Genomic DNA, 287,927 nt, shown 5'->3' on the forward strand with positions numbered 1-287,927 from the left:
ACCGCTCATCAAGCTCCACTGTGGTGGCATCCCACATAAAATAGAGGAAGATTGGCACAGATGTTAGCTCAGTGACAATCTTCCTCACACACACACACACACACACACAAACTGTGTAATTATTTTCTCCATAGTTGTCATCCTTGACTACTTTTTTAGATTGGATACACCATTTCCCGAATCCTATGCCTATTGATTCTTTGTTTATCTATTTCTTTTACTCATGCTCATCCTCAACTAACTTCCTAAGAAAAGGTGCATGGGGGTGTAAATCTCATTTGATTAATAGTTTGGCTGGATATAGGAAATTTGGTTGGAAATAACGTTTCCTCCAAATTTTGAAAGAATTACGTCATCAACTTCCAAGTATTCAGAACTGTGGAAAGCACTGAAACCATCCTGATTCTCACTTTTTTGAAATGACCTATTTTTTATTTGAAATTTTTAGGAACTTCTCTATTCCTGGCATTCTGAAAGTTTGCAATTACAAGATGTAGTGTGTTTGCACATGCACGTGTGTGTGTGTGTTTCTTTCTCCATTTAGTTTTCTAGGAACTTGATGGGCCCTTTGAATGTGATGATCAGTGTCCTGCAGTTCTAGGAAGTTTTCTTGCCTGGTTTCTTAAATAATTTCCTTCCCTCCATTTCTCCATTCTTTCTTTCTGGAACTCCTGTTGTCTATTGTCAGACCTTCTGAGTTTATCCTCTGATTTATTTATTATCTTTTAAAAATAAAAATTCAGTAAAATTGACTTTTCTCTGATGTATTACAGTGTTTCAGTCTTTTGAAATCTGTTGATAATTGTCTTAAGACCTATCATAGAGTTTTTAGTGAATATTCCATGTTCACTTGTAAAGAGTGTGTATTTTACAGTTGTTGAATGTAGTGTTCTATCAATGTCAATTTAATCAAGTTATTCAAATCTTCCTTAACCTTACTAGCATTGTCTCTTCTTGTTCTGTCAATTACGGTGAGAAGAGTGTTAAGATCTTCAATTATGACTGTGGATTCATTGAGTTTTTCTTTCAATTATGTAAATTTTTTTCTTTGTTTATTTTGAACTGATATTATTGAGTGCACAAACCTCTAGGATTTCTGATGACTTAAAGCCTTCATCATTATGACATATTCCTCTTTATCTCTGGTAATATTCCTTTCCTTGAAGTCTACTTTATCTGATATTGGTATAGCCACACAGTTTTTTTGCAATTAGTGTTTGCTTTGTGTATCTTTTTTCATCTTTATATTTTCAACTTATTAATAGTCTTATATCTAAATGTATCTCTTTTAAATAATGTATATCTTGGTCTTCTAAAAACCAATCTGACAATTTTGACTTTTCAATTGAACTATTTAATCTATTTATATTTAACAAAGTTATTGGTAGGGTTGACTTTAAGTCTAGCATATTGTTATTTGTTTTATAACTGCTCCTTTGTACTTAGTACTTTCTTTTTTCTTTCCAGTCTTCTTTTTAATTCATCAAGAATGTGTTAGTAATTCAATTTATGTCTTCTGTAGGCTATTTAGTTATACATCTTCAAATCAGTTTTTTAGTAGTTGCTCTACAGATTACAATATACATCTTTAATTTATCATAGTCTATCTTGAATTACTATTCTATCACTTTACAAGCAATGTAGAAAATTTATAATAGTATAATTCCGTTTTTGACCCATCTAGCCCTTGGTGTTATTATTCTCACATGTGTGTCTTCTACATATATTATAAACCCACATATATTCTTATTATTTTTACTTTAAACAGTCAATAATCTTCTAGAGACATTTAAAAAATTATCTTTTATATTAACTGATATATTTACTTCTGGCAGTATTCCTTCCTTCCTGTAGATTCAGGTTTCCACCTTTTTTCTTTTTCCTTTCACCCTGAAAAATTTCTTTTTGTATTTCTTGTAGCAAAATCTGTTGGTAACAAATTTCTCAGCTCTTGTTTGTCTGAAAATGCTTTTATTCTTCTTTTAATTTTTATTCAGTTACATGACAGGCAGCATTCTAAAATGCCGCTTCTCCAAGGTTCCTGGCCCCTGGTTATTCAATTAAACACTAATCTAGGTATTGCTATGAAAGGATTTCATAGATGTAATTAAAGTCCCAAATCAGTTGTTTTCCAGATATCTGGGTAGGTCTGACCTAATAACATTAGCCTTTTTAAAGCAGAGATTTTTCTCAGAAGAGGAAAGCCAGAGATATTTGAATTGTGAGAGGAGTTCAACATGAGGGAGGTTCTCTGTTGCGGAGATGTAGGAGGCTGTGGAGCAAGGAACTGAAAGTAGCCTCTAGGAGCTGAAAGCAGTCTCTGACAGATATTCAGGAAAAAATGGACGGTGGTAGTTTCAGTCCTACAACCTCAGGGAACTGAATTCTGCCAACAATAAGGATGAGTTTAGAAGTATATTTTTCCCCAGAACCTCAAGATGAGACCTCAACCCAGCTAACACCTTGATTTCCAGTCATGCTATGCTTTTGACATACAGAAACTGTGAAGTAATAAATGGGTGTTATTTTAAGTCAGTAAATTTGTGGTGATTTGCTATACAGCAATGGAAAACTAATACAAATTATAATTTATATTGAGTAAAATGCTCAGATCCTAAGCCATATCAGTTTTTTAAAATGCGTATGCTCATGTTATCCACATCCCTATCTAGATACAGAATATTTCCATTAATCTAGAAAATTCTCTTAAGCCCTGCTAGTCAACCCTACTACCATCAAGTAACCACTGATCTCATTTTTGTCATCATAGGTTATTTCTGTCCATTGCAGAATTTCATGTTACTGGAATCGTTCAGTATGTACTTTTTGTGAACAGGTTTGCATTTCTCTTGGATTCTGCCTGGGAGCATAACTGCTTTGTTATATGGTAGATATATATTTAACTTTGTGAGAAACTGCTGAATATTTTCCAAAGTCGTACCATTTTGCTCTCCAACTAGCAATGCTTAAGAATTCTGGTTACTATATCCTCTCCAACATTTAGCGGTGTCCTTTTTTTTTTTTTTTTTTTTTTTTTTTTTAGCAATTCTGGTGGGTATTGCTACATCTCATTATGGTTTTAATTTTCATTTTCCTGATAACCATCGATACTGAGCATCCTTTCATGTTCTTATTGGCTATTCATATATATCTTGTTTTGTGAAGTGTCTTTTCACGTATTTTGCCCAGCTTTACTGGGTAAGATTTTATTTATTATTGAGTTGTAGGAATTCTTTCTTTCTATTCTGGATACAAGTCATTTGTCTTTTTTATGTTGCAAACATTCTTAACCAATGTGTAGTTTGCCTTTTCACTTCCTTAATGTTGTTTTTAATGAGTAGAACTTTTTAATTTTGATGAAGTAAATTATATTAATTTTTTCTTTTATGGTTCATGTACTCTTTGTTCTCTCTAAGAAACTTCTGCTTACCAGAAGTTTAAAAAGATAGTATCCTATGTATTCTTTTAGTAGCCTTATAGTTTTAACCGTTGTGGGTAGATCTATGATCCATCTTGAATACTTTTGTATGTGGGATATCAGGTAGTAATCTAGGATTTTTTTTTTCCGTATGGATACCCAATTATCCCAGCATCATAGCTTTCTCCCAGTGAATTGCTTTGCATCCCTTTTGAAAATCATGCATGTGGGTCTATTTCTGGGCTCTGGTTTTCCAGTTATCCTATTTTTTATCCTGTTCCCAGTACCACATTGTCTTGATTATTGTTGCTTTATACAAAGTCTTGAAGTAAGATGATGCGAACCCTTCAACTTTATTTTCTTTTTCAAGATTATTTTAGCTATTCTAGGTCCTTTGCCTTTCCAAATAAACTTTAAAATTAGTATATAAATTTCTAAAACAAACTCAAAACAATGAGATTTTTTTAGGATTACATTGAATCAATGCTGTCCAATAGAATTTTCTGCAATGATGAAAATGTTTTGTATCTGGGCTGTCCAACATGGTAGTCACTAGATACATGTGGCTGTTGAGCAATTGAAATGTGGATAGTGTAACTGAAAAAATGATTTTAAAATCTTATTTAAAGATAATTAATTTAAATGTAAACAACCACATATGGCTAGTGGCTATCATATTGGACAGCACAGCTCTAGGTCAACTTGTGGAGAATTGACATTTTAATATTAACTTTTCCTACCTAAGAACATCTTATGTTTCTGCATTTATTTAAGTATCTTTTAATTTCTCTCAGCAATGTTTTATAGTTTTAAGTGTATTGATCTTACACATCTTTTGCCAATTTATCTCTAAGTTATGTTGTATTTTGTCAATGCTATTTCTGCATCTACTAAAATTATTATAGGATTTTCTCTTTTAATCTGATAAAAATCTATCCATTTTTATACTTTATGCCAACCTTGTATGCCTGTGATAAACCCGACTTAATCAGAGTATATTATCCTTCTTATATGTTGCTCTGTCTGACTTTCCAATTTGATTAAGGACTTTTGTCTCTATGTTCAGGAATGATATTTGGCTATAATTTCTTTCTTATAAGTTATATTTTAGTATCAAAGTTATACTAGTTTCATAAATTAGTTGAGAAATGTTCCTCCTCTTCTACTTTTTGAATGAATTTGCATAGGATTGGTATTATTTCTTCCTTAAATGTTTGATAGAATTCACCAGTAAGGCCATCTGGGCCTGGAGCTTTATTTGTGGAAAGTTGTTTAAAGATAAATTCATTTTCATTAATGAATATAGATGTCCTACTTCTTGTTTGGTTGTGGCAATTTGCTTCTTTCAAAGAATTTATTCATTTCTTCTGCATTGTTGAATTTATTGGTATAGAACTGTTCATAATATCACTTTATTATTCCTGTAACACCTGTATAATCTATAGGGTTATCTCCTCTGTCATTTGTGATATTGATAATTTATGTTTTATTTCTTTTTTTCTTGATAAATCTTGCTCAGCATTTATTCATATTATTAATTTTTCAAAAAAACCAACTTATGGCTTTGTTGATAATCTCTACTATTTGTTTCTACTTTATTGGTTTCACTTTTATTTTTATTATTTCTTTTCTTCTACTTACTTGGGTTTAATTGGTTCTAGTTTTTCTGACTTCTTGAGGTGAAAACAGAGATCATTGATTCTATATCTTTTTTTCTAATAATACAAACATTTAAAGTTATGAAATTTCCTTTAAGGAGTGTTTTAAGCACATCACACAATGTTCAATGTGTTGTTTTATTATCATTTATGTTAAAATGTTTTCTAATCTCCTTCGTGATTTCTTTTTGACCCATGTGTTTTTTTGTAGTGTGTTACATAGTTTCAAAATATTTGGGGACTCTCTATGTATCTCGTAGTTATTGATTTCTACTTTAATACCTAGGTGGTTGGAGAATATACTCTGCATGATATCAATCTTTAGAAATGTATTGGGACTTGTTTTATGGCCCAACATATGGTCTATATTGGTCAAGGTTCTTTACCAAATGTGTATTTTGTTATTAATGGTTGTGATGTTCCATAAATGTCAGTTAGGTTAAATGATTTCTGATTTTTTTCTACATCTTCTATCAATTACTGAGAAAACGGTATTAAAATCTGTACATTTGTAGACTTGTCTGTACTTTCCTTTATTTTATAGTAATTTTTGCTTCATGTATTTAGGGGGTTTTCATTAGGTGCAAAACATTTAGGAGTTATCTTTTCTTGATTAGTTAACACTTTCATCATTATGAAATGTCCCACTTTATTTCTAGTATTTCTCTTCATCAAGTTCTATTTTGTATGACATTAATATAGCCATAACATCTTTTTTGTGCTTAGAGTTTTCCTAGAATATCTTTTTCAATCCATTCATGTGTCTTTATGTTTACTGTGTGTATCAAGTAAGAAACATATGGTGTGGTCTTACTTTGTCATCCATTTTGACACTCTTGTCTTTTCATTGGGCTATTTAGTCTATTTGCATAATATAATTATTGTTATTTTAGATTAAACACTATGATCTTGATGTTTGATTTCTATTTGTCTCATCTGTTCTTTATTTCTCTGTTCCTACTTTCCTTTTTTAGAGTTAAATTTGTTAAGTATTTCACATTGATATTTTAGTTATTCCTCTTTGTGCTATTTTCAATGATTATTCTAGAGATTATAATACATCTTTAACTTACTGCATTATTCCTTCAAAATGTACTATATTACTTCAGGAACTATTTAAGAATTTTATAACAGTATATTTCCAATGAATACTCTCCCAACATTTGGGTTCTTGTCAAATATTTTATTTTCATATACACTATCAACTGTACATTCCTTCATTGTTATGTTTACATTAAATACCCAGAGTCTTTAAAGAAATTTAATAATATATATGTATAAAATAAGATTAAATGTGTAAAAGTTTATTTATATTTATTGACCAATTTACTCTTTCAGGTGGTTTTCATTTCTTCCTGCAGAACTAGATTTCTATCTGATTACATTTCCTTTCAGCCTATTTAATTTCTTTCAGTACTTTTTATAGTGCAAGTCTGTGGGAGATGAAATCTTTCAGCTGTGCTTGTTCAAAATGTCTTTATTTCACCTTCGTTTTTGAAGGATACTTTTTGTTTGTTTGTTTGTTTGTTTGTTTTTTATTGAGGTCATACTAGCTTATAACATTGTGTAAATATCAGATGTACATTATCATATTTCCGTTTCTGTATAAACTGCATTGTGCTCACCACCAATAGTCTGTTTTTTATCTGTCACCATACATATGTGCCCCTTTACCCCTTTCACCCTCTCTCCACTCCCTTCCCCTCTGGTAACCACTAATCTCTTCTCCTTATCCGTGTGTTTGTTTGTCTTCCACATATGAGCGACATCAGACAGTGTTTGTCTTTCTCTGTCTGGCTTATTTCACTTAGCATAATATCCTCAAGGTATCCATGTTGTCGTGAATGGCACGATCTTGTCGTTTTATGGCTGAGTAGTATTGCATTACATGTACATACCACATCTCTTTCCATTCATCCGTTGATGGGCACTTGGGTTGCTTCTATGTCTTGGCTATTGTGAATAATGCTGTGATGAACATAGGGGTGCATAAATCACTTGAATTTTTGATTTCATGTCCTTTGGATAAATACCCAGTAGTGGGATAACTGGATCATATGGTATTTCTATTTTTAATTTTTTGATTAATATCAATACTGTTTTCCATAGTGGCTGCACTTGTTGGCATTCCCACCAACAGTGTATGAGGGTTCCTTTTTCTCCACATCCTCTCCAACATTTGTCATGTCTTGTCTTATTAATTATAGCATTTCTGACAGGTGTGAGGTGATATCTCATTGTAGTTTTGATTTGCATTTCCCTAGTAATTAGCGGTATTGAACTTCTTTTCATGTGCCTGTTGACCATCTGTGTATCTTTTAGAAAAATGTCTGTTCATATCCTCTGCCCATTTTTTAATTGGGTTGTTTGATTTATTTTGGTGTTGAGTTGTATGAGTTTTTTTACATATTTTGGAAATTAAACCCTTGTTGGATATATGATTTGCAAATATTTTCCCCCAGTTGGTGGGTTGTCTTTTCATTTTATTGATGTTTCCCTTTGCCTTGCAGAAGCTTTTTAGTCTTATATAGTCCCATTTGTTTATTTTTTCTTTTGTTTTCCTTGGCTGAGGAGACATGCTATTTGAACAGATACTGCTAAGACCGATGTGGAAGAGTGTATTGCCTATATTTTCTTCTAGGAGTTTTATGGTTTCAGGTCTTACATTCAAGTCTTTAATTCATTTTGAGTTAACTTTTCTGTATGGAGCAAGATAATGGTCTACTTTCATTATTTAACACGTGTCTGTCCAGTTTTCCTAGCACCATTTATTGAAGAGATTTTCCTTTCTTCATCATATGTTCCTGGCTCCTTTGTTGAAGATTAGATGTCCATAGACATGTGGTTATATTTCTGGGCTTTCAGTTCTGTTCCATTGATCTGTGTGTCTGTTCGTGTGCCAGAACCATGCCGTTTTGATTACTTTAGCTTTGTAGTATATTTTGAAGTCAGGGAATATGATTCCTTCAGCTTTGTTCTTTTTTTCTCATGATTGCTTTGGCTATTTGGTGTCTTCTGTTGTTCCATACAAATTTTATGATTCTTTGTTCTATTTCTGTGAAGCAGGTCATTGGGATTCTGATTGGGACTGCATTGAATCTGTAGATTGCTTTAGGTAATATGGACGTTATAACTATGTTTATTCTTCCAATCCATGAGTGTGGAATATCTTTCCATTTATTTATGTTGTCTCCAATTTCTTTCAATAATGTCTTATAGTTTTCAGTGTATAGGTCTTTCACCTCCTTGGTTAAATTTATTCCTGGATATATTACTCTTTTTTTTTTTTGCAATTGTAAATGGGATTGTATTCCTGATTTCTCTTTCTGCTAGTTCATTATTAGTATATAGAAATGCAACTGAATTTTGTATGTTGATTTTGTACCCTGCATCTTTGCTGTAGTTGTTATTTCTAATAGTTTTCTGATGAATTCTTTAAGGTTTTCTATATAGAGAATCATGTAATCTGCAAACAGTGAGAGTTTACTTCTTCCTTTCCAATTTGGATCACGTTTATTTCTCTTTCTTGACTAATTGCTCTGGCTAAAACTTCCAGTACTATGTTGAGTAAAAGTAGCGAGAGTGGGCACCCTTGTCTTGTTCCTGTTCTCAGAAGAATGCTTTTCAGTTTTTCAATGTTAAATATGATGTTGGCTGTGGGTTTGTCACATATGGCCTTTATTTTGTTCAGGTACTTTCCTTCTATACTCATTTTATCTAGAGTTTTTATCATAAATAGATGTTGGATCTTGTCAAATAATTTCCCTGCATCTATTGAGATGATCATATGATTTTTATTCCTCATTTTGTTAATGTGATTTATCACATTGATTGATTTGCAGATGTTGAACCATTCCTGCATTCTGGAATAAATTGTACTTGATCCTGGTGTATGATCCTCTTAATGAATTGTTGTATTCAATTTGCTAATATTTTGTTTAGGATTTTTACATCTATGTTCATCAGTGATATTGGCCTGTAATTTTCCTTTTATGTGTTGTCTTTGCCTGGTTTTGGCATCAGGGTAATGCTGACCTCATAAAATGGGTTAGGAAACATGCCATCCTCTTCAATTTTCAGAATAAGTTGAGAAGGATAAGAATTAAATCCCCTTTGAATGTTTGGTATAATTTACCAGAGAAGCCATCTGGTCCTGGACTTTGTTTTTTGGGAGGTTTTTGATCACTGTTTCAATCTCTTTGCTGTGATTGGTCTATTCAGAGTCTCTATTTCTTCTTGATCCAGTTTTGGGAGGTTTTATGATTCTAAGAATTCATCTATTTCTTCTAGGTTATTGAGTTTGTTAGTGGATAGCTTTTCAGAGTATTCTCTTATAATCCTTTGTATTTCTGTGGTATCTATTGTAATTCTCCTTTTTCCTTTCTGATTTTATTTATTTGAGTCTTCTGTCTTTTTTCCTTAGTGAGTCTGGTTAGGGGTTTGTCAATTTTGTTTGTCTTCTCAAAGAACTGTCTCTTAGTTTCATTGATCCTTTCTATTGTTTTCTTAGTCTCTATTTCATTTATTTCTGCTCTGACTTTTATTATTTACCTCCTCTGCTAACTTTGGGCTTTGTTCTTTTTCTTGTTCTTTTAGGTATAGGATAAACTTGTTTATTTGAGATTTTTCTTGCTGTTTGAGGTAGGCCTGTATTGCTATAAATTTCCCTCTTAGTGCTGCTTTTGCTGCATCCCGTAGGTGTTGGTATATTGTATTTTCATTTTCATTTCTCTTCAGGTATTTTTGGATTTCTGCTTTGATTTCTTCATTGATCCAATAGTTATTCAGTAGCATGTTGTCTAGTCTCCATATATTTGCGACTTTCCTAGCTTTTTTATTGTATTTGATTTCTAGTTTCATAACATTGTAGTCAGAAAAGATGCTTGATATGATTTCAGTCTTCTTAAATTCATTGAGGCTTGCCTTGTTTCCCAACATATGGTCTATCTTTGAGAATCTTCCATGTGCACTTGAGAAGAATGAGTATTCTGCTGGTTTTGGGTGGAACGTTCCATATGTATCTATTAAGTCCATCTGGTCTAGTGTTTCATTTAAAGCTCCTGTTACCTTCTCGACTTTCCATCTGAACTATCTATCCATTGATGTAAGTGAGGTGTTAAGTTCTCCTACTAATATTGTGTTGCTGTCAATTTCTCCCTTGAGTTCTGTTAATAATTGCTTTATATATTTTGGTGTTCCTGCCTTAGATGCATATATATTAGTAAGTGTTATATCTTCTTGGTGGAATGTCCTTTTTATCACTATATATATCCCATCTTTGTCTCTCATTGCCTTTTTATCTTGACATTTGCTTTGTCTGAGAGAAGTATAGCTATACCCACTTTCTTTTGCTTGCCTTTTGCTTGGAGTATCATCTTTCATCCCTTCACTCTGAGCCTACATTTGTCTTTAGAGCTGAGATGTGTTTCCTGGAGGCAGCATATTGTTGGGTCTTGCTTTTTAATCCATCCAGCCACTCTGTGTCTTTTGTTTGGAAAATTCAATTCATTTACATTTTGACTGATTATTGATATATGGGGGCTTAATACTGCCATTTTATCTTTTGTTTTCCGGTTGTTCTATATTTCTATTGTTTCTTTTTCCTTGTATTTCTGCCTTCCATTTCCATTTGGTGGTTTTCTCAGTTTTCTATTTGTTTATGATTTGTGACTCTGCTCTGAATTTTTGTTTTGTGGTTACCCTGAGGGATGTATAAATGATCTCATAGATGAGATAGTCCTTTTTCTGACAACATCTTATCTCCATTTGACTATGCAGGTTCCATCCCTTTCCTCATCCTCTTCTATATTTTGGTTGAGACAAATTATTCCTATTTGTGTTGTGGGTTTGTGATTAAATTGAAGTGTTTATAGCTATTTTTTTTTGAGAAAGATTAGCCCTGAGCTAACATCTGCTGCCAATCCTCCTCTTTTTGCTGAGGAAGACTTGCCCTGAGCTAACATCTGTGCCCATCTTCCTCTACTTTATATGTGGGATGTCTACCACAGCACGGCTTTCCAAATGGTGCCATCTCCACACCTGGGATCCAAAACAGTGAAGCCCAGGCCACCAAAGTGGAATATGTGCACTTAACTGCTGCACCACTGGGCCAGCCCTTATAGTTATTTTTGATGTTTTTTTCCCTTTATCTTTTATGTTATAATTGTTTGCTAACCTATTCTGATATAGAGCTGCAATTTTCTGATTTTTTCAGGCTATTTATCTCCTTCCTCAAAGCTTCATAGACCTTTGCCTTTTTGTTTCAGGTAGGAGGGTTCCCTTCAACATTTCTTGTAGGGCAGGTCTAGTAGCTATGAACTCCCTCAGCTTTTGTTTCCCTGGGAAAGCTTTTATTTCTCCATCATACCTGAAAGATAATTTCACTGGGTATTCTTGGCTGATAGTTTTTGTCTTTCAGTATTTTGAATATATCCTTCCATTCTTTCCTATCCTATAAGGTTTCTGCTGAGAAATCCACTGAAAGCCTGATGAGAGTTCCTTTGTAGGTTGTTGTCTTCTGTCTCGTTGCCCTCAATATTTTTTCTTTGTCATTGACTTTTGAAAGTTTTAATATTATATGCCTTGGAGAAGATCTTCCTGCATTGATGTAATTAGGATTTCTGTCAGCTTCATGTGCTTCTAAGTCCAGTTCTTTCCCCAGGTTTGGGAAGTTCTCAGCTATTATTTCTTCAAATAAACCCTCTGCTCCTTTCTCCCTCACTTCTCCCTCTGGGATACCTATAATCCTTATGTTACTTTTTCTATTTGAGTTGTATATTTCTCATAGAATTTCTTCACTTTTTAAAAATCTTATTCTGTCTCCTCTTCCACCTGACTCAGTTCTATATTTCTAACTTTGAGCTTGCTAATTCTCTCCTCCATAAGGTCTATTCTGCTTTTAATACTTTCTACGTTATTTTATCTCATTAATTGTATTCTTCATATACAGAATTTCTGTTTCTTTCTTTTTTTAAAGCTTCAATCTCTTGATCAATTGACCCTCTGTTGGCACATTTGTGGTAGTAATCACCTTCTCTTATTTGGGTACAGCTTTGGTTACTTTGGTTCTGGTCACCTGGGTCTCATGTTCCTCCACTGGCTTTCCATGGGCTCAGATGCTGTTGCCACATGCATTACCTGCATTGCTGTTCCCCAGGTGTCTGGGGTTGCTGGTTGCACCACTGCCAGAGGTGCTGGATTCATGATGGGTGGTGATGTCACTGGCAGGGGCCTGGGGACCCAGGGACGTGTATGCAGCCTCCACTGCTGGTGGAGTTGGTGTCTGGGGTGCCACCACTGGGGGCTGGGTGTTCCTACCCTGTCTGCTCACAGTTGTGCAGGTCAGGCTGCTGCCACTGCTGCCACTACACCCACCATTACAGGGCAGGGCCACCACCAACCACTGCCACCACCACCCCAGGGGCCTCTACTGCCCTGCAGGTGTTTGAGTAGACAGGCCCAGGCCAACCTTGCCTCTACTCACAGTCACAGGGACCGCTGCATGAGGATCTACACCCAGGATTCCTGCCACTGGGGACTACTCCTCTAGTTCTGCTGGTTCCTGGGGTTCCAGTCCACCCACCTTCAGATGTATAGCTGCCTGGATCTCTTAGGCATCCTGTTGTGTAGCGTAGGGAATCCTCTGTTAATTGAGGGATGTCTGTCTGGTTGTAAGTTAGAGGGGAGTGACAAAGGGACCCTCTCACACTGCCATGATGCTGATGTCACTCTTTCAAAGATATTTTATAACATTCTAAACTTCATTATTTCTAATAAGAAACGAGCTATCAGTCTTATCATTGCTCTCCTGTGTGAAATGCTACTTCTTTCTCTGGCTGCTTTCAAGATTTTCTATTTACTTTTGTTTTCAGAATTTGACTATGAATTCCTTGTGTGTTCTGTGTGTTTGTCTTTCTTGAGGTTTGCTGAGCTTCTTGGATTCGTGGGTTGGTATCCTTTATCAATTTTCAAAAAAAAATTGGTCATTATCTCTTTAAATATTGTTATGCTTCGTTCTCTCTATCTTCTCCTCGTGAGACTCCAATCCCATATATGCTAGGCCATTTGATGTTGCCTTAGAGGTCTCAGATGTTCTGCTCTATTTTATTTCTTTATTCTTTTTTTGTTGCCTCTTTGCTTTGATTTGGATAATTTTTCTTGACTTGTCTTTGAGTCCACCAATCCCTTTCTGTTATGTTTAGTCTTCTTTCATTTCAATGAATTCTCTATTTTAGATATTGCCTTTTTTCAGTTCTAGAATTTCAATCTGATTCTTTTTGGAGTTTGTTTTTCTCTGCTGAATTTTTATATCTGTTTACATTTTTTCCTTACTTTCTCTAATTTTCAAAACATACTTATAATAACTATTTCAAACTCTTTTTTTCCCATAGTAATTCCAATAGATTTCTAGGTCTCCTTCTAGTGAATCTTGTGTTTAGTATTATGATTCACATTTTCCTCGTTCTTCACATGTCTATTAATTTTTTTATTGTGTACTGAACATAGTGAATGATATGTTGTAGATGCTCTGGATTATGGTATCTTCTTCCAAAGATTATTAAGTTTTGTTCTGGAAGGCAGTTCCATTACTGGAAAATCATCTTGATCTTGTCATTGTATGATTTTAGGCTTTGTTTAGGGGGGAACTCTATTTCTATTTTGCCCCTAGTCCTGAGGTATAGGCCTTTATCCTAGTCTGTGGTTCTTACTCCTAAAGTGTGGTCTTTCTCAGGTTTCAAGTGTATGCTTGGTGTGTTCACCAAGGTCTCTTCACTCTGGATGAGTTAGAACTCTAATATATCCTCAGCACCATGTGAATTCTGAAATCTTTGTTCAGCTGAGGATTTGGCCAAGAAGTGGAGGGGTATTCCTACACAGATTTCTGTAACTCCCTCATTTCCAGTAACTGTTCCAGAAATTTAAGTCAACTTAGCAAGTCATAACTCTGACCTCACTTTCCTTCACCCCAAGAGACTACTGCTTTCTGCTTGGGCTCCACTACCCTGCACTGCTTTTTGGAAATTGCCCATAGGCAGAAAGCCAGGGAGTATATGGACCTCAACTTGAGTATTTCTCCTCTCTTGAGTATAGAAAACCTGCATGTCCATTATCAAATGCTTGCAAAATCTTGTTTTATATATTTTGTCAGGGAAGCATCTGAGTGGTGCAACAGCCTCTTGAGAAGAAATTGGTTCACACCCACTTGAATCAATGTCAAAAACATTTATAAATTAGAACATTTTAACTAGATTAAGTTGTGAAACAAATTTCTCAAGATATTCTCTGAGGACCTGGGAACTTTCAAAAAGTATTCAGTGTTACTCAATATAGATCTAGCCATTGCACTACTTCTCTATGCTGTTTACTCTAAGTGTTAGAAAAGCAAGAAGTTGAGTGTTTCATCAAGTCCTTGCAACAGTTAAAAATGCATGCCCTGTGAAACTGTACAGAGACTATGAGTGTGCTGTGAACAAGGCACTTATTCCCAGCACCACCCTTGCAGCTAGCTCTAGTAGTCAAGCAACTCCTTGATATCTTCTAGCAGGAAAGTCTCAGTAAAATGACCTTGCCCAAGTGAATCAAGCATCAAGAGATGATACCACTGCAGATATCCATAAAAGCATTCTCATTAAGGGGTCTTCTGAATTAAGTACCTGTCATGAATAAAATTGTCATCTTTGGAATTTTTCACTGTTTTGTAAAGACTGCATCTGATGATTCCAGGTGTGATAATGTGTTCCAATAGTATCTGAGGGCATTATTTCAAGACTTGATTAATTAAATCAAACACAAGAAATAGGAAAGTGAAACTACCAGTGTTTCAGTGTTACTTTCTTAGGCAACTGGCATCAATCCTATCCCCTGGTTTATCAGCATATGGACAATTTCCAACTTAAGTTAAGAAATCATTGGCTTCTATGTATGTGCTAGAATGGTGGGATAAACATCAGCCACCTCTTCCTACTTCTGCTTATCCCCAAAAAGTCGGACCATGCCAACATTGCCACTTTCTTGCAACTCAAGAGCAATATTGTCTATATATAAGAATTCGGCACAAATTGTCAGAGCAATACTGTTGTAATAGAAATCAAGAAGAACCACAAATAGTTCCATGACTATTTCTTTACTATTTTTACTATACTCACCCTTCTCTGGGGATTACTTTCTAAATCAGGAGGAGATACACTCTGTATCATTTCATTAGGTAGACAACATCAGAGTCCCTAGCTGAGGTCCTAGGACCATACCCATTGAGTGCTGATATCCTGAGCTGTCTGCCCCTGCAAATTCTAGGTTATGTTGAGTCACCTCCTTTGGAAATTTTCATGCTGAAAGACATCCCAGGTTCAGCTCTTTAGGCTGATCAAATTGCACAAATTAACTGCAAGGGACCTCAGGTTAGCCTGGGTCTTGAACCAGACCAGGACGGGTATCCATAAGGGAACTACCCAAAGAATTTAAGACTTCAAAGCTGTCAAGATGAGTTATCTGTCCATAAAGAATGCCTTGTATGGGGGAATTGTAGTGTTTTTCAAGAAGGCAGCTTTCTTGTTATCTTGGCCACGCTAAATGTAGCATATCCAGGATCTGTTTGCATGAAAGCCTCAGATAGAAGCTATTTCTGATGTCCCAAAATTTGTTCTGATATTTAAAAGACTGTAAAAGAGTATAGCCTGTGACAAGCTACTTGATACAACCAATTAAAGATACCTGGTTTTCCAGTGTGTGGAGGAGGATGGAGAAGTAGAGGGATAAAGAGGACTTAGATAAGAATCCATACTGATTTTGGAGAGCCATTCTAAGATAATTTCTTCATTGAGCTAGGCTCCTTCTCAAAATATCCCAAAGGGGTCCCGGTACCACCTCCAACCTCTGCTATGCTAGTTGTTTTCAATACATGGATTGACAGGCACTACTGTTTCTGATAACGTGGCCTATACATTGGGTTTAACTTTGCTCCACTATTTAGAAGATAAAAGTAACTCCAGAAAATTTAGAAAATACAGAGAGGTTGAATATAATGAAAAAAAATCTTCATAATTCTCTGCCCTCACTCGCCCTTAGAAAACAATTACCATTAATATTTTAGCATATTTATTTCTATTTTTCTGGTGCCTTAAAAAGCACTAAATGAGTTTTTAAAAATTAAGTGATTTTGTACACGGCAAAATACTTCCAAGCTACTCAGAAGTGTCTAAAATAAAAAGTAAAATGAATTTCCTCATTTCCATCCCCCAGCTGACCTTGAGTCCTGCAGATTGACACACCACTTAGGATTGTATTCTTCAGGTGGTTTAAAATTTAGCATTGGATAATATGTTTATGCTTCTATTTCTTGATGTTTTAAACAGCTTCTATTGACTCATTTCAATTCCGGAGACTTTAGTGGTTAATAGCATAGATTCTGAAGCCAAGCTGCCTGAGTTTGAATCCTGGCTCTGTAACTTCCTGGCTTTGTGACCTTGAGTAAATTCTTTAATCTCTCCGTTTTCTCATCAGTAGAAATGGGGATAATAACAGTACTTACCTCACAGAGTTGTTGTCAACATTATATGAGTTGATACATGTAAGATGTTTAGAATAGTGTTTAACACATGTTAAGAGTTCAATAAGTATTATTTTTATTACCTTGAGAGATGAAAATTTTATCTCACTTTCATTCCTTCCTATTTCCCTTCTATTCTGCCACATTTCTTATGTTATTTTTAGAGTTTTTAAAATAGTTTAATAATAAATTAACCCTGTATTTCTTATTTTACTTTACACAATGTCTATTGATCCTGAAAGGTAGGATATGAAAGATACTGCAATTAGCATCCTTTTACTTGTCTCCACCTCCTACCTCCTCCCACTTCCCGTTTGTGTTTATGCTTTTACTTTCATATGATCAAGTTGGTTAATATTTACATTCTGTTTTGAAACTATAAGTCTTTTGTAATTCTTTTAGGTCCTTGCTACTCTGGTCTTCCACCAAAAGCCTTGGAATTTTGGAGCCTGGGGGCTTGTAGAAATGCATAATCTTAGGCTCTACCTCAGCTTTGCAGGATCAAAATTTACATTTTAACAATGTCTCCAGGTGGTTCGTATGCACATTAAAATTTAGGAAGACTGCTTTAGAGCAGTTGTTTTCAGCTTGACTGCTTCCTAAGTGATTCTAATATGCATGCAGGGTTGAGAATCATTGGTTAGATATCTGTTGTGGGGATCTAGAGTTACCTCAAACTCTCTGCAGGCCCCAACACTCAAGGAGCCTCTCCACTCCAGGAAGGCAGTTTACACTCTTTATAATGCGGATGCAGTTTTCAGGCTTAATCCTGGGGGCAAGTCTAAACTGCCAGCTACTGTTTGCTCTGTATGGAAGGGAGTGTTTTGGTTAGGAAGAGGAACTCTCCTGGCCTTGAAGTTCTGAATATAGTTCTTTAATAACACTGAAAATTGTCCCATGGCCCACTTATGCTCTTGTGTTTCTTGGAGCTCTTTTGGAAGAAAGCACTCGCACTACCCTAGTTTTGGGTTACAGTTTTCCCTCCTCTATTTCCTCCATTAATCGGATCCCATCTGCTTTCTATCTTTAAGGATTTCCTCAAACTTTCCGGGCTATTGCTACATGCTTTTATTGTTTGCTAGCCTGTTGTGGTTTAATTATTTTGAAAATGTGTTTTCTATCATTTCAGTGAGACTATGCAAAGGAAGAGAAGTAAATACATGTGCTCAGTCCACTATCTTTCGCCAGAACACCTTCCCTAACCGAGTATAAAAAATTTGTGGTCAAAGGCATTCTCCAAACTGTCACCATCGCACCTCAACACCTTCAAGGAAATAGAAATAGTTATGATCAGGGAATCATGCAGACAACTAAGAAGACATTGAAGTGGATTATTTAGGGAAATTGTCCAATACTTGCTAGGTCTTTAATTGGTTCTTTTGTCATTTCATGTTCAATGTAATGAGGCAAGATTGTTGATTTACTAATGGTATGACATCTCCAGCCTTTCCCTGACTGCATCCACTCAGACTTAGATGAGAACTTGAAAGTTCAAGTATGCTACTCTATTTGCACCTAGAACAACGTACTAATGGATGGTACACATTTAACAAATAATTCTTAGATGATGAATGAATGAATATGTGCTTACTTAGCATTCATTTGTACCATAAGACTTTGTCTCTGTAGTAGGTTAGAAGCTGAACCAAGGTGGGTTTCTGCTCTCTAGTTTAGGCAACAGACTCTGGGTCATATGAGTCCAAGAGCAGATGGGCAGGTGTGGCATTACCATAATGATCAATAGTAAAGATCTTCCTAGGGAGATTTGTCAACAGCCAAACCATTGGACTCATCTCTGCCAGAGCCATCTGTTGATGATTTTTTAGCTACATCTCTGGAGGACACGTCAGAACAACAAAATGAAGAAAGAAGTAATTCTTCTCCGGGTCCTAAGATGGCCAAAATGGAGTCACCTGGAATTTCTACACTTGCTGGAATAATATAGCTACTGATACCCACAAAGGAGCTCCCTTGTCAGTTTAAAGGTGATATTTTAGATAAGGTAGGATGTGGGTTATGTATGCCAGGAGGCATTGTGGCAGGCAGTGCTTTTATTCCCTGGACTAAGTTACCATTGCAGACTTGTAGGGATTAGTTGATGTGGTGGTGGAATTAAAATACAGTCTTGTTACAGACAAGACAGGATTTTAGTCAGGCTTTGCTGGGTGTAATGCAACCTGTCACAATAGAAACAGTTGCCTGGAGGAAAAGCTCCCTTCTAGCCCTCTGAACATATGTAGTAAATGGCAATATTCTAAAGGAATTCTGCTGTCTGTTGGATGATGTGGCCTTTGCTCAAAACACATGCTGACCACCTGTGTCCTACATTTATCCCCTGTTGCTACTTAACCATCCATACTAAGAATGTTTTCTTAAAGTCTTTCCCTTTCAACTTTCCCCTAGTTTAGTTACTTGGCTTTTTGCCTTTTTTTCTACCAGAGTTCTTGCTTCATACTCTTCCCTCCAAAAAAGAGGAAACAAGAGTCTATTGACAAAGGAAAGGTAAGTATTTCAAGGGGTTAAAGTTGGAAGAAAAAAAAAAACAATATGTGGAGGAGCTGGGCTCCCCGAGCAGGAGGGACATTGTTAGAACAGAAAACACTTTGTCTTTTGTGAGAGGTCTTTTTGCTGGAGCTACAGCATATGTTACTTGGTGGTATGACTGTTCATATCCTGGAATTTCTTATAGGAAATAGCTACACTTCAAGTGGAAACTATGCTAGGGACAAGGCCCTAGAGGAAAAACAATCAAAAGGATTTGTGAAAACAGAGGGAGAAAAAGAAATATAGAGAGAAGAAGGAAAAGCACAAAGAAAGCAATGTGATTGAGTTGATGGAAGGCTGTTTATGCATAGCAACAGGAAACAGTCTTGAAAGCTATATTCCTTAATGTCCTACAATGCTAGCTCTGCAGAAGGTAATCAAAGACAGACTCATAAGGGCAAAACAGATTGGGTAACCAACTAGGTAACACTGTAGAAATCCTCAGTGAAAAGCCATTTGACTAGAATTCTGGCTCATTAGAAGAACTAAAGATTCACTGTAAAAGTTTTTTGGGGGGACCTCCGAAGATCTACATATTCAGTTATCACAGTATAATGGGAAATACATCAAATTTGTAGTCAGATGATTTGGGTTAAATATTAGATCTATCACTCACTAAAGCTACGAATTTGGGCAAGGCAGCAAACCTTCTTGAGCCTTGGTTTCCATATTTGAAAACCAGGCTAGTAACATTTGTCTCTTAGAAATGTTTTCAACATGTATCAAATGAGATCACATATGAAAAGCACACACTCAAAAATCATTTCATGTTGTCGTTATTTCAGGGCATAAGTTTTTAGTTTATTAAAACAAAAAATTACATTCCTCCCGGGAAGTGTCAAGTACAGGTCAAGACTACCAGGGGAATTATCTATATATATGGTCTTTATTGTGTTAATTTGCAACTTGAACCCCGTAATATTTACTCCTTCATGTTACTTTAGTTACTGTAAGAGATTCTTTTTGGACATTGGAGATACACATTTCTTCTTTACAGAGAGAGAAAATTGGTCAGGGGTGGATGTTCTCAAAATAACATGTGGAAATCCTTCATTCACAGTATTGTTAAGAACACACATTCAAGAACAACCAATTTATAGAATACCTATCTGTGGTGGCCATTCACTCTTAATGAACTCAACTTTTTCAAGGTTCTGAATAAAAAACTCAAAGAAACATCTGGGTAGTTACTAATGAAACTTGACCATAATTGGTTAAACTGAGAAGAACATGGCGTCCAGTTTGACATTTTCTTGTTTACACCTATGTGCTGAGATCAGATCACAGATGTAGCAGGTTAGTTATGCGGTTCTGAGAAGGGTAATGAATTTTAATTTTGAATAACAGTACCTAGAATTTACAGAACACCTGATATTTGAGTACTTCTCAGACATCATCTCATTAATTTTCAAGCCCATTCTGTGAAGCAGATGTTGTTTTTGGTATACTAATGGGAAAAACAAGTCTCAAAAAGGTCAAAAGATAGGGTAAAACAAGTTAAAGGTACAGCTAAGGATTAGAATCCAGGCCTATTGGCTCCCACTCTGTTACTTTTATTGCTTTTCAAAATGTCAAATGTGATAACTTAGGTCAAAAGATGTTCTTTCAACCACATCAAGTTAAGAAGGTTGTCATTGGGATGTCTCAAATTTGAGCTTTTGTCTTTTGTTTGTTTGTAGACAGTCTGGTGCCTACCACAGTGTAAAATTCAGAACCAAATCCAAGGAGTTTTGTGACATTTTGTACCTGGGATGACCAGAAAGTCCTTATGATAATTCTTTTCTAGGTGTACTTCCCAAATCTTTTTCATGTATTACCTCTCTCCTAAATAAATACATCAATGTTCATATATGAAAGAAGAAAATATTAAATAGGTGGTTGAACGCCTAGCCTGTTATCTCTAGATCGTTGATTTGGCCACAACTCAATAAATAGTATCTAAAATATTTGTTTTCCCTATTTATCATATCTTAAGTCTTTTGTTGTTAATTTCTCATGTGAAAAAAGTTAGTGGCCATACTTCGATAAAATTTAATCAAATTATGCCCACACCAGCAAACCACAATCACTAGCTGGTGTTTGTTAAAGTTCTCAATAATTAGTAGGCTAGGGTTCTATGAAATCTGATATTGTAAGGGGTCTTGGAGTCATAGATGCTATTTTCACCCTCAAGATTGTCCACTTATAAGCAGGCAGGAAACTGATTGAGATTGTGTCAAAAGGTTGGAGGGGCCGGCCCCGTGGCCGAGTGGTTAGGTTTGCATGCTCCACTTTGGCAGTCCAAGGTTTCACCGGTTCACCGGGCGCGGACATGACACCACTCATCGGGCCATGCTGAGGCGGTGTCCCACATGCCACAACTGGAAGGACCCACAACTAAAAATACACAACTGTGTACCAGGGGGCTTTGGGGAGAAAAAGGAAAAATAAAATCTTTACAAAAAAAAAAGGCTGGAAAAAGCATATAGTAATTGATTTTTTTCCTAACTCCAAATATTAGAAATTAATACCTCAATCTTTAGATATAGTTATATATTAGCTGATATTATGAGTGTACAGTATGGTATTTTATATAGATTATCTATTACAGGGTAATCATCAGGGCTATTTTTAAGATCTTCAGCTCTTGATAATAAAGATTAAAGTAAGGTGGTTCCATGTTTCAACAGTCTTAATTTTTTCCAAAGATTAGTTAGCAATGATTATGATTATCTTCCCCTTCTTACTCATTAGCTTAAATCATCAGGAAAAGCAGAGCAGTTGATGTGGGGAGACATGATGTTCTTAGGCATCGTGGCACAATTACCAGATTTCATCAAGAAAATGAGAGAAATTTAGTCTTATCAATAAAGTAAATTGTAGGAATTGGATATGGAATCTGTCATCTATGAATAGTAGAGGTTTCTCTCCCCAAGGGTGTCTGGCATTTCTCAAAGTGTGTATTTTGTTTGGGGAATAATGTGCTTTTCCTTTGCATTATATTCACTGTCTCAGTCTTTATATTCACCTAGGAGTCTTGCCGTTTTCATTATATCTAGTCTCATTCACAAACATGGACACTCCTCTAGTACTCTGGGGCCATTTAATAAAAAGTCAAGAAGTGAATCTTTCTTCTTACTAATATGCAGGTCAACACATAGCATATTACATCATAAAGTTACCAGAGTTTTAAATTTAAAAACACAAAATCAGCCTTGTTATTTTCTGTTCAAGAGCTATTTATTGAGCCATTTCATTGGGCCAAACACTGCTAGGTGTTGGGCTACAAAGATGAAAAGACATAGTTGCTTTCCTAAAGATGCTCACAAGCTGTTTGGGGGAAACAGACATAGAAATATGTAACGTCTAACCCAATATGGTAAGTGCAGAGGTGTGCAAAGGTTGTTTGAAGAGCAGTCTCTTATTCCAGATGAAAGTCTGTTATCCAACCCAACCTATTCTTCCAACATCTACCAAAAAATAGGTTCTGATGTCCTGGGAGATTGATCAAAGCCTCTATTATCTTCCCTCAAACTCTCTCCACCAAAGCCTCTGCTATAGATGTTGCTATGTTTCATCTGATAACTATAGTTTCCCTTCCTTTCATACTAGATTGAGAGATATTTTAAGGCTCAAGCCTTAATTTGGATATACCTATCCATTTCAGGAAGGAAGGTTATGTCTTTATTGTTTTTCATTCCTATGAGGTAAGTGCTATCATCAATGCATTTCATGAATCAGAAAACTGAGACTCAATGAGGAAGACTTACCCAAAGTCACACAGCTGATAAGTGGAAGAGCAGGGCATTGAAACATGCGAGAGTTCTTAACCATGACACAAACGTTTCCCAAATTTTGATGTTTTGGCTACCACCTTCATGATCTTGCCACATCTGTGTTAACGTCTATACTATTGTTTACTTAATTTAAAAAATTGGCTCCCTTCCTTTTTAGAAACCTTAATCTTATTCTAGGCAATAGAAGCTGAGTAATCATGGTTTTCTAGTGCTAACCATATATGTGTATGTGTGTGTTTGTGTATACCCGTAAAGTAAAATAAATATATAACTATTATCATTAAAAAAAAGTTAGTCCATGGACCACCTAAAATCATCTCACATATCACAAATAGTATGCATGCCATTCTTTGGCAACACTTCCCTACTCTATTCTCTTTGTATAATTAATTTATCACAATTGCATGCAAATTTGGGTAGTCAATAGATCTGATTAAAACTTGGGTAATTAGTTGCTATCTCTTTTTATTTTCTCCAGAAGAAGAAATTAATTTACAGAGCAATGGGGACTATCTGAAGTGGCTATGGCTCAGATATAAGAGAAGGTGAGAGATGACCAGTGAAACAATAACCAGGGGAAAAATGCTTTATTTAGAAGAAAATTTGGACTACGGAGAAAACAGACTTTACTAATAAGCAGTTAAGGGAGGAAGCTTGGACCTAAACACTGAGAAAATAGGCAGTATTGAGGGACTTGGGGTTATGCACCAGTGATCATAACCTATAGACAGGTAGGGTCAGTGTTTTTCTTGTGTTCAGTGTAAAGCAATGCAAGCTTCTTTCACTCCGGTATCATCATGACTCACTTTGAGGAAATATGTGTGAAATCAGGGTCATCAGTGTTTCTGACATTAATGCCACTCCACTTGAGAGACTCTCAGGACCTCAGGTGCTGGCAGCCTGGGCAAAGAGTAAGCAGTTAGCTGGCTGCCTGGCTGTTCCGATGAGAAGAGTTTGTGTGCGTGAGCAGGCTTGAGTTGTTATCATCTGTGTCTCTCTGGGATACAGCAATGATTATAGATATTAATGAGGACTGTTTGCTTGAGCCCTGGTAGACCATACTCAGCTTAAACATGAGTTCTTGCTGTTGTTGTTTTCAATTTGTACCATTAACAGAAAACATTTAAGAGCAAATCATAAGGTTAAGGATGAAATCAGAAGGCTGGTGGTGAAACCCAATAAGGTAGTATCCCGTTTTGTGCTAATTGGTTTTAACTAGCAATCAAAGAGGCCAGATGGCCTCCCCTGGGAAGGATAGCACTACATTTTAGGGAAATATATGCTTGTCCTTCTTCATGAATATTCGTACTCTTGTTCTTGCCAACATCATAATTTTTCATTTTATCTCTTCAATAACAACTCAGACTTCATTTGCATGTTTTAAAGAATATGACATAGGTATTAAAATCGATCTGTGGAATTTTTTTTCATTAAGATACTAGTTTTGTTAACCTACATTTTTGGTGTACTTTTATAAATTGAGAAAAATGTCATTCTTTGGGATATATTCAGGACAATTTAGAAACAAACTATGTACAGAAATTGACAATAAGATAGTAAGTTTGTTTTTGAGATCTGGAGCCATTTCCAGCAAAGAAATGAAATAAGAGCTGATGAATTAAATGTCAGATGTGGAGCCAGTCAATAGGATAGGATTTGGGGGGTCTGGGAAGGCTCGAGAATTGAGAGAGAAAGGCGGAGTAGTTTGTAGAATGAGAGTTAAACCCAAACTGTCAGATTGAGTTGTAAGTTTCAATATGTAGTTCCGTTTTTATGCTCAAAAGATAAGATTGATCATTCCATCTTCCACGGTCTTCTCTATTTTCTTCCCTTTGGTTTGTGTTAAAAGCTAATTTGAGCACTCATCATCCATTCTATATGATCCTTCAGTTTTTTGCAAGTTTTTTCTATTACAAGTACAATGTCTGTTCAAAACAGCCCAGATGAGATTTACTGATATTTACATGTCTAGATCATAAATAATATTCTGAAGAAAACATGCATCATATTGATTATCAATCTAAAGCATTCACTAAGCATCGACTCTTTGAAAGGCACCAAACAGGACTACAGATAGGACTACAAAGAAACTACCGCCTCCGGCTCTTAGCACTTACAATCTACCTGGGCAGAAAAAGAATCAGCTCCTGAAAAGACAACTAGTAAACACTCTAAAATATAGTTTATGCTTTTAAGAAAAAATTCAAACAAATATATTCTAACTTAACAAAATGATTTCTCATACCTTCAAAGTGGTACCATTGGAGTTTATAAACTTATTCTGAAGTGGCTACCATTGTTCAAGATGACCTTTAGAAATCCTCTGATATTGCCTTCAGAGCTTGTGATCCATTCTTTGGAATTTCCTCAGGGGCCAAAACATTTCTACTGAGAAGGTGAAATTGATTTCAAGGAACAGTTAAGAGTTATTTGGAGCCAAGCGTGGTGAATAAGAAAGCCAAACAAGCTGAGTAATGCTACTTTTGGGTTAAATTGTGGTGGGACCACAAATCAATAAGGCTGGTTTTCTTGGGTGGTTTGGAAAGTGACTTTGAAAGCAATTTCTCTATATGAGTTCCAAGGAATTTTTTTCCCAATGTTGGTGTCAGCAGAATAGGTGGCCAGCTTTCCAGCTATCAACAGGCAATTCCCATCTGGATACTATGATTTTAGAGAAGCCAAAGAAAGAGTTTCCCCATAGAAACAATGCTGTAAGTGGTAGTTCAATCTCCAGACCAGATCATAAAAACCTATTTAATCTTGTAGTATAGCTGAAGAGAGTAGTAAAACTCTTTTAACCACACCCAGTCAGGATTTAGAGCCTAATTTCTTTTTTTTTTAAATTTTTATTTTTTTCGGATGTACATCATATTTCAAATTCTGTATACGTTACATCATGTTCACCACCCGAACACTAATTATAGTGCATCCCTTCACATGTGACCCTAATCACCCCTTTTGCCCTCCCCCCTCCCCACTTCCCCAATGGTAACAACCAGTCCAATCTCCAATGCTATGTGATTTTTTTTTGTCGTTTTTATCTTCTACTTATGAGTGAGATCATATGGTATTTGACTTTCTCCCTCTGACTTATTTCACTCAGCATAATACCCTCAAGGTCCATCCATGTTGTCACAAATGGCCGGATTTCATCATTTCTTATGGCTGAGTAGTAGTCCATCGTGCATAAATACCACATCTTCTTTATCCATTCGTCCCTTGATGGGCACCTAGGTTGCTTCCAAGTCTTGGCTATCGTGTATAATGCTGCAATGAACATAGGGGTACAAATATCTTTATGCCTTTGTGTTTTCAAGTTCTTTGGATAAATACCCAGCAGTGGAATAGCTGGATCATATGGTAGATCTATTCTTAATTTTCTGAGGATACTCCAAACTGCTTTCCATAGTGGCTGCACCAGTTTGCACTGCCACCAGCAGTGAACAAGAGTTCCCTTCTCTCCACACCCTCTCCAACATTTGTTGTTTCCTGTCTTGTTAATTATAGCCATTCTGACCAGAATGAGGTGATGCCTCATTGTAGTTTTGATTTGCATTTCCCTGATAGCTAATGATGTTGAGCATCTTTTCATATGCCTGTTGGCCATCTGTATATCTTTTTTGGAGAAATCTCTGTTCAGATCTTTTGCCCATTTTCTAATTGGATTGTTGGGTTTTTTGTTGTTGAGCTGTATGAGTTCTTTGTATATTTTGGATATTAACCCCTTATCTGATATGTGGTTTGCAAATATCTTCTCCCAATTGTTAGGCTGTCTTTTCGTTTTGATGATGGTTTCCTTTGCTGTGCAGAAGCTTTTTAGTTTGATGTAGTCCCATTTGTTCATTTTTTCTTTTGTTTCCCTTGCCCAGTCAGACATGGGACTTGAAAATATGCTGCTCAGACCAATGTCATAAAGCGTACTGCCTATGTTTTCTTCTAGAAGTCTCATGGCTTTGGGTCTTACATTCCAGTCTTTAATCCATTTTGAGTTGATTTTTGTGCATGGTGTAAGGGAATGGTCTACTTTCATTCTTTTGCATGTTGGCTGTCCAGTTTTCCCAACACCGTTTATTGAAGAGACTCTCCTTTCTCCATCGTATGCTCTTGGCTCCATTGTCGAATATTAGCTGTCCATAAACATGTGGGTTTACTTTTGGGCTCTCAATTTTGTTCCATTGATCTGTGTGTCTGTTTTTGTGCCAGTACCATGCTGTTTTGGTTACTATGGTTTTGTAGTATAATTTGAAATCTGGGAGTGTGATACCTCCAGCTTTGTTCTTTTTTCTCAGGAATCCTTTGGCTATTCGGGGTCTTTTGTTGTTCCATATAAATTTTAGGATTCTTTGTTCTATTTCTGTAAAAAATGTTGTTGGAACTTTGATAGGGATTGCGTTGAATCTGTAGATTGCTTTAGGAAGTATGGACATTTTAACAATGATAATTCTTCCAATCCAAGAGCATGGAATATCTTTTTTCTATGTGAAAATGCAGCTGGTGTTCAAATTCTCCCACAATTCTTGCAGCAGAATCTGGGATTCCCTCGTTTCCGTGATGACAGGGCTAGAAAGATCAGGTATTCCAGTTGGAGGATTAGTGATAGATACTCCAGGTCCCATTAATTTGTTCATTCTGTGTTTCTAGAAGAGTCATTTCCCAAGTGTTTTGAAGTGGTTCTCGCCCTTTTCAACTCCTCCCAGTTCTTGCTCTATCAACTATCCTCTCGTGTTTTCTATAGAGACTTACTCAGGTTTTTCCCACTGAAGCAAACAAACTTCCGTCCAGCTTAGTGTTCCTCACTAGACTTCATTCCCTCTTTCCCATATCATTGTTGTCCAAGCTTCTCAAAAGAATAGCCCATTACTGTCTCCAATCCCTCACTTCCCATATGATACTCAGTCTACTACAATCTGACCTCGGTCCTGAGAATCAAGATTGGTAAATTGGTGATAAGAAAATTTCCTGAAAAAAAATTTTTGTTTCATGGGGATGGAAGCCTGATTGGGGGCTATTAAGTATTGGGTGGGCAGTGAAGCAGTGAAGGCACAGATACTCACAACTTCTTATGAAATTTAGCAATGAAAAAGAGAAGCATAGGGTAGGAGCTGAGATAAGGTGGCATGTGGGTGGAGTGTGGGGAGGAAGGCTCAAGCAATGGTTTTTGTTTAGATAGGAAAGACCTATATATGACTACAGCCATATAGAAAGGATCCGATGCAGAGGGAGATATTAGAGATGTTAAAGAGATAGGGTCTAAATGGAGGGTCTGGGCTTAGAAAAAGGGGACCTCTCTTTCTGTTAAGAGGATGGGCAGGGCTCAAAAGGCGTTGGCAAGTGTATTAGTCAGGGTTCTCCAGAGAAACAGAACCAATATGCGATAGAGAGAGAGAGAAAGAGAGAGAGAGAGATTTATTATAGGGATTTGATTCATGTGATTATGGAGGCTAACAAGTCCAAAGATCCACAGGGTAAGTCAGCAAGTTGGAGACCCAGGAGAGCCAACAGTATAGTTCCAGTCCGAGTGTGAAGACCTGAGAACCAGGAGAATTGATGGCACAGTTCCAGTCTGAAGTCCAGCAGGTTCAAGACCCAGGAAGAGCTGATGGTTCAGTTTTAGTCCAAAGGCAGGAAAAAGCCAATGTTTCAGTTTTAAAGCAGTAAGGCAGGAGCAAGTCTCTTACTGGAGAGTGGGTCAGGCTTTTTGTTCTATTCAAGCCTGTGAATGAGTGGATGAGGGTCATTCACATTAGGGAGGGCAATCTGTTTCAGTCAGTTTACTGATTTAACATTAATCTCATCCAAAAACACCCTTATAGAAACATCCAGAGTAATGTTTGGCAAAATATCTGGACTCTCATGGTCCAATCAACTTTACACATAAAATTAAGCATCACAGGAAGTAAAGCTAAGAGAAGTTAAAGTAGAGAATTTCAGTTTCCTCTGAAATCTCATATTCCTGGCCACATTTGGTAAGCAAGTTACAAATTGAATTGATGATGTTAAAGCTACAAGAGACAGTGGAGTATTAGGAAAAATAATTTTAAAACTATACTATGTAAAATTGTACCCTTCTTCTTGATAGTTCTGAAAAATCTTTATTTTGCACCACTTCCTGCATCAGCTTACCTCACTGTCCAAGCCTGAACGTGGGTACCCCCAGTCTTAAGAGATGGTGAAGATGGACATGCCTATTATTATTGCTTTTTCCACCTTGATGTTCTTGTAAATATGAGAAGTAGCTGCTGGGGTTTTTCTTAATAGATGACCATAGTCAAGCTTCCATTCAGCAGGATTTAAGAGCCCATCTCAGAGATGTGAATGATTATGAACAGTGCCACTCATTTTAAATACAAACTAACCAGCAGACCATGTGACCCTAGTGATAGACTCACTGTTTATTGCTATAAATTACTGCTGAGAATCTCTAGATGTACCTAGACTGATGGAATGTTTTTACATTTTCCAACCTGGTTCAACCTCTAGGTTGACTTGAAAATGCCATTCTTCATGTCATGAAAAGTCTTCTTCAAATAACTACTCATTAGAGTCTTTCTATACTCCAAGGTCAAATTTGACTACTGCTTTCAATTTTTATCATGGTTTCAACTGTCAACCAACTGTATATATTGCTGAGGTCATTCCTAAGTCATTGGCTGAATGCACATAATATTCTCTGGCATGATATTATTGGGAGATGTGTGTGCATTTGAAAATTACATTGCAGAAATTACGGTTTATCAAGTATGGAATTATTAGTAATGTGGAAGCAAACCACTCTTGAATTCAAGCTATCATGTTGTGAACCAGTCACCATGGGCCAAATTAACAGGACAGGATAATTCCCTAATATTTTGTATGGTTTCCAGTCTGAGTCTAGCAAGTGTTACAGAATCAGAGGGACATTGCTACAGCCAGGACAAGGCAACCAGGAGGATTCTGCTCATACTTTCCCCATTAATCCCAGTCCAAGGAGGGAACACTAATCTTGACCCAAGTCTCCAAATTTTCCTTGCAAGTTCAGGAAAAAGGGGCTCAGAACCCATAGAGAACGCTTGTGAATCCTTTGTTTATGTGTTGTTATTCACAAAAGTATTCTTCTTGGTTTAACTTAAGTATTATAATTAGCAAAACCTTCCAAAGCCCTTCATGGCTTGTCTTTAACTAGATTCAAGGTAACTTGACCCTTCACTGGTCCCCAATGTGGGACTTTCCATGGTTACTTGACCACTCACTTAAAGGTTCCCCATACCAAGATGGTAATAGCCTGGACTGGGATGGGCCATCTGATGATCTTATATTTAATTCACTTATTAAACCAGCTTTGCTTTCAATTTCCATTCCTGACTAACATTTTACATAATGTCTATTGCAAAGATATCCAATATGGCTCCAGAAAGTAACCAACAAAAGAGTGAAGCTAGGATCACTAAAATATTTGGTCTGGGCTGTGCACTTCTTCATCAAAGCTTATAGAGTAATCTGTATCCCATTATTATCATTTATATTTGGGTGTAAAGACCCCTAAGTGCTTCTATGTACCACATCTTCTATGTTCTCCACGAAAAGTATTCTTTGCAAACATCAAAGGCAACAGTGATGAGTGACATGCACCTAATGCATAAAATCCTCCTCACACATCCATTTGAAGGCAGCCTGCTTTTCTTTCATGGGCCCACACTATATCAATCTGGACAATTCAGGCTGAAAACAACCACATAACAATCTAAAATAATTCATGTAAAAGCAGAAGCTTTTTGCTTAAATTACCTAGGTAATGATAGATGTGTAAAGAGGGTACTAGGGACATTTCTTTTGGATGAGAGACAATTAGATTATCCAATTTTATTGACTTTATTAGTGTCATTAGAAATATGATGTGCTTAATTCTCAAAGATGATTAAACATCCTTCTCTTTTATCTGTAAGAAGCCAGCCTTCAGATTTCAGCTTCCTGGAGAGGTAGCTGAACTCTAGAGCTCAGAGGAAATGTTTAGATGAAGAAAATAACGTAGATAATAATTGATGCTTCTGGAAAATAGAGTGCAAAATGGGGTGTTCATGATGTCACAGTAATATGGATATAAGTCAACATTTTGTTATGCAAAACAGTGTGAGGCCCAAAAGTATGCTATCTAGAGCCAAATGCTTCCAAAACTTATGTGTTTTGAGGGCCAAAGACTAAACCAAGGGCAATGCCTCAAACAATAGTAAATTTATTAATTCTTTTTTTTTGCATATTGTTCCTGTTACCCCAGGGCAGTTGTCTAAGTAAAGTTTACTGCTCCGATCAACACTGTGAATATTTAAAAGTGTGAGTCTGGTGTTTTGGTGTAAAACGTAAAACTTATGAAACACAAGTATACTTGAATTTCTAACATCCTGTCGAACATCTCCAAAATATTCTGTCAGAGTCTAAAACTCAACATGTCCAAGAAGAAACTGGCAACCTGTCACTCTACCCCCTCCTTCTTCCCACTCATTGATTTTACCTTGTTATACTGAGTTCAGAAGATCTCCAACTAGTTTATCAGAGCAGAATTTTCCTTCATTGAAGCTTTTGCTAAGACTCTTATTCTTACTCGTTTGCAGATACCATAAGAGAAATGTGGGAATTATTATGCACCTAACATCTACCTCAGGATTTGTTTTATTTGATTTTAGTGATTTGGAAGGCTGGTTTGGGGGTGTCTGTGTGTGTGATTTTTAAGTGGGGAGATTAGTGTGAAATATTTTAAGAATGCTATGAGTATGGTAATTGAGTGAAAATTTCTACTTGATGCCAGGACAAACGTGCATTGAAGATCCTATTTACATTTCAGTTTAACTCTCTTCCTCTTCTGAACACAGTGCAAACCACATAAGATAGGTATTTTTATTATAGGAAAAGGCTGTCATATGTACAGATGGGGGAAATTGCCTTTTTGTACAGAGTCATCATTGTAGAGAATTTGTATAACCAATTGATAAAGCAATATTACAATGGGCCATCAACCCAAGCATAGAAATGGTTCTGTTATGCTGAACGTTTCCCAATAGCTACATTTTGCCTGTAGAAATCTTTACTAAAATGAAGAGTATTTACCAAAGAATACAAAAACACTAATTTTAAAAGTTATATGCACCCTTATGTTCATTACAGCATTATTTTCAATAGCTAAGATATGGAAACAACTTAAGTGTCCATCACTGGATAAATGGATAAAGAAGATGTGGTATATGTACACAAAGGACTACTACTCAGCCATAAAAAAGAGAAATCTTGTCATTTGCAGCAACATGAATGGACCTTGAGGGTATTATGTTAAGGGAAATAATTCAGACAGAGAAAGACAAATACCTTATGATTTCACTCACATATGGAATCTAAAAAAAAACCAAAATGAACAATCAAACAAAACAAAACAAAAACAAAGTCATAGATAAAGAGAACATATTGGTGATTACATGAGAGGAAGAGGGCTGGGAAGTGGGCAAAATGGGTGAATGGGTTCAACAGTATGGCAATGGATGGTAACTAGACTTTTGGCAGTGATAGCTTTGTTGTGTACAGATGTTGAATTACAATGCTGTACACCAGAAATTTATATAGTGTAATATACCAATTTTATCTCAAAAAAAGAGTGAGCATATTTAGTAAAGATGTTTCTAACAAGCAAAAAAAAATAAAGAAAGAAAGAATAACCTTACCTGTTGAGAGCTAAGTAGAATTGCTCATCGTTCTTTTCTTCCATCACTTACCTATGTATATTATCTTTTGTATTTGAAGACAGCCCTCCAGTAGTATTGCTACAGAGCCTGGCTGAAGGGTGAAAGTGTATGGTTAAGAAACTGATGTGTAATCAAATAGCCTTAGCAAGCAGTACATGTAGGCAGACTTCCATTTAGTTTGCAATTTTATGAAAGGAACCAGGGTAGGCTCCTACTAGTTGAAATTGCCTCTTGCACAGGGATGGACTAGAAAAATGTTCTGGAGACAAGTGTTAATAGTTGGATTTATGGATTAATCACTGATTTTCTCCAGAAGTGAAAAAAGTGGAGGAAATACTTTAAAAAATCAGAGACATTTTGTAAGCAGGATTTGAGAAGGAGGAGGAAGCTGGTTAGATGACGAACAAAGGTTTAGCGGAGGGTTGGGATAATAGTCTTCCAAAAAACAGTGACATCCCAAAGTAACAAAGGAGAATGGCAGTGTGAATTTGTCCAGAGTGACATCTCCTGGAGCCTGCGATAGAACCAGCTTCCTCTTGGATCCTAGTACTAGGACTTTCCATTGAAAACATCAAAGGATGATGAGTGCCTTCAGCTCAAAGCCCTGGACTGCACATGTCACATCCTGAGCCAACCCATATGGGAGGAGAAGAAATAAGAGATGGAAGCAGTGATGTGACAGTGAGCTTTTCAGATAAGGATAATAAGATTCTATTCTTGATAGCAAGCAATTTTGGAGTCAGTGAAAAGGTCTGAAGAGGGATTGTGTAAGGTGGCCATGGTAACAAGAACGGAGAATTTTAACAGAAACATTGTGAGCCATTTCAGAGAGAGAAGATGGGGTGAATATGAAGGAGAAAAACCACAATAGAGAAATAAATATTAAAAATATAGATCATGGTTTTAGCTGTCTAGATGAAGAAAGAATGGAGGTTAAGGAAACTGTGAAGAAAGACATTTAGATTTTGCAATAGCCCAAATCTTAGTTTTTCCTTAATAGTGCTTTATTGGTCATAGAACAGGATGCGGTTTCTTAGGATTCCTCACCCTCTCTCCCCACCCCAGGGAGCATTTAGGGCAGGGATTCTGAACCTGAGGTCTACGGCCCCCGCAAAGAGTCCATAAATATAATTCAGGGGGCCCATGAACTTGTAAGGAAAAAATTTACGTCATTATTTTCACTATCTTTAGTTGAAATGTAGCATTTCCTTTAATTATGAATGTAAGCAAGAAACTACAGTTGTTTCAACTATCCTTGTAATTTTTCTACAGTCATAATAACAGATGTTTGCATATTATATTAAAGTTTACCAGACGTTTTCAAATACAGTTTATCTTCATCATTATTTTCAAATTATGGCATTTATTAAACTTACCACTCTAACATTCTTTAATGCATTAACAAAAAAGTACACATATCAATATATCATGTGTGTTTTAATATTTTGAAAACTGTATTTCAATATTGTTGGTTTCCTTTGGAATTATATGTATTTAGTTTTTTGTATTTGAAGAGATTTTTAGAAGAGATCAGCTTCTGGCATAACAGTGTGAGGAGCTCCACTGACCCGATCCCCTATGAAAATGGGGAAAATTATACATATATTTTTAAAAAACCATTTAAAGCCTCTGTAAATGGTCATAAGGGCAAACAGGAAATGAAGAAATATCTAGTCAAGAAAATCTATGAAAATTTATTAAGGAAGTCTGGTGTTTGAACCAAGACCTCTCTCTCCCTCTGGCCTCTCAGTTCCGTTCAGTGAGACTCCACTCCAGATTACTGCAACCAAGAACACAGGCCTCCCTCTCCCTCTAGCTTCCAGGAGGAGGGCTTTCTTCCCAGGAGGAGCAGGATGTCTGTATTTCTCATCCTGTTCCCATCTGCCTGTTGCTGATGCTAAGTCTTGAGCAGTGCAGTCAAGAGGTGGGGACTCCCTTCTTCTGTCTAACCACCACTTGTGAAACAGTGGCTCTACCTTGGGTATGGCAAACGGAGAATACGGGGCTTCAATAGCCCTTGCCCCAGTTCATCAGATGGTCTTTCCATACCAAGAGAGACAAGCCAAGAGGACCTCAGATACTGTCACCCCCCCCCCTCCACTGAGCACTCAGCTCCTAGAAATGGATGTCACTCAAAGAGAAGCTTACCACTGTCCTCACCACCAGATGTAGAGCTCAGGCTCAGAGATTTCCCTGGGAGGGGAGGAAAGAAGGAGAGAAGCAGGCCTTAAATCAGATAGCTCCTGTTTTAGGAAGTGACTTCCCTTGCAATAGAATTTGAAGAAATTTAAACCTAAAAACAGTGGAGACTGTGGTGAAGGAAAATGGGAGGAGATGTATGAATCTAATGTTGATAAAGCCTAGACTATAGGTCAGCTAGTTTGCAGGAGAGATCAGGGTAATCAGACAGCATGGAGGAACCCTCATGGGGTCATAACAAATATCAAGGACTGACCTCAGAAGTTATTCTGATTGTATCAGTGTCAGAGGTATTCATGTCCCAGGACACTATTGTAGCTAATAGAGCCATTGGCAGGCAATTGGTGGAGCTTAACAGACGGTTGTGGTCAGGAAAAGAGTAGAAGAGCCTTACCAGTAACACTATGGTCTCAGGGTGACTGTGGGCATATCCAAAGCTGTGATTCCCTAAAAAGCAACACCAAAGACAACACTGTGGAATGGAGGTTAAGACATCATTAAAATATCCCATCAGTAACTAGACAAATAATCAAGCAGATAATAAGCCCCAAAGGACAGGGACCAGTACCCAGAATTGATACAATATTTTATCTAAAATGTCCAGTTTCCAACAAAAATTAGGAGGCATGCAAAGAAATAGGAAAATATGACCCATGTACCATAAAAAGGCAGGCAACAGAAATTGCCTGAGAGAATGAACAGATGTCAATTTAAAAGGAAAAGATTTCAAAGTAGCCATTATAAATATGTTCACAGAACTAAAGGAAAGCTTCATTAAAGAAGGAAAGGAAATGCAACTGATTTTTTGTGCTGTTTTGTACCCACCAACTTTATTGTATTCATTTATTACACCTAATAATTTTTTAGTGAATTCTTTAAGGTTTTATATATATAAAATCATGTCATCCACAAATAGTGACAGTTTTACTTCTTCCTTTACATTTTGGATAATTTTCATTTATTTTTCTTGCCTAATTGGGTAGGACTTCCAATGCTATGTTGAATAAGAGTAGGGAAAGTGGGCAACCTTGTCTTGTTCTTAGAAGGATATCTTTCAGTTTTTCATCATTGAGTATGATGCTAACTGTCAGTTTGTCATGTATAGCCTTTATTATGTTGAGGTACTTTCCTCCTATACCCATTTTATTGGGACTTTTTTTTTTATCGTAAATGGATGTTGAATCTTTTCAAAAGCTGTCTCTGCATCTATTGAGATGATCATATGATTTTTCGTCTTCATTTTCTTAATGTGATCTATCACATTGATTGATTTGCAGATGTAGAACCATCCTTTCACCACTGGACTTGATTGTGGTGTATGATCCTTTTAGTATATTGTTGAATTCAGGTTGCTAATATTTTGTTGAGGATTTTAAATCTATGTTCATCAGTGATATTGACCTGTAATTTTACTTTTTTGTGTTGTCCTTGTCTGTTTTGGCATCAGGGTTAATGTTGGCCTCATAAAATGAGTTAGGAAGGGTCCAATCCTCTTCAGTTTTTTGAAGGAGTTTGAGAAAGATAGGTGTTAAATCTCCTTTAAACATTTGGTAGAATTCACCAGAGCAGCTATCTGGTCCTGAAGTTTTGGTTTTGGGGACACTTTTCATTACTGTTTAAATCTCCTTGCTAGTGATCAGTCTATTCAAATTCTTTGTTTCTTCTATAACTAATAATAATCTAGCAGAAAGAGACATCAAAAATATAACCCCATTTATAATTACAACAAAAAGAATAAAATGTCTCAGAATAAATTTAACCAGGGCGGAGAAAGACCTATACACTGAAAACTATAAGATATTGATGTAAGAAGTGAAAGACACAAAGAAATTGATAGATATTTTGTGCTCATTGATTGGAAGAATTAACATAGTTAAAGTGTTCATATTACCTAAAGCAATCTACAGATTCAATGCAATCCTAATCAAAATCTCAGTGACATCTTTTCACACAAATAGAACAAAGAATCCTAAAATTTATATGGAACAACAAAGACCCCAAAAAGCCAAAGCAATTCTGAGAAAAAAAAAAAACAAAGCTGGAGGTGTCACATTTCTTGATTTTGAAGTATACTACAAAGCTATAGTAATTAAAAGAGCATGATTCTGACAGAAAATCAGACACAAAGATCAATTGAACATAATTGAGAGCACAGAAATAAGCCTACACATTTATGGACAGCTAATTTTCAACAAAAAAGCAGGTAACATACAATGGAGAAAGGAAAGTCTCATAAATAAATGGTGCTGAGAAAACTGGACAGCCACATGCAAAAGAATGAAAGTAGACCATTATCTTACACAATACACAAAAATTAACTCAAAATGAATTAAAGACTTGAATGTAAGGCCTGAAACCATAAAACTCCTAGAAGAAAAGAGTACACTCTTTGACATTGGTCTTAGTCATATCTTTTTGAATACCATGTCTCTTAAGATAAGGAAAACAGAAGAAAAAATAAACAAATGGGACTACATCAAACTAAAAAGATTCTGCACAGCAAAGGGAACCATCCACAAAACAAAAAGACAACCTACCAATTGGGAAAAGAGATTTGCAAAGGATATACCTGCTAAGGTGTTAATGTCCAAAATATATTAAGAATTCACATTACTCAATGATGGAAAAACAAAAAACCCAATTAAAACATGAGCAGAGAATCTGAATAGACATTTTTCCAAAGAAGATATACAGATGGCCAACAGACACATGAAAAGATGTTCAACATCACTAATTATTAGGGAAAAGCAAGTCAATATCACAATCAGATATCACCTCACACCTGTCAGAATGTTTATCACTAAAAAGACAAGAAACAGCAAGTGTTGGAGAGGATGTGGAGAAAAGAGAACCCTCATACACTGCTAGTGAGAATGTAAATTGGTGCTGCCACTATGGAAAACAGTATTGAGAGTCCTCAAAAAATTAAAAATAGAATAATCATATGATCCAGTTATTCCACTTCTGGGTATTTATCCCAAGAGCATGAAAACACTAATTCAAAAAGATTTATGCACCCCTATGTTCAATGCAGTATTATTTGTAATAGTCAAGACTTGGAAACAATCTAAGTGCCCATCAGCAGATGACTTGATAAAGATGTGTTATATCTATACAGTAGAATACAACTCAGCCATAACAAAAGATGAAATCTTGACACTTGTGAACAAGATGGATGGACCTCGAGGGTATTATGCTAAGCAAAATAAGTCAGATGGAGAAAGACATCTACTGTATGATTTCACTCATGTGTGGAAGATAAAAAAATAACAAACACATAGACAGAGAGAACAGATTAGTGCTTACCAGAGGGGAAGGGGGTAAGGGGAAGAAGAAAGGCGTAAAGGGGAGCATTTGTACGGTGATGGATGGAAATTAGACTTTTGGTGGTAAAAACAATGTAGTGTATGTGTACAGAAGTTGAAATATAATGATGTACACCTGATTTATATGTTATGAACCAATGTTACCTCAATAAAAAAGAAATAAAGGAAGATATAATGACAGTGTTGCATCAAATAGACATTATAAATAAAGAGATAGAAAGAAATTTTTTCACTCTTTTTTTTTTTTTTTTTTTTGCTGAGGAAAATTCACCCTGAGCTAACATTCACTGCCAATCTTCCTCGTTTTTGTATTTGAGCCACTGCGACAGCATGGCCACTGACAGACAAGTGGTGTAGGTCCATGCCAGGAAGCTGAACCTGGGCTGCTGAAGCAGAGCATGCTAAACTTAACTATTAGGCCACCGGGGCTGACCCAAGAGACAAAAATTTTAAATAAGAACCAAATGGACATTCTGGAGGTGAAATGTAAATGAAAACAAAATCATTGGAGGCACTTAACAGTAGATTTCAACTGACAGAAGAAAGAATTTGTGAACTTGAAGATAAATCAATAGAGATTATGCAAATCAAAGAACAGAGTGAAGAGTAAAGAAAAATAAAAATTCTCAAAGAAATGTGGGAACCATGAATCACACCAACATTCATGTAATGAGAATACCAGAAGGAGAGGAGAGAGAGAGAAAAGAGAAAAAAATATTTGAAAAAATAATGACTGAAAACTTCCCAGCTTTATTGAACAAACAATAACCTACATGTCCAGGAAGCTCAATGAATTCCAAATAGAATAAATGCAAAGATACTTACAAACAGACACAACATAGTAAAAATGATGAAAGTCAAAGACAAGAAGAAAATCTTGAAAGCAGCAAGAGAAAAACTACACACCACTTTCAAGAGAACCCCAATAAAATTATCCTCTGACTTCTTAGAAGGAACCGTGGAGGACAGAAGGCAGTGGAATAACATATTCAAAATGCTGAAAGAAAAATACTCAACCAGGATTCCAATATGCAGAAAAGCTATTATTCAATAATGTGAGTGAAATAAAGACTTTTCCAGATAAACAAAAACTGAGAGAATTTGTTGCTTAGCAGAGCCACCTTGCAAGAATATGAAAAGAGGTTCTTCAGGCTGAAGGCAAGTGATCTCAGGTGGTAATCTAGAATCTACATGAACAAACAAAGAGCACCAGTAAAGGTAATTATGTAATTATAAAAGACATGATTAATGTATTTATCCCCCTTTATTCCCATAGCTCATTTAAAAAGCAACTATATAAAATAATATGTATATAACATATTGTTGGGCCTCCAACATATAGAAATGTAATATTGTGTAATATATTTATCAATAATAGCACAATAGAGGTGGGTAACATAAAAGCTGTAATGTTCTAAGGAAATGACAATCAATGGAAAAGTAAAAATTATAACAATCTGTGAGTGGATTTGTACCATGAATAACCACTGATGGATGTAATATGTATAACAATAATGTCACAAGAAGGGAGAAAATGGAATAGAGCTATATAAGAGGAATATTTCTATATATTACTAGACTTAAGCTAGTATAAACCTGAAGCTGATTCTGAAAACTTAAGATACAATCACTAAAAATAATACCAAAAGATAAGTGAAAATATCATTCATGAAATCAATATGCTACACTAGAAAACATTCCCTTAATGCAGAAGAAAGCAGGAAAGGAGAAATAGGAAAAAAGGCATAAAACATAAGGAAAACAAAAATAACAATATCAATAATAATACTAAAAGTGAATAGGTTAAACAATTCAATCAAAAGACAGAGAATGGAGTTTTTAAAAAACATGATCCGGCTATATGGTGTCTACATTGGACATACTTTAGATTCAAAGACAAAATAGATTGAATTAAAAGGATGGAAAAAGATATACCATGCAAGTAACAACCACAGGAAAACTAGGGTGACAATACAAATATCAAACAAAACAGACTTTAAAACAGAAAACATTACTACAAATAAAGAGGGACATTTTATAATGACAACAGTGTCAATTCATCAGGAAGATACAACAATTATAAACATAGGTGTGCCAAATAATGGAGAACAAAATAATGAAGCAAAAACTGACAGAAATGAAGGGAGAAATTGACAATTCAATAATAATGGTACACCACTTTCAATAATGGATAGAACAACAAAACAAAAGATCAATGAAGGTACAGAAGACTTGAACAGCTCTATAAATCAAATACACTGAAGAAATATCTATAGAACAATCCACAGAATGATAACCTGAAATATATTTTTCTCAAATGTACATGAAACATTCTCCAGGACAGATCAAATGCTAGGCCATAAAACAAACCTAAATAAATTTTTTTAATTGCAGTAACATTGGATTATAACCTTATATAGCTTTCAGGTGTACATCATAATATATTTCGAATTCTAAATAAATTTAAAAGAGTAGAAACAATATAAAGTATGTTCTCTGACCACAATGGAATGGAATTAGAAGTCAATAAAGGGAAAATTTTGGGAATCTCAAGCATATGTGGAAATCAATAGTACACTTCTAAATAACCAATGGGTCAAAGAAGAAATCAAAAGAGAAGTTGGAAAATACTTCATCATGAGAGAAAATAAAGACACAAACCTACTAAAATTTATGAGATGCAGCTAAAGCAGTTCTTAGATGGAAATTTATAGCTGCAAATGCCTAAATTAAGAACCTCAAAGATCTCATAACATTAAACTAACCTACCACCTTAAGGCACTGAAAAAAGAGGAGCAAACTAAACCAAGAGGAAGCAGGAGGAAAGAAATAGAAAAACTAGTGCACAAGAAAATAAAATAGAGAAAATCAATTAAACCAAATCTGGTTCTTTAAAACGATCAGCAAAATTGACAAAACTTTAGCTAATTTGGGGCCGGCCTGGTGGCATAGTCGTTAGGTGTGCACATTCCGCTTCGGTGGCCCGGGGTTTGCCAGTTTGGATCCCGGGTGCAGACATGGCACGGTGTGGCAGGCCACACTGTGGTAGGCGTCCCACATATAAAGTAGAAGAAGATGGGTACAGATGTTAGCTCAGGGCCAGTCTTACTCAGAAAAAAGAGGAGGATTGGCAGATGTTAGCTCAGGCTAATCTTCCAAGAAAAAAAAAAAAAACCTTTAGCTAATTTGACCAAGAAAAGAAAAGAAGACTCTACTAAATCAGAAGAGGAGATATTACTACCAATCTTACAGAAATAAAATGAATTATAAGGAATGCTGTGAATAATTTTATGCCAGGAAATTGAACAACTTAGCCAAAATGGACAAATTCCTAGAGAGAAACAAACTTCTGAAACTGACTTAAGAAAAACATAGATAATCTGAATAGACATATAACAAGTAATCAAAAAACTACCCATAAAGAAAAGTCCAGACCCAGATGGCTTCACCAGTGAATTCTACCAAATAAAATTGTCGTAACATCCAACAATCAATTGATATAATGCATCATATAACTAGAGTAAAAAGTTGCACTATCATTCCAATAGATACAGAAAAAGCATTTGACAAAATGCAGCACCCTTTCATGATAAAAACATTCAACAAACCAGGACGAGAAGGGAACTTCCTCAACCTGATAAAGGGCATGTATGAAATTCCCACAGCTAACATCATACTTAATGGTGAAAGACTGCATGCCTTCCCCCTAAGAACAGGAATAAGACAAGGATGTTCACTCTTGCCACTTCCACTCAACACTGGAGGTTCTAGCCAGGGCAATTAGCCAAGAAAAAGAAATACAAGGCATTAAGATTGGAAAGGAAAGAGTAAAACTATGTCTATTCACAGATGCCATGGTCTTGTATACAGAAAATCCTAAAGAATCCACTAAAAAACTATTGTAACTAGTAAGTTAATTGATCAAGATTGTAAGATGCCAGATTAATATATAAAAATCAATTGTATTTCTATACACTTTCAAAGAACAATCCAAACATGAAAATAAGAAAACAATTCCATTCGCAATAGCATCAAAAAAACATTTAGGAATCACTTTAACAAAAGAAGTGCAAAACTTAAAAAACTACAAAGTGTTGTTGAAAGAAATTATAGAAGATCCAAGTAAATGGGAAACTATCCCACATTCATGGACTGGAAGACTTAACATTTTTAATTCAGCAACACTCCCCAAAGTAATAAACAGATTCAATGCAATCTCTATCAGGATCCCAGCTGAATTCTTTGTAGAAACTGACAAGCTGATTCCAAAATCTGACAAGGGATCCAGAATAGCCAAACTATACAGAAAAAGAATGATGAAGTAAGAAGACTCATAATTTCCAATTTCAAATCTTACTCTAAAGCACCAGTTATCAAAAAAGTGTGGTACTGGCACAAAGATAGAAATATAGGTCAAGGGAATAGAATTGAAAATCCAAAAATAAACCCATACATCTATAGTCAATTGATTTTTGGCAAGGATGCCAAGACCACTCAATGGGGAAAAATAGTCTTTTTAACAAATTGCTGGGACAACTAGCAACATGTAAAATAATGTAAATATGTAAAATAATGAATTTAGATGCCTACCTCACACCATATACAAAATTAACTCAAAAGGATCAAAGACCTAAATGTAAGAGCAAAAACTATAAAACACAGAAGAAAACATAGAGTAAATCTTCCTGACCTTGGATTTGGCAAAGGATTATTAGATATGACACCAGAAGCATGAGCAAAAGATAAATAAGTTGTACTTCACCAAAATTAAAAACTTTTATGTCAAAGGATACCCTCAAGAAAGTGAAAAGACAACCCACAGAATGGGAAAAAATATTTGCCAATCATACAACTGATAGGCAACTTTTATCGAGAAAATACAAAAAACTCTTAAAACTCAATAACAAAAATGCAAATACCCCAATTAAAAATGGGCAAAGAATCTGAATAGACATTTCTCCAAAGAATATATTCAAATTGCCAATAAGCACATGAAATGATGCTCAACACCTTTAGTCATTAGAAAAATGGAAATCAAAACCACAATGAGATACCACTTCACATCTGCTAGGATGACTGGAATTGAAAAGTCAGCTAAGTGTTGGCAAGGATGTGGAGAAGCATAACCCTTATATATTGCTTGTGGGAATGTAAAATGGTCCAACCACTTTGGAAAATGTGGCTAGTGGCTACTGAATTGGACAGTGCAAATACAGTCTGGCAGTTCCTCAAATGATTAAACATGGAGTTATATGACCTAGCAATTCCACTCTTAGGTATATACCCAAGAGAAATGAAAGCATATGTCCACACAGAAACTTATATACAAATGCTTATAGCAGCATTAGTCATAGTAGCCGAAAAGTAGAAGAAACTCAAATGTCCATTTATGGACAAATGAATAAACAAATGTGGTGTATCCATCCGTACAATGGAATTTTACTTGACTATAAAAAGGAATCAAGTATTGATACATGCTAATGTATAAACCTTGAAAACATTTTGATAATTGAGAGAAGCCAGTCACAAAAGACCACGTACTGTATGATTCCATTCATATGTGCTTTAATTTTCTAGGCCTGCCATAACGAAGTGCACAAATTGGGTGGCTTAACAGCAGAAATTTATTGTCTCAGAGTTCTGGAAGCCAGAAATCTGAAATCGTGGTATCAGGTGGGTCATACTTCCTCTGAAACCTGTAGAGTTGAACTGTTCCTTGCCTTCCCTAGATTCTGGTGTTTGCAAGCAATCCTCGGCATTCCAAGGCTTGCATCACTTCATTTTCTGTCTTCATTGTCACACGGCCATTTTCTCCCTGTGTCTCCACATCATCCTTCCCCTGTACCTGTCTGTGTCCAAATTTCCCTTTTTATAAGGACACCAATCATATTGGATTAGGGGTTTACCCTCCTTCAGTGTGACCTCTTCTTAACTAATTATATCTGCAATAATTCTATTTCAAAGTAAGGTCACATTCTGAGGCACTGGAGGACTAGGACTTCTTTTGGTGGTCACAGTTCAACCCATAACAATGTGAAAATCCAGACTAGGGAAATTGAAAGACAGAAAGTAGATTAGTCCTTGCTTAGGGCTAGAGGGAGTTGCAGGGGGATAGGGCGATGACAGCTAAAGAATATGAGGTTTCTTTTTGAGGTGGTGAAAATGTTCTAAAATTGACTGTGTTAATGGTAGCACATATCTGTGAATATCTAAAAACCATTGAATTATACACTTTAAAAGAGTGAATTGTATGGTATGTGGATTATATCTCAATAAAACTGTTTCTAAAACAAAAGGAAAAATAATATTTTTAAGAAATTGTCCAGTAGGTTTCACTAGACTTTCCAAGGGGCCCATGGCACTTCAAAGAAACATAAGAACACCTAACCCAAAGCTGCTTTAGCAAGGAAAACTTGGTCCCCTAAAGCTGTGCTGTCCAGTATGGCAGCCACATGTGGTTATTTATATTTGAATGTAAATTAATAAATTGAATTAAAAATTCATGCCCACTAGGCACATTTCAAGTGCTCAATAGCCACATGTGGCTAGTGGCTACTGAATTGGACAGTGCAAATACAGGACATTTCCATCGCCACAGGAAGTTCTATTAAACAGTGCTGCTATTGCTCCACTCTGCCCAGATCCAGCTACCACCAAATTAGATAAGGACCAAGTGGATTTCTTACAAAGCTGACTTCAGTATCAATCATAGAGCACTACTGTGCTCTTGGAATTTTAGATACATTATTTCATTTAATCCTCCAACAACATAATGGGGTGTTTCCCATGTAAAAATGAATTCCTGAAGCCAGGCAGACTTCAAATTGAAGCTAAAACCTCCCAGCATTTCAAGAGGTGGGATCAGTCATCAGGGTTCATAAGAAATGAATTGGATGGGCCAGTGCAATAGCGCAGCAGTTAAATTCGCACATTCCACTTCAACAGCCCAGGGTTTGGCGGTTGGGATCCTGGGTGCAGATCTACGTACTGCTTGGCAAGCCATGCTGTGGCAGGCGTCCCACATATAAAACAGAGGAAGGTGAGCACAGATATTAGCTCAGGGCAAGTCTTCCTCAGCAAAAAGAGGAGGATTGGCGGCAGATGTTAGCTCAGGGATTTCCTAAAAAAAAAAAAAGAAGAAGAAATGAATTGGAGATAGACTGGAGAAGTCCTACAACCATAACTGAAATTCTGCTAGGTATTTATGGTGAAATATGTTTGGTAGGAATACCTGAGACTGAATGCTAATTAGAAGATGAATATAAAATGTCATTAATAGGAGGAAAAATAACACAAGCTGATTAACAAAACTGACCTGCTTTGTCTTGCCACTCTGTTCAGATCACTCTCACGTTGTTCGGTTTACAACTGTAGCTGTAACAATAGCAACAACTACAACAACAGCACAACTATACAATTTGGCCAAGATTTAATGAAAAGGTTGTCACTGGCTTATCTGACTGCCAACCTGTGATTTTAAACTTGTATTCTGGCTTTTAAAAACAAATGCATTTCAGGGCTGGCCCTGTGGCCAAGTGGTTAAGTTCACGTGCTCCACTTCGGCGGCCCAGGGTTTCGCCAGTTCAAAGCCTGGGCAGGGACATGGCACTGCTCGTCAGGCCACGCTGAGGTGGTGTCCCACATGCCACAACTAGAAGGACCCACAACTAAAAAAAAATACACAACTATGTACTAGGGGGCTTTGGGGAGTAAAAGGAAAAATAAAAAAATCTTTAAAGAAAATGCATTTCCCACCCTGAAGCCATCTTGTAGACATATTTTCTAGTTCTTTTCTGTTTTACACTGAAATGTGCTCCTTGACATGCATCACAATTTATAAATATTGAAAACAGCCAAAATATGAAACTAAAGTTGGGTACGAATTTGACAATATAAAGAAATCACATCATTACAAGCTTCCAACAAGAAATGTTTATAGTGCATTTATCTCTGTCATTTGGCTTACACTGGCCTCTTCATAGTAACAGTGTTTTTTTGTGAAAGAGTAGCATGGGGATTGTTTTTCAGCAGTTCTTTAGTTAATACCACAAATGCCTGTTCAGACAAGTAATGACGATCCTTAACAATGATTTAACATGTGACTCAGAGATGGACCACCAATGAGAGTCATATATTCTGTTATTGCCAAAACAGTTTTCCATTTTACTGTTTTGTTCTTTAAAAAAGAGAATAGGAAAAGACATATTAATCATGTTTTTTCCTACTTGCAAGACATCATTCTGAGTTTCAGGATTTGAAAGAACTTTATTGATTGGTTAATTTGTGCCAATTTTCTTCTATTGTTGCTTCACATAATACCTTGGTCATAAAGAAGGTGTATAAAGGAGTGATTCTCATCTATAAGAAATAAAGAAAAGGAAGGACTGAATTCACAATTCTTTTCTGAACCTAACGTACATCAAGCATTTGAGCAAGTAATCTCCCTTTCTCTAAATCTTGAAAGAACTCTTTGCAGTAAAGTACATAAAGTGCACTAACCTTAAATGCACCGCTCAATGAGTTTTTCCATACGTCTACACCCGTGTAACTGTGACCTAGATCAGATGACAGCAAACCCTTTGTGTAAAGGCCAGAGAGTAAATATTTTAGCCTTTGCAGGCCATATGGGCTCTGTCACAACTACTCAACTTTGCCTTTGTAGCACAAAAGCAGCCTTAGACAATATGTAAACAAATGGGTGTGGCTGTGTGCCAATAAATATTTATTTAAGGACACTGAAATGTGAATTTCATATAATTTTCACATGTCATGAAATATTGTCTTTTGTTCTTCCCCAATCATTTAAAAGATAAAAATTATCCTTAGCTCCCTAGCCATACAAAAAGTAGGTGGTGGCCCAATTTGGCCCCAAGGCTATAATTTGCTGACCCCTGACCTAGATCAAGATGCAAAGCATTTCCAGTACCAAAGAAGTCTTCCTCAAGCCCCTTCCCTAAGACCCTCCCTGCAGAAGTAACTGTTATTCTGACTTCTATTACCGTTTATTAGATTTGCCTGTTCTTGAACTTCACATAAATGGAATCATCCAATACGTACGCTTTTGTGTCTGACTTCTTTCTTTTGTGTCTGACTCCTGTCTGTGGGATTCAGCCACGCTGTATGTATCAGTAATTCATGTATTATTCTGTATAGTATTCTGCTGTATGAATATATAATTAATTATCCATAATTTATTTATTTGTTCTCCGTGTATACTCAGGTTGTTTCCAGTTTGGGGCTATTATGAACAAAGTTGCTATGAACATTCTTGTACACATTTTGTGATAGACATAAACATTCATTTCTTTTCCCCCTTGGGTTGTGTGTATGTGTGTGTGTGTGAGAATGGTATCTCCAAACTATTAGGTCAGATTGATGGTCAGAACCACTTACAAAACATGGACTTGTGAGACCATCTGAGCCTCTCTTTTTGTTTTCGTTCTTACATGGGAACTATTGCAGCGTCTAGTGTTAGGCGGCAGTGGGAAGCTTCCTGTCAGAATAGGTAAGATGCAGAATTCCCTGGTGAAGTAAGCACCCCGTCCGAAGAGCACAGAGAGGGTTCTAAGACTGCAGTGAGTGCCAGAGACACAGACACTGCAAATGGGATCCATCCAGCCCCTGTATCTCCCTTACATGGGGCATAAACCCAGAAAGCACATAACACTGCAGGACTGCTGAGGGATGTGAATGTCTGGCATTGATCTGGGAAACTGCTGGTCAATTTATCATGTTGATCCCCTGTCAGCCCCAGCTTCAGCTTTGGCTCCCATACTCCTGTAATTGTGGTTCTTAAACAATTAAATTTGGTAAACAAAATAGAAAAAACATATTTTGTACAGTCAGATGAAAATATTTGCCTCTGAGCAGCAGATACTGCTCTTATTAGTGTGCCTCTGAATAGGAGATATTAAAATTTAATTTCCAAGCTATATGGAACACAAAAGAAAAACGTTGAAAGCTTCCAACGTGGGGGAAAAAAATGAGTGATTTCTCTCTTCCCCTATCACCATGATTTTCTTCTTACTCAGTCTTAGCTTTTTTCTGTCTCTCTCAGTTTCTCTGTCCTCCCTCTCAGCTTATTTCTTTGGTCTCTGTGTGTCTCTCTTTGTATGTCTTTCACTCACTCTATTTCTTCATGTGTACCTCTCTCAACTTCTCAGTCTCAATTCTATCCTCTCTCAGTTTCACTCTGTATATGTGTGTCACTGTTTTTCTTTGTCTTGCTGTCTTTCTCTATCACTGTCACTCACTCTATCTCTTTCTTTCATTTCTCTGTGTATGAGTGTGTGTGTTTCCCTGTGTATGTGTATATGTCACTCTCTGTGTCTCTCTTTCTTTGTGTCTTTGTTTGTGAGTATGTCTCTTTGTGTCACATTTGTGTCTTTGTGTGTGTGTCTTTCTGTGGGCATCTCTCTCTCACCACACATGCTCATTCACTCACACACACATACACACAGGCCCGTCTCCTAGACATAGAGAAAACAAAGCAAAGTATTGTGGAACATTGCACCTATTCAGAAAGAAGTGCAGTAAAATGGAACCCGCTAAATAAGAGTGGGAGCACCTTTCACCCTCATTCTACTTGTTCAAATCTCAAGACCAAAATGGTCTAAATGCAAATTCTTATTGAGGTTTTGTCTGAGGCCACTCTTTTTAAATAAGCCAGCAGGGTTAGCCTTAAATATTGAGTAAATATGAGGATGCCCATAGAGTGTGATTTGAGGAAACCCACACACAGTAAAATTTGTCACAGTGCTGTCATGCCATCTTTAGTGATTTCATTTCATAGCCTTCACCATTGCCCTCTTTCCACTTTTCTCCTTGGAAGTGAAAATATTCCTGGGAGAAAGAATGCAATAAAGATATTCACAATGAAATGTTAGTGGCTTGCGAAAGGCAAGAGAAGCTTCTACTGGCCACCTGAGATGGGGTGTGTTTGTGCCTACGTACATGAATGTGTGTTTCTTTTATTAGAGGTGCAAGGGAGTAGAAAATGGAGGTGAGGAAGATGAAAGAAAATTAGGAGACCCACCATCACATGTTGAGTGAACTTGACCAAGTCACTTGGTTTCTGTAGAGCTAAGCTTTCCTAGTCAGAAAGTGTGGGGGAAGAAGTGGTAAGGGAGTAGACTAGATTCCAATCCTCTGGACCTCTGCTTTAATTACTGACTCTCCCCTTTACCATGTTCCTATGTTGAACTTTTAAGCAAGATTTTGATTGAAGAAATTTGAAGAAAAAAATTTGAAAAGAATTACTGCACTAGATAATTTCTAAAGTCCCTTTCTACTCAAAATGTCTCTGATTCAAACCTTAAAGTCCAAAGGTGTGGGACTATCTTCAGAAATTGTGTGCCTCATTTAAGGAAATATGTACTGAAAGGGATGCCAAGTAGTTTCATTAGTCAGTAATTCTTCAATTTTTATATTTGAATGCTTTTGATGTATTCTTTTAAATGACCCTTGGTAATTTTACAGATTTATTCATTCAGACTTGTAAGCAGAAATTTGTAAACAAAATTCCATTTTCCCTTTGCTTTACATTCTAGTGTTAAAAGTGAGCATACCCATAGAAAATATTAGAACCCCAATATGAACAAAAATACACTTAAAATGCAGCTCAGTTTTCTTTTAAACCACTAAACATAAAAGCAAATACCTTTCTGAAAATATTGGCCTGTGTCTATATTACATTAAATTTGATTGTGCCACCACTAAAATATTGTGTTAATTCGGCATTTGCGAAGATAGAGGGGGCCTTTGGAACTTTTTATCTTCCTAAAGTCCGAAAGTCATCATATTCTCACCCTCAATGGTCCCTAGAACATTTCCCTTTAAAATTTGCAGGCAGTGGCTTTCCTTCTGACTCTGCCTTGAAATTTGCCAGGTATAGGTCACTGTTCTTGAACTCAGTAGCCTCACCTCCATTCAGTACACTCTGTTAATGAAGAATTACTGTTGTTCCTTTCCAAGCATGATGTTTGTATGAACCCCAAAGCACAAAAATTCAGACTAGTTAGAAATAGCCTCATGACCTTGTTCAGCAATTTTAGTGGCTTTCAAACAAAGTTAATCCCTTCAAATTTACTTCTAATGGTTTATAAGCAAAGCTGCTCCCTTATCTCCCTAGCTTTGTCCTGCTCAACAATTTCAAGGAACCCTTGCATGAATCCTTTGGGTTAAAGCTGAAGAATCTTACAACTGTAAGAAGTAGTATCTAATTTATGGTTTTTAGGAAAAGTAATAGTTGACCCCTTTAGTAGCTGAAGAAAATCTCCACAAATTTTGCATTATATTTTTATAGCAAGACATAGCTACATTCTGAGTGCCAGAGAAGTCCTCTAAGGCTGCAAGGTAAAGCATGATGGAAAGTCCCCTTTTACTTGTTACCCACATATCTCCACACTGTCAGAGATAGAGGGTAAGGATATATGGGAATTCATGGATCTTGGCCTCCCAATGCTTCAGAAAGACCTCGGTAAAACTTAGCCCCCATTTCTTCCCATTCTTGCTTAATTGTACAGAGCGAAAAATTTTAGGGAGACACGATAAAGGAAGGATGGGGGAGGCTAGTTTGAGTAGACCTGAAGCCTTAATTATAAGCTATTCAAGAAGAAAATAAGTATGGCTGCTTGCTTTCACACATAATAAAGTGAAATAGGCCAAAGAAGGGTTTCCTAGTAGCACTTCCTCTAGGGAACTACTCCCAGAAATTGGGAGAAAGTTTACCTAATTAGCTTAACAATCACACGTAAACGAAGGGGGTGCTTTCAAAGTATTGGACAATGCATGGAAAATTTGTATTTTAAGGAATTTTATAAATTTTTGCAGGAAAATCTAGTTTACTATTGTAATTGGCTTAGCAAATTGGCCTCTTAGAGCATAAAAATAAAGTATGCTGGTTCCTCAATTTTCACTAATTCTAAATGAGTAGATTCCAAACTAAGATCATTTGAGGTTTGACTCTGCTTGCGTCCATTCAATTCTTTCCCCTACAACTTCTCAATCCTACCCTCAAATAATAGGAACTGAACAAGGTTTTCGGGTTATTTTCTTCTTGATAGTAACTCTTGCATAGAAGGGAACCAGAAAAATGGCTATTTTTGTTATTGTTCACCATTACTCCTTTTGGAGAATTGGGTGAACAAAACACTCGTTCTACCTGGCATGTGACATAAGAAAGTGGATCTGAAATGCTGGACCTTTCTAATGAGATTGTACCTGTACCTATGATGAAAGAGCTCTCTTCGCAAGCTAATGGTGTAAACAAGAGAAATATTAGCCTACTTCACTGCAAAGACCTCAGCAGCAAGCATTTATATGCCCAAGCTGAATGTCCTAATTATAAATGAGCCATGCCTATTTGTCAAACCACTTACAGATCTCCGAGACATATAGGTTCGGCTTTTATCCTCTTGTCTTAGTCATTGGGATTACTTTATGTACTTGAAAGTAATGAGATTGCATTTTCTCCCCCCAAATATCCTATCACTCATACTTTTCATTTAAGGCAGACTGACCTTTCTCCCCAATTAGAACAAATTAGTGACGTTTTACTTCATCTCAAAACCACTGAGCCATTGTAAGAGCAGAGTCAATGGTGGGGCCCTAATGGGGCCTTGAAAGATGAGCAGAAGAGAAAGGAACAGAGAGAGCATAAGAAGTAAAGGAAGTGGGGGTAGGAGTGCAAAGGACGGTGACAGTGGGGCGGAGTGGTGGTGCCAGTGGTTAGGAATCAAAGGAAAGCAAAGGGAAATGAGAGTGGGGTGGCCTGGAGACAAGGGAGAAAAGCCTAGGGATTGCAGAGGGGGCAGGGTGTTCAGGCTGATAAAGGAGCAAGAAAGAATGAGCAGGAGACAGGTGTGAGGTGCATTGAGCCTCAGAATGGGAGGAAATGGGGAGGGTGATGAGGGGGCTGTCCCATCTGCTTTTAACTGGCTCCCTTGCTCCTTCTCTATACAGGAAAGAGCTCTCGCTTGCTCACTGGCTCTCGTTCTTTCTGTTTCAGGACCCTTTCTCTTTTATAACGATAGGAATGCATTAGGATAAAGAGGTAGATAAGATGTTGCCCAGAACACTATGCTGTTGTAAAAAGAGGATGGCACTGGAGTCAGACAGTTTTATATTGAATCCACTGTGAGGTCTGGAAAGCTACCTAATCCCTCAGAACCTCACTATCCTCATTCAAAATTAAGGATAAAAGAATACTATTTTCTAAAGTTGTGGCTAGTATGAAATGGAATTACGTGCAGGCAAGTGCCCAGCATAGAGTCTAGCACATGGTCAGGAATCAATAGGTTAACTCTGGATCCTCACACCAACTTTCGCAAATATGCAGAACCATTTCTGACCCTCTGTTTGTACAGAGTAGGCAAACCACTTTGTGGGACGATTTGAGGGACTGAGGGAAGGTTTGCCTTTGGAGGATTTCCTCGCCTCGCCGAACCTGTTAAAATCTCTGGAATTGCATACTAGAGACTAGAGAGTCATTTTTCCTGTTTAAAGTAACATTTGCAGATGGTACTCTTTCACATCTGACCATCCTACGTGCGACAACAAGAAAAACATTTAATTTCTGCTTTGTGCCATATACTTTCTATCCAACCCCGTGCTCCTTAAACAGTGAACACTTAACCCGTGGAGGAAGGGAAAACAACAAGACAGACATGGCACATCTTGGAGCTTTAGTTTTACTTCCAGATTTACGGGAAAGCAATGAAGTAATTTAACTAATACATAATTGCAAACATTATTATTACATTCAAACAAACACAAATACACCATGAAATAGAAAGAACTGTGAGCGAATTTTAAAGATGAAGCATGAACGTGAGACTTCAAAGTTATTTTCCACTGAGACTACTTTGGGAAGTGCTCTCAGACCCTCTACAAGATCAATCTTATTATAGTTAGATAGGCTAACTTGCCATAACAAATAGACCCAAAATTAAAATGCCTCAACCACAGGAGTATTCCTTGTTCACATTAGAGGATAAGGTGAATGTTCCTGGCCAGCAGGTAGCTTTCTTCTATGTGGTGATTCCAGACCCAGGCTACCTCCGGCTCAAGATTCCATTATCCCCTATGCTATTGTTTCTCAAATTTTAATGTGCATTTAAATTACCTGCGGATCTTGTTAAAATGCAGATGGTGATTCTGTAGCTCTAGAGTGGGGGTCGAGATTCTGCATTTCTAATGAGCTCCCAGGGAATCAGATGCTACTGATTAAGGAATGCACTTTGAGAAGCAATGCCATAGAGCAATGGTTGTCAAAAGTTTCTGCACATTATATGGGCCTGGTGAACATTTTAAAATCCAATTATATTGACATAATTTATAAAAAAAAATAAACTGCACCGATTTAAAGGATACATTTCCGCGAGTTTTGAAGTGTACTTACCCACGTAGTTACCGTAATCAAGATATAGATAATTTCCTTCACCACAAAAAGTTTTCTCGTGTCCCTTTATAGTGCCCCTACTCCCATCTCCAGGCAACAACTGATGTACATTGTATCGTTATAGATTACTTTGAGTTTTCTAGAATTTCACATTAATGGAATCATACATTCCAGGCTTCATTCACTTTGTATAATGTTTTGAGATTTATCTATGTCACTGTATGTGTCAGTAATTTGTTCTTTTTATTACTGAGTGGTATTCTGTTGATCAATATACCACAATTTATCTATTCACCCAATAATGGACATTTCGGTTCTTTCAAGTTTTGTGTGATAGTGAATAAAGCTACTATGAACATTCGTGCACAATAGTTTCAGCGAACACGTTTTCTCTTTCCTTTCTTTTTAGCAATTACCTGAAAGTAGACTTGCTAGTTCATATAATAAATGTATGTTTAACTTAAAAGGAACTGCCAGATTTTTTCCAAAGTGGCTTTGCCATTTTACATTCCCCTCAGCAATGTAGGAGAGTTGTGATTGCTCTATATCCTTAGCAACATTTGAAACTGTCAAGCTTTATAATTTTAGGCATTTTAATGGTTGTATATTAGTATCTTATTGTGATCTTAATTTACATTTCCCTAATGACTAATGATGCTGAGCATATTTTCACGTGTTTTTCAATCATTTATTGTTATGTATATTGGCCATTTGCATTTTTTCTTTACTAAACTTCTGTCCAAATATTTTCCTTTTTAAAATAAGTTGTTTATCTTATTATTGAGTCTTAAGGGTGCTTCGTATAGTCTGGATATGTCTTTTTTCAGATATATGGCTTATGAATATTTTCACCCATACTGTGGCTTGCACAGTCATCATTTTCTTTTTCTCAGTGGTGTCTTTGGATGAGCAGACATTTTAAATTTTGATGAAGTCTAATTTATAAATAGTTATGTCTATGGTTATTGCCCTCCATGCCTTTGTCTCTGCCCAGGTTGTGAAGATATTCTCCTATACGTTCTTCTAGAAATTTTGTAGTCTTAACTTTTATATTCCAGTCTATGATCCACTTTGAGTTAATTTCTGTGTGCAGCACAAGGTAAGAATCAAGGTTTGTTTTTTTCCATACAGATATTCATTTTTTCCAGCACCATTTGTTGAAAAGAATTTCCTTTCTCCGTTGAATTACCCTGTCACCTTTGATGAAAATCAATTGACCATATATGTGTGGGGTTATTGCTATACCTTCTAATCTGTTCCATTGATTTACATGTCAGTCCTATGTCAATACCACACTGTCTTGATTACAGTAGTTTATCATAAGTTTTGAAATCAAGTGGTGTAGTCTTCCAATTTTGTACTCCTTTTCCACGGTTGCTTTGACTTCCGCGTTGTTTGCATTTCCACATAAATTTTAGAATCAGCTTGTCAATTTCTACAAGAAAAGCTTGCTGGGATTTTGATTTGGATAATATTGACTTAAAGATCAATTTGTGGGTAATTGACATTTTAACAATATTGAGACTTCAAATCCATAACCAGGGTATATCACTTGGGCTCTATCTCCAGAAATTATGGTACAATTGGTTTGGGATGGGCCTGGCATCAGTATGTTTAAGAAGTACCCCTGGTGATTCTAATCTATAGCCAGTGTAGATAACCTCTGCCCCAAGACCTCCTAGTTATCTATGCATCTAGCCAGAAAGAAAGAAAGAGAAAGTAGGAGAAGTTACAACTGCTTCTTACAAGCTTTGGTTTGGAAGTGTCCAAATCGCTTTTGCTCTCATTCAGTGCCAATACAAACTCATATAGCTGCACACATTTAGATGCAAGAAGTCTTGGATGGGCAGCTGCTTTCAGGGTACAAGTGTACATTATGGAAGGGAAGAATGGGTTTTAGTGGCAAATGAGTAGTCTTTGACGCAACTCTCCTGGATCTCTAGATCACTTAGAAGCATTACTGTATTTTAGTTCATTCAATCCTCTCAACTATCCCTTAAAACAATTTTTCCCAAAATGTGATACGTAGATATACTACATGTGTTACTGGTGTTAAGGGAGATGGTTTTAAGCGGTACACAATTACACAAGTCAAATTGTATGTGTATGTGTAAGTATATATGTATGTATATATAATACATAAACACATATATGTATATATAATATATAATGTGTATATATACATGTATTTAATATATACGTGTATATATACATATACTATACACATACATTTATAAAATAAATATAAGTACTATAGCTTAAGAGGAGACTATTTTAAAAAGTGAGTGGATAGTAAAAAATATGTTAGGTAAATATTAAGTGCTGGGGTTACATTGTGTGACAAAAATCGAGAGGTGATATGTGAATGGCTGAAGTTTGGGAAAACTTTATAATGGGAGGGTAACACTTGAGGTCGCTAGCAGTCTTTATTACCTTAGGAGCAATGAATGAAACAGTGAGTAGACATGGAGGCCACAACCCAGGAACATGGAGGGATTGACAGTGGAATGTCAGCGTTCCCTATCAAATCACAACAGTGGTTCCTAGGCACCCAGCAACAAAATCTTCCCCTAAATTCAACCACAGAGCGATTTCTTATTGCCAAGGCTCAAAGGACATAAAGCCTATGACTCACTGAAGGGAAGTTAGAGCTGTTTCTGGAAAAGGAGTTTTCCCTCTGACTCAAACAGACAAAGTGATTGTCCACTTTACTATCCTCATTCTTTTTTGGAGTTAGTTTGTGTTGGTTGATCTCTTTTGACTTTGGATTTAGTTCATTTTATGCATCTGTGTATTTTTTTGTCTGTTAGCTTGCTTTTTTTTTTTTCTTTTTGAAGCAACAGGTTCTGGAGATTAGCAAGAAGCCAGCAGCAGTAGATGGGGTATTAAGCAGGAGACAGGATTATCGCCATTGTTTTTGGCCCTTACTTCACCTGCCAAATCAAGATAGATGATGAGTATGGGTTCTGCCCCCCAAGCTAAAGCATCTATGATTCTGTATCCTGGCCCTGTCATCTATCAACTTGATGGAAGTTCAGTAAGTCCACAAACTAAACGTGCCACAACTCTCTTCTGACTGATGTTAAATGGGCTACGGGTAGGGCAAAGAGTAGACTAGTTGAAAGAGAAGGAAAAAAGGTTGAGAAGAAGAGAGGGAGAGGATGGGTAGTTGTCATCCAGTTTTTCTAGATCACATCTGCATTGTAAAAAGAGAATTTATCTTGCATACTAATTTAAAATCTTCATCTAGTGTCAAGACTGACATTTTCAATCTCTTTTTACTTTTGTCATATTATTAGGAAGTGATTTGGTGTGTCGGTGGACTCTCTGGAATCCCATAGGAATAAGATCACTCAGTATAAAGGCAACCCACCAAGTGCAACTTGTTCTAAAACTTTTTGGCTTTGAGAAGTGTCATTATCAACCAAAGTACAATGTCAGTCTAGCAGGGGGCAAGTTAGACTGTTGATTAGCAAAACTATGCATTGGCCACCACATACCTTTTCTGTCATCCTTGTTGTAGCCCATTTGAGCAGTGGCTGTTCAGATGTTCTGCATCGTGGCATCTATCCTTTTTACCTGGACTTCTACCATGGATTTTAAAATGGTTTTGTACAGTGAAACAACACAAATATAACCATGGGTCATCCATAGCAAAAGCTATCACTTACTTTTGCCTCATATTCTACCAATCCCTTAAAAGAATACCAATGTGGGTTATAGTAGCTATATCAATTGCATATGGTAAGGATAGTACAAACTAAATCTTGATTATTCATTTGTAAAAGTTACTGATTAAAGACAAGTGGGACAAATAGCTCTCTCTCTCTCTCCCTTTCTCTGCCTTTGGCTTTTCTAGATGAATACACTCAACACAGTCTGCTGCAAACATATAGCAGAAGGCAGTAGTACTGGAATAGAAGAGATATGAATGCCCTCCCATTTGAATCTTTTTTTATCTGGGAAAAGCCACTTTTGAAGATGTACGGAACTAATGTCTCAACACTGCTTTGTGGATGCAAAAGGATGGGAATTGATGGCATGACCATATGACTTTGTTGCTAAGGCAGTCAGGCTACTTAACCACTGAAGAGATCTTTTTTTCTCAAGTCCTGAAGAGTAGAAATGAGAAAGAGAGAGAAACATATGTTTTCAGACACTGAACAACAGAAAGTACAGTATTATAGCTCCTGAGAGAAGAGAAACAAATGAAGTGAACCCTGGCTTTCTGCCTAGAGGCACTTTCCAGAAGATGACGCAGGGAAGGGGAACCCAAGTAGAACATAGTGGTTTCACCGAGTTTAGGACACAGAGATCAATACTCAGGAAGGCTGAGGTAGCTGTGGAAGAGGAAGCTACACAGAGAAAGAACTGTAGGAACCTGCCGAGAGGTACCCTGGAGTGTGTGTCTAAATAATAAGCCTTGCATGCATTAGAGAAAACTCTATGAGGCTGGGCAATGAATGATCAGGGAACTATGAGTTAAATAATTCTCAAAGTTCACATAGAACTAGGAGACATTTAAGTACCTACCAGGCTGAGTAAAGAGGGCTCATTCTGCGCCCAGGGCCCCCGATTGAATAGTAGGGAGCCAAGCAGGGTCATGCCTTGCTAGTAGGCCTAAATTAGCCAAGAGTAAAGTCTATCCTACACCGATCTCACAAACTTAAAATAAAGCCTTGAGAGGATCAAGTTGATGTGCAAATAAGTCAAATGTCTCCCAGAAAAAAGTCCAACAGTCTTTAAAGGAGGACAAGAAGATCTAGCACTCAACAGTGTAACATTCACAATTCCGTCCTCCAATAAAAAAATTTATTAAATATACAAAGTAGCTGGAAAATGGGATCCATAACTGGGAGAAAAATCAGTCCAGAGCAATAGACCCACAAATTATGTGATAGAATTAGCCAAGAAGAAATTTAAAACAGCTATTATAAATATGCTCAGGGTTTAAAGGTATACGTGAACATAATGAGAAAATAAATGGAATTATTAAAGAAAGAAACAAATGGAAATTCTAGAGTTGAAAAATACAATATCTAAAAATTTCACTGGATGAAAGTAAAGGCAGGTTAGGTACTACAGAAAAAAAAATAGTGAAACTGAAGAGAAAACAACAGGAACTTTTCAAAATGAAGCACAGAGAGAACAAAGACTGAAATAGAATTAATAAAGAGGAGTTCATAGATGGTCAATCTGAAGAAATAGTATAAGCAAATGGCACAGTGACTTTGATTTTAAGGGTGAAGTGTTGGAGAATGGTAATATTTCAATGTGGTTAGAGCATAGAGAGTGTGAGGACAAGCGCTAGGAGAAGAGGTTATAAAATCAAGTTCAGGGGCGGGCCTGGTGGCACAGCAGTTAAGTTCGCACGTTCCGCTTCTTGGCAGCCCCAGGTCCACCAGTTCAGATCCCGGGTGTGGACATGGCACCGCTTAGGAAAACCCATGCTGTGGTAGGCGTCCCACATACAAAAAAAGTAGAGGAAGATGGGCATGGATGTTAGCTCAGGGCCAGTCTTCCTCAGAAAAAAGAGGAGGATTGGCAGTAGTTAGCTCAGGGCTAATCTTCCTTGAAAAAAAAAAAATGAAGTTCAGGTCTACCAAGAATGACCTTTATACTATATGAAAGATTTTGAACCTTATCCTATGGACAATGGGAAACAATCTAAACTTTTGGAGTGACTGCTTGACATGATCATATTTGTGTTTTAGAAAGGTCAACTTGAATGGATGGTGATTTGCAGGCAGGAGATATCAAAATCAGAGAGACAATCCGTGAGCCTTTTGTAGAAGTCAAGGTGAAACAGGACAAGAGTCCAAACTTGGACAGTGGATAAAAAGAAGAAGGAAAATTCATAACATTTTCAAGTTGAACTGACATTATTTGGTGCTAGGACTTTGAGGAGTATAGAAAGAGGGAGAATGAGGATGCTGAAGAAGAGGAGAATTGCTCCCAGGTATCTGGCTTCAGCAAATGGGGGAATATTGATATCATCTCTGATACAGACAATGCAGCAAGGACATCAACTTAGAGGATATAGTTTTAGACATACTGAGTTTGAAGTTTCCGTGGAACATCTAGGTAGAGTGATGTGCTGGAGATAAGATGGATGGAATTGGGCATCATTCACAAACAGTGGTTGAAGGCATGAAAGTAGATAAAGGTGAAGGAGAAAATGTCTAGATTCATATGAGAAGAGAATCAAAAGTAGAACCATTGGTAATATCAACATGTAATGGTCAGACAGAGAGGGAGTGGCAGGCAAAGAGGTCAAAGAACTAAGAGAGTAATACAGTGGAAACAGAGAGAGAGATTTTCCAGGAGAGAGTGGTAAAGAGTATTAAATATTGATGAGAGGTCAAGTAGTTTATGCTACTTAAGGAAAACAGGACGTTTGATCTGGTCGTTGTTTAACTATTCATCAGTGCCTCTAGTAGAGCTGTTTCAGCAGACAAAAGCAGACATCATATTGCAGTGGCTTGAGTAATAAGTTAGAGACAAAGAAATAGAGCCATTGGGTACAATCTGCTCTTTTCAGGAAGCTTAGCTGTGAAGAAAAGGGAATAAGGTGATAGCTTGAGGGAGAGGCACTCTCGAGGGAAGGGGATTTATTTAAGACATAGAGGACTTGAGCATGTTTGTAGGCAAAAAGGAAAAAGCCAGTGCAAAAAGAGGGGCTGAAGACGTAGAACTAGGTGAGGGGGAATCATTGATGGAGCAATCACTCTGTGTAGGCACATCATGAGTGGAATGATTTGTCTTGAAAAAGCTAAAGACATTTCTTCCTATAAGATGAGAGGAAAGGAAATAAATACAGGACAGTTAGTTTAGGGCACTTTTTTGTTTTTTGCTGAGGAAGATTAGCCCTGAGCTAACATCTGTGCCAATCTTCCTCTACCTTGCATGTGAGTTGCTGCCAAAGCATGGCTGCCAACAAGTCATGTAGGTCCACACCCAGGAACCAAACCCTGGCCACCAAAGCAGAGCATGGAACTTAACCACTAGGCCACCAGGGCCAGCCCATTTATGGCAGGTTTTAATTTCTCTGTGAAGGAGGCAAGATCATCTAATGAGAAATGCATATTTAAGGGTCTTTGGAATAGTGGGATAAATGGTTGTGACAGACACTAGTGACAAACCAAAGAAAAAGAACTGATTAGAACAAAAGCAGAAGTTTTACTGAACAATTTTGAGAGTACATGTGAGGTTGGAAAACTTAACTTCGGAAATGGTGCCCATCAGTGTACTTATGCTATTTTCTGCAGTAGCACTCTGCAACCTAGGATTAAAAGCAAAGAAAATGGATCTTTATATTCATCTAGTCTTGGAGATTTGTAGGGCAGAGGTGATGGAAAGTTAAGTAGGTGTGGAAATTAAGGGCAAAAGTCATGGTGTAAGAAAGGATTGAGAATTTGCCACAGCTTCACATGAAACACAAAGGCAGCAAGGAATGAGCAACTTTGAGAATAGGGAAGAGTCGAGGATTTGGAAGTGTTAAAGGTATTTAAGAACAAGTTTAGTGTTGGTGGGGAACACTGAGAGGAGGAAGATTAGGATGCTTTGATCAGAGAGTGACCTTGGAAAGGGATAGGACACAAAAGAGAGATGGATGAGATATTTATAAAGGGGCTAACAAGGGTAGACTAATGGGCAGAAAGATTAAAGGTGAAGAAGTGGAGAAAGAGCCTGAAGAAAAGGACTGATGAGCCCCAGGTGCACATGACCTCTAAGCTGGGACACTTAAGTCAATGGCCATTATCAGCAGCTGAAGGCCACACACTGGGTCTTCTGGCATTTAAGCCAGGGGTTGGCAACCTTTCAGAACTGGCTTGCCAAGTCAGCATTTATTCACTCTTAATTTCAGACATTGCATGCCAGTAATAAATTTCTCCACTTAGAAACTCTGTTTCTGTGTTACTAAACTGTTGTTCTGTGTGAAGCTATTTTTAAAAGTTTAAAGACTAAGAAGCTACATTTAAAATAAAATTATAAAGCAGATTTAATGAAGTTCCTTTTACATTTTCTCTCATTTTGCCATATTAAGTTCGCTAAATTCCTGTGCATATTTGTATACTCAAAGCTGTTCTCAAACCTATCTCAAACTATTTGTGTCCCAGGCCAGCCCAACTAGCTCCAGAAGTGTTATTATCACAATCTGCGATTATGGCCCAAAAGGCCTGAGTTAGGGCCACAATGGACCAGCACTCGCTCTCTCCTGGGTCTAAAGTTGCTTGAGGTCAGGGGCACAAATGGTAGAGGGAGTGCAGGTGCTGTGCGAGCATAAAAGAGGGAGACCTGGACTGATCTCTGTGACTCAGGAAAGAGCCTCCCTGAGACCTGAAGAGTGAGGAGCATATAGTACCGAGGCCCAGAGCTGAAAGAGCATGTAATGTGTTCAACAAACTGAACAAATCTAGGACAACTGGAGTATAGAGAACTAGGAGATAATGGTGTGAAATGAGACTGGAGAAGTGGACAAGGTTCACAGTTTGAAAGAGAAGTAAAAAAGATGACATCCCTCTTAGTGGTACAGAATGCAAACACAACACTTTAAATTATATATTATTTTGGTCAAAAACAAACTAGACACTGTTCTAAGTGTTTTATAGATATTAACTCATTTAGTTCCTATTCCATGTTATGAGATAAGTTGTGTCATTATCCCCATATTAGAGATGAGGAAACTGAGGAATAGAAAGGTTAAGTAACTTGCCCAAGATCACACAGGGACAGAACTGGAAGTCAAATTCAGAGTCTCTCTTCCTAAAAACTCCACAATACTGCCTTATGCCAATGTAATGTGCATTTTTGGGATAAGCAAATAAGATTTTCTTTAAAATTGTTAGTGGTACTAGGCCGGCCCGGTGGCATAGCAGTTAAGTTCGCACATTCCACTTCAGCGGCCTGGGGTTCACCAGTTCAGATCCCGGATGTGGACATGGCACTGCTTGGCAAGCCATGCTGTGGTAGGTGTCCCACATATAAAGAAGAGGAAGATGGGCACAGATGTTAGCTCAGGGCCAGTCTTCCTCAGCCAAAGGAGGATTGGCAGCAGATGTTAGCTCAGGGCTAATCTTCCTCAAAAAAGAATTGTTAGTGGTACTAATTCAGAGGCAAGAAAATTTTTCAGTGTAGAGCCATTGGACTCTACAACACTCCATGGATGGCCAGAGGCCCAGGAAAATCCACCGAAAGGCGAAAAAGCACACACTTGTATGCATGCACACACACACACAAATTAAATTTTGTTGAAATACATATTTGATTACTTCTGATTGTGGGAAGATGGAATAGATTTCCTTTCTTCTATTTCTTCCAAATAAGTACAAGTAAAGAACCTGGACATTATGTATGAAACAAACAAGAGAAGACTCTGAAATTTACAGAGAAGAAAACAGACTGGCTAGGAAAATTGGGACTCAAAGAATGACATGGTGTTGAGTTTCCTGGGTTTTCCTTTTGCTTCATATATCAGAGACATGGCACTGAAGAAGTCTTCAACTGGGAAATGCCGACAGGTGGAAACCAAAAGTTCCCAACAAAAGTCTGTTCTCTTTAGCCAAATGGCTAGGAAAAGGACAGCCTAGCAAGACAGAAAACATTTTAGGTAATAACTGGTCTACTATAGCCAATCACTACAGAAAAAATGGTGGCTCCACCCCATCCATGCCAGTAAAGGACAAGTAGGGAAGGTACCACTCTATGGGGTCTATAACCAGGCAGCAAAATACCCTCACCAGAGTGGGATCAGCGAAGGCCAACTAGGGACCTGGGACTTTCATCACTGCTAGCTGATAACAAGGTCAAACCCTCATCCCCCATAGTGTCAGTGGAGACTACATGGGGAACCTGGAATTCTATCTGCACTCAGCAGTAATGAGGCACTTCTCTCCCTCCCTGCTTGTGCTGTCAGAGGAGGCCTAATGTAGAGTAAGTTCTTTCAGCATTAACCAGAAGTCATAAGGCCACTCCACTCCATGGTGTAATTAGAATGCCACGTGGAGAGCAGTAATGAATTACCCCTCCGTGCCAGGGAGGTATCAGTAGTAGGGAGCCAAAAATGCCACCCCCACCCAGCAGTAATGAGGATGCCACCCCACTTGAATGTCAAAGAAGGCTGAGTAGGGAAACTAGACTCTACCTCCACCTGGCAGTAACAAGGTTCATTCCCTTTCTCCATCAGAGCAGTGTCAGAAGATGTCAGCTAATGCAGAAGATTTAAATAAAATTCAGACTATCATGTAATAATACCCAAAATATCCAGATTTCAGTAAAAAAATCACTTATTATACCAAGAACCAAGAAGATCTCAAACTAAGTGAAATGATATCACAGGTATTTGCATATGCTCCAGCTCATCAAACTGTCCACATTAAATATGTACAACCCTTTGTGTATCAATTATACATCAGTAAAGCTGTTTTTAAAAAGACAGTCAATAGGAGCCAACACCAAGATGAGAGAAATATTAGAATTACCTGACAAATATTTCAGAGTAACCCTATAAAAATACTTCAACAGGCAATTACTTACATGCTTGAAACAAATGAAAGAATATAGAATCTCAGGAAAGAAATAAAAAGCCTCAGGAATAAACAGAAGATACAAAGAACTAAATGGAAATATGAGAACTGAAAAATACAATAACCATAAAAGAAAAAAATCACCATGGATAGCCTCAACAGCAGAATGGAGGGAATAAAGGAAAGAATCAGCGAACTCGAAGAGAGAATGATAGAAAGTGCCTAATCTGAAAAACAGAGAGAAAGCAATTTGGAAAAAAAAGTGAACAGAGTCTCACATCTAACAGTCACGTCATTGGAGCCTCAGCGAAGAGAATAAAGAGGTCAAGATGGAAAAAGTACTCAAAGAAATAAGGTTTGAAAACTTGCCAAATTTGGCAAAAGATAAAACTAAATATTCAAAATGCTGAGTGAGCTGGCCCAGTGGCACAGTGGTTAAGTTCACACGTTCCACTTCTAGGCAGCCCGGGGTTCGCCTGTTCGGATCCCAGGTGTGGACATGGCACCGCTTTGGAAGAGCTATGCTGTGGTAGGCATCCCATGTATGAAATAGAGGAAGTTGGCCATGGATGTTAGCTCAAGGCCGGTTTTCCTCGGCAAAAAGAGGAGGATTGGCAGTAGTTAGCTCAGGGCTAGACTTCCTCAAAATAAAAAAAAAAAAAAAGCTGAGTGAACCCCAAATGAGAAAACCCCAAAGAAATCCACACTAAGACATGTCATAGTCAAACTTCTGAAAACTTAAAGACAAAGAAAGCATCTTGAAAGCAATGAGAGAGAAATGACACCTTACTTATAGGAGGTAAACAATTTGAATGACACAGATTTTTGTAAGAAATCATGGAGACCAGAAGGAAGTGGCCTAGCTTTTTACATGTACTGAAAGAAAAGCACTGTCAATCCAGATCCCTATATCCAGTGAAAATATCCTTCAGGAAGGAAAGGGAAATCGAGATATTCTCAGATGAAGGTAAACTAAGAGAATATGTTGCCAGCAACCCTACCCTAAAATAACGACTAAAGGAAGTTCTCAAAACAGAAAGGAAACAATAAGAAGAATCTCTCAACTTGAGGAAGATAAAACAAAAGAAAGAGCAAGAATATACATAAATAAACTAGGCTTTCCTTTTCATCTTGAGTTTTCTAATTATGTTTAATGTTGGGAGCAAATATTATAACACTGTCTAATGTGGTTATAAGTGTATACTCCAGTAACCCAAAGTAAGGCAGGAAAAGAAAACACAGAAAGGAAAAACAGAGAGAACAAACAGAAAACAAAAATTAGATAGGCAGACATAAGCCATAACATATCAATAATTACACCAATTGTAAATAGTCTAAGTACACCAATTAAAAGAAAGTGGAAGAATGAATTTAAAAACTTGACCCAACCATATATTGTCTATAAAAAACACATAAATTAAGCCATATAGGCACACTGAAAGTAAAAGGATAGAAAAAGAAAAGATGTATTATGCTAACACTAGTCAAAGGAAAGCAAGAATGGTTATATTAATATCAGATAAAGTAGACTTCAGAGAAAATAAAATTATCAAGGACAGAGAGCGACATGACAAATGATAAAAGTGTCAATCCACCAAGAAGACATAGAAATCTTAAATGTATATGCACTAAATAACAGAGCTACAAAATATGTGAAGCAAAAATTGATAGAACTGAAATAAGAAAGACAAATACAGAATCATAATTTGAGACTTTAACACCTCTCACTCAATAATTGGTAGAAGCACTAGACCAAAAATCAACAGTGACATAGAAGAATTCAACAGCATCATTAATCAATAGGCTCTAGTTAACATTTATAAAACACTCCACCCAATAACAGCAGAATACATATTCTTTTCAAGATTCCACGGAACATTTGCCAAACTAGACCACATCCTGGGCCGTAAATCAAACCTCAACAAATCTGAAAGAACTAAAATCATTCAGGTGTGCTCACTGACCACAATGAAATCAAATTAGAAAACTAACAGGAAAATTTCCAAACAAGTGGAAACCAAAGAGCATACTTCTAAATAACCCATTAGTCAAGGAAGAAGTTTCAAGAGAAATTAAAAATACCTAAACTGAATGAAAATGAAAACATAACATATCTGAATCTGTGAGATGTAGCTAAAGCAATCCTGAGAGGAAAATTTATATCACTAAATGCTTACATTTTGCCTCTCTGGAGAGTTTGCCTCTCAAATCAATAATATAAGCCATACTTCAAGAATTTAGTAAAAGAAGAGCAAAATAAAAACAAAGGAAGCACAGGAAAGGAAATAATAAACATAAGAGCAGAAATTAATACAATTAAAAAGAGAAAAACAATAGAGAAAATCAATGAAACAAAGACCTGGTTCTTTGAAAAGATCAATAAAGTTGACAGACCTCTAGCAAGACTGACAAACAAAAAAGAGAGAGAACACGCCTTACCAGTGTCAGGAATGAAATACGGTATATTATTCTAGACCCTGCAAGACCCAAAGGTATAAGTGAATGCTACAAAAAACCCTACACACTTAGATGAAATGGACCAGTTCCTCAAAATATACAAACTACCTCAACTCACTCAATATGAAAGATAATTTGAATAACCCTATAAACTATTAAGTAAATTGAATTTCTAGTTTTAAAGCTCTCAAAAAGAAATCTCCAGACCCAAATTGTTTCACTGAAGAATTCTACCAAGCAGTTAAAGACGAATTAACACCAATTCTACACAACCTCTTGCAGAAGATGGAGGCTCGTATTATGATGCTATTTTTATCCTGATATCAAGACCAGACAAAGACAGTACAAAAAAGGAAAACTATAGACAATATTCCTCATGAATATAGTTGGAAAAATTCTTAACAAAATATTAAGAATAGAATTTAGCAATACACAATAATAATTATATCCCATAACCAAATGAGAATATTCCAGGGATGCAAGGCTGCTTCATATTCAAAAATCAATCAGTATACTCCACCATATTAACAGGCGAAAGAAGAAAAATCACATGATCACATCAATCTATGCAGAAAAAGAATTTGACTAAATTCAATATCCATTCATGATAATCTCTCTCAGAAAAATAGGAACAGAAGGGAATTTCCTCAACATAAAGAGCATCTAAAAAAAACCTAGAGCTAACATTATACTGAATGGTGAAAGAATGACTGCTTTGTCCCTAAGATCAAGGCATAGATGTCCATTTTCACCACTCTTACTAAACATAATGCTGGAAGCTCCAACCAGTGCAATAAAGCAAGAATGGGATATAAAAGGCGTATGGATTGGAAGAAATAAGAGTTTTCCTTTTTAAAGATGACATGATTGTCTACGCAGAAATTCCCAAGGAATCTACAAAAAAATCTCCTAGAACTAATAAGTTCAGCAAGATCACTGGATACAAGACAAACATACTAAAATCACTTATAGAGTTTCCATAGACTAGCAATGAACAAAAATACAATATCATTTACAATTGTTCAAAAAATGAAATATTTAGGTATAAATCTAACAAAATATGTACAGAACTTGTATTCTGAAAACTACAAAAAGCAGATGGAAGAAATCAAAGATCTAAATAAATGGAGGGACATGTTTTCATGGATTGAAAGATGCAACATAGTAAAGATGTCAATTCTTCCCAAATTAATATACAAGTTTAACATAATTCCTCTTAAAATGCCAGCAAGATTTTTTGTAGATATAGACAAGATCATTCTAAATTTTATTTGGAAAAGCAATAGAACTGAATAGCTAAAACAATTTTGAAAAATAAAGTGGGAGGAATCACTCTACGCAATTTCAAGACTTAGCGAATAGCTACAGTAATCAAGATTGTGACACTGAAAGAGTGATAGGCACATCAAATGATGGAACAGAATTGACAACCCAGAAATCCACCCACACATATATGCCCAATTGATTATTGACAAAGATGCAAAAGCAATTCAGTGGAGGAAGGATCCTTTCCAACAAGTGGTACTGGAGCAAGTGGACATCCATAGACAAAAACACTACAAAGAACCTTGACTTAAGTCTTATACCTTCTACAAAAATTAACTCAAGATGCTTTATGGACTTAAATGTACACTGTAAAACTTAAAACTTTTAGAGAAACACATGGAAGAAAATCTTCAGGATCTAGGGCTTGACAAAGAGTTTGTAGACTTGACGCCAAAAGCACAATTCAAAAAAGGAAAAATTAATAAATTAGGCCTCATCATATTAAAAATATCTTGTTCTGAGAAAGACTCTGTGAGGAGGATGAAAGCACAAGCCACTGACTGGGAGAATATGTTTGCAAATCAAATATCCAACAAAGAATTCATATCCATAATATAGAATGAGTTCTCTAAACTCTACAGTAAACAAACAAATAATCCAATTTGGAAATTGGCAAAAAAAAAAGAAGAAATTTTTTTTAGTTTAAGTTCTTTTTATTTAGTCTATGTTCTTTTTTAAAAAAAATTTAAAAATTTTTTTAATTGCAGTAACATTGGATTATAACAATATATAGCTTTCAGATGTACATCGTAATAAATTTCGAATTCTGTGTAGATTACATCATGTTCACCACCCAAAAACTAATTAGAGTCCATCCCCTCACATGTGAGCCTAATCACCCCTTTTGCCCTACCCCCCTTCCCTTATGGTAACCACCAATCCAGTCTCCATTTCTATGTGTTTGTTTGTCATTGTTTTTATCTTCTACTTATGCGTGAGATCATACAGTATTTGACTTTCTTCCTCTGACTTATTTTACTCAGCATAATACCCTCAAGGACTGACTGAAGAGGATACGCAAATAGAATACAAGTACATGAAAAGATGTTCAACATCATTAGCCAGTAGGAAAATGCAAATTAAAACCACAATGAGATATCACTACAAACCCACAGGAATGGCTAAAACAGAAAATAGTGACATAAAATGTTGGTATGGATGCAGAGAAACTGGACCACTCATACGTGGCTTGTGGGAATGCTACAGTCACTTGGAAAACAGTTTGAGAGTTTCTTAAAAACCTGAACATGTAACTACTATATGACCCAGTTATCATGTTCCTGGGTTTCTATCCCAGAGAAATGAAAACTTATATTCACACAAATCCTCTACACAAATGTTCATAGCAGCTTTATTTGTAATAACCAAAAAGTATAAATAACTCAGATGTCTTTCAATGGGGGGAATGGATAAACAAACTATGGTACATCCATACCACAGAATACTGCTCAGGAATAAAAAGGAACAAACTATCGATACATGCAACACCCTGGATGAGCCTCCAGAGAACTATGCTAAGTGAAAAAAACCAATCCCAAAAGGTTACATACTGTAAGATTCCATTTACATATTTTTGAAATGACAAAATTATATAAATGGAAAATAGATTAGTGGTTTCCAGAAGTTATGGAAATGTGGGGCAGGAGGGAAGTGAGTGTGGCAATAAAAGGGCAACATGAAGAATCCTTGTGGTGATAGAAATATTCTGTATCTTGCCTACACAAATAAGATCCTGCAATATTGTACTATAGTTTTGCAAGATGTTACCATTAGAGAAAACTGGATAAAGTGTGCTTTGGATCTCTGTATATTATTTCTTATAGCTGCATGATTACCTACAATTATCTCAAAATAAAAAATTTAATTGAGGGGGCCAGCCCCGTGGCCAAATGGTTAAGTTCGCGCTCTGCTGCAGCGACCCAGGGTTTCAGCTGGTTCAGATCCTGGGCACAGACATGGCACTGCTTGTCAGGCCACGCTGAGGCAGAGTCCCACATGCCACAACTAGAAGGACCTCCAATTAAAAAAAATATACAACTATATACTGGGGGAATTTGGGGAGAAAAAGCAGAAAGAAAGATAAAATTTAATTGAAAGAGACATTTGAATTGTTCAATGACCATTAAAATGAAAGATAAGTATTAGGAACATCAAAATGTATTCCATAAATACAACAAATATTTTAAATATTTTATTGCCATTGCTGTTATGCCCTTGGATACTCTGTAATCTTCAAGGTGTTACCTCTTATTACTTTCTTTTGAAATTCTGAGTAGAGCATTAATCACTTTTATAGGTCTCTTAATCTTCCTTTAGATTTTCAGTTTCCTGAAAAATAGCCACATCACAGCAAAATTTTCTCTAGGGTGCAGCAACAGGGATCAGACAAACATTGCCTTGAGAGCTAAATATAATGAAAAGAAGGCTGACCTGGAACTTAAGAAACTGCATCTAGTTCCAGTTCTGTCACTAATTAGCAGAGTAATCTAGGAAAGTCTACTTATTCTCTCTGGATCTCAGCCACCTCATCTGTAGGTGAATGATCTCTAAGGAACCCTTTAGCCCTGATATTCTAGGAAATCAAAGGGAGGGTGCCCTGGGGAAGAGAATTTTCCCTGCCCTGAGCTAATTGGACTAGCTGTGCGAATGCCACTCCAGTTTTTAAATCCTATAATGGCTACCTCCTCTCCAGAAGCCACTGTGGTTTTAGGACCTTTTCTGTCTGCTGGGGATAGTTGACCAAAATTTGCAGATATGATATTTTGTGTAAATGTTAGGGAAAAAATCTTGGACATCCCAGGAAAGGCCGTCAGGTGAGATAAGAATTTCATGCCAGCCAGATATGTGGTTGATTCAGAGCTCTGTGCCAATCACAATGAAAAGTTCAACACAGAGGCACCAAGGAAGAGGCTAGATGCCTTGAACCAACACCAAAAGAAAAGGTCTCTGTGTGCCAAGATCAAGAAATGCCTACTGAGTGGCATCGTCAACCTGAGGCTACTGAAATTTGACCTAGGACCCAGATAGATAAGGATCCTGCTTCACCAGTGACCCAGGGAATAGACAAGTAGATTGTGTATTGTGTGTGTGTGTGTCTGTGTGTGTGTTTGTGCGTGTGCGTGTGCCTGTATGTAGGGAAGGAAAGCAACTGGGCAGAATGATCATACGTAATATCACGTATGATTAACAGCCTCCTAATTGACCTCCTCAATCTCTCCTTATTTCAATGCATCTTTCATATTGCCATCAAATTCATTTCCTAAATCCCATATCAGATTGTCTCTTTTTGCTCAAAAGTTTTCAGCAGCTTCCCACTACATTCAGAATAAAGTCTTAACTATCTAGCGTGGCTTTTGGCACTTTCCTAGTTTTCACTTCAACCTATCTAATCCAAATTTTATCTGCAATTATAGTTTAACTATCTATCCCATACTACTCTCTGACCCAACCACGTGCTATTCCACAAATAACTTGGCACTCCCAACCTATGCCTTGTTGCTTTCCCATATTTCTTCCCCTACTGCAATTTGACAACCCCTTCCTTTATTAAGTCTTACTTGACCACTCCAGTTGGTGCAGATTTCCTTCTTCTCCTGAACTCCTACAGCACTTTGCATCTACTTTGGAAGGAGGGGAATTAATCATCACCACTGGCTTTGAACATCTTCTTATCTTACAAATTATTTCTCCCAGCCTCATTACTTCACAGAGAAATGTTGGTTTTGATTTCACTTTCCAAGGGAGTATGTAACTGTCTGTTCAACCTATGAAGGCAAAGGCAGACCCTCATACTATTTCACATGCTCTATAGTGGTAACAATGCTGTGCACTCAAAGGACCCTCAAATTTTACTGATTTTACATTGCTGACTAGCTGTTGAATGAGTCCCTTCCTCTCCATCCTCCTTAGCTCAAGCCCTCCTCATCTCTGTCAGGAACCACCGCAACAGTCTCTTCAGTGGTTTCTGGGATGATCTGGCTTTCTAAGTGTGATCAAGACCGATTTCTTCTCCCAAAATAAACCCACAAAATCATTCCCTAAAGAAAAGATCCAAGACCTTTAAGGTGGTATAAAAAGAAAACCCACTGTAAATATTTGCAGACAAAAGCCGAAGATGTATGAAACTGGGCATGGGAGTGGAGATAGGGGAAGTGTTTGATATTCTGTCCAGCCCTGGAAAACATGGCTGGGTCATGACCTTTCCAGAGGGAAAGAGTAGCAGTAATTTGAGACCTTAAAAACACTGCCTACTAACTAACTAACTAATTAATGCTTGAGCTGTATGGGTAAGTATTTGAGTTGGACTGTGGAGGCTGTACAATTCTAGCTATAAATATCAGCAATTTAACTATTCTTTTGTTTTTTTCTTTATCTTTTTAACATATTTATTGAGATATAATTGACATACAATAAACACCACATATTTAAAGTATATATATATAGTATATATAAAATATTTTTATACATATTATATATATAAAATATCCATGAAAGCATCACAACAATGGAGATAGTGAATATATCCATAACCCCAAAAGTTTCCTCTTGGTTCTTTGTAATCCCTCCTTCCTACTCCTCCTCTCACAGACGACCTTTGATCTACTTTCTGTCACTAAAGATCAGTTTGCATTTTCTAGAGATTTATATAAATGGAATCATACAGTATGTACTCTTTTTGGTCTGGCTTCTCTCACTAAGCATAATTATTTTGAGATTCAAATATAATGTGTATATATCAATAGTTCACTCATTTTTACTGCTATGTAGTATTCCATTGCATAGATACACTGGAATTTATTTTTCCATTTACCTGTTGATGGACACTTATGTTGTTTCCAGTTTTTTGGCTATTGCCAACAATGCTACTATAAATATTTATATACAAGTCTTTGCAACGATATAGGCTTCCATTTCTCATAGGTAAATAGTCGGGAGGAGAATAACTGGATCACAAGGTAAATGTACACTTAATTTTTAAGAAACTGCCAAGTTGTTTTCCAAACTGGTTGAAGCATTTTACCTTCCCACCAGGAGTATATGAGAATTCCAGTTCCTCCACATTCTTTCCAACACTTACTATAGTCAGTTTTTAAAATTTTAACCATCCTAATATTGTGTAGTGGTATCTCATTGTGGTTTCAATTTCCCTTTCCCTAATGACTAAGATGAGCATCTTTTCATGTGTTTATTTGCCATCGCATATCTTCTTGGGAAAAATGTCTACTCAGACCTTCACCTATTTTTTAATTGAGTTGTTCATTTTCTTATTGTTGAGTTTTGAGGATCCTTCATATATTCTGGATACAAGTCCTTTATCATATATATGCATCACAAAGATATTCTCCCAGTTGGTGGCTTGTCTTTTCATTCTCTTCACAGTGTCTTTCACAGAACAGAAGTTTTTATTTTTAATTTTGATGAAGTCCAATTTATCAGTGTGTTCTTTTATGGATTGCTTTTGGGGTCATATCTAACAAATATTTGCTTAGCCCAAGAACACAATGATTTTATCCTATGTTGACATCTGTAAGTTTTATAGATTTTGATTTTATGTTTGGGTCTCTGATCCATTTTGAGTTAATTTTTGTATATAGTGCAAAACATGGATCGAAGTTCATGTTTTTGCATTTGGATATCCAATTGTTCTAGCAACATTTGTTGAAAATATTCTCCTTTCTTCAATGAATTGCTTTGTATCTTTGTCAAAAATCAGTTGTCCATATACGTGTGTGTCTATTTCTGGATTCCCTTCTGTTACATTTATCGTCCATCTTTATAGCGATACCACACCATCTTGATTTTAGTAGCTTTATAACAACTCTTGAAATCAAGTAGTGTTGGTCTCCCAACTTTGTTCTTCTTTTTAAAAGTTATGTTAGCTGTTATAAGGCCTTTATATTTCCATATGAATTTTAGAACCAGCTTGTCAATTTCTACAGAAAAGACATCTGGGATTTCAGTTGGGAGTGTGTTGAATCTATAAATCAATTTGGGGAGGACTGATAGCAATGCTGAGCCTTCTGACCTTGTGAACAAAGTGTATTTCTCCATTAATTTAGGTCTTTAATTTCTATCAGCAACATTTTGTGGTTTTCAGAGTGCAGGTTTAGGGTATCTTTTGTCAGCTTTATCCCAAAGTATTTAGTATTTTTTATGTTATTGTAAATTATTTTTTTACACTTTAATTTTCTGCTCACCATTGCTAACATATAGAAGTACAATTGATTTTTTTATTGATCTTGTATCCTACAACCTGGCTGAACTCATTTATGAGCTCTAATAGTTCATTTGTGAATTCCTTAAGATGTTATATATGCAAGATCATGTCATCTGTGAAAGAAAAGAAAGTTACTTCTTCCATTTCAATATGGATACTTTTTATTGTTTTTCTTGTCTTATTGCACTGATCAGAAACTCTTTTCAATGTTAAGCGAAACTGGTGAGAGCAAACATTCATGTCTTATTCCTTATCTTAGGTAAAAGTTATTCTCTTTCACCATCAAGCACAGTATTAACTGTGGGTTTTTTATAGAAACTATTTATCAGATTGGGGAAGTTCCCTTCTAGTCCTAGCTTGTTGAGTGTTTTGATCGTGAATGGTTATTGGATTTTGTCAAATGATTTTTCTGTGTCTATTGATTGTCATACGGTTTTTCCCCTGTGTCCTCTTGCCATGGCGTAATACGCTGATTGATTTTAGTATGTCGAACCAAGCTTGAATTCCTCAGATAAATCCCACTTGTCATGCTGTATAATCTTTATATATATTGCTGGATTTGATTTGCTAGTATTTTCTTGAGGATGTTTCTGTCTATATTCATAAGGGATCTTGCTCTCTAGTTTTCTTATGATGTCTTTTCCTGGATTTGATATAAAGGTAACACTGGATCTATTGAATAAGTTGAAATGTATTCCCTCCTCTTATTTTTTGGAAGAGTTTGTATAGAGTTGGCATTAATTCTTTTCTGAATATTTGATAGAATTCATGAGTGAAGCCATCTAAGCCCAGAGTTACTTTTCTGGCAATGCTTTTAACTACAAATTCAATTTCTTTAATAATTATAGGGCTACTCATGTTATCTATTTACTTTTTATTAAGCTTTGTTAGGTTGTGTCCTTCAAGAATTTGTTCATTTTATCTAAGTTGTCAAATTTATTGGCTTAAAGTTGTTAAAATATCCCCTTAATACATTTTTAATATCTGCATAATCTCTAGTGACGTTACTTCTCCCATTCCCAATATTGGTTATTTATTTCTTCTTTCATTTTTTCCTGATCAGATAGGCTAGCAGTTTCTTAGTTTTCCTAAACTTGTAAAGAATCAGCTTTTGGTTTCATTGATTTTTTTTCTCTATTTTGTTTTTGTTTTCTATTCCATTGATTTTTGCTTTGATACTTATTTCCTTTCTTTGGCTTGCTTTGGTTTACTTTGCTCTTTTTAGAAAAATAATCTGTGGTCATTGGTTTGAGAACTTGTTTCTTTCTAATATAGACATTTAGTGCTATAAATTTCACCATAAGTACTGCTTTAGTGTTATCCCACAAATTCTGACACGTTTTCACTTTCATTCATTTAAAATATTCTTAAATCTATGTTCAATTTTCTTCTTTGACCCATTGATTATTTAGAAGTTTGTTATTAACTCTTCAAATATCTGGGAGGACTTTATAGAGGTCATTCTGTCATTGATTGCAAATTTAGTTCTATTGTGGTTAAAAAAATCTGGTTGGTATGACTTAAAACTTTTTAAATACATTAATATTTGTATTGTGGCCCAGAATATGGGGTATCTTGGTAAATGTTCTGTGAACATTTACACTTAAAAATAATGTGTATTCTGCTGCTGTTGGTGCAGTATTCTATAAACGTTAGTGAGGTCAAGCTGATTGATTGTGTTTTTCAAGTCTACTATATCCTTTCTGATTTTCTTTTTGTTTAGTCATACTGAAATCTTATACTATAATTGTGGATTTTCCTATTTCTCCTTGGAGTTTTATTGTCTTTTTTCTTCATGTATTTTGAGTCTGTTATTAGGGACATAAACGTTTAGGATTGTTATGTGCTCTTGGTGAATTGACCTCTTTATCATTATGTGATAGGCTTCTTTATTTCTGGTAATTTTCAGCCACTGTTTCTTCAAGATACTTATTTAGTTTCTTTTGGATGTATACCTAGAAGGGAGATTGTTGGATTATATGGTAGTTCTATTTTTAATATTTTAATAACCTCTATACTTTTTTCCATCATTGCTGTACTAATTTACATTCTCACTAACAGTATACAAGTGTTCCCTTTTCTACACATCCTTGCCAACACTTGTTTGTTGTCTTTTTGGTAAAAGCCATCCTAACAGGTATGAGGTGATATCTTATTGTGCTTTCGATTTGCATTTCCCTGATAATTAGTGATGTTGAGGGCCTTTTCATGTACCTGTTGGCCATTTGTATGTCTTCTTTGGAGAAATGTCTATTCAAGTCCTTAGCCCATTTTTTAATTGGGTTGTTATTATTATTCGCTACTGAGTTATATAAGTTTCTTATATATTTTGGATATTAACCCCTTATCAAATGAATGGTTTGCAAATAATTTCTCTTATTCCACAGATTGCCTTTTCATTTTTTAATGGTTTCCTTTGCTGTGCAGAAGCCTTTTAGTTTGATGTAGTTCCACTTGTTTAGTTTTGCTTTTATTGCCTGTGCTTTTGGTGTCATATCCAAAAACTCGTTGCCAAGATTAATGTCAAGGAGCTTTTTACCTGTTTTCTTCTAGGAGTTTTATGGTTTCAGATCTTACAGTTAAGTTTTTAATCCATTTTAAGTTAATTTTTCTGAGTGGTCTAAGAAAAAGATCCAATTTCATTCTTTTGCAAATATTGCAATATTGGGAAAATGTCCAGTTTTCCCAAAATCATATCCTTCCTCCATTGTGACACCCTTGGCAAGGACTACTTGATCATATAGGCATGGGTTTATATCTGGGCTCTCTATTCTGTTCCATTTGGCTATGTTACTGTTTTAATGCTAGTATTATACTGTTTTGATTATTGTAGCTTTGTAATAAAGTTTGAAGTCAGGAAATGTGATGTCTTCAGCTTTGTTCTTTCTGAAAACTGCATTGACTATTCAGGGTCTTTTGTGGTTCCATACAAATTTTAGTATTTTTTTTGTATTTCTGTGAAAAATGCCAATGGAATTTTGATAGGGATTGCACTGAAGCTGTACATCACTTTGGACAGTATGGACAGTTTAATATTATTAATTTTTTCCTTCCACGAACACAGGATATTTTTCCATTTATTTGTTTCTTCCTCAATTTCTTTTATCAATGTCTTATAGTTTTCAGTGTACAGGTCTTTCCCCTCTTTGGTTAAATTTATTCCTAATTGTTTGATTGTTTTTGGTGCTGTTATAAATAGGATCGTTTTCTTAATTTCATTGTAAGTGTTTAAAAATACAACTGAGTTTTTAAATTGATTTGTATTCTGTAACTTTACTGAATTCATTATTAATTCTAAGAGTGTTTTTTATGGAGTCTTTAGGGTTTTCTATATATGTGATCATCTAATCTGCAGACAGAGACAATTTTACTCTTCCTTTTCTGATTTGAATACCTATTTCCTTTTCTTGCCTACTTGCTCTGGCTAGTACTTTCAGTGCTGTGTTGAATAGTAGTGAGAGTGCGCATCCTTGTCTTGTTCTTGATCTTAGGAGATACACTTTCAGTTTTTCACCGTTGACTTTGATACTAGCTGTGGACTTGTCATATATGGCCTTTATTATGTTGAGGCACATTCCTTCTATACCTAATTTGTTGAGAGTTATTGTCATAAAAAGATATTGCATTTTCTCAGAGGCTTTTGCTGCATCTATTGAGATGACCATATGATATTTATCCTTCATTCTGTTAATGTTGTGTATCACATTTATTGATTTGCCTATGTTGAACCATCCTTACCTCCCAGGGATAAATCCACTTGATCATGGTGTATGATCTTTATAAGGTGCTGTTGAATTTGGCTTGGTAGTATTTTGTTGGGGACTTTTGCATCTATATTCATCAGAGATATTGGCCTGTAATTTTCTTTTCTTGTAGTGTCCTTGTCTGGCTTTGGTATCAGGTAACACTAGTGTTGTAAAATCAGTCTGGAAGTGCTCCCTTCACTTCAATTTTTTGGAAGAGTTTGAGGAGGATTGGTATTAATTCTTCATTCAATGTTTGGTAGAATTGACCAGTAAAGTTATTGGGTTCTGGAATTTTCTTTATTGGGAGGTTTTTGATTACTGATTAAATCTCCTGATTAATTATTGATCTCTTCACATTTTCTATTTCTTCAGGATTTCCTCTTGGTAGGTTGTACATTTCTAGGAATTTATGTATTTCTTCTAGGTTACCCAATTTGTTGGCATATAATTGTTCATAGTAATTTCATGATTCTATTTCTGTGGTATCAGTTGTAATGTCACCTCTTTCATCTCTGATTTTATTTATTTGAGTTTTCTCTCTGTTTTTCTTAGTCTAACTAAAGACTTATCAATTTTGTTTATCTTTTCCAAAAAACAGATCTTAGTTTTGTTGATCTTTTCTATTATTTTTCTTGTCTCTATTATATTTATTTCTGCTTGGATATTTGCTGTTTCTTTCCTTCCACCAAATTTGGACTTAGTTTGTTCTTCCTTTTCTATTTCCTGGAAGTGCACAGTTAGGTTGTTTATTTGAGATCTTTCTTTGCAGGCATTTATCACTGCACACTTCCCTCTAAGACTGCTTTTGCTGCATCCCATGAATTTTTGTATGTTGTGTTTCCATTTTTGTTTGTTTCAAGATGTTTTTAATTTCTCTTTTAATGTCTTCTTTGACCCATTGGTTGTTCAAGAGTATGTACATACTTGTGCATTCTCCAGTTTTCCCTGTTACTGATTTCTAGTTTCATATCATTCTGGTTGGAAAAGGTATTTAGTGTAATTTCAGTCTCCTTAAATTTGTTAAGACATGTCTTGTAACCTAATATATGATCTACCCTTGAGAATGTTCCATGTGCACTTGAGAAGAATGTGAATTCTGTTGCTATTGGATGGAATGCTCTGTATATGTCTGTTAGGTCAATTTGGTCTACAGTATAGTTCAAGTCTAATGTTGCCTTATTGATTTTCTCTCTGGATAATCTATCCATTGTTGACCATGAGGTATAGAAAGCCCCTACAATTATTTCATTGTTATTTATTTCTCCCTTCAGATTTATTAGTATTTGCTTAATATATTTAGGTGCTCCAATGTTGGGTGAATATATATTTACGATTGTTACATAGTCTTAATGAATTGACTCCTTTGTCATTATATAATGACCTTCTTTGTCTCTTGTTACTGTTTTTGACTTAAACATGTTTTGTCTGACATAAGTATAGCTACCCCTGCTCTCTTTTGGTTTCCATTTGCATGAAATATCTTTTTCCACCCCTTCACTTTGAGTCTATGTGTATTTTCAAAGTAAGTCTCTTGTGGGCAGGATATAGTTGGGTTTTGTTTTTTTAGCCACTCTTTGCTTTTTGATTGGAGAACTTAATCCATTTACATTTAAAGTAATTATTGATAGATAAGGTCTTACTAATACCATCTTATTGTTTTCTGGCTGTTTTGTAGTTCCTTTGTTTCTTTCTTCCTCTCTTGCTGTCTTCCTTTGTGAATTGATGATTTTCCGTAATGGTATGCTTTGATTTCTTTCTCTTTATCTTTTGTGTATCTATGGTAGTTTTTGCTTTGTGGTTACCATGAGGCTTACATAAAGCATCTTATGGTTATAACAGTCTATTTTAAGCTGATAACAACTTAACTTTGATCACATTCAAAAGCTATTTTGAATTTTGTGTCGGATAGATCACAGATCTTTATTTCTTTGAGGTCAGTTACTAGAAAATTGTGTTCTTTTGGTGGTGTCATATTTCCTTGATTTTTCATGCTCCTTGAAGTCTTGTGTTCCTGTCTTTGCATTTGAAGTAACAGTGACCTCCTCCCATCTTTATTAACTGGCTTTGGGAGAGAAATACCTTTCACCAGTGCTGCTAGGGATTCTTAGGCTTTCTCAGACATTTTCTATGGATACACCTTCTTCACACTTTTTGTTCCTCTTGAGGCGGAATTCTTAAGATTTTACACCTTCTCTTGATCCTGCAAACCCAGGTTGGGTACTAATGATCTCCCATTTTCTTTTTCTAGGGTAGTGCTAAATGCTCAAGTTTGTGTACTTTCTTCCAATCCCACAGAGTTGGGCTGGTTTTTAGTGCATACTCACTAGTCATTTGCAAATGTTCACACTTGCCATCCTAGTGTGCACCAGGAGTCAGCCACAGGGTGGGGATGGGGTGTGTGTGTGAGGTACATGGAGCATTGGGGGTACCTGGGAGCCAGTTGGGGAGATCCACAGGCAAGGTGTCCTCAGTAGTTCTTAGGGTGGGCTTCCTGATGGAGTTCGTGAAGTAATTAGTAGCATCTGTGTCTCTCTGAAGCCTTCTGAGGACTCTAGCTGGTGTTCTCCCAAGCCCCTCCCTGCTGCACAGTTGTGCAGCATACCTCAGTATTCTTGGGGTGTGAGAAAGGAGTGAGTCTCTCTGGTGGCATGCCACACAGCTAAGGAAGCTGGGTGCCCACGCACACATTCTCACTTCCCCATGGGAGAAATTGCAGGCTGAGAAGTTCTCTCTTGGCACTGGTCTGTGTGACTTTGGGCATGGGGCAGTGAGGGTAAAGTGAAACTGTTCCTCTTCCACTCTTCGATGTGTCCAGTCTTAGATTTTCTTTGCTCCAATAGTGTGCTGGAACTTCTTTGCTGGACTCCTGGACTTCCACAAAGACATTCTTGTCATGAATGATTGTCAAAATTGGTGTTCTTAGGAAGAAAGACAGTAAAAAGTCCTATTATGCCATTTTACTGACATCATTCTTCCTGAATATTTTTGTATTTCAATAAATATTCCTGAGCTTTTTTCTGGGATGCAGTTAAGTTACTTGGCAATAGTTTGATCATTTCATGTCTTGCTTTTAAGATTGGTTAGGCTGGTCCAGAGCAGTCAACGTTCAGTCTAGGACTAATTATTTCTCCACTACTGAGGAAAGCCCCATCTAAGAACTCTAAACAATGCCCCATGGATGATGAGGTTTTCTGATCTGGTTGGTAGAAATAAGAATTTTTTCTACCTTATATGAGTGCTGAGTACTGCTCCTTCTAATCTTTTTGAATGGATCTTTCTACCAGCATATGGTAGTTTCTTCACATGCACATCTTGATCAGTATTCTTCTGATTACTAGAGAGGAACCCTCCACAGATCTCTGGAGTTGTCTCTCTGTGTGTCTCTCCTCTCTCTGGTACTCTGTCCTGCAAACTCTAGCCACCTTGTTCTCCCTGGACTCTCAACTCCATCTCCTAAATTCAGGAAGTCTGATGGTTCTACCTGGGTTCCCACTTCCAGAGCTGCAACATGGAAACACTCTCAAGCAGTAAGCTCTTGATCAGGAAATCTTGGTGCTCACCTCTTTTATTTCTCAGAGATCAGTATCCTTTACTGCTTGATGTTCAATGTCCTAAAACTATTGTTTTATGTATTTTTTCTGGTCTTCTATTTGTTTCAGACAGGACTTATAGTAAGTCTGGTCCCTGCTACTCCATCTTTGCTAGATATGTACAACTTTAACTACTTTTTAATACCAAGATTTTTTATATAATACAAGCTAAAAGAAGATTCTGTTTTTCACATACACTTGTTTAAATTTGCCCTTAATGTAGTATAGAGGTTAAGAGCACAGTTCTATAGCCACAATGCCTCAGAATCCCTTTCTACCCTTTGCTACTTGTTTGTCCTTACACGACTTATTTATGTCTTAGCTTCCTCATCTGTAAAATTGGAATGATACTAGTACATACATAACAGAATTGCTTTGAGGGTTAAATGAGATATTAATATGGGTAAAATGATTACAACAATCAGTGCTTAGCCCAGAATAAACACTCGGTAAGTGTTAGGTGTTTTTGTTGTTCTTGTTATTACTATTGTTATATGAGAATAATCAAATTAACACCTGCCATCAAAACATAATTCTCGCTCACAAATAATGAGGTGATAAATTGAGTTAAACTGACTATGTGCAGAGAAAATAGAGGCCAGTATAGATCAGAGTGGATAAAGAAGAGGATATAAGTCTGTATTAGGTTCCTATGGCTGATGTAACAAATAACTGCAAATTTAGTGGCTTAAAACAACTCAAAGTTATTATCTTACTGTTCTGGAGGTCAGAAGTCTGAAATGGGGCTCACTGGGATAAAATCAAGGTGTTGACAGTGTTGTGTTCCTTTTCCAGCTTCTAGAGGCAACCTACATTCCTTGAGTCATGGCTTTCTTTGTCTTATCTTCAAAGGCAGCAATGCCAGTCAAGTCATTCTCACATTACAACACTCTGACTCTGACTTATCTGCTTCCATCTCCCACATTTATGGACCCTTGGAATTACATTGGGCCCAACTGGATAAAACAGGATAATCCCCCTATTTTAAGGTCAATCTTAATTCCATCAGCCACCTTAATTTCCCTTTGCCATATAAAGTAACATATTCATAGGTTTTGGGGATTAGGCCAAAAAGCATCTTTCAGAGGCCATTATTCTGCCTACCATAAGGTCCAACTAGGGCTGGGCTTAAAAGAGGAACAATACACTGGAAACTCACATTTGGGTCCTTCATGAATCGTGGATATTTATCTTCACCACTTGCCCCCATCACTACCCAACCGAGTCTCCATTCTGGACATTTTACCTATACACCCTTGTGAGGAAACTTGATAACTCATATGTTTTCAACTGCCCCTCAGTGTTCTTGCACCAACTCTCTAAAACCAACTGAATGTCCTACGATTCTGACACTAAATACCTAGAGTTAACACAAACCACACAAGTTAAGGACAAAGTCCCACAAGATTGTCTGCATTTTAGATGGCAGTAGCAAATTTCAGATATCCCCAAGCTACTCACATGCGTGCCTGGCTGACTATAAATATGGGAGTTCCCAAAACTCCCCTTCAGGTTCAATAATTTGCTAGAAAGTGCTATACTTGTGATTACTATTTTATTATAAAAGATACAAATGAACAGCCAAGTGAAGAGATACATAGGCAAGCTCTTGGGGAGGGGGATGGCACAGAGTTTCCATACCTTCTCTTCATGGAATCTGAGCATTCCACCCTCTCAGGACATCAATGTGTTCAGCAACCCAAAAGGTCTCCGAATCTCATAGTTCCAGAATTTTTATGTGGGGCTTCAGAGCTCAATCTCCAGGCCCTACCCCCTCCCAGAAGGTCAGGGGATGGGACTGAAAGTTCCAACCCTCTAATCACATAACTGGTTTTTCTGGCAACAAACCTCAAATCCCGAAAGTATCTGGTTCATGGTCCCAATGAGTCGCCTAATTAGCATAACAAAGACACTCCTATTGCTCTGGAAATTGCAAGGGTTCTTGAAGCTTTGTGCCAAGAACAAGGGACAAAGAGCAAATGTATATATTTTAAAATTTTTATTCAATTTATTTAAACTGAAAGAATTAAAATTCAGCCATTTATCCCACTCCCCTACCCCCACCCTTTTGCAACCACAAATCTGTTTTTTGTATATGTGAACTTGGTTTTCTTTTTCTGTTTTTAGATTCCACATATAAGAGAGATCATATGGTATTTGTCTTTCTCTATATGACTTATTTCACTCAGCATAATGCCTTCAAGGTCCGTCCCTGTTGTCACAAATGGCAAGATTACGTTCTTTTTTATGGCTGAATAATAGACCATGCATTTATATACCACAATTTCTTTCTGCATTCACCCATCAATGGGCACTTAGGTTGTTTCCATATCTTGGCTGTTGTAAATAATGCTGAATGAACATGGGGGTGCACGTATCTTTTCAAATTAGTGTTTCATTTTCTTCAGATGACTACCCAGAAGTGGAATTGTTGGATCATATGGAAGTTCTATTTTCAATATTGTGGGGAACCTCCATACTGTTTTCCATAGTGATTGTACCAATTTACATTCCCACCAACAGTGCACAAGTGTTCCCTTTTCTCCGAATCCTCACCAACTCTTGTTATCACTTGTCTTTTTGATAATAGCCATTCTAACAGGTGTAAGGTGATATGTCATTGTGATTTTGATTTGCATTTCCCTACGAATTAATGATGTTGAACACCTTTTCATGTACCTGTTGGCCATCTGTATGTCTTCTTTGGAAAAATGTCTATTCAGATCTTCTGCCCAGTTTTTAATCAGATTGTTTGTTTTTTGCTATTGAGTTGTATGAGTTCTTTATATATTTTACATATTAGCCCCTTATCAGATATACAATTTGCAATTATTTTCTCCCATTCTGTAGGTTGCTTTTTTATTTTGTTAATGGCTTCCTTTGCTGGGTAGAAGCTTTTTAGTTTGATGTAGTCTCACTTTATTTTTCACTTTTGTTGCTTTTGCCTTTGGTGTCAAATTAAAAAAATTATCACCAAGACCTATGTCAATGAGCTTACTGCCTATATTTTCTTCTAAAAGTTTTATGGTTTCAGGTCTTACATTCAAGTCTTTAGTCCATTTTAAGTCAATTTTTGTGTATGGTGTAAGGTAGGGGCCCAGCTTTCCCAACACCGTTTATTGAAGTGACTATCATTTCCCCATTGTATATTTTTGGCTATTTTGTCATAAATTAATTGACCGTATATGCATGGGTTTGTTTCTGGGCTCTCTATTCTGTTCCATTAATCTGTGTGTCTGTTTTTATACCAATACAATACTTTTTAAATTACAATAGCATTGTAATATAGCTTGAAATCAGGGAGCATGATGCCTCCAGCTTTGTTCTTCTTTCTCAAGATTGCTTTGGTTATTAGGGGTCTTTTGTAGTTCCATATAAATTTTAGGGTTGTTTCTTCTATTTCTGTGAAAACTGCTATTGGAATTTTGATAGGAGTTGCATTTAATCCGTATATTGCTCTAGGTAGTATGGACATTTCAAAAATATTAATTCTTCCAATCCATAAGCACAGAGTATCTTTTCATTTATTTGTGTCTTCAATTTCTTTCATTAATGCCTTTTACTTTGCAATATACAGGACTTTCACCTCCTTGGTTAAATTTATCCCTAAATATTTTATTCTTTTTGAGGTAATTGTAACCGAGATTGTTTTCCTAATTTCTCTTTCTGATAGTTTTTTATTAGTGTAAAGAAATGCAACAGATTTTGCATATCGATTTTGTATCCTGCAGCTTTACTGAATTCATTTATTAGTTCAAACATCTGCAAGTAGTGACAATTTTACTTCTTCCCGTCCAATTTGGGTACATTTTATTTGTTTTTTGCTTTATTTATTTATTTTCCTAATTGCTCTGGCTAGAGCTTACAATACCATGTTGAATAAAAGTGGTGAGAGTGAGCGTCCTTGTCTAATTATTGACCTTAGAGGAAAAGCCTGTAGCTTTTCACCATTGAGTATGATGTTAGTTGTGGGCTTGTCATATATGGCCTTTATTCCATTGAAGTATGTTCCCTCTATAACCACTTTGTTTAGAGTTTTTATCATAAATGGGTGTTGAGTTTTATCAAATGCTTTTTCTGCATCTATAGAGATGATCATATGATTTTTATCCTTCATTTTGTTATTGTGGTGTATCACATTAACCTATTTATAGGTGTTGAACCATCCTTGCATCCCTGGACTAAATCTCACTTGATCATGGTTTATGATCCTTTTAATGTATTGTTGAAATCAGTTTGCTAATATTTTGTTGAATCTTTTTGCATTTATGTTCATCAGGGCTATTGGCATGTAAAGTTCTTTTTTGTGGCATCCTTTCTGGTTTGGTATCAGGATAATGCTGGCCTCATAAAATGTGTTTGGAAGAGATCCCCCCTCTTCTATTTTTTGGTCAAATTGTTTTTTATTATATCACACCATCTATCCTAGTGACACCAGAAGATTTCATTTTCTCTGTTGGTCAACAGAATAGCTTCACATAAGATAGGCCATCAATTTCTAAGCTCAGTATCACCAGAATCAAGTGGAATATCTGTTCCAACTTTTTTCTTGATTTCTTTGGACTGTAGTAGGTATTCAAAAAATATTTGGTGAAAGAAAAAAGAAAGATAGGAAGGAAGGAAGGAAGGAAGAAAGAAAGAGGAATGAGTGAAGAGAGGAAACAAGGGAGGGAAGAAGGGAGGGACGGAGGATAGACATAGATACTGTCCTCAAGGAGCTCTAAATCTAGTAGAGAAAATGCATACATAAACAAATCATTTTAATACAGTCTCGAGAATGCATTAAGTCTAGAAAGATGAGTGCAAGTCAAATAAAGAAAGGTAGGAAGTGAGTTCTAGGCAGAGGACTTATCTTCAGTAAAGATACGATGAAATAAAACAGAAGGCTTCCTTGGTGTTAACCAATTCTTTTCTTATTCCTTCTTGCCAGTTCTCTTCCTGTGGCTTTTACCCCCTTTCCATCCAGTCCCATATCCACTTCACTTCAGGCTGAGCTATTACACAGCCTCCTTTATCTTCAGTTCTCCTCCTTGAACTTCCGTCTCACCTCCCTCCAGGCAGTGTACATGGGTCAGTAAGAATCTTTCTGGGGTGTTTTGATGTCCTTCTCTTGCTCAGATAATCACCATAGAAAGTCCAAACTTTTTATATGTCAAAGCCCTTTGTAACAAACTCCTCCTTACTGTACTTCCTTCAGTTCCTGCTACTGTCTGATTTGAACACATTGTTCCAGCCAAGTAATCTTATTTCCTGAGTGAGTAAATATGACCTGCTCACTCCTGTCTCTGAACTGTCCTACATACCAGGAATCTTCTCTTCCCCTGCCCTCCTCCATGAACACAGCTCTGGAAGGAGATCAAACTGATGACTGAAATGGAGCCCACTGCAGTAAGCAAAATGAAAGTTTGCTCCCTACAGACCTGGAACAGGCAGAACAACTTTGTGCGAACATTTCAGCCCCCAATCACCAGTTCTGGGCCAGTTCTGATCCTAAGTTCCCCTGAGGACTCCAGGGAGAGAGCACTCAGGCAGTTCTGATCACATGAGATTAAATTCAAGGTTCTGAGGCTGTCCCAAAGAAAATTGTGAGATGATCAAGTTTGTGTTTAGATGTCCCACTAGCCTCACTGTCTCCTTTTATATTTTTTCCTCCTTTAAATCCTCTAATCCAGAGCTCACTGTCATTCCCCTTCATCCTGACAAAAAGAAAAGAGGAGCCAATAATCTTTATTCATGTTACAGTGTTAGGGACTGAATCTGCTTTGTCTCACAGGAGGATGTCGGGGGTTAGAAGGAACCTTTGCCACTTAACTGTCTATAGGATCTTGGGCAAAGAGTTTAACTGTTCTTGCCTCAGTTTCGTTATCTGTAAAAGGGGGATAATAAGAGTGCCTATATCACTCTTAGCTATCATTATTATCTGTCAATCCTCTATACAGCAACCTTGCCTAGCAGTTATCCAGCCTATGCTTCAGTGCCTGCAATGATGGAAGCACTCTGATTCCTAGGACTGCCCATTTCTTTTGAAATTAAAGGGGTTTATCAGAGATAAGGGGTGATATTTTCGAGAGAGAAGTGGGTTCCTCTCAGATTTCTAGCATAAAGCTAGTCTCCACTATGGGTTTTGTGAGATTGCTTCATTCCATCTGAGAGCAATTCTTACATAATCTTAATTGTTGTAGAATATTAATAGTAATAATAATTCTTCTATTGAGCACTTACTACATGCAGGCATTGTGCTAAGTGTTTTATATGCAATATCTAAATCCTGGCATTAACCCTATTATTACTGTTAATATTAATAATTAAATTTTAAATAGTGCTTCTTATGAACCAGGCACTTTTCTAAGTGCTTTAATTATATTAATTAATAAAATGACATAACAACTCTAAAAAGTGGGTACTATTATTTGCTCTTTTTACAAATGAAAACACTGCACTGAGAGGTTAAGTAATTTGTTCCAGGTCATACAGCTGATTAGCGGCAGAGTTAGATTTTGAACCTAAGCAGTCTGGCTCCAGAAGTACTCCTTAACCACTTAGTCATACGCATCTCTTATGATGTGGCGATTCTAATCAACACAGTCTCAGAGAGAACATTCTCTTGTACTTAGGGCTCCTGCCCCCATCCCACTCCTCATGGGAAAACTTCGCTTTGCTTTTCATTTTGCTTTAACTGTCCTCTTAGGGATCATTCCCATATTCCCATCTTTGTTAGTGATGAACTGTGTGGCATAAGACAAATTGTTTGATGTCTTTAATTCTCAGTTTCCTCCCCTATGAAATAGGATTGTTATTACCCCAGCCCATACCAACCAATTCAAGCCAACCCACCCACACACTATTCAGCCAACACCCAATAAAGCCAAATATCAGCCCTCAGGGCCCTTTTCATGGCAATCACCTTTCATGGCATGAACCCATTCACTTTGCTCCTGCTCTGGCTTCTCATTCACTCTGGACTGGTCCCTATGCGTACCTGTCTCTTGATCTTGGCTCTGCATCCTGTGTCTGTCTTCACACTGATCTCCCATACTTGAACATCTCAGTGCTTCCTAGGCAAAGTTTAGCATTCACTCTCTTGTCCTGCCTGTTTCTGGCTGTTCCAGCTATCCCTTGCCCAGCCAAGCTCCAGACCTAGCTCTCAATGAGGCAGCCCTGGACCACTGCTGGGGGCCATCAGAGTAAACCTCTGCTAGTACACATTGTGAAGCCACATGGCTGATTTTCCCAGTTTGCCACCACTGAGTTCCCATTCAGGAATTTCCTTATCTAAAATGCACCCTTAAGCAAAACACTACAATGCCAATTTCCATCCGTGCCTCTTTTCTGCATTACTCAGCAACATCCCAATCCCTGTACATTCCAATCACTTGAGGAGAAAATTCAGCTAGCAGATCACATCCATCTTTCTTCCCAATAAAAATAGCCACTACTACTTATTAAACATTTACTATATGCCAAGCACAATGCTAAATAGTTTACGTGCATACCCTCACTAAAACTGTTCAACAATCTTATGTGCAAATATTATCCTCATTTTCCAACTGAGCCACAGAAAGGTTGACTGACTCACCTAGGATCACACAGCCATTACATGAATACTGAGATTTTAATTCAGATATGCATGCCTTTAAATCCCACACTTTTAACCGTTGAACACTATTGCCTCCCAACTAACATCATATCCACTGTACTAAGTGCTTAAAGACTTTGCCGGGCCCATTTATAGTTCAAGAAATTGTGAACGTCTTTGACTTCTCTTTCCTACTAACCCTGCCCACATAGTGAGTAGGTGCTTCCACACTCTTGGGTAAGCCCAGCCTACCCATATCCCTGCCTATGGCCCCATGCCCCTCCATGAGAACTGGGAGCTGGAGGAAGGGGAGGTGCTGAAACTCTCAACTCTGCATTGGCCAGTTGCAGGAGCTGGTGCAAGAGGAAGGCTGTGGATTAGCAGAGTGCTGGTGGGAACCAGCCTCCCACCTCAAGAATGCTCTCAAGCAAGTCACCTCTCACTGGGGAAACCAGGGGAAATCCCGGCGCCTTGCCATTATACTGGGCCAACTCACCCACACACTATGTGGCAGGTGGCCAAGGAAAATGAGTCACAGACCTCAGGGCCTCATTCAAGGCAATTGCCTTGAACCCTCTCACTTCACTCCTGCCCTTGCTCTTCACTTCCTGCTCTGTTCCTTTGCTTACCTGGCTCCAGACTTTATTGGAACTGTCTCCTATTTGTGGCCCTACATTTACCCTTTAGGTTTGCCACACTCAGCTTTTGACACTCTCAGTGCTCTCTAAGAACAGCCTTGCCCTCATCCCCTGGCTCATCATGCTCCTTACAGTTCCAGGTCACTAACCAGGCCAATTCAAGCTGTCCTGGCACTGGCCCACCTGACCAGTAACCCAGCCCTCAAGGTGGTAAGGGGTTGGGGGAACAGAGAGGGGGATCAGAAAGTGATAGTCAATGAGAAAGATTAGCCAGTGCCTCTACCTAGTGTAAACGCCTCCTTCGGGGTATACTAAACTCTAATCCCCTTTCACTATTTGGAAACTTCCTGTGGCCAATCCATTTATCCCCCAAAACAGACATGATCCAGGGAACTGAGAATGTATATAGCTGCCAAATTCTTTAAACTATAAAGTATACATTAACTGATGCTATGAATGTGGTTACGCAACAACACAATGGAAAATTTTAATTCATTACTGCCCTGGAAAATCTTCGATGTGCCATCACCATGCTTATATAGTATGATGGAAGGGTGCCACATGTGGCTGTGTGCTCAAAAACAATGCCCACTAGCCTGACATGTTGACAACACCCTACCACACACTGCTCACTCCTCGCACTCTGGCCACACTCACCTGCCTCTAGCTCTTCATATTTGCTCTATTCCCTCCTGCTACAAGGTGTAAGCTATTTCCTTTTCTGGCAAGTTCTTTCTCTCTTCTTGAGAATTACCTCTCCATCTTTTTCCAGATCTTACCTCCATCATCACTTCTCTACAGGAGTTTTCCTGCCTCCCTCACTCATGGTAGCATGATCCTATACATTGGATCCATCACAGCACTTACCACATTTGCAATTTTACATTTATTTGTGTGATATTTAACATCTGCCTCTAACATTAGAATGAAAGTTACATGAAAACAGAGGCCACGTCTTCTTGTTCACCACTATATCCTCAGCACCTGGCATGGCCATCACCAAGTAAGTGAGTTTTTTGTTTGCTTGTTTAATTGTGCAACGAATGAGTGGCCTGAAATGCCTGCCAACCAAGTCTTCCAAAGACCTTTGGCTAAGTGCATGAACCCCATGGGAAGAGAAGGAGAATCCTGGAGAACTTCTGGACTGGTTCTCTCCAATAAGCCAGTTGGTACCTAGGAGTTTAACAGATAAGTAAAGTACAGGCTCTTGGCAAGTGGGATATATGATATGCACCTTTCTAGAATAAGAAATTGTGATAGCCAGAACACAGAGAGATAAGCAACATGCCCAAGCTCACTTAGCTAGTGGATAACAAAGCCAGGGTTTAAACTCCAGCTGTCTGGTTCCACTTGATTAACCTTGCTGAACCTCAGTTTTCTCTTCTGTAAAGTGGGATCAATGGTGCCAGCTTGCAGAGTTATTATAAGAATTAAGTGAGATAATGTACCAAAAGCACATAATAAGTGTTCATTGTATGGTACCTATTACTATTAGTTTCTCTGAAAGTGAAGAGAAGCCACAGAAGCTATATGCTAGGACCTTGAGAAATACCTGCCCGTTCATAAACCCCTCACCCACTCTTGTCTTATTCCCTCTTCCTTCCCCCCTCCCTTCTCTTTCTCTTTCTTTTCAGCTATAATCTCCAGAAGAGATGTTTTCAGAGCTTATGAAAGGAAGAGGGGGAGCAGATTAAGAGAGACAGAAGTTAGGAAGAAAGGGGCTGAAAAGGACACTGGAAGGAGGAAGATACAGAAGAAAGGTAGGAAAGAAGGGACAACAGATGTAAGATGGTAACATTTTTGCCTCTACTAAATAAAATAAATGTATGGTTGCACACAGCTTTACTATAGGACTTTATTTTCCCTTTTAAAAAAAGATGGGGAGACAGGGAGCATGTAGACATGGGCTTAGAAGGCTACTGGCTAAGAGCCCCATTTAGGTTATGGCTAGCCCTGCCTCAAATTTTCTGGAACAGACAAAAGGCTTAAATAAATTGCCTTAACTTAAGTTGCTTTGACACACACACACCATTGTTCAATGCCGTCCCTTTAGCATTTCCTAGTTATGTCATTCATGTTTGTGTGTCTGTTGGTTGAACGTGTGCCTGGTCCTCATAGAACAGGAGCCCAGGGAGTCCAGAGAATGTATCTTTTCCTCTGCAACCAAGTGCTTAATGTTTGCTGGGAACTGTGATGAAAGACAGATGAGGGGAACAGCTCCTCTGATGGTGGTAACACAGGCAGCTCCCCATTCTCTGCTGGGTCTGTTTAGCTATGCCTCAGATATGGGCATACGTGGGCCTCTTAGAAGACAAGGACCCAATTGAATAGATCCCATGGAAGTCTAAGGGGCAGAGCACAGCAGGAGAATTGATTTTTGGGACATTGCTAGGCCAACTTGGCAGACTGGAGACTTGGGAAACCTCTGGGGTACATGTCCAAACCAAATTTGTGAAATACTGGCTCATCCCCAGGTCCTCTGCCAGGACCTTTGGGTAAAGTCCTAAATGCAAGCCAGTCAAGTTGAACATTACGCTATTTATAATTACAAGACAGAAAAAAAGGGAAGGGGGACAGAAAGCAGGAACATAATTAAGGCTTGGCTAGCAACAACTTGGATACAGTGTCATTAAAAGTAAAGCATGCTTCTATAAATCAATGAATGCAAGCTTTTAAAAAATTTTGTTTTCAAAAAAGAACGTGAATGTGCAAAAGGAACCAATGTAATACTTAGCATTTCATAAAATGAAAAAGATACTGTATTCAAAGAGAAATGTACCATGGAAACACATAAGAGATGAGATGTTACAGGATCTTAATCACGAACATATGCAAAGTATTATAATTAGCATTGTTACAACTCTATATGAAGTTCTTAGAAATACAGTTTGGTTGGGAGGGGGTTGGGGGCAAGCATTTGCACCTAATTCTGCTTTCCTATTTGTGGTGAAATGACGATCTTTAGATTAGTAAAATGCAAAGCTGCCAAACAAATGGAATTTCCATTCTCACCATTGTAACCAGGGAAATGAAAGTTATTCCCTTAGTGAAACAAGAGTTAGAGTATTTGAGTTATGCCCTCACCTTCCTCCTCATCCTACTGTAGAAGCTCAATAAGTCACTTCACCTCTCTGAATCTCAAACACTCCATCAGTCTTTTAGGGTTTCATGCGTGTTACAGATGGTGCTTGCTTTTGTCAAGAACGAATTTTCTCCCTACATGTGTCATGACTATAGCCCAGATACAATGTGATTTGGAAAGTCCTAAAGATCAATACAGATCTTTGTTTCTAGCTCCCGTCCAAGAAATCTGTATGGGCTTAGGGGAAGATGGGCTGTGGCTTCGAAGAATGTGACTTCATTGTCCCTTTGAATTCAATAAGCATCCTTGAGCATCTACCATGTGCACGGGAAACTGAAGTGGCACATGTAGAATTTGGAGACCACTAAATTTTCTGAAGAACTCACAGAACGGCCTCCTACTCTTCACCCTCATGCACTGAACCCTACTATCTCTTTCCAACTTCTTCAATTACTAGGATTTTGTTTAGTTTGGAGGAGCTAACAGTCTCCCTGGCCCCTTCCTTCTGTTCATACCAGATGTGAGCTTCAGCAGCAGCAGAACTTCTGGGTGAAAGAAGCCAACTGAGCCAAGAAGACCCAGAGTACCTTTAAGCCTCAGGGAAATACCTGACTTTTGAAGCATCTATGACAAGGTGTTTTCTGCCTGTTACTCCAATCTCCAGGAAGGGAGAGAAGAGGATAGAGACAAGGGTGTCTGCTCCCCACATCCCCTTCCCAGTGACCCCTTGGGTACAAAGGAAGGCACAATTCCCCTAACCTCCCATAATCCATAAGGAGGTAACTCTTGGTGCGAAAACACCACCTCACCCATACCAGACACAAGCCTAGTATTATGGGGAGTGGGAGGAGGAGGTGGATGCTGAGGAGGGAGGAAGGGGCTGATGGGTAAGGTGAGATTCCTTCTGTGCTCCCGTCCTCTTTGTTTGGGTCACTATCAAAGCTGCACCCTATGCTGGAGAAGTTCTTATAGACTACCAGACGGGGTAATAGGAAACAGTCTGTACACCAAGGAGAAGCAGAGAAATTCTATTCTAACAGGTCATCCACAGCCAAAACAAATTGTTCCCTCCAACTCCACTGGGAACCAGAGCCCAAGCCAGTGAGCAGCTACCAGGGCTCCCTGTGAGGCTCTGGAAAAACACACAAAGCATACAGCTGCTCACCATTAATTGATGAGCTGATAATTAACTCAGCGTATGTAGACTTTGGGCCCAATATGTGACTTGATTTGTGAAAACAATGTGTGCCAGCAGCCTCTTTGGTCCTGAGGGACACCAGCTGGGACTGGAATGGGGCCAGAGACAGACTAAAGAGGACCACTGGCATCCTTGATACCCAGTCAAAGGAGAAGTCAGGGAGAGGCAGGAAGTCCTAGGAGAATTGGAGCAAGAGAGAAGACAAAGATGACAGAGAGGAAAGAAGGGAAGGACAAAGGAGGAAAAGAAACAAGCAAAGCATTTCTCAGAAGGCCCCAGACGAGGGCCTTTGATGCCACGGAACTTGTCATCCTTCCCACCCTCCCACTCCCCACTCACACTCACTGAACTTTTACTCTTGCTCCTTCTACCCTACTCTCTCCTCATACTCATTGCCAGGGTAGCCAAACCCACACATCTACAAACAGCAAGACATATCAAGTCCTTTTTGCTTACAACCTAGCTGTCACCTACCTTTTAGTGGCTTACAAAGATGCCACATTGCAAATAGATCTCTTTTGTTGCCAAATCTCTTGCTGTCATGCTATCTCTGTAATTGTGTCACTCAGTTCTCTTGAGTGAGGTGGGAGGGCAGACAGGTCCGTTTTCTAAGATTCTCCTCTGGACTCAAGTCCTCCTATGGCAGGGCTGACTGTCTTTGGCATTCTTTCACCTGTACTTTCAGCACCATCATCCTCCTTGATCCTGATTCCCTCAGTCCAACCAACCTGGCTCAAGATCCTCTACTACACTCCTTGTCCTAGTCATTCAAGGATCTGCTTTCCCTTCTGCTAAACAGCAAATGAATTCCCCCTAACGTTAAATATAGTTGGTGGCTTAATATGTCACTCTTCCCTTGTACGATTGTTGCATTTTCACAGGGGTTAAACCAAAGAAATGGCCTTCAGATGACAGAATAATAAGCATGACTGTAGATAAGGAAATTTTGGTGCAGGAGACCTGCTTATTCTGCTTCTGGGAAAGGCCTATCTTGGGCATGAGGCTAGCACTACCAGGTCACCAGGGATATTTGCCCAAGCTGAAAGGTTGCCTTGTGATTTTCTTAAATTGGTTAGGGGGAAGAGAAGCAGAGCCAATGAGGTGAGTTTTACTTCCTACCCTGTTGCTCAAATTCTCAAGAGCTCGTTTCTTCAGGAGCTCCATACAATGGCTGTTTCCTGCTATGGCATTTACTCAGCTGACTAAATTTTCTAAAGCTGCATTAACGAAAATGCCAATGACAGAAAAGATAGACTCTCTTGGGTCCAGGATTACTCCCCAGAATCATATACCACGGTTACTTCCAAACTATGCTCTTGATTCAATTCACAGACTAACTGGGCAAAGGAAGATGATTTGCAGGATGATCAACATTCACAGAGATAAATATGGAGGACTCAAGTTAAGTCCACTGCAGTCCACCCCTGGGTTAGCCACACTGCCCTGCCTCTGCGCTTTGTGGCCCCATGTCTCCTGTGCCTCTTGTTCCACTGAGCTCTGAGCCAGGCCAGAAAGTCAAGTGCATTACTTCTTCCAAGTAAGATGGCAGAGTTCCAAGTGCAGGAAGGAAGTAATCTTATCAGACCTCTGGCCCATTGATAAAACCACAGAAGGAAATCGTTGAGTTTTAAATTGAGAAAGGGAAGTCTTAGATAAAACTAGGAATTGCCTAGGGAGTTTCCACTTTAAAGTCTTTCTCTCCACATCAATAGAAAAGCTTTTTATCATAGCTAGGGTAATTTATTTGTGGTCTTAGAGCTGAAATGCTGTCTGCCTGTTTAGAGCAGTTTACAAGGTCTTCAGTAATGACTAGTCCCTTCCACCTGCAAAAGATAGCCATTCTTTTCTCCTCCCCACTTCCTTTTTTAGATCCATCAAGCCTTTTCCTAGAGGCCCAGGGTTCTTCTCTCAGATACTCTCTGAGGATTCCCAGTACTGTGTTTAGGTTTCACAGTAGGAGAAACTGCCAGATGAGGCAAGGAGACTGACTGGACCACATAGCAAAAGAAATTATGGAATTGCTTTCATTGTAGATATGTTCATGTAAAGAATTGTCTACCACCCGTCTGAGTCTATAGAATATGTTACTCCATTTCAAGGTCCTTTCCAATGCTAGACTTTGGGAAATTCTCTGTGGTGTTTTGGTTTTGTTGTTAGTTAATTTCTTTGCTTTTGTATTTAATGATATTTGTCTTCAACCATACTCAAGAAGAGATCATATACACTGAACACAGTGGCCTGCAGTAAAAGATGAGGTGAGTACTATCCAAATGAACACGGAGGCCAGAGAGACTTTTCAGATTGACATACAATTTGAAAGGAACTTTTGTGCTGAGCAACGATCTTCAGCCTTCGTTACTAACGTAAAGATGTAAGCTGAATTCCTAAGGGGCAGTGGCCTAAACTCCTTTTTGGAAGTTAAAGAAGAGTGGAGGATCCAATAAAGAATAGAAATCTCTTTAATTTTTCTTTTCCAAGTTTGGGAAACAACACCATGCAGGCAGTTATATCTGTTATATAAGTTCATTTTTTAAACAGCTTCATTGAGATATAATTTATACACCATGCAATTCACTCACTGAAAGTGCACAATTCGGTGGCATTTAATGTAATCACAAAGTTGCACAATCATCAACACTATTTAATTTTAGAATATTTTTTTCACTCCAAAAAGAAACTCTATATCCGTTAGCAATCATTCCCCATTCCCTCCAAACTCTTCCCCCAAACCTTGGGTAACAGCTAATCTACTTTCTGTCTCAATATGTTCACCTATTCTGGGCATTTCATATAAATGAATTCATACAGCATTTTTTAACAGGCTTATTGAGGTATAATTGATATACAAAGAACTGCACATATGTGATGTGTACAATTTAATGAGTTTGGACATATGCAAACATCCGTGATAACCACAATAAAGATATTAGACATATCCAACACCTCCCAGAGTTTCTTTGTGTCACTTTGTTTTTGTTTTTTATGGGAAGAACACAACATGAGATCTACTGTCTTAAATTCTGGAGTGCACAATACCATATCATTAACTACAGCAGACCTCTAGAACTTATTCATCTAGCATAATCGAAACTTTATATATAGTGTATAACAACTCCCCAGCTCTCCCACACAACCCGCCCCCCAGCCCCTGACAATCACTACTGTATTTTCTGCTTCTATGAGTTTGACTACTTTAGATACTTCATATAAGTGGAATCATGCAGTATTTGTCCTTCTGAGACTGGCTTATTTAACTTAACATAATGTCTTCCAGGTACATTCATGTTGTCACAAGTGGGAGAATTTTCTTCTTTTTTAAGGCTGACAAATATTCCATCATATGCATATACCACATCTGTTGATGAACACTTGGGTTGTTTCCATATCTTGGCTATTGTGAATAACGCTGCAACGAACATGGCAGTGCAGATATCTCTTTGAGATCTTGATTTCAATTCTTTTGGATATATACTCAGAAATGGGATTGCTGGATCATATTATAGTTCTCCACAACCTTACCAACACTTGATGTCTTTCGTTTTCTGTTTTTTTAATGGTAGCTATCCTAACAGGTGTGAGGCAATATCTCTTTGTAGTTTTTCTTTGCATTCCCCTCATAAATGATTTTGAGCATCTTTTCATACACTTGTTCATCATTTGTATGTCTTCTTTAGAGAAATATCCATTAATCATATAAGATTTTCTCGTCTGGTTCCTTTCACTTAGCATATATGGTTTCAAGGTTCATCCATATTGTAGCATGTATCAGTACTTCATTCCTTTTCATTACTGAATAATTTTCCATTGTGTGGTTATACCACATTTTGTTTGTCCTTTTGTCTGCTGATGAACATTAAGGTTTTTTTTCATTTTCTGGCTGGTATAAATAATGCTGCTATGAATATTTATATACAAGTTTTTGTGTGGACACGTATTTTCCTTTTTCTTGGGTATATGCCTAGGAATGGAATTGCTGGGTGGTATAGTAGTGATATGTTTAGCTTTTTAAGGAACTGCCAGGCCATTTTCCAAAGCTGCTATACCATTTTACGTCCCCACCAGCAATAAATGAAGATTCCAATTCCTCCACATCCTCAGCAACACTGGTTATTATCTCTCTTTTTGGTTATAGCCATCCTAGATGAGTGTGAAGTGGTAGCTCATTGTGGTTTTGTTTTGCATTTCCCCAATCACTAATGATGTTGAGTATCTTTTCGCGTGCTTATTGACCATTTATATATCTTCTTTGGAGAAATGTCTATTCAAATCATTCGTCCATTTTCTTTTTTTTTTTTTTTCTTAAAGTTTGGCACCTGAGCTAACACCTATTGCCAATCTTCTTTGTTTTTTTTTCTTCTTCTTTTTCTCCCTAAAGCCCCCCAGTACATAGTTGTATATTCTAGTTATAGGTCCTTCTGATTGTGCTATGTGGGACGCCGCCTCGGTATGGCTTGATGAGCAGTGCCATGTCCGCACCCAGCATCTGAACCAGTGAAACCCTGGGCCACCGAAGCAGAGCACAAGAACTTAACCACTCGCCCATGGGGCCAGCCCCCTAATTGCCCATTTCCAAATTGAGTTATTTTTCTTTTTATTATTGAGCTGTAATAGTTCTAGATACAAGTCCCTTAGTACATTCACTTTTAAAAAAATAATTAAGCATTCTCCTGGGTCACTGTTTTATTTCCCACATTTCTTCCTAACATCTAACATACTTAGAGAATCTTCCTTCTGACACCTTTATTACTTTTAGGCTACTGCCTCCATTTCAGGGAGATACTAACACCTCTGGCCACCACTGATTCTTTGCAATGGATGATAAGCCCTACTCTTGGTATCTTGAGATTCATCTTGTCTAAGACACTGGTTGTCTTCACTGTCCTCTCTGCTTGCTGACTAATAACTGCTTGCAATTCAATCCTGAATCACAAACAAACAAACAAGAAAAAAAAATACAGCACTCCAACTCCTGCACCCAAATGAATGAACAACTAAAGAACAAACGAACCTCCAGGTAGGCTGCTGGCTGACACCACAATGATTCTAGCTCTTCTCAGACATTGGTCAAATGAGCCACGTAGACGTTTTGGCATCTCGTGAAATGTGTCATACCCTACTTTTGTTGCTATCTTTTCCAGAAGATGGTATCTTCTTCAAAGAAAACAGGGAGCCATCTGGTGTGACCAGATAAACTATTAGTCATAAATCAAAATGTTTACGGGGTTAGGCAGGTAACCTGATGAGTGAAGGTGCCCAAGTGGAGAATGTGCTGAGGACTTTGGAAAACTGGAAAGCAAGTACCCAGTATATGTGCAATCTGGCTCCAGCTGATTTTGCCATGCAGGATTGCAGGCCCTATGTTGCCAGATCTTCTTATTTTTTTTAAGAAAAGCTAGAAACTGGGATTTTTATGTGAAAAATTCTCTTTTAAATACTGGCAATAAATTTGATATTTCAGAAAACACTGTGCAGGCCAAACAAAACATGTGTGCTGGCTGGATCTGGCCAACGGGCCACCAGTTTACAATCTCTGTTCAAAACACTAGTTAATTCTTCCTCCTGCATTCCCTGTCATTGGCAGCACCAACCTGGGATCCCATTGCTGCCCACATTCTTAAGTCTTCTTCCTTCAGACTATTAGCTTTTTATAAAAAACACTTTTTTTCTAGCTTTTTCTTCTCTATGTGCATGCCTATATCCACCCATCATTAAGGAGTAGCTTAAATGAAGAAACGAAGAGCATGAACTTTGGAATCAGTGAGGTTTGTGTTCAATCCTAGCTCTGCAAATGACTAGCCATGTGTCTTTGGGCAAGTTACTTTACCTCTCTGAGCTTCAGTTTCCTCATCATTAAAATGGGTGCACTAACCTCTAGTTCACAAGCTTGTTTTGAAGCAATATATTTAAAGAACCTGGAACATCATAGGTGCTTAGTAAATATTATGGGTCATCCCTAACCTAACTTCTTAACTAACATTATCTAACATTTGACATATTGACACACTTAACTCTATGTCTTTTACCACTTTTTACTTTGAGTTCTTGTAGCAACACTGTTTATACTTATGGTGTGAAATTCACCAGCCCCAGAATTTATCTGGACCCTGTCTGATGTCATATGAGTACCCCTGATCCTGACCCCAAGCTCCATCCCAGACTATGCATAATTTTCCCATACATTTTTTTCTTTCTAAATGACAGTTGTTTATTTTTGTACTGTCAATCTCTCTGAAGACTCTGATAGAACAAACTCCATACACCCTACCAAGCTCTTTGAGTGGGCTTCCAGGATAACAGTCCTCAGACATCTTGGACTACCCAGTGGTATCTATCTATTCAATTTTGTATCATACCACCTCCCTCTGCTAGTTCTCTTGCTTTTGTCTCTATCCATTAAGACCTAGATGGAATTCCTTTGGTCACATGGAGTCTATTTCACAAAGGGTAGAAAGTGAAAGATTTTCATCTAACTCCATTTAGTTTTCCACTTCAAGCAAGCAAACTGTGGCAGGATGATACACCATCAACTCAAGATAAACATGGAAAAAAAAGGAGAGGATCCCAGAGGCCATATGAGTCTTACCACCTTTAATCAAGTAAGATGGCTCCATTTACCTTATTGACCTTACTTGAACTTTTTCCAAAACAATATATTCTCCCTGTAATACTTTTCCTTCAAGCCATCAAATGCTCCTTCCAACCTTTTAAATGGCTTCTGAGATCCCATCAATCCTCCAGTCTTCTAAGATTGATTGGCCAACTGACAGGTTTTTTTGGCTCAGCCTGGACATGAAACACCCACAGCTATTCTCCCTTCCCTGATCATGTACTTAGCTCTCATTGCCTCATCCCTACTAAAGTACATTGACCCTTTCTTTACATTGGTAGAACTTGTTCGGACCAAAGATCAAACAGAGTGATATCTGCTGCACAAACGAATAGCTCATAAATCCAAGACTCAGAATTCTACCCATAATGCTATTGTACAATGCATTAATTCAGTAGCTTAAGTAAAATCCTAGGTTTTGGTTACAGGTTATAGGGTACAAAAGTGTTGGCAGAGGCTATATCTCTTGTGTATTTGTGAAATACAAATGCAAAATGTAAATGCATTTATGTGAATTAAAATGCAGTAACATTTACTAATACTGACTAATGATCTTGATGAAGGTAGAAGAGCATGGTAAAAATTAACAAGATATTACACCTAATATCATAAGTGAAGCTAGGACTCACATATTCATCATTGTTTTTTTCTCTGTCATATACATTAAATAGAGAGTAGCAAAGTAGTTCAATGAGAAGTCTCATGGACCTGAGTTTGAACACTAATTCTGCTACTTATTATCTGATCTTGGTCAAGTGAATTAACTTCTCTGAGCCTCAATTTCATAATTTTTTAAATGAAGATAATAATAGTATCTATCTTATTGGGTTAATGGGAGAATCATTAACAAAAAATAACATTAATTGACCAAGTGCTTGGGATCAGGCATTGTTTTAAGCCCTTCAAATACATTATCTCATATAATTCTCCCAACCACCCTATAAGACAGGGACCATTATTATCTTCGGTTTCTAGGACTCCCTAGGCAAAGGTTAAGTAACTTGCCCAAAGTCATATAGCTAGTAAGAGGTAGCGCTGGAACATGAATCTAGGCACTCTATTTCTTAGCCACAGCTAAGCAGTACTTCCAAAGAGTAGAGGATATAATGACCACAAAGCACTTACTACAGTGCCAAGCACATAGCAAGTGCTCAAAAAATGTTAACAACTGTTAGTACTATTAGCTATGGCCTATTAAGAATAACCTCTCACAATCTATTTCAGTATATTTAGCCATCTGTCTCATACCAATACATAATCTTCAGGGCTTTCTGCCTTAGAGTTTTACCTCTCAGAAGTCAGGTCCCATAGTGATGTGGCTCCTTTTGGAGACCACCAAATAGAATTAGGTCCTTAAATGCTTTCTGAAGAAGTAGAAGAAAGACGAGGAGAAGTTCTTAACATTTGTGGCACTGGGTTCAACAATTACATGGGCATCTGTGGGGCTAGGTTAGACTGCTACTATGGGAATCACTGGATTCATTGTAATAGCTGTGGATAGAATAGGGCTGATTTCCTGCCTTCTCTACTCCACCACACCTCTAGGGTGATCCATGTGCCTCTGTGGAGCCTAGCAGCCCTTATAACAAGGGAAAGCCTGTGGCATCTTGTATCATCAAGCATGGCTGTGAGGTTTGTTGAAAACAAAAGTGAACACCAGAAGAATTGGGTGAATTTCAGCTTTTATGAGCATTGGGAAGAACAGATTAATTGCTTATATGCTGTATCTTAAAGTGGCCCAGAAAACGTAAGGGCCCAGATTTCTGCTAAACTCCTCATATTTGAGGCTTATTTATTTTTAACAAGTTCCCCTTTGAAATACACATTTATTTTGGAAAATAAACACATTGAGCCAGTTATCATTCACACCTTAAATCAAGTTAATTTAATCAGAATTCTCTCTCCCTAACAAATAGATGGTCTCTACTGTGGAAGAAATGGGAGATTGGCTCAAGCAAGAGGTAGAGAGGAGATTAATTTCAGAATGTAGGGGCACTGCTTAAGTGTGGGTAGGAATGCATGAAGCTGTCCCCAGGACCTCTTTTAAAATGCCCAAACTCGCAGTAAAGGATTACCAAAACAGTTGAACACTAGTCTATGTGATCTTCTTTGCTCCTAGCAGCAATGAGGAGGGCCTAGGGTAGAGACTGCAAGATGGAGAGAAGAGAGAAAGGAAAGAAACAGCATTTTCGTGCCTGGTCCCCACACCCAACCTAGGTACTTCATGTGGTCGTTGCTTGATAATGGGCCATGGACTTGAAATCAGCGAAAGGCAGAAAGGGGAAGGCGAGGATTGTTTGTCCTTAATGCCTCTCTCCCCTCAGTGACAACTTAAGTCCCAAAAGAATGGTCCTGGAGGCTCCCAAGGCTTTTCAGAAATTGAGAATATGGGTTTACTGAGTGGGACACAGACTTGGCACTCTTTAACATAAGAGGGGTGCCGCAAACCTGGACACTGCAGCTATGCCTGCAACATAGGAAAAAGTCCCACCACACACAGAACCTAATAGTGGACTTTCAAGTGCTGTGGCAGACCAGTGTGAGAACAATTTATAAGTGGAGAGGACTGTCTGGTTATTCTAAAGTCACACCACAAAAGTGAGCACATGCCTCTCAGTTTGGCTCCGGTGATTCTCCAACCTGTACTTTTTTCCTCTTACTTGCTAATCTGCCTGTCCAACACACGGGGGCCCAAATTTGAGCTCATAATTTGCTTCAGAGCCAAAGATTGCTGTCCCACCCACTTCAGTTGTTCCTCCTCATGATGTTAGTGGAGTGAAAAGCCAGTAGGGCTGTACATAATGAAGAAAAGGGAAAGGAGAAGTAGTTAATTAGGGGCAAGGAAAGAAAAAAGGAGTCAGGAAGTTGCTAATTATGGGCTAAGGAGCTGTTGGGTCCAAAACACATACACATATACACAGATTCATAAAAGGAAGAAACACAACCTGGGTCACCTAAATATGAATGAAATCAAGGCCAAAGAATTTAAGGTATTGTTGAAAATGGAGAAGTCATGCTTAAGGTGGTCTTCTCAGCCTAATTTGAGATCATGACCTATGGACAGCACAGTGATATACACTCATTCTTGCAGGTATGACATATCTCTCCTTCATACACAGATTCTCACTCAATATATGTATAGATATAGCTGCATACCAAGACTTCTGCACTCACAGAAACACAGAGAGAGATACACATCACCAAACACCAAAATATACATCTATATACCCAGGTAAGTACATGGATACAAGGTCAAAAATGGATACCTGGAAAATATAAACACGCAGGTACACACAAGAATCTACATCTACAGATAAGCTATCTACGTAAATTGCAATAGCTACCATTTATCGGGAGTCTACTATATGCCCAGCATTTTACATATGTTGCCTCATTAATCCTCACAAACACTCCTCTGAGAGGGATATCATTAATCTCATTTTACAAATGTGAAACTAAGAGGAGATAGTAACTTGCCAAGGGTCATGCAGCTAGTATGGCTTTAGTAGAGCAGGAATTCAAAACCAGGCCAGGCTTCCTGAAAAGCTATAACTCTCCAACACCCTTATGCTGCAGCCTCTCATGACAGCTCAGAGACATCCATAAATAGGTGCACGTCCATTTATAAGGGCTCATGCTCCCTGGCCAAGAGAATTTTAAAATGTGATTAGCATTGTGCAGGATCTGTTATCATCTTAATCATTTGTTTGAACTAAACAATCTGGAATTCCTTTGGGTCATTAGTACCCGTCAGTAAATTATAATGTGTTTAAATTACCTCTAAAGTATTTAAATTTAAACACACTTGTACCTTGGAGCAGGGCCAGCCAATATTTTTAAATAATAACACTATAATTAAAGCTTAGGGTAAGCTTAGGATCTCATTCAAGTTAACAAAAGATTACTCTTCACAGCAGAATTGAAAACAAGATTCTAATTAATTAATGTGCTAATTGTTCTACCTTTTAGCAACCAGCGTGGCAATTTCATTTGAGAAAAAGCTGCACAAATATGCACACAAAAACCCCAGGTGATACCCTGGCTGCATGCAATGCCTAGGGAACTGTCTCATTTCCATGTGCTGTGCTGGGCAACTGTGGGGCACCCTGTGATGTTAGACATGGGCCTAGAGTTTGGCCCATGTAAGTTCTACTGGGAATTCACACCCTCAAGTGTTGGAGACCTTTTACTATGTCCAAGAGAGGGAAACCAGCTGCCCTGATTTGCCCAAGACACTCCAGTTTACTCCTGTTGACTTGATTCAGCAAAGAGCACTCTAAAGAGTGTCTACTTGCCTAGAGACCCTACTTCAGATCATTCATGGAACCGTGAATCTTTCTAACCGGAAGGAGACAGGATGGAGAAGAAAGAGATAAGGAAGAGATATAGAATAATTACTTTTTCCTTGGGTCTCCTACTAGCATTGGTGTTTGGCTCACACTATGGATTTCCTGTCACTGCTCCCTAGTTTGCACAATAATAACCACATACAGTTCCAGTTACTAGGAGCCTCCTCCCTCCCGACGACACAGCCAAATTGTAGTGTTTCCTGAGAACTAAGGCCTTTTCTTTCTGCGTGGTGCATACAGATTTTAGAACCTTGTAACATTAGCGATGGTGCTAAGGAATGGGCCTGGGTAGAGCCTTCAAAAAACAGTTCCTCAGCACTTCACAGTTTTATATGGCCTGGAATTGGAAGATTACAGCCCAAGGTAATATACAGACTCTAGAGAAGAAAGAAAGAATTTGGATAAAATTCCCAACAAAGTATTCAGAGGAAGAAGTGTACTCTGTTCAGAAGATTGGAAACACTAAACAAAAACACATGGGGCGTGTCATAGGGAGCAATCCTGCCCGAACAAGCAAGGGGTTGACTGCTCTGCTGGACGTTTTTCAAGTCTAACTTCTAAGGATTTTTCTCCTGAAGAGACTGAAAGGAGAACAATAGGGGTCAACTGCAAAACATACAGCCAGCAAAAGCAAATCTTTTCTCGTGGGATCTGTGAAAGATAGTGAGAAACAGTGACACCTTAAACCCCTACAACAACTTTCTTTTGAAAAGCTCCCTCATGGCTTTAACATTTTTTATCGAATTCTCTTGACATTTGTATAGTGTAGGCATAGAGAAATAGAGGGACTTGCCCTAGGTCTCACAAGCCCGTCGCAGAGCCAGAATCAGAAATTATCTTTCCTGACTACAAGCCTGAAGAATTTTAACTATTTAATTAAACTCTGTGCCTATGGTAAGATTACATTATTAGGGGCTCAATAAAAGGACTCCTGGGCTTGCCAAGGTTTGAATCCTGGCTCTAACACTTACCAGCTGTGTGACCTTGGGTAAGACATGTTACCTCTCTGTGTCTCAGTTTCTTCAATTATAAAATAGAATAATAATAGTGCCTCCTTCAGAAAGTTGTTGGGAGGATTATATATTACATATAAAACCCTCAGAGCAAAGCTTGACACACAGCAAGTGCTCCCTAAATGTTAGCTGTTATTTACAAAACAATTTTGGGAAACCATTTGGGGGTCCTTTACAAAGCAAGTCATCAGATAGCCACACAGCTAAATAAATCTCATAATATCCATTGAACGATCAACCCATGTTTGGGGTAGCCAAAGAAGTGGATCAAACTAACCATGTGACAGTTAACTTGGTGATTGGTCCCTGCGATACAATCGTATTTTAGGCAGTTCTGTTGAACCATAGGTTTCTGAGCTCTTTAAGCACCAAGAAAGGCATCTCCTAACAGGGTTTGTTGCAAGTTCCTTTCTAGAGACTTAAACAGGCAGGGAGTCTTCTTTAAAAGATTTTTGGGGACCCAGGAATGAAACTTACCCGGAGCTAAATTGTAGGGGGAAAAAAATCAAAACATGCTGGCAGGAACATGATGTGGCTGAGTTTTCCTCCTGGGGATTTTTTAATATATGGCATTTTTCACTCAATTCTAATGCTACAACCATGGTCTATTGTTTCAATCAAATGTCCTTCCAGCCTTAACATTAGCTTCCTGAACTTAGAATTTTGATACAAGCTGTAGTGCCAAATATCTACACTCTAGGGTCAGTACCATTCTACCTGTCATAAAGTGCCCTTGTCTGTACTGGCCAAGGCAGAAGAGAGGGCAGCCAGCAACAGTGTCTACAAGGTGAATTGTGCGGGAAAGTGTGTCTAAAGTGGAGATACAGTGTACATTTTGCAACATGCTAAACCTTTGCCAAGATGGCTGCCCTTTGATCAGATTGGTTTTGTTACAGTAACGTTAAGCCCTAACATTCCTTGAGGTGTGAGAAAGCTGTTACTTTGGCACTGAAGTTTTCTTCTCCACGGTCCTTCTAGCTCTAACATTTAATGTTCTGAACCTGGGGCTGTCCTTGTAGTTCTGATACTACACAGAATGCCAAATATCTTCATTTCACAGCCAACAAAACCATAGACGCTCGTCTGTTTTGGCCCAAACAAAAGAAGCAGAGTCAAGAGAAGTGTGTCTAAAGCAGAGCTACAGCGTTCATTTTGTAATAGCCTAAAGTGCTGCCAAGATGGTCATCCTTTGTTCAAGTTGGTTGTGTTCATATGGAATCAAGCCCCGGCATTCCACGAGGTGTGAGAGATCTGCTTCTTTAACACTAAGGTTTATTCTCCACTTTCCCACGACAGAGCTGGATGTATATCGTTTTGTAGGCAAACCACAGTTGGCTAAAAAACAAACACTGATTTAATGTTCCCTTTCTTTCCCACTTCCATATGGAAAGAGCCATGCGGTCTCTAAAAAAGGTTTCTCTGTCATCCAGGCAGGATATGAACTCAGTTGTTGCTCCTCCAGGTCACTAGATGAACATCTGCCAAGCCTGCAGGTATGCAATTCAGGTAGAACACTCAGAACTCCCTGCAGTGACCCTTGGCCACTCTTTTTTTCCACTCCCTGATATCTCTTTCCCAAGGAGCAGGTTGGAGAGGCAGGACAGTATTTAAGTGCTACTCTCTCTCTCCTCCCCAATCCTTGCCACCCCCAGAGACCCCAGGACTGCAGGCTTTGGGCTGTGTGGGCCCATCGTACAGATGCAGTGGGTGGTGTGCTGGAGTTTGCTTGCACCAGTTCTTAAAGGCCAATTGTGTTCATCCTTTCCAATTCCACATTGAGTGACATTGTGCTCTTAGCTTGCAATCAACCATGGTGGGAGTATTTTCACCATGGAAATTGGCAAGCACTATAGATCAGAGCTTTTACCTCCCACAGAGCCAGTTGTTAAACATTTACCAGCACATCCCCGGACAGGATAAACTGCCATTGTGTCAGATACAGCTCCCTTGTATGCTCAGGTGAGGTGGGACCCTTTCAGCTCTTGGCAAACATTAAGAGACTTTTACCAGCTGAAGAGCTTCACTGGACTAGGATTAGACTATTTTGGTTTGATTTCTCACTTTAGACCTATTTGCTGTAGCAGTCCTAACAACATATCCCCAAGGGGCACTGTATTACCCAGCCTTCTCACACATAAGAGGTCTCAGCCCATCAGAGAGGAATTTGGGGCCCAAGATGCTGGACACTGCTGTAAATAGCAAATTCAAAGGAAGGTAAATGGTAGGAAACTGAATACAACGAAGGGAGCAGTAACTAGCCTGCTTTCAAGTTTCCGACCATCATTTTGGGGAGTGAGATCGATTCCATTATCAAAGAAAGAAGGGGATTGTACACAAAGCCAGGAACCAATTTGAACTTTAATGACCAAAACAGAGAGAATTGACTTAAAGCCAATTTATAGAACCAATGAAATGGATGGAAGTTGAAACAATACAAACACAGAACAAACAGGCTTTAGGCCACGTGTAAATCTAGGCAAATACAAAACACATGGCACAGTCTCAGAGCACAGCCATTGCCTTCTGCCTTTCCCTCCGCCATACCTCTTCCCTTAAAGTTGGCCGGTCACATCTTGTTAGTACTGGAACAAGAGACAGGTATCTATTGATACTCTGCCTATGTTAGATTCCAAAGGCGAAGACAACCCCCTCCCTTGTCTTTCAAGAATAAGATCAACATCCAGTTCTATCTCTGGCACTCCCATAGAATCATCAAGTCTGAGTGCTAAAAGAATATTGGTTAGTAGCAGATCTGGACCAAAAGCTCAGGACTAATGTGTTACTATAAAGCACAAGTCAAGTGTTTCTTAAGAGTTCCCTCTTGTAAATATCCCTGTAAAGATGGGGTATGTTCTTGTTAAGTTGGGAAGACCCTGATCTTCTCGTTATTGGTCCTAGTTTTGCTATTGTAGCTCAAAGTCTACAGCTTTTCTTCCAGATCACAGAATTATTTACAAATTTAACTCACATGCAGTCCAGAAATCTTGGCTTTTAAAAGTTATTGATAGCAAATGCTTGACACAAGAGCATCTGCAAACCAGCTGAAATTCAATCATGTGTAGGGGGAAAAGCATGGCTGGGGGAGCTTTGCTGCATTCATATTTGAAGAAGTTTTTACCTCGTGGTGGTACTTTCTCTGTCCTCAGAAACAATATTGGCTCAAAATTACTGAGTACTTGGGATAGAGTTTACCTCTGGACTGTAGAATTCTGTTACTGGGGACTTCCTCTTTACTCTTCTATCATTTCCAAGTTGCCAAGGTGGTTCCAGTGACCACCTTGAGGTAGCAAATCTCTTTGTACAGAATACCACTGTGTCTGCAGAAAGTTCCTCTAAGGACATTTAGGTTCAGTCCAACTCTTTTGACTCACGCAATCTCTTTTTAAACCAACTCATTGTGGTGCCCCTTTTCAGTAGTTAGCTGGCCACTGCTATCCTTGGGATTCTTTGAATCTTGAAGATTTTCCTGAGTTTCAACATCACAGAGCCAACTTGCAGATAGCAATTCTGCTGCTGTAAGGGAAGAGGAAAGGGGATAAAGGGCGATAGACGACTATGTGCTGACAAGCTATAGACAGCCTGCAGCCTGGGGAATGATACTCTTTCCACAAGGATTGGAGCAAAGTGGAGTCCTGGATCTGCTGGAGGAGAAAGAACTAGCGTTTGTTGAAAGTATTCCATGTGATAGGGAAGTTAACTTGGAGTCTTCCCCAAAATTCCATGCAGTGCAGGAAAACTGAAGCTAATAGAGGTCAAGATACTCAGGTAGTAAGTAGCAGAACCCGAGTGAGACTCCCGGTCTGTTGGATTTCAAAGCCCATGATCTTTCCATAAGACCAGTCTGCCTCCATTAAAGGGAGGAAGGAACTTCTGAGCTGAGTCCTGACTCTTCTCACATGCCCTCCTTGAAGACGGGGATCTCCTCCGCCATATTTATAGACTCATCTGCTCAAGTCTGAGTTTGGCAGCTGCCAGCCCAGAAAGGGCATCAAAGGCAGTGGGAGGTGGAGGTAGGCCCTCCAGGTTCAGAACTTATGGTGAACCTCTTGGCCTTGCTTTGGAGCATTCCCACCTGCTGACCCTTTACCTAGGCCACATGAGTAGCACCTCACAGACCTGGCTGTCTTCACTATACCTCCCCAACGCAAATACCATTTGCCTCAGAAAAAAGTTCTAATTATTTGGACAACAGAAAGGGCAGTCAGGTCTTGTGCAACTTCTTGCTAATGCCTGTGGAAAGAGAAGTAAACAGAAAACCATTTCATCTGCCTTTGGATTTCTTTGCAAGAGCACCAGATCTTACCATTCACTCATACAACCTACAAATAATGAGCCCCAACTAGGTGCTAATTATTGTGTGAGGCCCTAGGAATATGAAGACAAATGGCATACTCCTTTTCTTAAGGAGCTCCTAGCTCTTAGTAAAACTGCAAGCTCTGAGAGGCAGGCTGGCGTGATGACTAACGGCATGGACCCTAAAATCCAACTGCCAGGCTTAAGTCCTGACTCCACCACTTACTATTTGTGTAACCTTGGGCAGGTGACTTAACTTTTTTGTTCCTCAGTTTCCTCATCTCTCAAATAATGGTTGGGAAGATTAGTTAGCCAATGTAAAGCACTTATAACAATGCCTGGCAATTGTAAATCCTCAATAAACACTTATTATCATTACTTCTACAGGCCAAAGTGAATTCTTCCAAAGCCTCCCTATCAGAATGAGTGTATTCAGTGAATGAGGTAATTTCAGCTTTTTAGAAAATCATTCTCAATATGTGGACAGAAATGGAAGCTAGGGGTGGGTGGTGATGGGGTGGTGATCTTCAAATGAGGGGAGAATGAATCTCTTTATCCAGTTTATTTTGAGAATATGTGCCAATTAAAAGCACGTAGTATTATTGACATTTTATAAACAATTAATTACCCTAACAGCCTGAGATATGTGGAGAATTTCCTTAAAACAACACAGCTGTGGGCCTTGATTTTTCCATCCGTGGGGTGAGAGAGTTGTAGTGAGTTGATTACTGAAGACCCCTCAGGCTCTGACACTCAACACTTCTCCTATTCTCAGTGTTCAATTGTTATTCCCAGAGAAATAAAATGTGAATAAAATCTTGAAAGGTTTTTTGGAAAAGTTCCTGTTGTGATACGGAGTTTTAGCTACAGAAGAAAACTCTGATTTAGCGACCATTGGCCATTGATCAACATATATGACTTTATTATAATTGTATACCAGGATCATATACAGTCATGTAAAGATTTAGAGAAAAAGTAGATCATCTCGTCCAGGGTTTCTCAACCTTGACACTATTGACATTTTAGGCCAGATTATTCTTTGCTTGGAGGGGGAGTCTGTCTTGTGCATTGTAGGATTTTCAGCAGCATCCCTGGCCTCTGCCCACTAGATGCCAGTGGCAAGCCCACCACCCCCCCGCAGTTGTGACAACCAAAAACGTCTCCAGACATTGCCAAATACCCCCTGGAGATAGGATTGCCAGACTTAGAAAATGTATTTTATTTGGCAACACTACCTGGGGAGCGGGGCAAAGTCACCTCCAGCTGAGAACCATCGAAGTTCTAGCTCCTTGCTACTCAAAGTTCAGTGTGGGCATCACTTTGGAAACTTGTTAGAAAAGCAGAATTTCAGGCCTCAACCCAGACCTACTGAATCAGAAAAGGAAGGCATTTTAACAACTTGCCCAGGTGATCTACACGCATATTAAAGTTTGAGAAGTCCTGATTTAGTCTTAACCCTGTGTGTGTGTGTGTGTGTGTGTGTGTGTGTGTGTGTGTGTATATATATATCAGACTTACTGGTAATGCTTTAAAAAGGATAGATGCCCACCATGGTGTATTCCAATTCAGTAGGTCTGAGATAAGATCCCAGAGTCAGTATTTTCAATTCTCACTGCTGTTTCTGCCCAGTGAGTCTGAGATGCAGCAAGGTTTAGGAAATGCTAATCTAGTTAGTCCAACCCCTTCATTTTACAAACGAAGCTGAGGCCCAAATGAGGCAAGTGACCTGCTCAGATCACAAAGACTCAGTTGACGAACCATGGTTAAGCACCAGAATTAGACCCCAGGTCCACTGACTTCTCATCTAGTATTCCTCTTACTTTCCACTGCTTCTTCCGCTGTTGTTAAAGTTGTCTGCCAGAAGTTGTCTCCTCCTAAGAGGAGATGAAGGAAGCAGAAGTATTGCAAAATCTCTCACAACTCCAGAAATGTTAGGAGTTGCTGGCTTTGAAGATAGATCGCATCCTGGGTAAGAATGCTGATTCTCGTCTCTATTGTCAGCTATAGGGAGGCCTGCAATTATAAGCAGGCTGACCTAAGGGAAATTCACGTGTCAACTCAGTTCAGCAGAGAATATTGCAGGCAAAAGAGCAAGAGGCTAATCCAGGTGCATTTTGAAATGAAATGAGCAAGCAGAGAACACTTTAAACAGTATGGCAATGAGCCTGTATCCTACTTTACATCAGTTGAAGCACTGAAGCGCCACATGACTGGTCAGTGCCACCAGCAGTGCACCATCCCCGAGATGACAGCCCTCTACATCCCTAGAGATAGAGGCATACTTTCTGGGTAGGGTATATGAGCTTGGTGCCAGTTGCCCCAGGAGCCAACAGTCATCTCAGAAGAGTTTAGGGAACACCTCACTTCCCAGATTGCATTAGAATACTCTGGGATGAAGCAGTTTCTGGCCGAGGTTTGGGGCTCCCGGAAGTCATTGAAATTGGTGGGAAAAAAAAATAACAACAACACTGTGTTCTTGACCCAAGGCTAGGGCTGGAGAATTTACTGCTTCCAGAAATCAGCTCAAATTCCGATATCTTCATACTCCAGAAAGAATGCAACATTCACCTCTTAGAAGAAGAAATCTGGAAAGGGCAAGGCACGAAGCAATCTTTGCAGGCTGCCCAGCCCACCTCAACCCACATAGCCCAGGGCAGAGGCAGATGGAAAAATTAATGTGTTCATTTGACAACCCCTCCCCCCAAAGGCTAGACCCGGTAATTCATTTTTTCTGGTCCCCGAAATTACTCATTAGCAAGTGTGAAGAGTGCCCAAGGGACACTGCTGGATCGAATTTACCTTTATAGTTAAAATGATTTGTTAGGATTTATGGTAATTTCTTTAACGCCAGTAGATTATTGGGTTGTCTTAGAAAAAAGAACAAAGCTCACGTCCAACAGCTTATGTTTGCCAATTTCCCCAGCTGGAATTAATCAACGAGTGGTGCAATGTTTTGAGCACCTACTACATGCCCGTGCTCTGCTGGGCATGATAGAAAACATAGGATAAAAAAGATAGGATCTCATCCTCGTTCTCAAAGACTTACAAATTCTATACATGTGGAACAAGGGCAGTTACACTTTAAGCTGCAGGCATTCAGAGTTCAAAACAGGAAGGGAGTTACCTGAGAAGAAAGGCTTCATGAAAGAGATAGAACTGGAGTGAGACTGCCTGGGAGGGCATGCCTTTATGCCTTCCCAAATCACAAACCATTTCTAAAGCAAGAAGTAATCTATATGAGATCATTGGCTGAAAATATGAAGTCCAATCAGCTATTTAGGATTTACATAGCTTTTTTCAAATATTATGACATTCATCCATTCAACAAATATTTATTGGCCCATATTATGTGCCAGGCATTGTTCCAGGAGCTGAAGATGTACCAATAAACAAGGCAGGACAGTCCTTGCCCTCAGGAAGAGTCCATTCTAATTGGAGAAAGAGACAATAAGCATATATTTAAATAATTATAAAGGAGGAAGAGGGTAGAGAGTGACAGAGGGTTTGTTTTTATATAGGGAGAGCCAGGAAAGTCCTCTCTGAGGAGGTGACATCTGAGCTGAGACCTTACTGAAATGAGGGAGGGACCAAGTGGATATCTGGAGGGAGAATAGTATAGACTTGTTTCTCTGGTCAATCTTGCCTTGCATGGGCCTTGGGAAGCCTTTGCAACATCCTGCTCCCAAGCTATGCCTGTTGCCACTCAAGATGACAGATTCCATCTGCTCTTCTTATTCGGTGCACCTGCTTCTGGGCTAAAAAAGAAAAATGTCCCATCATTCCTTTGAGATGATGGATTCTAGTAACCAACAAGCGTCTGGAAATTTCGGTGGTAGTTGGGTGATCATTTTAACTAATTTTAACTTTAAAGTAATGCTAGAAGATGTAAACAGCTTAGTTTTGACCCAGGCAGTTTCATAACCACTAGATTATCTATTTCTGCCAATCATTAAAAAATCAGAACTAAAACTATTTTAGACAGTATTATTAATCAAACTATATTATTAGTTTGACAATTCCTTTTATGAAAAAGACTGGAAAATGTTTCCTAAACTTAAACTCAAAAAAGTCTTCTAACTTCTGTTTTGATCTTGATAGTTTATTTTTAAGAGTACATTATATCAACTTTACTCTGTAAGTCTTGTGAAGGCTTCAGACCAAAAGTAATAAAATTCTGAACTGACCTAACTGCCTTCCCCTCCACCTCTCCAATTCCTTTCCATGCCAAATCCTCATAATTCCATGAATCCTGCTCAACCAGCCTCATATAAGGTTTGCCTCCTTGATAGATTATTCCAGAATGGAGATCCCATCTTATACTTTGTTTGTACCCCTCTACGCTACCTACCACAGTGTTTTGCCCCCAGGTATTTTATAAATACTTGTTTGCTGATCAACTAAATGTAAGCACTAATTAAAGTAAACCTGGAGAGAAGTAACGGTGCTGTAGAAACTGTCATTCCAAGTTCTTTATTAGGAAATTCACGGTTGGTGATGAGCTCTCTGATAACTGGAGTTCTAGAGACAAGGGGTATGACTGACTCTCTCAACAAGGGCGGCTTCCTGGTCAGACACTGAGTCATTGTATGGTAGGTAATCTATCTGCCTAGGAAACCAAGTCATCTCTTACATGCACAGGTCACTGGAGGGAATTCAACTTTCTCTCCTTCTGGGAAATGCAGAGCCACTTGTCTGGGAAATGGAATGATCATTCCAATAACATATCTTTAACACAGGATTCACTGCATACCTGGCTCTTTGGAGCAGTGTCTAGGAAGACTTGAGCATTTCAAATAGAACTATTAATCATGAATGGAGAAAAATTTTCACTTAGATTAGGCTCGTGGAAGAAGGTAGGGAGGCTGATGGACAGATACAGGAGACGTTTTGAAAGAACAGATTAGGTAACTGATAGGTTATGGAGATAAGGCAGATGTTAACTAATATGTTACTAATATGGGGCCTGGGAGAATAATGACTTCTTCCTTTACCTTAAGCACTGCCATCGGTGGTCAATCTTAAAGCAAAAAAGGCCAGCAGAGCATTCATCTCTTCTCACGTTACAACCATCGCCTCCAATATTGGCCTCCAAGAAAGCCGCATTTAATGACTCCTCTTTCATCCTTCTGTTTATTTGTTTGAAAGTTAAGCTTGTTTAGTTATCATTGATTTGTAGTGGGGCTGTCAGGTGTGATTTATCAGTAGCTTGTTCATGGTGACCTTTAAAATACAACCGTGCCATTGCAGCCATGCCATTTTCTCAGTAGCAGAGAAATGATTCAATTGACATTGTCATGCTCTTTTACAACTTACTAAATATATGGGGTGTTGGGCCCTTTCTATTTGATTCTCTTTCATTAGAATTTGATAACATATTAGCTAGATATTGATTAACACTTAGCCTTGAAAGCTAATTTCAACATTTTAGTTATTCAAAGTATCCTTAACCATTTCTCCAACAGGGCTATAGTCAATGAAATGAGCATGATTATTGGAACATTTGACAAGTTGTTATTTGCAAGAATGGTTTTAATCTTTCAGGCTGGTCTGCTTTGTTCTGAAAGGCTACTGCTTTTTTTTTTTTTTTGAGGAAGATTAGTCCTGAGCTAACTACTGCCATTCCTCCTCTTTTTGCTGAGGAAGACTGACCCTGAGCTAACATCTGTGCCCATCTTCCTCTACTTTATATGCAGGATGCTTACCACAGCATGGCTTGCCAAGGGGTGCCATGTCTGCACCCGGGATCCGAACCCGCGAACTCCGGGCTGCCAAGAAGTAGAATGTGTAAACTTAACCACTGCGCCACCCGGCCAGCCCAGGCTACTGCTTCTTGAATGAGCAATCTAACTTAGTAATGTGATTTCCTTTTCTGGTTTTTGCTTTTGAAACTATGTTAACATTTTTTTTCTTAGGAGTGATACAGTTTTTCTTCTGTACAAGAAGTATTTTCTTAAAGAGTATCTTGAAAAACAGGTCAATGAAGGGCCCACTGAGGCTCAACTAGTGGACCAGAAGAATGCCATTGGTTCATGGTGCCTCCCAGCAGGCATATTCTTCATCTTGAGTGGATTCAAATTAGAATTTTCCAAAGAAACTTCTGACATGGTTCCAGATATATAGGATCATTTGGGAAGAAGTAATTAAATTGGTGCCACTTTTACAGAGAGCAAGTTGGTGAAATGTGATATTATTTTTCACCTATCATACTGGCAAAAATTTTAAAGATTGATGGAAGCCAGTGATGGTAAAGGTGTGGGATAATAGGCACTCTTATCCTCCATTGATGGCGGTGTTTCCTACCTTTAGATAGCAATTTGGCAATATGATTGAAATTTGTAAATGCATGTAGTGTTTGATCTAGCAACTCATTTTCTGACACTTAGACTAAAAATATACTTGTACAATTTGGCCAAGATATGTGTACAACTGTATTGACTGTGGAATTATTAGTTTATTTAAAAAAACCTGGAAACAACTTAGTTTCCATTAACCAATCAAATAAGTGATAACATATCTATAATATAGAATACCATGCTACTGTTACAAATAGTAGAGTAAATCTGTTTGATTGCTTTGAAACATCCCCAAGCTGTTTGAAAAAAGCAAGTTACAATATGGTCTGTGTATTAGTCAGGGTTTTCCAGGCAAACAGAACCAATAGGAGATAGATAGATAAACAGGATGGATAGATGATAGACAGATACACAGATAGATACACACACACATAGAAAAAGATATTCATTATAAGGAATTGGCTCAGGTGATTATGGAGGCTGAGAAGTTCCAAGATCTGCAGCCATCAAGCTAAAGACCCAGGAGAGCCAATAATGTAAGTTCCATCCAAAAGCTGGCAAGCTTGAGACCCAAGCAGAGCCGATGTTTCACTTTGAATCCAGAGGAAGGAAAAGACCAATGTTCCAAATTAAACATTCAGGCAACAAGAGTTCCCTCTTATTTGCAGGAGGATCAGCTGTTTTGTTCTATTTAAGCCTTCAACTGATAGGGTGATGCCCACCCACGTTAGTGAAGGCTATCTGCTTTACTCAATCTACCCATTCAAATGTTAGTCTCATCCAAAAACATCCTCACAGACACACCCAGAATAATGTTTAACTAAATGTTTAAATCATGTTTAACTAAATATCTTGGAATCCTGTGACCCACATAAATTGACATTACAGTATGTATGGTATAATCTCATTTTTCTAAAAAAAGATTAAATAAAAAGACAACTATATACATAGACAGAAGAAACTATTAACAGCATCACCTCTGAGGAGAGGGCCACAGATTTGGGGTATGGATTGTGTACTTCTTTCACTGTATATTCTTTACAGTTTTCTTTTTAAAATCATGGTCTTGGATTTCTTTATTGCTTTTATAATTTTAAAAATGAGTTGATAATAAGGTAGAAGGTAGTATGGAAGTCCCTCTAGCTCAGGTCCATGGGAATGATTGTAAGGCACAGGGCCTGGGGCAGGTGGGGAGGAGGAGAAAAATCCATGCAAAAGTCCTGGCTGTTGACAGATTGAAAGGGTAGCACAAATTTCCCCTTGCCTTTCCTTATCGCCTCTTTCGAATATCTTCTGTCTGTCGTGTACCCATTGCCTCTCATGCCTGATGGTTTAGAGCCTGTAAATGCAAAAACCCTTGACCTCCACTCATGGATCTCTTCTTGCAGCGCATTTGGGCTTCAACTCTTCCTCTCTCTTTCTCTTGCCTTAAGGATCCCAAATGAGAGCACAGCCCACCTAATTTTCACTCTGGAAAGAGTTTATACATGAATTAATCAGTAAATGCTACTAACTGGTAATTACTTCATTTGTTTATTCAACAAATATGTAACATGTACTGAGTATCTACTTGGCATGCATTATGAAAATATGCATTTCTACCCAGAAGTGGTGGGTTGGGATTAGGAAAAGCTTACTGGAGGAGATGTGGAAGTTGGGGCAGGAGCAACCTCTGTCAAGATTTGGAGATGTAAAATTGCATGACCTTTAAGAAAACCTGTATATTGTTTGCTATGGCTGGAAGATGGATATGAAGAGCACACACAGTGAGAAATGAGGCTAGAGAGACAGATGGGAGGTATCTGTGGGACCACTCTTTATCACGTGAAATTGTCTTTCTCCTTGCAGAATGTTTGGTATTCCTATCTCCTCCCCACCAAATGCCAGAGGTACCCGTCTCAGTTATTATAATAATCTAAAACACTCCACTACACACACACCTTTCTAAACACTCCTAAAGGAGTACCCTCCCCATCTTGGTTGAGAACCACTGTGGCTTGATCAAGGATGACCTTTTATGCTCTGCTAATGAGTTCGGACTTGCTCCTGTAGGGCCTGAGCTTCTCAAACTACAATAGGAAATGGTGTGCAACAAGACACTTCAATTCCTAAGATAAACATGACTAATCTTCTTGAAGCATTCATTTTATCCAAATACTTTTTTAAATTAATGGAAATATGGCAATACATAATTTTATATTAAAATAAACACAGATATAATATGGAGTAGAATGCTAAATGCCTATGAATTCTTAAGGTAAAAGAAGAGAATGTTTCTACTTTCCCTGGGCTGCTTCTAACTATACTCCAAACTCCTGGGGATATTTCAGTCAGAAAGTTAGAGAAACGATGGAAATTATGCCAATGAAGTGTTTGAACCAAGAAAAAAGCATGATCAGATTTGCATTTTGGAAAGATCACTTTATCTGCTATTGGAGAATGCATTGGAAGAGGGTGAGTCATGCAGACAGGCCAGTTGGGAGTAATAATGATAAAAGTCTACACTATGGAGAGGAGGGATGGAGATGAGAGATATTTAAGAATCAGAATTGACATAGCACAGTGAATGAGTAGTTGTGGAGAATGAAAGAAAGGGAGTTATTGATTATGCTAATCATGTTTCTGGCTTGAGCAGCTAGTGAATAATAAGATAGAGAAGTTAAAGGATTTCCAGAGTTGGAGAAAGAAAGGGAAAAGTTAATTCAAGTTTTTTAACATGTTGGGTTTGAGTTGACTATAGATTTCCAATGGGTATGTCTAGTAAGCAATAGTAAATATGCACTTCTAACTCAGGGTAGAAATCTGGGCTGGTAATCTAGCTTTTGAAATTGCAATTAGGTTGGTGGTCATTGAAGCCATATGTGTGGATGAGTTAACCCAAGGAAAGTGAGTAGAATGACAAAAGAAGAGTTCTGAGAAGAGAATTCTGGGAAACAATGACGTTCAAAGGTTTGGTTGAGGAGGAGAAGCCTGAAAAGGAGGCTGAGAAAGAGTAATCCTAAAGGTAGGGGGGAAAAGAGAAAGAATACTGCCATGGAAGTCAAGAAAGAAGGAAGATTTAAATATAAGGGAGTGGCCGACAGTATCAAATGGCACAGGAAATAAAGTCAAGTAGTGACTGAGATGTGTAAATTGAACTTCACAATTAAGAGAGGACCTTTAAGTAGGGTCAGCTAGATTGCAACGGATTAGGAGTTCCCACCGCTGTGAGATAATGAAATGCACTAGGATGATAGCTGCTTTTTTGAGGGGTTTTTGTTTGTTTCCTTTTTTGCTGTTATTAGCATAAGTCTTGACCATCTTTAATTATTTTATTTATTGCAGAGTCAGGTTCTCCCCAGAGCCTAAGTCACAGGCTGGTGATGAGTTAGGTGCTCACAGAAGTGCCGTAACACATCCAGCGGCCCTGAGTATCCTTGAAGAGCTGGTGCACACCCCTCAGCACCAGAGAGGTCACCCAGGAGTTATGCCTCTGCCCAGGGAGCAGCGAGGAAAAGTGGATGGAGAGGTTAAATGACTTCCTCTAGGGAAATCTCACCTTAAGTTAGGGGCTCACCCAAAGTCACCTGTCAGGTCTGGGATTACACCGTGGGCTCTTCCATCTCTGCCTGCTGCTCTGAGTTTAGCCTTCTCCTTGGTCAATCCCGGCATGCACTGGCCTGAGGAATGCGGCCTAGAGAAGCAGACAGGGTGGGGAAGCAGGGACGAGAAAAAGAAAAAGAAGAAGAAGTCTTGACCATCTTTAAATACTGAGGGGAAGGAACCAGGAGACTAGAAACAATTAAAGGTAGATTTGAGAAAGAGGAAAATTAATGAAGATCTCAGAGCATATGTGAAGGGGCAAGACGCAGATCACAAGTAGAAGGGAAGAAGACAAGGATGGGTCTAGATGTAGATATATTTGTCATCATGTCAAGGCAGAAAGTTTAGGTTACTTCCGCTCCCAAATGGCCTCTATTATCTTGGTGAAAGGGGAAGCAAAGCAACCTGCTGTAAGAGTAAGGTGTAGGTGGAATGGAGGATTCTGAGGAGAGCAGTTAAAGTTTGAAATAGTCATTAAAGGGATGGAGAAAGTTACTGACTGGGGCAATATGGAGGGATTTCTGGGTAGTGTTGTGATTCTAGCTGCTGAAGACCAAACTTTTAAAGGAACCTCGGTTTGTTTGTGCGATTATGTCTTTCTGAGCTGAGCAACTTGGACATAAGAAGGAGAGATATCATGGCCTGAAATACAGCTTTGTTCAATGAATAAAACTTGGTGACTGCTAGGTAGCAATGAAGTCTCATAGCCCAACCTGCTATCTGACCATTAAAAATGAAATGGTTCACTGTCTGCTCCTCTGTGCTTAGCACATAGCTGCACCAGTTTTGGCAGTGCCAGCTACATTTCAGAGACATGATAGTGAAGATTAGAATAAGCAAATTTGGCTATATTGGACACCTGGCCTGCAGGCTGGTTTTATCTGTAATGAAGTGGATATCGTCACCATTTATGACCACCCTAGCTACATCATCTGCATGTATGATTCTACCTATGAAAAATTCAACAGCACTGTCAAGGTTGAAAAGGGAAGCTTGCCAATGATAGGAATCCCATCTCTATCTTCTAGTGGTGAGATATTACTAACATCAAATGGAATGATTCTGGTGTTGAATATGCTGTGGAGTCCACTAGTGTCTTCCCTCTCTTGGAGAAGGTGGGAGCTTACTAGAGAGTTGGAGGCTCATCATCTCTTCCCCTTCTGCAGATGTCCCCACGTTTGTGATGGAAGGGAATCATAAGAGCTTTGATCACTACCTCAACATTATCAGCATTGCCTCCTGCACCACGAACTGCTTGGCACCCTGCTCAAGGTTACTTATCCATGACAACTTTGGGGTCATGGAGACACTCAGTATCACTATTCACATCATCACTTCCACCCTGAAAAATGTGGATGGCCCCTCTGGAAAACCATGGCATATTGGTGATGGTGCCACTCAGATCATCATCCCTGCAAACACTGACACCATCAAGGCTGTGGGCAAGGTCATTCCTGAGCTGAATGAGAATCTCATTGGCATAATCTTCTGTGTCTCTACCTGCAACATATCTGTCATGGATCTGACATGAATTCTGGAGAAAGTGGACAAATATGGTGACATCAAGGTGTTAAGTAAGGCATTGAAGGACTCCTTGAAGGACATCCTGGCCTACACAGAGTACCAGATTGTCTTCTGTGAGCTTAACAGTGACACCTATCCCTTTATCTTTGATGCTTGGGCCAGTATTGTCCTCAAGACCATGTTGTCAAACTCACTTACTGGTATGACAACAAATTTGGCTACAGGAACCACATAGTAGAATGCATGGTTCACCATGGTTTCTAATGAATAACAGTCCTAAATTGGTACTCCCAACAACAGCACAAGAGGAAGAGAGAGGCCCTCAGTTCTGGGGAGTCCTACCTGAAATCTACCTCTCAAAACATTGGGAATCTTCACTCTAAACATGATTCCCATCCCATGTCCTCTAGAAGAAGGACACCAGCAACATAGTAGCCTATACTCAGCAGGGGAAAATATGAGGTGGTTTGCTATGAGCAAAACTTTGAAGTCAACTGCCAGCCAGAGTATGAGGCTTTGCAAATAATAGCTTTAGTGCAGGTACCATTTGGACATGGAGTACAAATGGACCCTAGCTCTCACATAAAAGTTTTGGTGTTAGTCGCCATGGCCATGTGCTCTGTAGGTCATGAAGAAGATTCTTAAGTTCTCAAATAGCTCCCCCTTGAATTATGCCACCAAGCTCTATTCTTTTGGGTTAAGCATGCGTCTGTCTGTCTCTTTCTTCTCTGTCTCTCTCTCTCTCTGTTGGGGAAATGCTCTTTAAAAATACATAACTAGAACAAGAAGGGAGTAAGAGAGAGTGCTAGAAGCTTGGAAGAGAGTTGGAAAATGTAAGTTTGGGCTGATGAGGTCAAAACTACCACCGCTGGAAAGGGCTGGCTCAGAGCTTGTTTGCCTGCTTACTCTCTGTACTCAGTGTGAGAGCTTAAGCCAGGAAGCATAGGTCAAACCCAAGTAGGGATAGAACCACAAGTGTCCTCATACTTGTCTCTTCAGGATGAAGCTGGATATTTGTTGAGCAGGAAGCAGCTTGGTACATAAAAAGAAGCAATTTGGGACTCCTCTTAGGGAAGAAGACACAATCTGGGTAAGCCATGAGCTTATACTGACCTAAACCTCCAGTATCTTTGGGCTTTTAGCAGTGTGAAAGAGGGGAGCTCCTGAGAGGGGAGTGATGAAAGGGAGCAGAGATCATATGCTGTTAATTAGAAAAGAAGGAATGAGAAGAATGCCATGCTTTAACTTAAGCTCTCCTTATAGGTTGATGACAAGCCACATGTAAAGTTTAAGATGGGTATTTTCGAACTCATCCTTCTGTCCCACCAGAGCAGCTTCAGCTGTGTGGTAAGAGGCAGATGTGGCAAAAGAACAGGATGTCTCAGGCTTTGAGTTTCAAAGGGCCAAATGGAAGTAGAGATCTTGTCCTTTTGTCTTTCGAACACTGAAGATTGAAGGGTTTGTGACTCTCTGGGGCTGTATTTCTCAGCCTGAGTAGGGACCCTGTTTTTTCAGGTGTGACTATAGGAGGGGAAAAAAGAGAAATCAGGTTGGGTAGGCCCTGTGAGGGGAGAATATGGGATTTCTCAGGTACAATGGCAGAGATAAGTCACCATTCCAGGGTCTGCCAAGAATCCTTGGGTATTTCACTGAAATTTCCACTCAAGACTCCCAGATGGGACAATCTTCAAGTCTCCAAGCAGACAGACAAGGTGTCCTCCCTGGACTGAAGGTTGCTAGATACCTAGATTTCCTCTGGATAGAAGGAAGAGGGAAGACGCTTGACTGGGTATGCCTTTGCCTGAGGAGAATATAAGGAATTTTAATGACTTCCTGTGTAAAGTCTTAAGGGGCCTTAGGTAGCCAGTATAAACAGGAGGCATTTCAGTTGATTGGATTTATGTTTCTGAAATCAGGAAACAGGCCAACATGGGCCTGTTTAGCTCCGTTTCATGGGATTGGAAGTTGGAATGTAAGGAGATGCGGCCTCAGATTTCATCCTATAATCAGCGGCCACTCTGTCTCTTTGGCTTTTGTCTCAGCTACTTAAAAAATATATATGCATAAGTTGCCTCCATTCTCGGGGAGTTTGGGAGCTGAAAGAGAGTCTGACTTCTATGAATGGAATGACTAAGTCACAAAGGGTTCTCCTTCAAGCCTGGAACAATATTTCTATAAGGCACAGGGATTGGACCGTATGGTGTTGAACATCCATTTCAGAAGATCCCTTGTTTAAGAAGTATAAAGGGCATCCAGGAGCTTCTGTTCTCCATTTGCTGGCCAAGTCTCTACAGTCTAGACCACTTTATCTCACACTCATTTTTACCTTGTCTTGTGCAAAGAACTTGACACTTAAGCTTAGCCCTTGATTCCAGCTTGGGCTTTGCTACCAGCTAGCTGTATAAACTAAACAATTCACTAAATAAGAATAACCACCATTGATTGAATGCTTACTTCCTGCATCAGCCCTATGCTATGTGCCTTACAGAGATGATCACATTTCATCCTCACGGCAACCCTGGGAGGTAGAGACTATTATTATCCTCACTTGAGGAGGATATTGTTCCTCAGTTGAGAAAACTGCAGCTTAGTCATTGACTCAAGGTCAATGGCTAACCAGGGATAAAGTCCAAACTGGAATCCAGAACTGTCTCCAAAGCCCATGGTCCTAAACACTACGGTAGACTGCCTCTGCCCACATACACACTGTACTCTTTGTGTCCTGGGTCCTTGTAAACTAGGAACAATATCTTGAATAATACCTAGTCTGCCTTCTTTACAAGGATGTTTCAAGGATAAAATGAGAGGATAGCTATTCCATTTCATGAACGTTCATTGAGTGTTACGGGCAAGGCATTGTTCTAGGGTTAGGGTATTCAAAAGTCAATAAGATGGGATTCCTTCACTCTAGGAGATTATCATCTGCATATGAAACTGCCTTGGAAAACATAAGGCACAATACAAGTGCCAATTTCCTATGATATAGTTTTATTGCATGTACAGTGAAGGAGAACTAATAGACATAGATACAGAACAAGCCAGGGTAAAAATCCCACATGGTTTTCAGCTGCTCCCTACAAAACTTAGCAACCAACTGTTGCCAATCTCCATTGAGAACCAGAGGAGAGGAAACAGGCAATAATTTGAAATGTGACCATAATGTAATGTGACTGCTGCTTTTTCACAAACCTATTAGGATGTCCACACCCAAAGGAGTGGTGTCCCCTTCAGACTAGCACCTTGGGAGGCTACATCCCTGTACATTTATTGCAATGACGTCGCCATTGCCTCGAATGTTTTTTGGAACTCCTCTTCAGTAATTGAGTTCAGGGCCTGAAGCACATTCTTTTGAATATCCTCAGTGGTGATAAATCCTTGTCCTTTGAGGGTAGATTTGATTTTAGCAAACAGCCAAATATCAGTCAGAGCCAAGTCTAGAGAATAAGGTGGGTGATCAAGCTCAGTAATAGAGTTTTTAATTTAAAAACAGCCCACTCCCTCTCTTCTCCATTCCTTTCCCCTACCCTACTTCTGTCTACCTGCTCCTCTCTCCCTCTCTCTTGTTCTCCCTTCCAAGTATGACTGTGAACCACTAAGAACACTTTTCTTGCATGGGTCATAACCTAGTGCAAACGGGTTAAATGACTACTGCCAAAGTCGCAAAACTAGGTTAGATGTGAGATAGAATTAGACCCTATGTCTCCAGCAAATCACAGTGTGAGAAACTTCAGCTACCAAAAAACTTGATGATGACAAAGGGGCCTAATTAATGGAAATGGGTGAGTAAAGGACCATGGGCTCTTCATCTCTGAAGGTCTTTTCCAAATCCCTCACAGAAGACACAAGTATAGTGCTGCTTGATGGCAGCAAGAATGCCCTGTGATTTCATACTTTTCTCCAGAGAAATACAACTGGAGAAAGGCCAATATCTCTGAAAACTAATATTCCAAATAGGGTATAAGGAGAAGGAGGTAAGAACTCTCTGTTTCCTTACCCAGCCTGGAAACAAAACAACAACAGCAAGACTGTAGGAGAGCCAGGGCTGTCCCTGAGAAAGATTGTGAAGGCAGGAAAGTATGCATCCTTGGCAACCACTTTTCCAAATCTGTACTGCTCCCCCATCTCCACCTTCTCCCTATATCCCTATTCTCCAGTTAGAGAGAAGTGTGTCTGATTAGCGCACTCATGCAAAGGGGTTACATAGACCATCTGCATTTTAGAAGAAGGCTACGGGGCTATAATTATCCCAACAGAAGGAAGACCAGGCTAGCAGAGGCTTTTGATGCATCAATGAGGGGATACTTCTAGGCATGGCAAGGGTATGCCAAATTACCCCAGAGAGACAATATCCACCTCTCCTCCGCATCAAGTTATCCCTGGAGTGAGTTCTGTCGCAGGCTGCTTTCCCTCGAATGCTGGCTGCTGATTGAAGAGCTGGACTTTGAATCACAGAATTTCAGAGCTGCCAAAGCCCTTAGAGGGGAGGCCAGTCCCTCATTTTGAAAATTGGGGCCTAAGGTAGGTGTAAGGAAGAACCAGGGGGAAGAGTAGCCTGCTCTCAGATCACACAAGGAGTTCTTGGCCCTGCTGGGGCTACAGCCCCGGTCCTTGGCTTCCCACCACACCAGAGCACTCTGCAGTGAACACCTGACCTTTTTCAGGCCTCCTCTGGCCAGCAATTGTTCACAGAAATGCCCAGCTCCTCATTCAATGTACCCCAAAGGCTTTTTTGAAGTGGGTCATATTTCCCATGCTAGTTTCTTCTTATTATTGATAGAACAAGCTGTTGTGTTTCTCAGCAGAGGAGGGAGTGAGAGAAATGTCAGAATTCTATACCCTTTCCAGAGGCTCAACGACTTCTCTCTTTTGAGGACAGGCAATCCCCTTGGGAACCCAGGAGTGTTGCTTTTGAGCCCAGGCAGCCAGTATCCCTTCCACAGCGACTCAAGTTTGTATTTGCTGTTGAATCCCCAAGATGACCTATTGGAGAAAGTATTCCACCAATTACATTTCCATGGGGCCCAGAGCACATGGTCTTGATTAAAATGAGCAAGACAAAGCAGATTTCCCCCTGTGAACGTCTGAACGCAACTTGAAATCCAGCCAATATTGTTCCAGCAGCCAATGCCTGGCTCCCAGCTGCTGCTTGGTGAAATTTCCAAGCTCAAGGAGATGATACCTGAAGGGGGTAGGTGGAGGTGCAGAAGGCCAAGCTAGGGAGGAAGAGAACCATGGGAAGTGATTAGAAAAGTGCTAGGTTATGGCTTCCCCCAGCCCCTCTGTCCCAACTCCAAATCGCAACGTACCCAAGCGGAGTTGATTGCCAGCGTATTGCATTGTGAACCTCCATGGTGAGACTCATTGGACAGTAGGTCATTTCCTACTTCCTGTAAAAAGTCTTCTCAGACTATTCTAGCTCACAAGAATGCCTCCATGGCTCTTTCAGCAGGAATGCAGTTGCTCACAATTGAGTACATCTCTCCACCATTATATCCAGTTTTTCAGTCTGCAGTGCATATGTTAGCTTCTTCCTCCTCAGCTAATATTGTGAGATTCTTGAGATCAGAACCTGTCTCCTCCTTCTTTGAGTAACTCATAGTGCCTCACTCAGTTAAGGCCTCGCAGATGGTTGACCATAGAAGCACAAATGGTCCTCTCAGCTCTTGCTGGCCTTTTCCACCCAGGTTGCAACTCTGACCTGCACAGCTATGCTAGGCAGGAAGAACTTCAGAAAAGTCTGGAGCTTTAAGAAGCCACCAGAGAGAAGGCAGGCTGAGGATAGGCGAGTGTTTTAGCGGGATGTGGTGGTGAGGCCAGGCAAGTTGGGAGCGGAGCAGGGACAGTAAGAGGAGGAAACTAGCCCCACTATTTTTATCTAGAGATTACCTTTCCTGGAGGAAGACCTGTGGGAGAGGAGGATCGTTAAGAGGAATCTAACTTCTTTAATCCTGGTGTTTGCTAATTCCAGATGTGAGCCCTATAGCTCTTGTTTGGATACATCTGGGAGGCCAAGCTTTGCTGCTGTGGCTGTTTATGTGGTGGTGGGGGGGCAGTTACTAGGGAGAGGAGTCTAGAAAAGCCAAGAAGCTTATGGACACGTGTGTGTGTGTTATGTCTCTACATGTGTCTATAGATTTGCATTTTTCTTTTCTTTTTCACACTGTGTCCTAGCTTGGACGCTACTAGACAAACTAAGGCCTCTGTCACCCCTTCTCTGAAATGTCACCAACAGATCCCAATCTACTCTTCTCCCATCACCAATAAGACAGCATGAGAATAATAGGTTGATTTCCACATGCTAAGTGGAAACACATGACGTCTCAATCAAACAAGAATCAGTTTTTTCTCTAAGATGCAGAGCATTAGTAGAAAGGCAGCCCTAAGCTAGATGCAGAGAACTGAAAATAACTCCTCTACAGACAAGCTGGAGAAAGAAGCTGGTTTCTGATTTGCTTTTTATTTGGTTGTTCCAGGAAGCTCTAAAATACCCAAGAAATTCAAAAGCCCTCTGACTCTTGAGGATTCCTGCAGAACTTCTCAGAAATAGTGAGGGCGGAGATGGTTCTGAATGCTTCCTGGGTAAGTGTCACACACGTCAGTGGAATTTCCTTGCTAGCTCTGATTAGCCTGGCCTGTTGAGGCCAGCAAGCTATGTCATTCCCCTAGGCTGGGGCTCTGAGCTCTCTAAACTCCATCCAGGTTCTCTATCAAGCAGAGAAGGTGACCAGACCTCGGAGGTTTTCCTCCTTTGTATACCCCATAGTTCCTCACCCAGGACAGCCCACTCACCACTACCTACATGACCACCTGCAAACCAAGAAGTAATGGGCTTGTAGCAGCACAAGGAATGGAAGTCAGAAAAAAGGGAGCACTTACAAACAAAAAGTAAGGGAATTTTTAAAGAAATTTAAAAAATAAGCATGCTGTGGAATCTGTCTGGGGTGGTTTAAGTGTGACTCTATTTCTCAAAGTCCTTTCTTGCCCCAGGATCTTGTCATCTTGATGTCTTCCTTCTTAAAGACACAGAGGAAAAACAACTTTAATCCAATAGGGGCAATTCCCCACCCTTCGTTGCCCTCTCCTCTTTCACGTATGATGTTTTGCTTACCTGCTAGTTTCAGACACCTTTCAGCCCTGACGGTTTTGTTGAAATGTATTGGTGCTTGTCGAACATGGAAGGCAAAATTAGGAATATTTCCAAGTGTAGGCTGGCGGGTACCCTGGTTTTAGAAATCCCTACCTCGGTGGGTGGGTTGAAGTAGGTTGAGGGGAGTACCCTTAGGTGAATCTCTATATCTCTTCAGGTATCTTTTTTCTTGGGAAAGAGATAGACACATACTTACACAGACACACACATACACACACACAGACTTCCCAAACAGGCTGACAACTACAGGGAAGCTGAACTATAGAACTACACCCTTATCATGGAGGGCAAGAGGTTAGAGGAAGCCAGGTTTAAAGTTTTCCAGACAAAATAGTTTTTAAATGACAGTCCTACTACAGACTCTTGGAGCTGAAAGGGTTCTAGAAAAAAAACCCACTTCTGTTCCAGCATCCCTGCCCTCAGTTCTTCAGAGAATGAACTTATTTCCTCTCTGTCCATTGAAGATGTCCCTGCTACCTCCTTTTGATGACACCAGAACCAACACAGTTCCTCATGCTGTTGGCCTTAAAGTCTCCCCTGCTGTATTGAGTGTAACGGATACTGAGTTGCTGGTGTCTGGTGTTTTACCTGATAGCAGTTTGGACCAATAGATAAAACAGTAGGACTTAAGAAATCCAGTGGTGCATCCCCTGGTTGGGGTACTAAGCTGCATGAGAGAAATTACCTAAGCACTTCTGTAAATCCACTTGAACTGTATTACTTCACATCTGCTGTGCTGTCTTGGAATTGTCCTGAAGTCCTTTTGGGTATGTTTAGACAGCAGGATAAGGAATACCAGGGCAGGGAGGGCCTCCTGCTTCTTAAGTTCCTGTCGTAATTCCAGTGCTCTAAAGTTACCAGGCACACACATTCTGATTGTATAGCTATGTGCAAATATGAGCTCAACACAGCTCATTGTCATAGCATGGGAACACTTAGAGGCAAGGTTTTCTCCTTTTCATTTCATTTCCCCTTCTTTCCTTCTTTCCTTTCTCTCTCTCTTTCTCACTCTTTCATCCTTTCTTTCTCTCTATTTCAGCACCTCTTTTAGGATCAGAAACTGAAGGCAGTTCTTGGAAGTCTTGCTGCATTCAGCATGGCTGGGTGGAAACAAGTGTGCTAACTTGGCTACAATGACTCCTGCATGGCATGGAGCTGACTGGCCTGAGGCCTGACCACCTGACTTGTCAGATCAGGGAAGCCCTGCCGTTCTTGCACTCTGCCCTCCATTGCTCTGGCTCAGCTCGAGGCAGAGCGCAGTAGCTGGCCTTGTGTACTTTGGCAAGGCAGCACTGTTGTAATAGGCTAAGATGAGGTTTTCCTCAAGCCACTGTACAGTCCCCTGGGAGACTGTGGATGGCCCAACCTAGCTGAGAATTCACTTCCTCTTAAGACTTCATCAAGAAGTTGTAAAATGCTCAATGACTTCCTTAGACATTGGAAGGAATACAGCTGCTGTCAGGCTCAGAATACTCACCAAGGGAGGCTTTCCAAAAAGGGAAGTTTTCCTAGGTTAATGAAAAGCAGTTAACTCAGCAGCCTAGAGAAGAAGCAAAACTGGGTGGAGGCAATTAGCCAGAATGGGTAATAGGCATTCCCCATTTCTACTGACAACAGCCCGAGAGGAAACTCTTAATGCTCTTAAACTGCAGCATATGGGCTTTAGGGGAACTTTAAGGGACAATCTGGATTGCCAGCAAGCAATGGCCCAGGCTTAGAGGAAGACATGGACAGCAGCTCCAGAGTGGATCTTTGGCAGTTTGGGGGCTAGATGTGCAAACCTTGCATGGAGTGTAGAGCCCACTCTCCAATGTAATATTGGGCACCTCTAATCGAGAGGGCAACCTAGATGAGTTGGTCCACGGTGCACAGCCAGAAGAGACTTCTTTTTGTCTATTCTTAAGACAGAAAACAGAAAACTTCCTTTCTGCTAAGGAAGATTTAACGAAGAATGCACTAAATGATCTGCAAAATTGCTTCTAACTTGAGGGATTGCTGACAACCAGCGTCTGCTCAACCAGGATGTACATCATACAAGAACCTGATCTAAAAAACTGGAAATTTCTCTCTCAGTATTGCCCTGTCCTTCTGGATTGGGGAGCAGCTTCAGCTAGAGCAAAGATGAGATTTCTTCTTACCTGAAACAGAAAACATAGAAGGCCAGGCATCCATGGATTCTTCTAACCTTCACTCCACACACCCCCTGCATGGGCTGCCCAACCAGTGTGACGTTTGTCACACTTTGTCCACTTTGTCATTCATCTATTCCCACACCCCTGACATGCCAAATCATTTTCTCTGTCATCTCTCTCTTTCCTTATTCTTTAGAGTATGTATTTCTAACTATTTAGGACTGGTGTATGCATTAGTCAGGATAAGATAGGCTACGTTGTAATAACTAATAGACTCTTACACCTCAGTCACTTGACACAACTAAAGTTTCTTTCATATACATACAAAAACTGATGAGAGTCATCAGGAGCTCTCCTCCAACTTGGGCAACTTGGGAATCCAAGCTCTTTCCATTCTGTGATGGCGCCATCTCAGCATGAGTCTCCAAGTTCACTGCAGGAGGGGAAAAGAGGGCTGAAGGTTCTCTTGAAATATTTTAAGGGCCAGTCAGGGAATAGTTTACATCATTTCTTCCACATCCCGTTGGCAATAACGCGGTAACATGGGCCCCATCTAACTGCAAGAAAGGGTGGGAAATGTAACCTCCCTGTGAGCCCAGGAAGAGGAAAATTAAACAGGACTCGGTGGACACATAACATTGTCTCTGCCAGAGTTTATGTCTGTGGTTGTGTGCCGCCTTTTTCATCCTGGTGTCTGTCCTTACCTCCCAACCCCCACACACAGAAGGATGGGTGAACTAGATAGCAGTGGGCATGAACGTTCCCTCAGAGCTAAACTAATAGGTAGAGTGTGCCACCCCCCAAGGCCACAGTAGCTTGTAAAACTAATCTGTGCCTCTTTCTCTAGTGGTAAAATGGGGATGTAATGCTTCTTTTGCATGGCTCTCAGGATTAGAAACACCATATGCCAGACACAGGTAGGAAAGGGACCCACACCCTCACAGTCTTCACTTTGCCCAGTGAAGATTCATGGCCCCCAGGGTGGTTCCAGAAGCTTTCAGGTTGGCTTTTCCACGGTGTAGTGAGGGCTTGTAGCATCTTACAGTGAGCTATTCCCTGATATGTGGGCTAAAGATAGCTGCCTTACCGTCACTGTTAGCCTGGGTATACATATTTCACCTGTCTGAAGAGACTGGCCTGCTCTGCCAGCAGGACAGTGAGGGCTTCATTATATAGCAATAGGGAGCTCACAGAGCTTTTAAGGAATTGCAATAGCTACCATTTATTGAATGCTTGCTGTATGCCAATTACTTTATATGTATGTTTTCATCTAATCTGCGTAAAAATCCTCCCAACTTTACAATTGTGGAAAACTGAAGCTCAAAGAAGTTGATAAAATTACCCAAGATCATGCAGCTAATAAGTGACAGAGCTGGGGTGTGAATTCAGGTCTGTCTGGCCTCTAGCACCCCTTTGGTGGGGGACATAGAGTGAGGGGAAAGGAGTGCTTGGAAGAGGAGGCCCTTCTACTTTGACTACATTTTTTCCTTCCTCTGCTTCAGCTCCTTCCTCTATTCGAACTCCCCCTTTCTCCACTTCTCCTTGTCTTGATAGCACAGTTCCAGCAACATCTAATGGAGGACAGCAATTTAGTTTAGAAGCAGCCTCTAGACCATAGAGACATCCACTCAGAAAGGGTTCCTGGACCAAAGGCAATCTTGTCTATCATAAAAGGACAAATTGGTCTATTAGAGAAATAGCGTACAGCTAGAGAGCCATGGGCAATTAGTGAAGTGACCTTGGGTTCTCAGCTAACAGACCCCAACATGATGCACTCTCTCGGTGATATAATGCATAGCTGGAGGGGAAATGCAGTCCAGAGCTGACCTTGCCTAATTCGTCATGGGGCAGAAGAGTAAGAACAGGATGAGAAGCCTCTGCCACCAATCCAGCAGGTACCAGACAGGAAACTTGCTGGTAAAAAAGGAATGAGCTACCAGGGAAGCCTCCGTCAGCCCCAGTGAAGCAGCGGCCAGGGAATAAACTGAGGCCAGCTTGGACAAGGGGTGGAGTGGGGCAGGGGAGGGTGAGGATGTCAGAGTTCCACGGGACTGCAGATATGTCTGGTCCAACTCCCTCATTATCCCAGTGAGGAAATCAAAGCTCAGAGAGGGGAGGGAAAGTGCCAGAAATCACACAGCTGACTAGCATCAGAACCAGGACTGGAACTTGGGTGTTCGGACTCTAAGTAGCAGGCTTTTTTTCACCCTGTCAACACAGAATGCAGACCACCAGTATTTGGAAAAGATGGGGATCTCTCAAGTGTGTGTTCACATCTGGAGGGGTGGGAAAGAGACCGTGCTGTGAGAAGTCTAGTTGTGCTACCTTGCTCTATCCAGGAGCTATACCGGCTTGTTGCCAGTAGGCAGATCGTTGCCAGAAAACCCTCTCTTTGTCTACCAATAAGACATTCCTGCTTTGAGCATACCCTCATGCCCCAGAAGGATAGTGGAAAGAACTATCCTTCCATCTTCCTATCCTTTTGGCCCAAAACCTGTGTCCTCACACTTGGCTGTTCTTCTGGAAAACTAACCTGTGTCACTCCAGACCAGCCAGTAGGTGCCTCCATAAGGCTGAGATTGTTAGCTCTCATATACACTAGAACTTTCCAGAAGCCAATGTATGGAGCAGTTCCAGCCTGCAAAGATGTTTACACTAGTGTGTGTTGAAATTAAATGAATCAGGACAATGCAGTGAGTTTTTTATAAATTAAATTTATTCTGTCCTTCCTAGCTTTTTAAAGTGTCATTTTTAAGTGAAATGATGGAGATTTTCATTGGTAGAGGCTTTTTGTTTCACAAAATAAAAGCCAACCACCCTGTGCCATTCTTAAACTAAATAATTTGTACTCTTTTATGAAATTCTAAATTCTGGGCAGCACTGGCATAAGCTACCCATCCTATTTCCAACACTATATCTACCCCCTCTGTGGGCCTTATTATCTCTGCTTGCTGCTTATTTTCTCCACTTTGCTTCCTTCTGTGAAAGGTAAATCTTCAGATGCAAGGAACACAGCCAGTGTCAGGTATTAGTGATGCTAATGCTAATCGCTGCTCTATCAAATGCTTAATGAGATGCCTAGGGGAAGGCACGCACACCATGCCTGTTTGTTAATGGAACCCAGGGTAGCCACAGTATTATTAATAAATTAATTGCCTCATGATGTGAACCTCCCACAGCCCTCAGGCTCATCCTCCTAGCCATTGGCAAGATTAAAAGAAATAATTTGTTCCACTGGGGACACCCCAAAAGGGAACTTGCCAATGGTAAAGGGTGGGGTTAGAAAGTTGCGCAGGGTTTTGATGACCGTTATTATACTCCCACCTCAATGTTCTAGTCTGAATAAAGGTAATTTATCCTCATCATAGCTGGGAAGCTAGACAAATATAAAGCCCCTAGAGGAGTGGAAACATGAAAGCTACAAGGCAAAAGACCGTGTCCTATGGCCCAAAGCCATCAGATCTCTTATAGGCCAGTGGTAGCCACAAGAGAGGATAAATCACATGCCCATGGTCTGATGAGACCACGGGCCCTGGTGTTCCCATAACTAGGGTAAAATTAGGGGGTTTGACAGTATGATTTTTGGCCCCTCTCAGCTTTGCCACTCTGTGGGTCTACGTATTCTAGGTTGCCAACTGCAGTGATGTTCAGTCCTTCTGATTAAACTAGGACCTTGCTGAACAAGGCAACATATTTCTTAAACCAGTGAGTTTTATAACCTCCTGAGTTTTACAAACTCTAAGCCCAAACCTGCTGGGCTCCTTGGTGGTTATCCAGTTTGGAGAAAGAGGTGTCATTTCCCATTGTGCAGCAGTTCTAAATTAAGATAAAACAGCTGAGATTCGTTTTTTTTTTTTTTTTAGATTGGCACCTGAGCTAAGAACTGTTGCCAATCTTTTTTTTTCTGCTTTATTTTCTCCCCAAATCCCCCCAGTACATAGTTGTATATTTTAATTGTGAGGTCTTTTAGTCGTGGCATGTGGGACGCCGCTTCAGCATGGCCTAACGAGCAGTGCCATGTCCGAGCCCAGGATCCGAACCGGCGAAACCCTGGGCCACTGAAGCTGAGCTCGCGAACTTAACCACTTGGCCACGGGGCCAGCCCCACAGCTGAGATTCTTAACTTCCTCAGGTCCTTGGTAAAATGAGGTGAGGAGTGAATGAGTGAATGTTTGCAAGCATGCTAAAAATCTGACTCTGTTGAACCCAGTTCTGAGAAGCAGACATCATAAGGGTGTGCAACTCTTGGCTTCCACTAGCTCTTTCTCCCGTTGCTGGGATTTCCATAGTCCTTACCCCAGGCCAAATATCTGACCTCTACCCTTGCTCTGCCCCTTCACCGGTGACGAAAAAAGGACGACAGCTTGTGACGTCTGTGGGGAGGTGGCAGGGAAAGGTGTTTAATTGTGCAAAGCTGGAGGGTGCTCTGGATGAAAGACTAAATGTAAATATCTAATACATTCCAAAAATCTCTGACTCACAGATCTTCATCCCTTCCAAAGTAAACTGAACTTGGTTAACCTCTAACCACGACTCCATCTTGTATGTATGTCACCATTCTTGGTTGCATCTGGGACTCTTCTAAGAGTTTCTGATTGACTAAGTTGACTAAATTGACTAAGGATTTTTGTTTCTGGGAGACAGGCCAGAGTAGAGCAAGCAGCAGCGTGGGAAGCACCCACAAAAAGTCAATATTTCACCAAAGACGTTAGCCTTTTACCTTCACCAAGACATCTTATCTCTCAGATTGGCATAGATGTTTGGCTTCAGCCACAACTCAGAAACTGCCAGGTAAGCTAACAATGTCCAGCCTAGGTTCTAGGCTGCTTCAGAACAGCTTTCTGAGATATAGAGGTCCCACATATGTCTCACCAATCATCTCATCAATGGGCAGCCGGTGATCAAGCACATGCATTGCCACCCACCAGCAGAGGTCTCAAAGAGCCATCCCATGCCATGCCACCCAGGGCTTTTTCACCTTCCTTAATTGTCCTGTGGTCTACAGCATCTGGCATGAGTAAAATTCAAAATTGAATTTCCCTGGAATTTTTAATGATCTGATTAAATTGCCTGAGCATACAGTACACAGAAAATTGTCTGGAACTATAGATACCAAACCACTTACAACATTAACCCCTGGGGTAGAGATCGGGGGGTTAAAGGGGCTCTTTCCCATTCTAGTTCATACGTGTTTGTATTGTTGACAGTTTGTCAACAAGTACGCTTATGTTTTGTAATTTAAAATATTTATAATAACTTCATCCATGAATATAAATTTGGTGCCAATTTAAACTGGTCGAAGAAGGAGGGCAGGCTTAGGCCATCAGACACCTGAGAGGGAGAGGTGCCAACAACACTTAGATCCCTGAGCCATGGATAGGTGTGGTCAGCCTGAAGCAAAGCAATGAGGGTTCCTCCCAGGTCAGGCAGGGGCTAGGAGTTGCAGTTGACTCCTAGGCGCACTAGTGGACTTGTTTCACCATCACCACTCTACTCTCACTTCCCCCAGAAACGAAGGACCAAAGAGGGGTGACAGAGGCAGAGTTGGAATGGAGTGCGTTGTGAGCAGGGAGAATGAGGAAGTATATTTCCTGCCCCCTTTCCCCTGTCTCAGAACCTACCCTTAAGATATCTTAGACTCAGAGGCCTTATGGAGCAGAGGACTCTTTAAATGTTCCTTTTTCTCTCTTCTTTATTCACAAAGCAGCCTCAGCTTCTACCCACCCCCAGCACCCTGCCCACTCCACTGCCTTTAAGAGCTCAGGATCTTTCTTACAGCATGGAGTAGTAAGTCTCATTTGGGGCACTAGCCAATGGCTGTGCAGTCAATTCCTTTGAAACTTTGGGGGAAAGCAGATTTGTTTTCGTATTTCATCAAAGTAACCATGCCAGCCTGCGATCCCTAAAGGCATGCCCAGGTGATGGATGGAAAATGAATGAGAATCTTTGTATGTACAGACTATAGCACCTTTCACACAAATTTAATTCAGAGACTTCATCAACAGCTTGTTGTTTAGCTGTATTGGATTTGGGCTTGGGGCGGGTGGACGCCCGCCAGGACACCGAGATATCTGGTGACTTAAGATTGCTTGTTCGGTGTATGTCCATGGCAAGCCAGAGGAGGGCAGAACAGGATGCCAGGAAAGAGTTCAACTGTCTGCTTTGGGCCTCGTGGTCCTAGGTCATTTGAGAGACCGATGATGGACCAAATCCTGAAGGATTAAGGGGCTGCTAGCCTGGTACATGAGGTCGCTGAACCCTATAGGGTCTTGTTCTGAGTCTCTGTTTCAACCGTGCAGCTCATTCCCAGGACCAGTGCAAGTTCTGGCAAAGAGATCAATTTGGATTCCGGCTCCAGTTAGACTGGCCTTTTGGCCTTTAGGCACACTCTGCCAAGGAGTAAGGCTAGCCAGACTCATTGGCTAGTACAGTAGCTTATGTGCTTTTTGTCCCCTGGGGCTTATCTTAGTTTAGGAATATGAGGAGACAGCATGACGTTTGCATGAGGTTAAACCAGTGAAAATAGCCTCTCACGGAACACCGGACTTCAATAGTCTGGAGGGAAACACACACAAATCTAGTACCTTCTACTTTTCCAAGGACTTCCAATATATGTTATTCTTTTTAATCTCACAACATCCCCACGAGCTAGGTAAAGAAGGAACAAATAGTTCCATCTGACCAGTGAGGAAACTGAACCCCAGAGAGGTAACCTGATTTGTCTCAGACTGCAACAAGTTAATGACAGAGCTTAGACTAAATCTGAGGTCCTCTGACTCCCAGAGTTATGTTCTTTGGACTCTGCCATATTATCTTATGTCTTGTTTCCTTTGTTTCCAAATATTTATTGAACACCTACCACATACCAGGCACTATTGTAAGAACTGGAGATAAGGCAGTGAACAAAACAGTGTTTTGCCTCACACAACTTACATTCTGGTGGGGGAACACAATCAATAAACAACTAAACATAAATGTGTCATTTGTCCTATGTTACTGGATGCTATAAAAAATAAAAAAAGACGAAGAGGAAAAGTATGATGGGCGCTATTTTTGGTAAGGTAACCACAGAAAGTGTTCTCCATTAAGGTGATATTTGAGCAGAGACCTGAAGAAAGGGAGAGAGCAAATTATGTGGAGGCAAAGTATTCCAAGCAGACGGAACGGCATGTGTAAAGACTGAGGCAGGAGTATACGTGCTATGTCTGAGGAACAGCTAGGAGGTCAGTGCATATTTTACTGACATCCACATACACCCTACTGTATTTGAAAGCACACAACTCTCCCACCTCAGTTGGTTGCTCATGCTTTCTGAGAATTTGGGTGGGTTTATGGGTAATGTGACCCAGGGGTCTTCAGAAGTGTAACTAAGTTGCTCAGTCAAGGCAGAGTTGAGCTCTCCAAACACAAAGTAGGGCTTTAACTCTGGGATGTCAGTGGCATCATCAGTCAAGGACTGAAATTGACTGGACTACATGTATATCAATTCAATTCAGGTTCAATATTGAGATTATTTTGAAGTTCTGTGTTAGTTTGTGTTCAATCACTTTAGAAAATATACAACATTAGTTCCAGTTTGAATCAATTCACTGTATATTAAGAAAAAATAACAACAACAAACTTTGTTTCAGGTCACAGTTCAGTGAGAATATTTGGCTTCAGTTGGTAAAGTGTGGCTAAGCAAATGAGTGTGGCTAGTCCTGGCATTTGGTTCCATCCAAGTTCCAGTATTCAATAACCATCAGAGGCCCCTTCTGTAAGCAGTGGTAGACCTTCTTGCAGCATTGATGGTATCAGTGGTGTGAAACTTTTTCAGAAAAAATTGATTCAGTAGATAGTTTTTCTTCTGTCAAATTTTTTAAAACTAAAACTTCTTTAAGGAGCTGAAATTTTAGTTAAGAGCAACGTGATTTAATGATTTGTGTTTGCTTATTTTGTGTCACATTTTGAGGGAACTTACTTTCACCCACCCAGCCAGACAAAACTCAGGGAGCACACACTCTGACTCCGGTTGCTAAATATGCTTGCTCCTCCCCGATTCTATGTCCTCCAGTAGCTGCTTCATCCATCAAGTATCTGTTGAACCAAGCTTCAAAGCTAGGAAACTGTTCCCTCAAGTGGGAAATAAATTCCCAGAATTCATAATTCCACATAGTCCAGTGCCTTGCAAAGTCTACAGTGAACATGTTCTTTTGGCCCCTTTGGATAGTTTCACGTCGTGTGAGTATAGTAGAATGTGAATGGGCTTTGAAATCAAGATGAATCTGGTTTTGATTCCACTTGCCACTTATCAACTTTGTGGTCTTGGGTAATTTGCTTAACCCCTCTGAGCCTTAGTTTCTTCATTTGTAAATTGGGGTTAATAATATTACCTGCCCCATGGGACTGTTATGAGGCTCAGAAGAGATCATATGTGCACAGTTTCTGCCACAAAGTAGATATACAGTCATAGCGCCAAAGATGACGATGAAATTTTCTGCCAAAGGGAATAGATTAGCAATTTCTTGATTTGAAAATGACACGTTAACTGGCTCTTCAGATGCCTGGAGTTAACAGCCACAGTTGATGTTTGCTCCAATGATGATGAGCTAAAAAGGAAATAAGTTTTGGAAATTCCACAGTTACCTGATTTCTCATAAATAGACAACCCAGATCATTTCAGTACCCCTAATGCAAACAAAAATCCACTTTAGAGACCATTTATCTGGTTTGGCTGCTTCTATGGATCTGATTAATAGGGTATTTGCCAGATCTCTTTGTCATATGTGTCAACCTTGCCTTGATTCCTTGGCTCAGAGATGAGATTGGAAGAGAGGCAGAAAAGAAACTCCAACTATTGCCCATCTGGAACTATCTCTTTGACACCATGATAAAAAATGTCTAGAGAAAATTCCAAGCACATGCCCAGATTGCCGGGCTATATGAATATCCAGCTCATCTCACAGGATGCAGATTAACCAATGAGTTACTTTTATGAGTAACACCTTGAACAGAATCTAGAAAACAGCCTATTCCAAATTGTTTTATTGCGGTCACGTAAGTGGATGGTATATTAGACCTCCGAGGAATAATGTTCCACTGGTTAACATTCAACATATTAAATCCTCCTTCTGGAAGCTAAGCTTATTTCCATGTAACTGACCAGAGAAAGGGACAGGAAAGACAGGTTAGAACTGCAGTTCCACTGAAGTTAATGTCACCATTGCCTACAACTGACTTTGAATAAATTCAGTTCTCTCTCTTTCCCAAGATGGAGAATATCACTCACTCTAGTGAGTGTCATAATTAAGTGAATTAGCACTCACTGGCATAAATACAAAATGAAATTTTAAAGTCAGTTAACCTAATATCATAAAGCATTATTTTAAGAAGCCAATCTGAAAAACTGTTATCTAGGAGATCTGGCAGCTCTTAGCAGATTCTTGTTCTAGCCGTAACTTTTCAGTCAGAAGATTTGGGTCAGAGAATTTGGAAATTAATTGATCGATATGTGATCCTAAACTGATCCATAGATTGGCAATTTCAAGGCTCTCTCCCATGAGGGAGGAGAAAGCTGAATAAATATATTATTCACATAAGCATGATTTACTTCCTTGTAAGGTCTAAAGACTAAGTCCATTTAGAAAGTATAAGTCAGGAAATTCTTAAGAGTGTAGACTAAATAATCAAAAGTTGAGGCCTTTCCTTTCTACTGATGTGATATAACTAACCAACTGAGCTTGTCCAAAAAATAGTTTATGTAGCTTTTTCAATCGGTGCCAGAGAGGAAGGGAGAAAATGTAAGATTATGGAGTAGGTTAGAAATGATAACACCACATGAAGACCTAGTTAATCACTAATGATTCATCAGCTTCATAATGGAAAGGGGTCAGAATATATTGGACTGAAGTCTAGAAGTTATTAAGGACACGTCGTGCCTTTCAATAGCAGATACTCTGGTGACAGCCAGTGTTTGAATTGAACAGTAACTATGCACCTGAAACAGGGAGAAAGGAAGTTCTAGTCACAGCTCTGCCACTAACCAGCTGTGCAAACTTTGAGAGGGTACTTTCTTCTCTGGGATTAGTCTCCCAGACTATGAAACAAGAAAGTTGAACTAAATGATCTTTGATGCCCCTTCCGGCTATTGAAATGCTAAGAATCTATTTAATGGGATATAAAAAGGAACAAGGTACAAAAACTATATCTAGGGGCCCATAGGTGAGATATTTGGGTAGATGATTAAGGATATATATCATTGTTATCAACCATTAAGTTCAACCAGCTTTTTTATTAATAGGTGCCAGAGCCTTTGCTAAGTGCTTGAGACATCGTGCCAACACTGCTGTGAATCACTGAGTTATTCTCATTGATGTGTTTATGCCAACTACTGCTCCCCCATGCCTATAATCCGAGCGCATATCCCATCTGGTACAAGCATCCCATGACATACATGGAGTGGTAAAGTTAGAATGACCACTAAAGCGATTGACTTTGTTAATCTGGGAGAAATCTTGGCAAGATCTATAAATTTAGACAGTACATACTTCTTTAATTTTCCTATAATGTGCAGAAGCTGGCATTTCTTTAACTCTACAGCTAGTGTTTTAGGGCCATGAATGAGAGGATGAAGATGTTTTCTCCACACTTTCAAAGTGCTTTCAAATCAATTTTCTGTCTCCTAGCCAAAATTGTTGTCAATAGAAAGGAATGGTGTGATCGGTTACCAAAATATTTACATTTAGCTTTAGAATTTGGGGTTGGATTTTTATTTGAAGAGGTATTTCTAATGCTCAGGGACTTCATACCACAAGCCAAATATTGAAGCTGCACTGCAAAAGGAAGACATAGGAAGCATTGGGAAGTTTAGCCATCCTCTCCTTTCTCCCTCCACATGCTGAAGATGGTATCTCTCAGAATGATGCATAGAGCAGGTCCAAGAGGTGCCCCAGCCCTTCCACCAGGCCTGCTACCTTTTCTGACCACATCCACCAGCAGGTTTTGCTATAATTGACTACTGTTTCCAAAGGTCTTTGTTTCCAACTCTTACGGGAAAACCTAGTCTATAAATCGGAGAGGAAAAGAGAAATTGTGTTAATAACAAAAGGGAGTGCAATTGAGTGATTGTGGTAATTCATCTGTCCATAATGAAAATTGACTAAACTTCCATGTCATGGTGTGATGGGGTGAAAGTTATTAGCGTGTATTTGTTAACAACCTTCTTCCTCTCCCAGTGCATCAAGGAGAGGTTGGTTTTTGTTTTCTTAGATTCTCGCCATTCCAACCTCTCCCTCCTATGTTTGGCAAAATTGATCTTTGGCCTTTTGTGATGCAGAATCTAGAAAAGAGACGAAGAACACATAAGAGGCAGGGGAAGGATTTAGGCTGCATTCTAAGCCAATATACATGATAAAGAGCTTGGAGAGAGGGAAATATTGAGAAAAGAGAATTGTTCTGCCTGGAGGTCCAGGAGAAGTTGGAGATGGTGGTGATGAATTGAAGAGAGAGACACCGGAGCTCTCTGGAACATGATGCAAAAAAAAGGAGAGAAAGGAGAATTTTAGTGAGTTATTCTGAATCCCCTTCATGGTTTTTGATTAGTGCAAGAATTTGAATTATTTTGACATTACTTTTGGCTGCTAGACTATGTCTTTGACCAAGACACTACTCTGACACTAGTCAACAAGGGTCCTTACTCCATAAAAGTCTCATTAGTTTCATAAAATCATCTTTCTCTGAAGTTGAATGCCTTGCCCCTGTAGATTTGCAATAACACTTCATAGCAGAGCTGACAAGTTGGTTTTTCCCAGTAGCTAACCACTAAAGGCCTCCCCGAGGCCTAGGCCCTGGTGAGATACAGTCTGGTGGCAATAGCACTATCCCTCATGCCTGACATTTGGTTAGAAATTGTTACTTTCCCCAGTGCTTTGACATCAGTTTTCTCTTCTTCCATCCTCACAGCATCCCTATGAGGTAGGTAGGACCAGTATGCATAGCTCTACTGTTCTTTGCCAGCAAGTAATTGGCAGAGACCACAAATCCTTAGGCTCCTAATCTCAATCCCTCCTTGAGACACCCCTCAGAGAATTCAACAATGAATTGTCTGTGATCCAAAGGATTACTTGATATAGGAGATGCTTGAGAGCAGATAAGGGGCATCTTAACTGTCCACTCTTATAGGTTCTCCATGCCAGGTCTCTATATTAAACCAGATCAACAGAAAGCCACTTACCTTAACCATAATATCTTAGCTTTCTGAGGGAAAAAGACTCTTACTGGCTTAAGATTTGACATTTTACAGCCTGGGGTTTTTTTTTGAAGGAGAAGAAACATTTCCATTTGAAGATTATGTCTATACCTTTGGTGAAACCACATTGCCCATTGTAATAAACACTATCTATTATACAAGGAATTACATGATAAATTCCTATTAGAATTCAGTGGCAGGAAAAAAATCTGTCTAGGCAGATGAACTCATAGGCATTTCTTTTTTTTACTCGACAGAGAACCATGCAACTCAATTTTGTTGTTTTCTTCCGTTTTTTTACCTTAACTGCCAAGAAAGTCAGAGTAAAATTTAGTGGTCAAATACAGTGTTTTATCATGAGGCTATCTGAAGCTTCTAGTTATGTTTCTTGTAACTTTTGTTCTGTTTTTAATTTGAGTTCATTTTTTTTATGTGTTCTTAACATTTGAAAACTGCTAAGTCTATTTTAAGGAGGTATGTTAGGGAATCATAGAACCAAGGACTTCAGAGCGGGAAGGGATATTAAAAGATAATTTATCCCAACCCCGCATACAATGCTAGAAATATCATCTGCTCTCTCTCCACCACATGATCATTCAGGCTTTCTTTGGATACCCCTAGTAATACAGAACTGACTATCTTTGAGGCCCAAACATTCATTTTTGGGCACTTCTGATTACTAGAAAGTTCTTCTTTATGTTAACCTTATGTCTCCAGCTTCTATCATTTGGTGCAGGTTCTATCTCCTGAGACCACATAAAACAAAGTGAAACCCTGCTCCACGTTATATCCTTTTACACGTATCAAGAGAGCCATCATGGCTCCCCTTTGCTCCTTTAATGTCTACTTCTCTTGGCTAAGTATTGCAATTCCTAAAGTTGGCTCCCCTCAATACCTCAAGAGAAAACCATAGTAAACAATAACTGGATTCTTTTCAGTGCATGAATGGGGAACATTTTTGCTATCAAAAGTCAGTGACCACCAGGAAAATAGTTAACCAACAATAGCATAATAAAAATGTGACTTGGGCCAGCCCCAGTGGCCTGGTGGTTAAGTTCCACACAGTTCACTTCAGTGGCCTGGGTTCAGTTCCCAGGTATGGACCTACACCACTTGTCTGTCAGTGGCCATGTTGTCAAGGCAGCTCACATACAAAAAGATTGGCAACAGATCTTAGCTCAGGGCAAATCGTCCTCAGCGAAAAAAAAAGAAAAGTAACAATTTCTGTCTTTGGAATTTTATGAGGGGAATGTAAAAACACTACTGCTTTTCAGATTAAAAGCAAGGTATTTAACTCCAATTTAATAAACACAACAAATACAAAATATACTTTCTTTTTTATAATGGTTAATTAAATTATATATATATATCATTTTATATCTATCTATATATAGAGAGAAAGAGAGAATGGTGATGGGAAATGGATGGGAACACGGAAAACTAAGGAAAAAGGGAAAAAAGACAAAAATGCACAGAGGAGAGATACATACACAGAGAGACTTAGAAACATTCATTTATTCATTCAACAAATATTTATTGAGTGCCTTTTACATGTGTCAGGCACTGTGCAGAGTATAAAGATGAATCAAACATGGTTCCTGTTCCCAAGAAGCTTGTAACATTTATTTTTTTTCTCAGATCAAAGTATGGTAGAGATAACAAGACAAGTATACAAATAGCTATAAAATGAGTTAGTATTACATAACCATTAAAGAAGTATAGGTAAAATTATTATAGGAATTCAGAAATCGAGACATATCACTAGAGGGAACACGGAAGGCATTATGGAGGAAGTGATATTTGACCAGACTTTGAAGGATGGGTAGAATTTGGACCTGTGATGGTGGGAGACAGGGAAGGAAATTCAAGTAGAAGGAAAAGCCTGAATAAAGGCATAGAATCAGAAGAGGTCAGAGAAAAGAGCAAGTAATAGATTTGGGCTAGAGCATACACTGTAAGAAGGAGGATAGAGAAAGCTAGGTTGGAACCTAACTAAGGAATTTATAAAAATAGAAAAACATTGAACTTTTTGGAACAGGAAAATTACAAGATCTGAACTTTAATCCCAGAAAAGTACACTAAAATACAGACAGAGACATACACACAGAGGGAAAAAATTACTCCTCTGGAGTAATATAACCATCGTATGACACCCTTTTGGAATACTATCACTACAAACCTTTAAAGAAGTACTCTACTTTCAAATTATAGGCATAAGTGGGGATATTTCATGTCAATGTTTGTCCTGTGGTTTCAGTGACTATGACAACTCAAATCTGACCAATGGGGCAGGTTCTACAGAGTCACAATCATCCCAACGAATTTACTCTAACCCTGGGTTTCTATTGCACTAAGGGATACCCAAAAGAACAAGCAGGTCTTGCTTCTTAACCACACCAAAGATGCCCCAATGAAATTAATATACTGCCACTTATAAAGAACCTAGCTCTATCAGCTAGTCCGGTAGAGGGCCTCTAGCAATTACTTGGAACAATTTCTTTTCCTTTGATCTCTCATTCCAGGAAGACATGGTCTTGAGCAGCTCACCCGGGACTATTCTCCATGCTGTGCTCAATCACCCCCAAAGCAGCTGGAGTCAGTGAGTGCAGGGGCAAAGTCCCTCTCTGGCCAGCCTATATCTACTGGGTACACAAGTGTATCCACAACTCAGATTTCACGGCTCTGGAGGAGAAAGGTGATGTCAACAATAGTAATCAGAATTAGTTCTCATCTTGCTTTGAAGTTTGCAGGCCTGGTTCTCCTCTGACTTCCCTCACTATTTACTGGAGCTCTTGTGTGGATGATGGGCACAGTGAAAATATTCCTAAGATGTCCTCTGAAGTCAGGCATCTTCTAAGGTATTTCTGAGACTTTAATTCTATAAATAGCACTAAGGCCATATGCCATAAACTACAAATGAATCCATAGGGCCGGGGAGAATTAGAGGTTTGTTTTCCATCCACTTGGGCCAAATCAATTTAGGAGCATGTATGGCTATGGATGTGATCCTGTCTGCATGGTAAAGGTGATTTAGTGACCAAGGAATCTGCAGTCTTTTCTCTTTCTCTCTGGACTGTGATGTCAGTACAGTCACCTATCTCAAAATACCGCAAACCAAAGTATTCCTGCCAAGCTTGTGCCCACACAGATAGTTAAGGGTCCTACCCAGGATCTCTAAGAAGAAATGTTCCTAAATGTCAGGAGGTGTGCTTGATAATTCACATCTCTTTTTGACTTGGTAAGAGTGGTTCTTCTTCTACTAACTAGATGGTGACTTTGGGAAGATGGCTTTTCCTCTCGGGACCCCAATATTCTTTTCCCCATTTCAACAGGGTTGATGGTCTCCAAGGCCCTGCCAGCTCTATGATTCTACGGACATATTCATTTGCTTTGAATTAGATGACCTTTGAGAAATCTTTAGTGGCATCTGGAGCCACTCTAATTTGCAGTGAGCCAAAGTGAGAGTATAGATTAATGGTCACCTCTGCTCTCAGTGCCTCTTTGAAAAAGATCTACTATCACTTGGCCTGCAGCAAATCCAAACTGAGAAAGAGCTAAGATATCAGGATTTTTACAAATCACTCCAGAGAAACCCAAACAACATACACATAACAGACATATTGTGTTTTTTAAAAGGTAACTTGCTTCTATGTCTGTGGTTTACCCATCAATCATCTTGAGAAGATGGCATGGGCCAGAGAAGGGGTGCCAGAGAATACTATTGCATGGATTCCATTCTTTTAATGGGCTAGAAGCAACCAGCCAATTGGGAAATGCGCTTGATTAGGTCAACCAGCTTTGGCTGGAGAAGAGGTTAAAATAAAAGGGCCAATCCATTGTGGCCTTTTGTCTAATTAATGCTTACTTGATTCAACTGAGTTTTTATGTTACATCCAATTGCTTGATGTCACATAGATGTGACCACCCAGTGCATGAAGTATTACTATTTGGCTGTTTGCCATCTCCCACTCTTTGCAAATTGATTTCACTTGGATTAAGGACAAGAACGTGACGAGATGAGTAGCTCCATAATAAAGTTGTTTCTACTAAGTCTAAGACAAGGTAGGTAGAATGGGAATCCTTGGAACAATCATTTTTGGTGGAGCAGCTTTGTGTAGTAAACTGTTGGAAACCTCTTAGGAGGTAGATAGCCATCCGCTATCTCCTCCTGCTTAGCTTCGCCGAGTGAAATAGGGAACAAGTGGAGCACCTGAAAGCTGGCCGCGATCTAAACAGATTCAGCTTCTACCACCAAAAATATGAATGACATTGCCAACAAGAAAATAAAAGAAAAGCAAAATGGACTCATTTGAGAATCAGCTGACTTAAGGTATTCTTTGGCCAAGTGGATGTTATAATAACATGGAATAATCCACAAAGTGAGCCCAAACAGGAAGGTTAAAATAGAATATAGGATCTAAAGGGATTTTGAGCAATTTTAATTTCCTTTGTGCCTTTCTGTGTTTTCGAAATTTTCTACAATAAACATGTATTGCTGTTGAGATCAGTAAGAAAAAAAATCTAAAGGGACTTAAATAATCCCCCATTTTGTTAAGTTACATTTGTAAAGTACAGTAAAACCTCAAATAAGCAGAACCCAACTTGAAGTTCATTAGCATTTGGCTTCCTTTTCCAATAATCCATTTTGAGAAGAGGCAAATCACAAGATAACAAGCAGATATAAAGGCTGTGATGAAGCTAATTTAAATCTGTTTGAAAACCTTGTTTAAATTGTTTTCTAAATATTTTGTTTTGTACAAGGAATATAAGTTACCTAGGAAAGCAGCTGTGAAAAAATCATTTTGGTCTCTCTCAACCACCAACTCAAGCCTTTGTGTTAGTAGTAACAGGCGAATAGAGAAATAATTGCTTGTTTATAAGAATCAGGCTATACTCCACTAAATCAATCAAATGGTATATGGAAGTAGAGAGTCTTTTTCTTCCCCACGAATAATTAAAATGCTAAGGCAAATTGAAGAAAGCTTCATTTTGGTCAATGCAGAAGGCCTTAATGAAAAAGAATTCAAGAAAGGACAGAGTGGCTTTAGATAGAGGTTCATGATAGAATCAAGCAAAGGAAGATGTGATCATGAACAAAGTAGGATTAGTAGGCTAGACAAGGTAGGCTTGGTTGATATGCTGGACTAGAAAAATATCAAAGAGGGAAATAGGCGATAGGATCAGATTACTTAGGGATCCCACTCAGTGGGTCACGTGGCTCAATAACAGACTTTGGCTGGCAGTCGTTATTTTGCAGGCCCATCCTTGGTACTATAGTTCCTGGAGATAAAGGATTGCACTATGTCTGGGAGAATCCTGATCCATGGAACCTGCAGCTGCAGCCCCATTTCCCCTCCCTTGCCCACAAAGATCCTTCCATATTGACACTAGAAGACAGTGCCTCCTCCTCTAGAAGTGAAGTCCTGTTTTGAGTGGTACCTTTCTTTGAAACTTCCCTTAGGCCTCGCCTCTTTCTAGAAGTCCTAAAATCTCAGCTTTTGACTGAGACTTTGCCTCAAGTAGAAGATGATATTTCATGTCTCCTTCTCCTCTGCCATGTCTAGAAAAAGGAATTAGAAACCCAGATTAAGGAGGTTGAAAGGCTTTTCTGCATCCTCTTCAACAGGAACATAGTAAATAGACCACCTGAGGCTGAAAGAAGTTAGCTTCTGTGAAGAGAGAAGTAGTCCAAGGGTGCTTGGATGGAAGGTTGAGGGAAAAGCTCTGCTGGGAAGAGCTTTTGACTCTAAGCTCAGATTCAGGGTGAGTTGATAATGGAAAAATTAAATATTAGTGAGAAAGGTATCAAATTATACCGTAGGCATTTCTTTCTTTAAAAAGGCTTGTTCTAAAAGAATTAACTGCTTTACTGGCTGATATGTTTGGGTTCAGCTGTTTTAATAAAGAGATTATTTTTTATAATAAAAGGGAGGAAAAGCTTGCTTAACTATTTTAAACATGCCTGTGAATTAAGCCTTATTGCTTTGGTCCATGTGACTGTGGCAAGCCACTGCCAATAACCCCTTGAAAGTAAAATCTGGAAAACTAAAAGCATAAAGTAAAAACAAATGTTCAAAGGGATTTATTTTAGGGGCAGGGGTAAGGGCTTGAAAGGCAGGCTGGGCAGAGAAGGGAGGGATAGTACAAAACTTTAAGGGAATTGCTCAAATCAATCCACTACTTCTGTATCTTTTACCCTGACAATATCTCTTACATCTTTTCTGTCATGTTCAGACTATGACCCTGAGGCCCAGTGAGATGCTCAGATACCTAGCAAGGACAATTCAATTATGTTGCCTAGATTCTCTTTACTTAGACAGGAAAAGAGACTATGACAGTTTTGGAGAGATTTCGAATAATAAGCAATAAGAAAACAAAGGAACTTCTTCTTAGCCCTCGGTTATCCAAACAACACAATTAAGCAGACTCTTCTTCTCCTCCCTATTCCCCGTGCATTCCAGCCAACTGAGGTCACAGTGGACTGGGATTCAGATGTATGTTTGCTGGAAGATTTTTTTTTCCTGGCACTAACCTCATAGTATCTGAGTTATAAATTATACTCATTAAATACTTTCTAGAGATTCAAACGCAATGAAAAAGAAAACAAAGTGCCTCCTACTTTTTTCTGCGAAAATAGAGACCTTCTTATCTTAGTCCAAGTTGGGCCTTCTATTCTGGAATGACTAAACGTGGAGGTGGTTTTCCATCCTTCCTTGGGGTTCATATCCATAGCAGTTTACATTCAAATGTCCTTTTTGGTGATAGCTGTGTAATGAAGAAAGCTTATTAAAGTTACTTCCCAGGGGCTCCCTTACACTGAAATTAGGCTTGAAGAACCCTGGAAATTGGTCGTCCTCAGAGATATAGTCGTTCACTAATTTCTTGCCCAGGCAGAACAGTTTGTTGAACCAGAGTGAGCTTTTCCGTTGCCTCACCAAGAGAAGATTCCAATCTTGGAGCCCTTTGCTCCTAGGTGGGAGAAAGAGAAAACGGTAAGTATACCATCTCCATCCTAGACCTTCCACGGGATTTCTAAATGAAGGATCCCAAGCCCGCAACACCACTCTACTCCACGAACAGTTTGCAAATTGCTAAACTTTCCTGGATCATTGAATAAATAAACATTATGACTTCTGTCAAGTTTGCATAATTAGATGTTGCTGTTTACAAGAGTTTTTACAAATTTAACAAAAAAGGGTATATGTTAATATATAGGTAATCCTCACCTTACTAATGAGATGTGTCCTAAACATTTATAACTCAATTATTTGAAATTTGGAATGCCTTGCTCCATAGAAACTGTTATAGATGTGGTGGTCAGGTTTCTAGGCCAGTTGACAAAAGCTGGTTTAACCCACATGGAGCAGAGCTATATTAGAGCTGTGGTGGGGATCCTAGGTCCTGAGTGCAGAAAGAAAAGTGTGCTTTCTTCCCATTATTTGAGTACAAGGAAAACCCAAAGCAAAGGTTAAAACTGGGGGAAACTAAACTGACTTTTCAGCCCTCATAATTATTTCCCCCTTCTCCCATTTCCCAGGGATCCATTGCTCTTGTGTTGTCCCAAGTTCCCCACTATTACCATCCATTCTTCAAAACTGCCAAATTCCTAATTTCTCCTCATCCCAGTCAAAATGGAGCTTCCAAGTTCTCCTGAACATCTAGCTTGGTCTACCTTCATTATGATATGAGTGATTAATCACCCCTTAGCCTCCAAAAGGTACATCTATAATTGAAACAGGAGGCTTGTCAAACCCAAATGAACCTCAGTTGGTGAAATTTTAGGGAAAGTAACTAGATGAAGTGATAACCTTTAGGAAGTTTTCTGAAGTGGTGGATATTTGGGAACATGAGGAAAGAGCTACTGGATAAATAGCAGGGCCCTCCTTGAGAGGCAGCCCCTGTAGTCAGTTCACCAAAGCTGTGTTCCCTTTCACAGCATCTTTCCTTCCTCCCTGTCTGACTCCACAGGGCTCTCTGGAGGTTTCAAGTTTTCCCCTAACAGCTCCTGTGATGACAGCAGTGGGTGAGAGGCATTCACAGGTATTGTGGGTCTTTTATAAGTTGGGTCTATCTCACTAAGAGTCAGCCTGAAAATTCACAGAAAGTTGGAAACATTCTGGAATAGGTGGTGTTACTGGGTGACATCAACATAGGACATTTAATGAGAGGTAAGTGAGAAGAGAGGGGATGGGATGGGATTGGATGGGATAGGATCAGAGCTCTTGCATATAGGTCAAGCCTTTTGAAATTTGTCAAGGATGCTCTTCTTGAGGAGTTTTATGATTTGCACAGCTTGCCAAGGCCATTGTGGTCAATTAATATGCTGATTAAAGCACAAGTGCTAATGTGGCCAGGATCAGAGGTCAAATCCACTTTTTGGACAATTGGCTTCAATCTGTTCCATATATCCACAGCCCACGGAAGATTGCCCTCTGGTACAGTGGTCCAGATGAGCGAGTATAAATGGCCTAAGCCACATCCATCTGCAATGCTGTGAAAGCACTACCAAGCACACAGATAATGATGGTGAGGCAGCTGCAGTGTCTTCTGCTGCAAACTCCAACACATTCTTGGGAATGGATAGGTTCTTATATAGTGCCTCCAATACCTGTGCCACCCTGTCGAAGGGAAAACCCCTAAAGAGCTTCCAAACCCTTTCCTGCTGTGAGACAGAGACAGCAGCTGAGACTCAGACTGAGACTGAGACTGTGTATCTGTGTGTCTTTGTGTTTCCTTCCCCACAGGAAAGAATGTTCCTGGAAATTGGATGACTGTGTGTCCCAGCTGCTCATCTGCTTGTATAGGTCAATAGGAAAGAATAGAGCCAGGCCTCAGGTGGCAGGGTAGAAGGGGGTGGTCCCGGAGGCTGCAGGGGAGCCACATGCTCAGTACGGAAGCATTTCTGAAGCATAAATGTTATGACTTGTAGAGGCTACCTGCGATAGTCGCAGAAATGAAGATGCACTGAGCTTGCTTGGGAGGAAAACAGTCATAGAGAGCTGACAAACTCCAAAGAGGCTAGCGGGAAAATAGGAAGTATGTGGATGCCTTAGTAATTGCTGCTAGAATTGTGATTATTCTGGAACATGTTAAAGAACAAAAGAGCAGGAGTATGTGGAGATGCCTTAATGTTTACTTTAGAATCTTACGATTTTCAACAATATGTGGAGTGAGCAATGGATTTTAGAGTCAAGGTCTCCATGAAAAAGAGAACAAGAAAGCAAGATAAAGAAGAGATACTGACAGGAGCCCAAGAAAGCAATGGATTCCTTAGAGATAAATACATGGGGAGAATTCTTGATAATTAGGCTGTTGTTGCTGCTTCGGAATCACACCATTCTAGTAGGGGAGGAGGGATGGAGGAAATTGTCCTGAATTCAAGCCAGGCAGTCAAGGGGTATCCAGTCTTATTTTGGTTGGCAGTGCCAACCTCGGAAGGGATTGGGCAGTGCCTCCAGAGGAAATGACATAAGCATCCTCTCAAAGATGGTCTCACCAATAGATCCCTGGAAAGGGGGCCATTGCATTATTGCTGTGCTGCTGAGATAGATGTGAGTCTCTAGAGACCTGAGGAGGCTCACTATGTGACCCACGTGCTCAACAATGAAAGAGACAGGTGCACCTGCCTGATAACTGAATAACAAGGCCAGACTTGTTAACATTCAAATGTGTTATCAGCGCAGGAGGCAAGGGTCTCTCTCAGGCCAGGGCAGCCGATATCCCTCGGATGCAGCTAGCTCTGCAACAGGCCTCTCCATAAGGTTTTCGCACAACTCAATGGAGCTTGGAAATTCACCAGCTCCACAACACTCTGCCAACAGAGTGTAGGCTGAGACTGGCACCCAAGCCAAAGGGAGCCCCAGCTTTGACAATTTGGCAAACTCCTGTGCTCTGTTTTCCTGCTTACCATTACCTTATGGCTTGTTTCTCACCAGCTGCCTTTCTGCTTTTCTTCTTTGGAAGGCTGCAATCTCCACTGCTTGCAGGCCATGGCCCACTTGCCTGCAGGGCAGGAGAGACACAAAAATAGTTAGTGAATGAGAGTGTGGCAGAGCGGGGCATAGGAAGATTGTAATTAAATGTGAACTCCACTTACCCATCTTTACCCACTGGTGGGGGCACAGGAAGGGGCTTCGTGAAGCCTTTTTTTCCAACTAGCCAGAAGGTCTCTTCTGTGCCTTTGCCCTTATTATAGAAAATGCAGAAAATCTTAAACATGCTATAACCAATTTTCCTAAAGAAGCCCTTCTGGTCAACAGGGTACAAGCATTCAGTTTGGCTCATACATTGCCTCTGCTTTCCCCTTGTCACCACTCCCTGGAGTCTTCCTTCCTACACAGCTTCCTTGCCGTATACACCTGAGGCTCAGGCAATCTTCATAAGCTGCCACAGCAGCCAGATGAAAAGTGAACACCATTTCAAGCTGTCACCCAGATGTTTTGTCTACCTGCTGCCACATAGCTCCAGCTTTGGGAATGTTTGGCTGTTTGGCTTCATAGAAACCAAACATCTGGAAGCTCAATTGAAGATTTTGTTTGCCGTTTTTGCTGTGATCTTTTGGCAACAGGCAACCCATTGTCTTTTGTGTCTAGAGTACATACATTCAGAGTTTACCGCCCTCTCCCACCACCCAGCCATCCAATGGCTCTCATGAAACCCAAAAATAGAATAGAAATAGAAAGTAGGCTGTGAAACTTTGTTTTTAAGCCCAAGGCATTCTGGCTGCTTTGAGAGGTCTATATTTCTGCAGTCTTCTTTTCTTCCCGCCAAGGAATTCTTACAGGTAGAGAGAGACCCCAGGGAGGCCTCCATCTAAAGCGCAGTTAGTTGGTTGTCAAGAACCACAGGTCCGAGATGAGAAAAGGAGTGTAAACTCAAGCTGCTCACCCCAGAGCCTGAGTGATGATCTCAGAGGAGCCAAATTTTCTGCCTATGCTCTGCCCTCCCCTCTTTCCAATAAACTCTCCTCTCAATGTGTTTTTCTCTCCTCCTTCCAATTCTCTTTTGTCTGTCTTCTCATTTCCTCCAATCCATAAGAAAAAAATGTGTTTACTAAGACTGATAACAAGTAATGGGATGTGTTTCCAACTCATTAATCTGAAATATGGTCTCACTCTCGGCAGATCTCGTTTGGAACAGTTCTAAATTGTTTAACTTAGAAATTCCAATTAGGTTTGCCCCCTTTAAATATCGAATCCATTGTTCTGTATTTTACATCACATACATGCATCCCTTAACAATAATGACAACAACCATAATAATAATTAGCACATTTAATTGGAGAATCTCAAAGCAATTTGCAAATATTTGGTTTAAGGCTCTAGGCAAGCCCTCCATGAGGCAAGTAGGAAGAGAATACTACCACAATAGCCCCAACCTCCATTAACTGGCAACCAACTCACTGTAAACCTCAAACAATTGGACTGATTGGGGCCACTCTGTTTTCAGAAGAGAGGAACTTCGTGAAAATATATTCACATCACTCATTCTTCCATTTATTCCACTCTCATTGTACCAGGGCTGGGAATACAGAGATGGCTCTGTCCTTAAGGAGCCCACAGTGTAGTTAAGTAAAAACAATCATCAGGTTATGTCTTGGGCTCTAAACACAAGCCCAACTCTAATGCCTCCTAAGCACTTTCTTTCCTTCACAGTACCTAGTGCGGTGTCTTGTACAGAAGAGTTGCTTAGTAAATAATCAAACTGTTCCATCAACTGGAACTCTCAACCCTTGAGCACTGGGAACACTCAAGGTGTCATTGGACATCATTTTGATAAAACATACATTTAAAACTCAAACTTGAGGACCCCAACCCCTAGACATATTTGACTATTTGTCTTGAGATCTAGAGGCTATCAAGACAGCTTGCCAGTCCCCAAGGGAGCTCTGTAGATACCAGGATTGTCCAGATATTTGGGTAAGTCCTGGGACACACTGGGATGCCAAAACTAATGGCTGCAAAAGAAGATGGAGTGTTATGGACTCAGGCAAGCTTCCAAATCAAAGAGTATGCAGGGGAGCTCCAGGGGCTTTCTGAGGTTTTGGAGCCCATCCAGGAGAATTCTTAGAATCCTAGCTCTCTGTTTATCCACCCTACTTCCAAAATTCTGCTGAAGGGAGAGAGAAAGGGAAAACAAGTATGCAAGAACTAAAGCCTAAAGCAAACTCTGTGACTCAATATCAACCCCTAGGCAGTCCCAGAGACCCCCCAAATAGTAGCATCTTACTTTGGCCTGACACTTTTAAGACACTTTGGCATCTTCTGTCTTATTTTATCCTTACAAAAATTCTGGAATGTAGGCTTATTAATAACCTTATTCTGCAAATGGGGACACTGAAGTCCATGGAGGTTAATTGACTTGTCAATAAGCAAGCATAGCTGGGACTTGAACCCAACTCTGACTCCAAATTTTATTTTTTTTTTACTATGACTTTGCTATTTTTTATTGGTGTATAATTGATATACAATATTATATTAGTTTCAGGTGTATAACATAATGATTCGGTATTTGTGTATATTGCGAAATGATCACCACAATAAGTCTAGTTAACACCTTAGACTTCAAATTTTAAGTGCTCTTCCCTCCACACAATATAGCTTTTCCAACACACTGGAGTCAAGGAGCAGGTCTAGAGGCCAAAAAGAAACTGTTGGGAATTTTAAAGCTTGTGATTAATGAGTTTCCTGATGATCACAGGTCAGAAGAGGCCTCTGTGTGGAGAAAGGAAAGCACAGAGAAGATGAAGTTACTTGTCCAATGTCACACATTGAGTCATTGATGTAACAAGAATTACAGACCAAACCTTCTGACCTTCATGACTCTGTCAATACAACCTCATTGCTTCTTAACTCAATTGCTGGTATGTGTGTGTGTGTATGCACATGCTTGCATGTGTGCATGCTCGTGTATGTGTGTTAGGGGTTGAGGGTAGGGGTAGAAGAGGCTGGGGAAAAAGAAGAAATCACAAACAAAACAGAACTACTGCTTAGGGACTTGAGAATCAAACACTATTTAGCCCAATAATTCAGACAAGATCAGAAAGTGTCCACCCCTGGCAAGACCAACATAAACTGGCTGAGAACAACCATTTGAGAATGTAAATCTACCTAAGAGGGAATGGTAAACACAACTGATAAGCCTAGATATATACAAAGTCTCAGCAAGGAGCTTCAAACTTGTCAGGAAAACGGTAACTGAAACAGAACTCATGTAAGAGAAGAGGTAATAAGATGACTTATCACCAGGTCATTAGGAGAGAAATATTTTAAAAAGCAGAATTGGCCAGTTAAGCACTGATGATTTGTGCTCAGTATAGTACAAGAGGGAGTTGGAGTGGGCAGTGGGACAGCTCCCCAGAGAGGCTGAGCTTCTCATCTCTAAATGAATCTTCCCCAAATACCTCAGCTTCCTCATTTTGGTCTCTTTCTTTGTACCCCTCACCCACTCAATTACTCAACTGCTTCATGTTCTCTTCTCTCGCCCAATCCAATCCATATCTCCGATTCTACTAAGGGAAACAACTTAAAGTGTCATCACTCCAATGAAGGAGATGTGATTCAAGGAAGAGTGTTGTTGTTACTGGATCCAAGAGAAGAGGCTCTGATGGAGGTAGTTCAAACATCAGCCAGCTGGAAAAAGAGGATATTTTCAGCCATCAGCTTTGAAATTACACCTGGCTGGCCATCAAATGTGGTCCTTCTGACCCATGCACTAGTGTGATTCTTGCTTTCCAGCAGCACAGAATGGATGAAGGGTGAAAATGTTGAATCAGAATTTCTGAAGCGTGTCAGTGATATGGTTTTATTGGGGGTATGTTGCATGTCCCCAAAGGACAAGGAATCTCCTGTCCCTGGGTACCTGCTATGTAATGTCCAATACCTGCCTCTGGTGGGGCTGTGGAGGTACAGAGACAAAAAGTATCTCCCCTCCTCTCCCTTTCTTTGGGTCTTACTTCTTATCTTCTTCTTTCTCTTCCTTGCTCCTTTATTTCCCCTGGACCCCCCCTCTCTTCCTCTCTTTCAGTGTCTCCCTCTCAAACTCTCTTCCTCAGGAAGCCTCTGCCACTCCAATAACCAAAGCCTGATGTGGCCTTAGGCGAAGGCTCTCCCTGCCTCTTCCTCCAACTTGCCATAGCACATCCCCAAATTCCCCCAGGGCAGAGGAAACCGTGAAGCTGCAAAGGACACTTTTGAAGTAGTCCTGCTTTTGTGCTTGAAACACCCAAAGATGTGATTGCTCTTGACTGGAATTTGGGGGGCAATAAAAACCATGGGGGTCGGGGCATAGTTTTCCTTTTCAGTTTCAAAAGTGGCACCTCTTCAGCTCTTCATATTTTAAAATAAGGAATCTGTGCCCAGCAATACAGAGCAGAAAGTGCTTCAGGAAATCAAGCCAGCTTTGTCCTCCTCTGCTGAAAAACGACAGAATGTATAGAGGGAGCACAAAAGCCTTGGGTGATTTGATTCACTGCCCCAGTCGTTTTGCCACCCGCATCATCTCACTGAGTTCTCTGCAGAGGTGGAAAAGGAACTTCTGTCCCCTCATAAATGACTCAACCCACCTGCTGGAAGATATTAAGGATCTATTGGAAAGACAAACTATGACTAACTGGAAAGGGAATTGATCAGCTAGAATCAGGCCTTCCAAACTTTAACTTCTGAAATCTTTTTCCTGTAAATTGCCACCATTTGAGGAAGGCATGCCAATGACAGAAACAAATTGTCCATCACTCAGTGCCCAGGTTTTGCTTTGCCCAAGAATAATCACTGAGGAAATAATTTTCATGCACAATGGTATCATAGAAAGGATACTGAAAAGGAAGTGGGGCTTCCTGGGTTTTGGCCTGATTCTGCTACCATTTGACTGTGTGACCCTGATCAAATTACTTCACCTCTCTGGACCTTGGTTCTTCATCCGAAAATGAAGGAGTTAGATTATCAGATCTCTAGAGTCTCTTACAACTGGGACAGCCAGGGGCCCTGGGGCCATCCAGAGGAAGATAAAAAGAATCCAATGGAAATGGCAAAAAAAAAGAAAAAGGAAAATTATTCTAATCCTGAATCCCAGGTCAAGTGATAGTCCTAACAGAGAGAAAAGGTGCTACAAATGTTTGTCTTTCATAGGCATTGACTTGATTCCTCCTGGTCCTTAGAGAAAGACATAAAGTCTATCTAGAAACAGAGGTTCAATGGTGTGGATGAAAAGTCAGAAAGGGTGGCCACTGAGCAGATAAATAGAAAACCCAAACTCACCAATATTGTAGCTTATTGAACAGTGTCTGGCACTACCAAAGAGTAAACAAAATGGAAATGTAAATAATAGTGCCGCACATTGGAAAGCCAAATTCCAGGCAATGCTTTAAAAGAGAAAGATGCAACTCATGGTCTGGAAAATGCAGAAGGAGTGTTAACAATCCTACTCACTGTAGCCATATTTTGAAGAGAAGAAAACTGAGGCCAAAGGGGACAATCGTTTGGGAACTGCAAATGGAGCTGGAAATTCTGCCCAAATTATAGCCTTAAGTCTCAGACACCAGGTAAACTCTTTCAGCAGACCATGACCTCTCCAGATGCAGGTGTGCCCAAGTGGTTTGATTCAAAAAACAAAAGGACATTATACCTTGAGCTCTGTCCTTCCTCGAAGCTCCACTTCATAGCCCTCATTCAGAGCTCGAAGAATTGTCACGGTGCTGTGACTAACATGAATGCGATAAGCTGTAAAAGAAAGAGAGGCAGGATTTTGAATCCTTTCAGGTAAAATCCGTGAGAAAATATTACTGTAATAAATGTCCCCACTTCTAAATGAACCAGACTCTCAGCAAAGTCCCTGAGAGAGAGCTTTAGTTAGGGTTTCACAGGAGGAGGAGGAGGAGTGATGGCCTTCCTCACCAGGCCCAAATGAGGCATTAGCTGTAGCACATATCAGCCTCCTAGACACTATCTCAGATGAAAGGCCAAGCAATAGAAAGGTGTTAATTTAACTCAGAGGGTTGAGATGGAGAAATCAGCAACCACTACTCTGCTCTCAGCTGAAACGTGACCTCCTCTGAGGGAAGTTAGGCTTCAGCAGCCTCTCTCACAGGCTGCTGCTAGGGCTGAACTCCCAAGGTTTATATATCCTACTCAAGAGGCAAAAGGGTTTCTTTTCCATATACATCCATACAACTATCTTTCAATATTGCTGTGCTTAAAATAAAATATCAATGAGAAAATGTCCCAAGACCTCTGTCAACATTTTGTGGCAACTGTACATTTATAGCTGTCCTTTGGCTGAGCACATCTAGCTATGTACACACATGAATGTACTATTTTCCAACTAATGATCCCAACCTGGGATAAGAGCTTTGCATGGGGAACTACGACTAAAAATTTTATTTAGAAACAAAGTATAATTCTTTGGTGAAGAAAAATCATTTGTTAACTGAGGTAAGATCCTTGACCTTCTTGAAAACTGTCATCCTATGAAGAAAGATCTTGTTCAAGTTGAGTCTTAAATAAAATCCAAGACATTCTCTCGCACACTAGAGAAAGTAATTCTTTTAGAAGCTGAGTGCAATCTGAGTAGGAAGGCATGGCTGAAAAGAGCTGAAAGAAATTTCTGCTATGTGTACTCACAATGACTTTTCTTCTCTTGACAGCTTAGTACTGTTATTTGTGTCTTCCTCACCAGCTCATGATCACCCAAAATCTTTGCTCAAAAAGGGTTGTCCCATTCCTCAAAGTCACAGGCTCATCTAGAGTGTCCCTAACCAGCCCTATGTGTGCCATCCCACTAGCATCTGGTCGTCAGGGAGCCTTTCAGTAGAGTCATCCTTTTGGTGGGAAACACACAGCTCAAATGAGAGAGAGAGCTCATTCCAACCACCATACAGTTGCGTGGCTAGGATGATCACTCCAGAGTTGGGTCACTAGTCAATTCCATTCCAAAATCAGTGGATTCGACTGGGCATGAAGGTAGGTATCGATGAAATCAATTTTTTAAATAGACCTGTGATGTGTTCTGGTCTCATATCCAACATGAGTTTAGAGACTACTTCTTTACAGATCTTCAGTCAGGTGTGGAGCTTAACACCATATTTCAGTCACAGTCATTAGCTTCCAGAAAACACACTAACCAGCTCCTTTAGTGCATAGACCACACGTGCATGCTTCTTTGTATCCCTCACAATGCCTTCCTTGCATAGTCAGTGCTTAGTAAACACCTGTTGTACATAATTCACTCCATTTTCTTCTTCCTAGCTGATCACTGAACAAGGTGCTGTCTAAATCTGAAAATTCAATTTCTGCTCTCAGCTCTATATTTCCAGTGGGAAATGTGTGGAGTTTCCCTGGTACAGACCAGAATACGACTTCAGTCTTCCACAAGCTTACATCAGTCCAGAGGACTGTGCCAAATCTGCATTGCGATTCCATGATCAATTTCACTTCATCTTGGGTTGCACGTCAAGAGCAAAGTCTTATGCATGCAGTGGTTCCTGAATGACTACTTCCATGGCCTCTGCCATGTCTGTGGAGTTGGAAGACTTTCCCAGATGTCAGAAAATTTATTCTGACAACAGCTTCTAAGTTCCGTGCTGCCTCCTTAATCATAGTTGCAAAGGCTAGATTGACTAAGACTAGACCCATTGTGCAAGCCTGTTTCTGCACATGAGTGATGAGGAGTGGGGTCAGACAGGGCACCACCCACTGTGATATGGGCCACCATGTCATCAGGGACTAGTTTGCATAGGTTGCTGAAGTTCCAGAAGAGCTTGTCTTCCTTAGTATTTGCCAGAGCCAGGGCCGCTAAGAGCTTCACTGTTTTTTAAATAGATAATCCATGAAGAGTTTATATAGCATCTATTGTTGTTCTGTATGCTTTTCCTATACTAGCATGAACAAATGGCTTTGCTCAACCATGATACAGGTAAAGGCACATTGTGATTCTCACATTGCCTTAGTAGTAGCATTAAATAACTAAGAAAGAGTTGCTAGCAACTGACAAAAGCCATAAGGATTTGTAGTTTTCTTCTCAAAGAAAGGGGGAAGAAATGGTATCTTTGATACCATGCCTGTTTTGATAGAAGCTAAGGATTTTGTATACAGGCAAGTTGGAATTAATTATTTCAGAATTCCAAGCTCCTTAGGTTGAGGGATTATTGCTAGCTAAATTCGAGGGAGCTATTTGATGAAGCCAGAACTCCTGGGGTCCTAACTAGTTCCAAAAGAGGACTAGAGCAGCAAACAGCAGCTGGCTAGGAGGCAACTGGCTCTGGGTGTGTCTCCACAAACTAGTTGAAAAACTAAAAATATCAGTCCCTTACCTATTTCTTTTTTCAACATGACTCCTCTAAACCCACCTGGCTGGCCAATTTCTTTCCTCTACTCAAAGGGTTTTTTTTAGTTGTTTTGATCGAACTGACTGGCTGTTTCAGTGTTGCTTAGCTACAGCTTCATTTCTAGAACAAGAAAGGTACATGTTCAATCCAATATCACCCCCTACTGGTTTGCTGTTAAACACCAGGAAAAATGCGTGTTAAAGCTCCTTAATCTTCTCAAATTATCTTTTATTCTTGTTTACAATATTAAAACATCAAGCACCCTGTTCTTTTCCCCCTCTCTTGAGGAAGAATCTCTTTCCCAACAGTAAGAGGTTACCATCCCTTCCATTCCTCTATAAGTACTCACGTAACCCTGTTGATTCCATCCGAGAAGCTGTGTTCACAGTGTCTCCAAACAAGCAGTATCTGGGCATGGTAAGGCCCACCACTCCAGCAACAACTGGTCCTACGGAATAGCAGGCAGTTGGGATTACAGTCAACCGGTATTCATCCAACCCTAATAGAGGAGCACTGCTGAGGGAAGGAATGTAGCTGCATAAAAGAATAAAGCTGCCACCAAATAGCTCTGGGAATCTGAAGGAAGTCTTATAATGAGTTATGAACTCTTTGCCCTACAAGAAAGCAAGCTTATAATGTTGCAGACATGACTACCCTTCTGATTTATACCTTTGTCCCAAGTAACAATTATACCCGAGATGCTTATGTCTGTCAACAGGGACAAATAAGCATCAAACCCAAACCAGAAAAGCCTGGGTGGGGACTCGGGATCCAAACGTGTTTGTTGCAAGGGGAAAAATGTGACTCTTGTGTTATGGGGTTGGAAGGAGGAATCTTATAGGGCAATCTCTCTCCCAAACTGTGTCTATTAAGAAAACTATTGCTAAGACATTTGGAAAATCTGAAAAGAAGTAGAATCGACTTTCAATCATTTCTTTTAGGGGCATGAAACAGCAGTGTATGTAGAAAATCCAAGAATACTTTCTATTTGCCCTTAGAACGATTTTTGTTTTAACATTTTAAGATGGCCATGTTAGGCCTTCAGAGAGTGGACATTACTTGAAAAAACCTCAGCAGCCATACTGAAAACCTAGTTCAGGTGCATCTAGAAAGTTCTCCACCTTCACCTTTCTGGTCTCTGTTCTGTTTCCGTGTTAAAATTGTTCAGCATTATCTTTTTGCTGTTTCCTAAGTTACAGAAAGTAATTAAGAGTTTTTGCTTCAAAAAGATCTTTCTGAACTTCACTTTTTAAGAATAAAAATAAATAAGGACTACAAAACTTATGATTCTCATTTTAATTAATTTCTCATCCATTTAGAACCATTCATTGAGCACTGAGCTCAATGAATCAAGGGGAGCTAGGCATCAAGGGGAATAAAAAAGAAATGTAACACGTGGTCTCAGTTCTCCAGGAGTTTATAATCTAATTGAAGAGAAGAGATGACCAATCAAAGCAATTAAGTGACAACCCAAGACAATGTATGGTTGAGGCAAGGTAAACGGTTCAGCCGGAAGTGCTATAATACTTTTAAAAATGGGAGGCGGTTCTTACTGGGACCTGGTTCAGTCAAGAAGGGTCCAATAGAGAAGGTAGTATTTGGTTTGGATCTTGATGAGTGGGTAGGATTTGAATAGGAGAAAAGGGACATGAAACAAAGGTTCGTGGTTGGGATTGAGCATGGAATTTTGGAAAACTCTTACAGAAAGCAGTCTTCCTAGTTCAGGTGGCTAGGAAGAACGTGGAGACAAGGTTGGATACTGGGTTGTACAAGATGGAGGACCTTGAACCACAAGAGAATTTTGAGCAGGGAATTACATGATGAAAATGATTTTTATTTTATTTTTTCTCAGAGTATAGAATGCATTGAAGGTGGGGAGTAAAAACCAGGGAAACCTGTTAGGTGGCTGTTGCAGTGCCCAAGGTTGTGATTACTGGAAAGGAAGTGATGATGGGGGAAGGGGGCAAAAAGGTGATGAGAGAAAGACATTATAAAGGAGAAACAACAGACTTGTTGGCTGTCTGATTGACAACTGTGAGGAAATTGGCATGGGCTTATGAGCTCATGCTGGTTTGTGGGAAAAGATGACTCGAAGTTTTAGCTATGTTGAATTCGAAGTAATGGTGAATCATCCAAGAAGAGATGTGCTGAGTGGGGTTGGACATGTGAAACTGAAGCACCAATGAGAGACAAGGGCTTTTCTTTAAAAGAAAAATACTGAACACCTGCTATGTTCTAAGCATTCAGGATACAAACATGAGTAAGATATGGTTCCTACCATCCAGGAGCTTGTAGTCTAATGGAAGCACAGACAAGCAAACATATTATACTGATGGCTATGAAAAGGATAGATAGAAAGAAGCAAGAGTGGAAGCAAGAAGATGCTATTGCAGTGATCCAGGCAAGAGATGCTGGCAGCCTAGGCATGAGTAGTGAGAGCCAAGAAAATACAAGACAGGTTCAAGAAATATTTAACAGGTGAAATGTTCAAGACTTAGTAATTAGTCGAATGGTGAAGGTCAGAGTGAGGAGGGAGTTAAGAAGGATGACTCCCAAGACCAACTGGAATAACAAGGTGATAGGTAGTGCTACCAACTGAAATAGAGAATAAATACGGAAGAGAAGGAAGTTTATAGGAGAAGAAAATAATTCTATTTTGGATGTGTTGAATCTGATGTGTGTGTGGAATGTTCGGGTGGAAATGTCAGCACCAAGTCTGATATACAAGGCTGAAGCTTAAGGGAGAAGAGGTACTAAAGTGGTAGAGTTGGACGCCATCAGCATTCAAGTGGTAGTTAACCCATAGACATGAATGAGATCACCAGAAGAGTATATAAGGTTATAAAAACTGTGGATGAAGGACAGAACCCTGGGGAATATCAATATTTAAAGGACAGAAAGAGACAGAGGAAATTATCAGACGATAGTAGAAAATGAAAGCCATGTTGGAGTGGGTTGAGAAATGAATTAGAGGTCAGGATGTGCAAAGAGCAAGGAGACCCAAACTCAGAGTTTTGCAGAATATGTGGGAGCAGCCACAATTAGAGAACAAGAATTGCTAAGTAAATGAAATGGAGAAAAAGCATTCAGAGAGGGGGGAGCATGTCATAAAAGCCAATTGAGGGAAGTTTTATGGAGGATTGTCAAGAATCTCAAATGCTGCAGAGATAAGGGCAGACTAGGACTGGGAAAAGTGATGGAGGCTGAAGCCAGATTGCAAAGGGGCTAAAGAGGGATGGATAGTGAAGAAATGGCACAGTGAGTGTCAATCATTCCTTTAAAAAATTGGTAGGAAAGGGATGAATATGATGGGGGAGGAAAAGGAGCCTATAAGAGCAAAAGAAAGAGTGGAGAGGAGAGCAAGAGGGCCTAGTAGGTGAGATATCTGTGACATCAAGTGAGATATCTGTCAAGATACCTGTGAATGTGTGAAGAGAGATGGGAAGGATACAATGAGGGGGAGATCCTGAAGAGATTCAAGCAAGGGGGGAAGACTGTGGGAAAAAAAATACTTCAGGAGTTGAGATTTTAACTAATCAAATGAATTATCCTACATATAACATATGCCTGTTGATCTTGTATCATAGTCAATCATGGAAATGTTGGCTCTAACAAGAAAGGTAGAGTGAAAGGGTTTGGTACCTAGAACAAGGACTGCTGCCCAGTGGGGTAGTACAGGTGCTGGGAAGAGAGTAAACTAGGGTAGGCATAAAGGAATTATGCAGCACTAAACACCTGTATAATCCAGTTGCCAGTAACCACGGGAGAGCTACCCTCTTCCCCTTTTCTAATCTTCTCTTGAGGTGCATGGGAACGTCTTCTGGTTTAGCTGGTTGTTGTTACCTGAGTGCAGGCCTATTCGAATCCGGACTGGCACCTCTGGCATATGCCGCATCTTGAAAGTACCCACGGAGCTCAGAATATCTAGGGACATGTTTGCGATTTCAGCTGCATGCCTACTGCCATTCCTCTTCGGGAGCCCTGAGGCCACCATGTAAGCATCTCCAATGGTCTCTACCTGGGAATCGTGGGAAATAGAATTAGCAAGCAAATAACTTCTGTGTGTGTGTGTCTCTCACAGAGCTTAAGGAGCATGATGGAGGCCAGGTGTTCTTGTAAAGTGAGGAAGACAGAGAGAGAGCCTGTCAGTGGTTCACAGGCATTGCTGCACATTAGAATCACTTAAGGAACTTTATAAAAAACTGCTGTCTAGGTCCCACACCCATAGATTCCGAAATAAGTACAGCTACGTTGCAGGTTCCTGGCTGGCCCTAGAGAACTATCATGTTCCAAATAATTCCTGAGGGGAGGAATTTCTGGGACTGTCCATGGATGTCCGCGGGGGAGCACCCTAGGAGAAGGTGCATATGGTGCTCCCCCAGCAAGCATTTCTCTAGATGATTTTGGGTAAATGAGCTAGGACAGCCTTAAAGCAAGTATAGGGAAAGGGAAAGGAAGGAGGTGGAAAAGTCTGTTCCCTCTGCTTTGCCTTGCTAATATGATGGAGTTAGTTTTGCAGTCCCATTTGGTATGAGAACTGTGTCTTTTACCACCAGCTACTTCATCTTCTTCTAGTGCTGCCTCTTGAAGGGGCAGCAGTACTAGCCCTCAACTGCTTTGTAGGGGCAGTTAGAGCTGAACGCTTGTAAATAAAGCCAAATCTGTGCTCCTCATCCTCCCCACAGAAGTGTGCTCACTCTTCTAGGTGACTAGTTAGTTGAAGCTTTTCAAATAAATCCAAAAGATAAGTAAGCTGAAAAGACTTCTATGAAATGTGCCGGTCAGACTCTGCTAGTACAAGTTTGGATCCAGTTAGAATCCATGTTCTCCTAAGAACTGCACTCACAGAGTGCAATAGTTAAGAGCATGAAACCCTGAAGTCATACTGCCCTGGTTAGAATCCCAGATGCACCATTTACAAACTGTGTGGCTTTGGACAAGTCACTTAACCTCTCTATGCTTCAGTATCCTTATCTGTAAAGTAGGGATAATGACAGTATCTACCTCATAGAGTTTTCTAAGGACTAAATAACTTAGTATATGTCAAAGCACTTAAAACCTGCCTGGTGGATGATAAATGCAAGCTATCTCATCATCATCATCATCGTCATCATCATTACCAAAGTGATACGTCTTGAAATGAGCCATAAGACTGTGGCTGTGACTCAGCTCCAGAGAAAGTTTAGTAATGAGCAGTAGGCCCCTCATCATGACTTTCCATATAGCCAAGAACAATGATCCTTTGCACCTATGGGTCTGTGTACCTCAGCATGCTTCCATCCAGGCCCTCCCTTACCTGGTACAATTTGAGACAAGGATCCCTGACGTCAAATAAGCATGTCTGCCTGCACAGAGGAAGACAACAGGTACAATGCAAACGCTATACTGGAGGGAGAACTCACTGGCTGGCCACTATCAGAGACTGGTGGTTGACCCTTCAGCTTTAATGAGTCATTCACCTGGAAGTCCCCAAGGATATGAAGGAGATTAGAAGGGCAAGGAGTATGGGCACTGCCTAGCCTTGGCGTGAGACTACTGTGGGGGAATTGTGGGTTGCATAAGCCAGCACAAGGGCACAGAGAAGAGAAAGTATAGAAAGGGGTCTGGTGAGATGGGGTGGTGGCAGGAGAACTGAAACTGAAAACAAATCACCAACTTCATAATTCTGCAGTAGCCTTCTCACTTCCATTTCAGATTATCAAGTGCCAAGGGAGGTGATTCCAATTTTAAAGGTAAGGAAAATGAAAACACGAACGAGTTTGGTGACTCACTGTTGGTTCAATTTTTATTTTCTTTGCACTGTGTTGTTTTTAGTAAACAGGACTGAAAAATTAGATTTCATTTTTGGATTCATGTAGCCCTGCTCTGTCCTGGAAACCCTCCACTCAATCCCTACTGCAGCCATGAAGTACCAAAATACCTAACGGCCTCATCCCCAAGCTCCCCGACAATTGTCTGAACAGTATCAGCTGGATTGATTAAACCAGTGGCTGTGTTACTGCCCATGCTGAATCATCTGTGATTTTAGTTTCAACTGAATTAGCTTTCGGTGATTTGTTTTTCTCTTCAGGCTGCTTAAGTTCAACAAGTTAAGACAGGTAGCCTGATTCCATGGATTTTTCCTCTACTGTGGTTTCTACGTGTGCTTCTTGATTAGTTTGCAGCTCCTGCTGATTGACAGGTATGATGTCTAGTTCTGAGCCCTATTTAGGTGGCTTGGCCTAGCCCTGAGGCTCTCTACCTGACCTGAAAGGGCCCTGTCTAATCTGAGATAAACACACTGCCCTGTGTGTGACTTGAGAGTTGGAACTTTTCAGACTACTGTGAAGGATCCAATGAATGGAGCTAGTCATTCTCTAGCTCTGCCTTGGTTCCTGGGACAGAGAGCTGTCTAAAGTTTGGGATGCCTGGGGCATCTTTCCCCATCAATAAGACAAGTATCCATGTTGCAAACAATGTGGAAATGTCCCTGCACAGCTATGAAATTTTCAATCATTTTCTGCCTAGAGACAATACATAAAATCAAGAGTAAAGAAGTATGGCACTGAAATGAGTGAATGTAGTCATCTGTTCGCTACTCATCTCCCACGATCTTTGATAGAAAGAGTGGAAATTGAGAGACTGGAGGGGTGGGGAAAAGTGGGAGCAGGGGGTTGCAACTTCACAATTAATCACTTCCCCAGACCTCAGACCAATAGGTGGGCTCTTGGTTACCCTGTAGCAATCCCAAAGAGCCACAGATTTAATAGCTCTTTGACATGTGTAATGTGAGAGTTCCCTCCTGTATAACAACAGTACCTAAAGGAGGAAACCAAATTTCAACAGCATGTATTAGATCTACACAAACATTACCAAGATAAACTCTGTAGCAGTCACCAACTATGGGCAAAACACCAATAGTTCTGTGCCTAGCATGATACTGCCTACACTGTGTGTACTTAGCCACTGAAGTTCAATATCTCTTTTGGGCCCAGCCTCTTCTTAGTCCCAGTTCTACAAAACAGCTCCAAATAAATCTGACCAGCAATCTCTTATTGCTGGGTTGAGATTGTCATTTCGTAAAGTGTGAAATTATATGCATTCTATCTGGCCTTCATTTCCAATGGGATACCAATAAAAGTGGTGTACTTTTTAAATTTTAATTCCTAAATAACAACAATCAATAAAATCGTATCCTTCAATTTTGGAATACACACAGATGAGCCTCATATAAAAATTTCTCTCTGGAATATATTTCTCTGCTAAGGAACTTACCTTGTAGACATCATGACTGCCAATGATGGCATCAAAGAGCGTGTACAGGTCATTGAGAAGATCCACCACCTCAATGGGCTCACTCATGGCTGAGATAGTGGTAAAGCCCACAATGTCACTGAAGTACAAGGTGACCAAGTCAAAGCCCTCAGGTTCGACCGTGCAGCCCTTTTTAAGGGATTCAGCAACTGATCTGAAAAGCAGGCACAGAGATTCCTCAGACCACACAGGCCTCCCTCCATGCCACACACATATCTGCTAGAACACAATTTCTCAAAAATCACTGCCAAGTAAATGATGAGGAAGAAAATGTCACCTGGATGAAAACATTAATTCTTTCATTTATTCTACAAATGTATATTGAGTGCTTACAATGTACCAGGCACTGTGCCAAGCACTGGAATACAGCCCTGAACAGAGAGCCCTAGTCTGTGGCTTTGTGGAGCTCTTTCAGCTCTCCGTCCTTCTTCCTCAGCCCACTCCCCTCGGGGAATGTTCCCAGGTGGTTGCCTTTGCATGAAACTAATTTCCCAAATTATCTCCTGGAAGATCATGTTACAACACGATAAGGTGCCTTGGAAAATTTGGAAATTGTAGCAACAGATAAGGTTTTCAACTAAGGGAGGAAAAACCTAGAGAAACAACCCTGCTACTTTCCTCCAGGAACTCGAAGAACTGCCTCCTTTTAATTGGTCAACTTCCAGGCAAAGTCACAAAATGACACATAGAAAAACTGAGGCACCAAAAACTTAGATGACCAGCATGATCCATAGGTAGTGGAAAATTAGGAAGTGTGCTCTGCTCCCTTGGTTTCCAATTCTTCTTTGATTTGAAGGTATGATTTAAACTTACTGGGAGTAGAGAGGGTGTGGGACGGGGAGGGACCAGTTAGTTGATGGGTAATTTTTTTTTCTATTTTTAATGGAACACACTGTTACAAGGATTCACACTCCTCAGGTGTTCACACATACGGTGGTAGCATCTGTGTTAGAAGCTTTTCTGTTTTCTGTTTTTCAATTTCCAGCTCTTCAGTCCGCTCTCGGATCAAGTCTTCCAAGTTGCTAGAATATTGCTCCAACATCCGAAGCATAGAATCAATGATATTGGTCTTCTTCCCTTTATTGAAAGTTTTAAACTGAAAGTAAAACAGAAAAATAAGCTAGGGAATTCTTACTCCCCAAACTCAGAGATGATGGAGCAGGACCTCTTATTATAAATCCCTTCCTCTAAAATGCCAGAGCAGGAGAGGTGAACCCAGGTATAAATAGGAAACGTCACCACCCACCCTCATTGTCATCCTGGCTGATTCACAGGGCTCTTTTTTCCCTGAGTAGTTCTTCCCCTACCCTCCTAGCTCTTTCAAGTCTGAGCAAAGGCAATCTGGGCAGGATCCTTCAGTTCTGAGATGCTATCACATGAATAGTAGCCACTTCAAAGGCAACAGGATTTGGTCTTGAGCCCAGGCCAATTGTGAGTGGAATAAGGGGAAAGAGGGCAGAGAGTGCTATTTTACCCTTCTAGATCATCAACCTACTAAATCATCCTTATCTTCTAATGCTACTGTGTTGCCGGTTCTTGGACAGCGGGAGGTTCCTTGACCTCTAAAATATGACCCAAGATCTACATAATAAGATCTACCCCTATTTCTTACCATAGGGTCCAGGAATAATGGTGTCCCCTAGCACCTGCCCTTCATGTCACTCAGGGTCGTGTAGAAATTCAAGTGGTATTGCCTCATACTATGCCTTGATCCTTTGGAGGTGGCTGCATGCCATAGATTTTCAATATGTCCTCCTCGGACCTTTTCCATCTACAGAGACAGGGACCTTGGTATATCATTGGAATCATGAGGGGGTAGCCCCTCCTTGCTGCTGTATTCAGCATGCACAAGGCTGTGTTCATAACAACAAAAGACTGATGGTAGTTTTGCTGAGCAGACATCTAGGAATCTGCCCCATGAACCCTCTTATCCAGCTAGGCTCCAAATGCTCCACTTAGCACTCAGTGCCAAGGCCAACATGAAGAGATTCCTTCTGGGACTGATCCACATCTACATGTCCTCCAAGGTCCTGCAGGTAATTTCAGTAGCCAGCTCAGGTGCTTTGGGCTCCCCCTATTGCCTAACCCAAGGAGCCTCCCTCTCCACCCCTTCCCATTTAAGTTTTATTAGCTGCAGGGAGTTGGGAGGCTCCCCTTGTCTATCAAACAGTCTAAACTTCCACTGAAGCATTTCAGTGAGGGCAGCCCCAGCAACGTCTTCTTTGAAGGTTGCATGATGTGCACTCCTTCTATCTATCACTGGCTTCTCTGCTGCCTTCTGAAATAACATCTCTAGCATCAACACAAGGGCAAATGCTTTTTCTCCTGCCTCATGGTAAGTTTTTAGACATTTGACCTTCATGCTCCTTTGCCTTTTCCATACTTTGAACACCTGTTTGAGTGTCCTCAAGAAACTCAGCCAGACTAATGGAGGCATTCTTAGCTGGGGACACGGATGACTTCATATGCAGGACCCCTCAGGCTTTCAATGCAACTCTTTCCTTTTTCCGCCTCAAATACCTGTCACTCACAAAGCATCTCAGTGCTGTACTCCAGCCAGGCTCAGAAGCCTCTCCACCAGAGCTGACACAGTACTCACAGAGAGCACTCTCAGTTTCAGTAGCCTGTAATTTCAACAAAGCCCTAAACTGCATGCTTCAACATAGGAACCGCACCCTAGCTCCCTTAGCAGGTCTCTCTCTGTCCTTTCTTCATTTCCCCTCTTTTAATCCCCAACTCTAGGGAAAGAATCAGCCTTTTTAGAAATTCAGTATCTTAAGGAGAGAGGTTGTCACTTTTCCTGTGCTCTGTTGCCTCAAGTAGTTCCCTAGGAATCTAAGGAGACTCCTGCTTTCGGACTGCACATTTGCACTTTCTTTCCATCTTGAACATCCTTCCAAACACCCCATATTTTTCCTGATCCTCCAAAAACAGCCTGGTATCACTTAAGTTGTATATTCATCAGAGTTCTCTGGGATCTCCAAGGCAAACTTAGCTCCATGAGGATCCCCATCTATTCCATGATACCCATCTTCTAACAATCTTAATACCATTGCATTGCCCAGTGGTTCAAGTCCATCTCTGAAAGGTTGGTTAGGTCAGATTGTAGATGGGCTGGAACAGAGGTTCAGATACAGAAGAGCATCAAAACCAACCCTCGTGCTCTTGGAGGATGTGCTGGGGATGCTCCAGCCTCAAAGGCCTCCAAGTATTCACCTCCATGACTTTTTCCCTTGTAAGAGTTTCCTTCCACAATATGATGAGAACCCAAGGAGTTAGTTTTGGGTAGGCTGGCTTCAGGACAGATTCCGGGTAGTACTAAGATCCAGAGAGTCCTTACCTGGTTAAATATTTCATCAAAAGTTGGTCGCTGTTCTGCAGACTCAGCCCAGCACTGCTGCATCAGCTGGAGACATTCTGGAGGGGCGTATTCAGGAGGAACCACTGGTCTGTATACAGGAGGAGGTTTCTTAAGTCTGTCTATGATTTCTGTCCAGAAGCGAGAAGAGAAAGCTCTATGAATCAGGGGGAAAGCACCAATACTTGGCAAAGGTAATTGAGTTTTAGCCAAGAAAGGGGTTGTCAGGAGAAATCACAGAAAGGTCATCTCCTTTGCTTTCTCCTTAGGTGGTCTGAATATAAATTGTATCTGACCAAAGCCTACATCAGTCAATGGAGGAGGGGATGAGAAATTAATCAGCTGAGCTCTTGGTACCATTTAGGCACAGTTTTATCCTGCTTCTGCTAGGTTTTAGATGTCACCTATCTGATGTCAATTCTAACACTACGCCTCCAGTGATCTGGCTCCCGTCACCCACCCCAAATCATCTAAGCCTTCCAATCCCCACAGTAGATCCAGTTAGCCCCCATTGAAGGTCCCGGCCCAGCACAGGTCCAAGATGTGGGCTCTGCCTGGCCCATAGGGAAAGGGAATTAAGAACTCCTATGAATAGTTCAGGTCCTGGTCAAGATCCTCCCAGCTGCTGGGCCCTGAACTCCACTTTCAGTGGAACGTTTACTATGTATCAGACTATGGGCTGAGCATTTTGCATGCATTGTTTCACTTGATTCTCACTATAGACAGATGAGGTATGAACTCTTATTTTTGTTTTGCAGAAGGGAAAACTGAGGCAGAGAGAGAGTAAATAACTGACTCAATGTCACATGGCTCGTAAGTGAGAGAAATCGAATTTGACCCCAGGCAGTCTCAGTCTGCTACCTCATCCTTCTTCCAATTGCCTCAGACCTTGACTGGGAGTTCTAAACTCCCTATTTCAGACCCAACAGCCATTAGTGACCAGAGGTCTAAATCAGTCAGACTGACCTTTTTACAAAGGGAGAAAACTCCCTGGAAGGAGGAGAAAATAGTTTGTCTTCATTGTCCCCAGCAACCCACACTGGGCCTCAAACTGGTCTCTCTGCTTCCAGCTTAGCCTTCTCCAAACCATTCCCAAAACACAAATTTGGCCACATCACTTTCTTGCTTAAAATCCTTTCATGCCTTCTCATTACCCACAGGGTAAAATCCAAGCCCTGACTATCTCTTCAGCTCATTTCTTATCTCTAGTCACCTCCATCTCTGACATCCTCACCATGAGCCAAACTTTGCTTGCTCCACCAGTATGCCCTTCCCACTCCTGCATTGGCTGTAACACTCCAACAGTGCTACTTCATACCATAAGAAATATCCTCTTGCCTCCATGAAATAATTTTAGCTGTTGCCTCTGATTTCTCAGCTCCTTGTGACAGCACAACTTCTGCCCCTTTAACCCAGGTTGGCCTGTACCAGTAATGGTTTCTCCATCAGAGCACCCTGCTCTCAGGGCAATGAATTCCATGGAAATCAACCCCTTGGAGTGTGACTGCCCCATCCACTCTCTGGTAGAGGGAGTTCTTGTCCCTTTCTCAGAACACCATCAAGTAGAATGGTTCACCTCTCTGCTTAGGCCCAGCAAGATTCAGGCCTGTGAGGAGCTCACAGCCCAGTTGAGGAGATAAACAATGACCAACCATATAAGTGCTCTAGCAGACATATGCACAAGTGAGCAGAGAAGGGGCATCTGATCCACAGTGAAGAGGTCAGAGAAGGCTTCCAATAGGAGTTAACATGAGTTGGATGAGGCAAGGTGGGGCGAAGGTGAGGACATTCCAGGTACTGTGTACAACATATGTGGAGACACAGAGGTAGGAGAGACCTTCGTACCTTCAGGGCACTGCCAGTCATGTGGTTTAGCAGGAGTGTGGGGAGTAACGGACGATAAGTCTAGAGAAGTGGCTAGGGGCCAGACTGTGAAGGGCCTTGTATGTCATGTGAGGAGTTTGGGCTTCATTTAACTAGTGATTGGGAACAGTTGGAGGACATTAAGTAGAGGAGGGATAGGAGACTCTGAGTGAGGAAAAGATAACTAAGTATTTTGGGTTTGGTTTGGTTTGGTTTTGCATTTTTAACATCTCTTATTGTGAAATAAACTCAGAGTTCCAGACAAGTTGTAAAAATAGTACAATTGCCTGTATACCTTTCACTCAACTTCCCCCTTAATGTTAGCAATTTATATAACCATAGTACAAAGGAAATTAATATTGGTACAATACTATTACTAATCTAGAGTCTTTAATTAAATTTCATCAACTTTCCCCCTAGTATCCCTTTTCTATCCCACAATCGAATTCAAGATCCCATATTGCATTTAATTGTTGTGTTTCAGTCTCCTCCAATCTGTGATGGTTCCTCATTCTTTCCTGCCTTTCATGATTTTGATACTTTTGATGAGTACTGACCAGTTATTTTGCAGAATGTCTCTCAATTGGGGTGTGTCTGATGCTTTCTCATAGTTAGATTGAAGTTATGCATTTTTGGCGAGGATACCACAGAGGTGGCATTGTTCCCTTCTCAGTGCACCATGTCAGGGGGTACATAATGTCCATGTGCCTTGATCACTTGGTTAAGGTGGTGTCTGCAGGATCCTCCACTAGTAAACTTACTAGTATTTTTTCACGTGTAGTTAGCATCTAGTGGGTTCATACTTTTAGAATATGCAAATATCCTGTTTCCCTTCAAATTTTACCCTACTGATTTTACCATTCACTGATGGATCGTGCCTGATAGCCAAACATTTTAATGGGAGATAAGGGTGAAAGCCTGCGGCAGGTCACAGGGAAAGTATGGGAGGACCTTGACATCTAGGAGCATCATGAGAGGTAATGAAATACCTGGCAGAGTGCCTTAAAGGAGTAGAGGGGGCTGCTAACAAAAAGAACTGACATTGGTCTTGTATGTCCTTGGCTTATGCCACAGTTTGGAAAAGAACCAGCTTCTTGGGTGGGGGAATTTCTTCCAAATGCGTAGAGGTGTCTGGCTCCAAGTCCCACCTGCACACAACACAGGCTGCTTGCAGACTAGCAGGCAGTTAGCACAAACACACAACCCTGTTCCCTTTCCTGGCAAATCACAACAGCCTGGGTTGGCCTGATAATCTGGGTCATGGTGGGCGCCTGGTGCCTTTTTCTCACCTCCCACTTACCTTCAGCAGGCAGATCCATCATGCAGAATGGGGTGCCCCGGACCATCACTTCTTGCATGATGATGGCAAAGCTATAGACGTCTCCTGCAAAAGAGCCTAACCTGCTGCCCCTCGGGGCTCTCAACAGTTCAGGAGCCGTCCAGAGTAACTCTGAAAAGAAAGCATTGTGTGATGAATGCAGGGAGGATTAACTGACAGCATTTGCAATGCCCTCGAGGGCTCCAAGGGTCCTGTTTCTTTGACTGCTTTATATTTTTATTAGACAGACTGGCATGCTAGTGCCCACCCCCCTAAGGTCTGAATCTATGAATCTAAGGAATTATGCACAGAGAAAGCATACTACTCTCCCCACCCCAGGACCGACCAGGCAGACACAGCAGAGGTGTGGGGAAGGGCAGAGAAGCTCCATGTAGAAAAACTATCTGGCGCTTGCTTTCTTACTCTCGAGTCTGCAAGTAGCAGTTGGCAGTCTTCCAGGGAAAGGCGAGTACACTGCCAGATGGTTGCCATGGATTTGCTATTTACCGAGATCTATATGTGTCTGGTAATTTGACTGTGCCGGGGTTCAGGGATTCACAAGCTGCTTTCTCCAGGTCCTCTCTAAGGGAATTAGAGGATCCCTAGGCCTCCTCTGTTCCTTGCAGAGCAAAAAGGTGCAGCAATTCCTTCAACTCAGTTATGCAAATATTTATTGAGAGTCTGCTATGTACCAGGCACTGTGTTGGGTGCAGGGGTGGTGCCAGAGATAAATTAGACCTTGCCTTTGCCCTTGTAGAGTTCACAGACCAGTGGACAAGATAGACACATGTACCCCTAACTGCAATATGAGAGAGAGTGATGAGGCCCAGGATATAGTACATACAGGGAAATGAATTTATTAAAAGTCAAAATTGAGTACCCACTCTGTGTTCTGCTGCATTTCAGTCCCCATCTGGGAAAAAAAAAATTATTATCTCTGCTTTCAGAGAGTTATGGCAGTCAGAGACTCAGAAATTGGGTGGGGTGAGGAGGGCCCCTTAAGCAAAATATAAAGAAATACACATTAACAATATAAATAGTCAAAGTCTGAGGCAGTGTTTTACACTGAACTGTATGCAATTGCCATTTCTGTAGGTGAAAAATAGTTGAATATTGACAATTCCATGAGGTTCAAACTAATGAAAAACTGAGCTGATCAAATTAGTCCAGGAAGGCTTCCTGGAAAAGTTAAATCATAAAGGAGCTTGTTAAGAAGGTCAAGGATGCAGTTTCCTAGAGCTGAGAGGGTAAGGGCTTTGCAGGGAGAAAGAACAGTACGTGCAAAAGAACAAGAGGTAGAAAGGAGCAAATTGCAGATGGGGGTGGTGGTAAGCAGATTAGCTTGGCCGGAGAGAAGGGCTCTGTTAAGGAATAATGAGAAATGGGGTTGATGAAGTGGGGGAGGGAGGGTGGCTGGAAGAATGAGGGCAGAAGGTGAGAGGCCCTGAGAGCCAAATGAAGGCATTTGGAGTGAATACAAAAGGCAGTAGGGGTGCTGGAGCTGGAGAGGGATTTGATGAAAGCCGTGTTCAGGAAGATTAATCTGGCAACCTGTACAAGCTGGATTGAAGAAGGAGAGAGGCTGGAGTCAGGGAGACCAGCTAGGAAGTTATTACAGTAAGAGCCGGAGGCGAAGGGAAAGGGGCCTGAATGGGGGTGGGGGTGGTAGCAGCAGGACGGGGAACCAGATATATAGGAAGGCTACAATGGAAGAGGAAGTGCTCAACGTGCTCCTCGAAGGGGAGAGAGCTGGAGTAAACAACAGGTTGACGCCCAGATAGGGAGGCTGGAGAAGAGTGTCTACTGAGGGTGGAGATGGGGGGAGAAAGTGCTGGCTAACTTTTCACAGTGTTAAATTGGGAGTATTGGAAAGGGAGCCCAGGGGACAATCTCCTATGAAGCAGGAAGGAGGATGAAAGGTCAGAGATTATTTTGGCTTGTTAGTGAAACCTAGGAAAGAGAAACTCACCCTGGAAATTCTTATTTTGAGCCAATCCTGATCAAAATGATGGAACAGGCAATTCTAGCCTCACCCCCAATCATGTCCTCATTTTCCCTCTTTGTCCTCCAGACATCCCCAGCCTTTGTCCCCCGACTCCCTTGCCCTTGTGAAAGTCTCTGATACACTCACTGTAGTGGTTTTGCACTTACGTCTCCTTGCCTAGGAGGACTGATATTTGAAAATAAAACTGAAAAGACTGAATGACTTTAGTCAAAGGAATACATTTCTGACTGTGAGATTTCAGGCATAAGGTTTTGAGAGGAGGGAAGAGGGGTATATTTGGGAGCAGGGAAAACAGTATGCGGCTGTCTCTCCCTGGCATCCTCTGTCCTTGCACATTTAAAAGCACAAGAAGGGAAAAGAGGACAAAACTCTCTGGTAAAAAGCCGGGTGATTAAATACGATCATTACCAAACAGTATTTTCAGAGAGCACTTACATGTATGTTGTTAATGGATAAAATGAGGCTTTATCTGCACTGTACTTACATAATTGAGTGTGGGCAGTAATGAATACACTTACAACCCATCCCCATTTTCCCATCCTCACCCCAGAGACAAGTAAGTGCCACTACCTGCCATTAGACTTGAACTCTCAGGAAAACTAGAAAAATTACTTTGGCTTGTTTTGTATCTGCTCGAGCCAGCCAGTACCAACTCTGAGCCTTGCTATGGTGATAAAATCAACTTTGGAGAGCCAGGGTGGTATAGTACAAAAGAACACAGGCTCAGAATCGAGAGACCTGGGTTCAAAATCTCAGCTTGGTCAGTAATTAGCTCACCTGACCGAACCTCAGTTTCCCTATCTGTGAAATGGAAGTTGAGCCAGATGATCTCCAAGGACCTTCCAATTATAAGATGCTACTAGCTGTGCCATCTAAGGAAGGAGTAGAGAGTTTCTTTATTTTATTTCATCCATTCATTGATTCAACAAACATTTTTTCTGTCAGGAACTGTGAAAGGCACTGAGGGAGGCAAACCTGTTTCTTGCCTTCACAAAGCTTATAGTTTGGGTAGGGAGAGAAGACAGCTAATTAAACATGTAAAATCAACAAAGTGTGGTATGACAAAAAAGTTCAAAGCCCCAAAGGATCATAAAGAGGGGAACTTAGATGAGCACAGGGGGTCATAGAAAGCCTCTTGAGTCAGTGGTGTTTATATTGAGCCTGAAGAAGGAGTAGAATTTAGCCAGACTCAGATGAGTGTCTAACAGAGTGGGAAGGGAAGAGGGTTCCAAGCAATGGGCACAGCACGTGTGAAGGTCTGGAAGTAAAAGACAGCCTGGTGTAAATAAACAACTGGAAGGAGTTCAACACCGCTGGCACATAGAGATGGAGCGGGAGTGGTTAAGCTTGAGAGCTCCATAAGACCCAGACCACGCAGGGCTCATAAGCCATATAAAGGAATTTGAACTTTATCCTAAGAGCAACGGGAAGCCATTCAGTGAATTTTGGCACAGCTGTAACATGAGCAGATTTGCAGTTTAGAAAACTCCCTCTGGCTGCAGTGTGTGAAGAATAGATTGAGCATCCAGACTGCCATTGCAATTTGGAGAGTGAAATGAAACGGTAAGAGGGAGAGACAGAGACAGATTCAGTGCACAAAAAAAAAAAAAAAAAAAAAAAAACAACACTGCAGCTATCCTCTCCTCACTCTAAGATCAGAGTTTCTTAAGTTTCAAAGTTGCCAACCTGTGAATTAAATGGAACCCCGGGAAGCTGGGCATTGTGTTTTATCTTTCATAGATGGCTAATTTTGATAGGAAGTTAACTACTTGCCACTCTGCAGCTTTTGTCACTACATCCCAGTACTAACACCAGGCAACTTTTCCAAGCTTTCAAATTGGAATTAGCCAAATAACCGCACAACTGAGTCATCGGCGAGATAAACAGGTCCACAGAGAGAGAGCGAGAGAGAGAGGCAATATCACATGATTTGTATTGTGATTACCAGGAGCTTCAGGTCCTCCAAAGCATGGATGGGCAGAGAAAGAGGAAACTGTTATTCTAAGTTTGAACTGAGCTGCGGGTAGGGGCTAGTCTTCAGAAGACCTGAACTGAACTCCTGGAACTGCAGCTCAGTAGCTGTATGATTTGAGCAAATCTTGAGCCTCAGTTTTCTCATCTGTAAAATGAGAGAGTTGGACTAGATGACTCTCTAAAGTTTAACATTTCACAAGTGTGGTAAAGCATGTAGATGATGCCACTGATGACTGGACTGCCTGTCTCTATTTGTGCCTGTGACGCTCTGTGGCTTTCATTCTTCATTTCTCCTATGTAGTAAAGTCAGTGGTTTTAAAACTTATAATGCCAAAGATCCTTTTAAGAATTTTTGTATCTCTCCCTCTGTCTTTTTGGGTTCTCTGCTTCTCTGTCTTTTTGTGTCATTCTCTCTCTACTTTGCCCTTGCAATACTGGTTAAAACTTTTAATACCCAAGTTTTCTATACATATTTAACCCTATTCCTTGTCTCTCCTTCTTACTCTTTCTCTTTCTTCCTCTCTCTCCTCCATCAGTTCATTCCCTCCTAGTTCTCACTCACCCACTCCCACTCCCCATCTCAGATTTCTCCTATTTCTTTGATCTGTTATGACCCCTGCAGGCATTGTTCAGTGCTGCCATTAGTGCACTAAACATAAGACAGACAAACAAAATGGATGTTACAGCCTTGCCTACTTATTTACTAGAAGGCCATAGTTCTCTCTGAAGCCATCCCACACAACTCACAGAGCATTTACTTGCTGGGGCCCCCTCCCTGCTTCTTTCTCTCTGACAGAGACAGTGAGGGTAGGCTCTAGTGACATCCCATTCCAGAATGCACTTTGTGGGGGTCCAGCAACCAAATTACCTTCCATTCAATCTGACAAGTATTTATTGAGCACCTACTGTGTGCCTAGCGCTCAGCAAGTTCCTCCAGGGACTCCTGGGGTCTCTAAACAATACAGCCTAATCCTGTCACAGCAGGAACTCAACATTATTGCACTGGCTTTGTTAGGAAGGCTAGGCTGTGCTGAGATTACAGCCTGCAGACTTCATTCAATTCCTTTGACTTGGAAATGAGGCTGAATTTTCAACAAAAGTGGGGAGTTGAATAAGCCTGAGGCTTTAATTCAGTACATATTCTCATTTGAACTTTGGAGTTACCTTGTGTGCACCAGAAGGGCACAATACATTGCTTACCTTCTGCAGAAGGTTCCTCTTGGGAGAATCTTAGTGTTTCCAAGATGTCATTAAAACCATAATCTGTCACCTTTAGTACAAAACGCCCATCTACCACACAGTTCCGAGACTTCAGCCTCCCATGAGTAAACTCTCTGTGGTGTAAGTACTTCATGCCCTGCAGATGATACAAACAGGATTTATTTAGCAACTTGTTTAATTATTTTGTGCTTTTAGAGCCACTTTCTGAGATTGTTAATGGCACGAGCTGTTATGATGCAGTATTCAGCCATTTGCTCCTATAAGCAGGCCAAATGAAACTTTGACAACAAGAATCTTTTCTACATAATTGGAAATACAATAAATATCTATCAAGAAGGGACTGTCTAAGTTGTGGTGCATCCAAACTATGGAATACTCTACAGCAGCAGTTAAAAACAATAAGATAGATCTGTATGTACTGACAGGGAACCATCTCTAAGCCATAAAGTACATGAAAAACAGTAAATGGCAGAACTATGTAACAGTATGTATTTTAAAAAACAAACAAAATCTATAATGCATGTAAATACACTTGAAATGAATTGCAAAGCTAATCTCCCAAGTGTTTGCAGTGGTTAACCTTGGGTGAGGATGTGAAGGAGTGTTGAATAAATGTCACTATTTTCCCATATATATTTATATCATTTGATTTTTAAATTTAACTTAATACATTAATTTGAAATTTAAAATAACCAATAGAAAAGAAGAAGAAAGCTGAGTACTACTGATCTCTGCAGCTTGACCGGCAGCCTTATATGATATTCAAATACGATCCACCAGGACTCTATCGGGTGGGGTTAATCATTCACATATAAACACATCCATATTGTAGTGCAGTCATCTCAGAACAGTTTATGTTGAGCCCTTTTCAGTCTGTAGCTCTATTTCAGCCTGAACCCCTTTATATTTGTATGCTTTACATCTTGTGCCCTCAGAAAGTCTGCAGTCCCCAGTGCTTCCAAGAAGAGTCTGCAGTGGGCATGATTTCCTCCAGGTTGTCTAATGCTTGGGTTTCATTCATCATGGTCCGGAGAGGACTGTCATTTAGAGGCTTCTCCCTTTGCTCACAGGACTTTGCTTACAGGATGAGTGGAAAGAGAACCAGAATAGGAATCAAAACATTTGGATTCTATTATCCGCTATGCCACTTAATAGTTGGCTGATAAATATTAACTGAGCACCTACTATGTGTGGCAGGCATTATACAACAAGTGTACCTCATTTAGTTTCTCTGAGCCTCTGTAAAAGGAGGCTAGTCACATTTATTTTATAGAGAACTGAAATGAGATCATGTCTATAAAGCTACCTTGAAAAGGGTTAGTCCACAACACAAAGGTCAAGACTGTGATCAATATGCAGGAAGCTCAACCAGTCATTGATTATCCAGATCAGCCCACTAAAAATGCGCAGAGACACAATTTGCGTATTATTCCAGGGAGTTCATGGATTCCCCTAAAGCCCATGCATGGACCCATCCATGAACACCCTTGGCTGTCGAGAGTCCTTGCTTCTGACAATGGAGGTGCTACCTGATAGAACCAATGGTCTTTTGGCTTTCTCATCAGGCTGAGTTATCCATCTACACCTATGGTATGCAAAGACCCATCACCTAGTTCTAGACTGAACCACCTTTTAGAAGGTGAAAGCCTGGAGATGGGGCTAAACAGCACCAAACAATCTACGAATGAGCACGTTTCCACATCCAGTATGCACAGAAATGGGATGGAAGAAAGGATTGCTTAAGGCAGAAGAGTGCTCAATGGCAATGGAAAGTAAAGACAAATCTGGCTCCCAAACTGGTTAGGGGGTCAAGCAAATCCTTTGTGCAACAGTACCTTATAACAAATATTGACAAGGGACTGTGTGAAGGGGTTGGGGCAGACCATGGGAAGGAACCTAGAGGAGTGAGATTATCACAATGATCAGAGGAAAATAAAGCATCCCAAAACATTTAAGTTCTAATCTACAGGGAAAATCCAAGATTTCCTCAATCTTTCCATTAACCTTGATGAGATCCAGCAGGAGTGATGATTTAAACATCCAGTCAAGCTTCACATCTTGATTTGTCAGTATGTCTTCTAGGCTCCTTCTGGAACAGAATTCTGTCACAATGGCAAACATCCCTGAATCATAGAAGAAGCCCAATAAAGGGTTAACATTCTCATGGCGCAGATCCTTCATCTGGAAACGGAGAGAGAGAAGAGAGTCACAACTGTCCTGTCTCAAATGGGGACCAGAGTTTAGGGCATATGCCCTTCTCTTCACCCTTCTTATGGTTGGTGGCTGTGGTAGGTGGAATTTTGGCCCCCGTGATCTCCAATCCCTAGTGTTACTCCAGTGATTGTATTATGTTACATGGCAAAAGGGAGATTATCAGGGTAGGCCTAATCCAATCACATGAGCCCTTAAAAGCAGAAGAGGAAGTAGGAGAGGAAGTCAGAGAGATTCCAAATATAAGGACTCAACACTTCATTGTTAGCATTGAAGATGGAGGGAGGAGGCTGTAAGCCAAGGAATGTGGGCAACCTCTAGAAGCTGGCAACAGCTCTCAGCTGACAGCCAGCAAGGAAATGGGGACCTCAGTCCTGCTGCATGGAACTACGTTCTGCTGACAACCTCCATGAGCCTAGAAGTGGTTTTCCCCCAGACTCCAGATAAGAGCCCAGCATGACTGACACATTGACTACAGCCTTCTGTGATGATAAGCAGAAGACCCAGCTGAGCCCACTTAGACTTCTGATTTACAGAACTGTGAGATAATAAATGGGTGTTGTTTTAAGCGACTGAGTTTTTGCTAGTTTGTTACAGTAGTGATAGAAAACGAACACAATGGCCAAAGAGGGAGATTCGGAAAGGGATCTCTCTCAGCATATTGCAAGTGAAGGCTGCAGCTGAGGCCTTCTTCCTGATTCTTTGGGGACTCTGTAGAGTGGAGCTCAGTGACCCAGGAGGGCTAAAGAGGGTTAGTACAGTAAGAGGCAGGACAGACTGTCTTTCTGTGAATATTCATCTACGCAGCATCTGTTAAAATAAATAACCTATATAAACATCAGGCCAAAGCTTATAAAATTTGTTTCAGAAGAAATATCTAGAATTTTGACTACATTATACCTTTGCATCCATTCATTTTTTTCACTAATGCAGGAAGCATTTAGTGTGTGCCCACAATGTCCAAGGCACTGGACTGCATGCTAGAGATGCAGAGATAAACAAAATGAAATCACTGTCCTAAAAGAGCTCACATTCAAAGAGGGGTGATAGACAAGTAAACTGACAGCTGTATTTCACTGAAATGTGTTCTGATTGGAAGGATCGTGGGATGCTGGGTGAGCGCAGATGGTAAGTATCTAACTCAACCTGGGGTATCAGAGAAGGCTTCCCTGAGGGGGCAATGTCTAGACAGTTATGAAGGACAAGTAAGAGTTGACCAGGTGAAGGTGACATGGTCGGATGGGCTAGGAGTTGAGAGCATGTAAGGTTGAGAAAACTGCAATAGGTGTAGAGTAACCGGAACAGAGTGCAAGGGAAAGAATATGACACTAGGCTGGAGAGAGAGACAGGAACCACATCCTGTGGGGCTTTGAAAACCTTTCTAGGGAATTTGAAATTTATATTATAGGCACTCAATAATTGTTATCTATTATTATTACTATTTAATGAGGGATGAGAGAGGAAAAGGCTCCAGGATCACTTCCAGATTTCTACTTGGATTTCTGGGTCAATGGCAGTGCTATACATCAATATAGGGAATTCTGGTATGGTGTAGTAGTGGATATGTTGGTGCCCCACCCATATCCCCTTTACCATGCATCCCCCAGCTGCTGTGAATGTTGGCTGATAACTCATTCTCCGGAAAATTCTTCTAGAGCCCAAGCCAAAGGGGAGCCACCTTACCTAAAAGATTAGGTCCCACCCACAGAACCTAGCCAATGACTGACTGACTGAGGATGATGCAAAAGTCCAACTCCCTAGCCTCAAGGTGGGACACATGGTATAACTTGCACTCCGGCATTTCCCTCATGAGATCATACTGAAGTCAGTCTCCAGCTGAGATCACATACTTACTGAACTTTTATGTCTGCTCTATCCTGCTCTCCTCATTCCCTTTCTCTTGAGGGCATTCTCTCAATGAATAATTTGAACAAGAATCTCCATCTCAGGTTCAGGTTTTAGAGAATCTGACCTAAGACAGATGGCAAAGCAAATATTTGGTGGTGGAGAAGTCTAATTAATTCGTTTGGGACATATTAATAATGAGGTGGGGGCTGGCTCCGTGGCCGAGTGGTTAAGTTCGCGCGCTCCGCTGCAGCGGCCCACGGTTCGGATCCTGGGCACGGACATGGCACCGCTCGTCAGGCCACGTTGAGGCGGCGTCCCACATCCCACAACTAGAAGGATCTGCAACTAAGATATACAACTGTGTACGGGGGGGTTTGGGGAGATAAAGCAGAAAAAAAAAAGACTGGCAACAGTTGTTAGCCCAGGTGCCAATCCTTAAAAAAAAAAAGGAATGAGGTGCCTGCGGGACATCAAGGTGGAACTATTCCAAAGACAGTTGGATATTCAGGGTTTGGAGCTCAGGAGAAAAGTCTGATCTGGATAAGTAGATTTTGGAATTGTAAGCATGTAAATGGTAGATGACATTAATGGGAGTGGATGAGATAACCCAAGCAAAGCATAGAGAATAAAAAGAGAAGAGGGAAATATCAACATTTAAAAGATGAGAAAAGGAAGAACATCCTACATAAAAACTTAGAAATGAGGCCAGAGAAGTGGAGAAAAGTCTATGTAGAACAACAGTATGAAACCACAGGAAGAGTGTCAGGAAAGTGAAATAAATGCCAGAAAAAATTTCAGGAAAATGTGATAAATACCAGAGAGGTCAGGTATGATGAAGACAGAAAAGTATCTGGTGAATTTGACCATTAAGAAATTATTAATTATAGAAACTTACCCTAACTATGTTTACACAGATATACAAAGATCTATATAAAGGCTTAGAGTGGTAGCAGTGTGAATGAATAGAAATGGACAGATCTGAGATATATTTCGGAGTTGTAAATCACATGACTTGGTGTGAGGAATAAGGGAAAGGATGAAATCAAGGATGATTCCGTTTTGAGTATTGAGAGTGTGGTAGGCCATTTATTGAGATGGAGTACACAGGCTTAGAATATGATCCTGCTTCTCCATCAAGGTGATCCAAGCTGAGGTTAAATTATCTTGATGGGAATGGCAGCTATTGACCACGTAAGCTGTCTTCTAAGCATAAAAGCCTGGCACCCATGACAATTCTTAGTCCAATGCAGCCTAAACCAGCTGAGGCAGACATGGAAATTCAGCCCACACATAGCAAAGTGGGCACCTTCTTCTAAGGTTTCACTGTACCATCTCTTATGGACCAAGCAGCCACAACTACTGGGCTGTGAACCTCTGTTGGAAGACAGAGTACAGAGTGGTTATGTCAGAGACTGGTAGCTATTTAACACAAATCTGTTTCCTTTTCTTATTGGGAAAACAACTAGTCCAGATTTTCCAGCCTCCCTTAGAGCTAAGTGTAGCCACATAACTGAATACTTAGCAATGGAATGTGAGAGAAAATCATATGTGCTGTTTATAGCTAAGGCTTTTAAGGAGTGAATACATGCCTCCATGTTATTTCCTCTATTCTATAGATGAATGCAGATGAATTCCCTAGGAGATGGCAGAGCCATAAGTTGTTCATATCCTGGGCCCCAGAATCACCATATTGAAAGAGAATCACCTGCCAACCAATAACAGTTACCTTGTACTGTTATTTGGATGAGAATTAAACTTCGGTTGTGTTTGAGACACTAAATTTTTTTTAAAGGTGTAGTATACAGTACATGTTGACACAAATGATTTTATTTTTTCTTTTTCTCCCAAAGCCCTCCAGTACATAGTTGTGTATTTTCAGTTGTGGGTCCTTCTAGCTGTGGCATGTGGGATGCCACCTCAGCATGGCCCGATGAGCAGTGCCATGTCCGTGCCCAGGATTCGAACTGGCGAGACCCTGGGCTGCCAAAGCAGAGTGCGCAAACCTAACCACTCGGCCACGGGGCCGGCCCCAGAGACACTAAATATTTTGAGGTCTTTTTGTTACAGTATGTAGCTTTACACTAGTAGCCCTAGCATGGAAAACTTTCAGGCTTAGATTGTCCCTAGATCTTTACAATCATATATCCTCAGCTACAACAATAGAGAAGATCCCATATAGGAAGCAGGCAGATACCTACACGCAGCCATGTCCTACTGATATTCTGGCAAACCCCAAGAAACAGAGGATGTTTGGAGCATCTGCTTTAGCAAGATGGTCATCTGAACATTTACTGGGTAAGCATGTACTTCACCTTTTCCATAATATCTCTCTAGCTGGTTACAATCAAATGTTCAAGAGTTGAATGTGTCCTGTCTCCCAAGATTTTTGTTAGTCCTATATCTGACATGAAACCTTTAAGCATACAGCCACCAGAGACACCTGCTCCTGAGTCAACACTAGCTTACATGATCTTAAAGATGCCTTCGCCCACCTAAAAGTGTTCCTGGGCCATGTGCCGGTGTTCCTGGGGCACCAGCACAGCAGCCGCAACACCATCCTGATGGTGGGTATGGACCCTTATGAAAATTTAATTCTCCACGTCAGTGCCTGTCCATAACTATATCAGCAATTGCTACCTATTTTGGCAATAAGATTTTATACCTCCATGGACTAAATGGCTATGCATGTCTGTCTCCTGTATTTTATTTTATTTTATTTTATTTTATTTTATTTTGTTGTAAAGAGCTATTATTCAAGGTCTCTGATTCTTGTATCAACCTATTTACTCTCTGCCACCCAGAGGTCAATAGTCACGTAGAACATACAAAACAGGTACTAGTGGAAGATTTCTGATGCTACCTTTCCCACCAGTAATACTTCATTAAGTTAACAAACATGTATTGAGTACTTTACTGTATGCTAAGCACTGAGCTAAGGGCTGGTGACAAATGGTCAACAAAATATTATATGGTCCCTGCCCTTTTATTTTAATCAAATAATTACACAAATAAACATAAACTTGCAACTCTGATAAGTTTTATGAAGAAGAGATACATAATGTGAGTATGTATAATTGGGGCTTTAACCAATCCGAGAAGTTGGGGGAGGGTTCCTGGCAAGTGACACTTGAGGTGGGAGTTAAAAGATAAGTGGAGTCAACTGGACAAAGAATGGAGAGAAAGTATTCCAGAGGTTGGAATGGCATGCAAAAAGGCTCTGTGCTAGGAACATATCACAATCCAAGGACCGAAAAAAGCCAGTGTGGCTAGAGCAGAGAGGTTGAGGGAAATATTGTGGTATGAGATAAGGCTGAAGAGGCAAGGAGGAGCCAGATCATGCAGGATCTACTAGGCCATTTTAAGTATCTTTTTCTTTATATTAACAGCAATTAGAGAGACTTCCAATATGAAGTAGGATGTAGTAAGTCATGGGAGACCACCATTCCTGGTACTACAGCTTTAAAAATCCAAATAAATGCAAAGCTATCATATTTTAAGAGACAATAGGAATATGTGGAAGCAAAAAAAGACCTAAAATTCAGAGGGGCAGGAGCCCTTCTGAGATAAGCAAATTCTTGCCAGCCATTTTCTTCCCTGGGGACATTTGCTAATTCTTGGCACAAACTAAAGATTTGGCTTAGCCTAGCAGAAGGACTTTCTTGAGGAAAAGAGAAAATCTGCAAAGTTTTTGGCAATTGTGGAGTACTGGCATGACAATTAATAAACTTCAGAAGACCTAAATGTGAGATGGTTTTCCTCCATAGTATATTTTCTGAGTTTGGGGCTATAGAGATTAGAAATCTTCTATAAGGTGGGCTGAAATCACCTTTAGTCTCCTAGTCTTTAGGAGAGCAAGTCTCACTGGAGGAATAGGACCAGCCACAAACACGTGGCTCATCTCCTCCTCAAGATATTTGTCAACTTTGGAAGCATCATGGGGTGAGGGTAGAGGCCATAGAGTAAAGATCAAAAGCTCTGAAGCACAGTCTGAATATATCAATCTTTGAAAATGGAAAATATAGAACTCTGAGGGTGTTGGAAGGGCATGCTTGAGAAACATAGTAGAACTAGATGTGTACTGAGTCTAATTAGAACTGCAGCATAGCTTCAATCTAGTTCAACCTCTGATTAGATTAATGTGATTAGTCCCTCCCCCTACCCACCTAACACATGAAGAGAGAAAACTCTCACTTGTGGAACATATTACCTGGAGCCTCTACAGTGTCTTTATACAAAATGCCTACCATACAATAAAAATTTACTAGATATTTGAAGAGGCAGAAACAAAGAAAGACAGAAGACAATGTCTTTAACATTGGAACAATGTCTTTAAATAATCAATAAACCCCCAAAAAACATATAAAATTTGGACCAATTTTTTTTAAAAAACATGAAGGTGGGGCCAGCCCAGTGGTGCAGTGGTTAAGTTGGCATGTTCCACGTCAGCAGCCCAGAGTTTGCCAGTTCAGATCCCAGGTGCAGCCTATTCACTGCTTGTCAAGCCATGCTGTGCAGGCGTCCCACATATAAAGTAGAGGAAGATGAGCATGGATGTTAGCTCAGGGCCAGTGTTCCCCAACAAAAAGAGGAGGATTGGCAGATATTATCTCAGGGCTAATCTTCCACAAAAGAAAAAATTTTTTTAAAAAACCATGAAGGCAGTGGAGAGTAACCAAAAGCAGAAATGGAGGTAAAGCTAAACTTGAAAGACACACTAAAATAGGTAAAATTTGTGCTTGCTGCTTTTTGTGAGAGTACACTCCCCAAACTGCACACAATTTGGAGGCAGAAACTATAGCCTGGCAGGTTTGAGTGTCACAAGGCAAAGTTTGGAGCAAAAAGAACAGCCAGAAATTTAGGGAGGAATTCCTTGAAGGTAATGTGCTATGGAGAGAGCTCAGCCCCAAAATCTACAGATAAAATCTGCTAAAACCTTGGCTAAATGTTAATCTTTGCACACATGGGGGAAATCCCAAGGAACCCAGTAAAAAAGCAACAGCTAAACCTGAAAATACCGACCAGAGATTTTAGTTGCCGCATACCACATGGGAGAAGTTGAAAATTGAGTCTAGCCAAGATAATGGCCTGCAAGAACAAAAATTCATTCTTCAGAGCAATACAACAGAATCCAGAGTTTCTAAAATGTCTCATTCATAATGTTCAGCAACCAACCAAAAAGACTTAGATGTGCAAAGAATGAAGAAAATGTGACCTATGCTCAAGAAAATAAAAGCAGTCAGTAGAAATCAACCCTGAGATGATACAGATGTTGCAATCAGCAGAAAAAGGACTTTAAAGCAGATATTACAAATATATTTGAAGACTTAAAAGACAATATATGCAAAGTAAATATACAGATAGGGGACATCAGCAGGGAAACAGAAAGTATAAATATGAACCAAGTGAAAATTCAATAGCTGGAAAATACGATAACTAAAATAAAAAATTCACTAGATTGCCTTAGGAGATGAGAGAAGAGTCAATGAACTTGAAGAGAGATCAATAAGAAAATACACCAATCTGAAGAACAGAGAGAAAAAGGATTGGGAAAAAAATAAATCGAGTCTCAGCACTCTCTGGGACGATATCAAGCAGTCTAACACATATATAACTTCAGTTCCAGAAGGATATGAGAGAGAATGTGGAAGAAAAAAAATTAAGAAAGGGTGGCTCAAAACTTCTTGAATTTGTTGAAAAATGTCAACTTAAAAATCCAGAAAACTCATTGAACTCCAAACAGGATAAACACAAAGAAGCTAGGAACGTCACACTCGAACTCCAAATTCAAAGATCAACTTAAAGATCCAAGAAGCTCGGTGAATCTCAAACAGGTTAAATACAAAGAAAACTACACCTAGACACATCATAGTGAAACTCCTGAAATCTAACAATAAACTTTTGAAGGCAATCAAAGAATATACAAAAGCCTTTTCAAGATTAAAAAATGACAATTCATAGAAAATCAGAAATAGAAGGGACATGTGTGAAAAAACCTTCAGGTAACATCAAGCCCAATAATAAAACATTAAATCCTTTTCCTCTAGAACCAAGAGCAAGGGAAGGATGTCTTCTTTTACCATTTCTGCTCAATATTGTGTAATAGTATCAAAATATTGATGAGAAAAATTAAAGAAAACTTAAATAAATGAAGATCTATACCACATTAATGAATTGGAAGATTCAATATTGTTAAGATGTCCATTTTCCCTAAATTGATTTATAAATTCATACAACTCTCATCTAAAATTCCAGAAGGCTTTATTGAAGTAATAGATAAGCTGATTCTAAAATTTATTGAAAACTAAAATGAACTACCCTATCCAAAATAATCTTGAAAAAGAACAAGTTGGAGGAGCTTACATTACTTGACTTCAGGATTTACTCTAGGGCTATGAGAACCAAGACAGTGTGATACTGGCAGTAGGGTACACTAATGAGTTAGTGAAACAGAGTAGAGAGTCCAAAATTATATCCACACATATATATAGTCAGTTAATTTTTCATCAAATGGATAAGTTAATTCATGGACAAAGGAAAGCTTTCTTTAAACAATTATTACTGGAACACTGGATATTTCTACAGAAAAAAAATTAACCTTGATCACTATCTAAGTTCACACACAAAAACTATTTCATGATGGATCATAGTCTTAAATTCAGAGTCTTGGAATAGGGAAGGATTTCTGGACCCCAGATAAAATAAAATAAAATCGTAAATTGGACTTCATCGACGTTAATAAATTTGCTCATCAAAAGACACCATGAAGAAAATAAACCAGCCACAGAGTCAGAAAAAATATTGTAAAAACATAAATCTGACCAAAGGCTTATAACCAGGAGCATAAGAAAGAATGTCTACAATTCAAAAATTCGCAATTCACAAGATAAAACATAGAAATGAATTCTAAAGACATGAGAAAGTGCTTAACAACTTAGTCGTCAGGAAAATGCAAATTAAAACCACAATACGGTACTATTTCATACATACCAGAAAGGCAAATATCAAAAAGACAAGTGTTGCTGAGAATTTAGAGCAACTGGAACATTCATACATTTCTGATAGGAGTGTAAAATGTTATAACCTATTTGAAGAACTGTTTGGATATTTCATAAAAAGTTACATTCACATCTACTCTATGACTCACTTAGTCTGTTCCTGGGTATTTACCCAAGAGAAGTGAAAACACACGTTCACAAAAATACTTGTACAGAAATGTTTATAGTTGCCTATGAAAAGATGCTCAACATCTCTAATCATCAGAGAAATGCAAATCAAAACCACAATGAGATATCACCTCGCCCTCACTAGGGTGGCTACTATCAAAAAAATAATAGAAAATAACAAGTGTTGGCAAGGATTTAGAGAAATTGGAAATCTTGTGCATTCTTGGTGGGATTGTAAAATTGCACAACCACTATAGAAAACAGCATGGAGTTTCCCTCAAAAATTAAAAATAGAACTACTATATGATCCAGCAATCTTCCTGGGTATACATGCAAAGAATTGAAAGCAGCGTCTGAGAACAATATTTGTACACTCATATTCATAGCAGCACTATTCACAATAGCCAGGAGGGGGAAGCAACCCAAATGTCCATTGAGAAATGAATGAATAACATACAATGAAATATTATTCAGCCTTAACAAGGAAGGGAATTCAGTCACATGCTACTACATCGGTGAAACTTGAAGACATTATGCCTAGTGAAATGAGCCAGTCAATAAGCCAAAAGACAAATACAATATGATTCCATTTATATATGGTGTCTAAAGTAGTCAAATTCATAGAAACAGAAAGTAGAATGGTGGTTACCAGGAGTTGTTGAAGAGAGGGTGCGAAAAGGGAGTTGTTATTTAATGGGTACAGAGTTTCAGTCGTGCAAGATGAAAAAGTTGTGACAATCTGTTGCAAAATAATGAGAATACCGTATACTTCACACTACTGAACTGTACACTTGGAGATGGTAAATTTTGCATTATCTTTTTATCATAATTAAAAATAAAAATACTCCACACAATTAGATACCCCCATAAACCCACTAGAATGACTAAAACTGTAAAGACTAACAATATCAAATATTGATGATGATATAGAGCAAAGGGACCTTTCATAACTTGCATGCAGGAAATTAAAATGTGAAAAGCTTTGGTGGTATCTTATAAAGTTAAATGTATATTTTAACATGGAAATTCCACTCCTAGGTATTTACCCAAGAGAAATTAAAATATGTGTCCATAAAAAGACTTATGAAAGGCATATTCATAGCAGTTTTACTCACAATGGCCCAAATTGGAATCAGCTCTGACAAGATCAGATTCAACTTTGAAAAGACCACTCTGACTGCAATGTGAAGAAAAGGTTTGAGTGTAGTAAAAGTGGATGTGGGTAGAGTAGTTAAAGGACAGTTGCCAGTGGTGGCCAGGAGCTAGGAGGAGGGAGATATGAATACATAGGGCACAGAGGATTTTTAGGGCATTGAAACTACAGTCGTGCATCACTTAACAATGGGGTTAAGTTCTGAGAAATGTGTCACTAGGCAATTTCGTCACTGCGCGAACATCGTAACATGTGCTTACACAAACCTAGATGGTATAGTCTACTACACACCTAGGCTCTGTGGTACGAATCTACGGGACCACCATCGTATATGCAGTTTGTCATTAACCAAAACATTGTGATGTGGTTCATGACTGTATTCTGTATGTTACTATAATGGTAGACACATATCATTATATATTTGTCAAAACCCATAGGATGTACATACACCACCAAGAGTGAACCCTAATGTAAATTATGGACTTTGGATAATGATGATGTGTCAGTGTAGAGTCATTGATTAAAACAAATGTACCACTCTGGTTTGGGATGTCGATAGTGGGGGAGGGTGTGCATGTGTGGGGGCAGTGGGTATATGGGAATTCTCTGTACTTTCTGCTCAATTTTGCTGTAAACCTAAAACTGCTCTAAAAAATAAATTCTCTCTTTTTAAAAAAGACAATTGCAGTAGCTCTAGTAGGAGATGATGGTGGCTTGGACCAGGATGATAATAGTAAAAATAGAGGAAAAGAAGTACATTGGAAGTTTAAGGAGAATGGAGAAGCTTTGAAGCATGGGTTGTAGAAAATGAATTAACCAATGGCTTATATAATAAATATTACCAATGACTTATATAACTTATAATAGACTTAAAGGACAGTGTTAAGGGACATTTAAGATAAGAAACAAATTTATAACAGAAAGAATATACCTTGTTGCATGACTTTCTGCCACAATACTTGGCCATTCAAGTGCAGGCACAAAGAAAGTTAAGAGTTAGGATCATCCAGAATTTGAGTTTTGTAGGTGTCTCTGACCGAAAAGAGAGAAATAAGAATGTGTTCAAATGGTGGATTATGGAATCTAAGATGGACACAAAAGAAGATAAAAGAGGGGCTTGTGGGTTGGAAGAAAGTAGAGATCAATAGACTAGAAGACCAGACGTAATGGCACAGTTGAAAGAAAAGGAGGCTATAGTCAGAGCGTGTGATGTTTGAATCTACGACTTTGGAGGAGAAGCATTCTCAGTACCAATTCTAGATGATGACAAAGCCCAAGGTATAGTGGTAGCAGTGGATGGTCAAGACAGAATGAAGAGAAGATGATTAGAGATTATATGGCAAGGAACAAAGTAGCCGAGGTATTAGATGGTACAGGGAGTATGCCAATCTGTTTCAAATGATGGGGAAGAACATGAGACTGGGAGATACAATGCCTGATTTTCCAGCATGTACTTTTGCAGAAGTTGGGACCCTAAAAGATGTTGAAACTCATCAGCCCTTTGGCCTTTCCCACTCCAGCTGTTTGCCTTTCAAGAATATCCTCCCATTGTGCAGGGCTTCCTTCTATGCCTGGTTCACCAAGATCTGATTTCCAGTGTGTCCCCTAGTACCCAGTCCCAACTTTTTAAGATGTGAAGGCACATACGTAGTCAAGGCGGCGTTGAACTCACAGTGACAGCATGATCTGATCCACCTCCTGCTTCATAAAAGCACTAGTAAGGAATGAGGGCCTTTCACATGGTAAATTCTGGAAAACTCTGGCCTTCTCCCTAGTGTTGAGTTACTATCTGCACCTGTCATGGCCAGGCAAGTCAGTAAGTGGACACATGAAAAGATGTCATGAGAATAATGGGAGCCAGGTTTCTCCCTGTTGGAGAAAGGAGTTACAAATATGGAAAGGGAAAAGGACAGAATGAATTCTGTGGCATTCAATTACAATTGTAAGTATTAATATGACACCCCAGTTTTACATAGATGACAGATGATAGATAGATAGATAGATAGATAGATACGTAGATAATAGAAATTGAATAAAACGAAAACCCATACATGCACACTGATATAAATATATGAATAAATAAATGGTAGAGAAAGTAAGGCTCTTGCTTACAATATGATGCCAACCTATAAACATAGAAAGAATCCTAGAGTTAGAAAATCATCAATGAATGCTAAAATTAGTGGACAAAAGTTTGATGAAAAACAAGACATTTACACAGACTCAAAGTGTCTCTCTACCAATTATGTGTTAATCACAATGGGGGAAAAACAGTCACTCTACAATAGGAAAATCTGGTAGACACCATGTAAACCAAGTGATCAAAGTTAACATCACCAATAATGGGACAATGGACATTGTGTGCCTCCTGATAAAAAGCACTGAAAAGGACACTACATCACTTCTGTAATATTCTGGCTGAAGATGCATTACCTAAAGGTAACCATGAGGATTACGGAACAAACTCAAACTGAGGGAACCTCTACTAAATAACTGATCTGAATTATTCAAAAAATATCAAGGCGAAGGAAAACAAAGGCTGAGAAACAGTTCCAGATTAAAGACAACTAAAGAGACATGATAACCAACTATGATGTGTGAACCTGGATGGAAACTGGCCTGGGGGAAAATTAGCTTTAATGTAGTATGACCATTGATAAAATTAAAATATGGACAGTAGTTTAGATAATATTATTTTTTTAATGTTAAATTTTATTATTTTGCTACTTATAACATAGTTATATACAAAAATATCTTTGTTTTTAGGAAATATACACTGAAGTATTTAGAGGTAAAAGGGCATGATGTCTAGACCTTACTTTTAAATGGTTCAGAAAAAAGAATATACATAAATTTATAAATAGATAATGAACAGCAACTAGGCAAAATGCAAACAATTGCTAAATCTAGGTAGGGTATACAGGAATTCCTTGAATTATTCTTTCAGCTTTTCTCTAAGTTTGAAATTATATCAAAATTAAAAATTGCCCAAAAATAGAGAGCATAGATATGCTCTACCTAGGGTCAATACCTATCTTCTTACTTCCATACTTGTAGTTTCTCAGCTCCCCCAGGTTTGGCCCTGTTTGGCTCCATGCTTTGGATCTAGCTCCATGTTTAGCATCCTGGATCATCAAACCAGTGTGGAATTGCCTATTCTAGCTCTGACCTTCGGCCCCCTTCTGCATTCATCTGTCATTATTTTCCCTTCAGCTCCAGGCATCAAAACCACATGTAAGGGAAAATACCAAATCATAATATCTCATTCTGACCCTTGGGGCACATCCTGTCCCTCATGGGCCACATGTCCTCCATTTTCCCATTTCCCTAGTTTTCTTGCTTGTACGGCACTCTGGATGTAGCGGGTGCCTCATTTAAACCTGTTGGATTGATTTGAATTTGCCTGCTACATAAATGTGAAGATATAGATCATTGCCTTATAAAAATCCCACTCTCATGAGTCTGAAGGAACCAGAGACAGTCTCCACAAATCTTTTCTGGACTCAAAGCTCAAGGAGGAGCCAAGATTTTAAACGGTTTGGGAGGAATCCTCATCATCCCTGCCTTATCTACAGGCTGTTTCCTTAAACAAACCACCAAAGGACTCTTTGAACATAATTGGTGGGATTAGAGAAATCATCATTTTTCTTATGTAGATAGAACTTATCAGATGACTTTTCCAGTTCTGAAAACTGGAGATTTTGAAAGACTATGGGATGTGTACTTAATAATAATCATAATAGCTGCCATTTTACAAAGAAGCTATATGTCAGGAAATGTGCAAGATGATTTACATGTATTAAATCTTTTACTTCTCATCCCAACTCTGGGCAGTAGAGAGTAATATATTCCTTTTACAAATAAGGAAAGTGAGGCTCAGGGAGTTTAGTTGACTTGCGTAAGTTAATATGACTGTGAAGTGGTGGAGCTGGGAATTGAGTCCTCCGTGTCTCTGTGATTCCAGAGCCCCTCCTTTTACCATTGGATCATATGATCACATCAAGCCAGTAGCCACCCTGCAGTTTCCCTGCACTGATTTGTTAAGGGGTCTTCCTTACAGCTGCTGTTAGTTACTTTGGAGAAAGGGTTGGTTTAGCAGGAACGTATATAAAAGAAGGTTTCTCATACCATTTCAAACATATCACTTGCACTTGATTTGATGGACTTAATGTCTCCAAAATCTCCAGAGGGGAACTTTTTCAGCCACACCCAATCACCCTAGAAAGAAAAGGTAAAGAATGGTGATGAGACTGAGCTGCCAACAGCTTTAGAGCAATGCCCCTTCCATGTGAAGGGTTTATAGTTAGATCATCAACCCAAACAGGCTTTGTACCTCCTCTCTCACCCTCCACCCCACGGACAGTCTGTACTCTGGGCTAAAAATGAGGTCATACAGAGAAATCAAAGTTAAAAATTCCAATTAACTAAAGACAGGGAAACAATCGTAGGTATGCAGACCCCAGAAAAGGAATGATACTGCTCTCTGCAACGACTCCTTTAACTAACTGTAGAAAGCGCTAGGTCATTTCGCTTATTCATAGCTGAGCACCAGGTTCCCTGCGATTAATGGTGATGGTTGGTGGTTGCAATTCTCACTGCCTTGAGGCATCTGTAGCAAGAGATGTAGGGCAGGAGATGTTTCCTGCATTTACCTTGGTCCATTTTTCTCTCGTGGGACAGGCCATTTGAGGGGACTCTTATGCTTTAATCATAAACTGATTGGCTTAAATGTAGATTAAATATTTTTTATTTGGATGTACAAATGTACTACCATAGTAATATGAGTAATCTAGACTCTTTTAGGAGTCTATTTCTGACTTTTTAAGTACAAAACAGCTATTTCTAAGGCTGCTGTCAAGTCAAAAACAACAATTATTTTATTGTCTTCACTTTAACACCCATGTCTGATAGATAATTTTTTTCTACACGGATAGCCTCAAGGATTCATCAGTCATCAAGCCCTATTTATTTTCTGTCTAACACAAATTTTAAAAAAGCAATACAAATATAGATTCCTTTTTCTCCACAATAATAATAATACCTTACATTTGCACAGCACTGTCTACTCTCCAAAGTGCTTTCACATCTATTACCTATAGCCTGGAGATTCCATTTCAGGCTGCACCAATTTGTCATCAAGTAGAGATAATAAAGCAGAGAGCTCTGTGGAGTCAAATTCCGAGCATAAGAGAGTGTAACCACTCTTATTATTAAGGAATATATCCAGATGTGGCACTGCATCTGGAGATCTGCCAGAGGCAAAAGCTAGTAATGGGAGCTGCAGGTGTCTGAGTTACTCAGCCGCACTTTGTATTAGAGGGCATCTTCTAGCCAAGGAGCTCAATACCCTTTAACTAGGGAATGGCTCTCAGAGGCCTTCAGCAGCTGAACGAAACCATGCCAGCCAGGCTCAATGCCCACAGAGAACAGAAGGGTAGTCCAGCATCAACACCTACATGCAGCGGAACGGTCAAAGCACCAAAAGCAGCCTTCCTGGTCTCTTGCCCAGCAATTCTCTGAGTGTGGCCCTGGACCACCTGCATCATAGTCACCTGGGAACTGGTTAGAAAGGCCAATTCTTAGGTCCCACCCCACACTTACTTACTTAATCGTAGAAGTCATGAGGACCTGACGTGAGCTTGAAGTTTTAGCCTTCAGAGTTCTTTGCCCTTTAGAGGGATCAAAGGCTAAACTGTAAGCTGAAAGAATAAAACTCTAATTGGGAATTTACAAAATCAGCCAACGTGTGGAATATACTGGTGGGTCATAAAGCATTTCCAGCACCTTTACAACTATATTACTCAGCCCGTGGTCACTGTTAGCCTCTATGACACCTTTGTGCTAATTAGAAGAGGTGCTTTCCCTCAAGTGAAAACAATTAATTATGTGATAATATTATTTTACAACCTGTGGCAGCCCTGTGCTGTTGGGCAGCAGGCTCGGTCGTATACATGCATGCATGTACCGCGATCTCATTCACTCAAACATCCTCCAGACACCAGGGAACACACCCCACTAGCAGCATGGACACTCTGCACACCACCAAGCCCTGCCTGCCAGATGAAGCCTCTTTTTCAGGTTTGGAGTCAGGCTGTAGAGGTGGATGTGAGAAGCTGAAATTGGGCCTCCTAGAATATTAGGCAGGAGAAAGGAGTAATCTCAAGAAATTCCTGGGGCATAGCCAAGGTAGCACATAGCCAGGTACACATATGTTTATCAGTGACTAGTGACCATGTATGTGCATAGTTGGGTGTGCTGGTATAAATACAGATATGAGAAGGTCCCCCCTCACTTTGTTCCAGAACTAGGCTGGTAGGCCAGAATCTCTTTGCCCACGCCTGCTCCACTCTCACATAAGTTAGTATATATCTACAATGTGAATAGTACCCTCTTAGATGTGGTGCCCTTGTGCAGTGCACAACCTGAACATCAGTACTGGCAGCCCTGACTGCCTATACCCAGTATCTGATACCTTCTTCCTGAAGTCAGCCCTATTACAGACATGGGTTAGCCTTCTCTCTGGCTTATTAACTTTTACAGGTAGTTAAGCAGAGCTTTCTTCCTGCCAAATCACCAAATTTGAGAGCTGGAAAGGGTCTTAGGTATCCCTAGTCCAATCCCTTCATGTTTTAATAAAGAAACTGAAGCCTGAAGAGATTAAATGCCTTGCCCAAGGGAAGAAGGCTAGGTAGTAACAGAACCAAGGTCTTCCATCTCCCACTTTGTTGCTCTTTCCTCTCATGGGCTTTCTTTGGTTTGGGAAATTTGTGTGTGTTTGTTTTAAGATTTAAATAATTCTCACAAACTTTATAAGCAAATTTTTATTGAGTCTGTGTGTGTCCTACTTCTTGAATAATGAGGAAAAGGGAGGAAATGGGCAGGTTTTATCTTCACCACACATGCACTATTTGTTTTGTTTCTTCTTTTAAGGAAAAGAATGATAAAATACTTCACTCATCATTCACTTTTTAATTAAGAGGAAGAAACATCAAACTCTATCCACTAAAGTTTTTAGAAGTAATTTAAAGTCCGTCAGCTTTGCACTAAGGCCACTGCTGTATTAACTAAGAGTCCAGAGAACCATGTCCTAGACCTGGCTCTGCCTCAGAATCGGGGGTGGTCTTAGGGCAGCCACTTAATTGGCCTGAACCTCAGTTGCCTCACTATCAGAGCTGGACAACTTAGATAACTTCTTAGGTCCTTTTCAGCTGTAACAATCTGATTCGGTGATGAGAGAGAGAAGATGGTTGGTGGAAAGGAAAGAGGTGGAGAGAGAGTTATAAGGGATATAGAAGAAGGTGGGAAAATAGAAAAAAATCCTCTGGGAAAGGGAGATGAAATGGAGGGTGTGCAGGGGGAGAGAGAGAAATGAGACAAAGAGAAAAACACAGAGAGAGTTGAGAGGCAGAAGGAGTCAGGGAACGAAGAGGGAGGATGAGTTCAGTGGGTTCTCGCTGAGCGTGTCAGCGCTGCACTACCGCCCACTCTCCCTTAGACTGAGGTTATCAGAGTAGATCATGACATGTTCCCACTGCATCTGCCATTCACAGCTCTTTCTCCCCAGCAGTCTTATCATCTGGCTCTCCCTTCACATCTCAAAGAGGATCTATGAAATAAGGGCTGATTTTCCTGTGCAGTTCCAAAGGTTCTGCAACTGTGTGTACAAAGAGTGCATTTGTCTCAGTGTAGTACAATGTTACGGCACATCCTAGAGAAGCCTTTCCTTTGCTATTAGGTGTCTGCTACTCCAGGCACATTATCTAGAACTTCCAGATCTTCCAATAATAATTCTTACGAAAATTTGATTTATTTTAAACAGAAACTAGATAACGAATCTTCTTTAAAACACTCCTAATAGAGGCCCATTTCAGAAGGCACACTGGACATCTTTGGTTGATCTGTTGATTCAGTTAGCTTATACACTGTCCCAGAGTCCTCTTCAGCCCTAGCCAGGCAGTTTCCTAGTTTCAGCTGTCTTCCTTTGCATCCTGCCATCAGCCTAATCTTGACTTCACAGTGTGGTATTATTCTCACTAACACCCTCCTTTTGTGCGGATAAAGGCCCCCTTTGGCCTACACAGTTCAGAAATACTCATGATCTGACTGACCAGCAGTCATTATGGGAACTAACTCAACTCTCTGCCTCTTTCCAAAATGAAGAAATATCTGACAGCTTCTTAAAGGCCAGTAATATACAGACGTTTATTTTTCCCCTTCTCAATTCTACACTATAACCTTCCAACTCCACCAAATAAAACATACCATAACTCAACACATAAATTCTTCCACAGAATCATAGCACATCCAAGCCAGAAGAGGCCTTAGAGTTCTCTTAGTCCAGCAATTCTCAACCCTGGCTGCACATATAGGGGAACTTAAAAAATACCAATGCCTGGGCTCTCCCCATACCAACTGAAGCAGTTATTAAGGATGGAAGGTGGGCATAGTTATTTTTTTAAGATTCCCACGGAGATTCTAATGAGCAGCCAAGATTAAGAATTTAGTTCACCCTCTCATCTTACAAATGAAAAACCAAGAGACTGCCTTAGGTTATTGAGATTTACTTCAGAATCTTAGAAGTGTCAATACATTTATAAAGTCATCAGCCCATTCCATTTGACACTCAAAAGCTATGTGATTATCTTATCCTTGGTCTTTAAGAGAGTAGAGCTGTCAATTCCCCAATACTTCAAGTTTACATTTGAAGCAAATCTTCTCTTTGATTAAATTAAGTCCAAGGCAAGATCCAGAGGTTTCCTACCACAAATTTAAGTCAATGCACTCAAGTACACTGAGCAAATATATACCATGCCAATCTTGGTGTTTTAGACCCCTGTCAATTATTTATCCAATGGAGGAGAGCAATCACTTGGAAAATCCAATGTGGTGGACAATCTAAAGACTCATTCTGTCCTGTTTTGAACTTTCTTTGTAGTTGCTATTGAAGTTGAGAGTGTTTGGGAATATCTTCAAACAAAACAAGGGAACCACACTGGGAAGGCCTCACTGAGGAGGGACAGAAAGGCAGTCTAGTTTCCCTTTTACCCCCTGCTTAACTCTTTCCTGCTGAGAAGAAACAGTTCATCTCTCCAACTGATGCAAGATTTGTTCTGGTTGCCAAATTCCAGTATCTTAGAACAAGGGGTCGGGGGTGGCCTCTTAAAGCTTGAAAGACAGAAACTTAAGTGAAATAAAAAAGATTTCTATTTTACACAGCAGAAGATAACCTATTACTCTAAGAGGCAATACAAGCTGAGATAAAGAAAGAAATGAATAATTTTTAAGAGATTTCAATAATCTCAGAGGAGAACAGGTATACGAAGAACAACTAGAATTTGAAGGTAAGGATTTTCACCAAACCCTACTCTATCCAAACATGTCTCCAGACATCCCATCACAAACAGTTGACTCAAAGTCATTTCTTCTATTATTATATCTATATCTTCTGGAATGAGTGATATGGTTAAGTGTTTGGGTCTCATGGACTCTTTTCCACAAGCAAAGTAAATACATGGAGTTGAAAGGTCAATGAAGTTATAAATAAGTAGATTAGTTGCTGAGGAAAATCATCGTCAGAAATGTCAAGCAAACAAGTCCATAAGAGGATAACAGACAAAAAACTGGAAAGACTTAACAAAAGCTTCAATATTTCTGCCCAAAGACTAAGTCTTAAGTCATTGCCTCATTTTAAAACCCAAGAAAGCAGCAGATTGGACAGCTGTTGGATATCCTACCTCATAAATCGCTATGTTGGAGTTTTCATAGGTAGCTGGAGTTAGACTCCCCGAAGAAAAGGAGAGCCTCGGAGACCTCCCGCTTTGGACCTCAGAGGTGATCTGGAAGCTTACACTGGCACGACTTCCTCTCTGTGAAAGGATTAGGAAAGAAAGATTGTGAAAAAAATTCTCATGATTTAGGACAGAGCATTGAGCTATGGTATGGATACTGTGCTTATCTTTCTTTTTTTTTTTTTTAATTCCTAAGAAAATAACTACATGAGCTGAACTCTGTAAACAGGAGATTGATTAATTTTCCTTATCCCCTAACACTTTTCTTTTAGGCTAGGGTTGGTACCATGCTTCACCTCCATAGACCACAAAAGAAAGGTAAAAGTTTAAAGGTACTTCCATCTCTTAGGAAGGATTAGAATCATAGATTTTGGGGGCAAGAAAGAACGCCAGACATAATTCAATCTGGAACCCTCATTTTATAGACAAATATGAGAAAAAAATAAAAATCTAACATTTTGAAAAAATCAAGAGCAGAACCAGGACAGAGCCCCACCCTTCTGACTCTCAGGCCTGGCTCTTTTTGTTATACCATCTTGAATGGCACCCTTCTTTGCGCAGGCAAGATTAAGGGCAGAAGCTATCCCAGAAAGCAATAAGATGGTAGAGAGTGAATAGATCATCTGCCCATGATTCATGAGTCTGATGCTTAAATAAGCCAAATTCCCTATTCCTTGATTTGTTAACTTGTGCACATAAATCTAGTAAGAGAGGGCTTGGAAGTGCACAGTTGAATGACAAGAGGAAGAGTTATCTGCAATCTGTGTTAACCTTTAAAATTGAGTATCTTTATCTTCAACTGAAGCAGCAGACTTATTTCACATGAAGAAATAATAAATCAACAGGTTCCTCATACTCTTCTTCATGTCTCCAAATGTGCCTTTGTTAGAATTATAGCAATTCAGAGCTAGCAGTTACACTTGGGATTGTCTAGGTCAGCCCCCAACCCCAACTCCATTCTCATTTTACAATGAGGAAACAGAGACCTAGAGGGGGATATAGGGACTGGAAGAAGAATGTAGATGTTACAATACCTGGTCTTGTGTTCTTTCTACCACATCATGCTTTGTTTCACTCTTGCTTGCCAATGAAAATTAATCTTAAGTACTTTCACATACTCTGCCCTCAATGCTCTTTAATGAACTGAAGATCACTAGTTGATTTAGCCCTGAGTTAAGTTCATTCTACCAAGACAAGACTGCTGCAAAGCTCCAAAGCAATAGTAAACTATACTCAGCCCCTAATGTGTTGAAATCCCAACAGCTCAAGATTCAGACAAGATGTAAAACTTGCCTCTTCTTGACCCTTGCATCAACTTGAACTCTCCTCAACAGAGCAAGGCCAGAAGGAATCTACTTCCCTTTCATTCTTTATTTTCATATCTCAGCAGGAGCACCTAGATCTGTATATTGAGATATAGACCTCTCCATGAAGGGCAAAGGAGAAAGCAAGAGAATCTGCCAAAATCCACATACGTTTGGGCTTCAGCTTCACTTTCTTCTAAAAACTTCCTTTCCTGACCTGACTTCTACTGACCTGCCAATTTTTCTAGACTGAATTAATTTTGTATTCACCAAGAGTTTACACTTTCAGACATTCCATTTGGATGGAATTCTTGGCTTGGCTTCTTGACTGATTAGACACAGCCAGCTGCAAGTTTGTGACTACACAGCAATTAAGGAAAATGTATGCTTTCCCTATCTTTCCCCATCAGAACCCCTGATACAAGCCAAATGCCAAAGGGATCTGGAGGCCAAGACCTATGTTCTCCTAGGGTAATGCCATCCTTTTCCACCTTGGCCAAAATAGTAAAAAGGAAAAAGAAAATTCCCTATAAAGTTATCAATCCCTATTGCTGTTCATTTTTCTCACTCATGTGGTGAAAAGTGGTGATGACTGGCTTTTTCTACTCTCATTATTTCAAAATTTATGCACAAGTGAAAGAAAAGATCTATCATCATAAGCAAGATTTTAAAACCCTAGGCACTTTGTTCATCTGAAGGTTGTACTATTCTACTATTTACGATAATCTTGTGAGAAATGGTGTGAAACCCAAATACCATTTGTGTCTCAGGAGGAGAGAAGGCATAGGTAAAGGTCTTATAGACTTTACTGGAATATTGCAGGGCCTGTACAAAGAAAAGTGTAATTCAGTCCAAAATTGAGCTATGTTTATTGTTTTGACACTTTAGAGCCAAAACATTTAGGCAATTGACATGAACTGCCATTTTGACATGGATACCACCAAAGAAGTAGGAATTTTAAAAATACGTTTATTGCTTTTGACCAAAACTTTACTATATATTGCTGCATTTGGACAATGACTTCCAGACACCTGCTTTTAATACTGATCACTCATTTCTGGATACAATGTTTTGTCACAGAATTGAATGCCTGTTTTCTTAGTATTGGGTTATCCACTGGGATTACTTTAGAGCTTGAACTTCAGTATCTACCCTTCCTAATTGAGGTGGGAAATTTTATACAAGGCGTATTGAGTATGGCAAATCCAGACAAACTTCACCACCGTGAGTCTCAGTGTCCTCTGGTGGCTTCAAAAATAGGGACTAACATCCATAAGTTTTTATGGCATGAGGGTAGAATGTAGCTTTCAGCCACACTGATAATTTTGGCATTCAGTAATACATTTCCAGGAACATGATATCAACCTTACAATTGGAGCTGATGATTTAAACAAGTAAGAGTTCTGGTTGTAATTGAGAAGTAAACCAAACAGCTGAACATTTTATTTGAATCCAACTGTGCAGGGTATTACCATGTAAATCCATTCCCACCCAGCCAACTAGTTTAAAGGACACCTGGCAGTACTTTCAGTACATTTAGGCAAGTGATCAATTTGGTCACAGAGATAATTAATTATCATATCCGGTACACTCGTGTAGCAAAAGTAAATAGCACATGGGGACAATATGATGTGTCTGCATCCTCTCCCTACATTCTGCCACCACCATACTAGAATTTGCAGGCTAATGTCTTTATTTTGGCCACATAGACTGTAAAGAGGCACATACTCCCATTACCAGCTACATTTGATGAAACTCTTCCCCACACATTCTCTTTTCCAAGCTTTTGTTTATGCTGTTTTCTCTGCCCGGGATGCTTATAGGGGCCGGGCAGGTAATATAAATTGATGAAATAGGCTGAGTATAAGACAAGAGAGAGTGATTGGAACTGTGTTAGATTGCAGAGAACATACCTCTTCCAAAACTACTACTGAGATCCAGCCAATTGTACAATGATACCCAAGGTTGATAGATCTTCCAACCTTTAAAGAACATCCAGAAGTCCGGATTTTTATGTGTAATCTCAAAATTCTGGCTACTATTTTTTATAACCATAAGGTTCAAACAAAAGTGATTACCAGCTCGTGACCTGTAACCTAGACAAATCCTATCTTTCCTTCTTTAAGACCCACCTTTGGTGCTGGGTCTCTGAAAAGCCTTCCTGTATTAATCTGTCTCCTCTGAAGTTCTACCACATTTCTGCTGTCTTTTCTGCAATATGGCATCTATTGACTCTCTTGTGTGGTATTATTTGTCTCTCTGACTTGACTGTAATCTCCTTGAAGACAGAGACTACGTGCTATCTCTCACAAAGCCTGGCCCAGGGCTAGAACATAGTAGCAGACACTCAGTGAAGATCACCAATTACAACACAAAAATAAACGGAACAGAACCTCTGGTGAGATTTAACTCTCTTTCACTAGTTGATTCATTCACTAAACTTTTATGAGCTCCTATTGTACTATCAGCACCATGTCAGGTGCTATGGGCTAACATTTAAAAAAAAAAAAAGAGGTACCTCTGCCCTTGAGGAACTAGCAATCAAATGTTGAGTCCAAATATACAAAGAAGGGCTGTATGAAGTCAAAGCTACACCATTGGTGAAAATAAACTGTATCACTGCCAGAAAACTGTTCTAAAACAGCACTATCCAATAGAGACATAACGTAAGCCACATACGTAACTTTCAGTTTTCTAATAGTCATGGTAAAAAACATAAAAAGAAATAGGTGAGGTTAATTTTAATAATATATTTTATTTAATCCAATATATCCAAAGTATTATCATTTTGACATGTAATTAATATTTTTTAAAATTTAATGAGATATTTGCCCTGTGATAGAAGTTTTTGTACTAAGTCTTCTAAAACCAGTGTGTATTTTACTCTTACAGCACATCCCAATTCAGACTAGCCACATGTCAAGCGCTCAGTAGTCACTTGTGGCTTGTGGATACCATATTGGACAGTACAGCAAAAATAAGGGATGCTCCTTACCTTGCTGCCAAAGTGGGGATTGATAAACGTCACATCATCCAAAGTCAACAGAATTCTATTGGGTCCTTTAATCAACTGGATTTTATTTATACGACGCCTGAAACAAGCATAAAATCAGAGGGTCACAGGAGGCTGGATGTTTTGCAAACCTAAAGTAAATTTGCCCTGTGAAAGAAGTTTAAAAATATACAAGATAACTGAGAGAACAACCACACATGGTTCTTTACCATAGTACCCACAGCAAAGGGAGGCAGCAACACTGGTCCTCACAATTTGCAGAGTTACAAAGACCAAAAGAAAAAAATGAAAAGGCTGTTGAAGAGGCATCAAAAGGGAGGAGGGTGCTGCATGGGGATGGTATTTCAGATTAATAAAATGGTGATCCCCTCTGAACACTTTTAAAGAACTCAACACCCTTTCTCATATGCCATGGTATATATTCTAATAATACCAGGGCCAAGAATCATTAATCTCCATTTTATAGACACAAAAACATGTTAAAGAAACAAAACAAAATTAAACTAATTGTGTGAGATTCTCTAGCCTGAGGCAGAGCTGGGACCAGAATCCTTGGTCCCTGGCTGTGGGCCCAGATTTCTGCCCACAAGACCACTTGTCTTTCAAAGTTGCATCTATGCGTTGCCAAAGCAACAGGTTGAAAAGTGGAGAAATTCAATCAGTTGGTTGCTTTGTCTACATGATTCCAAACAAGTGGGCTGACTGGGTTTTTTTTTTCTTTCACTGAATTGGTCTCTTGTCTGAGCATTACATAGACACAGTTTAAAGCTGATTCTCTCCAAACATGCCCATTAATTTGCAGTGAATGTAATTATTTCCTACAAACCAATTACTAGACACATAGGAGTTTGTGATATCTACCCACACAGCCAGGTAGGTCGTCTCAGTTGAACTGACCGGGCAACCTGAGGACCTGGAGGGAACCTTGGACTAGGCTGTGCGGTTGTTTTGTTCTGCTTTGTCTTGGGGGCTCTAACAGCTATAGTTTGGCTTCACTTTTTCCATAACCCCTTAATGGTCACCCTGTGGAATGTATTAAAAGCCAAGTGCTAGAGTGGGGAAAACAACCGCTGAATCAAAACGCTTTGTCAACTTGCTCTCAGAAGTCTACAATGTCACTGTAGCTTTAAGTATCAGCAACCCAGGCAGTTTTTCTCAGTGATTCCACTGGTTTGTAAACAAACAATTAATGTGTTTCTAATTGTCTGCCAACAAATATGTCCCTTATCACTGTGGGAGCTGCTGCCCTGCAGAGAAAATTAAAAGAGCCCTGTAGCGAATTCTTGGGTAGAGCACATGAATCTTTTGGCAAAGAAAAGCATCACTCCCTAACTTATCTGTTTCATATGGGTAGTGAATTGTCTTAAAGCAGGCACACCTGTAAAAATAATCATGCTACAGAATACACTCTAATAGAAAGAGAGCTGGACTCTTAATCCAGAGACCTGGGTTGTGGTGCAGATTCTGTCATTAATTAGCCAGATGACCTTGGATAAATAATTTAACCTCTTCATGTCCCAGTGTGCTCCTCTATCTGACAGGATAATAGTCCTTGCATTACTCGTTTTATAGAGTTGTTTTGAAAATCAAATGAGATAATGTATGTGAAAGTGCTCTGAAAAGCATGAAGCACTATAAAGTATAAGGGCTCATTATTATCATTATCATCATTAGTATTACAAAGCATGGGAGAGCTTTATAGAAAGGCAAGGCAATCTGGTTAGGAGTAGGGAGAAAGAAGGAGTTCAAAGAATCCTTTGTTTTGGGGTGGTTGGGTTCTTTGCACGGCTTTCTTTCTGAAAAAACTTAAACAATCAAAACACACAGAAAAGGAAGGAACAGAGAGTCACTCTCCTGCAAGTAATCACCATCTATTACAGAAACTCATCAGCCGCTCAGCTCTTCTGATTGCAGCCGTGGTGGGCAGAGAGAGAGGAAAGCAGCTAAGAGAGGGCATCTTTTGTGCTTTGTTAGCTGAAGAACCAAGGACCAAGTGACTCTGGGAAATGATGTGCCTCTCTCCCATTTCTGAGTTTTCTGTGACCACTTGAAGCACCAATTGTCTCAAACTCATTTTCCTCTCCAATCATTTTCCTCTCTAATCATGTCTCTCTCCAATCATTTTCCTCTCCAGTCTTCTTCGCCCTTCAGTCTACAAGCTCCAAACAAATCCCCTCACCCCCCACCCCCAGGATTCTTTTTTCTTTTTTCCTTCCCTTCCCAAGAATTGCAGATTGGGCTCACTCCAAGCCAAAAGAACCAGTCCATTCCACAGGAAAGACTAGTGAGACCAGTCATTTGGAGGAGGGGCAGAGGGTTGACAAGCAAAATAAGCATCTGAGTGAGTCCATTTTCCACCTTGCCATGGGATGTTTTGGCATTGGGCAGCCAGAGCCTATTACTCCTCAAATCTCCCTAGAGGGGGGAGCTTTTTGATTGGATGGCATTTATTTTCTCTAAGTATCTAATGATGTTAATTAAATAGTTCATTCATTGGCAGAAGCTAAAGACATTACATTTTTCTGACATTAAATTCTGAGCTGGGATATTTCACAGTCACAGAAATTAAAAGAAAAACTTCTTTTGCACTAATGTCTTTATCAAGTGTGTTTTAATAATTCATAAGCTACCTACTATTCTGTGTGGCTTTACCAAGTTTCTAATACTGGGGAGATTGGATCATAGTGGTTTTTCACAGCAATGCCAACATATTAAACACTAAGAGTAACACCTGTTATAGTTTCAATGCAGGATTTCACAGACTCATTAGACTATCAGAGCTGGAAGGGCTCTTAAAGATCATCTAATCCAATTGCTTCTTTTTACAAATGAGAAAATTCTGGCCAAGAAAACTTTAGTGTCCTGTCCAAACTTACATAGCTACTTAATACATTCTAGACAGTTTTTCTTGGAACTCACCAAAATAGCTCCACTCCATACTCTACCAAATTTGTGTCATATTGTTGTCAGAACCACACTTACAAAGAGATAACAAAGGTGTAGTTTGCAGGGAGGGAAGCGTAAAGTGGGAGGGTTATGGTTGATTTCCTTTTTTACTTTCCTCAAATCATCCTAATATGGGGGGGGTCCAACTGTTAAAATGTAAAGATTATAAGAAAGGGGTGTCATATTAAGCCATCTTCAGCCATTCATCCCTGATCCTGAATTAGTTCATCAAAGTAGTTGGTCACCTATTAAGGGATCTGAGGGAGGAAGACAAAGACATGATGATAATGATGATGTTGATGATTAGCTAGGATAACTTTTGCCCAAGGAAAAAGGACAGTAAAAATCTGGAATATGATACCCTGGGCAAAAGGCATGAGTGTCAAAGTAGGATCCTGGGCTACCAACAATCGGCAGGAGAGTCCCATGTGCCTGGGAGGAAGTTGAGATTTACCATTTGTTGAGTACCTACTATGAGTCACGTATCGTTCTAGGTGCTTTCCTTACTTTATTTAATCCCCACTACAATCCTGTGAGTTAGCACCATTATTTCTAAATGTTGGATCCTAGCCAAAGTCTACCTAATTCTTGGAACTTGTGTAAAATACCCCAACTACATTCTCTACCGGTCCATATCATTTGGGGAAGGAGGCAGCGATAGGACTCTGCCAGTGGAAAAAGGAGCAAAGACAGACCCTGAAGTACTAGTTCTCTTATTTCACGATAGTGTTGAGAGCCAGATCTACTCACAGGCAACAACACTGACAACACAGCTGAGGAAGTTATTCTTGGCATCATGAAAACACTTCACCCTAAATGGGGCCGGTAGGGATGGTAAATCACTATGGAAAAAAGAAAATCAGCGGGTCATGTAATGAGGCAATTGTACTGAAACATGACTTCCTGGAAATCAATATTAACAAGGCTATTATGGGCTTGTATTTTATACACAAAAAGAACAAAAAATGTACCTTATAAAGTAAGCAAATCCATTAATAGACAGCAGGGCTATAAGCAAAGCAAGGCAGACCATCACAGCAAAGGCAGGGTCGATACCTGCAGAGAGCAAGAGGAAGAGGAAGAATGGCATTATCAAGAGAGGCTGTAAATAAAGGGCACTACAGAGGGACTCCTCATGCTTTCTGGTGACTCTAAAATCAAGCCACATCTACCTAACTTAATTCCATTTTTCTACAGCACAGTCTGTCTTGTTGACTTTATGGACACAGAAAGCAATTTCACTGTTCTGAAGCAAAACCACTCACCACTCTGACAATAACAAATCACACGAATTAAGGCTGACCCGGGTGTTTCTTTGGAGAAAAAAGTCCACAAATGGAAAACTTTGAGTACTTTAATTTAAGTTGAATGGCAATAGAGTTCTTGAGAATAAAAATGTTATCTCACCTGTGAAGGGTAAGTATTATGTTGCCTTTATAAAAACAAAAGACCTTTTGAATTCACCTGAGCCCATACACCTCATGAGGCATGGCTGAAAAACAGCACTTGTTCTTCATCGGTGAGTCTAGTTTTGATAATTAGTGTTTCCATCAGGATGTAAATTGGCCTTTGGAAAATCTAAATATTTGGATGGATTACTAAGATTTAAGGGAGAAATCTATGATGACACAAGTGAAGAACTAGTTAGTTGGATATGTCATATTAAAGCAAAACAGAAACAGAAGTCCATTTCAAATAGATGTCTTTGGTTTTAGAAGGGTGTGGGGCACACTTGCATAGCAATAATATGGATTCTTCCACAGTTCCCCTCTGGTTCTCAGAGATTTGATGGAGCTTCGCCTCTTCCACAAGCTAGAGCTGTTCTGTCAGTCAATTAAACTGTAAGTATTTATTGGATGTGGACTGTGTTAAACCGTCAGGTAGCGCAAGAATTATTAGCTAAGGGCCCTGCCCTCAAGGAGCAGTCTATTTGGGAGAGGGAGACACAATCAATACACAAGAAACAATTGAAAAGCAATTTTGTGCTAAGCTGTGAGGTACAGACTTTTAGTTCAATGGGCGTTCAGAGAGGAGAGGGTATAGATACAGTATTTCTGGTGGGACCTGATTTGCAGGATTTGGATACATCAAGAGAAGGACAAGTGGATCTTGCTGGCAGGAGAAATAATTGCAGGTCATAGCCTATAAAAGACCAAGGAGAAGGCTCATGCCTTCCTCTTATTAGAGTAACCGCTTTGGGAGTGGGATCCTTTAAAAAAACAATTAGGGGGTGACTTTTAAATTGTGGAGATTATTCAAGATTGCAAAGTACCTCTCATTGTCCTTATTATTTTAAATTAACTACACAGAGTGCCAAGATGTTTATGTCACCTGAGTGCAAATGATCAAGTCTATGATTGTTCCAATATTAAAATATGGCCTTACCCTAAAGAGGATCCCTCGTAACCCAAGCTGAGCCAAACTTACTACCAGTGATTTTCCATTCCTTACCTCCTCGGCAGATCTTCCCTTCTGCAAACCAGCACTTTGCATCTGCTCTAGGAGGCCTGCCACCAGGGAAGTGAATGTGGGTCCCTCTGAACCGCAGCAGCTCCGTTTCCATGTCCACAGTGTAAGTGCTATGGAGTTCCCATTCTTTCCAGTTGGTGTCCAGGATTACATATTCTGAAATTCCATCTCCATTTGAATCTGTCCTTATCAACTGGTTGAATCCATAGAACTGCATGTTTCTGGAATGCTGAACCAGGCTGGCAGCACTAGCCCGTCCATTTTCTCTCACAGCATTATTCATGGCTTGTGCGATAAAGTAAATTGAATTGTAGATGGTTCCAAACAACGGTGAAACCTATTTTTAAAAATTACAATTATCTTGAGCCCTAGTCGCCCTAGAGCAATTTCAGAGTGTATTCCAAGCCTGTGTTCATTATTATGGGCTGCACATCTGACTGGAGGAGAGCATGAAGACCCAGAGGAAAAAAACAATTTTTTCGGAGGACTTGCTTGGTTTCTCCCCTGAATTTTTCTGTTTTTCTTCCCCAGGCCTCGCATCTTTAAATATATCAAATATGACAATTTTATGAGCAAATCAAGTCATACACAATATATTTTTATGCTCCTAAACTAAGAAAGTGATTTAGAGTTATAAAGAGCACTAAAAACACAAGTATGGAATAGACAAGAGGCACTCAAAGGAAATTTACCAGGTTAATTACTGGTGCATTGTGTATGGCAAAATCATTTTGCTGGCACTACTAGAGTGGTAGGTGTGTGTGGTAAGACTATAAATAATATATCTCCAAAGTCTACGTCTATGCCCTGTCTTAGTCCAAAATGGCCATTCTGCTAGACATATGCTCCCCAGAGAAAGTGAACACTAGAATATGGTTTTAAACACATATCCCCACACATACACATGCAGACATGCGTACTGACACATACACACCCACAAATACAGATTCAAATGTTGTAGTGTATGGAGAATGTGGGTTTCAATCAAGAAACCCTATATCCTACTGGCGTGCAAAGTGGCAAAGCTTTGGTGAGAAGCCACTGTTAAGCATTGAGGCTGCTATGGTGGACAGCATGACTCTGCCTGCTATATATATATGGTAAAAGCAACAGCATTTGTGTACTCTGCCTGATGTACTGCTTACTAACCTTGTAAGTTCGCTTTGGGGACAAAACTTGTATCATTTTTTCCAAAAAGATAGGGAGGAAGAGTAAGCGATCCCTCCCTCCTTCCTCCCGCACGGGCCATGGCTTCATGATTTTCCACAACATTTCCCTTCTAGGATGGAGTTCAAGAAAGCTATGGTCATACCATATTACCAAGGTTCAGGAAAAGCTGATACTTGCTGCTTTGGTTTCACAAGGTCTAGAAAGCCATCCTCCTATAACAACGTTTATGTGACTAAAAGGGTTTAAAATTTAGGGGCCAGCCCTGTGCTGTAGTGGTTAAGTTCGGCATGCTCCGCTTCAGCAGCCTGGGTTCGCTAGTTCAGATCTCAGGCACAGACATACACCAGTCGCCAGCCACGCTGTGGCAGCAACCAACATATAAAGTGGAGGAAGACGGGCACAGATGCTAGCCCAGGGCTAATCTTCCTCAGGAAAAACAAATTGAGTGAATTGTTTTTGTGTAGGAAACACACGTCAAGATACAGAGAGGTGTAGCAGCTAGCAAGACACTGCCATGCCTTGTTAACGTACAGCAGAGGGTTTTCAACCCTGGCTGCACATTAGACGTACCCAAGGAGTATCAAAAACACACCAACAAAATGAGACACTTTAGGTTCGGGACGTAGTAATCAGTATTATTAAAAGCTCCCACGGATTCTAATACACATGTAGGGTTTAAAACAACAGAATAGAAGAAGACGCACTAGCCTGTGATCTGTTCCTAATGGCAGGATGTTGGACAAGTCACTTATCTCCTTTCTCTGGGCTTCAGTTTCTTCATCTTTAAAATGAGGGTACTGAATCGTGAATGTTTAAACCTTGGAGATCATCTGGTCTAGCTATCTTACCTTCTAGATAGGAAAGGGAGACCCAGAGAAGTTAAGTGATTTGTCCAGTTCATTCACCTCGGCATTGAATCAGGACTAGAACCCAGGTCTCCCATTTCTTGATTGAAATAGATGTCCCCTGTGGTCTTTTCTAGTTCTGAACTATGAAATTTCCCAACTCTTGGCCTAGTCCAGGGACCAAATTTAGCTTGTAGTCATTTTTGTTTGGCCTGTATATGGGTTCTTCTTCTCTCTCTGATCTTTTAACATTGGAGTGCTCCACAACTCAGTCCTTGGTTCTCTTCTCTGTCTACACTTACTCCTTTGGTAATCTCTTCTAGTCTCACGGCTTTAAATACCACACCTATGCCATACATTTCAGATTTATACTTCCAGCTCAGACCTTTTTCCTAAATTCCAAACTCATATAGTCAACTGCCTACTTCAATATCTCTATTTGGATGTTAATTTCAACATACTCAAAATTGAACTCCTGATCTTTACCTCAAATCCTCCTGCTCCATCTACAATGAGTCTTCCCCATTTTTGCTAAAAGCTACTCCATTCTTCCAGTTGTCCAGGCCAAAAGCCTTGTCCCAGATAACAGAGCTAATAGCAGGGTGGAAATCAATAACTCAGTCTCCTGAGTTTTATTCCAATGATCTCCCTTCACCACTCCACCTTAACACACACTATAGAAATAGGCATGGTGAATGGATGACATATGCTGCCACCAACGCAGCCACACTTAGTTGCCTGGCACACACTGAGGTCCCTTAAGGAGTTTTCACTAACTCCTCCTCCTAACATTCTCAGTGCTCCATTTAAGTGCCTTTAGGTTTTCTGCAAGAGCTTGCCTCTTTTCTGGGGCTCTGGTATGTTATGACAACAAGTGAAGTCTGAAAGGTGGAGTATAAAATCAATAATAGTAAAAAGCCCCAGAATAGCAAGCCCCTGAAAGCAGGGAGAATGCTAGTATTCTGTTTTGAAAAGCACAGAGACTTCTGGGTAAGAGACTGCATCTATCTACAGCCAAAAGCAAAGACTGAAATTCTTAAAAATAACACCCTCACCTCTGAGTCGACCCGTCCTACAGGGTTGTTAGCTGGCCGGGCTACACTGCCCTTTGTGCTCTCAGATTGATCCCTGTTAGAGCTGACTGACAGCAACTCCCCAAGATGACTGAAACCTAAAGCTTTTTCTTCAGGATTCTCTAGCCTCCACCACATATCTCACACACACACACACACACACACACACATACACACACAGAGCCACAAAACTGTGGTAGAGGGACCTGAAGCTAAGGGAAAGAGCATAGCTGTAGCAACAGCATTCAGTTGGAAAAGTGGGTCTGTCACAATGACCCACTCTCACTGCGAGGGCTTGGATTTGTGTTCTAGCTGGCTTGTGTCCCTATTTCACCCATTGTGCCCTTCATCAGTGGGAATTGCCCATTCTTATGTCAAAGACACACTCTATTAGCATTGGTCACAAAAGGCTCTAGTTGCAGCTACTGCAAATAATGAGAAGAAAAAGAGGTAGAGGCTGGGACAAGGGGAGAAAGGACACTTTCCACAACCCTCTGTCCTGGCTTCTGACTACAGCTCCAAAGAAGTAAGACAGATTGGCAGGAACTTCTGTCAGACAGATATCCTTGTTGACATTACAGCCCAGAATGGTGAAACCACTGATGACTCAGTCTATTGGTTTTGCCTACAGTATAGACCTGAACTTGAATGAATGAATGAATGATGAATAAATGAATAATTGAAACTTATCCTTGATTGCTGTTCAGTGACTTTAGCTAGCTCTACCCTAGGCTTTTCGGAGCTTGTATCCAGGAGAATAATGTCTAGGTCAGGAGCAGTGACATTTGAATTTGTTCAATTTAAATGTTCGTGCTGCTGCTGACTATCATCAGTTCAAATTGACTGTACTTGAAAGACACAAAACTGGCTTCCAAAGAATTTTGTCCTTGGAAGGGTACATTAAAACATACCTGACTTGGAAAGCAACACTTGAAGGACAAAATGACAACATCACTTTTGAACAAAAAGCTAGGAACACATGCAGAGATCAAGAAACCAAAAGGTAATTGAATTCCTGTTATTAAAGGGAGTACCTCCAATAATGCATGATCTCAACACTTGGACTTAGCCAAGAGATAGTCACTAGTCCAGTCTGTTGATATGATACTCATGAACACAATGCTTTTTTAATTTTATTTAGAATGAGGTGCAAAGACAATTGTAGCCACTGTGAGCTGCAGGCAACCTTTTCTGACAACATGCCTGGTGGTCCCATACTGGAATGCTCCAGTCCTAACTGCATCCCCTTTAGCTTAGCATCCTCCTTCCAGGCACCCGTATTTAGGGTAATGGAAAACAATAGGTACAAGGAGCTTAAGGTTCTCTGGGCTTGCTGAGAAATTCAGAGAATTGCCTTTGTTTAGCCAAATTAGGCCACATTTGGAAAAAAAATATCCAAAATGTGTATTCTAGCAATATGCATTTGTAGTCAATAGAATTTCATTGAAAACAAGCATTGGGAATACAATAAAAATGAAGAGTGCGGACACTAAAACCTTATTTCAGAAGACTACTTTGTGCCAAAATATAAAGGTACAAAGTGATAATCCTTGCCCAATCATCCTGAGACCAAATTAGGAAGTTTGTCACTGGTGTCCCATTCCCTAATCTCTTCATTCTTTTCTCTTTTCATGGGTCCTCATAAAGCCCTATCACCTCCTATATCAGAGGAAAACAATCCAACAAACCCGTTCAAATTGAAGTATTAGTCACTTAATAATGTTACTTTGAGTAAAGCATTAGACATGAGACATAGTATAATTAAAAAAAGGTTAATGTGTGGTTAAATGGTCAGGTTTTGATAGCAGGCTTGGGTTGGAATGCCAGCACTGCCACTTGCCAGCTGTATCACCTTAGGCATGTTACCTTGAGCCTCAGTTTTGCCATCCATAAAATGGAGATATTGATACCTAGTTCGTAGTCTTTGTCTGAGGATTTGATGGGATCATTTATGTAAACTACCTGGTGCAGAGTAAGTACTAAATACATGATAGCTGCTAATGTTTGCATTTCAGAAGAGGAGCACAGGGCTCTGGTAATTTCATCCTGGAAGTCAAGTGTTCAAGTCCCTTGTCTCAGTCTTGAATTTGTGACCAATGGAGTCTCAGTTTTAGAAACAGTGTCCTTAGCACCCTGAAATGGTAAAATTGTTCCCTTTCATTGGGGGAAAGATCTCATTTCTATTTTGTTCTCCATTATATCACCTGCAGAGTGCCTAGTAATAATAGTTAACAGTGCCCATAGTAATAATAAAAGTAACAATAACATTAATAATAATAATTAACATGTATTGAGGAGTTATTGGGTGCCAGGCAAGTTCTTTATGTCTATTAACTCATTTAATCCTCACAACAACTCTATGAGGTAGGTACTATTATTATTCCCAATTTTAAAATAAGGAAAAGAAGATACAAAGAGCTTAAGTAAATTTACAGCAGTCTGCCTTCAAAGCCCATGCTCTTAACTACCACATTATTAACTGGGCTTAATAAATACTTGCTAAATTAATTAATGGACTGTGGCAAACCTACCAATAAAAGAATATCATATACACCCTTTTGCAACTTCTTTTTTTCTTTATGACTTCCTGATTAAAGATAGTGAAATCAAGGTTGTCTCTTCACTCTCTTCCTCTTTTCAAACTTGACTCCCAAACAACAAGGAGAACAAGGAACACAGAAACACTAAACCTCCATTTCTGATGATATCAAGAGAGGTCTATAACACTGAACCACAGAATGTGAAGATGAAAATCTGCTACAGGGGTGGTAACTGATTTAGCAGAGTACAGGGTGATTAAACCAAAGTACCTGAAGAGGGGAATATTGGTGAGCAACAAGCAGATTTGCCCCCTGAGAATCTCAGAAATGCTTAGGAATCAGAGGCACCAACTACTATAGAAGGAGGGCTGAGGCAGAGCACTAAGAGAGGGGGAGCTGTTTGCAGGTCTGTGTAAGGGACAATTAGATGTCCACCATCCCCACCTCTACTGAGGAGAGCCAGATCTCTGCAGGAAACTGGTTAAATTGATTCAGAGCAATTCCAGAGTTGGGACACTTGACCCAAAAGAGGGTGGGAGTTAGGTGGAGCACAAAATGAATGACGAAGTAAAGTCTTCACGCTTAAGGATGAGAGTCCCAGTCTCCTTCCCCCAACATGGCTCCTGGAATACTGACACTCAGGATTATGATTCAAAGCTTCTAGGGGAGATAGGGAAGAACGAAAAAAGGTTGCATCAAAGGATCAGGAATAAGAATGACATTGGAGTTCTCAATACCAACAGTGGAAATTAGAAGACAATGTGCCATGTCTTCAAACTGCTGAGGGAAAATGATTTTTAACCTAGATTTTTACACTCAAACTATCAATCAATAGTGAAGATAGAATAATGACTTTCAGACATGCAAGATCTCAAAAATTTAGCTCCTGTGTACCTTTCTCGGAAGCTGCTAGAGGATGTGCTCCACCAAAATAAGAGAGCAAACTAAGAAAATAGGAGTCATGAGATTCATGAAATAGTAGATCCAGCACAGAAAAAAGAGAAAGGGAGTTTTCAGGGTGATGTCAAGGGAGATCCTAGCATAAGCTGTGCAGCAGCCTCAGGGAGCAACAAGTTTAGACTGCAAGAGGAGGACAGAGAGGCGCAGGAAAAGCAAGTGAAATCTATAAGGGATTTAACAGGTTTTAACACATATAAAATTGTTTTGAGAGATTCTACAGCTTTACCAGACAGTACGTGAAGACTTAGAAATCCAAATTAAGGGAAACAAATGAAAAAATAAAGCAATTATTAACTCCAGTAAAAGTCAAAAGTTATACATGAAATGAATTATTACCGCACTATGCCACATGGATCAGCTATGAATGATATTTACATATGTATAATATTAAAAATACTAAATATGAATTTAACTAAAAATTGTGACATAACTATATCGAAGGTTTGAAGGAGGGTAAGGAAGTATATAAGAGCTTACAATCTTCAACTAAAATAGGAAGTAAAAAAGTAATGTCCAAAATTGATCAATCAAGAAACCAGTAGCAGTACGGTATTTAGAAACTTAGAGGTAAATACCAGAATAAAGAGCTGAAAGACATAAAAGTGGTTGCTTCTGATGAAGGACGGGAGGAAGGCCTGGGGACTGCTTTGCTGTTGATACAAACCTTTTAGCATTTCTTGACTTTTAAAAATATGTACATGCATCACTTTGATAGTTTTTTGTTTGTTTTACTTTTTAAAGAAGCAAGTGTATAAATTAAAAGAGGTTGCAAACCATTGCTATAGGCAATATAGCCCATACAGAGAAACTTCAATTCCACTGGAAGTTATTGGGCAAAGGAGAAATACAGCCATCTTATTCGCACATTTGTTTACTCATTTACTGTCTGTCTCTCTCACTAGAATTTAAGCCCCATAAGAGCAGAAACAAGTGATGTCTAGTAAATGTTTAACTGCTCTATGAGGAGAAAAAAAAGCTCCTATTTGTAGCATCTACCAGTTTCTGTGGTGTAAATACTCCCAATGTCTCATTTCAAGCTCCCTACGTGATGCCACTGAATGCAGAGTTGGGAAAAGATGTGCACAGTTGGCTTTTGTGAACTGCTCTAACACACCACTGACAAAAAACTCTGTCCTGTCTGGAGTTCACCATAGTGCGTAGCACATGGCAGGTGCTCAATAAATAGTTGTTAATCTGTTGACTGAAGGAGAAAAAACAACAGGAGCCCAGAGATAAGCAAACATTGAACTTCATAATTTGATCTGAGAAAATATCATTTGGAATTCTGAAAGTGAAATAATTTTGAAAGCTGGAACTACTGAGAGACTCTCTGCTGGTAATCAGAAAACTTCAAGAGACTAGGAAGCTGAAGTCTGATTGTAATTTAGATGCTAGGACGCTATGGACCAATGACGTCATCCTCACCTCAAGGGAGAAAAAGTGGAAAGGAATGTAGCAATGAGCCAGGCTCTCTGTTATTCACTTTCAACATGTTACTTTGTTTAATTTTCACAATAATCCTAGAAGATGTTGCTCACTGACCCATTCCACAGATGGGAAAACTGAGACTCAAAAAAGCCTAAGTAATTTGCCAGACGACACACAGCTAGTAAGAGTGAGAGCTGGAATTTAAACCCAAGTCTGTCTAATTCCTTATCATAAGCTCTTGCTGGTATATGAGTTGCCTTCAAAAATAACTTTCAGCAAAGTAATTTAGAAAAAGGAGGGTTTTGTTTATCAGGGATGTGGAGATAACTGTCTTACTCTTCTACCATTCTTTGGTTATGAAGGTATAACCTAGGCATCTCCAAAGTAGGGCTGGAAATACATCCAGACAAGCTTTTTTATAGGCTTTGGAGTGTTTGCTTTAGCTCTCTTTCCTTGTCTAAAGCAGAGTACAGGCTGCCTAGCAATGAAACTAATGGCGTCTCTCTCTTTTTTTTTTTTTCCTTTAATTACCTTATGTTTTCCACAAGCTCAAAGAGATTGGATCAAATATTAAGAGTAGAAGCTCTGAGTTTTTTGTATCAAAACATTTGCATATATATATGTGCAATACACACACACACACACACACACACACACACACCATTCCTACTTCCCTCAATCCTGTGATTAAAGTAAAAAGATGACTTTGCATCTATGTGAAGCAATATCATTTGCTTAAAAATATAAAAATACACCATCTGGTTGCTTGCCTATAAATACACTAAATAACTGATTTGAGCAACCATTCTTAGCAATTTGAGGGATTTTTGCAATTCTTGACCAAATTAACCAATTGTTTTCAGTTAAATGTATGTGTGTGCCTCCTGAAAGATTTATTATAAACGTATCAATGGCAATAAAGTTCAAATCTAGGAGTGTTAATATCTCTGCTAGTCACATTTTTTATTAGAACAAGAGTCAGCAAAATTTTTGCTATTGATACTCAGGACAGAAAGAGATAAACCTGAGTTTCATCTGAATCACTTACTCAGATACAGAAGCAGTCCACAGGATAAAGAAATAAAGGGTGAATAAAAAGGAAAATATCGTGGAGAATGTGAGTGTTTGACATAATCAGTTGACAGCCTTCTTCCTTCCTAACAGAATCTCAATTTTGTTCACACTTTTCCAGCAGCCATAGGGTCAGTCACGATGGTCTCATTCCTCTTTCCAAATTATTGGTTTAGGTATGGGTATGGGACATGATTGTGACCAGGAAAGTATGGGGATAAGTCTGCTTGAGGAGCTTCTGGGAAAGATTTCCTCACTCTTAAAAAGAGACATGAGAGAGAGACATTCCCCATTTTTGTCTGTAGGTAGTTCTGTGTTTGACAGACCTGTGTGTGATGTCTGGAACTGTGGCTGCCATCTTGGGACCATGAGAGCAACCAGATCATGAGGTCAAGCTAGTGTGCTGTGGCTTATAAAGTGGGAAGATGAAAAGAACCTGGTTCATTGATAAACATCATTGAGCCACTGAGTTAACTGACTCTGGAGCTCTCATACATTCAAATTTTGAAAAAAAAAATTACTTGTGCCATTTTGTGTTGAGCTATCTGTTACTTGCAGCCGTAAGCATTATAACTAATACAGTATACTAGAAAATGCTAGATATTTTAAACTTATTTATGCATCATTCTAAATACTTCTGAAAATGATTGCCTTCTACATCTGGCCTCCAACCTATAAAACTCCCCTCTGTATTTTTCTAATCTAACTGGCATCGTTGACCTCCTTGTTTTCCTCTCATATTCCTTGTCTTCTTTGTATTTTTCCTCTTTGCTTTTGTCTTTGCTCTCCATTCTTTTTCCTGCTTTCTTCCCCTCCCGACTGCTTTTGCTTCCTCTAGCCCTTAAGCGGCTGTGATTTGGATCTGAAATACATTTATACACATATAAATATTATTTCTTGTATATTAAAAGGGAGGAATTCTTCCTCATTCCAAATGATTCCTTTCCTATAGAGATAGTTCTCCTAGCAAAAAACACCTGACCTCTCTTCACCCCTTTACTCATTCCTTCCCGCAAAGGAGTGATTTAATTTGACTGGTTAGTTTGGAAGGAGAACTAAGCATGTGCAGCCCAGCACCCCCTAACTTCTTTTTCTTGGGAGTGAGCTGCCTACATGGAGCAAGCACTGCATTATGCTCCTCCAGGCTTTATACTTTACAAAAGGCATGCCCTCGCGGGGCAGGAATATGGTAGTCCAGCAATGCTGGTGACTAGATGGAGAAGTCTGATTAATCCTCAAATTCAGTATTGGGAAGCTCAAATGCCTACAGACAGAAGCTGCAGTCTCCAATACTAGCTTTATCAATAATAAAGGTAATATCTTCTTATATACCAGCTGTCTTGTCTTCTTGTTGAATTGGGTCAAAACTTGGGTCAGAAACAAGACTTCTTTTTACTAGGCCTCCTTGAACAGCACTAGTATATATGGAAGTTTTATTTCCCTGTTCTTAAATATATTTTATTTATTCTTCATGGTTGTACGCTGTCATTGTGGGTTGCCTGAAGACGAAAAAAATCCTCCAACAATGTGTCTTTGTTTTATAAATGTTTTCTGTAAACAAAAGGTGTTTTTAATTTGTGTGTGGTTGCCTGCTATCGATTGGGTTTTCTATGGAATGGAGGCACTTGATAGAAAAAATATTTACCTTCCTGATAGTTGAGGTTTTCTGCTCATGATAACTTGTGGATCTGCACTTACTTGATCTGACTCCAGCTTCTCGGGAATTTCACCTCCAGCTGCTGCCTCGGTAAGGGCTTGATAGAAGGTCTTGTCTTGGGACTCCACTGTAATGGTCAACACAGCATCATACGCTTCCCGGAGTTTGGGGTTGTTTCTCAGGACCTGGTAGGGAGTATGCTTATAAGGTAAACTGTAGAGCAGGGCGTCATAGGGAACAAAGACATAGGTTCCGTCAGTCATTTTCAGATCATGAGCCCATTCCAAGAGATGCATCTGAGTCTCTCCCCCAATCAAGGCCGAATGCATACACATGATGATGACTGAAACCAACAAAGCAGGGAGGTTATGGCAGCAATACGTTAGTAAAATACAGTATCAAAAACCACAGATTGGAAGACATAAATAAATCTATTATAACAAATTTGTAAATGATTTCTGTCTTATGCCTCCAAGATGAACAAGATGTTGAAGCCCTGAGCTGAGGCTGAGTTACGTTCAGGGACTCTAGATTAGGCATAGGGACAAGACAGACACGTCTACAGGCTGCAGAACCTAATACCAGAAAGGAACAAGAACAACTATAGCAAATGAGGGGTAGCATAATGAAGAGGCTTTGAGGTTGGAAGACCTAGGCTTATATCCTAACATTACCAGTTATTAGCTGTACACTCTTAGGTAAATTACTTAACCTCTCTCTGCCTCATTCATAAAATGGAGACAATAAATAAGTGCTTCACGGGGGGTAGTGATGATTAAAGAGCAATTCATATAACGGGCTTAGCACATAGCACTCAATAAATAGTAGCTATTATTATACCTAAGAATTAGAAGGCTGAAAGGAGAAGATGGGAGATATTTCCATAGCCCCTGCTGCTTTTTATTGCTCACCTCTTACAAAGATACGTTCCAATAGATTTTGACCAACTGTCCCCACCCTTACCAAGACCATTATAGACAATGAGTAGTGCTAACTCACACTCAACTATAAATGCTACTAATATTATGGATAATATGTTCAACTTTTAAAAACCTAACTTCCCTATAATTGGAATTACTTTGCACTCAATTTAATTCTTCCTAGACTTATGAAACTACGTTGTTTGGCAAGGTTATGCTAGAATAGAGTGGATTAGAGGAGGCCACGGATGAAGAATGGCAGCTAGATCATGAGACTGAAAGTCTTATATCCAATTTCGCCCTTGGCATGCTAAATGAGTTTAGTTTAAGCCCACTTGTGCTTCAGTGCCCACATCTTTAAAATGTAGATTCCAATGCATTTTACAGGTACATTGAATAGTTTAATTAGACAATGCCTGGCAAGTATTCTGAGCTTCTTGAAGAAAGGCAAAGGTCCTATTGCCACTGGTAAATATTAATTATACATGCTTCCACGGAACCTTTAATCTCAGCAATTGAGTAACTTAACTACATTAGGTGACTGGTCTTTGGCATTTACATATTGCTTCATCTATTTTCAAAAACCTTCTTTACACTTCTTAAATACCCCAAGAAAGTTTCCCCTTTGAGCAAGAGCTGTACCCTTCATTTTTTTTAAAGACGTAACTAATGAATTATGAAGTTGATTTAAACACATCACGCTCACATACACACAGCATAACTTGAATTTTCAAATGACCATTAGTTCCTTCAATATAATTACTCTAAGAGGTTCTACATGTATTCTGATGCTCAAACCTTCCTATAAATACTCTAGGGATATCTTTGGAGCTAGTTCATGAGCCACACGAGCAAATCAGTGTGCCTTGTTCATAATCGCATATCATATAATGGGAAAATGGAGTGCCAGCGAGGTTTGACAAGGCAAGGGTTGGATTTGGAAAGAGAAACTAGAACCAAAGGCCTCCAAATGTAGAGATACATTTGGCTATATCATTAAACATGAATCAGTTTGCTCATATTAGTCCATTAACAGGCCCATAGAGGAGAAAAAAATGAGTTCATTCAGGTGCTTCAGTCAGTTGGTCAGTTCATCCAACAGTGTCCTTGGCAAGTAGGTCAGTAGTGGCATCTTTCTTCTACGAAAACAGAGATGAGATGACTTGACCAAGGTTACCCCCTAGAAATAAAATTCCATTTAATTTACTTAAAGGAATATTAATATTACTTCATTGGACGGAAAATGTTAAATAGAACTAAGTGTATTGTGTTGGTTGAAATACAGCAAATACTTTAACATACACTACGGGTAGTGGGTGCTGCAGTGTGCCACCCAGATGCGCCCTTCAGGACTGAAGCACCCATCCTCCTAGCTGCGGACGTGTTAGGAGATGACAGCTGATGCCTCTCTGGGAATTACCCTCAGCTGAGGACAGCCACCTTTCCCAAGGTCGCATCCTCTCAGTAGTGTGCTAGAGCCGGCTTGTGCTGGTTCACAAGAGTATGGGTAAATTTTCAGAGATTTTGTGAGCTAGTTAATGTTATATTGGTAGCATGAAATTGGGCATGGTGGGAGTGACTATACCATGGAAATCAGCAAATGCTGCAAATCAGGGCTTTTTTAGCCCCCAGAAGAGCTGGCTGTTAAATGGTTATTATCACACTGCACTCCCTTCTGTGTGGCAGCCTGTACCCAATGACTGGTCAACACGGAGGTACAAAGGCCAAGACTCCTTACCTCAATTCTGGACAACTCTGAAGGGCCATCCCAGCTCCATAACTCCACTGGGACTGGCTGAGGCCTTGTTGTAACTGTATGACAGTTCAATTCTTCTTTCTGCCCAATTCTACTGCCTTCTCTCCCTTACAAGTGTTGTCCTTAAAAACATTCTCCCAGTAAGCTTCCCGCACACTAATCTCCATCTGACAGACTTTTTTCCAGGGCACTGACTTGCAACACTAGTTTAGAGGCCTGCTGTACCCTGAACTGACTCTTATCATGGCACTTACAAGATTTATTGCTCTTATTTATTTTTATTTATTTATTTATTTATTTTAAAGATTGGCACCTGAGCTAACAACAGTGGCCAATCTTTTTTTTTTTCTGCTTTATCTCCCCAAGTCCCCCCTGGTACATAGTTGTATATCTTAGTTGCAGGTCCTTCTAGTTGTGGCATATGGGACACCGCCTCAACATGGCCTGACGACTGGTGCCATGTCCGCGCCCAGGATCTGAACCCTGGGCCGCCACGGTGGAGGGCGCGAACTTAACCGCTCGGCCACGGGGCCGGCCCCGCTCTTATTTATTTATGTCAGCCTCTACTATGAAACTGTGAGCTCCCTGAGGTCAAGCACTGTATCTTGTTTGTTGCCATATCCTGGTACACATTATGCACCCAATGCCCATTGTTTAGATGAATGTTTGAAAATTTCAGAAAGAGAGGTTGTGCACTTGGGTATTTTTTGTGGGTTCCTTGAGCAATGAGTCATAGGCATATTTGAATTATTAGTGTGGAAGAATAATTTGAAGTGATATTTTCTGGACAAGTAGATACTACCATGCCTGTCTTTAATGCTTAGTGTCATTACGCTCAAGACTGTACCTTCAACCTGAATCTCTCCTCTTAATTTTCCTTTCATTGGCCCATACTGAGGACATTTTAGACAAAGAATCAGAATTTTGTTTAACTAGAAAGACCCTTTGAGACCATCTCTCCCCTCTCCCTTCCACCCCATTATTTTATAGATCAGGAAATGGAAGCCTCAAGAGGGAATGATCACAGGCTCTTCTATTTTGTGCATGGCAAGATCTTGCCATTGAACACGATTAAAGTAGAAAGCACAAATACTGAATTCAAACAACAGCATCTTAATTTAATAGATTGAACACTTCATGAACAGGGATTTGTGGGTGCATCTGTTCTACATCATGGTTTTACTAAATAGCTTTATTATCTCAAAATTAAATTCATTAAAATGGGGTTTTACCTCTAAGTTGTTGTCAGGAAAGGATTAGTGGACAGAAACCTTAAATCCTAGACAAGGCTTGGGTCAACAAGTGATCATTGAATAATCCTTAGTTGTAAGTTTCCATCCTGATTGTTAACAGTCAAGCCACTCTATATCCAAAACAAGGACAATCTCACCAGGATATGATATTAGCACTTTCTCTGAGCTACTTGAGCCCCACTCAAGCTGTCTAGCAGCTATGTCTTCATACTGCGGTACCCACTGTGGCAGGCTGTCCAGAACCCTCTCTTTCACCCTCAATGCCAACAGGAGGAAATGTCATGAAACTCTAAGAGAAGCCAATTACTAAGTCACTCAACTCCTACTTCTCTTCCTATACAGTCATGCATTGGTTAATGACGAGGATACATTCTAAGAAATACATCATTAGGCAATTTTGTCGTTGGGCAAACCTCATAGAGTGTGCTTACACAAACCTAGATGGTATAGCCTACTACACTAGGCTATATGGTACTAATCTTATGGGACCACTGCCATATACGTGGTCCCTTGTTGACTGAAATGTCCTTATGCAGCACATGACTATATTGAAATACTCTGTCCAATATTTCCTTGAGATAAAAGAAATGTGTTCCTCTGAAGGATTACTGGCTATGGAGTCCTCAGTAGAGAAAACTGGACCCAGTCTCACACCTTGTGACATAGAAATGGTTCTACCAGCTAGTGCTGAAAAAGTCCTTAAGAGTCATATTCGTATTGTGAGCCCACAATATTGCTCCCAATCCACAGAAACCCCCCATGCTATTGTCCTTGCTCTTTGTTTTAACCCTTTCATAACATTTCCTGCCACTAACATTCATTTTAACCTATTTCATTTTAATAAATGAGAGAGAAGAGAGGGTAGGCAGGCCAAAGGAAGAGGAGGGTATATGGTGTGATTTATCCCAAGTCTCACATCCCCCCAGGATCCATCCCCATCTGGCCATACTGTAAAAGAAGTAGATTCATAGTCTCTTCCTCTCAATTTTCCCCCTCTCATTCTGTAAAATGGTTACATAAGAAGAGAGTGGGAGGCTCTAAAAGTTGCATGTTTACCAGCCCCCACAACTGTAATTCAGAGCAGGAGGCCTTCAAAGCACACTTTAAGAACACAGCACTAGGTGTTGTGTGGCTCTTTCTATTGGGTGAGGACACCGAAAACATTTCACCTTAAGTCCTGAGACCATCACTTACTTAGCTGCCACCAGTGTTGAACAAGGGCAAGCAGCTCAGCAGGATGTCAGACACGTATTACACCCAATGGCCATTCCATCAGCAACAGGTCATGTTTCTTCATACCCAATAAAACTGGTATTGCAAATGCATTTATTGCCTTCACATTGCTTCTCAGCTTGAGATAAGTTAATATTCCTCCACACCTAGCAACATGTTTTCTTCAACTTTTCCTAAACTGCTATATAGATAAGGCCTCGTAAATGCAGGAAGCCTAGATGTGTAGAGATTTCCTCTTATGCTGGATCTTTAATAATTTTATCATTTCTGATAGTGGATTCATTAACGAGAACAAGTTGTCCTTTCACCATTTATGTTTACTTATATGCGTCTATACCAAATGCTATACCAAATTCCCTATCATCACTAAGGTTCTTGGCCATAGTATTATTGGTATCACTATTCTAAGAAAACAGGGCCAACTCCCAGTACCTTGAGGCACTTAAGAATTTCATCAGTGGGCCCAAAAGTTAAGAAAGAAAAATGGAAGAGCTGAATTATACACCATACATGGAATACAGGGTCTCAAGTGAGTATGCTTTATAGGGGCGTACCCCAAGCAGACAGGAGGCAGTAGAGCATAAGTCTTTCATTAGACCAATGGCTCTCAAAGTGTGATCCCTGGACCAGCCGCATCAGCATCACGGTGAACTGGTTAGAAATGCAAATTCTAGGGCCCTACTCCAGGCCTCCTGAATCAGAAACTCTGGAGGAGGGACCCAGCAATCTGTGTTTTTACAAGCCCTCCGGAGGATTCTGGTATACACCTAGTTTGAGAGACACTGATTTCAACTGAAATATATATCCTGGCTTTCCCATACACTAGCTATGTGATATTGGGCAAGTTCTTTAACCTCTCTCAGCCTCAGAAGTGTCATCAGTAAAGTGCATTAAATAATAATTGGCCTTACTATATAGGGATGTTGCAAGAATTGAACAAGATGGTCCATACAAAGTCCTTGGAAAATGACTATCACACAACAAACTCAATAAACGTTAACTACTATCATTGTTGTTATTGTTATTATTATTGGGCTTTTTTATTTACAATAATCTTCAATAGATGGGAAGAGGCTAGCCAGGTCCCTGGCAATAAGATAGCAATAAGGCATCTCATTTTGGAAGAACAAGAGAAGGCCATTCGGACAGCCCTATTTACTGAACATCATATTGTAATGCAGCATTGCTAATTTGGAAAGATTTAAAGGAATTCCCAAATGGTTCAACAACCTGGTAAATCCAAATTGAAAGGATTTCCCAATCAGCCAAGCATTGATAGGCAAAAAAGTGAGGAGAAAAGAGGAGGGCTTGAAATAGCCATTTGAAAAGTTCTCTAAAGAGCTTTTTAGTGGGGCCTCCTGCTAGCCTTTGTGAAAATTAGCAAAAGAACCTCTTCTGGGTAATTGCAGTCCCACAGGTGCTCTGCCTGGTGAGTGGACGCTCTTTTGTGCCATTGGATCAAAACCTTCATCAGGGCTCAGGATGTAAGGAGCAGAGAGTGAACAGGATTTGGGCCCTCATGACCACTCAGCTTGATTCCCTTGTGCAGAGCACAACCTGCATAACCACACACAGCAGCTCTGACCATCAATTGAAGCCTTTGTCCTTGATTAACATCTCTCCTATTTGTGTCAGAAACAAAGATACTTGGTAATTGCCCCTGAAGCTTAAAGGAAATGAGCTGAGAATCTGGGAGAGGTTGAATCCCCCCTTCTCTAGGACTTTGTTTACCCCATTCTTTGGGGTTAATAATCCCTACGCCTAGCTGCTTGTTATGTGAGACTCACAGGTGTGGTAAAACTTGAAAGAAAATACCTATCTCCTGGATAATCCTGAGGATTAAATAAGATTGTCTATATGCAAATACCTTGTAAACTGTAGAGAGCTGTTCACATGTAAAGTGGTATTACGGTTGCTTTCATAGTCTCTATGGCAACATCTAATAACACCCCTGCTGTTTCCCCTCCTGAGGGACTACAACTATTATTATTGTTATTGTCATCTTTACCATTAAATTTTATCATTGTCTTGGTATTGTGTAAGCACAGTTTAGACCTGTTGCTGAGAAAGACACTCCTTCTGACTCCAGGAAGGTACCAGTGATATTTCCTAATTGGAAACATAAATTTACAAGAAAGAGAAGTGGCACACCAACCAGTAATAAGCTTGCTTTCTCGCCCCTTCTTCCCCTCCCCTTCCACCACTGTTGCTCACTACCACCACCACATGGGGCTGTGATCCCTGTTATTGTGAGTAGATCAGATAAAACCAATCTTCCAACTATTTCTATTGCTTCCAAATATTGCCAGGCCTCTCCAAATGAAGGGAATCCCTTTCCACTGTATTTTGTGGAATACAGTAGAAATGTGGAATACATCACAAAAGGTCCTTCTCTGAAGGTTTTCTTGGGGGTCCACAGTGTTAAGAAGTAGCCTCATATCCAGCAGAAGAGGGAAGAGGCCAGGCCCTGCCTTTCTCAGTCCTTCTCAGCTGAGGTCACACAAAAAGCTTAGTGCCTTTTCGGTCAAGATAAATAACAGCTAGAAATACTTTAGCAATCTCAGTTCTACCAGGTGAAAGGGGCTAGAAAATCAGCTAGAGATTTGATCTGGTACGTGCTGTACCTGGTGTGTTGTAACCTTCCTCATTGCTTTGTTGACCCAGTCCACGTTCATTGGCTTCCGGCTCAGTTTCTCAACAGATCTCCCATTTTCTCATGGGGCCAGATATGTGCCCTGAACCCCAGGCCACTTGACTAAAGAAAGTCCTGATCTTCTAGTTATGTTCGTACTCTGGATCCTGCTTCTCATGCTCCCACAGGCTGGGACACTGCTCTCAATGGATGATCAAGTGGACGACAGGTCTCTCTTACTTTAAGACTCACTCTCCTTCCTCAACTCCTTCTGTCACATCCCACTCACCACTTGGGATGCCCTCAGATACCAACAAGTGGCTGTACCAAGTGTGAGTGCCACACGCTCCTTTGGACACTGCACACTGAGCTGCCAGAGGTCATAGTCAGGCCACAGCCCAACCGATGGCTCTGTTTCCCTGGCTCCCCTCCCATCCACATGCTGACTCACGTCGCTGAGGTCCCAGCACGCCTCATCTGAGTCTGCCTATGTTTTGTCAGAAACCAGAGGCAAAGTTCTGGAGTGCAGAGCTTTGAGTCTACACTCTGAGTCCCTACTTCACTTCCTGTCACTGTCCTCCCTACCCAGGGTCTTCCTTTACAGCATAACCACATACCTTCCTCTCTATGCTTTTTTCCCCCAATCTTAAAATTTCCATTCCCTTAGTGAGCTGATCCACACTGCTATAAAGAAAACAATCTGATTAAACAAAGTCATATTAAGACAACAATGGCTGTAACTTAAAGTAAGGAACGTTTACTTGCATTTTCATCAATTTAAAGCAGTGGTTCATGACTCTGGCTGCTTTTCGCAAGCACCTGAGAAGCTTTTTAAACTATCTTTGCTGGGGCCCCAACTGGAGACCATCAGACTCTCTGGAGGTGGCACTCTGGCACCAATCATTTTGAAGAGATTTTCCAGGTAATTCCTGTGTGCAGGCAGAGTGAGAACCACTGACCTACAGGAATGAATCTCTAATAGTAGGGCAATAATATGTACATTTTCTACTTCCCTGCCTCAAAGGAGTTGTGGGTGGCGAGCCCTCAATCCTAACTTTTCTCCGTCTGACAGCCCAAAGAGCTTCCGGGGCTGGATTTATTTAACATTTCATGGTAGAGGCCAAAATGTCATTTCAAAGAGTGTACTATTTAGAATGGGTGGGATGTGAAACACTCATGGAATGTAAACTTGCAGGAGGCACTGGGCTTCATGAAGATTTGTAACATATTATAAAATTATGATATTAAATATATTAGCCTGTTTCTGGCATGACTCCTCCCTGGAAATGGTTTTATATCTTTAAAAATAATTCTGTGCTCTGCTTTGAAAGTATCAAGCTCTATTATGAAGTAATCAGAGCCACACTGATTGCTTAACATTATGTAGGATCGTGTAGACTGGAGCTGGAAGCAGACTACTGTAGTTCCTGGAACTAAAAATTCTTGCCCTCATCCTCCCATAATGATCATAATTAAGGTCCAATACTGGAGACACTTGAAACTTAAAATGGGCTTCTGGGTATAAGCCAGGGCTAAGCTGGACCATTCTCTAACAAGCCCATTGTTATGTTAAGGAAATGACTGGGACCAGAACTAATCCTAGAAGTAATCAGTTTGACAAGTAGTTTCTGAGCTATCTGTCCTACAGTGGTAGAGTGGCTGCAATGGGGGAATGCAGTGTTCCCACAAATCGCTGCCACTTTCCAGAAAAAGGTAAAGTGGAAATTAAAAAATTAGAATAGAAGAAAATCAGAACCAAGTGTCACAAGGGCTTGCGATATGTGTAAGTAAAAGACAACTGATTCAAGAGGACCAGGAAGGTCCTCCCCAAAATGCACCCAACTCGCCCTGGTGATGGTAGCTTCAGTGGGGCAATTCTTTTCTTCACACCTTGTCCACTGTCTCTGCAAGAATCCTCTTTTAAGATAACATTTCCCTTGGAAGGAGAAAGGTAAAAATTTAGGCAGTCTTCTCATTTTAATATGCTTTCATCTATCAGCTAGGTCCTTCCATATCAGCTAGTTTGCGCTGCAGAGAGAGAAGCCATACTTTTGAGGGGTGGAGGAGAGACGGGGGATGTGCATTTTGGAGTACAGAGAAAACAGGTTCTAAGTGAGATGTGATGGCACAAGGACACTGGGCACCGATGAGGGAAAGTACCCAGAAAGGAGTCAAAGGCAAATCTCCCTTCAGCGACTAGAACAGACAAAAATGGAGCCATAAGAACACCCCTCTTTGGCTGATCTGAAACTACCGGTGTCCTACGGGTATGGAGGGTAGGTGGCCAAAGTTATTCTTGATGCTATTCTTCCTCACCCAGGTGCTGAGAGCAGGTGTTGGCATCCAAGGGTATTTTAACCACAGAGTTCTTTATATCTTTATTCAGTTCATGAAATAAGCTCTGTTGAAGCAGGACACTCTCGGGGCCTGAGCATGAGTGAAAGAGGGTAAATGCATGAAGAACTGGGGAGTACTGTGCTATCCTAGGGTGTGAGGGTAGGAAACCTTTTGGAGATTGTAATATCTTCCACTGAAGCCACATATAAGCCTCAGCCAGGAGAAAGCACTCACTGCGAATTCTGTCTGCCTGGCGAATCCGCTGGAGAGCTTCCCGAATGCTTTGACTGTCTTGTCCTGTGGTCAGGACGACCCCTACAGGGAGGCCGCGGCTCCGAAGAGCACTTGCAACTCGATTGGCTGTGTGCACCCAAATGTCTTCATCTGAGGAAATGACTCCAGCATGAGCCCACTGGAAATATTTCATGACAGTTACCAGCACCCGGATGGCAGAAGGGAGTGTCCGAGAAAATGTCGGGTAGCTATTTTTATTATCTAATTCATAATTCACACAAGCCCAAGAGAAAATCCCTTTGTCCCAGCTGTTTCCCAGGAGCGAGGCTGCCTCACAGTAGCCGGGGTTGGCAAGTCCAATAAATCCTGAGGCCATCTGGTGGTGGGAAATGAAATTGGAGAGGGCCCTGGAAGTCTGGCAGTCTTCATTGAGAATCACATATTCAAAAGAGTAACTCAGGTCAAACGATGGGTCCCTGTTGATCCGCTCAATGGCTAATCGAGCAGCAACCTCAGGCAGGGCCTTTGAGAACAATGGATCACAGGTCCAAGGGCCCACTACCCCTATCCTGTAGGGGGGTGCCCACACCTGCTGTGGGAATGATGCGAGGGCCAGGAGGCACAAGTACCACAGGAGCTTGAAGGATGCAAGGCCATGGTGTCCTCGCTGTCTTCTGGGAGCCGCAAACCAGAGCATAAGGTGAAAGAAAGGCCAGGGTCCCAAACGCATAGCCCTCCCGCTTCCAGCAGGATAATGAAGAGATACTGGAAGGTTAGTCTGCTGTCCCGAGATGGACAGTGATGTTTCCAAATGCCTGTCAATCAGAGGAAAAGATGTGTTATTCACATTATTCCTGAAGCTTCTGGAAATATTGGTTAGGAAAGAATGGCAAAGGAATGGCAGTCCCCAAACTGAAAGTTTCTTTCCTCTACCCTGACCAAAACTCCTCCTCTTCCTATACTTCCTGTACTCTTTATCTCCGTAGACGGCACCTCCATCCATTGTTTACCTACTTGCTCCAGTCAGAAACCTGGTAGTCAACTGAGACTTTTCCTTCTTTTCTGCTCTAACATTCAATCCATGACTGAGTCCTGTTGATTCAACTTCAGTAATAGCTGCCCACCTCACAGTTTTGTGAGGACTTACGTGGATTAACATACAGCAAGTGCTTATAACAGGGTCTAGTGTACTGTTAGGTTATATTAGTGATATTATTATCATTACTGTAGTTTTAAGTATGTCCATTTTTCTCCATCATCCTGCCCTCTTAGAGACACGGATGTAAGCAGATAAAGGCAATGCAGAGTAAACAGTGCTAAGACTGAAATAACTCAGACAGAGGAAAACAGAGAGGATCCCCCAAACCTAGATTTCAGGAGAGGAGAGGAAGAAGGAGGAGGGACATCTCTTTGAGTTGAGTATTGAAAGAAAAGTTAGCCAGGTGAATGAGGTTGGGAGGAGGGCTGGTGCTAAGAGCCTCCAGGCAAATGGAACAATATGCAGTAAGACCCAGAGGTTAAATAAAAGGATAGGTTAGAGTCTCAGAATTCCAAGGCCTTTGTTCTGCTTGGGTCTGTAATGTCAGCCAAGGCAGGACCTAAATCACCAAGAATCATATATGCCATTCATAGGTTTTTAGATTTAATTCTGTAGACAATGGTTTTAAGGAGAGAAATGGAATAATCAGATTTCTTTTTTGTAAAACCACACAAGTAGTAGTGTGGAGAAAAGGTTGGAAGGGAGCAAGCCTGGAGGCAGGCAGACCAGTTTGGAGGCTGCTGTAGTAATTTATGAGAAATGATGGCAGACCAAGACAGTGGTAGTGAACATGTAGAAGAATGGAGATGAATTCTACCAAGACTAAAAATGTCAAAGAGATTAAGTAGAACCAATAACAACATGATGACTGACAAGATGTAGCAGGTAAGAGGGGAAAAGGAAGACTCCAAGGTGATTTTGAGCTTTTCGGATCTAGGCAACTGGTTGGAAAATTATATAAGTCTCTGAGATAAGGAACACTAGAGGAAGAGGTGGGAGATATAATGCATTCTATTGGACACGTTGAGCTGGCGATGCTTGTAGAATACACATGTGGCAAAATCCAATTGACAATTTGACATACTGGATCTCATCAGAGAAAGCTGAGCTAGAGATATAAATTTGAGTGTTATTAATTGATACAGTGTAATTGAAGACACAGAAGTATATAAGATCAACAAAAGAGAGTTGCAGAGTAAAGAAAGAGACAAGGAACAAAACCCTCAGAACCCACAATGCTTAAAGGTCCAGCAGAGAAAAAGAAGGTCATAATGAAAAGTTACATGAAAAGTCCAGAGAGACAGCAAAATCCAGGAGATGGTAGTATCTTACAATCCAAGGAAGATGAAACTTTGAAGATGAAACGTGTTTATGACGTCTCACAATCTGCTGAGAAGTCAAGTAAGCTAGATAGAAAGATATCTGTCCATTGGATTTGGATTCAGACATTAAGACTGCAAGTTGAGGGACCACAATGATTCAAAACTGAATGGGTGCAGCCACTATGGAAAACAGTATGGAGATTTCTCAAAAAATTAATAATAGAAACACCATATGATCCAGCTATTCCACTACTGGGTATTTATCCAAAGAACATGAAATCAGTAATTCAAAAGATATATGCACCCCTATGTTCATTGCAGCATTATGCACAATAGCCAAGATGTGGACGCAACCCAAGTGCCCATCAGAGGATGAATAGATAAAGCAGATGTAGTATATATATACAATGGAATACTACTCAGCCGTAAAAAAGACAAAATCGTGTCATTTGCAACGACATGGATGGACTTTGAGGGTATTATGCTAAGCAAAATAAGTCAAAAAGAGAAGGACAAATACCATACGATTTCACTCATATATGGAAGATAAACAAACACGTAGATAAGGAGAACAGGTTAGTGGTTACCAGAGGAGTAGGGGAGAGAGGGAGGGCAAAAAGGATAAAGGGGCACATGTGTATGGTGACAGATAAAAACTGGACTCTTGGTGGTGAGTACAATGCAGTCTATACAGAAACTGAAATATAATGATGTATACCTGAAATTTACACAATGTTATAAGCCAAAATGACCTCAATAAAATAATTTTTAAGAAAACAAACTTTTAAAAAAAATGAATGGGAATTAATGAAGTGGAGTCAGTAAATGCAAGAACTTTTTCAAGATGATGCATGCAAAGCCTTTCTTCATCTGGCCCTTGCCTTTCTCTATACTGCCATCTCCCACTGTTCTCACCTGATTCTACAGTAAATTTCTTGCAGTTCTACAGACATATACCACATGGTCTGTCAAGCATAGGATTCAGAAAATGCCATTCTTTCTGCCAGGAACACTTTCCTCCCACCTCCCACACTCTACTTCTGGTTTCTCCTGATGAACTCTACCTTCAAGACCCAATTGAACTGTTCTCTACTCTGTGCAGCCTTAGTTAACAACCCCACGTTGAGTTCATTGTTTTTCCATTGACTGCCTCATACTTATACCCATTAGGGAAGGTGTTACTCTGATTTATAAACTGTCCCTATTTCTGGTCTATAGTGTGACAAGGATACTGAACTATCTGATATCTCTGCATTTACAGGACCTTATACTTTCAACCACAAGGGGTGGGCAACAATGAGAGTAACTCTCTATGGGAAACAGAGCCCACTGGATTGGGAGCTCCCAGAGGTCCTCTTCATAGCCCTAATGCCTGGTCAAGTTCCCACACATAGTAGGTATCAAATAAATGTTTGTGAAATGAATTAACAAAACGTTAAAGTTGATCCAAGGTCAGGAATAACCTCACTAGACATAAGAAGTATTAATTGCTTATGGAAGATGCTAATGAGGAAAATCCTTAGTACATTTTTAATTCCAACTAAAGACCAAAATAATGACATGGCTCTCTTCAAGGCTGATAATCAGCACTTGTGGTACTGGTCAAGCCCAATTGGTTGTTTATTGCCAGCAATAATTCTGCCTACACCAGGCCTGTTGGTTTTTATCTTAACTGTCACCCCTAATTTTATGAGAAAGTCTGACTCCTTAAGAGACCAGTCAGGGGCACACCTGCCTGATCTTAAAGACCGGCCGCAATAGTATGCCCCAACATTTGTAAACAGGTGAAAACTGGTAAAATGAGGGTCAAGAAAGACTTGGGGAGGAAACATGTCACAAAACAGGATGAGCCAGAGGCTGAGGAGTGTGTAGCATGGAGGGGGAACTTCCAATTTTGCTTTGGGGGTGCTGGAAAGGTGGTTCTGGGCTGATTGTATGCACAAGGCCCTTAAATTTATTCCTAGACCTTCAAAAATAATCTAGACCCACCTCCCTCCCTCGAAATAGATCTATTCTGTGTGCTGACTATGCTGAAGGCATGAGGGTGAGATTCATGATGGATGAGGTGTGAGATGTGAACTCAGCCTTCAAAGAGCTCCCAGTCTGGCACTACAAGCTGAGCTCTAGTCAAGAGCCACATGCTTCTCCTCCCACCATCCCCTGGCCCCAATCTTTTATCTGTCACAGCAAAACTTTGGAGCCAAGGCACTCTAGGAGCAGTCCCTTCTCTGGAGTAGCACAGGTGGAGTCCCTATTTCTGGTCTGTCTTGTGACAAGGATATTGAACTGTATGATATCTCTGTCTTTATAGGACCTCACTCCTTCAACCACAAGGAGTGGGCAACAGTGAGGGCAACTCTATATGGGGAACGGAGCCCTGTCCACAGCAACTGAGCACCCTTTCTCCCCCAAACTCACCTAGTTTGATAGGTTTTCTCCCAGAGTGGTACATTTAAGCAAGAAATTAGCACTTGGATAACAAAGCCTAAGATTTACTGAGTTGTATCAAACACTGAGCTAAACTCTTTGTATGGATTATCGTATTTTAAAAAATCAATCCAAAAACAAAAAAAAGACTCACCACAGCCCTTTGAGGTAGGGACTATCACCCTCATTTACAGGTCATGAAACTGAGGCTTCACAAGGGTAAGTAACTTGCCTGAGGGCACACCATGGTAGGATGGGGATCTGCACCCCAGTTGACTGAGCACTGTACTAGATGGACTGCTGACAGCCCCTAATCTGTGAAGTCACTGAGACCATCATTATTATACCTTCTATGCCACCCAGACTGAGTTTGAATAATTCATTTGTGGTTTTAAAAAATCCCTTAGTGCCCCGTTTAAGAATAATTATTTAACAAGGGGGAAAGATGGAGTAAAGTAGGAGGAGCAAACAAGTTCACTACCCAACCGGAAGGAATTTGCCACTAGCGTTCAATCCCAGCCTTGGGACAGCTTACTCACCCCTCACTCAGGGTTCAGTGTAGCACAACTGGGGGTGGGGGCCACCAGTCACATTGTATTCTATATGAAGCTAATCCTAGCCTTTGAGAACAGAATTCTTGGGAATATAACCTTTGGCATGTTTGCTCTGATTCGCAATTTCCTCATCTACAAAATGGAGGTAAATTTAATGCTTTAAGGAAAGCGAATAAATAAGATAGAATGCTGAGCACACAGTGGTCTTTCAATAGATATTAGTTCTTCCCTGCTGTTTGGAAGGAGGACTGCATTGAGAGTCACTTCTGCCACTGACTCACCATGTGATCTTGAAAATATCGTTCCCTGCTCTACGTCTCTCTTTTGTTCCCTCAGCTGGACTAGAGGATCTCCAAGTCCCTTTGTTCTCTGACGTACATTGATCCTGGGATTCTGTTCTTCTTCCAAGCAGCGACTTTTCTAAACCTCTGCACTATCAAACTGCTTTCTGAATTCACTCAACATTCTCTAGCCTTTGCTGTTCTAATTAGCTTTTCACTGGAGTCAGATTCCCCCAAGTGTTTGTACTTACTTCTATCTGGCAGATCCAGTTCCTGATCATTTTTAATTTTGGTCTAGAGTCCTCTATCACATACTAAGAATGCGAAGTGCCCACATGCTGCAGCTATGCTACACTGAAAATCTGGATTCCTAAAACCATTTGCTATCTTATCATCATTATTAACAAGCATATGTTGAGAACCTGGTTGGTGCTAGGCCTGAAACTACAAAAAAAGTGGGGCAATATAGGGCCTGGCCAAGTAATCTCACTAGGAAAAGTAACTACGTACATCAGAGGAAGAAAACAATAATGTCCACCAACATGGCTCATAGGTAAGGTCAAATTTGTAAGTTCCCAGTTTCCTTTTGCTCATCATTGTATCTCTAGTGCCCTGCACAGTGCCTGACACATAATAGGTACTCAACAAATATTTATTGACTAAATAGTGAAGAAGAAACATGGAGCACAGATGAAACGTTTTATATTTCTATGTTCTTGAAAAGGCTCTATTTTAGGCCTTGGTCAGAAACCACCTTTGGCAAAATTACCCATTAGGTATTTTCTCTTCAAACTTATAATCCAGGTCTCTCTGCCCTCTCGATTAAGGGAGAGAAAAATAACTCTAGAAAAAGAAGCTCTTTAAATAATTTCTACTGATATGTAAAAGATTGATAATATTTGATACTTTCCCCTACTCCTCCCCAATCAATGGTATTTGTTTTTTAATAGGAGGTGGGGAGAAGTTTATGCCAAAGGAATTAATCTGTAATATTATCATTTTAATTTCAAGCATTAGTTGCAGTTAGGCAAAGGGAGACGAACCACTTTTTGAGAAGAAAAATAAAGGGACTTACTTTTGGTGCTCCTCAGATCAAAGTAATCAGCTATATACTCTAGATATAAGGCCAGCATTTTTATGTTATAATACAGATCATTCCTTCTAAGTACAATGCTTACCCATCCCAAGTTCTAAAACGTTTGCTTTTCAACAGCACATTAAAAGGATCATACAAAATAATCAAGTGGGATTCATCCCTGGGATGCAAGGATGGTTTAAAATATGTAAATCAATAAATGTGACACACCACATTAACAGAATGAAGGATAAAAATCACATGATCATCTCAATAGGTGCAGAAAACGCATTTGACAAAATTCGACACCCTTTCATGATAAAAACTCTCAACAAACTAGGTATAGAAGGAATATATCTCAATAACCATATATGACAAGCCCACAGATGACCTCATACTCAATGGTAAAAAACTGAAAGCTTTTCCTGTAAGATCAGGAACAAGATAGGGATGCCCCTTTTCACCACTCCTATTCCACACAGTACTGGAAGCCCTAGCCAGGCAATTAGGCAAGAAAAAGAAATAAAAGACATCCAAATTGGACATGGATAAGTAAAATTATCTCACTTCCTAGATTACATAACCTTACCTGTAGAAAACCCTGAAGACTCCACACACCAAATAAAAAATCTCTCAGAACTGATAAGTGAATTCAATAAAGTTGCAGGAAAAAAATCAACATACAAAGGTCATTTGCATTTCTATATACTAACAATGAATTTTCCTAAAAGGAAATTAAGAAAACAATCCCATTTACAATAGCATCAAAAATAATAAAATGCTTAGGAATAAACTTAACCAAGGAGGTTAAAGACTCGTACACTGAAAATTACAAAACATTGATGAAAGAAATTAAAGAAGATACAAATAAATGGAAAGATAGCCCCAACTCATGGATTGGAAGACTTAATATTGTTAAATGTCCATACGACCCACAGCAATCTACAGATTCAGTATTACCCCACCAAAATCCCAATGTCATATTTATAGAAATAGAAAAAAAAATCCTAAAATTCATATGGAACCACAAAAGACCCTGAATAGCCAAAGCAATCCTGAGAAAGAAGAACAAAGCTGGAAGTATCACACTTCCTGATATCAAAATATATTACAAAGCTCCAGTATGGCATTGGCATAAGACCAGCCATGTAGACCAATGGAACAGAATAGAGAACAAAGAAAAAAATCCATGCATATACAGTCAACTGATCTTCCACAAGGGAGCCAAGAATATACAATGGAGAAACGATAGTCTCTTCAACAAATGGTGCCGGGAAAACTGGACATGCACATGAAAAACTACTTACACTATACACAAAAATTAACTCCAAATGAATCAAAGATCTAAAGGTGCAAGAGCTAAAACTATAAAACTCCTAGCAGAAAACAGGGGGAAATCTCCTAGCACTAGTCTTGGCAATGATTTCTTGGATATGACAACAAAAGCACTGTCAACAAAAGCAAAAATAGACAAGTGGGACTACATCAAACTAAAAAGCCCTGCACGGCAAAGGAAACAATCAACAGAGTGAAAAGGCTACCTACAGAGGGGGAGAAAAGTACTTGTAAAACCTGTATCTATATAAGGGGTTAATATCTAAAATATATAAGGAACTCCTACAACTCAATAGCAAAAAACCTGATTAAAAAATGGGCAAAGAACTTGAAAAGATATTTTTCCAAAGAAGATATACAAACGGCCAGAAGGTACATGAAAAAGTGATCATCACTAATCATCAGGAAAATGTAACTCAAAACCGCAATGAGGTATCACCTCACACCTCTCAGAATGTCTATAATCAAAAAGACAAAAGATATCAAGTGTTGGAGAGGATGTGGAGAAGTTGGAACTCTTGTATGCTGTTGGTGGAAATGTAAAATGGTGCAGCAGCTATGGAAAACAGTATGGACATTCCTCAAAAAATTAAAAATAGAATGACCATATGATCTAGCAATCCAGCTTCTGGATATATAGCCAAAAGAATTGAAATCAGGATCGTGAAGAGACATCTGAACTCCCATGTTCATTGCAGCACTATTCACAACACTCAAGATATGGAAACAACCTAAATGCCCATCAATGGATGAATGGATAAATAAAATGTGGTGTGTATATATATACAATGAAATATTATTAAGCCTTTAAGAAGAAGGAAATCTTGTCATATGCAGCAACATGGAGGAACCTGGAGGACATTATGCTAAGTGAAATAAGCCAGTCACAGAAGGACAAATACTGCATGATTCTACTTACATGAGATATCTAAAATAGTCAAAGTCTTAGAAGTAGAGGGTAGAATAGCAGCTGGTGAGGACTGTGGGGAGGGGGAAAAGAGGAGTTGTTGTCCAGTGGGTATAAAGTTTCAGTTATGAAAGATGACGAAGTCCCAGAGATCGTCTGTACAACATTGTTCCTGTAGTTAACAAAACTGTATTTGCACTTAAAAATTTGGTAAAAGAGTAGAGCTCATGTTAAGTGTTCTTACCACAATAAAAAATTGAATAAAAATTTTGCTTTTTTTAATACCGTTTTTCAAGTTTGCATATTTACAACATGGATCCTTCCTCAAGCCACATGTCAGAAAGTAGCTCTTGCTACTTGTTCTTGGTTGTCCTTGCCCTTTGTTAAACAAGCCCGAGCTGAAGGTTTGTCCCTCCATTCTTTCTGGGGTCTATTTCACACATTGGGTGGTATTTCTAACTCTGCTAGGACCCCCTGGAGAACCAGATAGTTCTACGTTGCACTACGATTTAGTCTTGACCCCGACCCCAAGATTTTTCAGAAGGAAACTTATTCTGAGAAAAGAAGTAGGAAGACGAGAAGAAAGGCAGGGAAAGGAAGAAAGACAGGAAGGAAGGAAAGATGGAAGGAAGGGAGGGAGGGAAGATGCTCTAAGCCTTCACCTGCTGATTTGGGTTTAAAGACAAAGTTATAAAGCTCTTATGTAAAAGACACTGTCTTCAAAACAAGCCGGCTGAAGGCATCCCTGGGGTTCATGGGAAATGTGGACATAACTAAAAGTTTGAAGGCATGAAATTTTGGAAATAGAATACTACTGACCCACAGCTCTTCTGGGGCCGTTGCCTAGGTAACTCAAGTTCGAACACCTGCATGGAAGCGGGCTTCCATGAAAAGTAGCTAGAGCATAAGGATGCGTCATTTCATTTCAGGTAGCTTTCACAATCTGGTGGGAAGCCTGATTTCACAAGGAAAACGACTGTTCTTTAAACATGGACAAAGAAAGACCATGACAAATAGCTCTGAGTAAAATGGTTCCTCATCCTAGCTTGTCAAGCCGAGGACTACTACGGATGATTGATCTTTGCAGTTACAGCCTGAATCAAGTTAACAGCTTGTGTAAGACAACATCAGGAAGAAATAAAAAAGAATCACGAGAGAAACTAAATGAAAGCTTGGATGAGAGCCTTTGAGCCCAAATCATGATTTAAAGTATCTTGAAAGTTCTCTTTTCCCCTTTTTCTCCTTCTGTTTTTCTCTCTTGCATTCTTTCTTTTCTTGCTACATATTGCAGTAAAACTGATGTATCTCAGTCAGAAGTCTGAGCTCCCAAGTGAGCTGTGTTTTCCCCCCATTACAATCTTTCTAATAAACAAGAGCTGTCAACTACTCACCATGTAATTCACCGCTCAAATGTCTTCAGTTTACCGTCTGCGTGTGCAAACCTCTGGCGTGACTACCCAGTGTATCCATTTCAGTGCATCCTCTAAGCATTCATAATCCTGCCAAGGACTGGAGTCTGTTGATAAATTCCATTAATGGGGTAAATAATTGCGAGAGATAGTAAACCTTTTTGCAAATCACTCTTCGGCATCCCCAGACCTAGACCAGGATTAGGATTTAGAGAGACACTTCTAATCCTTTAAATTGATCCCACCTGTGGCAGAGTTAGTGCTGACCTAAATGCATTGACCCAGAGATTAACAAACAATGAGAGTCCTCTGGATAAATGCATCCTCTGCAGACTACTGCCTTCCCCTACCTTTCAAAGTCAGACTCACATGCCCTTGGATTTTGCCTCTGTGTTCTTCCTTTTTCCCTTCTGTCTAATAACCACACGTCGCCCTTTCTCCAGGACAGATTTAAATGCCAGAACATTCATCAGCTGTGATGCCAGCCCAGAATATGAAAGATGATCCAGGCTGGCTCCCTGCAGCATTCAAAGTAGGTGAAGTTTGTCTCCTTCTTCTATTCTCCTTAAACGCCTTCACTGCCTTTCCTTCCAAGAGAGACCTCCGACTTCTCCCCACCCCTCTGCACACCCCCATACTTTAGGTCTATCCCTTCCTTAGCACTCCTCTCTGTTGTGGGTACCATTCCTACGGGGCCCTGTTCTAGATTCCTAGGGTAAGAGCTGAGGTGTTGGTGGCTAGAAATGACTTCTACTAAATGAGGACTACTATATGGCAGACATTTAATAAATAATCGTTTAATTGAGGCATAATTCACATACCATAAAATTTACTCTTTTAAGGTGTACAATTGGTGTTTTTTTTAATGTATTCACAAGGTTGTACAACCATCACTACTATCCAATTCCAGAACATTTTTATTACCCCCACAAAGAAATCCTATACACATTTAGCAGTCACTCCCCATTCTCCCTCTCCCCCCAGCCTGTGCCAACCGCTAATCTACTTTCTTTCTCTATGGATTTGCCTATTCTAGACATTTCATATAAATATAAACATGCAATATTTGGTCATTTGTGACTGGCTTCTTTCACTTAGCATAATGTTTTCAAAGGTCATGCATATTGTAGCATGTGTCAGTACTTCGTACCTTTTTATGGCTAAATAATATTCCATTTTATTGGATATACCACATCTTGCTCATTCATTTATCAATGGATTGACATTTGGGTGGTTTCCACGTTTTGGCTATTATGAATAATGCCTCTATGAACATTGCATACACATTTTTATACGGACATATGTTTTCAAATCTTTTGGGTATATACCTAAAAGTGGAATTGCTGGGTCATGTGATAACTCTATGTTTAACTTTTTGAGGAAGTGCGAAACTGTTTTCCAAAGAGGCTATACCGTTTTACGTTCTCACTAGCAGTATATGGGTGTTCTTTTTTCTTCATGTCCTTGCCAACACTCATTATTATCTGTCTTTTTTTAGTATAGTAGGCATTTTTTACATGTACATTATCTCATTTTATATTCACAACCATGAAGGTAGATATTATTCTCCTCATTTTATAAATGAGATACCAAGACAGATAAACTAGGCAATAATATTTATTGAGTCCTGATGATGTGACAGGCATTCTTGGAAGCCCTATTTCCTTTAATGTGCACAGCAATCCCATGAGGTAGATACTATTTGAATTCCAGAGGTACAGAGAGGTTAAAGTAATTTACCCAAAGCCACACAGCCACTAATCAGTGGAGCCAGAATTGAAACCCAAGGTCATTTGGCTCCAACAAAACCCATGCTTATCCTTGCTACATTCCACTAAACCTTCTTCTTGTGCTGTCCCCCCAAGGCTGCTTGCACGCTAACAGGGACTCCAGGAAAACATAGTGGCTACCCAAAGGAAACAATCCCTAATTGTAATATTTTGGGTGACCTAACTGAAATATTCATGCAGGTGAAGGCCTTCTAGCTTTCTCTACTACTGATGCCATGGTGCCATGTGTGGCCCCCAGAGGATACTTCATAGGAGAGTTCTGATGAAGACTAGGATGGTCAGGGGACCATCATTCAAGGAATGCTCCAAAATCATGAAGAGACATGAGATTCCAAATTTATAGGTAGGAGTAGCTGGAAATTAGCATATAAATAAAACTTCTAAAGTAATTGTTTTATTAGGAGTTCCATAAACACTTGTCTCTCTCTATGTAATGATAATAGCTAACAGTTATTGAGGCTTCACTATGTGCTCAGCACTGCTCTATGGGCTTTACATATACCAAACCATTGAATTATCACAAGTGTCCTACAGAATTGGTATTATTACCATCCGCATTTTATAGATGAGGAAACTAAGGCACAGAGAGGTCAAGTAACTTGCCCATGGGTACACGGCTAGTACGTAGTGGAGCCAAATTGTGAAAATAACTGGTCTAGTTTTAGAGTCAAGGCTCTTAAACAGTCACTGCCTCTTAAAAGAAATCACAGGGTAGGCTCACTGGATTTATCCATAGGCTCAAAAATACCCATTGGATCTCTAGACCTCAGTGACAGTATAACTGATGATGATTTTAGAACAGAAATTCAAAACCATTTGAGTTCCTTATGAGTCTAAAATTATACGAAAGTTCCAAACTCATTCATGAGTACAATCTTAGGGATCATTCTTACAGACTTTTTAGAACCACTGTGTTGGAAACATCGGCTGCACTGGTTAAATGTTGTCCCTCAGGGATCTTGTTGACCTGTAACACCAGAATGTTCATGGGATTCTACTGGATTTTATTACAACTTGTATCAGTTCCTGTTCTACATTTCCAATATCCAAGCCTAACAATTTACAGAATTCACTCATGTCTGGATGATCTTTACTTCCTAAGGAGCCACGGAACAAAAGAGTCCAAAATGGCACCCTCTCCTCCTACAAGACTGACAGTGAAGCCAGACACATCTCTCTAGCTTCCCTCTTTAGTTGCAAAGACAAAAACACAGTCTCTTAACATTAAATGATTTGTTTTTACTGATAAACACTACAGAGAACCCCCAATTATACACATTGTGGGAAAGTGGCAAAGGCTTTCCAGAGCATTAGGCCTGGGATCTATGTATTCCTTTTGAGACTGAGACACAGGATGAATAGTCCTGCAGGGCTGAGGCCTGGGCTATAAAAATAGGTCCAGAATGGTGTGTTCCTAGTTAATCATCCAGAACAAGGCTTGGACAAGTAGCTCCTTGCAGTCAGGAAGTCCTGTGAGAATCTGGGGAGCAGGGGAGGTGGGGGGAGACAAGTGAGAGTGGGAGAGGAAAAGTACAAGAAAGAACGTTAGGTAAATGTTCACATTTTGCCACAAGGGCTGCTGTGCCACATATAACCCCACTGAGGATAAGGAGGAAAACAGAATTTAACCGTTGCTGAGAGCTCTACGTGCCAGCCACTATGCTCCGAGCGTGAAAGGCCCTCTCTCATTGCAGTCATCACAAAAACTCTATGACGCATGTAATTATTTTCCTCAAATGAGGCTTAGGCAGAGCAGGTAACTTGCCCAGGCTCAGGCTAGATTCAAAGCCACATCTGCCTGGGGCTGGCTCCGGGGCCAAGTGGTTAAGTTTGCGCATTCTGCTGCGGCAGCCCAGGGTTCGGATCCTGGGCGCGGACATAGCACTGCTCGTCAGGCCACGTTGAGGCGGCGTGCCACATCCCACAACTAGAAGGACCTGCAACTAAGATATACAACTGTGTACAGGGGGGGTTTGGGGAGATAAAGCAGAAAAAGAAAAAAAAAAAGATTGGCAACAGTTGTTAGCCCAGGTGCCAATCTTTTTTTTTTTAAAGATTTTATTTTTTTCCTTTTTCTCCCCAAAGGCCCCCAGTACATACTTGTATATTTTTCGTTGTGGGTCCTTCTAGTTGTGGCATGTGGGACGCTGCCTCAGCGTGGTTTGATGAGCAATGCCGTGTCCGCACCCAGGATTCGAACCAACGAAACTCTGGGCCACCTGCAGCAGAGCACACGAATTTAACCACTCGGCCACAGGGCCAGCCCCCCCAGGTGCCAATCTTAAAAAAAAAAAAAAAAAGCCACATCTGCCTGATTCCAGGGCAGGCTCTGCACTGCTATTTGCAACCTCTCTTTAAATGTTTTGTATAAGCCCTAGTCCACGGAAAGTTCTTTTGTGAATTTGGTAGCAATAACAAAGTGCTCTCTCTGCTTATAGCACTCAACAAGATATATTTGCTTCTTAAAAGAAGGATAGCTTTGGGCAGCAGGCAATATAATTATTACCAATTATTGAGCACCCCCTCTCAACTGGCACTGTAAAGTGTATTATTTTATTAATTTCTCACAACAACCCTAAGAGGTGGGGGCAATTCTTATCCTCAGTTTAAAGGTGGACGGAAAGATAAAGTTCAGAGAGGTTATGTGACTTGGTCAAGGTCACACAGCTAGTAAATGGTGGAGTCGGCTCAAATTCAGGCAGCATGGCTCCAGAGCTCGGTGCTTAACTTTGCTATATTGCTTCAGGATGCAAAGGAGCTATTGGAGGGTGTTTCATTTATCTATCTGTTTACCTATCTATCTATTTATTTATGGCATTATAGATTAGTTTTTCTCCAGTTTTGATGGGAGAGGTGGAATCCTGACCCAGCTTTCTGCCGCTTTCGGCCTGGAAAACTTACCAGAATGAAGCTCAGTGCTGCCCTCTAGTAGTCAGCTCCCAAGCTGAAATTACAGCTGAGACTATGATGACCCCATATAGCCACAGGATGTCACTATTATACAAGCCATCTCAAACTTCTCTTAAATCAATTAAAAAAAAATTAATATGCGTTACACGACTGTTGTAAAAATATTTTAGAAAATGCAGAACATTAAAAATCAGAAACAACATTTTGTTTTCAACGAATACTGTTTTTTTCTAAAATTGGAATCAAACTGCATATCCAATTTTGCAAGCTCCTTATTTTTACATTTGATACCATAACATACATAAGTTCTCACCAAGGGCCCAGGAATTGGAGTCAAGCCCACCTTCAGACTCCGGCTCCACCCTTCCTAGCTGTGGGACCTCGGGCTAGCTGATTAAGTTCCCTGAAGCCTGTGTTTCCTCTTATGAAAGAAATGACAATGGAGCTACAGCCCAGCACTGCTGTGGGGGTTAAAGAGGATGATGCATATTAAGTATCTGGTACACAGGAAGCACTCAAAACATGGTGTTCTTAGCCAGAGTATTTTAAGACCATGCTAAATTCTAAGGACTCTTGTTTTTGGAGGCCCCACCCCACATCTTACCATATACACTTTAACATGTGCCCACATCCTACGTTAAATATATTTTTTGCTAAAAATCTGAAGCAATTTTTAAGTTTTTGCTTTTGAAATTTATTATTAGTTATGACTTCTTAGCAGAGATTATATATACTCAGGAATTCTTACAAACCGATACAATCTAACCAACACTTTTTCCAATGTATTGAAATTTTTCTCAATACAAAAAGATGTAATTCATAAAACTGATGTGTTACATTTTTTTACATTTATTTAAACGTTTATTGACTTTAATTTTGTAGTTACTTTCATATTTTGAAGTCAATAAATTTCATCAAGCTTCAAACATCTTTGCTGGTCCTTGAAAAGTTCAATAGGCCTTAGGCATTGTGCCTATAGTGCTTAGTGGATTAAAATAAAAGCTTCTGGCTAACATTATTATCATTTCACTTATGCATTGTTTTATGGCTGTGGAATAATTAATTTTGTGTATGATCCAAAATTTGCTCAACCATTCCCTTATTATTATATATTTAGGTAGTTTCTAATTTTTCCCTATTATAAATGATGCTACAATGTATATCTTTTAGTATAAGTCTCTTTTCAGTATATTAGGATTATTACTTTAGAATAGATTCCCAGAAGTGGAATTAATGGGTCAGAGCATATGAATATCAGCAATGATTCTTGACATATATGGTCTATTTATATTCCAAAATATTTGGACCAATTTATGCTCTCTCCAACCACGAATAAAATAAGTGTCCAGTTTATTGTTCTGTCGCTAGCTTAAGGTTGTCTCAAATTTATATTCATTAATTTCACAGGCTAAATAAATGATGTCTACTTTTAATATGCATTTTTGGATTCCTGGTGAGTTGTTTAAAAGTTTTTTTCTGTAATTTTGTAAGCCGTATGCATTTCCTGTTTTGTGAATTGTCCGTCATTTCCCCCACTTCTAGGGTCCAGTGGTAGGCAGAGAATACCCGAAACTTAGTGTCTTGCCCAACATTATGCAGAAATGGGTAGTTAGTAATACTATATAATAACTACAGACTCTGCTAATACTATGTATTGGTTTACTCCACTTCCGTTCCACCCCCGAGTCCCATGCAGCTAGGGTTTTTCATGCAAATTAGATGTCACCAAGTAGATGCCCTCACGTGAAGTCTGGCCGGTAGAAATGGGCTGACCAGCTAGAAAGAGCACTCCTGTCTATACATATGAGCTGTTTCTGCAGTGTTTCTTCTCCTGCTTCCTGGTATCAAGAGGAACTGAGCTGTTTCCCCCAGCAAAGGCGGCAACAGCAGTTTCTTTATCTGGTTTCTAATCGCTGGATCACAGCTCTGGGATGCTCTTCATCTAGCTCCCAGGGTATTCAGACACAGCTGCAGCAGCTGCAGAGGTGACAATTCCGGCACAGAGGTTCTTGATCCCGGCAGAGCTCTAGGGCTGACATCAGAGGCAATAGCTCCCTTGGGGTTTCCGTTCAGTATTTTTCTCTATTCTTTTAAACCCAGCCTATACCCACTCCTTTAGACCTTCCAGCAATTTTGTAAGTACTCAATTCTCTGCTTTAAATTCCTTCCTGTAAATTGTTATGAACTTTTTGGAACATAATCTAACTGTATATATTATAGTTTTTAAATATGTATGCTCTTTGACCCAGCAATCTCCCTTGGAAAATTCTATTGCACAGAAATAAAAGTATCAAGATTCATTGCCACAAAGACATTTATTGCAGTGTTAATTTTACTGTCAAAAATCCCTGGATACAAACTGAATGTCTATCAATAGGGTAATGGTTAAATTCATGACAGCACATCTATACTATGGAATATTTTAGATTAAACTGAAAAAAAATGCTGTGTATCTATTGGCCTGAAAGTATGCCGTGATATATGATATATTTAATGAAACAGGTTGTATAATTCAATTTTTGTAATACAGAGGTAGGGGCACCCCTTCCTGCTTAAACTTCTTAGAGTGGCTTCTGTTTCCTGCCCTGAATTCTGACTGATATATACACTGTCTACATCATCATCATCATCATCATCATCATCATCATCATAATCATCATTAAACATTATATATCTAAGGTGTTGCAAACATCTGAATCCGGTTATGGACCACATAAATGAGATAAATATACAAGAAAATTCTTGGAGGCCTAATACTTATTAAAATATTGTACCACACAAGGGATTTCTGCTTCAAGATGGAGTAACTAATAGCAGACCAATGCTGTTGCTGAGAACTAGAAAAATCAGGCAAAATTCCAAAAGACAAAGTTATTTTTGAAAGCATCAGAGAGCCAGGACTTGAGAGGTGAGATCCCAGAAAGAAGAGAATCTCATCAGGGTAAGCCCAATTTCCTGCACGTTGCTTTTTTTCCCTTAGGATATTTGGCAATTCTTGGCACAGACGCTGGGTAGACGGTGGCTCCTAAGAGGCAGAGAAGTTACCAGACATTTAGGTAATATCAAAGGACGGGGGGACAAAAATTGAAGTTTAAGTTCTGCCAAGGCCAGCTAGGATTCAAGTGGCCACAATCTGGAGATAGGAGAAGCACAGAAAAATGAGCCTGACACTCAGCACAGATTTTCCCTTCAGGAAACTGCCAATTAAGTTGCACTGGGCCAAAAATGAGAAGTCAAGCAGAGTGCCTAAAACTACAGTGGAGTTTTGGGAAGTTTCACGGAGCTGAGGAGACAAAGATTGGAGTTCAGAACTTCTCAAGAAGGAAGATCCCTAAGAAACGTTCAGCCTCTGCCTCTCATTTGGGACCCTTAGAGAGCTCTATCCTAGGAATGAGGCAAACTAGAGACAGGCTGAGTCTAGCAAACGCTGCAAACCAGCCTCAAGTCACTTCAGGGGCTGATTGGATTAAGGTAACTCACCCTTCTCCTGCCTTGCAGAAAATAGGGTGAATCCTCGCTGAAGGGACATAGGATCATCCAGAGGCTCTATACCTTTTCAAGCACAAAGTCTGGCAGTCAGTAAAAAATTAAATGACGTACCAAGAAACAATCCCAAGAAGAAAAAAACCCAAGCAATAGAAACAGACTCATAGTGATCCAGTTGTTGCAGTTATGTGACATGGACTATAAATATTCAAGAAAATAAAGGACAACATGATGAATTTCATCAGAAAGCTAGAATCTATAAAAAAGAGTCAAATGCAAATTCTAAAATTGAAAAATACAATAACTGAAATTAAGAATTCAATAGATAGACCACATAAAGCCTAAGGTTTACTGCTACTTTTCAGGACATGCCGAGCACCAGCTATGTCATCCCCTTCGGAAGACTCCCCTCCCTCATTGTGTACAGCATTTGAGGACTTCCGATCAAAATGCCCCGTGCTCTTATGGTCAAGAGGTGGGCATGAAGTCTAAGCCAAGTCCACTGAGTTCTTCTAGGAATTTGAATCTTGAGCTGAGCAATGCAAAGACAGAAAACAGTTGGAGCTGATTCGTAGCGCCAGTGGTGCCCTGGAAAAGTGGTCCATTAGTTCCCTCTATCTAAATCCTGGAAGATGCCTTGTTTCTGAGAACCTCTTGCTTAGTTTTTCCTTCTGTGAGCCTTACAAATAAATTCCTCGGTTAGCCCGTGTGTTAGTTTGGGTAAGTAGTAGACAAAACTCCTAAATCTTAGTGGCTTTAAAAAATGTCTATTTCTCATCCATGTCCAATCCAAAGTGGGTCAGCAGGTGGACTATGCTCCATAGTTACTCAGGAACCCAGGCTCCTTCCATTCTTTGGTTCTATTCTCTTCTAGGTCTTAGGAGTTGTTGTGGACTGAACGTTTGTGGTCCCCCAAAATTCATATGTTGAAGCCCTAATCCCTAGCGTGTAATGGTATTTGGAGGTGGGGCTTTGGGGAGGTAATCAGGTCATGAAAGTGGAGCCCTCATGAATGGTAGTAGTGCCCTTATAAGAAGAGGCACAAGAGAGACGCTCTCTCCCTCTCTCTACCATGTGAGGACACAGCAAGAAGGAGTCCATCTGCAAACCATGAAGAGAATCCTCACCAAGAACCAAATGGGCTGGCGCCTTGATCTTGGACGTCCTAACCTCGAGAACTGTGAGAAATAAATTTCCGTTGTTTAAGCCACTACGTTTATGGTATTTTGTTATAGCAGCTTGAGCTAAGACAGGAGTTCTCTGCATTCAGTTGACAGGATCCAATATGGGAGGTTTTTACGGAAAACGGCAAGTATCACTTCTGCCCATATTCCATTAGCCGGAACTCAGTTACATGCTCACACTTCACTGCAAGGTGGGCCGAGAAATGTAATCTAAATAAGCATCCAGAAAGAAGAGGAAAACATTGATATTGATGAGCACCTGCAGTCTATACCACAGCTGAGGTCAGTTCTGCTGCTTGCAAACAACGGACACTAATCAATACAGATACATAGGATTTTAATAGACAGAGCTTCAAGAAGAGAGCAATTCAGATAGAGGAACTAGTGCAAACAAAGAGAACAGAATATCATCTGGTTGTCTGGATTGTTGAATGAACAATTGGAAGCAGTGTGAGGCAAGGTTGTAAGAAGCAGGTAGAGTCCTGAATGCCAAATTTAATTCTGTAGGCTAGGGGTCAACCAACTATGGCCTGTGAGCCAAATCCAGCCCTCTTCCTGGTTTTGCTAGTAATGTTTATTGGAACACATCCATGCTCACTTTATTATGTACTCTCTATGAATGCTTTTGTTATAGAATGGCTGGGATGAGTAGTAGCAACAGAGAACATATGGCCAACAAAACCCAAGTATACTTACTACCTGACCCTTTACATAAAAGTTTGGCCAACCCTTGCTGTAGAGAATTGGGAACCATTGAAGGATTTTGAGCAGGTGAGCAATATGTAAGATCACAATGGCACCACTGCATGGAGGTACATGGGAATATGTGAGCCAGTTGTTTGGTTTGGGTTGGATGGAGGTACAGCTGGAAAGAGAGGAGTCAGGTAGGCAAGTTAAGAAACGATTACAATAGTCTAAGAAATAATAGTAATAGCTGCCACCTATCAAGTGGCTACTACTTGACAAGCACTATAATATGTATTTTGCAAGAATTATAAGATTTTATCTTTACAACAACCCTGTGAAGCACACGCTATTTTTATTTCCATTGTACAGATGAGAAGACTGAAGGTCATGGAGGTTATATTACTTCTCAGTCTCTTTTGCTGACTCTTCCTCCTCTCTTTCCTCTTGGGGGGAGGAATTCTTCATAGAAGTTAAGGACATGGATTCCAAAACAAAACTGCCTAAGTTCAAATCTGTTTTACCATTTGCTTTCTGTGTGACCTCGGGCAAGTTACTTAACCTCTCTGTGCCTCAGTTTCCTCATTAGTAAAATGATGATAAAGAGCAAAATGATACCTCCTGGGGTTCTGGCAAGGATTGAATGAATTACTATATGTAATGCACATAGGACAGTGCCTGGCACTTAGTAAGGATCATAAACACATTTGCTATTATTTTTCCCAACCTGTAAATCTTGGCATGCCCCAGAGCTTGGTCCGGGACCCTCTTCTCTTCTCTAGCCACACTTCCCTTATGAATCTATCTAAAATTTCCTCCTGCTGTGACACTTGTTTCCCATTACCCTGTTTTGTTTTCATCAGGGCACAATCTGAAATTATCTTATTTATTGTTTTATTCATATATTTATCATCTGTCTTCCCCACTGGAATGTAAGCTTCATGAAGGCAGGGGCTTAGTCTTCTTCAATGCTGACTCTTCAGTGCCTAGAACAGTACGTGGCACAAAGTTGATGCTCAATAAATATTCATTGAATAAGGGAATGAATTTATCCAAGTAAGTGACAGATATAAAATTCAAATCCAGATCTGATTGAGGTCAACGCCCATGCTCTTCATGACCAAGCTATATAGTATAGTAGCCATGAAACCAGAACAGAGAGTGTGGATGAAAGAAACATTCAAGAGGTAGAATTGACAACAGAAACTGATCTGAAGGCAGTGGAAGTAGGAGTGGGAGAGAGTTCTGAGTCAAATATTGTTTTCAGATTTAGGCCTGGATAATTGTGAGCTATAGATTTGGGTGTCATCTGCTTAGAGGTAATAGTTGAAATCCTGGTAAATACCTACAGTTAAGCGAATTGGAGGAGGAAAGGGACAAGACAAAGAGAAAGGAAACAAGGAGAAGGGAAGATATTCAAGACAGTCCACTGCCTGTGCCCCTTGTGTCCACTCTTATCCTTCATCTAGGTAAAGAGTTTGTTGCACGAGCACAGGGTCACACAAAGTCTCACCAGCTACTGTATGATCACAATGTAATGTCAATTCAGTCACATTTCTACCTGAAACCTAAAACAACAGTTACCATAGTGCTCTTCACATAAGGTAATGGGGATAAAAATAGGGTTAAAAAAAAGGTAACATAAAACATAGTTACTATAATCTCCATTTTTGTAGTTTGCTTAAGATAATACTCAAAGCTGCCTTCTTCTACCACCCGTTTCACATTCCCCTTACCCTCTGCCAGCATCCAGGCTAGATAGGGTTCTTAAACTCGTAGGAAAAACAAACTCTTTATATCTATAGGGTATGAGTTCTTTGTGGTCTTATCCATATTATTAGGTTGCCCCAGTTTCCATTTGACTGGTATAATTGCACAAGCAAGTATAGTAACAACTCAGTGAATCACCTGGGTTCTAAAAATAGTCTTCCTTTCTCCCATTGTGTAGCAGCAATCCAGTTTTCCTCCCAGTAATTGGCCAGTAGCTCTAGCCAATGTCCTGACCCCTCCTCTGCTCATTGATTCAATAGCATGCTATATCCAAAATGACCAGGTGATTTCTCGGCTCTCAATTCATTGGCAACGTGACCATTTATCCTGGAGCAAGCATTCCTCCCTCAGACACTAGCACCTCCAAATACACCAAGTCCAAGCTTGGAGATAGAGGAAGAGAACATTCTTTGAGTTATCAGATATTATAGTAAGAAGGTCCACTCCCAACTCCACTCCTTGGTTCTCATACCTATACATTCTGACCATGGACTGCTAATTTTAAACATATACTGTCCTGTAGAACAGCACTCCAAACTCACAAGGTGTTGTCTCCCAGTTGCTGCCATAACTGAGCCTTCGGCTAACCACCATACATTCCATCAAGACAGATATTTCTGGATAATGGAGCACATGGTAAGACAAGTGAACTCTATGAGTGTGAGCCCACTGTGTTACTTCCTTTGCCATAAAGTGGATTTCTGGTCAGAGGCAATGTTGGGTGGGTGTATTAGTCAAGGTTCTCCAGAGAAACAGAACCAACAGGATGTGTATATTATGATATTGTCATTTAAAAGAAATATATATATTTGGTCATTCAGATGACCAAAATACAGTTCTCAGATATATTTGGCCTTCATCCCCAGTTCCTAGCTCACAGCTCCCCAAACCCTTGGAATTTCCTGAGCAATAAGAGCAAAGGGAGCATCTTTTGTTATAATATTTAGTCTCTTGCCCTCAATTTCTAAAAATGCTTCAGGGCCATAAAGGTGAAATGAGTGTCTTGTTCATGTTAATGAAGGTGACTTTTGGACCTCACCCAAGGGTGGGGGCTGCTTGCCAGGAGAACCAGCCATGTGATTAGAGGGTTAGAACTTTCAGTCCCACCCTCTGATTTCCAGGGAGGGGAGAGGGGCCTTGAGGTTGAATCAATTGTCAGTGGCCAATGATTTAGTCGATTACAACTATGTAATGAAGCCTTCATAAAAACCCAAAAGCACAGCTCATTGGCTCCTTTTTTGGAGAGCTTCCACATTGGGGAACCAGAATCCTTCCCTGTGCCACCATGCCAGGTCCAAAGCTCCACGAGGACAGACGATCCTTTATTCAAGACCTTGCCCTATGTATCTCTTCATCTGGCTGTTGATTTGTATCCTTTAATATCCCTTTTAATAGATTGGTAATCTAGTGAGTAAGTGGGTTTTCTTGAGTTCTGTGAGCCATTCTAGCAAATTAATTGAATCCCAGGAGGGGGTCATGGAAACCTCTGATTTATAACTAGTCGATCAGAAGCACAGGTAACAGCCTGGAATTGTGATTGACACCCTGAGTTGCAACAGGGTCACTGGAACCTTCAGTTTGTAACCATTTGGCCAGAAGCACAGGTAACAACTTGGGCTTGTAACTGGCATCTGAAGTGGAGGGCATCTTGTGGGACTAAGTCCTTTACCTGTGGAATCTGATACTGTCTCTGGGTAGATAGTGCCAGAATTGAGTTGAATTCTGGGACACCTGCTGGCATCTGAGAACTTGTTGGTGTGGGGAAGCCTCCACACACACACATTGGAAGTGGGTCCAGGAACCCTTTGTAATGTATATGCAGAGAGAGAGACTTATTTTAAGGAATTGGCTCCTGCAATTATGGAAGTCCAAGTCCAAAACCTGTAGGGCAGGCCAGCAGGCTGGAGACCCAGGGAAACCAAGTCCAAAGGCAGTCTGCTGGCAGAGTTCTTTCTTGGTTGGAGCAGGTCAGTCTTTTTCTACTCAGACCTTCCACTGATTGGATGAGGCCCATCCATGTTATGGAGGGCAATCTGCTTTACTAAAAGTCCACCAATTTAAATGTTAATCTCATTCAAAAAACACTTTCACAGGAATATCCAGAATTATGTTTGACCAAATATCTGTGCCCAGCCAAATTGACACATAAAATTAACCATCACAGTGTGTTGGTTCCGGCACAGATAAATCATTCTCTAAATCTATGCATGATGGCAGCTGGGCAGAAACTCTGTGAACAGGAAAGGCAAATCTATACCAGGATATGTGTCTATCCTGTGAAGACAAGGAACTGCCCACTTTGTAATGGGAAAAGTCTGATGTAATCAATCTGCCACCAGGTGGCCAGTGGGTCCTCCCAGGGAACAGTGCCATATTCGGAGCTCCATACTGGCTTATGCTGTTGGCAGATTGGACACCCAGCAGGAGCAGTAGCCAGAATCAACCTTAGTGAGCCTTATGCTGCCAAACCCATGCTGAACCTTTATCCCTACTTGCATGTCCTTTCTATTGATGAGTCAGTTGTGCAAACAGTAGGATGTCTGAGGAAAGAATCTAGCTGACATCCACAGGCTGAGTCATCTTTCTCACCTGATCACTAAGAACATCATTGGGACTAGGTGCCCTCTGGTGGACATTTATGATAGGGCATAACTATCTTCATACTCTGTGCCCATTCCAAGAGGTCCATCTACATATCTTTACCCTAGATCTCGTGTCATCAATTGCCCAATTATGTTCTTTCCAAGTCCTTGACCAGCAAATACACACCTCAGGCCATTTGTCATCCTACACCAAGTGTACAACTAGATATTCCACCTTAAGTTCAGTTCACTGGGAGGAATTTCTTTCCCCACTGTCTTTCAGGGCCACTCAGAGCGGGCTGGTAGTGCAGTGACCATCCACTTCCAGCTGGTGACGTCTTACTGTGCAGATCCATGCATAAATCAGGCCTGTACTTCTCCTTGTCCTTTGCCTGCTCATAGGAAGCTCCCCAAGAGGCCGTAGGACTGGGTTGAAGGGAGAGGGTGAAGCAGTAAGAGCAAGTACTATGGAAGTACTGAATCACTTGCTCCAACAGATGCCTTTTAGACCTGCTTGTGTCCAGTCTTGTATATACAACTTCAATTTTATAACAGGATACTGACGCATATGTTTATTTTATGATTCAGTGAATCAGTTAAAACCCCCAGTTCATGACGGGAAAGTGCACATCACATAATCTCCTTACGTCCCATGGTCAGGAATTCACTCCCTACCAGGGCCTCGTAAGAAGCCAAGAGCTGCTTTTCAAATGGAGAGTTGTCAGTCAAGGAGCCTTACTCCAAACTCTTATGGTCTGCGATGTGATTTCCTTTCTTTAACAGCTTTATTGAGGTATGATTGACATAAGCATTGTATATGTTTAATGTGTAAAACATGATGTTTTGATATGTATACATTGCGAAATGATCACCACAAGCAAGCTAGTTAAATATCCATCATCTCCATATAGATACCAATTTCTTTGTGTGTGTGTGGTGAGATGAATTAAGATCTACTCTTTTAGCAAGTTTCAAATATGCAATACAATATTGTTAACTATAGGCATCATACTGTACATTAGGTCTCCAGAACTTGTTCATCTTGGATTACTGAAGCTTTGGACACTTTGACAATCACCCCATTTTCCCCTCCCCCCAGCCCCGGGCAACCACCATTCCATCCTCTGCTTCTATGCAATGTGATTTTCTTATTGGTGCTTGCCACAGGCTTCATTCAAAAACTTTGTTTTCCACAAACCCTTCCTTGTGACCTTTCTCCTAGATATAAAGCTAAAGTGACAAGACAGCTTGCCCCACAGTCTGGACCCTTTTCTGTTCTGGGCCAGTCCCCAAAATAGCACCTGATTAAATAGGTGAGAATATCATACTCAAACGCAGTGTATATTGCCTTCAAAATCCAAATAAGCCCACCAAGCATTGAGCCTCTTTTTTTAAGGTGAGAAGTGCAAAGTACAGCAACTTTTCTTTCCTTTTAGAAGGATCTCTCAAGATTCTCCAGACTGGACCGCTAGAAACATCACCTACATGGCAGGATCTTGAATGATCTCCCACCCTATACATGAATATGTCTTGCTAAGGTATCTAGGTTTCTTTCTACTTCCTGATCATGTCCATGTAATGAAAAAGAGGATGTTCTGTGGGGATAGCAAGACGGTCAAGGTCCCTCCGAACTATATTATGACAGAGAACAGGAAATTTAGATTAGCTCTGGGGTCAGGGCAGTAAAGATACATAATCGTCCCTACTTCTGATTTTCATTTCTGGAAGGGAGAAGCATCTCCCAGGTCAATGGCTGCATACAAAGGGCCAGGAGCTATGTCGATTTGCCTTAGTAAAATACCACATCCAGAACTGCAGCTCTAATTGGCATCATCACTAGATTAAGCTTGTAATAATTTGATGTCATTCTCCAGAACTTGTCTGACTTTGGTACTAGTCAATCAGATAAGTTAAGTGAGGATGTGGTAGAGATCACTACTCCTGCATCTCTCTAGTCTTCTCTCTGCAATTCCTCCAGGGATGCTGTATTACTTTTGGTTTACTGTCTTGATGTGGGATGGAGGGAATTTCTGACGGCTTCTACTTGGCTACTTCCTACCATAAGAGCCCTCATCCTTCAAATCAGTGAATCAAGGTATGGAATCTGTCAGTTACTAGGTATATCTATTCATACTCTATGTTATGTTCTGTGGGTATGGAAATAACCACGGAATGGATCTCTTGTCCCACCGGAGCAGAGCCAATATCTATACATGTACAATATTTATACAAGGCTACAGGCCCTGCCGGGGAAGTCTTAGAGAAAGATTGGCCGTATATAACTGTGGCCATATTGCAGCGTGCCTCTTCAGAGGGGTCCAAGAACCTCCTCAGTTGAGAAGCTCCTGTTCTATTAACAAGCTTAAGTCTAAGAACTGGGTAAGAGGTTGTGAGTCCCCACTTTGGTGACTCAGGTTAGATTTTTCTCCAACAGACCTAAAATTTGTCCACCTATATAGAACAAGGAGCATTTCAGTAGGCTTCCCATACATTTCAGTTTGAGAGATCCTGTTACCAGATAGCCACCACCACAGTTCCCTCCATTCCAAAACACTGTGGTTGCCATTCTGTCCCTGTGGTTTATTGTAATAATTGTACTTTGTTTATTTTTTTATTTTTTTTATTGAGTTAATGATAGGTTACAAACTTGTAAAATTTCAGTACATTATTGATTGTCAGTCGTGTTGCAGGTGCACCACTCCACCCCCTGTGCCAAACCCCCACCACACCTCTCCCCTGGTACCACCAATCTGTTCTCTCTGTCTACATTTTTAAATTCCTCATATGAGTGGAGTCACACAGAGATTGTCCTTCTCTAACTGGCTTATTTCACTTAACATAATTCCCTCAAGGTCCATCCATGTTATTGCAAATGGAATGATTTTGTTCTTTTTTATGGCTGAGTGGTATTCCATTGTATATATGTACCACATCTTCTTTATCCATTCATCTGTTGATGGGCACTTAGGTGGCTTCCATGTCTTGGCTATTGTAAATAATGCTGCAATAAACATTGGAGTGCATAGGACTTTAGGAATTGCTGACTTCAAGCTCTTTGGATAGATACCCAGTAGTGGAATAGCTGGGTTGTATGGTAGTTCTATTTTTAATTTTTTGAGGAATCTCCATACTGTTTTCCATATTGGCTGCACCAGTTTGCATTCCCACCAGCAGTATATGAGAGTTCCTTTTTCTCTACAACCTCTCCAACATTTGTTACTATTAGTTTTAGATATTTTTGTCATTCTAATGGGTGTAAGGTGATATCTTAATGTAGTTTTGATTTGCATTTCCCGGATGATCAGTGATGATGAGCATCTTTTCATGTGCCTATTGGCCATCAGTATATCTTCTTTGGAGAAATGTCTGTTCATGTCTCCAGCCCATTTTTTGACCGGGTTCTTTGATTTTTTTGTTGTTGAGTTCTGTGAGTTCTTTATATATTATGGATATTAAGCCTTTGTCAGATATATGACTTGCAAATATTTTTTCCCAGTTAGTAGGTTGTTTTTTTGTTTCAATCCTGTTTCCATTTGCCTTGAAGAAGCTCTTTAGTCTGATGAAGTCCCATTTGTTAATTCTTTCTATTGTTTCCCTTCTCTGAGAAGATGTTGTGTCTGAAAAGATCCTTTTAATACTGATGTCAAAGAGTGTACTGCCTACATTTTCTTCTAGAAGCCTTATGGTTTCAGGACTCACCTTTAGGTCTTTGATCCATTTTGAATTTATTTTGGTGAATGGTGAAAAAGAATGGTCAATTTTCATTCTTTTACATGTGGCTTTCCAGTTTTCCAAGCACCATTTGTTGAAAAGACTTTCTTTTCTCCATTGTATGCCCTCAGCTCCTTTGTCAAAGATTAGCTGTCCATAGATGTGTGGTTTTATTTCCGGGCTTTCAATTCTGTTCCATTGATCTGTGCACCTGTTTTTGTACCAGTACCATGCTGTTTTGATTACTGTAGCTTTGTAGTATGTTTTGAAGTCAGGGATTGTGATGCCTCCCGTTTTGTTCTTTTTTCTCAGGATTGCTTTAGCAATTCGGCGTCTTTTGTTGCCCCATACGAATTTTAGGGTTCTTTGTTCTAATCTGTAAAGGATGTCATTGGGGTTCTGATTGGGATAGTGTTGAATCTGTAGATTGCTTTAGGTAGAACGGACATTTTAACTATGTTTATTCCTCCAATCCACGTACATGGAATGTCTTTCCATCTCCTTATGTCGTCATCCAATTCTCTCAGAAAGGCCTTGTAATTTTCATTGTATAGGTCCTTCACTTCCTTAGTTAAATTTATCCTGAGGTATTTTATTCTTTTTGTTGTGATTGTGAATGGTATTGTATTCTTGAGTTCTTTTTCTGTTAGTTCATTATTAGAATATAGAAATGCTACTGATTTATGCAAATTGATTTTATACCCTGCAACATTGCTGTAGTTGTTGATTACTTCTAAGAGTTTTCCAATGGATTCTTTGGGGTTTTCTATATATAAGAGGAATCTCCATACTGAGCATGTCGTGTGCAAACAGCGAGAGTTTCACTTCTTCCCTCCCTATTTGGATTCCTTTTATTTCTTTTTCTTGCCTGATTGCTCTGGCCAGGACTTCCAGTACTATGTTAAATAAGAGTGGTGATAGAGGGCATCCTTGTCTCATTCCTGTTTTCAGGGGGATGGGGTTCAGTTTTTGCCCATTGAGTATGATGTTGGCTATGGGTTTGTCGTATATGGCCTTTATTATGTTGAGGTAGTTCCCTTCTATGCCCATTTTGTTGAGAGTTTTTATCATAAATGGCTGTTGGATCTTGTCAAATGCCTTCTCTGCATCTATTGAGATGATCATGTGATTTTTATTCCTCAGTTTGTTGATGTGGTGTATCACGATGATTGATTTGCGGATGTTGAACCACCCCTGTGTCCCTGGTATGAATCCCACTTGATCATGATGTATGATGATCCTTTTGATGAGTTGCTGAATTCTGGTTGCCAAAATTTTGTTTAGAATTTTTGCATAAATGTTCATCAGCGATATTGGCCTATAGTTCTCTTTTTTCGTGGTGTCCTTGTCAGGCTTTGGTATCAGTGTGATGTTGGCCTCGTAGAATGTGTTAGGAAGTGTTCCATCCTCCCTAATTTTTTGGAATAGCTTGAAAAGGATAGGTATTCAATCCTCTCTGAAAGTTTGGTAGCATTCCCCAGGGAAGCCATCTGGTCCTGGGGTTTTATTCTTTGGGATGTTTTCGATTGCTGTTTCAATCTCTTTCCTTGTGACTGGTCTGATCAAATTGTCTGCTTCTTCTTGAGTGAGCTTTGGGAGATTGTAGGAGTCCAAGAATTTATCCATTTCCTCTAGGTTATCCATTTTGTTGGCATATAATTTTTCGTAGTATTCTCTTATAATCCATTGTATTTCTGCAGAGTCTGTTGTTATTTCTCCTCTTTAATTTCTGATTTTGTTTATTTGAGCTTTCTCCCTTTTTTCTTTGCAAGTCTGGCTAGGGGTTTGTCAATTTTATTTATTTTCTCAAAGAACCAGCTCTTTCTTTCATCTATCTTTTCTACTGCCTTTTTCGTTTCAATAGCATTTTTTTCTGCTCTGATTTTTATTATTTCTCTCCTTCTGCTGACTTTGGGCTTTGTTTGTTCTTCTTTCTCTAATTCAGTTAGGTGTAGTTTAAGATTGCTTATTTGGGATTTTTCTTGTTTGTTAAGATGTGTCTGTATTGCAATGAATTTTCCTCTTAATACAGCTTTTGCTGTATCCCATATGAGTTGATATGGCATGTTATCATTTTCATTTGCCTCCAGGTATTTTTTGGTTTCTTCTTTAATTTCTTCAATGATCCATTGCTTGTTCAGTAGCGTATTGTTTAGTCTCCACATCCTTGTGCCTTTCTCAGCTTTTTTCTTGTAGTTAATTTCTAGCCTTATAGCATTATGATCAGAGAAGATGCTTGTTATTATTTCAATTTTTTTAAATTTGTAGAGGTTTGCCTTGTTTCCCAACATATGGTCTCTCCTTGAGAATGTTCCATGCACACTTGAGAAGAATGTGTATTCTGCTGTTTTAGGATGAAGTGTTCTATAAATGTCTATTAAGTCCAATTGTTTTAGTTTTTCATTTAGCTCCACTATTTCCTTGTTGATTTTCTGTCTGGATGATCTGTCCATTGATGTGAGTGGGGTGTTCAGGTCCCCTACTATTATTGTGTTGTTTTTAACATCTTCCTTTAGGTCTGTTAATAGTTTCTTTATGAACTTTGGTGCTCCTGTGTTGGGTGCACAGATGTCTATAAGCATTATTTCTTCTTGATGAAGTTTCCCTTTGATCATTGTATATTGTCCCTCTGTGTCTCTCTTTACCTGCCTTATTTTGAAATCCGTTTTGTCTGATGTAAGTATTGCAACACCTGCTTTCTTTTGCTTGCTATTAGCTTGGAGTATGGTCTCCAACCCTTCACTCTGAGTCTGTGTTTGTCCTTGGGGCTGAGGTGTGTTTCCTGGAGGCAACAAATAGTTGGATCTTGTTCTTTAATCCATTTTGCTACTCTGTGTCTTTTTATTGGAGAGTTCAATCCGGTTACATTGAGGGTGATTATTGATTCATGTGGACTTAATCCTGTCAATCTGTCGCTTGTTATCTGGTTTTCCTGTATTACCTTTGTGTCTCGTCCTGTGTGTTTTAGCCTATCCATTGACTACTGCACCTTCTTATGCTGGGTTTCTTAGATTTTTCCTTATTTATGTTTTGTGGCTCGGTTCTATTTTGCAGTTTAGTGGCTACACAGCAGTTTGTATTTAGAATCTCGTGTATAATATAGTCTATTCTCTGGTGGTCTGTTACTTACTTGGCCTAAACTAATTTAGTCTATTTACTCTTCCCCTCCTAAATTATTATTTTCATTTCTTATTCCAACTCGTGTTATGAGTTTGTAGTTAGGGTGATAAGATCGTCTTTGCTTTGGTGATTTCCCTACCTTTATCCTAATGCTATAGTTGAATATTTGCTATCCTATTCTGGTTCTATGTGTCTCCCTACTCTGTGGTTTGTGAACCCTTTCTCCCTTTTTTTCTTTTTTCAGGTATGAGAGCCTTCTTGAGGATTTCTTGTAGTGGAGGACTTTTGGTTACAAATTCCCCTAACTTTTGCTTGTCTGGAAAAGATTTAATTTCTCCCTCATATCTGAAGGATATTTTTGCTGGATAGAGTATTCTTGGATGAAAATTTTTATCTTTTAAAGTTTTCAATATGCCACTCCATTCTCTCCTAGCTTGTAAGGTTTCTGTAGAGAAATCTGCTGAAAGTCTGATAGGAGTTCCTTTGTAGGTTATTTTCTTCTGCCTTGCTGCCCTGAGTATTCTTTCTTTGTCTTTCATTTTTGTCGTTTTTAATACTATATGCATTGCAGTACGTCTTTTTACATTGACAAATCTAGGAGATCTGAACGCTTCCTCCACACACATTTCTCCCTCAATCCCTAGATTTGGGAAGTTCTCTTCTATAATTTCATTAAGCACACTTTCTGCTCCATTTTCCTTTTCCACGTTCTCGGGAATTCCTGTGATCCTTAAATTATTTCTCCTCATTGAATCTGCTATCTCTCTGATATTTTCCTCATTTTTTTTAATCTTTAGTTCTCTTCCTTCCTCTGTCTAGAGCCATTCAGCCTGTCTATCTTCAATTATGCTAATTTGCTCCTCTGTGATGTCTACACACGCATTCAGGGAATCCATATTCTGTTTTATCTGATCCATAATATTTTTCATCTCTAGTAGTTCTGTTTGATTCTTCTTTATAGTTTCAATCTCTTTTGTGCAGTAACTCCAGAACTCATTGACTTGTTTCTCTATCTTTCTCTCTACCTCCTTGAGTTTTTTGATGATAGCTACTCCGAACTCATTTTCACTTCATTTACCTATTTCCAAGTCCTCAGGACTTAATTCTGTGTTTTTATTGTTTTCCTTCTGTTCTGGAGCTTTTATAACTTGCTGGATGGTAGAGGAGCGGTTTTTGCACATGATGGTAGAATTCGGTAGCAGTTACAGCCTGTCACCACTAGATGGGGTCGAGAACCACACACTCTGAGCTTTCCGCCTTCAGGCAAGATGGCGGCACCCAGCGTGGTTTGTAGGGAGGAGGGGCGTTTTCTCTCGCAAGCTGATCTGGATTCTGATCAGCTCTCGTTTTCTGGTCTCCTGGGGCCCTGGCTTGATGGGGTCCCCGCACACAGAAGCTTTCGTGTCAGTCAGTTTCCAATGCACTGGCAGCGGGATTGCTGGACGATCCCCCGGTCATGTGGCCCCTCCCCCGCTCCTTCCCTCACCCGTAGCAGCAATCCCAGTCTCTAGGGAAGGGAGCAAAGTTCTCTCCTACCCCATTTCAGCTCCTCCGAGGCTGGCAGCAGCCTCTCCATCCTCCTTCGTCTTGGTGCTGTAGGTCTCTGACGGTCTGGCATTAGGTTTATTGGCTGAAATTCAGTTTTTTCAATCCTTTGTTGTAGTTTGGAGGGGGGAGAGTCCTGGGTCAGCTCACCCCACCATTTTGCTCTGCCCCTTCTCCTCTTTATTTTTTTAATTTACATTTTTTAATGTAAAAAAAGGTATGAAGAACTTTTTGTCAGTAAATTTTGAAAATTTAGATGTATGAACAAATTTCTAGGAAAATACAACTTACCAAAGCTGACAGAAGAAAAAGAAAATGATAAATTGTCTTACACCTATTAACATGGTTGTATTGTATATTTTGTGCTCTGATTTTTTCTTCACATATTAGCTTTACATATACAATTATACATAACAACATTCCTCACATTTGTCTCTTATTTTATCACAGTAACACTGGATTATAACATCATATAGCTTTCAGATGCACATCATAATATATTTCGAATTCTGTGTAGATTACATCATGTTCATGACCCAAAGACTAATTATAGTTCATCCCCTCACATGTGAGCCTAATCACTCCTTTTGCCCTCCCCCTTCCCCCCTCCCCCTATGGTAACCACCAATCCAATCTCCATTGCTATGTGTTTGTTTGTGGTTGTTTTTATCTTCTACTTATGAGTGAGATCATACGGTATTTGACTTTCTCCCTCTGACTTATTTCACTTATCATAATACCCTCAAGATCCATCGATGTTGTCACAAATGGCCAGATTTCATCATTTCTTATAGCTGAGTAGTATTCCATCGTGTATATATACCACATCTTCTTTATCTGTTCATCCCTTGATGGGCACCTAGGTTGCTTCCAAGTCTTGGCTATTGTGACTACTGCTGCAGTGAACATACGGGTGCATGAATCTTTGTGCATTTGTGTTTTTGAGCTCTTTGGATAAATACCCAGCAGTGGAATACCTGGATCATATGGTAGATCTATTCTTAATTTTCTGAGGATACTCCATACTGCTTTCCATAGTGGCTGAACCACTTTGCACTCCCACTAGCATTGTACAAGGGTTCCCTTCTCTCCACCTCTCCAATACTTGTTTCCTGTCTTGTTAATTATAGCCATTCTGACTGGAGTGAGGTGATAGCTCATTGTAGTTTTGATTTGCATTTCCCTGATAGCTAATGATGTTGAGCATCTTTTCATATGCATGTTGGCCATCTACATATCTTCTTGGGAGAAATCTCTATTCAGATCTTTTGCCCATTTTTTAATTGGGTTGTTGGTTTTTTTGTTGTTGAGCTCTATGAGTTCTTTGTATATTTTGGATATTAACCCCTTGTCAGATATGTGGTTTGCAAATATCTTCTCCCAATTGTTAGGTTGTCTTTTTGTTTTGTTGATGGTTTCCTTTGCTGTGCAGAGCTTTTTAGTTTGATGTAGTCCTATTTGTTCATTTTTTCTTTTGTTTCCCTTGCCCCAGCAGACATGCTGCTGGAAAACGTGCTGCTAAGACTGATGTCATAGAGTGTACTACCTATGTTTTCTTCTAGAAGTTTAACGGTTTCAGGTCTTACATTCCAGTCTGGAATCAATTTTGGGTTGATTTTTGTGCATGGCATAAGGGAATGGTCTACTTTCATTCTTTTGCATGTGGCTGTCCAGTTTTCCCAACACCATTTATTGAAGAGACCCTCCTTTCTCCATTGTATGCTCTCGGCTTTGTCGAATATTAGCTGTCCATAAATATGTGGGTTTGTTTCTGGGCTCCTGATTCAGTTCCATTGATCTGTGTGTCTGTTTTTGCACCAGTACCATGCTGCTTTGGGTACTATGGCTTTGTAGTATATTTTGAAATCATGGGGTGTGATATCTCCAGCTTTTTTCTTTTTTCTCAGGAATCCTTTGGCTAATCAGTGTCTTTGGTTGTTCCACATAAATTTTAGGATTCTTTGTTCTATTTCTGTGAAAAATGTTGTTGGAACTTTGATAGGGATTGTGTTGAATCTATAGATTGCTTTAGGAAATATGGACATTTTAACTATGTTAATTCTTCCAATCCAAGAGCATGGAATAGCTTTCCACTTCTTTGTGGCTTCTTCAATTTCTTTCAACAATGTTTTATAGTTTTCAGTGTACAGATCTTTCACCTCTTTGGTTAAGTTTATTCTTAGGTATTTTATTCTTTTTGTTGCAATTGTAAATGAGATTGTATTCTTAATTTCTCTTTCTGCTACTTCATTGTCAGTGCATAGAAACACAACCAATTTTTGTATGTTGATTTTGCATCCTGCGACTTGACTGTATTCATTTATTATTTCTAAAAGTTTTTTTAGTGGATTATTTAGGCTTTTCTATATATAAAATCATGTTGTCTGCAGAGTGACAGTTTCACTGCTTCTTTTCCAATATGGATCCCTTTTATTTCTTTTTCTTGCCTGATTGCTCTGGCTAGGACTTCCAATACTATGTTAAGTAAGAGTGGTGAAACTGGGCATCCTTGTCTGGTTCCTGTTCTTAGAGGGATAGCTTTCAGTTTTTTTCCATTGATAATGATATTTGCTGTGGGTTTGTCATATATGGCTTTTATTATGTTGAGGTATTTTCCTTCTATACCCATTTTATTTAGAGTTTTTATCATAAATAGATGCTATATCTTGTCAAATGCTTTCTCTGCATCTATTGAGATGATCATGTGATTTTTATTCTTCATTTTGTTAATGTGGTGTATCATGTTGATAGATTTGCTCATGTTGAACCATTGCTGCATCCCTGGAATGAAACCCACTTGATCATGATGTATGATCTTTTTAATGTATTGTTGTATTCAATTTGCTAGTATTTTGTTGAGAATTTTTGCATCGATGTTCATCAGTGATATTGGCCTGTAATTTTCTTTTGCTGTGTTGTCCTTATCTGGTTTTGGTATCAGGATAATGTTGGCTCCGTAGAATGTGTTAGGAAGCCTCCCCTCCTCTTCAATTTTTTGGAAGATTTTGAGAAGGATAGGTATTAAGTCTTCTTTGAATGTTTGGTAGAATTCACCAGGGAAGCCATCTGGTCCTGAACTTTTATTTTTTGGGAGGTTTTTGATTGCTGTTTTGATGTCCTTAGTGTTGATTGGTCTATTGAAGTTCTCTACTTCTTCTTGGTCCAGTTTTGGAAGTTTGTACGTTTCTAAGAATTATCCATTTCTTCTAGATTATCCAATTTGTTGGCATATAGCTTTTCATTGTATTGTCTTACTATCTTTTGTATTTCTGAGGTGTCTGTTGTAATTGCTCCTCTTTCATTTCTGATTTTATTTATTTGAGCCTTCTCTCTTTTTTTCTTGGTGAGTCTAGCTAAGGGTCTGTCCATTTTGTTTATCTTTTCAAAGAACCAGCTCTTGGTTCCATTAATTTTTTCTTTTTTTTAGTCTCCGTTATGTTTATTTCTGCTCTGATTTTTATTATTTCTTTCCTTCTGCTGATTTGGGGCTTTGTTTGTTCTTCTTTTTCCAGAACCTTTAGATGTGCTATTAGATTGTTTATTTGGGATTTTTCTTCTTTGTTGAGGAAGGCCTGAATTGCTGTAAACTTCCCTATTAGAACCACTTTTGCTGTATCACATAGATTTTGGCAGGTCATATTTTCATTTTCATTTGTCTCCAGGAATTCTTTTATTTCTCCTTTGATTTCTTCATTGACCCAGTTGTTGCTCAGTAGTATGTTGTTTAATCTCCACATTTTTGTGGCTTTTCTGGTTTTCTTCCTGTAGTTGATTTCTAGTTTCATACCTTTGTGCTCAGAAAAGATGCATGGAATTATTTCGATCTTCTTAAATTTATTGAGACTTGTTTTGTCACATAATATGTGATCAATCCTGCAGAATGTTCCATGTGCATTTGAAAAGAATGTGTATTCTGTAGTTTTTGGATGGAATGTACTATATATATCCACTAAGTCCATCTTGTCAAATGTGTCATTTAAGGCCAGTGTTTCATTATTGATCTTCTGTTTGGATGATCTATGTATTGGTGAAAGTGGAGTGTTAAAGTCCCCTACTATTATTGTGTTACTGTCTATTTCTCCTTTTATGTCTGTTAATAATTGCTTTATATGTTTAGGTGCTCCTATGTTGGGTGCATAAATATTTATAAGTGTTATATTTTCTTGTTGGATTGTTCCCTTTATCATTATGTTGTGCCCTTCTTTGTCCCTTGCTACAGTTTTTGTTTTAAGCTCTATTTTGTCTGATATAAGTATTGCTACCCCCGCTTTCTTTTCTTTGTCATTTGCATGGAATGTCTTTTTCCATCCTTTCACTTTCAGTTTGTGAGTGTCTTTAGATCTGAAGTGTGTCTCTTGTATGCAGCATATATACGGGTCTTGTTTTTTTTATCCAATTGGCTACCCTATGCCTTTTGATTGGAGCATTTAGTCCACTGACATTTAAAGTAGCTATTGATAAATATATATTTATTGCCATTTTGTTACTTTTTTTCCTGGGTGTTTTAGTAGTTTTTCTCTGTTCCTTTCTTTTTCTCTTGCTCTCTTCCCTTGTGGTTTGATGGCTTTCTTTAGTAATATGTTTGATTTCTTTTGTATTACTTATTTGCTTACTTATTATAGTTTACTGATTTGTGATTACCATGAGGATCCTGTATAATATTCTACGTATATTACAGTCTACATTGAGTTGATAGACTCTTTAGCTTGACCTCTTTCTAAAAACTCCACTTTTTCACTCCCCTCCTCCCACATTTTATGTTTTTGAAATCAGATCTAATCTCTTGTTTTGTGTGTGTTTTTCCATAAGCCTCTTGTCATTGAAATAGGTAATTTTAGTACTTTTGTCTTTTAACCTTCATATTATCTTCACAGATGGTTGATCTGCTACCTTTACTATATTCTTACATTTAGAAGTGATGTTATTGCCTGATTTTTTTGATAATTTTTTTATCCCTAGTTATGGTCATCACTTTCCCACTTAAATAAGTCCCTTCAGCATTTCTTGTAGAACTGGTTTCTTGGTGATAAACTCCTTTAATCTTTGCTTGTCTGGGAAGTTCTTTATCTCTCCTTCTATTTTGAATGACAATCTTGATGGATAGAGTATTCTTGGCTGTAGTTTTTTTTTCCATTTATCTCTTTAAATATGTCATGCCATTCTCTTCTCACCTGTAGAGTTTTGGCTGAGAAGACTGATGATAGCCTTATGGGCTTTCCTTTGTATGTCACTTGTTGCCTTTCTCTTGCTGTTTTTAGGATTCTCTATCTTTAATTTGGGACATTTTAATTATAACGTGTCTTGGTGTGGGCCTCTTTTGGCTTATCTTGTTTGGAGCTCTCTATGCTTCCTGTACTTGGATGTTTGTTTCCTTCTGTAGGTTAGGAAGTTTTCAGCTATTACTTTTTCAAATACATTTTCTGCCCCTTTGTCTCTCTCTTCTCCTTCTTGGACACCTATAATACAAATGTTAGAGTGCTTGATATTGTCCCAGATTTCCCTCGACTGTTCTCATTCTGTCTAATTCTTTTTTCTGTTCAGCTTGGGTGATTTCCTTTAGTCTTGCGTCTAGCTCCTGATCCATTCTTCTGTATCATCTACTCTGCTATTGAGTCCCTCTAGTGAATTTTTCATTTCCAGTATTATATTCTTCATTTCTTATTGGTTCTTTTTTATGTTTTCCAGTTCTTTGTTGATGAGTTCACTGTGTTCATCTAGTCTTCTCCCAAGATCAGTGAGCCTCCATATGAGTTTTTGTTTGAACTCTGTGTTGAGTAGGTTGCTTATTTCTGTTTCATTTAGTCCTTTTTCTGGAGTTTTGTCCTGTCACCTTGCTTGGAATGTATTCTTTTGTCTCTGCATTATGCCTCTTTCTCTGTGCTTATATCCATATATTGCGTGAGTCAGCTATGTCTCCTGATCTTGGAGAAGTGGCCTTATGCAAGAGATGCCTTTGGAGGCCCAGCAGTGTGCTTCCTCTTGCCACCAGTCCAAATGATCCAGGAGTGACCCCTTTGTGGGCTACTTGTGTCCTTCTGCTGTGGTAGGGTTGCTCTTACTGCAGGTACCCAGGGAGTCTAGTCTTTCCTTCCCTGGCCAGCTGTTTGTAAATCTGGTTTGGGGAGCCTCAGCACCATTGGGTACAAGATCTAACAGCACACTCCTCTTGCAGTGTTCCTGTTAACTGGGTAGGTACCCAGTGTAGCTGGTTGCTAGGCTGAGGGCCTTACAGGTGCTATAGTCCTCAGGCCTATAAGGTTATTGTCAGTTCTCTTAGGAGTGCAGCTGAGTAGGGCAGGCCCTAGGCACAGGAGCACTCAATTGTTTCAGGTTTTGGAAGGTGGGGCTGATCCATTTTATGGCTATTTGTGATGCACAGGTCTTCCACCGCTGATAAGCCTCACCCCGCAACAGGACCAGACATACCGCCAACACAGTCCTGGTCTGTGCACACTTCCCAACCCCCTGGAGCATACGCCAGCACTCCACTGGCCCCCACCTCTCCACCAATGCCCCCCACAGTTCACCTGGTCCTCACACAGGCCCTGCCCCATAGAGGCAGACACCCTTGCCTGCCTATAGAGGATCAAAGCACCCAGTCAATGCAGGCCAACAAGTAAGCTGAGGGCTTGCTGTTGGGCTGGGCCAGTCCCTAGGGCAGGCTGCCTGCCCTGGCTGAACTGGATTAAATCTGCTCTCTAGTGGGTGTGACAGGCCCCTGGGCTAACAGGCCAGGGGAAGAATTTCAATGACATCTGCCAGAGTCTGTGTCAGCACACCTGGACTAGGTCACAACAATGGCCACCACCAATGTCTCAGTCTCCAGAGAGGTCTCTCCTCTCACTGAGATGCACCCAGAGCCCACCAAGTGAGTCTCTTTTCACAAAAGGACTGTCGGCCTTCTCTCTGGTTATTTGAGGTTGCTGAGATGGGCGAGTTTGTGCATGGGCCCTTTAAGACCAGGGTCTTTTTGGCTTTCATCCAATAGCTTTTCTGGGGGTATTCCCTGCTGCAGTTAATAGCCGGTGAAGCCAGATAGTAAGACCTTTGTCTCAGTTGTGTTGAGTCTGAAGGATGCTTACAGCAGTATTGGCCTCAGCTCAGGAACTCACTCCTCCAGGGAAGACTGTGTACCTTAGGGTGGCTCCTGCCTGGCCAGCTGAGAAACTCTGCTGCTCCTGAAGGTGGCTTTTTTTTCTCTCCAGAAGGAATTTCTGCCTCTTCCACCTTAGGCAGTACTGTCCCTTGTTGTGGGGGTTCTTTTATCCAGTTTTCAGTTTTCTATCCAGGGCAATTTTTCAAAAAATAGTTGTAACCTGGTTGTGTTCATGGGAGGAGATAGTTCAGAGTCTGCTTATGCCCCCATCTCAATAAGCTCCCTACTTTCTTTATTTCTAATGGTTCAATGCCACCACCTGAGCTCTACCACTCCAGCAACCAATTATTTCCAATGTGATCAGGGAACCCAATTCCACTGCTGTATTGAAGCCTTCTTATACAATGCATCAAGGAAATTCAAATATTTCTACCTTATTTGTTAACTAGGTCATCATTGAGACATTGGGACCAAGCTTTGATTAGCAAACTTAGTGAAATACTAGTGCCAATCCCAAGTACTTGAGTTCCATCACACTCAATCCTGAATCCTAGGAGAGTGCTCCTTTGTCAATGTATTTGCCTCGACCAATCTTACATTTCCTCTCTTTTGATTGAATACATTTATAAAGTGTAAATATCTGAGTAAGACAAAGTAAACATTGACTGCATAAAACAATAATAATGTCTAATTTGTGGGGTCAAAAATATAGAACAAAAACACTGGACAAGAAATACATGTAAGTCAGAACAGGGAAAACAGAGTTATAGTGTTCTTTGATCCTTGTATTGTTTGGGAGGATGGCAAATATATTGATTTATTTTAAACTTTATTAAATTTGCATTTCTAGGATAACTACTAAAAGGATAGAAACATAGCATGTCACTTCCAAATAGAAAAATAAAAAAGTAGTTGAGCTAAACAGACACATATTTAAAAATATCAATCCAAATGGCAGCAAGAAATGAGGTAGAGGAAGAGAAATGAGAAAAATAGGACAATGAGAAGGATAAAAATAAGATGTTAGAATGTAGAAATAAAACAAATATATAAGTAACCACAATAAACATAATAGACTAACCTCTTCAGTTAAAGTCAAAAGCTGGATGGAAAAAAAGAATTCCAAGTCCAGCCATAAGGGAGTATCTTTTAGCCTACTAACTGTCTCACTGGAAACAATTTTAAAAATTATACAAAATATATATTTTTAAAAAGTGCTTGGAGATATTGACAAGCAACCAACACAGGTAGGACTTTATATGCTACTCTCCTTAAATGATGGGATGGAGATGAGGTGAAGTTCACATTCATCCAGGCATTTCTTAGAGGACATTTTTCCAATTTGTGGAATGGGGAACAAACACTAAGCAGAAAGTGTCAGTATTTCTGGAATGAAAAGACAGAAGTAGAGTTCAGGGCTACCAATGTGGCTGAAAGTTGAGGGGAAAATCACATGAAGAAGAGAATCACAGAGAAATTCGTTCCAAAATCTGCATATGAATTCCTCTAAAATTGTTGAGAGACTCCTAAGCTGCACATGTGCAGGGTGAAATGCCAAGAAACAAGTGGTATTTTGGAGCCAACTCACATCAGCTTATTACAGGTGATTGTGCACATCTCTTCCCAACTTCGCATTCTATGACATCACATTCGTAACTTGATATTGTCCATGGTGGGAGTATTTACACCATGTAATTCATCAAATGCTACAAATCAGGGCTTTTTCCACTCCCTGGAGAGGCAGCTTACCAGAATACAAAAGCATACAATAATATAAAGCCCTAAGGTAAATATATAGACAAATACAGAATCCTCTAATACTCTAATGGTAGTGCATAAATCACCTTTAATTCAGGTATAGAATTTAAAAAATAAAACTATAAAAAAATAACTATAAAACTATGTTAATGGATAAAAAATATAAAAAGACATGTCATCCATAATACAATAAAGCTAGAAATCAGTAACAGAAGGTAAATTGGAAAAATCACAAATATGTGGAAATTAAACAACATGCTCTTGAACAACCAATGGACCAAAGAAGAAATCATAAGAGGAATTAGAAAATATCTTGAGACAAATGAAAACAAGGACAAAACAACCAAAACTTATGAGATGCAGCAAAAGCAGTGCTAAGAGGAAAATTTATAGCACTAAACATCTACAATCAAAAAGAAGAAATATCTGGAATCAATAACATAACTTTACACCTAAGGGAATAGAAAACAAAGAGCAAACTAAAACCAAAGCCAGCAGAAAGAAAGAAATAATAAAAATTAGAGTGGAGATAAATTAAGGAAAGTGGAAAATTCATGGGGAGAATAAACAAAATCAAAAGTTGATTCTTTGAAAAGATTAACAAAATTGGCAAACCTTTATGTAGACTGACAAAGAAAAAAGAGAGAGCACTCAAATAAATAAAATCAGGAATGAAAGTGGGGACATTATTACTGACCATACAGAAATAAAAAGGAGTGAATGAGAATACCAGGAACAATTGTACACCAACAAATTAGATAACCTAGATGAAATAGACAAATTCCTAAAAATATACAAACTACCAAAACTGACACAAGAAGAAGCAGATAATCCGAACAGACCTATAAAAAGTAAAGAGATTAAATCCATAATTAAAAACCTCCCAAGAAAGAAAGCCCTGGACCAGATGGCTTCACTGGTGAATTCTACCACACATTTAAAGAAAACTTATACCAATCCTTCACAAACCTTCCAAAAAAATAGAAGAGGAGGGGATACTTCCTAACTCCTTGTATGAGGCCAGTATTACTCTGATGTCAATGCCAAAGACACCACAATAAAAGAAAACTGTATACCCAAAAAACTGAAAATAGGTACTAAACAAACACATGCACATGCATATTCACAATAGCAGAAAGGTTTAAACAACCCAAATGTCCATTGGTGGATGAGTAGATAAATAAAATATTGTATACCTATACAATGGAATATTATTCAGCCATAAAAAGGAATGAAGTACTGATACATGCTACAACATGGATGAACTTCAAAAGTATTATGCTGAGTGAAAGAAGCCAGAAACAAATGGTCACTTATTATCTGATTCCATTTATATGAAATATCCAGAATAGGTATATCCATAGAGACAGAAAACAGATTGGTGGTTACTTGGGGCTGGGACGAGGGGGTAATTAGGAGTAACTACTTAATGGATACAGAGTTTCTTTTTGGGGTGATGAAAATGTTTTGGAACCAGATAGAGGTAGTGGTTGCACAACATTGTGAATATACTAAATGCCACTGAATTGTTCACTTTTCCCCCCAGCTTTATTGAGATATAGTTGACATATAACATTGTGTAAGTTTAAGGTGTACAATCTGATGATTTTATACAGGTATATATTGTGAAATGTTTACCACAGTAAGGTTAATTAACACATCATTTACCTCACATAATTACTATTTTGTTGTTGTTGTTATGGTGAAAACATTAAAGCTCTACTCTCATAGCAACTTTCAAGTATACAATACAGTATTGTTAACTCCAGTCACCATATTGTTCACTTTTAAATAGTTAATTTTATGTTAAATAAAATTCGCCTGAATAAAAGAGAGAAGTTTCCAAATAAAAATTGAAATTTTTTTGCCAGCAGATGAAAACAAGAAATATGAAAGAGGACACTTCAGACTGAAAGAAAATGATCACAGATGGAAGCATGAAACTCCAGGAAGGAACAAAGAGCACTAACTGTTTAAAACGATGATAATAATTTCCTGTAGGGGTTTTTATTGTGGTAAAATATACATAATACAAAAATTAGGCAGCAGTAGCGGGGGCAACAGCAGTGGCTCCTCCTGCCCGTGGGCCCTGTCCCCATGCAGCAGCCTGACTGCCCATGGCTCCTGTCCCCATGCCGGCAGCAGCAGCTCTGACTGCCCATGGGTCCTGTCCCCATGCTATTCCACACTATTCTCTAAATAAAAGAGCACTACTGCCAGATCTTGAGAGTCCAAGAAATCTTTCTTTTGACTCCTCTGCTCACCAACCCCTCATCATTTCTCGTGGCCCGTATGGGGAACTTGCTTCATAGGCTTGTGAGCTCAAGTTCTGGTAAGTGCCCTTTTTTCCTTATGCCTTTCTCTTTTTCAAAGATGGATCTAAATTCACCTCTCCATCAGGAACTTTCTTGGATGGCTGTGTGAATCCACGTTTGCTGCCCATGGCTACTCTATGGGGCAAATCGTGGCATTCAGCTTCAAGAGAATCAGTACCTTAAGCCTCAGGGTGATGAAGAATGAATTAATCCATTCCTTCTTGACTCTATCTCTAATATATAAATTTTACATGGGCACGGGTCGACCACTTAAGTCATTAGGACAGTCGCCAATCTCCAAGACTCCTGTGGAAGGTTTCTTTTCCTAAGGCTGGATTGTCATCCCTCCCTCTGGCACCTGACCACACTCTGAACTGCGGGAAAGTCCCAATCATGACTCCGGTTCAAGGAAAGTACCAAACTCTAAACTTTGGTTGAGTATGGGAACCACTTCTTGGGAGAATGGCTCCAGGATGCAATTGGGTAGAATGTCCCCCAGACTGGTGGAAAATTCCTCACTGTTTTTCTCTATCCTTTCCTCTCTGGGACCATTCACCAGGCACCTATTCCTGCCAGGCAGAATAGGGAAGATGTTCAAGGGATGCCCCCATCATCCCTTGCTACAGGAACCACAATAGGGGTATTTTCAAGGTAATGGCTCCTTTTCTCTCATCTCTCTTAAAGTTCTCCTTTTCTCTCTGGGATCATTCACCAGGCATCTATTCCTGCCAGGCAGAATAGAGAATATGTTCAAGGGATGCCCCCATCATCCCTTGCTACAGGATCCCCATTGAGGGGATTTTCAAGGTAATGGCTCCTTTTCTCTCATCTCTCTTAAAGTTCTTTTCTCTCTGGGACCATTCACCAGGCACCTGTTACTGCCAGGCATAACAGGGAAGGTATACAAGGGATGCAATGCCGGGCGACGCCCCCATCACCCCTTACTATAGGAACCCCACAGTAGGAACAATGGCAGGACGCTGCCCTAGGTTCAGGGGGGACTTTTCAAGGTAATGGACCCATTTCTTTCATCTCTCTTAGAGTTACAATGGCCATTTTTGTCTCCTTTTGAGCTTTGCAACTGGGAAACAAAGAAATCTTTAAAGAGTCAAAGTCTCCACCCCTGGGAGCCCCAACTTTGGGTTTCCAGGCCTGATCACCCCGGTGACCCCAAGTGGGGTGCCCTCTCTTGGTGGTTGACTCATTGAGTATTTTAGTCACCTACTGAGTTGGCTATGAGGGTAGGAGACCTGTGATTTATTCTGTGAACTGTCATGCTAGGGTAGTGTGCCCCAGCACGGGAACTGTTGTGTGACTCTTATCTTGATAACCCTCTGGAAGAGGCCATGAGGGTGAGGTCTGATCTCTTCTTTTCCTTTCTTTGTCTGTCTTGTTCATCACCTCCTTTGTTGTCACCAAGTCGAGGTTAAGTTCAGGCTGGACCTGAGCAGAACCTTGACCTTCTGTAAAATTGAAAAAATAAGCCTTTTGCTAGGGATTTAACTCTCAACCCTGGCGCTGGGAGCCCCAGCCTCCAGCCAGTTCCAGGCCTTTGTTTCCTGCTTCCCTGCCTCAACTGTGCTGGCTCAGAGACAAGTTGCCCCGGCTAAGTGGGACTTGACTAAATCTTATAACTATGTCAACACCCGCAATCGGCCTCTGCACCCTTTCTCCAGGTGCCGTCAGTCAGACATTGGCTTTACTACCACGGGGAACGCCCCCAAGCATCCCCAGAGACCCACCTTGTAGATGCATTCTATCTCCATCTGGGAGAAAACTTGAGGGGTTTCTCTGTGCCTTTGTGATGCAGTTGGACAGGTAGATCAATCTAGAATGTCATTAAGTTACAACCCAGTTTCTGAGAAATCACAAGCTCTGTTTAATTGGCTTAAAGTAAGTGCTTACATAAATTCTAAATGGAGTAGAAATTAATCCAATGTCTTTCAAGTTAACGTGATGTGAATTAACCTTTGGTAAATGAAAGCTGGTTTAAATTTGTTGGCTTGATTGAAAATAGTCTTGTTGTCAGAGTTGTCGGTATGTGCATATGATGCAGGCATGCAGCCTGGGTCAACTAGTCAAATAAGTTCACGTTGTCTGTTAAATTTGTCAGCAAAATAATAGCTTTAAATGATGACCAGTTTTGTTTAATGTCTCATGGTTTTCGTGGGTACAATAACTGTTTTATGGTCTGTATACTTGGGGGAAAAAAACAGATTCGAAATTCTTTTTGGTAACAATCTTGAGTTTTGACAAGTTAAGTTAAATGATAAAAGTCTGAGTATCTGGGTCATTTTTGGATTGGATAGAACACAAACATTATTGCTAAACATACCTAAGTTATTTACTTTTGGCTTATTTTAAAGAGGCTAAAAGCGTTTGGGTCTATTAAAAAGCATGCCTTGTGTTTTATTGTGAAGTGGCATGTTTCTAGAAATTATGAAGTGTTTAGAATGCTGGTATAAAAGAAAATTCATAATTGCTTACCTTTTTAGTGTTTACTAGGGTCTGTTAAGGGTTGAAAGTTCTAATTAACCTATATAATTAAAGTTACTGGAAATTAATAAGGAAAACAGTTCTGTATACAAGGAAGTTAAAATGTATGTTTTCAGTAAAGAGGGTATAAAGAATGGAACTATTTTTGTTTGCTGGGTTAAGAAAGATAAATTTGTCCTAATGTACTAGAAAGGAAAAAAGAAAGACTTTGGGACAAATTCTGAAAGCAAAAAGAAAGTTGTAGAAGGTTTGTGAAGGAGAAATTCTGAAAGGAGTTGTATGCCTGGTCAAGTAGACTAAGATTAAAGTAAATCCAATTAAGTAAATGAGTTTTAATGTTAAAAATAAGCCGGTGCAGAAATTAGAATTTGGTTTTCTCTCAAAGGATAATTTTCTTGAACTTTTGGTCTGCTCTTGATAAAGAGGTTATAAAAGGTATTCCTTTGAGTAAGTCTACCTAAAAGACAAATCTGTTTTGTTAAAATAATGACTGAGGTCACTCTTAAGAGTTTTGATTGTTTCTGTTATCACTTTGAATGGATACCTGAGCACGTTGTTTGAACAAGTGTTTTAAAATCTTTTGATATTTTTGACAAGCTTCTCGTCAAAAATATTCAAGTCCTTAATAGAAGGGTTTCTTTTGAAAATGCTAAACTAATTAGGCTTATTTGGTCTATTAAACTACATCAGAAGCATTGTAAAGTAAGCGATGATAAACTTTCTTAGGTGGTCTTATGTGGGTAAATGTTACTAATATAGGTATCTTAAAATTATATAACATTCCTAAAATTCAGATCTGTCCTGGTTATCAGTCATAAGTCTAGTTATTACCTTAAAGTGTGGGATGTCACAGAAGTAGCCAAGTTTCTTTGTCAATTGCCCTTTGAGTCTTTTGTCCATTTGCAGATAGTTGCTGTTTTAACTGTGATGCTTTTTGCTTTTGCAAATATGTTTCATCTTCAGAGAAATCCCTGGAATGGATTATGACACAAGATTCTAAACTACAGGTTTCTGGTAAACTTTCAGATTGTAAAACTGAACTGGGTAAGAAATTACAAAATTCTAACAGAGAAACTGAGCTCATAGATCTACTAACAGAAGATTAAGCTCAAGAATCAACTATACAGAACTGTGTGAACTGATGAGGATGATTATAATTTTTTATGTCTTCTGTTTGAAATATTGCTGAGTTTTGATGTGTTCTTTTGTTTTCTCATATTTAAGGAAATCTTTTTCTCTTTTCTCTTATGCTATGACACAGCAATTTAGTGATATTATACCTTTATGAGCAAAACTTAAACATTTATCTTTTTCTCCCTACCTGATCCCTCCAGAATTTGGAAACTCTTTGTGAGTATGGTTATTTTGTGGCAATATAGTTATTTGCGTAAGTTCAATAAGAATCTGTTCTCCTTATAACAGGACACACTGGTTATGCTACCGAGGCTTTGACTGGAATGTCATATTTGAGAGAAACATACAGGCTCAGATATGACAAGACAACTTTTCAGGAACAAAGATTGGACTTTCTGGAAATACAGCCACTTGGAAATATGGGCCTGGTACCTTGTTTACAGAGATTCTGGCAATCTTGCCTGGTAAGTAAGGAAGCTTGCTTATCTGGCAGGTGTAAGGAACCTCAGAATATTTGGGGGGACCTCAAGAAGAGAGAAGTCCACCCAAATCTGAAGATACTGCAGGCAAAATCTGATGGCAAGTCCTTGGCTTGGCTTTTCTGTCCTCGAGGAGCCTTTACAGTTCAATCTGAGATTCCTCAAAAATTCCAGCAAAGCAGATTTAAAAGAGCCTATATAATCCATTGCTATTCTTGCTGCACTTATGTAAATACTTGGATCAAGTTTTATTGAAACTACACTTATTTTGCAAACCAGTTAATCTTAATTTGGCTATCTTTTGTAAAAATGAGCGTGATTTTAGAGAGAAAAAATTATGTTTCAGTAGAAGCTATAGTATACATTCACAGATATTAGATTCTAGCTCTTTTCTTCTATAAGATTCATCTATTACTAATCATAATGTCTCCTTGTGGCCATCCATCTCTGATACCAGGGAGTTCCCTGGCCACAATCAAACCTTTTTCCTTCAATACTACTGCCCAAATACTAACTAGAGTTGCCTTGTCACAGGTGGATCATAAACAATGAGTTTCTAAGGTAAAGTCTCTTATCACAGCCTTAAGAAATACTGATTGCTTTGGGACTGACTGGGATAGACGGCCCAGCATATGTTGGTTAGGCCGTAATGGCACTCAGTGGTTATGTGGCTCCAACTTATGGCCTTGGCTACCACCTGGATGGATTGGATGATGCACCCTATGCTTCGTCTGGATGCAAGGTAGAACTACATTTACTATATCTCCTGCTAACCTACCCAACCTGCAACAGTGCTGGACCTGCTCTGTCTTCCACTGGTATGACCACCTTGCCTCAATTTTCCTTCCCCAATTAGGAATCGAAAGTGTCATCTGGCACATGGAAGCTCTAAACAAATTTACTATGAAAGTATTAAATGATACACATCATAGCCTTTTGCTGCTTGATTTACAAGTATCCCAAATGTATAAGGCAGTCCTCCAAAACCGAATGGCACTGGATGTCTTGACAGCAGCACAGGGGGGCACTTGTGCCATTATAAAAACTGAATGTTGTATCTATATTCTGGACTACCATCAAAATATCTCTGGCTTCCTATCTGATATGAGCCACCAAATTAAATCCATGTCCCTACCCTATCTGTAAATGATTGGTTGAACTCCTGGTCAAGACCAGGTTTCTGGACTACTATCAAAACCTTATTCATTGGGTTAATCATATTGCTTGTATTTCTTATTATAATTTGTTGTCTATTTCGCTGTTTGTCTTCCACATGTCAACAAAGTTTCACCTCCTGGACCACCTCTCATCAAATGCTTCTCTCATCTCCAGAGGCTCTGTATACCTTGTCAGCCTTGGACTCCACAGGCGCAACCTTCCAGTCTACTGAACTTCCTGCCTGTACCCCTATGGCCCCATTTAGGGACAGCTCTATGACCTCGTATAGCCGGAAGTAGTTACAGAAGACTGACCATCGTCCATATCCCCAAAAGATTTCGGGGCCAAATGGGTTCAGGGGGGGTTTATGATGAGGGTTTTAGGCTGGTTAATTTTAAAACTGCAGATGAGATGCAGGCTCCGAGGAACGGGAGCGGAGTTTTCTTGCCCTTTGTCGGGAAACATTTACATTTGTAAGGGAAACCTCCATCTGTAAAGATGCCTCCCTCTCTGTGCCAGGAAGAAGGCAGGATGGCCTTATCTCTAGAAACTCTTAATGGGGAAGGCAAGAACTTAAGTTGGTTACTGTCTGGCAACCTCATGTAACTGATTTAGGATGGTGGCTTCTGGCCTTTTTACTTAATCCGATTTGATTCTTATCTAAAAGTTGTGGGACCGCCCAGTGGCCGGACCCCACCTGCACTGATCCCATTTTGACTTTTTTGCATGTTCTTTCCTTTGTCTTGTGGGGAGATGGCTCACATGCCTATGCCTTAAATTTAGCCTTACTCTCCACCCATGTTTGCAGCAGTAGCGGGGGCAGCAGCAGTGGCTCCTCCTGCCTGTGGGCCCTGTCCCCACGCAGCAGCCTGACTGCCCATGGCTCCTGTCCCCATGCGGCAGCAGCAGCTCTGACTGCCCATGGGTCCTGTCCCCATGCTATTCCACACTATTATCTAAATAAAAGAGCACTACTGCCAGAAAAAAAAAAAGAAAATTAACTGCCAAAGTTTAAACATACAGTAAAATAAAATATATTACAACAATAGCACAAAAGGTGAGAGATCAGTAAATGGAGTGCAATCACTATATGGTTCTTACATGTTCAAGAAGTGGTAAAAATACTAACTTAAGATGAACTAGAGTAAGTCAAGGATTCATATTATAATCCCTAGGGTAGTGTGGGGACCTGAAATTGGCCACCCCATGATATGTCTCTTTGGCATCAGGATTATTTGAGGCTGGTTGCTTTTGATAAACTGGGACAGGGAAGGAGGCTCTGAGGAATGGAACTTGCCCTTTGTTAGGACATATTTACATTTGTAAGGTAAATCTCTATCCGTAAAGGTGCCTCCCTCTCTGTACCAGGAAGAAGAAAGGAGATGACCTTCTCTCTAGAAACTCTTAATCAATACCAAAGGCAAAGACTTAAATCTGCATTTTATTGTGCTTCTCTGGTAACCTCCTGTAACTGACTTCCCTCCCCCTCCCAACTTTGGCATTTCTTTAAGGATTAAGCATCTTTCCTTAGGCTAGGAACTGATTGCTGCGCTCACCTGCCACCGCCAAGCTCCAGACAATAGACTTGCCTCCTGCTACACCCACCGAGATAGCAGACCACTACCTGCTGTGTCCGTCAAGCACTGTGCTGACAGGGCAATCTTGTGACTACTGTGGGAGGGACATTTCAATCACATGTGAAACACCCTGTTTGGGGGTATATAACCACTATGTGCACCCCACTTCTTCGGTGCCCTTTCTTCCTTCAGGAAGAAAGGCCCCAGGCCATGGTTCCTCATAAAGCTTTGTTTAATTTTCTCTTGCTATTCTGTCTCATGTGAATTTAATTCGTTCTCAGGCCAGACGAACCCACATTTGGGAAGAGGAAATGTCTTCCTCCCCTACAGTAGCCACAAAAGGAATTATAAAATAATGCATAACTTGATAAAGAACAAGTAGCAAGATGATAGCTAGAAGAACAGCTATATTCAATAATTATTTTAAATGTAAATGGACTAAACACTTCAAGTAAAATACAAAGATTATCAGACTGATTTTTCTTTTATAGAAAACAAAATGCAACTACATGCTGCTTAAAAGAGACTCAGATTAAATAATTGGATACAGAAAAGTTGGAAGTTATAAAGGTGGGAATATACACAATGCAAACACTAAAAAAGAGAGCCAATACACTTATATTTAATGAGGCCAGCAGAACCCTGATACCAAAACCTAAGAAAGATATAATAGGAAAGGGAAATTGCAGGCCAATATCTGTCATGAAGATAGATGCAAAAACACTAAATGAAATGTTAACAAAATGAATCCAGCAATGTATAAAATGAATCATGACTAAGTAAGGTTTATCCCAATAATGGAATATTGGTTAAATATTTGAAAGTCAACCAATGTAATTTATTATATTAGCTGAATAAAGGAGATAGCTTCCAATATGATGCGGGGTCGGTGAGCCGAGGAGTCGAAAGAAAGATTTCTTAGACTCTTAAGATCTGGCAGTAGTGCTCTTTTATTTAGAGAATAGTGTAGCATGGGGACAGGACCCATGGGCAGTCAGAGCTTCTGCTGCCGCCACTTCTGCTGCCCCCGCTGGCATGGGGACAGGGCCCATGGGCAGGCAGAGCAGCTGCTGCTGCCCCCGCTGGCATGGGGACAGGACCCATGGGCAGGCAGAGCTGGTGCGTGGGGACAGGACCCACGGGCAGTCAGAGCTCCTGCTGCTGCCCCGAGTTGAGGGTTAGGGCTAAATTTAAGGCATAGGTATATGATTCATCTCTTTACAAGACAAAGGAAAGAACATGAAAAAAAGTTAAAATGGTATCAGTGCAGGTGGGGTCTGGTCATTGGGTGGTCCCATGACTTTTAGACAAGAATCAAATCGGATTAAGTAAAGGTTAGAAAGGTTAGACGCCACCACCCTAAACCAGTTACATGAGATTGCCCGACAGCAACCAACTGAAGTTCTTGCCTTCCCCAGTAAGAGCTTCTAGGGACAAGGTCATCTCTCCTCTTCTTCCTGGTACAGAGAGGGAGGCACCTTTTACAGATAGAGATTTACCTTACAAATGTAAATGTATCCCAACAAGGGCAAGTTCCATTCCCCAGAGCCTCCTTCCCTGTCCCAGTTTATCGAAAGCAATCAGCCCAAAACAATCCTGATGCCAAAGAGACATATCCTGGGGTGGCCAATTTCAGGTCCCTACAAGGTCATCCCCCCTTCCTTCACAAACGCAAATGTCTCAAAAGGGCAAGCAAAATTCCAGTCCTCGGAGCCTGCTTCTCATTTGCAGTTTTAAAAGTAACCAGCCTAAAAATCCTCATCATAAACCATTTTAAAATTAAGCAGCCTAAAAATCCTCATCAATAGATGCAGAAAGGGCATTTGATAAAATTCCACACTTGCTCACAATTTTTAAAAGGAAACATACACACCAAACTAGGAATAGAAAGAAACTTCTGCAATCTAATAAAAGATATTTTTCAAAAGCTAGCATCATATGTAATGGTAAGATATTGAACTCTTTTCCCTTGAGATCAGTTTATTTGTCCATTCTCTCATTGGCTGACATTTGTGTTGTTTCCTGTTTGATGCTATTATAAATAAAGAAGGAACTACTGCTACAAGGCAAGAACATGAATGGCTCTCACACTAATGTTGAGTGAAAGAAGACAGATGTTAAAGAGTACATGCTATATGAATCCATTTATATGAAATTAAATAACTGACAAAAACTACCCATGATCATAAAAGTCATTATAGTTCCCTCCTTTGGGGGGGCATTGACTGGGTGGGCAGAGGAAGGAGCCTTCTGGGGCACTGGAAATATTCTCTGTTTTGATGTAGTTAGTGGTTACATGGGTGTATACTTTTGTAAAATTCATCAAGCAGAACACATAACTTTATGAACATTACTGTAGGTAAATTATATTATCAAGCAAAAAAAATCCAGCTAGATGTAATTTACAACAAACACACCAAAAGATAAGGACTCAAAATGTTGAAAGTAAAATGATGGGAAAAAGTTATGTCAGGTAAATACTAAAACAAGTTTTGTTGATCTATGTTAATATCAGGAAAATATACACTTAAGGACAAAAAGAATAGAGAAAAATCAAGTGATTACATTAAGCCCCTAACAACATTTTCTTTCTTTTTGGGGGGCACTTTTGATTTATTGTTTTGTTTTGTTTTTACTGAGTTCATGGGAGCAGGAAGAAGGTTGAAATTAGATGGGAGGTGGAAGATAAGAAAGAAGTAGGTGTTTAGTATGAAGGAGACTTCTCTGATAGAGCCAAGTAAGATAAGGAAATTTGTAGATTTTAGTTCCTCATCTTATTAATTAAATGTATGCCCCTGTCTGAACCTTACATTATGATATCTTCACAATGATAATTCACATTTTTCTAAGAAATTTGCAGACTGGGTGAGCCAGAGTCATACCAGGCCTTCCAAAACCTGAGAGCTCAACCAATACAAAAGGCATATTGTACATTTTGCTTCTGAAAATAATTACTGGAAGAAAAAGAAGTTTCCAGCAGAGAGTTGAGAGAATTGTTCTCCCCTGAAGATAAGACTTGTGAATGCACCATAGAGGAGGCAATTGAAAGGTAATGAGGTGAAAATGGATTATTCTCTCACTTCTATCATGACAGGAAGAATAAGTTCCCTTTACAAGAAATTAGTTCACACCTTCACTTCCTTCAAAATAGATTCAGAATGGGGATAAAGGCAAGCTAAAAGGAGGAGGAAATTTCATTTGGACATTCACTTTTAACCACCTACTTTGTTTACGGTTTTTACTCAGCACCAGTCATATAAGTACGTGTTTAATATATGAAAAACACATAATGTTAGCCCCAGGAACTTAAAATTTATTAAAGAATATAAATGTATA

At 39.7% G+C, this 287,927-nt stretch overlaps 1 protein-coding gene and 1 pseudogene across 1 annotated transcript; one reads left to right on the forward strand and one right to left on the reverse strand.

Moving 5' to 3' along the window:
* The first annotated feature begins 119,417 nt into the window (after positions 1-119,417).
* LOC106839732 (glyceraldehyde-3-phosphate dehydrogenase-like) lies at positions 119,418-121,851 on the forward strand (annotated as a pseudogene).
* Positions 121,852-144,665: 22,814 nt separating this feature from the next.
* Positions 144,666-234,245, reverse strand: GUCY2F (guanylate cyclase 2F, retinal). The gene is made up of 19 exons (XM_070502465.1): positions 233,448-234,245; positions 223,124-223,425; positions 212,321-212,675; positions 210,841-210,925; positions 206,906-207,002; positions 202,553-202,684; positions 196,947-197,036; positions 182,448-182,624; positions 180,423-180,579; positions 175,226-175,375; positions 172,045-172,193; positions 169,637-169,800; positions 168,666-168,858; positions 165,255-165,429; positions 161,761-161,859; positions 158,714-158,808; positions 153,189-153,277; positions 153,006-153,094; positions 144,666-150,061 (listed from the first exon to the last, which is right to left on the reverse strand). Exons 1-18 carry the CDS (start codon positions 234,175-234,177, stop codon positions 153,007-153,009), a joined length of 3,327 nt encoding a protein of 1,108 aa, XP_070358566.1. The 5' UTR covers positions 234,178-234,245; the 3' UTR covers positions 144,666-150,061; position 153,006.
* Between the last annotated feature and the right edge of the window lie 53,682 nt (positions 234,246-287,927).

Source organism: Equus asinus, chromosome X, assembly GCF_041296235.1.
Source record: "Equus asinus isolate D_3611 breed Donkey chromosome X, EquAss-T2T_v2, whole genome shotgun sequence".
NCBI lineage: Eukaryota > Metazoa > Chordata > Mammalia > Perissodactyla > Equidae > Equus > Equus asinus.

Coding starts and splice junctions, on each gene's coding strand:
- GUCY2F (XM_070502465.1), bottom strand. CDS start 234,177: ATGCGTTTGGGACCCTGGCCTTTCTTTCACCTTATGCTCTGGTTTGCG. Junction 223,426..233,447: donor CCAGGCAGACAGAATTCGCA/GTGAGTGCTTTC, acceptor TGTTGGTTTCAG/TCATCATCATGTGTATGCAT. Junction 212,676..223,123: donor AGAAGCTGGAGTCAGATCAA/GTAAGTGCAGAT, acceptor TTTTAAAAATAG/GTTTCACCGTTGTTTGGAAC.